At 37.1% G+C, this 288,358-nt stretch overlaps 4 protein-coding genes and 1 long non-coding RNA gene across 10 annotated transcripts; 1 reads left to right on the top strand and 4 right to left on the bottom strand.

The window, feature by feature from the left end:
- Positions 1-22,173: 22,173 nt before the first annotated feature.
- LOC131491817 (uncharacterized) lies at positions 22,174-51,015 on the bottom strand. The gene is made up of 8 exons (XR_009251659.1): positions 50,078-51,015; positions 49,555-49,737; positions 47,324-49,109; positions 30,875-30,973; positions 30,205-30,309; positions 25,607-25,667; positions 24,506-24,614; positions 22,174-23,003 (listed from the first exon to the last, which is right to left on the bottom strand). It is a non-coding gene; the product is annotated as an uncharacterized LOC131491817 (long non-coding RNA).
- Positions 51,016-77,052: 26,037 nt separating this feature from the next.
- Positions 77,053-130,273, bottom strand: CAAP1 (caspase activity and apoptosis inhibitor 1). 2 transcript variants are annotated; one of them, XM_058695197.1, is made up of 6 exons: positions 129,856-130,273; positions 124,126-124,326; positions 123,080-123,164; positions 121,948-122,023; positions 95,261-95,334; positions 77,053-78,257 (listed from the first exon to the last, which is right to left on the bottom strand). In XM_058695197.1, the coding sequence occupies exons 1-6, from the start codon at positions 130,159-130,161 to the stop codon at positions 77,911-77,913; spliced, it is 1,089 nt and encodes a 362-aa protein (XP_058551180.1). In that variant the 5' UTR covers positions 130,162-130,273; the 3' UTR covers positions 77,053-77,910. The 2 variants fall into 2 exon arrangements, with proteins under 2 accessions (XP_058551180.1, XP_058551181.1); XM_058695198.1 differs by having other exon boundaries at positions 129,769-129,874.
- A 13,061-nt stretch (positions 130,274-143,334) lies between these two features.
- Positions 143,335-185,407, bottom strand: PLAA (phospholipase A2 activating protein). Of its 2 annotated transcripts, XM_058695195.1 has the most exons (14): positions 184,963-185,407; positions 178,945-179,138; positions 168,453-168,553; positions 168,242-168,362; positions 164,756-164,923; positions 164,155-164,290; positions 162,247-162,416; positions 158,189-158,346; positions 157,226-157,445; positions 154,590-154,661; positions 150,870-150,938; positions 149,234-149,335; positions 147,479-147,643; positions 143,335-146,163 (listed from the first exon to the last, which is right to left on the bottom strand). In XM_058695195.1, exons 1-14 carry the CDS (start codon positions 185,109-185,111, stop codon positions 145,598-145,600), a joined length of 2,391 nt encoding a protein of 796 aa, XP_058551178.1. In that variant the 5' UTR covers positions 185,112-185,407; the 3' UTR covers positions 143,335-145,597. The 2 variants fall into 2 exon arrangements, with proteins under 2 accessions (XP_058551178.1, XP_058551179.1); XM_058695196.1 differs by lacking the exon at positions 154,590-154,661.
- Positions 185,408-187,553: 2,146 nt separating this feature from the next.
- On the top strand, positions 187,554-273,589 carry IFT74 (intraflagellar transport 74). 4 transcript variants are annotated; one of them, XM_058695191.1, is made up of 20 exons: positions 187,554-187,706; positions 190,607-190,745; positions 202,473-202,608; positions 204,884-204,932; positions 206,397-206,495; positions 206,655-206,715; positions 209,984-210,043; positions 211,587-211,648; positions 227,380-227,518; positions 228,880-228,942; positions 232,783-232,926; positions 234,624-234,664; positions 237,508-237,587; positions 250,598-250,651; positions 252,768-252,865; positions 253,678-253,804; positions 267,209-267,372; positions 267,919-268,044; positions 271,675-271,735; positions 273,279-273,589. In XM_058695191.1, exons 2-20 carry the CDS (start codon positions 190,626-190,628, stop codon positions 273,395-273,397), a joined length of 1,803 nt encoding a protein of 600 aa, XP_058551174.1. In that variant the 5' UTR covers positions 187,554-187,706; positions 190,607-190,625; the 3' UTR covers positions 273,398-273,589. The 4 variants fall into 4 exon arrangements, with proteins under 4 accessions (XP_058551174.1, XP_058551176.1, XP_058551172.1 ...); XM_058695189.1 differs by having other exon boundaries at positions 187,555-187,706; positions 190,603-190,745; XM_058695192.1 differs by having other exon boundaries at positions 187,593-187,656.
- On the bottom strand, positions 215,130-224,846 carry LRRC19 (leucine rich repeat containing 19). The gene is made up of 5 exons (XM_058695194.1): positions 224,750-224,846; positions 220,693-220,782; positions 218,571-219,084; positions 217,735-217,920; positions 215,130-217,243 (listed from the first exon to the last, which is right to left on the bottom strand). Exons 1-5 carry the CDS (start codon positions 224,840-224,842, stop codon positions 216,915-216,917), a joined length of 1,212 nt encoding a protein of 403 aa, XP_058551177.1. The 5' UTR covers positions 224,843-224,846; the 3' UTR covers positions 215,130-216,914.
- Positions 273,590-288,358: the final 14,769 nt, after the last annotated feature.

Below are 288,358 nucleotides of genomic sequence, written 5' to 3'. Positions count from 1 at the left end.
GTATTAATATTCCTGCTAAAATGTTATGGCATCTTTGGTTCCTAGAGTTTCACTCTCCATCCCTCTTCTTAAAATAGAATCCTCATATCATGGATTTATCATCTGCTTTTTCCACAAAATTCTATTTTTAAATCTCCAGTTTATATTCCCCAGACACGTGATGAATTAGGTGTTGACCTTAATTGTTTTGAGACTTTAAAGAGACAGTGGAAACCATTTGTGTAATGGCCTTCCACCACCATTTGAAGAAAATGGAACCAAGCCCAAGAGAGCTGATACAAGTTGGCCAATTTACATAGCAGGAACGGCAGAACTGAGAAGAAGTTTGGATCCCCTGAATGTCAAGCCAATGTTCTTCCTCTTCATGTTTATTGTTACTTCTTTGGAAACCCCTGAGGCTTCTGTCAAATCTTGACTACCTGGAGGGAACTATTTTATTATTTCTGATCTCTCTTCATTCCACTTTGATGTATATTTTTTCTATATTTCTTTCCACCTCATAATGTATACACAAAAGTTTGAATGATTCCTTCTCAGTACCACACTGCCCTGCTACTGCTGCTATGGGCATCCCTCCTAACTGAGAGGCCACTTGAGTGAAAGGAAGAAAACTCAGATGTTAAAAACATGTGTAAGCCTAGGACTTCCCGTTTCAAGACGGTGGACTGAACACATTTCCCTTTACAAATCAAAAGAAGAAAAAAATTTTTTTGAGAAAGAGAGGGCATAACTGAGTGAGGGGCAGAGAGAGAAAGAGGGAATCCCAGGAGGAAGAGAGAGAGAGAGAGAGAGAGAGAGAGAGAGAGACAGAAGCAGGACTCACCCAAAGTGGGGCTCCTGTTCACCCAGAGAGGGGCTTGAGGTCACCTGAAGAGGGGCTCCAGCTCACCCTATGGGGGGCTCACCCGATATGGGACTCAAACTCACAAACAGATCATGACCTGAGCCCAGGTCAGATGTTTAACGACTGAGCCACCCAGGGACCCAAGAAGAAATGTTTTTAAAATAAACACAGAATGAATGTATATAGATTGCTTGAAAAGATTAGAGGACCTTTCAACAGACCACAAAAAAATGTAGGAAATCATTCAAATATATAAAGTTTCTGGGAAGCTACAGAGAAATTCTGTATACCCATTACAAAACTTCTTTAATTACCTCATGACTAAACCACAGCACACTTCTTTATATTATTTGACCTTTAGGGGTGCCTGGGTGGCTCAGTCGGTTAAGCATCTGACTTTGGCTCAGGTCATGATCTCAAGATTTGTGAGTTTGAGCCCTGCGTCAGGCTCTGTGCTGACAGCTCAGAGTCTGGACCCTGCTTCAGATTCGGTGTCTCCCTCTCTCTCTGCCCCTCCCGTTCCCACACTCTGTCTCTCTCTCTCTCTCAAAAATAAATAAACATTAAAACATTTTTTAAACAATATTTGAACTTTAGGTTGTAGCTAAAAGAAAAAGAAAATAATATTTATATACTGTTTCATTTTAATCCTCACAATAACTATAAATTTGGAGTTATTATCCCCATTTTGCAGATGAGGAAATTGAGCTCCAGAGAAGTTGAATAACCCAAGTCCTCATAGTTAATTAGTGACAGAATAGGAATGGCCTCAGTAATTTCCACTACACCAAGGCATGTCCCCACAGAGTGGGAAGACAGGCGCTTTTTACACACTACCATATGACAGGTGGGGACCAGGTGCAAAATTATTAGTGACACTGCACTGTGCAGGTAGTTTGAGTTGAGTAGGGAATTTACAGGAAGAATTTGAGTAAGACAAAGATGTCTAACCCAATTTACAGTAAGAAACCCTGAAGAAGGTAGAGGACACATCAGTTCCTTGGGTCACAGAAGCCACAGGTGCCATTCAAGAATGGAAGCCATCTTCTTGCCAGTTAATATAGTGACTACCCACAGTCTCTCTTCTAGTCCCAGCTTGGATCCAGAGTGCACATTTGTGAGATGGCCGATCAGAGATAAGAAAGGTGGGCTGGGACTGAAACAAGATCAAATCCATGGTCTTGTTCTCATGAGCACATGCCCTAACACTCTGGGTGCTCTCAGACATAAGCTACATGTTATTTCCTTGAAGTCTTAAAATCATCACTGAGGGAACCATGACAAGTCCACTGGGAAAAGCAAACCAAGAGACACAAATGCCAGTCATTCTCCCACCTCCTGGAAATCTTAGCAGCCTCCATAGAGTTGGCTGTGCATGCATTGGTCACTGGCTTCGCGCTCAGAGATCTCACAGATGGGCCTTCAGGAGGTCCTGGGAGATTTCAATCTGCAGTTTTCCCCCTATTGTGATTCAGTCCGTGAGCATGACTTTCTGCTGTCATAACACATTCTTATTTTAAGATACTCTCCTTTGAGAAAGAACTCAACAACATAGAAAACAAAGAAGGAAGAAATGAACTAACGTTTATTAAATGTCTACTATGTACTGGACCCAGCCTGAAGTTTTAACTGTGTTATCTTATTTAATTTCCACAAAAACCCCATTAGGTAAGATGAGCGTCTAATTTGGTAGGCATTGAAACTGAAGATGTGTGAGATTAAGAAACCTACTCAAGTTCACAGTAAGTAAGGTTGTGAACCTAAGATTCAGACATGGGTCTATTTGTCAATGAAATCCATGTTCTTCCTTAAATTAGCTTCTATAAAATAGAAAAACTGAATGTTTCCTATCCAACAGCCTATCGTATACGTCCATGGATTTGTATGTAAAAGAAAATATTGTTCAGAAACTATCCTTACTCTTTTGCTAACTTCTGCTCAGAAATAATTTGATATAAAATACCATTTGCCTCTTTTTTGGGGGAGAGGGGGGTAAGTCTGTCTAAATACAGAAAATATTGCACCATTACCTAGTAAATTGTTTTTTTACATACCATAGTTTATCATCTGCAGATACTGTCAGGCCCTGATGTTTGAGTCATTATGCTTATGGGATTTAATTTTTAATGATGCAAAAATTATGCACAATATACCATCATTTCTCTCCCAAACCCAGAATCTGATAGCTAATAATTGCTCCTTACTTAGTTTGCTGACGCTCTGTGATATTAATTAGAATGCGGCTGGAATCAGAAAAGTGTCTCTCTGAAAATGGCCTTTATGGATTCTGTGCTCATTTTCTTCCAATACCTTCAAGATTAAAGTTGTTGGGTACACACATCAACAATTTTCTCCCTGGCAGACTCTTCTACAAATAAGACATAAGATCTGGAAAAGCCAGTTGGTAATCTTTCCACTTCTTGTGAGTGCAAAGAGCTCTATAGTCATATTCAGGTAATACTAGCTCGTTTAGTTTTGTAAAAAAAAATAATAAAAAATAAAAAATTGCTAAACGGAAATTATTTTAATATTGAAGAATTGATACGCTAAAAATACATAAAAATCTATGTTAACGTTGAAGAATGTTTTCCCTGGGACAAATTGCAACTCCTGTCTCCCATTCACTCTTAGACCCAGCGAGAGGCGCCTGCCATGGGTCCCAGGCTTAAAAGACACCACCCCAGGGTCCTTCTCCAGCCACACCCTTTCCCTGAGATGAGAAGTCTTTAAGGCCGAGAAGACACGCCCACCAAAGCCAGATGCCTTCCCTCTTATTGCGCCCCCAGGATGCACAGTCCTAAGCCTCCGGGGTGAATACAGACAGGGTAACTGTTCTGGAGCTTGTGGAAGAGCTTGCACATGTAGCCCGGGATGTCCTCACGGGTGCCTCTCAGGCCTCTTACAGTGCAGGAACACGTGAGCGTGGGAGAAGAGGGTGGACTGCGGTCCAAGATCGGGGCCTGCCCTCCTTGTACTCACCCACTCTACAGTGGAGCACCGCAGAGTCTTCCGTGTCATAGGCATATTTGTAAAATAGGATGATGGAACATATTTAATCGTTTGCGAGATAGATTGAAAATTTAAAATATTTATCTTTTTTATGTTTGTTTATCTTGAGAGAGAGAGAGAGAGAGAGAGAGAGAGCTCAAGCAGGAAAGGGGCAGAGACAAAGGGACAGAATCCCGAGAAGGCTCTGCGCTGTCAGTGCAGAGGCCGATTAGAGGTTCCAACTCACAAACGGTAAGATCATGACCCAAGGCAAAATCAAGAATCAGACACTCAACCGACTGAGCCACCCAGATGCCCCTACAGCCTTAAATATTTAGCCACGTGGGGGCACCTGAGTGGCTCAGTCGGTTCAGCGTCTGACTCTTGATTTCAGCTCAGGTCATGATCCCAGGGTCATGGGATCAAGCCTGACATCTGCTTAAGATTCTCTCTCTCTCCCTTTGCCTCTCTTCCCTGCTCATACATACACACACACACTCTTTCTCTCTCTAAAATAATAAATAAATAAATAAATAAATAAATAGACATATGGTATCTAGGCCTCTATTTGTACTCAGTCCTGAGCCTCACAAATATTTGGGAAAGCCTGCCAGACCAAAGAAAAAGAGAAGAATAGAGGGAAAAATTTATTCTTTCAAAGCTCGTCATCACTTTTCCTATTCATAAATCTTCAAAGAGACAACTTGTATTCTCTAAATGTCTCCATCAAATAAATGATTTGCTAAAGGTGAAAATGATTTCATTTGCCGACTACATATCAATATTTGCTTCAAGCAAGTAAACATTAAATTACCCACCCACATCTACCACACAGAGTACGGTAAGAGGGCTTGACGAAGCAAACGGAAGAGCTCCCCAGAGCTCCTTCAGTAGTTACACATTCTATCACATTCCATCCCAGGACCACAGTGCATTGGTCACAGCAGCAACTGCATCTGCCACAAACAGTTACAGGAGCCACATTGTCTCTGTGGTATTGAAGGCCAGGTGAATAAGAGAGTGAAACCCCAGCTCTGAAATCACATTTCCTGGAATTTCATTTCTTTTTTTTTTTTTTTTTAACGTTTTTTATTTATTTTTGGGACAGAGAGAGACAGAGCATGAACGGGGGAGGGGCAGAGAGAGAGGGAGACACAGAATCGGAAACAGGCTCCAGGCTCCGAGCCATCAGCCCAGAGCCTGACGCGGGGCTCGAACTCACGGACCGCGAGATCGTGACCTGGCTGAAGTCGGACGCTTAACCGACTGCGCCACCCAGGCGCCCCTGGAATTTCATTTCTGAAGGTGTATTTTTCAGTAATTTTGAGAGGCAACATGGACCTGGGGAAGGCCAGGAATTTTTCAAATCAGATGGACTTAGAGTTGAGGTTTAGCTCTGAGGCATTAGAACCTTATTCGTCATGTACACCAACTTTCTGAACCCCAGACTCCTCACCTGTAAAATCATACAGCCTAGTTCATCAGGCTATCATACAAGTCAAATGAAAAAACGGTTAACACCCACTGGCATCTCCGGCCCATAGCAAGTGCACAATAAATGTTGATTCTCACTTTTCCCTTTTTTCTTTTCTGCGGCTGAGTTTGATTCTTACCTGCATTCCTTACCTTTGACAAACAAATCAACTTTAGTTCTTCAGATCTGCAACTAATATTTGGTTCCTGAGTATTTCTTTCTTCTGACCTATTTTTGATTTCATCATTCTCTTTCAATTCCCTCTCTGTGTCTCCTATCCATCCTCCCACAAAAGAATCAGCAAAGCAAGCGAGGAAGAATAGAGAGTGGGAGGAAGGTCATTCATCCTTCATCACTGCCATGTCCAAATTGCCATCAAGAGTTCTCGAGGTCCCCTCAGATCAACATGAGTGTCCACCCTCTTCAAATTTGGTACATGCTTGCAAATTCACATATGACAGGAGCTCTATAAATTTCATTCTTCCTGTAACCAAGATAATTTGCATCACAATTACAGCCACCAGGAGACATTTGACTCTGCAACATGCACCATTTGCAAATCCCTGCAATGGAGAATCACTTTTGCACTTGATGGAAAGGAGAAGGTGGGGGAGTTGGTCATTTACCATAATGACTTTTTCATGATAAGCAGCCAGCATCTGTGATTATTTCCAAAGGCAGTGAATAGGTTCAAAGTCTTACATTATTGGACTTTAATTAGGAGTCTAGTTTGCATACATTTTAAATGTTAATCACTGTTCAGTGAGCTGGTGAACTCAGATAGGTCACCCACAACCTACTCTCTCCATAAAGAACTTTTCTTCTTTTCCTTTTGGTTGAGATGTAAAGCACCATGGGGAAGGGGCACAAGATTCTGTTTCTCAAAATAAATTGGAAAGGGCAGGAAGAGTTCAGAATGATGACTCTGAGGTTTGCAAATCTCACCACGTCTACTACATTTTGACAACACTCCTTCCTACTCCCCAAAATGTGGAACAATCCATACTGGCTATAAATTTTATTGATTTTGGACACTATTTGGGGACCTCCGGACATAATTTCAGGCACCGTGGCACATACAGAAAGAGAGTCGAATATTTTTGGCGTAAAATTAGTCTGAGCTGGATTTGAGAAAGTCATCTGAACCGGGAACTCTGTCCCTCGTCCGTGACCCAATTTCACCTCCTGGCAATTTGAGACTAATGCAACAACTGTATTTTCTTGGATAAAATAGTCCATTATTATAAAATTAACTCCTTCCTCTATTTCTGACATTAAAATGTCTCTTCTTTTATAAAACTGATTCTTAGTAGGTGGTGGTCATGTTTGTTTGTATTTTAATATGTCCTTGCTTAGTAAATTTAAAAGTTAATCAGTGTCCTCAATTTAAAAAAAAAAAAAAATCCTTGGTAAAGGGGTGAAATTCTCAAATCTGCAGAATGCTGAATTAATTATACCTCAAGTTCCAGGATTCATCAGACAAGAAACTATGCTACACAGGTCTGCTAAAGACCTGACTTTGACTCTGCTATTTTTTGATCTTTCTTTTCCAATCCAAGACAATGTTTAAAAGTCAATATTTCTCCATTTCCTGCCTCTCCCTCTTAATGAGAAAGGACAAACACTTGAAAACAAAAATGTACGCAAGGTGCTTGAAGACAGAAATTATTTCCTCAAAGTGCTTTAATCATGCTATTGAAAACCACTTCCTCCAGTGGCCTAATCACACAAATCATAGTAAAATGTTAAAGGCGAAGTTCAATTGGACCAATTGCCTGCAATGGTTTCTCAGAAATGGATTACTTGCTATTAAACAGTAAAGTCATTCTGCTACAAATTAACATGCTCAGATGGTCTCTAGATTGAAACTTCACATTTCCTGTCTAGATCATGCACACGGATGTTTGGTTTGGAGATGTTGGGGAGGAGAATTTTCTCTTTTACTCTTCATGATTCTTTGGATGGTTTAATAATCAAATTAACATAAGACAGATTAACAGGAGAAAACCAAATTTAATTTTGTGTGCGTGGGAACCCCACATGCATGAGAGGTTCAAAGACAGAAAGATCAAAGGAATTATATATACTATCCTGAGCTAAGGAATTGGATAGAGGCTTGGGGCATGAAAGAAGAAGAGGGCAATTCACAGGGCAATACGAAGAGCAAATGTTTGGTAATTAGAAGTTTGTTCATACAGATGGGTCACTTGGAGAAAACTTTATCTCTGATAATAACTTTTACTCTATGTTACATGTCAAATAGTACCCACAATCCCAGCTAATTTATTACATTTTTATTACAAATCAGGATATGGAGTTAAAACTATATAAATCAACCAATCCATCTATTTGTTTTAGATTTATTCTAAATCCCACAATCTCCTCTGTGACTAAGTATCCATCAGTTCACCAGGCTCTGAGTACCCTTTCCACATCAGAATCTTTACTTGTTTTCCTAAGGCATGTTTCATCATCCACATTTTGGAGAGAAAGCAGATATAGCAGAGTTTCTTTAATTCCCTCCAATTTCTCTTACTCAACAGGCGATGAATATTCATACCATATGATCCAGCAATCCCACTTCTGGTATATATCCAAAGGAAATGAAAACAGAATATTGTAATATCTCACTCTCGTGTTCATGGCAGCACTATTCACAATAGCCAGGATATAGAAACAACCTAAGTGTCCAACAACAGGTGAATGGGAAAAGTACATGTGGTATATACACACAATGGAATATTATTCAGCCTTGAGAAAGAAGGACAGCCTGCCATTTATGACAACATGAATGAACTTTAAGAACATTATGCTAAGTGAGATAACACAAAGACAAACACTGCATGGTATCATTGATACGTAGAATCAAACTTGTATGTAGAGCCAAACTCAAAGACATAGAGAGTAGAAAAGTGGTTGCCAGGGCCTGCCGGGATGGGGAAATAGGAAGAGGTTGGCAAAAGGGTACAAACTTTCAGCTATAAGATGAATAACATCTCTGAAGATCTAATGGATAACATGATGACAAAAGTTCATTAACATTGTATTGTCTAATTGAAATTTGCTAAGAGAGTAAACCTTAAGTGTTCTCACACACAAACAAAACAAAATAAATATGTGAGGAAGTGGATGTGTTAATTAACTAGATGAGAGGAACCCTCTCACGACGTGTATGTATCTCAAATCATCACGATGTATACTTTAAATATCTAACAATTTTATTTGTCAGCTATACCTCAATAAAGCTGAAAAAAATACCTATGCTGTGCAAACCACCACATTAGGAATTGTAAATGATAATAAGATGTAAAAGGGACAGAACATTGCCCTCAAGGGGCTTGGAATCTACCAGAAAATCTAACTAGACAATCTGATTTTTAGCTGACTTTAATTCTCCCACAAAGAGAGGAAATTAGCCACATTATTTTAAAAAGAGATTCTTCATTTTACAAAAAGATTGCTGAACATTTCCTAAATGACAATAGGACATTCAAAAAACGAGTCGAGGTGCATAAAGCTTTGGGGACATGTAATTGTTACTCTCACAATATTGAAAACAGTTTGGTAGGTTTTTTTTTTTCTGTTTTCCAACAGTAGGAACTAATTTCTTTTATTACATAAATTCTTGAATGTTATTTGTTTTTAGGCAGAAAGTGGCCTTGAAAACAGGCAATGTATTTGCTATGAACTTTTTAAAATGATACCAAGAATAATCTTCACTTTTCTTTCTCCCACAGACTCTTTCTTTTAATATGCTTATTAAATATTTGCTAACATGTGCATTTGTTTTATAGACTATCAATTTAATATGACCATTTTCATATAAGCTGTAAAAACTCCAACCCTATTATCAGAATCAATATGATATCAAGAAACAAAAACGAGATCTAATTACACGTTAGTGTAGTCATATATCCCCTTAATAACATTCATAAGTTACCAGTTACATAATTAAATGCCAGAGGTGTTATCAAAGATACATTTTAAGGTCTAATTAACTGATAATAATTATGGTTCAATGCTAAGTCTACATGGTAATTAGTGAGACATTAGCAGAGAAAGTCTGCTAATCTGAAAATTATGAAGCTATTCCTCACCTGTTGCAACATGGATGGAGTTCTGCCTCCACAGAAATGGCTTCCCTTTTCGCAAGTTGGACTCAGAAAGAAAAGATGTGGTTTTATGTGCTGCTGCAATAAAATAATATTTACTGTTCCTGGACTCTTTTTTATTTGTAATTGTGATACACATATAAAATTTACCATGTTAACCATTTTTGAGTGTATACTTCAGTAGTGTTAAGTATATTCACATTGTTGTGCAGCAATCTCCAGAATTTTTTCACCTCGCAAAACTGAAAGTCTGCGTTCATTAAACAACAACTCTTTGTTCTTCCTGCCCCCAGCCTCTGTCAAATCAGTCAGCTTTCTGTTTCTGTAGTTTTGACTAGTCTAATTACCTCATGTGAGTAGAATTGCATAGTATTTGCCTTTTGTTACTGGTTTATTTCACTTAGCATGATATCTTCAAGGTTCATCCATGTTGTAGCAAGTGTCAGAATTCCCCTCCTTTTTATGACTGAAACATATTCCATTGTAGACATATCCCCCATTTTGCTTATCTATGTGTCTGTCTATGGACACTTGAATTGCTTCCACCTTTTGGATATGTGAACACTGCTCTGTGAACATGAACTCCTCTGTTGATTTGCTATACACAGACACATTTTCAGGGTCAAAAACTTGACCCTTCCTTCAACTTCCAATTGCTTCAATTGCATAGGCAATGCATACCCTCGTGATTATGAACCAGCCTTCTTCTTAGGACGGATGTGCTTTCTCCTAGAAAGAGGTTGAGAAAGATCTAATAAGTACTGTGTCCAATATGTGTCAGGCTCTGTGAAGTGTGCTTTTACTTCTATTTCTAATAAACCTTCAAGTAGATATTAATCTCTCCATTTTACAGATAGAAACTGAGGCTGAGGGTTTAACAATTTTTTTTTTTTTTTTTTTAATTTTTGGGACAGAGAGAGACAGAGCATGAACGGGGGAGGGGCAGAGAGAGAGGGAGACACAGAATCGGAAACAGGCTCCAGGCTCCGAGCCATCAGCCCAGAGCCTGACGCGGGGCTCGAACTCACGGACCGTGAGATCGTGACCTGGCTGAAGTCGGACGCTTAACCGACTGCGCCACCCAGGCGCCCCTGAGGGTTTAACAATTTGCCCACGATCGCAAAGTATCAGAGAGGAAAAGGTTTTCCTCCGTCTTCTAAAGTGAATGTATAAGAGTCTACAAATTAAACAAAAGATAGATTAGCAGGAGAACAGGCACATCATTTTTATCAATATGTACATGCACAGGAGTTCACAGAAGTGAGACTCTGGGTTTTATATACCATGTTAACAAAAGAAAGGGGCTTCAAGAGACAATAAATTGTGGGGAAGTGATTAGGAAATGTATGGAGGAACTAATGGAAGATCAGGGTTATTTTAGTAAGGTCTGTTTACACAGACTTGTCTCAGTGTCGACCCTCCATCTCTGGTAATAAGAGTGCTCTCCTCTTCCGTGTAGAAGGGGAACACTGTCACAAAGGGAAATTTACACCCTGCTTTAAGACAATTTAAGGAGCCGGCAGAGGGGCATCTGGGTGGCTCAGTCAGTTTAGCATCCGACTTCAGCTCAGGTCAGGGTCTCGTAGTTCGTGAGTTCGAACCCCTCGTCAGGCCCCTCGTCGGGCTCTGTGCTGACAGCTCAGAGCCTGGAGCCTGCTTCCGATTCTGTGTCTCCCTCTCCTTCTGCCCCTTCCCTGCTCACACTCTGTCTCTCAAAAATAAATAAAATTAAAAAAAAAAAAAAGAAGAGGACAGAGAACTCCTCCTGCATCTGTTGATTCTCCATTAACTTCAACTCAAAATAATCTTTACACAAAAGTGGTATATTTGGGCGTGGCATGTTCTGATCCTTTTCAGTAGTAAACAGTGAAATGAGATTAAAATCCAAGTCTTTTGAATCCCACGTACCTCTCCCACTACGTAGATAATGAATAGGAATTGGATATAAATTATAGCGTTTGGGGGAAATCTTCTGCATGTCACATGCGTCTTCCTCTCACCCAATCACCCCTGTTACAGGCCTAGTCCCTTCCTACGCACAATTGGATGCTGAGGTATAAAATGAGGTCATTCCTATGAGAAACTCACAGCCTAGCTGGGAAAAAAACATAAAAAAATTTCAAGGGAGTGAATCTCTACAGACACATGAGAGAGTCAGTGAAGATATATGACTTGTGATCCCAGTTCTGTCCAGCATGGGTCCTCTGCTAGACATTTCACCTCTTAGCCTCTATGGAAAATGAGGGCATTGGGTTGGATTTCCTTTAAACCCTAAATGTCTGATATGTCATTACATACATACAGATAGGTGTACATTACCATGTGACTGAAGGCGAGTTGCATATGCCCTTGATGCTTTAGTGAGAAAGGGATTGGAATGTATGGATGAAACCCACCTAAGTGGAAAAACTACTCCAAGAGCAGCCTGCATAGCCTTCTGTGGTACAGAAAAAAGGGAGCCTTCAAGTCCTCCAGAGAAGCCTGGGGACGGGGACGGTGGGGGACAACTGAAGACCTCTCAGGGAAGGTAACACAGACACCATGAGTGTCCTCCAAAGGGCTGGCTCTCCTTCTCCAGACCTCCTCCCCAGCTTTTCGAGAATTCACAAGACATGCACCCACACCTGACGCCCCCACTCCAGCCACCGCACGATTCCGTCTGTTTTCAGGTCTTTTGTCTTGTGTCCTAAAGTCCCAACTGGAATTTTACCAGCACCAGTTGACTGTCATTTTACAGAGGGCTTAGAAATTCTTTCTCAGCGAGCAGTTAGGTCTTTTCATGAAGGTCTTTTTCCTAAACAGAATATTCTGAAGCTATTTTTGTTCTGCTTTCCTTTAAAAAAATCATCCATATATCTATAATACAGAAAAATACAAAAGCAGATTAAAAAAAGAAATGAAAAATAAAAATCACACATAATCCTACCACCCACCCAGAGAAACGCTAACAGTGTGTGTACATGCATGCTGCAAACACACACACACACACACACACACACACACACATTGTCTAGGGTAACACTCTGCTATGATTTTGTAATCTGCTTTTTCCACTTCACTATGATCTATCTTGGGGGATGACTCCTCTAGACGTTTGTGGTTGGGGACAGTGTTGAAGCCAGATTCCTACACCTTCCCCATGCAGACAAGCAAAGCATGTCTAGGTTTTCTATAGGGCCTGATCCCTAGAGGGTAAGCCAAGTTCTGTCGATATAAGGGGCCAGAAGCCTGAGACGGGAGGCAATGCAAGAAAAAAGCAGCTTCCCACAGCTCTTCTCCTTCCACCTCACTCGCTTCCCCATCCCTCAAGGCCATCCCTCCAAATACAGTGCCCTGAAACCCCAGCCCTTTGGAGCACTTCCCACCCTGCCAAGAATCAGGCACCCTGCCATCCCAGCAGATGGACTGGAGAATAGGCAGTCAGTGTTGATTTCCGTGGACAAATAGGAGTAGCAAGTGTGGATGTTGAAAACAGGACTCCTAGGTAGGAATTTATCCTTCAACACTCAAATCAAGACAGACACAGTCAGAATTCTAGCTGAGGGACAAATTCACTCTGACCCAAGAGGAACAGCTGTCAAGTCTTAGGGAAAAACACTTCCGTGGAGAGGGGATGGAGACAGTGAAGCCAAGGGGCTCTCTGGTGGGTTTCCCTCACATTCTGCAGAATCCCTCTTCCAGCCAAAACAAGCCCAGGGGGGGCCCAGCCGGCGCCGGGTTAAGCACGCCATTAGAATGCAGAGCCACACTCCACAGGCTCTCCAGATACATCAAGAGTCCATAACATTTGGGCTGCAGCCCCGACTCATTATTTGCTATGAAAGTTTATGCAGCCACAAAAATAAATGAGAAAAGTGCGTTAAGAAAGGTTTGAAACCTACTTAACTCATGCCTGACAACAGCAAAAGACCACAATGTAGCTGTCAGATCAGTAGTTCGTCCCATCCTGCTTTAAGCCATGGCTCGTCCTTCTGGGAAAGTTCCACACAAGTAGCAGCTTCTCACACATCCTGGAGCCTGCCTGGGGGGAGCCCCCCCTGGACAGAGGTAAGCTGGCCACACCCGCAGCCGCACACTCCTGTCCAGGCTCTGCTGGGATCCTCTGCTACAGCTGCCACTTCAGAAAAGTCTCCAGCAGATTTCTTCTATTGGCTCTGATGGGTCATTTTAAGTAAGGTCTGAATAGCCCCATTCAGCCATAGATTCGGTCTTCCTACAAGATCTTGTCTTTCACTAAATCATGGCTCAGCAAACGATGGCCCCAAGGCCAAATTCAGCCCCCACCCGACTTTTAAATAAAGTTTTATTGGAATACAGCCACACTCTCATTTACATATTGTCTATGGCCCCTTTCATCCAATCTGGCAGAGTCAAGAGGCATCAGGCAACCGAGTCTGTATGGCTAATAAAATTGGACACATTCACCAATCTGGCTCTTTCCAGAAAACGTTTGCCAACTCCTCCACTAAACCGTTCTTTGTATCAACGTTTGTTTGTTATTGTTTTCTAAGAATTACTTGTATATTACAGACAAGACCTGAAAGCAGTAGTTATTTGGGGGATGGAAAAATTATGGATAGTTTCATTTTCTTCTTTTTATATATGTGTATCTCCTGCAAATCCTAGGTGTGGGGGGGGGGTTGTAATTTAGGGGAGAAAACTTTTTTAAAGAAATAGGTGAATGAATGTTTTTGCTATGGAGAAAACAGTCTACGGGGCTGGTTGCAGTTGTCTGGGTGATAGTAAACCAGACCCAACTTTCTATTTTCTTCCATGGATGGAGGCTGAATTTCTTATGATACCAAAAATAGGCTGTGTATCAATCTGGGTCATCAAGAAGCAGTAGCCAAGACGTGGGTCACGCTAGTGAGAGAAAATGAAAAGGAGGGGGGTGAGAGGCTGGTTCTACAGGTATGACCCTAAGTGGAGGAGAAACACAAAGGAGGAATGCCTTGCAGTTCCGAAAAAAGATCGGTGAGGCAGGTGGGGGAGCTCTTGAGTCAGGTGCTCAGGAGCAGAGCCTGGCACCTCCCAGCAACAGGTGTGCTTTGTGTCCCAGCCACACGCAGCCACTGACTGGCAGCAGTCCAGGGGACGCGTGGCCTCACGAAAATGCGGGGATGGGTTTCCAAGGCCAGCAGATGGGGCCTTGAGCCATTACACACCTTACAGTTGGAGGTCCGACAGATGTGTCCTCATATGGTCACCCCAAAGAAAATCATAAAGAATTTACACACATGAAAGTGGTGATCCTATGAGGTAAGTCATTTTAAACATGCCAATTCAGGGGCTCAGTTGCTTAAGCATCTGACTTCAGCTAAGGTCATGATCTCACAGTTTGTGAATTCGAGCCCCACGTCAGGCTCTGTGCTGACTTCTCCGAGTCCGGAGCCTGTCATGGATTCTCTCTCTCTCTCTCGCTCTCTCTCTCTCTGCCCCTCACTGACTTGTGTTCTCTCTCTCTCTCTCTCTCTCTCTCAAAAAATGAATAAACATTTTTAAAAATGCCAATTCAGCATATAAATGAGGTTCCAAAGAGACACTGACTTTTTGGAAGCAGAATGAGAGCTCACTAATTCAACCTCTTTATTTTATAGATATGAAGAGGTATTTTAAATAGTCCACCCTATAGAAAATGGCCCAGTGTCCTATTTCTCAGCAGACTACTTCTTATATTCTAAGTATCACTGATTTTAGAGCTTGAGGTATTCTGACATTGGTTAAAACCATGAGCAGAGAGAAAGAGATTCCAAGTTAAAAAAAAAAAAAGAGAGAGAGAGAGAGAGAGAAAAGAAAAGAAATGAAAAAAAGCTCTCAAATGTTGGGATCACTCTTCAGGTACAGGCCCAGATTCATCCATGATAAGATTTTCAGGCAGAAGTCAGATGAAAACCCCATCCTTTATTTCTTAGAGGCATGTACAATATCTGAGGAAGGCTAGATTTAGAGCTATCTAATCTAAATCTTTCAATTTACCAGATAAAGTCACTGAAGCCAAGGAAGCAATGAAATAGCATTTATTGAGCAACTACTATGTATATTAGTACTGCTAGCAGTATCATGAGTCCACCAGTGTTTTAAAAAGTTAGTTCTAACAGAGGCGCCTAAGTAGCTCAGTCAGTTAAGCGTACGACTTCAGCTCAGGTCATGATCTCACGCTTCATGAGTTTGAGCCCCACGTCGGGCTCTGAGCTGACAGTTCAGAGCCTGGAGCCTGCCTCAGATTCTGTGTCTCCCTCTGTCTGCCCCTCCGCTGCTTGCACTCTGTCTCTTGCATTGTCTCAAAAATAAACAAACATCAAAAAAAAAATTTTTTTTAAGTTAGTTCTAACAGGAGAATGAAAGCTGGTTTGGAAGCAGAGAGATCAGTTAAGTCATTTCTATAATCATCCAGGCAGGAATTGGCAATGAGGGGAGACATGTTTTCTCACCAAACAAGAAAGTTCAGAACTGAGGAATGAGGGAATCTAGCAAAGGAAGAAACAAGGAGTCAGAGGCAGGTGAGGCTTTTAACCAAAAGGGTCAGTAAGAACAGGGTAGGTGAGGACAGAAGATGGAGAGACAACTGTAGCTAATGAGCAAAGCTGGACTCGTATGGTTTGTGAGGCTGTTGGAACATTGGTGTGGAGCCACGTGGTGAGTGGGTGAAAACTCCAGTCCGGATCTCATTAGCAAGAGACAAGGCTAGAGATACAGACTTAGAAGTTACCACTAAAGATTCGATCATGGCACCTGGGCAAGAAAATAAGCCTGGGGAATGACAATGTTTCCAGGGGAATGACAATGTTTCCAGGGCAGATGAGCCATGGGAGCCGGCAGAGCACAGGGGGACAAAGAGCCAGGGAAGAACCAGGAAAGCCTGGTGCTGAGGAAGCAGAGACAAAGAGAGCTTCCAGATTTTGCCACAACTGGGCTGTAGCGCTAACGCTGCAGGGAGCTCAAGTCTGAGGATTAACGTGGGGAGATCCTGGAGGCTGCCCCAAAACCAGGCCGGAAGAGCAAAAGTCATTCTGCAGAGCTGGAAGAGAGCAGACTGTGAGGAAGCAGAGTCTAGCAGTAAAGGGAGAGAGCGGTAGGACTGTGGAATAACCATCGGAGATAGGGAAGTCAGAATTGGCCAACCTTGAGTTTTTCTCAGCAGATTTTGCTGTTGTCAGGTGCTCAGATTCTTGGGTCTCAGCCCCTTATTTCTGCATTCACTCTCATTCCTGATGCTTAAGTTTGCCTAATCTGGTCTCTAGGTAACTGCACCCCATAGAATTCAACTGCATTAAGGATTAAATAGGATTTTGTGAGCAAGCCTCAGCACAACTATTTGTAATAACCTGCTGCAGAGGAAGCTAAACTATTCAGGACGTGGTCTGGCTCTGCCTCTGTTCACAAAGACTTAATTTATGTCTTTTCTGAGCCTATGCCTTACAGAAAGGAAAGGATTGCAGTTGAAAGGCTTGTATATGAGAAAAAAATTTAAATTTTTTTAGTACATTGGCCTATAAGTACAGTCATATCTTGGAACTCTGTGTGTGTGTGTGTGTGTGTGTGTGTATGTATCTCTCTTTCTCTGTCTCTGTCTCTGTCTCTTTCACACCCAGGCACACACACAGTAGACGTTATAAAAAGTTATAGGAGCTTTTCTGGCTCTTGGATCATCATTATAAGTAGTAATAACATGGGTTTCAAAACATTTTTGTGTTGGCTGTGTAACAAATCTTAACTGTAAAGATGTTAAGCAGTAACCATTATATTTCAAATAAAACTTACACCTGTCTCTGTCTAAAATGTTACAGTTTATTATTGTTGTTGTTATAAGAAAAGAAAAAGGCAACCCTATAGGTATAACCCTTCACAGAAGAAAAATATCATGCTGGCAACTCATTATTTCAGGTTGTTATTATGTTAGATGGTAGCTGCTAGGTATGAGGCACACACCTATAATGATCACATTAAGACAGAACCTCATTAATAATAGATGAGATCTGATTATATCTATTCTTGATGTTAGTTTAATAACCTGTGGCATTTTTGCAACAACAAATAATAATTTGAACTTTTTTGCCTTTTAAAAACAAAATCATTCTTGGCACATCTGGGTACCAAGCTGAAGAAAACAGGCTGCTTTGGAATCAAGGAGTAATCCCTGACCTGGGTCTTTCTGATGCCTTTCAACAGGAAGAACTGACATTTCAAAGAAACAATAACAATAATAATAACAACAATAATGATTTTAGACTGAATTTCTGGCCCCTTGGAGATTGGGGGACAAGGGATTTGATACTTTTTTATTGTTGTGTGCCATAATTTTGTTTTTCTAATGGAATATATCAGCTTCTGTGTTCATACCAGATCCAAATGCCCTGTATTTCCTGCCAGGGCACTTGGTCCAGTACAGTTAAGCGCTGTAAGAATTGAGTGGATATTCTAGAAAAAGTACTTGGTTTGTTATTTCACATTATCAGAAACTTTGTTGCTTTTTTTTTTTTCTTGCTCAGTTTTCATTTAATCCTTCACCTCTTACATCAACCCTGTGTGTTAGGTGGAATGACAGCCTCCCACAAAATCTCCATGTATTTACCTTAGATGACAAAAAGGATCCTTTGCACGAAGGATCTTGAGATAAGGAGATAATGCTGGATTATCCGGAGGATGTCTCCCTGTATAGGGAGAAGCAGACGGACTGCAGTCATGTGCTTTGAAGATGGAGAAGAAGCCACAAGGCAAGGAATACAGGCAGCTACAAAAAGCTGAAAAAAGCAAAGAAATAGATTCTCTCTTCACACCCTCCAAAGAGCCAGCCCTTCCTACATTCCCACTTAGCCCGTTAAGACTCGTTTCAAGACTTCTGATCTCCAGAACTGGAAAAGAATGCATTTGGGTAGTTTTAAGCCACTAAGCTTGTAACTTGTTTCAGCAGCAATTGGAAACCAATACACCCCATATCTGTTTTCCTTTCAAAAGACAAAGAGAGAAGCAGATTGTATGGAACAAAGAAAAAAGAGAAAGGAAAATCAATAAATATTGTTATAGTCCATGTTTGCTCAAACAAGAAAATAAGTGCTTTTGTAAACTATGATTTTCCTATTGGAAGACAATGCTTGCCTACATAGAAAGTCGAAAAATGCTGAACAAAGAGGAAAAATCAACGGTCATTGTTGACATGGTGTTGTTCTTCCTTCCAGTCTCTTTTCTGTGTATATGTCTATATACTTGAGCTTCTATTATCAGAATGTGGGAAATAACCATGAGAAACAGATATTTGTTGCTCCTCTTGTAAACGAGGAATTTGAGGACCCAAGAGGTTAAAATCATTTTGCCCAGTCATACTGCTTGTGAAAGACAGAGTCTGGATTCCAATCCAGGTCTCGGTTAACAACACACCTCTTCCACCACAGCGAAGTTATGAGATGAGAGTAAAACTATGGGGATGGAGGGGAAGATCCATCAACTTCGATGGAGGCTTTAAGAATCCAGTCCTGCTCAAGGCAATCCACAAGAGAAGCAGAAGCCTTGGAATGTGGTGCCAATGAAACTCCCCATCAAAGCCAGGCTTCCTTTTTCCCATTCTGACTCTCCTAACGGGCCAGTGGGGCTGGGAAAACATTAGTTACATTAGATGTAACTGATACTGAGACGAGATGTGTAAATTAAAATCCCCTTTCATACCAGCAACCAAACTGCCCCCGTCCTTAGAGCTGAAGGGAAATGAAATCTCTTTTCTTTCCTTCTTTCTTTTGCTTTCTCTTTCTTTCTTTCCCTCTTTCTTTCTTTCTTTCACCTTAAAATTCTCCAGATAAAGCCTTTCACATTCATGAATTCTGTTTGTTGTGTCAACAATACCACACTACTCTATTCTGTTCCACTGAAATGTATTTGCTTTGCCTTTTCAAAAAGAATGTAGAAAGGAAGAAGGAGCAGGGGGCAGGGAGGGGAGGAGAGAGAGAGGAAGGGAGGGAGGGAGGGAGAAAAAGAGAAAGTTTGTTGAGTTTTGTGCAGTGAGAAAAATTGGTTAACACGCACTCACAGTTTTTGCATATTGGTTTCATCCATAGGCTCCTTCTTTATTATTATTCATTAAACATTTCTATTTGTATCAAGCAATTGGGAATTGTGTGCATTTAACAGTTTCATGCCTCGTGCAGTCAGTGATGTAGAGAAAGTAATGTAAATGAAAATAAGTTGGGTATTATGCCCAGTAGGAAACCACCCGGCCTGTAGCCCACCTCTAATGCACTGCCTAAGCCACAATGCAGAACTTCTAATGCAGTATCATTTCCTCTTCATGAGGTGCAAAATACAGCCTCCACTAATGGCCAATTTGAAGCCTGTTTCATAAACGGAGAGAGTATCCGCATCTTGTGAGCTGCTTGGGAAGCTGGTGTCCTCTATGGGTTCTGGCCACGACATTCATCCTGAAGGCAATTTGGAGAGAGACACAAGAGCCAATAAAGCTAAATCATTCAAGAGACATCAGAGAGCTCTCCTCTGTGCCTGGGTGGTGGGGCTGGGCTGTGGCCAAAGCTGTTCTATCAGAGTGCACTTGTTCCTCCTTCAAGGTCATTTCCCCAGTAAAGCAGGGAAAAGGAGATGGGGTTGGAAGTGAGATAAGATCCCTGACCCTTTTCACACAGAGTCTATAGCCACTGTGCTCCTCACAATTCTCTTTATTCTGTGTGTCTATTCCTCACAGTCCCAGGGCATGGTGGTTCCAGAGCAACCTAACTACACGGTTACAGTACATGAGGGGATTTGTTCATTCTCGTGTTGGGACCTGAGCTTGGTGACGAAGGTGGCGATGATGATAGGATGGTAATGGTGGAAGCTGGCTCTGATTAAATGTTTTCCATCCGGCAAGCACTGCTGTACAAGCCATATATTTTCTCTCCCATTTAATTCTCAGATCAGCCCTATGAGGAGACACTATTACTACCCCCGTTCTCTTCATGAGGAAACTGAGGCACAGAGAGGTGAGATAACGAAGCTGAGATAGCTATTAGATGGAGGAACCAGGATTTGAACCCTGGCTGTCTGCCTCCAGAGCCTCCAGCCACATCCCTTCTGCCTCTTTTACGTTTATTTTTGCTAATTCTCACAGCAGTCCCCAGGACAGGTAACATCATCTAGATTATCCACGATGAAGAAATTTGGCCTTGACCAAGCTCACTCAGCTTGTCACATTTGTTTATAATTCCACAGGGCACTGGCTTTGCAGACAGTTTTCTTGTGCTGAAGTCTTCCTACATGTGAAAATATAGTAAGCCTGGGGCCAAATAAATCTTTTCAGACCGGAGAAGACAGGGAGCCCTGACACTCTCTACACACCCACTTGTGACAGGGGGACATCTTTGTACCTATCACAGCACCTATCATAATTTCTGGTTTGTCTTAAGTTTACTTATTTATTTAGAGAGAGAGAGAGAGAGAGCACATGCTTATGCACGAGAGGGGGAGGGACAGAGAGAAAGAGGGAGAGAGAGAATCCCAAGCAGGTTCCTCGCTGTCAGCATAAAGCCTGATGAGAAGCTCGAACCCAAGAACTGTGAGATCATGACCTGAGCCGAAACCGAGAGTCGGAGCCTCAACTGACTGAGCCACGTAGGTGCCCCTAACTTCCGACTATTTTGTCACAATTTGGTACTCATCCATTGGCGATGGCGTAATCAGCTTGTAACTTCTATCAGGACAGAAACTTCGTCTGTCTCACCCACCATTGTGTGTCTAGCACCCAGCAGAGCTCCAGGCACACAGTGAGCATTCAGTAGTTACTGAAATGTAAAAGCGAGGTACTATTTTTTTCCCTCAATCCCATTACGGAGCAAATCAGGACAAAGCAGAACTTCCAAAAACCAGAGAGCAGAGGGAAGTGTTAAATGAGGTTTTCGACTGATTGAGGCTTTGGTCGATTTCTGTCAGTATAAATCGCTTTGCAGTGCCCTGTGCCCAAGCTGCTGTTGCTGACGCCATGGGGAGAGCATGAGGCTGGGAGGCCATGGCTGTGGCTCAGGGCTCAGCCCAGTGGAGCCAGGAGGACAGGATGAGCCCAGTGAGTGACTTTGAAGAAGGGCAACTATTACAATGATGCATGGAGGAGTTGTTTTCTTCTTTTCGTTTCTTTCTTCTGGTTTTCTTGGAGGTTTTGTTGTTTGTTTTTGTTTTGTTTTTTAAGAGACAGAGCACGAGAGGGGATGGGGCAGTAGAGAGAGAGAAAAAAAAAACTCTTAGGCAGCCTCCATACTCGGTGCAGATGTTACTCACGGAGATTTAGGGCTAGATCTCAACAACCATGAGATCGTGGCCTGAGCCGAAATCAAGAGTCTGTCGCTTAACGGAATGAGACATCCAGGCGCCCCTGTTTTCCTCTTTTATTTTGAAAAGACTTCCCACACCATACCTGATGAATTCCCAAGGGAAACTGAAGTAGCATGTACTGAAACATTTCAGTGTTTCAAGAGTTTCTATCAGCAAGTTCTGCTAGAAAAGTAAAGCAACCACTAGAGTAAAAGTCAATAAATTAGGCTAGATCAAATAAAATAGTCACAAATAAAGGTAAAAGAAATTCAGGAAAAAAAAATAGCAAGTTTGACAGGCAATATTAAAAGATTATCCCCATTAGTAGGAAAAAGTCTCAGACCCTGCAGACAATTCTGCAATGGGATGAAAAGACAATTCTCCAAAGAAGGACTATAAATGGCAAATAAATATAAAGCTGCTCAATTTCACTGCAAAGCCAAAGAGCTGTGACTTAAAACCACAAGGCAATGTCATTTTTTAAAAGTCAGGTTTATTGACGTATAATTTATGTACAGCAAAATTCACCCTTTTCAAGTGTATAGTTCAGTGAGTCTTGACAAATACATATAGTCATGAAAACACCAGCAAGATCGAGATACGGAACATTTCCATTACCCCCAAGAAATTCCCTCCGATCTCTCTCCTGTCACTCCTTCTCACACCCAAACCCTGATCCAACATTTTTCCCCCAATAGCTTTTCCTTCTCCAGGATATCACATAAATAGAACCATACAGTAAGCAGACTTTTGAATCGGGTTCAACGTCTTTTTCAGTCTACCACATTAGTAAAGATGTAAAATGTAGTAATAATGTTGCTGAGTGCTCCGACCCAGCTAGTGTGTGTATTAACTACTGTGACCTCTCTTGGGTTCACACTGGCAATATGTACCAAGATCCTAAAAATATCAATACACTTTGATCACTAGTTCCATTTCTTTCTTACTTGCGTAAAGCTGCTTCCAGTGTTAAGACACCCCCAGACAAATGTCCAGATTCGTTTTACAACTTGATTCTATAGAAGAGACAATTCCATCCCATGCATCAGGAATTGCTCTTTTGTTGGCCTTTCTCCACAAAGAGTAGGGCCTTCACAGAAACTCACCAGAAAGCACAATAGCTTCTAGGTCAATGGAAACGTTACAGAAAACTTTGGAGGCAGAAAAACAAAGATTTTTGCCAACAAAGAGGAGTTTGCTCATTATCTTCCCTTCTTTATTTTTATCTTGTCCTTTGCACCATCCACCAGGAGCTCTTAAAGTGCACACACAGCATATAAATTCTAGCCTTCCCAGGGATCTTCTGAAAGAGGAAAATAAGGGAAGAAAATTTTCTCTTAGATAAAACTGCCCTTGTTTTGCTTTAGAAACATCAGTCATTAGCTGAGCGGTGTCACTTAGCTGTATCGCTGTCCTGAGCAGCAGAAAGTGACCACACAAGTTCAGTGAAGACAGATACCAGACATCCCCTCTTATTATCAACCATCCCAAAGAGATGAAGAGAAACTCATGTCAAGAAAAAGGGAGGCACAATGCACACCTTTATTCAGGTAGGAATTAAGTCCATGTGATTGTTTTCGGCAGGAAATGGAACAGCTCTCTCCTTTTCTTTTATTTTAATTTTTTTTAAACACTTATTTTTGAGAGAGACAGAGACAGAGTGTGAGCTGGGAAGGAGCAGAGAGGGGGGAGACACAGAATCCAAAGCAGGCTCCAGGCTCTGAGCTGTCAGCACTGAGCCCGACGTGGGGCTCGAACTAATGGACCTCGAGATCATGACCTGAGCCGAAGACAGCCGCTTAACCAACTGAGCCACCCAGGCACCTTCTCCTTTTCAATATGCATGTTCAACATACATAATCTTCAGGATTTCTGAACTTTCCTTCAAAAATCCCAGTTATTCCAGCAAGTATGTCCAAACACACAGCTTCTGCTACCACTTTGGCCCCACTTTTAGGGAAACACTGCTGTCTAATTTAGAACCTAGCTCCCTCTCATCTTCACATTTTTCTCACAAGCACAGTTCACAGGAGGTTTACTTATATTTTTTTTAATTTTTTTTTTTTTAACGTTTATTTATTTTTGAGACATAGAGAGACAGAGCATGAACAGGGGAGGGGCAGAGAGAGAGGGAGACACAGAATCTGAAACAGGCTCCAGGCTCTGAGCTGTCAGCACAGAGCCCGATGTGGGGCTCGAACTCACAGACGGTGAGATCATGACCTGAGCCGAAGTCGGACGCTTAACCGGCCAAGCCACCCAGGCGCCCCGGAGGTTTACTTATAAACAAGTATGGACAATCAAGTAGACTGACACAGCCAATGACATCCCTCCAAGTGGCCAAGCTCAGCAAAGCTCTGACCCATCATCTATAGTCATCTCTTCCTCCTAATGGGAGCACAGGAGGTAGAAAATATAATACACACTGGGAAACACTAGTCACAAGAGAGGATGTGAAGTATCTGTTCTTAAAGATGTGAAGCCTATAAATGAGGACCATCCATCTTGGATTGCTTTGATGCTTTGCTGTTTTAACCATGGGGCTGATTTTGAGAGTTTGCTCACTCCTATGATTGTACAAAAGGTAACTTGGGTTACTCTGAAGAAGTTGTTCTAAATAACCAACTAGACAATGTGTCACATTAATGAGATGGGATTATTCAATCCTAGAAACGGTTGCCCATGTACAATAGGAAGCCTATGAGGTGAAAAACATCGCATCCATTCGTGAATCTCTTTTCCCTAAGGCCCCACTGGACCTTCTGGATGAATATGTCCCAATTCACTTCAACTCAGCCAACCTACCTTGGTCCAGAGCAGAACCCATAAATCCACCTATAATTTATTAAAGACTTTCATGGCACTCCATTCAACCAGTTCACACAGAATGCTCTGTTAAAAAATGGTCCCGTCACTAGAAATGAGAAAATACAAGTCAGGGCCACAATAGGTTTAGAGTGACCGCATTTAAATGTTTATGGACTGGAATTCCAAGTATGTCTTGTCTTGATGGTGACAGGACAAGCCTCTCTGCATTTAGCTAAAACTGATGGAGCGTATGTCCATGAACATTTCCTAAAGGAAGGCTGAACAGAATTTCATCCACAACTCTCCCTTCATTCAAAGAGCCCTTAACTTCTAGAGTAAAATTAAAAGCAAAAAACACTCAGATTTTCTGTATAATTACAGTACCACCTTTTTTTTTTTTTTTTTTTTTTAATCTTGAGTCCTTTTAGAAAGAAATGTTTCATGGGTACACCATTTGGAAACAACCCTCCTGTTCTATGTGTAGTATATTTTTACCCAGGGCCAGCAAAAGAGGAAATGATACACAGATCTCTTTAAGAGGAGTAGGAAGGAGGGAAACACTGAGAACACACAATTTTACCACACACAAAAATTATCATCCAGTACCTCTGGATAACTGGGAAGAGTGTCTAACAAGATGGGGAAAAAGTTTGAGCCTTCACTGAACTTGGTATCTTCTAACCTTCTCAGGGCTGCCAAAGACAGAACGAGGGGGGGGCCCTCAGATGCAGAGTCAACGCACTATATACTAGGCATTGTGCTGGATGTTATCACTTCCAACGTGGCCACGTGCAAAGGGCTCACAGCTTTGTAGAAAGCAGACTTGGCTACCCTTTGGTAACTAGAGAACGCAACAGGACCTAAGGTAAGAGACTCTCAGGATTGGGGAACCAAGTGTGAGAGACCAGGTAGCCAACAGCACAGCTGGCATTGGTCGCTAATTTAGAGCAATCACAGATATTCAGAAGAATTTCCAGTGGCTACAGAAGTTCAAAGGGATGAAATGGAAGCTCAAATTCAAGTAGAGCTTTCAAGGCAGACCATATATGGTCATTAAGGTCTTCTCCCAAGACACCCCCTTAATATACTATTCCTTACCTTGACAATATTACCGTGGTCCCTTGTAGGACAAAGCCAGAAATTAAAATTTGTCAGCCTCCTGGGGAAGAATCCATATATCACATTAAACAAGCTGAAGAAAATAATGTGTCAAATTGAAATAACACTTTATTTTTTCACAATGAGAAATTAGTACCAAAGGGAATGTATAAAGTCCATCTAATCATTGTTTTCTGACCCTGTACACAGATTTTTATGGATAATCTATTAAAGTGTACCTAAAAACAAGTAAAACCCAGCTCATTTGGTTAAACAAAAAGAGAATTTATTAACTCAAGAGCTCAAAAGGTCTGTGGTAGGGAGTGTTTCAGGTAAGGCCTGATCCAGCAGTTTAAGGCTGTCACCAAAGATTAAGTTTCTTTCCATATATTCACTCTATTTTCCATAATATTGAGACCCTTCTAGGATTACTTCTTCTCATGGTTACAAAGTGGCTGCTTACAGCAATAAGATGTATGCACATTTTTTTTTTAATTCAACTTCAGTAAAATAAGGATGGCTTCTTTCTGTCTAACTATCAAAGTTCTTAAACTTCACTTTGATTGGGCCAACTTAGGTAGGTACCTGTCCATTAATTAATTACTATAGCCAGAGGATTGGTTTAGGCCTAGGTCAGTGTCCATAGCCAAGTCAATGGCTGTGACAAAGAGTATGGGCCTATTAAAATAACATTGCTATTTAAAATAGCATTGTTCACAGAGCTAGAACAAACAATCCTAAAATTTGTATGGAACCAGAAAAGACCCAGAACAGCCAAAGCAATCTTGAAAAATAAAACCAAAGCTGGAGGCATCGCAATCCCAGACTTCAAGGCATATTACAAAGCTGTAATCATCAAGATAGTATGGTATTGGCACAAGAACAGACACTCAGATCAATGGAACACAATAGAGAACCCAGAAATGGACCCACAAATGTATGGCCAACTAATCTTTGACAAAGCAGGAAAGAATATCCAATGGAATAAAGACAGTCTCTTCAGCAAGTGGTGCTGGGTAAACTGGGCAGCAACATGCAGAAAAATGAAGCTGGACCACTTTCTTACACCATACACAAAAATAAACTCAAAATGGATGAAAGACCTAAATGTAAGACAGGAAGCCATCAAATTCTCAGAGGAGAAAGCAGGCAAAAACCTTTTTGACCTCGGCCACAGCAACTGCTTACTCAACGTGTCCTTGGAGGCAAAAGAAACAAAAGCAAAAATGAACTACTGGGACCTCATCAAAATAAAAAGCTTCTGCACAGTGAAGGAAACAATTGGCAAAACTGAAAGGCAATTGACAGAATGGTAGAAAATATTTTCAAATGACATATCAGATAAAGGGTTAATATCTAAAATCCATAAAGAACTTATCAAACTCAACACCCCCAAAAATGGTAATCCAGTGAAGAAATGGGCACAAGACATGAATAGACACTTATCCAAAGAAGACATCCAGATGGCCAACCGACACATGAAAAAATGTTCAACATCACTCATCATCAGGCAAATACAAATCAAAACCGCAATGAGATACCACCTTACACCTGTCAGAATGGCTAAAATTAACAACCCAGGCAACGACAGATGTTGGCAAGGATGCAGAGAAAGAGGAACACTTTTGTCATGCTGGTGGGAATGCCAACTGGTGCAGCCAGTCCGGAAAACAGTGTGGAGGTTCCTCAAAAAATTAAAAATTGAACTACCCTATGACTAAGCAATTACACTACTAGGTATTTACCCAAGAGATACTGGTGTGCTGTTTCGAAGGGACACATGCACCCCAATGTTGATAGCAATGCTATGGACAATAGCCAAAGTATGGAAAGAGCCCAAATGTCCATCAACAGATGAATGGATAAAGAATATGTGGTATATGTATACAATGGAGCATTACTCAGCAATCAGAAAGAATGAAATCTTGCCATTTGCAACTACGTGGATGAAACTGGAGGGTATTATGCTACATGAAATTAGTCAGTCAGAGAAAGACAAATACCATATGACTTCACTCATATGAGGAATTTAAGATACTAAACAGATGAAGATAAATAAAGGGAAGCAAAAATAATACAAAAACAGGGAGGGGGCAAAACATAAGAGACTCTTAAATATAGAGAACAAACAGACGGTTACTGGAGGGGTTGTGGGAGGAGGAATGGGTTAAATATGTAAGGAGCATTAAGGAATCTACTCCTGAAATCATATGCTAACTAACTTGGATGTAAATTAAACAATTAATTAATTAAATGTTTAAAAAAGCATATGGGTTCCTGAGAATTGGTTTATGGTTCACCTCTGGAGTTAAGGGAGGTCAATACCCCCCAAACTGTGACACAATGCTGTACAGTGTAAATGGGATGGGATGGATGCTGGGAGAGGAGGCAACTAATTGGATCTACTCTGAGAAACCATAACATAATCAGAGGATTGCTCTGTGAACATGGAATTGGAATGAGGAAAACCAGATACACAAGTGCTTAATGGTATCAAGGTAGATAGCACGATTTACCCAACTTTCTACATGGATTTCCTTGCCAAGCATTCTAGAAAATCTCCTACCTTCTGAGTCTATCAACATACCTTAAGAATGAATGGAACAAAGAGACAAATACTGTATGACTCCAGTGACATGAGGTACCTAGAGTAAGCACAATCACAGAGACAGAAAGAACAGTGGCTGTCAGGGGCGGATAAAAGGGAATGAGGAGCTATTCTTTAATGGGTATAGAGTTTCAGTTTGCAAGATGAAAATAATTCTGGAGACAGATGGTGGTGATGGTTGCACAACAGTATGAATGTATCTAGTACCACTGAACCACACACTCAAAAATGGGAAAGATGTAAACTTGATGTTGCCTGTATTTTACACAACTTTTTTAAAAAAAAGGAATAAATGGATCTACCAGATGAGTTATGAGTATATCTTGCAGGCCTTGGGGTTGAATCTAAGCATCTCCACTCTAAAGTGTTATAAGCTTGTTTTTAAGTCAAATTATAAAAAAAAAAAAAGTATAAAGTATTTTTCTGTTGCAAAAGAGAGAGGGTCAAACACCACAATGACACACAATGATGAAAGTATCAACATTTGGGCTCAAGGAACATGTTGGAGGCAGTCCTGAGTCTCCGGCCATCCCAAGATTTAAGGTAGGTGTGTCCCGCTTAAACCAGCACAGCTGGAGACCATTTAAGTCGTGTTCTAGGATAAAGACCTCCCCAGTGCTCTGCCACCCCATACCACAAGAGCCTTGCCAGTGTGAAAAACCCTGTACACTCAGAGGCCATCATCTGCGAAGTTCACATTACGCGCATTGGTGCCAACCAGTACAATCTCTGGCTCTTTCTGCAGGGCCAGCTCGTTACTGGACTACCTGAGAGAAAGTGGCTGGAGGTGTCCACCAGAGAAACTGGCTTGTCTCCCCTCATAATTTTACATCCAGGCGCTTGGAGGAAGCTCCCTGTAGTCCCCAAGTACAGACTGAAAACACTGATTGCATTTCAGAAACAAAATAACAGGACAGAGGAAACAGATCGTTGGTAGCTAAAGCAGCACCTCCAGGCGCCTGGAAAAAGAGCTGGTGGCGTCAGAGCGGGTAAAGGATGAAGGAAGTGTACAGAGTGTGAGTGCCTGATAAGGTTTGTAAGCCAAGCAACCTGAGCGTGAGTAACGGTGCTCTGCGGAGCTCTTTTTTTTTTTTTTTTTTTTTTTTTAATTTTTTTTTTTTCAACGTTTTTTATTTATTTTTGGGACAGAGAGAGACAGAGCATGAACGGGGGAGGGGCAGAGAGAGAGGGAGACACAGAATCGGAAACAGGCTCCAGGCTCCGAGCCATCAGCCCAGAGCCTGACGCGGGGCTCGAACTCACGGACCGCGAGATCGTGACCTGGCTGAAGTCGGACGCTTAACCGACTGCGCCACCCAGGCGCCCCTGCGGAGCTCTTTATTACATTTACTTTGATTTCTTTACACCACGCGATTCCTGCATATCTGATCATTGAACTCTAGAGCATCCATGCACGTACTCCGCTGATGTGGCCCAACGGCAACCACAGATACTCCCTTCAAAGAATATTTCTAACTGAAGGATACATTTACAATTAAAGAATAACTATTTCTTAAGACTTAGTGATTCCTATAGAATTAAATACCATCCTCTCTAATGGTGGATTAGCATTTCCTAAAGAAAGGAGCAAGTCTACAGAGAAATGTGAGACATAAGCTAGTGATGAGCTTGTGGTTTAGGTAGGTTTCGTAGTGAGTGAGAAGCTTAACACACCTATTCTTAGTGGGGTTATGTATTATTATTTGTGACATGGTAATAGTGTTTTGGGCATCTGTTAAGTGCAGGACACTGTGGCAAACTCTGTATACACATGGGCTCCTCTAACCCTTAAAACACTGTAAGGTCAGTATCATTCCCAGTCTACAGACAAAGAAATCAAACTCGAAGTATTTAGTAACTTGTTTGGGATCACATAGTTAAGAAACAGTAGATCTATGGTTCAAACTAAGATCTGTCTGAATTCACCCCCCCACAAAACAAAACAAAACAAAACAAAACAAAACAAAACAAAACAAAACAAAACTTATACTCGTAATGATCATGGTTAAACAGACCTCTGTCTTCATTGGACCAAAGAAGCTTTGGTGGGCATCCCCATACTTTGAGTACTTCTCTCAGAGGCACCTAGACGAAGCTGGATGTTAGAAAAACAAAATCTATCATTTAGGCAAAACAGACACCAAAACTTGAAGTTCCATAAAGTTCACTATGAGTGGTGGTAGCCTGTCTCATCAGGAGAGGAAATGGAAATTTTACTCCTGAGTAGTAAGTGAGTTCCCCTGTTTTCAATCTTGCTTGTGAAGCCTACTTCAAAGGACTACTGCTGGCATAGCATCAAGATTAACCAGGGGTTAGCAGACCCAGGTTCAAATTCAAATTCTATCACTGGATAGCTTGGTCAAGTCACTTAATTCCTGGAGCCTCAGTTTTCTCATCTATAAAATGGGCAGCAGAATAATGTAAAATTATTAGCTTCCTTTGAATGTTAGCTATTTGAATAAGTTTGCCACTGTGCTTTTAATTTTCATTTCTCTAATGACTGATGATGTTAAATATCTTTTCATGTGTTTGTTTGCCGCTGTATATCTTCCTCAGCAAATTATCTATTGAAATCTTTTACTCATTTTTAAAAATTGGGTTATTGGTCTTCTTAGTATTAAGTTTTGAGAGTTTTCTAAAAATAAGTTCTGGATACATACCAAGTGGAGGTGAGGATATGGAACTGCTGGAACTCTCCTACATTGCTGGTGGGAATGTAACACATGCAACAACCACTTTGGAAAACTGCTTGGCAGGTTCTGAAAAAATTAAATATACACTTAGAATATGACCCAGCCATTCTAGTCCTAGGTTTTTACCCAAGAAAAGTGAAAACACATACCTAAGCAAAGACTTGTGCCTGAATTTTCATAGCAAGTTTATTGGTAAGAGCTCCAAACCAGAAGCAACATAAATGCCCATGAAGAAGTGAATGGATAAACAAACTGTGGTATATCCATACAATGGAATATTACATGCCTTGAAAAAGAATGAAGCACTGATGCAAGCTACAACATAGGTGAATCTCAAAATAATTATACCAAGTGAAAAAAAACAGACAAGAAGGAGCACATATTATATGATCCCATTTATACACAATTCTGGAAAATGCAAATTAATCTATAGCGACAGAAGCAGATCAGTGATTGGCTGGGAACAGGTAGAGGAGCACAGAGAGGTAGGAGAGGGGGAATACAGAGGAGCACAAAGAAACTTTCAAGGATGATGGATATATTCATTATTTTCATCACAGTTATAGTTTTCCTGATAAATAGATATAATATATAATATAAATATAATTGTATATAATTTTGTGTATATATGAAAATACATCCATTTGTACATTCTAAATAGGTATAGTTTATTATATGACAATTACACCTCATTAAAGCCTTAAAAATTTACTAGCTCCTAATATTCCCCTTGCCTTGGGAATTGCCCCTGATACAGACAAGGGTCCTCTAGCAATCATGGACCCTATCTTCCTGGCCAGAGCTCATTCATCTGACACTACAGGTCGCTAAAATGAGAAATATGGATGTCAGTGTTCTAGAGAAGTCCATAATTGTCCTTTTCTGAGGGCCCTGTAGTTGCCTGGCTCTGGCTCATCCAAAGACTGGTTATTTTAACTCTTAGATGTCAGGACCCGGGTGTCCTATCAATAAATTCCTTTCATGGGAGCTAGCTGGAGTTGGTTTCTGTTTTCTGCAACCCTGGGGAAGAAAAGAAATTGACACTTAACTCATCGCATTGATATTTCTTATGCTCTCTATCACAAATAGCCACAGTGCTATTGTTTTTATTTTAATTTTTAAGAAATTTTTAATGTTTTATTATTTATTTTTGAGAATGAGAGAAACAGAGCACGAGTGGGGGAGGGGCAGAGAGAGAGGGAAATACAGAATCTGAAGCAGGATCCAGGCTCTAAGCTGTCAGCGCATTGCCCGGTGCAGGGCTCAAACTCACAGACCGCGAGACCATGACCTGAGTTGAAGTCGGACATTTAACGGATGAGCCACCCAGGTGCCCCAACCACAACGCTATTTTAAAAGTAGGGTGTTCAACTGGCTCCATGAGTCATTCATTCATCTCTTCATTTAACAAGCTTTTATTTGATGGCATACTATGTGCCCAGTGCACTGCACCAAACATTTTCACATCTTGTTCAAATTATATAACAGCCTGTATAACGATCTCATCTTTACAGTTGAGAAGCTCAGGTTCAGAGGGGCTCAGTTACTTGCTTAAAGCTGAGAATCCCTAGTAGGCATTAGATCCTACCTGCTAGGATTTGAGCCCAGGCTGTCTAACTTCAGAGGCCATCCTTTTCATTACCTGTGCTCTGTTCCCTGGTTGTAGTAAGCCCTGACATCAATAATGTGCTCCAGTGTCCAGTCACCATGGCTAGTGCCTGTAGGAGCCAGGGGTCCCAATATGCTTCCCTGATACTCTCGTGGCCAACAACAGTGTCAGCTGATGACCGCTCTGGGCCTCGTCCCCTCTGCAAGCCGTAGTGTCCTGGGAACGGATGAATTATCTATTCCAGAAGGCAGGGACAGTCAGGGGATCCTTTTTCCCTGGTGTTGCATTCTGTTACCGAGTAATGAAACTGACTCCTCAGCAACAAATAAGCAGCAAAATCCTGAAAATAAAAATGGTCCTCCAGAACTACAGGGGATGTCCAACGCAAGGCGCCTTTGGCCACAAATCAAAAGATAATGGGGCTAGGATATTCTTCCTGAGAGCCCATGGGAACTTTGCACACTTACGAAAAGCTCAGGTTTGAAGCTGCACTTTTACACCGTTGCCGGAAACACCCCTAATAATTTTGGGCACACAGGTTCAAGTTAAAGCCAGAGACCTCATGATACTTTGTTTTCCTCAGGGAAGGCAGTCTACCAGAGTAAGAGAAGATTTTCATTTTCAATTTTAGAGATTTCAGTATAGTTTAAATGTGCTGCTCTTGAATTTAAAAATACAATAAAAGATGTCTCAATAAAAAAAAATAATAAAAGGGGAAAATCCATAGATATTCACATTATATATTCTTCCTTGTCATCACCCTGCAGATATATGAAAACTGCCCAGAGCTCATGTGCACTGCAAATCATCACAGAGACATTTGTAAGAGCAAAATGGACACGAGCATTCAATAACCTGGTAATGTGAACATAGCTTTTGTTATCATATCAATATGATAAAAAATTATATACACGTTAAACATATTTTCAAACAGTAACTAATAACATAGAGCAATATTTATGATTTGTTAAATGATAAAACTAGAGTACCAAAACAGGTATGTAGTTTGATCCTGATGTGTGTGGTTATGTGCACGCTGTCAGCAAGAAATGTACCAAAATATTAACAGCAGTGATATCTGAGTATGGGTAAAATACTTTCCTTCTTACTTTTATATAGTATCATTATTAAAACACATATATGCTAAATGTAATGTTGTACTGTCAACAGATTGGACCCTGAAACAGAAAAAGCATATTAATGGAAAAACTTATGAAATTGGAATAAAATCTGTAGTTTAGTTAATAGTAAATGTACCAGCGGTAATATCTTAGGTCGATAGTTGTACCATAATTATGTAAGATGTTAACATCACAGAAAGCTGAGTGTATCTTTGTACAATCATTGCAACTCTTTTATAAATATAAAATTATTTTTTGAAATACAAAGCTTTTCAAAATACATATATGGCCAGACAAGAGGAACAACAGTGACAGACAAGCCATTCTTTTTGGGCAGGACTGCATAATTTAGTAAGTATCAAATGCTTTCTTTTCCAGGTGTATCTTATTCTTGCATCTGGACTGTAGCACTGCCCAGTGCTACCCCAGGCGTCTCCGTATCCCCAAGAGAGCTCTTAGACCAGTGCTGGGCTAAGGATGTGCAAACAAGATCAACAGGCTCATTGATGAGCATACTTGTTCTGAGAAAAAAGTCACTAAAAGGGACACACACAAAAAAAACAGGGTTATGCTGCTTTTCTCATTTTTGCAAGTGCTTATAGCTCATTTCCAAGTGCATTTTAGATGAATAGAAAACATTAACAAACTAATTAGTTCGAACCATATGAAATTGCATTTTTAGCTAAAGATGTCCCATATCTCCATTCATATGGTTCAACTTAAATAATAAGTATTTTACATTAGTCACTGAGGGAGGGCATCAGGGGTAATACCTTATAAGTAACACTATACACTTTTATGCAATTTTTATTTCCATGAGCTCCTCTCCTAATAGGGCTGGCTATCTTATGATCTCAACTCATGTGCTTTCTTCTTCCCCAAAAGTTACGAGTGATAAAATTCTCCCCAGTGGCTTGGGATTAATTTCTAAAACGCCAACACATGTCATGCCACACTGATGTGCCCTGATTGGCTGTGAGATATGTAGCAAGTGACTCATTACTATTTTTTTTAAAAAACTCCAAATCTATAATTGGTTTATCTTTTGCTTTTTAATATAAATTAGAACAGATTTGAGATAATCCTTCTAACAGCCTTGCACTCACATTCACCCACTCACTTGCATCCCCAAACAGTTTCTCAAGTCAGGGAGAAAGAAGTGCAGGGAGAGGCAGGGTCCTGGGAGCCACGTTCACTGGCTGTTTGGGTTCTCGTGGCACACAGCCACAGAGCATCAGCTCGTGTGTGCCTGCAGACAAAAGGAGGCTGACAACCACTATCACAAAGGCTTAGCAACTGCCGCGTGTTCCAAAGTCAGAACACAAGAGTCCATTTGTGTCACCACAAATAAAAAGTTTATGTGGCACGTATACGCAACCTGACATCGGTAAGGGTATCTCTTGTGCTATGGCCACATTCATTGAAAGTGATGCTCTTCAAACTTGTTTTGTTTTTTTTAATTTTTTTTTTTAATGTTTCATTTATTTTTGAAAGAGAGAGAGAGACAGAGCACAAGCGGGGGAGGGGCATAGAGAGGGAGACACAAAATCTGAAGCAGGCTCCAGGCTCTGAGCTGTCAGCACACAGCCTGACGTGGAGTTCGAACCTGCAAACCCCAAGATCATGACCTGAGCCGAAGTTGGATGCTTAACCGACTGAGTCACCCAGGCGCCCCTAAACTTGTTTTTTTGTTGTTTTTTTTAATTAGGGAATGCTTTTCCTTCAAGCACAATCTTACAATTTATTCATTTATACAAAAATTCATCCTGAGTACCTATGGTATGCCAGAAGAGCTACACTACAGGAATTAATAAAACAGATGCTGTCTCCATGCACAAGAAATTAGTTGTGGAGACAATCAGTCAGGCAAAGACTTACATAAAGAATTATAAAGTCCAAAGTGTCATGAAATAGATGAGCAGGACATCGGGCAAGGGGGGAGTCTAATCAGATGAGGAGATCATGGAGCATTTCTCTGAGGCTGTTAAGTTTAAGCTGACACCTAAAAGATGAGGAGAGGCTAGCCAGGCAAGGAACAGGGAGACGGAGCATGAGGCAGACAACAGTTTTGAGGTTGGCAAACGAAAATGTGGACTGATGCCGATTTGCAGAACCGTGCAATTTCTCCCTGGCAATGACAAGCAGTCCAGGTGAACAACACAGAGGGCCTATTTTGGAATGACACAGAATTGGAAATTGGCAGTGGGTGTCACTGAGGGTCTAGGAGGTGGGGGAGATGAAAGTACTTTGAGAAATATGAAAATGTTAACATCCTGCAAGAGATCAGAGAGACCCAATATTTACCAACGCAGACACTTTTTTGTTTTTTTCTCAGAACTCTGCCATTCTTGCAGAGATCTGAATGCCTCTGACCCTTCCTAGGGACTCGGAAATGTCGAGCAGATTTCACTAAAATCTGGAGGTGGCTGGAATAGAAGTGAAAGTTCCCATCATCAGGATTATATCATTTCTTAGAAGACAGCCATCACCCATATATCAACAAATGGAGCCTAAGGCAGCCCTTTCTCCAGCTCTTTTCTCGGATTCCATCCCCCAACACAGGGAATAGTGTAAAATCTGTGCTAACTTGCCATGTCCCACATATTATCCGCCATTAACATAAATCAAGGTTTCGTGTTTGTAATTTACGTTTCAGCACTTAGAGAATACCTTGCTAGTTATTTTACACCAATAAATCAAACCAAAACTTTGTTAATAAAATATTAGAAGTGTCATAAGACCTCTGATTTATTTAAAGATGTCTAACATTCTTGATCTCCATTTATTTCAAGTTTTAAGAAGAAAAATGGTTAGCTGGATCATCCTGCTCTTATTTTAATTCTTTAATTTAGGAGATTACATCTCAGCTCCAAAACCATTTTTAATAATGAGATATGCAATTTTTAACTGCTGATGTTTTTAAAAGAATAAACATGATTAAGATTAATTCCTGCAGTCCCAGATATACTCAAATAATGGATTAGTCTGTATAGCACATTTGATTCATGTCTGATAGTCAAGCTTTTTTATTTTAGTTGCATCCATATACACAGAAGTTTACTCCTTTGTTTGCTTAGAAGCCAGAATTGCTTATGCAATAGGAGAAAATGAATATAGACTGGGCACTCCTGGGTAGGACACTCCAGTTCCCCAGATTACTAATTGTATATATTCACAAGGAAAGAGTAGGAGACAGCAAGTTAACATGATAAAACAGAGAGCAAATGATATCCATGGATAACAGAAAGGTTCTTTTCAAAAGTAGACTGCCAGAAGATAAGAATTAAATAGATGAGAAAAAAATAAGTGAAGAGGGGAGCAGAAAACTTTTGGAGGTGATCAACAGCTTTATGGCATAGATTGTGGTGATGGTTTCACAGGTAGACACTTATCTCCAAACTCAAGTTGCGTACATTAAATATGTACAGTTTTTTTTACATGTCAATCATTCTACAATAAAGTGTTTTTGTAACAACAACAAAGAAGCAAGAGAATTAAATAAGTGGAAGGCACTGAAAGGAAAAGAAAATTTGCATAAGCACACAGAAGAAGAATGGAAGGGAGATGTTCCTTTTCTAGCAAAGACTTATGTCCACACCTGATCTCAAGGCAAAAATGGATTATGCATGTTTGGTGCCAACTTATTTATATTTCCCACTGGAAAGTGTGAGGGGCAAATTTTTGTTGTTGACCTTGGAAATAGTTACCAGCATCCTTCATGTACTACTTGAATGATTTTTGTCCTCCCTGCATTAGTGAACACATATAGTTTCGATGCTGACGGAAAGTCAGGCAGAACGATATAATGGAGCTGGTCACTGTTTTTGCAATTTCAAAATGACCAGAAAAAGGATTTACACATATCTGACATCATCTTGGAGGCCCTTACCACATTGACTCTTTGGTATTTGCCAAATAATACTACTAAGTGACAATGTTGAACATAAAACTAACATTTATTGTAAAATGAGAAATAATCCATGATAAGAAGTTTTTTTTTAAAAAATGCAAAAGAGTCAGGGCGCCTGGGTAGTCAGTTGAGCATCCAACTTCAGTTCAGGTCATGATGTTGCTGACAGCTCAGAGCCTGGAGCCTGCTTCAGATTCTGCGCCTCCCTCTCTCTCTGCACCTCCCCTGCTCACACTCTGTCTCTCTCTCTCAGAAAATGAATAAACAAAAAAAAATTTTTTTAATAAAATAAAAATGCAAAAGAGAGTTAGTAATTCGTAAGGTCATTCCTTCTTAGTGTTGACTAGACGTAACAACTGGGGAGGGGGGAAACTTGACTATATCAGGGGAAAAAACTTGACTATGCTCAGCAACTAACAGCCATTTGCTCTAGAAAAACTCAGGAGCTTCATTCAGTTTTATCATGTACAAGGTAAGAGTATTAAACAGTGTGATCTCTTAGGGCATACTATGATTGACTCTACCCGCCGTGATACTATGGTCTTCCATTGAGTTCAGATCCTTAAAATAGATTTCCAACTTCCAAGTATGCTTAACTGACAAATTACTGGCTTGTCTAAGAAAACAGTACCCTTTCTAGCCTAGGTCTTGCTACCCCTGAGAAATACTAAATACATTTAAAGGGATCCATAGATTAGTTATTTATATAAACTCAAGATTAGAGCAACATCTTTCTTTCAATTTTACTTCTTTTCCTTACGTGATTTGTTCAGAACCAAAAGAGGTAGGACACTGTTTTCTCCTCTCATTGATGGCAATTTTCCAACAGGGCACACACATTACTCACTGTACTCACACTACTATTTGCACACACATTATGGAACTATCAAAGAGTAATAAGAATCATAGTCAAAGAACAGATGCTGGAAATAGACTGCAGAGTACCCAAGTGTCCATTTTTAAAGCTCTAAATATTTTAAAGGTTAATTAAGAAAGAGAAAGGATTGTTTGCTATGCCCAAAGAGGCACATGTGGCGACAATTAAGAAAAAGAAAGAAGAGGATTCTCAGTAATACCTAATACACAGCAGAGTCATTTCTTAAGAAACCTAAATAGGAAAAAACAGTTAATGCTTAAACTTAACAGGGGAAAGACCAAGTTGTCAAAAATAATTTTAAACAATGATTTACAGGATTAGATGACCTAATGTTGAATCTTTTCTCCCCCCATTTTCAGATTCTCAATTTCTGCGACTGACCTTCCAGTGAAGCTCCCTGGATCATACAGTGCTAGTGAATAAAACAAATAAGCAACGAGAAGCTAAAAGAATGAAGAAAGGCTATGTATTCCTACAACTCAAGTTCAAAATTCAGTCTCCAGTCCACAGCCTGCCTGATAAGATAAAAGAAAAACATTCAGATCCTTGAATTTAATCCTCAAAGAAAAGTCACCCCATTAGATAAAGCACCACACAGCCCTCCTCTCTCTGAGGCTATTGTCATGAGCTGTTTCCACCCATGTTTCCATTAACACAGTAATATAACTGCCTTTGGCATATGTTTGAGAAATGTAATAGCACCTCGTCTGCATTTCTAGTTGCAGGGATGATAGAGAGGGTTGCTGTGGGACCTTACGTCTTCTTGCCCAGTAATGCTATGGCTTTACCTATGGAGTGTAAAGATGTAGTTCGTTGGAACAGTTGGGCAAACCAGGATGTGGAAGATCTCACTTTGCCTAATGACCTAAAGGGTAAGCTACACATGCCTTATAATTTCCTGGGACCAGAAAGGAAGGAGAAATCACTCTGCCTCTCCCAATTCCTGAACAATTATGGGAATCTCAGACCTTGGACATGTCTTTGTTCTGTTTGGTGGCACTCTGGGTATTTATTATGTGTGGCCCTGAAGAGGCCCTCAAACACTATCTAAAAATAGAAGAAGGAGGAGTGCCTGGGTGGCTCAACCAGTTAAGCATCTACCTCTTGATTTCAGCTCAGGTCATGATATCATGGTCGTGAGATCAAGCCCCATGTCAGGCTCTGCACTGGGTGTAGAGCCTGCTTAAGACTCTCTCTCCGCCCCTCCCCCACACTATAAATAAATAAATAAATAAATAAATAAATAAATAAAACAAGGAGGAATGTGTTCTAGGGAGAAAAGCAAGTGTCCTACTCCTCTCTTCTAGACCAGGGATTCGGTATGATGGAAGCAAACTCATTAGAACTTAGTGATTTATGATGATGGTGTTTCATATTAACACTCTTAAGAAAAAGAAACCTCAAACTACCCTAAGCTCAAAGAGGATAGAGGCATAAAGACAGGTGTAGGTCTCAACCCTTCTCTAACATGTAAAGGCATCATTATGATAGTCATGCCTGATCTACTTGGACTTAATCTGTGAAACAGAACGTTCAGTGTCTACAGTTGAGGCATCCTTCCTCAATTCTCAATTATTTCTCTTTCAAATCCAGGTTTTTCTTGGACCACTAACTGCTTTCAAAAGTATCTCAGGCAATTCCTAGTTTTCTAGTAAGGTTGAAAGGACTATAAGGAAATTGGTTAATGTTAACACTGGGTCCAGTACCTGGAGCAGAAGAGACTGGGATTAGCAGGGATCCAGTTATATGTACCTGACATGAATGGGCTTGTATATGAATAAACTGCGTGTTACAAGAGGCTTTTTGGCAGAACAAGAAAGAGAAGAAGCTTATGATGTAGTAAAATGTTCTAAGAGGTATGCTAAGTTTGACCTCAAAGTGAAAAGGACCGCACTTACAAAGTATTCTTTCTTAAGAATTGAACCACCATCTGGGAATGCAAGGTGGTGCAGCCACTCTGGAAAACAGTATGGAGGTTCCTCAAAAAACTAAAAATAGACCCTACGACCCAGCAGTTGCACTACTAGGCATTTATCCACTGGATACAGGGGTGCTGTTTCGAAGGTGTGCACCCCCGTGTTTATAGCAGCACTATCAACAATAGCCTAAGTATGGCAAGAGCCCAAATGTCCATCAGTGTTTGGATGGATAAAGAAGATGCAGCATATCTGTACGATGGAGTATTACTCACCAATCAAAAAGAATGAAATCTTGCCATTTGCCACTTGGATGGAACTGGAGGGTATTATGCTAAGTGAAATTAGTCAGTCAGAGAAAGAAAAAAATCATATGACTTCACTCATATGAGGACTTTAAGAGACAAAACAGATGAACATAAGAGAAGGGAAACAAAAATAATATAAAAACAGGGAGGGGGACAAAACAGAAGAAACTCATAAACATGGAGAATAAACTGAGGGTTACTGGAGGGGTTGTGGGAAGGGGTATGGGCTACACAGGTAAGGGGCACTAAGGAATCTACTCCTGAAATCATTGTTGCACTATATGCTAGCTAATTTGGATGTAAATTTAAAAAAACAAAAAAATAAAATAAAATAAAAAAGAATTGAACCACCATCTTATTAAGCTCTCACATCTATCAGTTAAAACAAATATAGTAGATATATATGGTAGTTAAAAGCTACCTTGAAGAAAGAACCAACCTTAGATCATTGGACATTCTACAGAAATTCTGACATCATCTCTCCAACAAATTGATGGCATTAAATGTGTGTGTGTGTGTGTGTGTGTGTGTGTGTGTGTGTGTGTGTGTCATTTGGAATGAATAAAACTTTAATGATGTAACAACCAACTGGACTGTATTTGGATCCTAACTTGCACAAACCAAGTGTGAAAAGTCACTCTGATGATAATCAGGGAAGTTTAAACATAGACTTCTAGATGACACTGGGGAAAGTCCTCATCAGTTACAAGTCTATCCTGACACAAAATGACAAATTTAATGTTCTCAAGAAAAAAGTGGGGGAGTAACTGAGACACCATGAGCAAAACGTTAATTATTATTGAAGCAGCATAACAGATAAAGGCAGGTCCCTTCTAGTCTCTTGTGAGTATTTCAAAATTTCCACGATAAAATAGTTTTTAAAAGCCAATGTATTACCATTAATCTTAAAAAGTATACAAATATCATTATTTTTTTATTTTTTTTAATGTTTTTTTTTTTTTATTTATTTTTGAGACAGAGAGAGACAGAGCATGAGCAGGGGAGGGGCAGAGAGAGGGGGAGACACAGAATCTGAAGCAGGCTCCAGGTTCCAAGCTGTCAGCACAGAGCCCAACACGGGGCTTGAACCCACGGAGTGTGAGATCATGACCTGAGCTGAAGTCTGACACTCAACAGACTGAGCCACCCAGGCGCCCCCATAAATATCATTATTATAACACAATTGATCACAGCGCAAAATGGAAATAACCTCAATGCTCTGCATCAGAAAAACACTCTTTAAAAACTATGATAAGCCAATCTGACAAAAATTATGCAGCCTTTAAGATGACAATGAGGACGAGGGGCACCTGGGTGGCTCAGTCGGTTGAGCATCCGGCTTTGGCTCAAGTCATGATCTCATGAACCGTGAGTTCGAGCCCCACATCAGGCTCTGTGCTGACAGATCAGAGCCTGGAGCCTGCTTTGGATTCTGTGTCTCCCTCTCTCTCCCCCCTCCCCTGCTCACACTCTCTCTCAAAAATAAACATTAAAAAAAAAAGATGACGATGAGGACAAAAGCAACAAAGAAAGTGCCTATAGGATTACTTTTAGAAAAAGGACTATATTCATATTATGATCCTAACTCTTTAAAATATGTGTGAAGATAAACGGAGTAGAAAAGTATATAATAAAAATAAAATAGCAAGTTGATATGTTGTAAAGTGTGGTGGAATGTTTTTCTTTTTGGCGATACAACATTGTTTCTGAAACACATAGACACATAAAGAGCTGATGTGAACAAAACAACAAAAATTGATCTGGGCCTCCATATGCTGAAATGTAACACAGTGCAGCAGAAATAGCACCGGCTTTGGAAATGGACAATCTGGGCGAGTTATTTAAACAATCTGAGAATTGGTTTCCTCACCTCCAAAATTAACATAAAATGTCTACCCTTGGGAACGCTGCAAGGACAGTGATGTGATTAAATATCTATCACAACTACCTGGCAGCAGTAAACCTTCTATAATCAGCACTTATCACTATTGTCATATTAAAGAGAAGAGAAGGAGGTGTGCTGATGGGGAAGCAGCTGCAGATTTTTATGGTAATATGGCTTCTTCACAAAAAAAATGAAGACAGGGCAAAATGCAAAGAGGCCGTCAAACCTTACTTGGGCCAGCTGGAGGTAAGGGCTAGCTGGAGAGGTGCTAAGGCTTGTCTGGTGTCATGAAGCAGAGGTGGGCAGGGGCGAGGTGAATAGGGTCCCCCTCTAGAAAAATGGGAGAGCCATGTAATACCGTGTTCAAAGAATCCTGCAGCTTCAGGGCAAAACTTACCAGGTCTAGAGGAAGGGGAAGAAGAGCATGAATGGAGGAAACTAAGAAAAAGGACCTAGAGGACTGATAAGGTATAAGAAATGTTTAGGTGCCTTTTTATGGGGCTAGAGAGATGGGCCATAAATCAATTGTAATTGTATGATGGATGACAGGGTTTCAGAGATTGAATGACCTGAAATTCATGTAAAATGATCTCCTCCCCTGTCTCCATTCTACAAAAAGAGAAAATTACATCCAGAAAGGGGAGGCTCCAGGTACTATAGTCAGGTTCTATGGAAAACTCTGTCTAGAACTCTGCCAGAGAACTGGTTGTACCTCATTATGCCATCCTCCAAGATGTTTTGTCCCATGATCACCAAATCAATTCTTTTCATCCATATTTCTTTCTTATTTTCTCCCTCCCTCCCTTCCTTTTCTTCCTTCCTCTCTTTCTTTCTTTCTTTCTCTCTCTCTCTCTTTCTTTCTTTCTTTCTTTCTTTCTTTCTTTCTTTCTTTCTTTCCTTCTTTCTTTCTTTCTCTTTTTCTTCCTTCCTTTCTGTTAGAAAGAGAGAGAGAGCATAACCAAGGAAAGGGGCAGAGAGAGATGGAAAGAGAGAGAATCCCAAGCAGACTTAGCACTGTCAGCACAGAGCCTGACACAGGGCTTGATATCATGACCCGGGGATCATGATCTGAGCTGAAATCATGATCTGACTCTGACGCTTGACTGAGCCACCTAGGCACCCCCTACCCATATTTCTTAAATATATGTTGCTCTCCATGTCTTAGAATGAACAGTAAAATACAAGCTCTTATTCTTTTCACTAATCTCTTTCACATCAAAAGCTCCCTACTAACTTCAAATTATCTTGTTGCATGTAACAAAAGAGAATGTATTGAACATTTGTCCAGTAAATGCTCTGTCGGCACCCACTATGGCCAGGCATATAAAGATGAACGGCACACAACCCTTTGGATTGTGGTCAAGGAGCCGACAATCCAAAGAAGACAAACATGCTTACAAATAAGCATAATCCTCTAAGTACACTCTGTCATGGTCGATGTGCTGTGATATTAAAGAGAATAAAACTCTTTAGACCTAGAGAGGGAGGTTAGGAAAAGGAAACTTCACTGCCAGGTGATGTGGGAAGAGAGCCGGAGACAGAATAGCTGGTCAACAGGCAGAGACAAAAGGTGGCCAGTTCCGGTCTGTGCCAGGCACAATCGCTTAGGGAAAATTACCAGAAAACATGGCAAGCACTCGGTAGAAGAGGAAGTTGGGCTGGACTTCTGCAGAGAAAAACCAGTCGGGCAAGCTGGCAGCAGAGTCAAGACCAAAGTACAAACCAACCTCTTTTAAGTTGTAAGGAGATATTTTTAAAAAGAGAGAGAAAGAAGAAATGAATTTGTCTCTGCGCTCTAACTAGAATCAGATGATTAAAAGTGAATCATCGAGGGAGCGCCTGGGTGGCTCAGTCGGTTGAGTGTCCGACTTCAGCTCAGGTCATCATCTCACGGTCTGTGAGTTCGAGCCCCGTGTTGGCCTCTGTGCTGACAGCTCGGAGTCTGGGGCCTGCTTTGGATTCTGTGTCTCCCTCTCTGTCTGCCCCTCCCCCATTCATGCTCTGTCCCTCTCTGTCTCAAAAATAAATAAACATTCAAAAAAAACCTGAATCATCACAAATAAAAAAAGAAAAAATAAAAGAAAAAGTGAATTATTGCCAGCTGAGCTGTAAGAAAACTCTAAGAACAAGACTGGTACTGGTCTCGTACAGATTCTGGCAGCTGCTACCAAACCTACTTTTTGAGGGTGTTAATCCTGGGGCGAGCGTACAAATTCCTGGCCAAAAAAAAATTGCTTTTTCTTCCCCCTTTTTTGGAATCATGCCTCTTTTCTTCTGGCTTTTTCTTTCTTGCTTTAGAAATCAGTTGTGGTACCTAGATTAGAAATTTCAACTGGAAAATATTCAGTCTCTTGTGATGTGATCTTGCTGGTCCTCTATAGCCTCTAAGAAATGATCCTTCAAAACTGCCCAGTGATGAGGCACTGACAGACAGCCTTCGAGAAGCAGACCCTCCTTCTCTGAAGAACCACCTCTCTATGGGTGTCAAATTGTAGGGACATGTTGTTACAAGAGGGAGATATCATTACATTTTCAAATCCAAAGTCAGCTCTGAGGAAAAGTTTATGAGTGCTGCAAAATACATTGTGAGCCACACAGGAAGGTCAGGTAAAGGTCGCTCTAGAGATGGGGCCCTCAATCCAAAGAGGAAGGAAAAAGAGCAGGAAGCCAACATTGCTTGCGGACCTCCTTCGTGCTAGGCACCACCATAAGAACTTTACATGTGTTATCTAATGTTTTGCTTTCCTCTGTTCCTTATTTCACTCAGATTTATTCTTTTAAGTACCTCAGAGTAGTCTGTGCACATTCTATCATTTCTACTGAGGATGAATTTGGAGATGATTCGAGCAAGGAGACTGATGATGCCAGAATCCGGGAAAGACCTATCTCAAAACCTATCTCTTCAAATTCCCAGAATATATATTCTTTGTAAGAATTCCTACTATTTTTCAGATGACAGGGCATTTCAGGATACACACTGACAGGAACATTAGGATTTCTTAAAATACAGAGTGGGCATAAAGACTACTAAATACTCTGTGGATTTTGCCCTGAACTGGCACATCCCTCTGCTGAAAATTAGTGCATTTTCTGAACCTGGGTGCTGATAGGAGAATGAACACAGGAAGAAGAAAGCCACATGAGGACTTCACTCTCCCACCTGACAGACTCTCTCGAGGCGGCCCTGCAACCCTGCCCACTGATTCACATTCTTCTCTGCTACATGCCTGCCTGTGCCTATTAGACTATTAAAATATTAATAGGGTCTTGGTATCTGTCATTATTAATTTTAGAGACTAACAAGGACATGCTGAGCCATACTATTGATAGATTTGTAGAATATGTTAATCACAGCACTCATTACTCAGCTAAGTTATTATTTTTTCAGATGCTTTTTCTCCACTAATCATTTCTGATATTTAACAATGTATCATCTCCAACGATGCACCCTTATTTCTTAGAAGTCTATTTATATATGTATTTTTTATAATGTCTTTTATAGCAACAATTTATTAAACAATTGTGGGGCCCCATCACGTAATGACAAAATCTTCTGACAAATATCTAGAGAGTTCAGCTAAGAAAATGAATAGATTATTAAATCTGGCAGAAAATAATATGTGCCCGCTTTTGAAATGAGAAAGCTGAAGCAAAGAGTTAATCGACTTTCTAACAACTAACATGTATGAAGATCTAATCTTTTCTCATTTCAGAAGCTTGAGATTTACACTTGGGGTGTGCATTGAACAAAGGCAGACTCCGGTATTCCCCTTAGAGCATATGACTTACGTAGAATTGCAAAGGTAACTAAGAAGTCTTTTTCTTGTCACTCAAAACCTTCAACACAAATTATGTATAGAGGAAAAGAACAAATCATGTAGTCCTTAAGAAGTAATTGCAAATCCCTTCTTCAGGGAACGATTCGCATCTTTCTTCATGAGTGACTGCCATCACACACGTGTCTCTCCAGCCTTTCTATTCTCCTCGATCTATTTCCACTATCATTTCTAAGAGATCAGTACATGAACTGCCCCCAAATGGGATGGTGGGGGCAAAATGTATCGACCACAGTCTTAAATTAGAAAGGCTTATGCAGGGGCGCCTGGGTGGCTCAGTTGGTTAAGCAACCAACTTCAGCTCAGGTCATGATCTCGCGGTCCGTGAGTTTGAGCCCTGCATTGGGCTCTGTGCTGTTGGCTCAGGGCCTGGATCCTGCTTAGGATTCTGTGTCTCCCTCTCTCTCTACCCCTCCCCTGCTTGTGCTCTCTCTGTCTCTCAAAAAATGAATAAACATTAAAAAAAATTTTTTTAAAGAAAGACTTATGCATCATACCCCATTACATACAGCACAATCTATATCAAAAGGCTCCAGGTGAGTCAATGCTTATGCCATCCTTCAGATATTGTGTTACTACTTACTTACTGTAGTGTCTACACCCTCCACGAAGAGGGCTGAGGAAAGAAAGGGTGAGAAATGCAGATGGGACCTGAAAATAATCTGGTTGCATTATCACCGTTACTATTTATTAAATACCTCTTAAGGGGACTTCAGGCAGAAGTAGAAATGCTTTCAGTGTAGTGTCTGAAATATCCCCAGTTGTTCTTTATCTAAGGCTCTCTCTATCACAAATCAGATAGTGATACACCTCTTTTGAACACAACTAGCCGGGCTTTTCATGGCCCAGACTCACAAAGTGACAAGTTAAAACAGTCTTACTCCTCTGAGGCCACAACTAAAATGTAAAAGAAAACAAAACAAAAAAATAACCCAAACAAATAAACGAACAAACCTCTGGGGAAGGTGTTTTCAATTTTTAGTCTTGTGTAGTTCATGCTTAAATTGAGAATCCAGATCTCTTCTAATGACCTTGAAGAAGCTTCCAGTTTTCCAGTTGTAAAATGTAAATCTCAGCCCACTTGCCCAAAAGCATTCAATGATGAATTCCGTTAAAGAGAACATTATATGAAATGGGACACTCTGAAAAGAGGGGCTTGCAATTAACCCATGTTTCCTCACAAACTCCTTACTTTCACTCCTGTTATTAAAAATCTTCTGAAAATTAGTTCTGTCATCTTTGGTATTTAGAACATAACTGAACCGTCTTGGTGAATGAAGCCCCCTTGCGGGTTAATCCATCATTCTGAAACCAGTTATTGGTCCCCGTTACGGGGAAGGTAGAAAGTATAGTAGAAAAGACAAGAGAATGTTGACATCATAAACATCCTGAAAGCTGTTACTTTTCCACTTAATCCCTGACACAATGCCTTCTCCTGTGATCTCTTTTAGTCTCAAGTGGATACGTAGGTGAGTGGGCCAGTGAGGGGTGGCGTGTGTGAAAAGAATGGATAATAATTCACATTTGTTCCATCATGGAGTGAACTACTAATACTCTTCATGTCAACCTTTTTTTTTTTTTTTTTTTTTTTTTTTTTTTGCCAGGCAGTCACTCTCTTTGTCTCTGCCTTACTACCATTGCCACAATGATACTACTGGGTAATGCTATGGAGTGAATTGTACCCCGTAGCCCCCCCCAGTTCCTATGGTGAAGCCCTAACCCACAGTGTGATGGTGCCTGGAGATGGGACCTTTGAGAGGTAAACAGGCTTAGATGAGCTCATGAGGGGAGAGTCTCATGGATTAGTGTCATTGTAAGAAGACATCTTAGACCACAAAGCTTGCTTTCCCTCTTTCCAAAGAAGAGGTCATGTGAGCACACACTGAGATGCCCACCGTCTGCAAACCAGCTGGAGAACTCTCACCAGAACCCGACCGTGCTGGCACCCTGGTCTCAGACGTACAGCCTTCAGAACTGAGAGACAATAAATTTCTGTTCTTTAAGCCACCTCACCTACGTTATTTTGTTATCACAGTCTGAGCTGACTAAACCAGCTGAAGAGACAGAGATATTTTGGGAAGAGTCATTTCCATAAAAATAGAGTGGCTCTAAATGCAGTGGACAGTTATTTCATCTCCCTCATGCTCATACTTAGGAAAATTTCATTTAAATACACACCTGTTGACCAGTGCCCAGGGCTACTACTCTAGAAAAGCAAACGAAAGCATCAGAATGGAGGAACAAGAGAGTGACTACAGCTCTTCTCAGAAGATGGGGCAGTCCATTGCATTTTCTACTCCAATTGCAGCAGGGAAGAGCAAAGGCACTTTGTGATCCCTCTGGGAAGGAGCTGGAGCCCTGCCACCAAAGAGGTCAACACCAGGGCCAACTGCGGGCCAGCCCAAGCTTGTGCAACAGCTCCTCCGCACCTGGGCCCTCCCTGTGCCTTGTCCCTTATATTCCCCATGTCTTCGTGGTCTCTGGTGAGGCCCAGTGAGTTCAGTGAAGAGATCACTGGCCTCCAACAGAGAGTAACTTAAAAGGAGAGAAAGCGTGCTAAATCCCACTCTACAAACCAGGTCTGTTCAGTTCTGACTTGCGAATACGAAGCTTTCCATTTGACTCCATATGGTTGTGTTGCGTTAGGGTCCACACAAGGCTAAGATACACAGTTAGGTTTCCAGCTGCCAGTGGCCAAAAGTGAGGAAGTTCTCGGAGACATCAGTTTCTGATAAACTGTCTTCCCTGTTTAAAAAAAAAAAATTAGAACAAAATGTCAACGCCATGCAGGCAAGCACAGAGATGGAAATGAAAACTCTTCCTATCACCGCGGGCTTTATTTTTATTTTTAATACAATTGATTTGGATCAATTTGAGATAACTGCCGGGAGACGCAAGGCTTTATTTTTGGACACGTCATTTGTTTTTGTTTCTGATCTGGGCTCAAAAGGAAGATTGCCAGTGTTTTTCCAGTGGCACAAAACAGTTCCAGAAGAGTTAAAATAAGACACCCTACCTGCTTAATCTGCCAGAAAACACATGAGAGGAGCAATCAGCTCTGGAAAGAGTTGCTCTGAATGAGGTATGCCTGGCTGCTTTAGGCCAGGCTGTTTGTCAGTCTTTCAAAATTCAAGTCATTACCAGATGCTGATCTACTATAATATTGTGATATTTTATCTGATTACACTTACCTGATTGTGCCTTATCTGCTATTTGCCTTTCCATTCTTCCATGTATATTAAATGCAGGTGCTTTTATTATTCTGAGAGCTGGAAAGTGTTGACTGCTCTGAATATAAATGGGGATATTATATCATTAACTTGCTCCGAAAGCAGGGCCATTCACTGTGTAAATCACATGCAAGGTACCTAGTGGAGACACAATAAACCATAATGTCTTGAGAAAGAAAGCAATGAGGAATGGATAAGGAGATAAAAATTTAAGGCATTGTTAAAGAAGGGTAATCTTCAAAATCCTATTTGGTTCTTTCAAACTAGCATTCATTGATAATATAACCTTTGTATTAGAAACTTTTCTAAGTTCACAAAAAAAAATAAAACTTTGGGGGAAGGCATGATAACATGTAATGTTATCACTCATAGGATTGCATAAAAACACGATCACTAACATTCTATGGCTTATCTAAGTTAGGAGAAGCAGTCTAATATTTTAGTAAAGTACAGTTTGCTTTGGCAAATATATTCTTACCTGACGTAGGTGGACACCTTAAACAAGGTGAACAAATAGCCAAATGCTTTGCATATTTCCAGATGTTAAAAGTGAATGGTGTAGAATCTGGTTGCGAATTCCAAAGAAAGTAATATGCAGTGAATTAAGGCACAGCCGTGACAAAGTGCGCCTGCCCAACGGTCTGAGGTTATATGCTCTGCTTAGTTTCCACTGTGTTGGCCTCACTAAAGTTAATCCACAGCTTTTTAAGTGGAAAGTTTCAGAAAATCCATTTCTGGAGCAAATGTTATGTGAGAGCGGAAATGAGCCACTGTCCTCTGTTGGATAGAGTATCAGATGGCCTGTCATCTATCAGTGTGTCAGATTCTGCTATGGAGGTAATAGCTGGGAGCCAGGCCCTGCAAAAGAACGCAAGTTATTCTCTGCCTGAAGCAGTATGGCCAGAGTCATCTTCTGACAATCAGATCTGAACATGTGGGACAGAAGAGAACAACTATGGATGGAAGCAACTGGGAACAAGGAGAGTAAGGTTCTCTCTCCCATGTTATCAAGGAGGAAACGGTTTCTGCTTTCACTTTCTTGTCAAATTCCGTGTGTGGGGGTGTAAGGCTACTCCTCTCTCCCTGCCATTTACCAGTAGGTACAAATGCATATAGCGACCAATTTTCTTTGAACTCAACAAATGTATATTTAAAACACTTCTTGGTGGCTCCTGGGTGGCTCAGTCGGTTAACAGTCTGACTTTGGCTCAGGTCATGATCTCCCAGTTCATAAGTTCAAGCCCCTGTCAGGCTCTGCGCTGACAGTGTGGAGGCTGGAGCCTGCCTTGGATTCTGTGTCTCCCTCATTCTTTGCCCCTCTCCACCCTCTCAAAAATAAATGAACATTAAATTTTTTTTTGATATGAAATTTATTGTCAAATTGTTTCCATACAACACCCAGTGCTCATCCCAACAGATGCCCTCCTCAATGCCCATCTCCTACCCTCCCCTCCCTCCCACCCCCCATCAACCCTCAGTTTATGCTCAGTTTTTAAGAGTCTCTTATGGTTTGGCTCTCTCCCTCTCTAACTTTTTTTTTTCCTTCCTCTCCCCCATAGTCTTCTGTTAAGTTTCTCAGGATCCACATAAGAGTGAAACCATATGGTATCTGTCTTTCTCTGTATGGCTTATTTCACTTAGCATCACACTCTCCAGTTCCATCCACGTTGCTACAAGAGGCCATATTTCATTCTTTCTCATTGCCAAGTAGTATTCCATTTTATATATAAACCACAATTTCTTTATCCATTCGTCAGCTGATGGACATTTAGTCTCTTTCCATAATTTCTTTAAGGGCACCTGGGTAGTTTGGTCAGTTGAGCATTGGACTTCAGCTTAGGTCATGATCTTGCGGTTTGTGAGTTCGAGCCCTGCACTGGACTCTGCTATCAGCACAGAGCCTGCTTCAGATCCTCTGTCCCCTCTCTCTGTCCCAACCCTGCTTGCACTCTCCCAAAAATAAAATAAATATTAGGAAAAAAAAACACCTCTTTAAGTCAAGGCTGCTTTATAATCAGAGAATCCATTCTTCTTCTTAAATTATATGTTTGGAAACAAAACATGAATATGGAAGATGGTCTGCTGTTTTGAATAATTCCACATTTGCACATATTTTCTCAGGAAAGCCATTATAATAGGTTTCTCCTAACATGATTAAGCCTCATTTATTTTTTATATATAAAAGTGATTTTAACTGGGTATTACTTCACATTTTTAGAAGGTCTAGCCTTGAGAAGTTGTGCAAAGTTGTGAAAGGCAAAATAAATATCCCAAATACAAAAGGTAAAACTCTAAACACTTTTTAAAGAAAATGTGTAGGAGAATGTATTCATGACTAAAGATAGTCAAGATTTCTTAGGTCATAGAAAGTAATAACCATACAAAATAATTAGGTTTCATCAAAAAACTAAAAACTTCTAGGGGCGCCTGGGTGGCTCAGTTGGTTAAGCGTCCGACTTCGGCTCAGGTCATGATCTCGTGGTCCGTGGGTTCAAGCCCCGCGTCGGGCTCTGTGCTAACAGCTCAGAGCCTGGAGCCTGTTGCAGATCCTGCGTCTCCCTCTTTCTCTGACCCTCCCCTGTTCATGCTCTCTCTCTCTCTGTGTCTCAAAAATAAATAAATGTTAAAAAAAATTAAAAAAAAAAACTAAAAACTTCTACTCATCAAAAGACACCATTAAGAAAATAAACAGGCAAGCTATACACTTGAAGGAAACACTGGGAAAACATGTATCTGACCAAAGACTGTTATTCAGGATCTACAAAGAACTGTGACAATTTAACAACAGAAAGGCAAACAAGCATATTAAAAATGGGCAAAAGGGGCACCTGGGTGGCTCAGTCAGTTAAGCGTCCAATTGTCAGTTTCGGCGCAGGTCACTATCTCACAGTTTGTGGGTTCAAGCCCCGTTTCAGGGTGTTCACTGTCAGCACAGAGCCTGCTGAGGATTCTCTCTCTCCTTCTCTCTCTCTGCCCCTCCCTGGCTCATTCTCTCTCTCTCTCTCTCTCTCTCAAAAGAAATAAACTTAAAAAAAAACGGGGAAAAGATTTGAAGAGTCAAAAAGTATACATAAATGAATGGCCCACAAGCACATTAAAAACTGCTCAGTGTCATTTTTCATCAAGGAAATGCAAATTAAAACCACAAGGAGGGGTGCCTAGGTGGCTCAGTCAGTTGAACAGCAGACTCTTAATCTCACCTTGGGTCTTGATCTCAGGGTCTTGAATTCAAGCCCTGCATTGGGTTGCATGCTGGGCATGCAGCCCACTTAGAAAAAAATAAATGAAAATAAAAATAAAAATAAATAAATCCACAAGGAGACAACATTACACAACCACCAGAATGGCTATATTTAGAGAGACTGACTCCAATCAAGGATGAGGTGACAGACTTGGAGCAAGGCTATCAATGACAGGGTAAAATGACACAACCACACTGGGACGATGTCTGTAGGTTTCTTCTAAAATGAATCACACACCTTCCCTATGGCCAGCAGCCCCCACACAAGTATTTACACAATATAAAAGAAAACACATCCACAAGACTTGTGATGTTTATAGCCGCTTTATTCATACAGCCCAAAACTAGAAACAGTCCCAGTGTCCACAAATTGGAGAAAAGATAATTAAACAGTGTTGAGCAATGACACTGGCAACACAAAAGAATGAGAGTTCCGCAGCACCTGGGTGGCTCAGTCAATTGAGCATCCGACTCTTGGTTTTGGCTCAGGTCATGATCTCATGGTTCCTGAGTTCAAGCCCCAGATTGGGCTCTGCCCTGTCATCTCAGAGCCTGCTTGGGATTCTCTCTCTCCCTCTCTCTCTGCCCCTCCCCCACTCATTCTCTCCCTCTTTCTCTCTCTCTCTCTCTCTCTCTCTCTCTCTAATAAATAAATAAACTTAAATAAATGTTTTTAAATGTTAAAATGTTTAAAAAGTAGCATTTTTAAAAAGAATGAGAGTTCATATACTTTATTGATCTAAAACCTGGTTAGGCAGCAGAATTATCTGAGAGTTGCCTAAAAAATACAGGTTTCTTGGCTACCCTTGAGAGATTCTGATTCAGTAGGTCAGTAGTTTTTAAAATGGTCCTCATGTAATTTCAGAGCAAACCAGGGTTTGGGAATCTATGATCCTGTTCAATTTTCAACTACTTCAAACAGATCTTCCAAAAAGGTAGCGAGGGAAATAACTTTTATTTTCCTGCTTCTACATATGAGGTACTATTCATTTAGAGGAACTCTCATTTAGAGTTCATGACAACTCCGCCAAGTGGGTGTTATAAACCCCACTTTATAGTCTGGAAAATCGGCCCCAGGCAACATTAAGTGACTATGTCCAAATTCATTATAGCAAACAGTAGAGGAACCAAGATTTGAAGCCAGATGGGTCTACAAAGCTATCACACTACCACAGACCTTTTCACAAAAGATAAGGGGAAAGTTCCTGGAAAATCTTCTGACAGAGAGAAAGAGAGACAGAGACAGACAGAGATGAAAACATAGAGAGAGTTCTTTGTTCCCTTATGCTTTCTACACCTAGATTGCTCTACTTCAGGACTTCAGATCTTCAGAGTTCTCCAAGTAAGCGTCCCAAATTAAGTACTGCTTTTCCCACTTAAAATAAATAAATAAATAAATAAATAAATAAATAAATAAACAAACAGTCTCTAGTACCTGACGGTTAAAACACATCTTAGGCATACTGCCTAGCTGCCTAAAAAGAAGAATGGGGGGGCACCTGGGTGGCTCAGTCGGTTGAGCATCTGACTTTGGCTCAGGTCATGGTCTCATGGTTCATGAATTTGAACCCCACATTGGGCTCTCCGCTGTCAGCACAGAGCCGGCTTCAGACCCTCTGTCCCCCTCTCTCTGCCCCTCCCCCACTCACACTCTCTCTCAAAAATAAAAAACATTTTTAAAAAAAGTTTAAGAAAGAGGCACCTGGGTGGCTCGGTCGGTTAAGTGTCTGACTTCAGCTCAGGTCATGATCTCGCAGTTCTTGAGTTCGAGCCCACGTCGGGCTCTGCACTGACAGTGCGAGCCTGCTTGGGATTCTTTCTCTTCCCTCTCTCTCTGTCTCTACCCCACTTGTGCTCTCTCTTTCTCTCTCTAAATAAATAAACTTAAAAAGAATTTTTTTTTAAAAAAAGCACTTTCAATAAATACTATCCTAAGTTGGGCAGAGGGTTAAGGTCAAGGGGTTGCATAAACCCAGAATACGCCTATACATAATACCCACTCAAAACTGTCTTTTTCATTAATCATAATTAATATATATTGAATATTTATAATGTGTCAAGCATTGTTTTAAAAACTTTACATGTATTAACTTACTTAAACTAACAACTCTTTGAGGTAAATGCTATTATTACTCCCCACGTTATAGCTGAGGAAACTGAGGCACAGAGAAATTTGAGGCCAAAGGTCACAAAAGTGGCACAGCCAGGATTAGAACCCAAGTAGTCAGAGCAGAATTAGTATTTGGTTATTAGTATTTGGTTTCTCAGTTCTCAGAATTAGTATTCTGAGAAAACCACCTGGTATCTGAGGGTCTTTCTGGAATGTATTTTAATGACCTAAGAAGAAAAGGCAAATTCATGACTCACTACCCCTACCTGCACCTTTGGCCAAATCATTCATTGTTCATGGCTCTCCAGGTGGGGGGCTCAGAATCCATTTTTAGGTAGTGCTCAGAGCAAGCCTTACCATTATTTGGTAAAAACTGACAAGGGACTAAAAGGAGACCTGTATACAGCTGTCAATTCCCTACTGTTGCTTTACTTCCCAAGTACATGAGAATACCCACTTGGAACCTCCTTATGGACAACCTATGATGAGTGACCTTTATGTTACAGGATCAGAAGAGCTAGAAAATACTGCCTTTATCAATGATTAGAGATGATTTTACCACTCTTGGCGTAAGATGCTTGGTATAAGATACTCGAGCAGGGAGATGCTGTTCCCTTGATACTCACAGAGAGGCACTGAGGGCTTTCAGGTACAAGGGGGCAAAACCGTCAGTGGCTCATGGGTGCCATGCTTCCCAGTGGTCAGACCAAACTTCCTACCACTGTTAAGGTATTTAGTTTGTTTATTTTCTGTCACTGGCTCACAGCTCTATTATACATTGGAATCTATCCACAGCTTCAGAGCCAGCAAAACATTTGTATGGTGTGTGAAAGCACTGCTGATTCCAGAATTAACTTTGTCACTCCATAATTTGAGGGAGCTGAAAAGAGTTCCTACTCTAAAATTATGTCCTTTTGGGATGTCCAAAATTCCAGTTGTCAGCCATTCATAATGGAAAATTGTCACACAAAGGCAAGAGCCTGGCTCTGGCATCACACATGGCTCTATTTTCCAGTGTTACTGTGGGTGTGGCATCTATGAGACAGAGACAACAATCACTGGTCATAAGGTTGCTTCCAGAGGGGAAGACAATGTATAGAAAGTTCTTACACAGTGCTTGATGCACAGCAGGGAATTCATCATCGTCATCATCATATTTATTATTATTATTATTATTATTATTACTGTTACCTTTATTGCTAGCATTGCCATTTCCCTTGGTTGTGTCTTAAAACGTCACTCTTTATATGAGCAACACATGAAGTCCCTATTACCTTTGTATAAATGAATTTCTTCCCTTTTGGGGGCCAGTAGAGATACCACAAGTCCTGACAGCAGGACAAATACTTTGAAAGAGGCAGTGGGTTGCCTGGAAGGCACTTGGCTTATTTCTAAGGTCATCCATCCCCAAATTAGTTAACGCTCCCCATGCAACAGTTTTGCGAAATGACCTACTGAGATGAAAACCCTTTTTTTCTTTTTTTGAAAACCCTTTTAAAAATACCTCAGTTTGTCCTACTGTAGAAAGGCTAGAAGAAGCAGTACAGTGAAGCAAACACTGTATAAAGACTATTTAAAATGTAACATCATTTTTGAAGCCATCTTCAGACTTGTAACCGCCCTGCCTGCTGCACCTGCCAGACACCTGAGATGATGGCTGATGGGGCCTCGGAGGCCATTTCCAGGCACCTCCTGTTACCACTTCCCTTGTCTACAGAGAAGGATAAAGGAGTGCTTGGGCTCGTATCTCACTTGAAAGTTCAAAGCATATTCGCTTGCTTTTAGATCATCTCCTTGTTCATTTATGGAGTCAGGAAACATTCAAAACAGGGAAGCAGGGGTATTAAGCCACATGCCTATCAGACGCCTCCAAGTTTACAGTCCCTGGGCACAGTGACTGGAGAAATATGGCAAGGACTTGAAATGTCTTTGGCTACCAAGGTTATGCTTCTATAAATGTTAATTGACATTTGACAAAATGGAAAATGCAGCGTCTAACTCAGTCTCACAAATATGCTAAAAATAAAACAACCAGGCAGTACAAATATTTTACTGGCAGGTCTTTGCTGATCATTGATGAAGTCTATACTTTCTCAGCCCATGACATCAGGGTCAAATCAGTGCACTGGCCAGTCACAGCAGATAGACGTGATATCAAGTTAAGGAGGAAAGTTTCTAAAAGCAGCATCTGGAGGTCTCCCACTGAAATAAAAATGTACCTCCATACACCAATGCACAGTTGCTGACTTGTTAAGTCTTTGCTGGTCTATAAAAATTACTTGATCTCTAGGGACTCAGTGAGATCCAAGGATCTGGATCAGAAAATGCATAGAACATTCTTAAAAGTCAAAAGAAGTTGAGTAGCTATTTGCTTATAGACTAACTCATCCATCTAGAGATTGATCTCTGCCAAATTCTCCGTGATTCTGTTACTCGGTTATTTATGAGGAACCGTGGCATCGTGTTTCAGAAATTACCAACCAGTCAGCACTGATGGGTATGTATTTTTCTTGCTCACTCAGTGGCAAGACACATATATAATAAATTCTTAGGAACTTTATCTCTTTCAGTTAGAGTCAAAATCATTGCTGACGCAGTGATTTGCTACAAAACCTATTCTTGGATAAGAGGGAGGACCATCCTCTATAGAAAAGAAGTATTTCAGTACTTCAGCATTTCCAACAAGAACAAAGAGGTATGAAAGAGAAGCAAAATAAGAAACTATGTTCCACAATTGAAATTTTTCTAAATATTTTATACCATTTTAAATTTGTTCCCAATGAAAGATAGCAACAGACTAATTCCCCACATGTCATTTGACAAAAAAAAATTAAACAAATTTATTTTACTTTCATGGCTTCAGATAGGAATTACTAACCATCTGCCTTTGAATTATTTAAACATCATACAAATAAACATTATTTTACAACCAGAAAGCAATGACTCATAGAATTGTACATTTATTCCCCCAAAATTCTTCTTTGCCACTTTAATAAGGGCCTAAAGTTACCATCCCTTCAATTCTTTTTTTAAAGTTCATTACCTAGAGGCAACCTGGGTGGCTCAGTTGGTGAAGTGTCCGACTTCAGCTCAGGTCATGATCTCGTGGTCCGTGAGTTTGAGCCCCACATCAGGCTCTACACTGACAGCTGAGAGCCCGGAGCCTGCTTCAGATTCTGTGTCTCCCTCTCTCTCTGTCCCTCCCCCACTTGCACTCTGTCTCTCTCTCTCAAAAATAAAATAAAAGTATTTTAAAAAATTAAAGTTCATTACCTACAATATTAAGAAAAACAGATGAAAATACAGTATTTCATTGTAAATGAAGATGGTCTTAAAGAGATTTTTAAAACTTTACTAGCAACATCAATTACCGCCTTTCGAGGAAATAGTTTAGAGGAAAAGCTGATGTTCCAACTCACAATTGACACTGTTAAAATAAATTAGGATGACAGGAGCAACTACCAATTGCCAGTTCCACTAACAAACACTCTCACACAGGCAAGCATCCTCTTGCGGAATAACAGACCATAAATAAACAAATTAGCATTTTAGTTCTCTACTTCTTCAAAACACAGAAAAGAATATGCCTCCAGAATCAAATAATACATCATATAAGATACACAGAAAGACAGTTCTTTCCTATGTAGGCAGGAATGGAGGAAAATAGAGGTAAGCAGAAGGAGAGAGACAGGCTAAGGATCTCCTGAACAGAGTATGTTGTGACCCAAATTTATCAAGATTAGAGAAACACCGTAAAGAACAGAAGACAGAATAAACCAGCCAAAGAAAAGTCTGCACTGAAGACAAACTCTGAGGTACACTCTCGACCAGAGATGAGAAAGCAACAGAGGGAGAGAACTCTAGGGAGCTGCTGGGTGCCTCTCCAGTATTCAGGCAAGAAGTGAATAAGGCACGTATGTGGGGAAACTACCAGGCAGGGAAAGAATCGTGGTAAGGACAGGAGGTGACAGCGCCCAGCGCCCACACAAGGCTAGGAGTAGTGCCTATTCACAACAACCAGACTGGAAAGCCTCAGGATTCTCAGGTCGTTAAGTACACAGAAGGGTATTTCATCAGTTGTTGGGACTACTCAGCCCTAGAATGAGCATGTTCCATTTGGGTCTAACAAATCTTAAAAGCCAGAATGGAAATGGTCACACTAGTTGCAAGTAACTTAACTATGTCTCAGTAAAAAAGACTCCAGACTATTCATATGAACAAAAATATCCAGTGCCCAACAAAGTAAAATTCACAATGTCTGGCATTCAATCAAAAATTACCAGGCCTATAAGAAAACTGGAAAATACAATCCATCAGTAGGACAAAAACTCATCAAGTGAGACTTACCTGTAATCGACACAGAATAAGTAGACAAGGACTTTAAAAAGTTATTATAACTATTTCTGCATGTTCAAAATGTTAAGCAAAGACATGGAAGACATAATAAAGATGCAAACCAAATTTCTTAAATTGAAAATTACAATCTGCACTATAGGCTAACTAACGTTGATGTAAATTTTAAAAATAGTAATAAAAATAAAAAAGAAAATTACAATATATATTATGATAAATGTATTAGATGGGATTAATAGCAAGTTAGATATTAAGAGAATAAAAGAACAGTGAACTTGAAAGAGAAGGAAGGGAACTAAGAAAAATGAACAGAGGTTCAACGAGCTAGGGTAAAAACTTGAAGTATGCTATTACGTGTAACTGGAAACCCCAAAGGGATAAAAGGGTAATAAATATTTGAATAAATGATGGCTTAAAATTTTCTACATTTGATAAAAATTAAAAACTCACAAATCTAAGAATACCATGAACTCCATGCACAAAAGACATGAAGAAAACTACATTAAGCCACACTGGAGCTAGTAATAGAGTAAATAAAAATCTAGTAATAAAGAAATCCCTAAAAGCAGAGAAAGAATGAACAGAGGAACAATGAAGACAGGAGATAGCTCAGTGGAAAACAAGTAAGAACACAGTGAAGCAACATCTTTAAAATAGTAAAAGAAAGAAGGCAGACAATAACACGTGTTGTCAAGGACACTGGAACCCTCATACATTGCTGATAGGAATGCCAAATGGTGCATTCATTTGGGAAGAAGTCTGCAAGTTCCTTAAAAAATTAAACATAAAGTTCCCATCATGACCTAGTCATTCCACTCCTAAGTATCCAAGAGAAGTGAAAACATACATCTACACAAAAAACTGTACATAAATATTTATAGCAGCATTATTTACAATAGCCAGAAGCAGAAACAACTGAACAGTCAACCAGCCGAAGAACAGATAAACAAAATGTGATGTATCCACACAACAGAAAAATTATTTGGCCACAAAAAGGAGTGAAATACTGACATATGCTACACATCGGATGAAACTTCAAAACAAAGAACCCAGCTACAAAAAGTCACCTATTGTATAATTCCACTTATAGGAAATGTCTAGAATAGGCAAGTCCCTAGACAGAAACTATATCAGTGGTTGGTTGTCAGAGGCCAAGGAAACGTGGGCATGGTGGGTGCCGCTAATGGGTATCAAGCTTCTCTCTGAAGTGACAAAAATGTTCTGGAACTAAGATAGTGTTGATGGGTGTACAATTCTAAAAACCTCAGAACTGTGTTCTTTAAAAGGGCGAGCTTTATGGTAACTGAATGACATATCAACAAAGCTATCAAAATAAATGACAGAAATATTGTGGAAGATACCTAAAAGGTGAGAGAGTGTTACAAATGATATGCTACGTACAAACACTATGCTTAAAAAATAAACCGTAAACACATTTTAAAAAGTGCAAATGGCCAGAATAATCCTATTAAAAAGTAGAGACTGTCATATTGGAAAAAGGAAGACCCAACCATATGCTACCCATAAGAAACAAAATTTGAGTATAAAGACACTAATAGACTAAAAGGTTGGAAAAGATGTACTATACTAACACTACTCAAAAGAAAGCAGAAGTGGTTAAATTACTAACAGTTAAAACAGATTTCAGAGCAAAAAGCATTACCAGGGACAATAATGTTATTTCATAAAGAGATACATTTTTAAAGAGGGCATAATGATCCTAAACATTTATCTACCTAACCACAGAGTTGCAAATTACCTGCAGCAGAAACTATAGAATTACGAGGAGAAATAGACAAATCCACAGCTACTGTTAGAGATTTTAATGCCCCTCTGTGGTAGACAAGTCCAAATCCATCCCCAAGATTCCCACCCCCTGCTACAGACGCCTTGTATAATTCCTGGCAGAGACGTGTAAACATAATGGAATTTCACTCCCTTGATTACGTTATACTATATGACACCAGTGATGAGATTTTAAAGATGTAATTAAGGTCACTTATCAATTAACCTTGAGTTAATTAGAAGAGAGATTATCCTGGGTGGGACTGACCTAATCATGTGGGAGCTTTAAAGTAAAGTCTAGAGGTAAGACATGGAAGCCAGGGGACTCTACCCTACTGGACTTGAAAAAAACAAACAAACAAAAAAAAACAAAAACAAAACAAACAAACAAAAAAAAACGGCGGCCACAAGTTCTACAGCTACAAGGAAGTGAATTTTGTCAACAACTACATGAGCTTGGAACCGGCCCCCAGGCCTCAGATGACACCACAGCTGCAGCCGACACTTTGACTGCAGTCTCCTGAGGCCCTCAGCAAAGAATCCAGCTGAGTTATCCCCAGAATCTTGACTCGTGGAAACTGTGAGGTAATAAATGTGTGCTGCCTTAAGCCCAATTTGTTGTAATCTGTTATGCGGCAATACAAAACTAATGTGCTCTCCCTCAGTAAGTAAAAAAGACACAGATGAAAAATCAGTAAGAGTACAGAAGGTTTGAACACTATTAACCAACTTGACCTAATTGACATTTATATAACATCCCACCATACAATAGCAGAATATGCATGTTAACTGTGCAAGGAATACTTACCAACATAGACCATATATTGGGCCATAACACAAATCTCAATAAATGTCAAAGGATTCAAGTCATCCAAAATATGTCCTATGAGCACAATCCAATTAAGCTAAAAATCAATAATAGTAATATCTTTAGAAAATCCCCTAATGTTAGCAAACTAAGTAACACGTTTCTCAATAACCCATGAGTCAAGGAAAAACTCAAAAGGGAAATGAACCTACTAGAATATTGTAAAACACCACGAAGACCGAGCAATATAATTATAGCTTCGCAAAGTTTTAGGGAAATGACCAAATGTAAACTTGATTATTGTATTTAAATATTTTAAAATGCAACTGGTATAGCAAATGATGAGCTTCTATTGCAGGAATAGAAACAGAATTGTTATACTATCAACTATTTTTCCTATAAGCTGACAAAAAGAAGCTGTCTCTTAGCCTGATGGCAATGAAAGACAGAAGATGAATCATTGCTGGTGAAAACCAATTTATTTAGTCACTTCCAACGGCTGTTATTTATACTTGTCAGCACATGCTGTTAGTTCAATTAAATATAAAATCTGAAGTTCTCTTTTCTTCCCCACCCCCATCTTTAAAAGAAAGAAAGAAAGAAATGACACAGATTTAAAACATTAAAAGAACATTTTCAGTTTATTGTGTTCCTACTATTCTTTTACTTGGGCCTTGTTTATTAAACATTCTGCAACAAAGATTATTCATCACTTTGCTAGTTAAATTTAAAAGTTTACAGAGACTAGATGTGAAAATATAGTTTGGAAGCTGTCCTTTCAGGATGCTACAAACACACAAAAATTTAAAACAAGGCACTCAGAGAAAGTGTTCATTGCAACACTGCCCTGAATTGTGAGGAAGCCAGAGACGGTGAACTCACAGCTAATAAGTCTGATTTTATTTTTTATTTTAGTATAATTGAACTGTTTCAGATAAGTTATAATGCTCATACTTGTTACATACAAAGTATATGTATGTCACTTTGACCACAGCACAGGAGTCTCATCATTTAACTGCAATCAACCGTGAAAAACAATCTTGTTCATATTAAGTACCAGACATATAGGGGCACATGTTGCCATGGGGAAAAAAATGATATTTGGAGACCTGTCAAGAGAGTAATATTAGGCAATGTATGTTAAGTAAATGTGCCACCTACCCCTGTCAAGCATAAAAGCTCATTATCTCTAATTATGTTCCTCATTGAGTTTATATCTTTAAAGTGTCAAACACAGCCTACGAGTTCTGGGGCTAATTTCAGCTTCTTGTGATATACATATCTTATGCTTCCAATGACAGTAGCCATCTACCACAAAGTACACAAGTACATCTGCTTTATTCTATTGTTTCAGTGAATAGAAATTATGTATTTTCCAGCAATCTTAAAGAGTCTGACTGCAGGTAGGACTCAAAGCTAAATATACATGGACACACTAGGGTGTTTTCAAATAGTTGCCTGAAGATGATGCCTCACTTATCCAGTAAATCAAGAAAAGAAGTGCGTATCTAGTGTTCTTACACCAAAACATTTTTTTTTTATACACTTTTAAAACAAACCTTATTTGCACATGAACTCTAAGTCTTGCAGGCTCAGATTCATTAGAAACATCCATTATCGGGGGACACCTGGGTGGCTCAATCAGTTGAACATCTGACTCTTGATTTCGGCTTAGGTCACGATCTCCAAATGGGTTTGAGCCCCTCGATGGGCTCCACACTGGCAGTGCTTGCTGACAGTGCTTGCAGGAGCCTGCTTGGGATCTCTCTCCCTCTCTCTCTCTCTCTTTCTCTCTACCCCTCCCCCACTTGCACACATGTTCTCTCTCAAAATCAGTACATTAAAAAATAAAAGAAACATCAATTATCATATTGTAATGCGATTCTTACACAAAAACTCCTGAGTGTGATGCTATTTGTCCTTGCACTAACGGTCTTCAAGGACCACATAAACATAGCTCAAAATTCTTTCACTGCGAGCTGTTTCCCCCTGTTATATATGCTCCCCCACACAACTCCAGGCTCTGACACACCCACCTTTCCCTTCTGACCTTGAAGAATCAGCAACCATAGAGAGCTAACCCATAATTCTAGGATACTAACACTTTGTGATTTCTTTTTTTTTTTTTTTTAATTTTTTTTTTCAACGTTTTTTATTTATTTTTGGGACAGAGAGAGACAGAGCATGAACAGGGGAGGGGCAGAGAGAGAGGGAGACACAGAATCGGAAACAGGCTCCAGGCTCCGAGCCATCAGCCCAGAGCCTGACGCGGGGCTCGAACTCACGGACCGCAAGATCGTGACCTGGCTGAAGTCGGACGCTTAACCGACTACGCCACCCAGGCGCCCCAACTTTGTGATTTCTTGATTATATGTATTAGATCTTGATATCTTAAGGATATCAAAACCATGTCTTTCATATTTGTGCAAATGCTTTTCCCCCAGATTGGGTGCCTTTCATCCTTTTATACCCCTATATTCTTGGCAACACTGTGTAGTTCATATAGTGTATGTGTCTGTTTACTGCTAGTTTGATCAACGGGTGATTTTAAATATTGGAGAACAAAGCGAAACAGCTAACAGGCTACATCTAGATTACATCTATTTTCCTCTCCTATGTAAGTTATTTGCAATAAATCTACAAATGCAATAAAACTGAAAATGAGAAATTAGGAAACAAAATTTTAAAAAATCCTTTGAACTCAAAATTGCCTAGTGTTCATGTACTTTTGATAATATAAAGTGAAGTTGTAAGAGAAAGATAGGAGGAAGAGAATTAGTATTGAGTCACATATGCATTGAAATATTTGTGGGAAATGGGGGAAGGAAGCGGCATGACCAAAAACTTTAATCTTTTCTTGTAACAGAAAAAGACAGTAATCAAAAAATAAATCTTGACAATCCTATGTAATAAACATTCTAATTGTTAGTGTTTTGAACTAGATCTTTACTATCCCATCCACCTGAAAATTGTTTCTGCAGCTTTCTAGGATTATAAAATTCTCCATTATCTATCTACTTTAAAAATGAAAAACATGTTTTTAAGCAATGTTTTTTGACATGTATTTTTCTTTTTTTTAAAGCATATTTGTTGAGAATACAACAAAGAATAAAAAAGCTTTTGTGTCAAATAACGATTAAGGAAGAAAGTGCAGGATAGGGAAATGGCAGAAGAGCAAAGGAAAGAATTAATAGTGAGTTGGAAGGGCAAATGGGGAGAAAAGAAGCAAAAGAGACTGACTAAAAACGTAGGTCAGGTAGGACTGGTTCAAGGCAGACACACAAACCAAGCTAATATGGGTACCTGCATCACTCTGCCTCCTCTCCGTGTCATGGTTCCATAAGCTCCAAATATAGACTTCACTTTTCTACCAACCAAAACGCTATTTTCCATTAACATCTAGCCTCTAAAGGCACATAATTTCAAACTAATTCACAAGAAAATGCGCTTAAGAGAGAAAACTCACAGTGTTTAAATACTTTGAGGAAGAGCTACAATTTAAAGGTTCCTGAATTCCAAATCAATGCACTGAATATAGGCTCATTTGGGGTATTAAAAAAATAACTATCAATGAAATTCCTATCCTTCACTAATGGCTAGCAGGCTTTTAACAAAAAATCAATTAAGGGGCACCTGGGTGGCTCAGTTGGTTAAGCTGCCAACTTCGGCTCAGGTTCGTGAGTTCCAGCCCCACGTCGGGCTCTGTGCTGACAGCTCAGAGCCTGGAGCCTGCTTCGGATTCTGGGTCTCCCTCTCTCTCTGCCCCTCCCCTGCTCACACTCTGTCTCTCTCAAAAGTACATAAACATTTTAAAAAATCAATTGACATTAATATAGAAAGGGAAATACAAATACTGAGTTCTTACAGTTGTCCTATGCTGATACAAACATGTTCTACAAGTGGAATTGATTTCACTTAACTCAGCATAGAAAACACTAAGTTATGTAAGACTGATTTTTGTCCTAGGTCAAAAAAGATACCTTAGGGTAGATTTAAAAGAGAATAGCTGATGGTATGATTATATTTTTTAAAAACACAAAAACACAGGGATAACTTGCTTGTCCTCAAGTCTCATAACCATGCTGTATTTACAGTGGCTGTCTCAGTTCCTTCTCCGGTGACTACAGCAGCAGTCTGATTAACTAGTGTGCAGCAAAAACCTGTTTGCAAGCTTCAGAATGTGAAAGCATTGTTTACATATTTTAATGTTAATGGCAATAAAGAACTATAAAACATGCAACTTGAACAGGAAAAAAAAATGTGGCATTTTAACATTTAAGTTTGGCTGTAAATAAGATAAACATAACACATACTTTTTCCTTTTTACACACTGCGATGTCCTAGAAATAACCACAAAGGTTGAAATTAAGCATGGATAAGCCAAAGGATTTCCTAATCACATTTTAATTTGGCATCTTGGTGTTCTTGATATTATATTCTCCTCTTCCTTGTTTACTAACACAAAAAAATCCCACAATACATAATCTATTTATCACATAGGTGTTCAATACCAAAACTGTTTCATAGCTATCAACTATATCGTTTCCACTAGGGGAGAGAGAGAAAAACTTTGTATGAGAGTGTATACAGATACTTTCTGAATCTCATCTCCAGCAGACAGGTTGTTTGTTTGTGATCCTGTTGCGATAGATGATCATGATACACATGATAGGCAACAATACCAAATTTCCATTAATTTAGTGATTTTAAATATCACACTTAAGGATAGAATCTGATTAAAAATTTTATATCAGGGGTGCCTGAGTGGCTCAGTCAGTTAAGCATCCGACTTCTGCTCTGGTCATGATCCCCCGGTTTTGAGTTTGAGCCCTGTGTCGGGCTCTGGCAGCTCAGAGCCTGGAGACTGCTTGGGATTCTGTGTCTCCCTCTCTCTCTGCCGTTCCCCAGCTCACGCTCAGTCTCCCTCTCTCTCTCTCTGTCTCAAAAATATATAAACATTAAAAAAAATTTTTTAATTTTATATCAAATGTATTTGGAGGGAAAAAAAATTGGTTGCCAAAACTTGCAGTTCTCTTTTGGACTTTGAGAAAATGTGTTCCAAGCAAAGAAAATATACTAGAACAGAAGAGTAGTGAAAAAAATATAAATTGTTCAAAGGAACAAACTACTTTTTATTTATTTTATTTTATTTTTTAATTTTTTTTAACGTTTATTTTTGAGACAGAGAGAGACAGAGCATGAATGGGGGAGGGTCAGAGAGAGAAGGAGACACAAATCTGAAACAGGCTCCAGGCTCTGAGCTGTCAGCACAGAGCCCGATGTGGGGCTCGAACTCACGGACGCGAGACCATGACCTGAGCCACAGTCAGATGCTCAACTGACTGAGCCACCCAGGCACCCCAACAAACTATTTTTTAAAAGTCACACAGTTGGGGCACCCGGATGGCTCAGTTGGTTAAGTGCCCAGCTTTGGCTCAGGTCATGATCTCACAGTTTTGTGAGTTTGAGCCCCGCAGTGGGCTCTCTGCTCTCTCAACAGAGCCCACTTCAGATTCTCTGTCCCCCTCTCTCTGCCCCTCCCCCACTCGCACGTGCATACTCTCTCACTCTCAAAAGAAATAAACTTAAAAAAAATAATAAAAAAAATAAAGGTCACACAGTGCATTCTTCTATTCCCCCAAAATTTAAAACATCAAAATATTGGTCCTTTAACTCTATAATGTCATGTCTTTTTATTTTTATATAAATTACTTTTAACCTTAACAGATTTAAAAAAATCTTTCAACTGACAATAACTATCAAGTATGAAAATACACCTAATAAACCTAAATTCCTCTACTACTAAAGAGCAATACTGATTTACTTTCAGGCTAACAACTGCTTCAATCCAGTAAGATAAACAGGCAGTAGTTTTAGAATAACTTTAAAATCTTAAAAGACTTGTCAAACTTAATTCATTCTTTTAAAGTGTTTATTTACTACATTGTACTCCTGAAACTAATATAACACTGTACGTTTAACTAATTAAAATAAAAACTCTCGTATCATTTTATATTTTAAAAAACAGACCTGTCAAAATTAATCAAATAATTTTAAGAATATGAATACTTTGCAAATAATTCGGTAAGATATTTTACATATAAATTAGTTTTCCTTAGTATGAAATACAGTTTCTATTTGTCTTCAAGTCCCTACATAATACCAGGCTCACCAAAAGAAAGAAAAACCAAAAACCACAGACAACATGGTACAGGTAAGGTATAGGTATATGGTATAGGTATATACCAACTAAGTATAGGTATCCTCACAACCCCAAAATAGAAGCAGGTGAGAACAAACCACTAACAAGTCATAAAAACATAATATCAGCATTTCCGTGGGAGAAAGAGAAGGGAGGCCAGTTGGGAATCTAATAGACCTGATAAAAGGAGAAATTCAAAATTAGTAGAAATCATAGTAAATCAATTTGACACAGCAACTGAAATTGGAAGAGGTTTTGCCTCTAATAATAGCAGGTGACGGCAAAATGTAAGAAGGTCTAAAGAACCTGGAAAAGTCTCACCCCCAAGAACTCTTGAAAATGATCAGCCAGGGTTCCCTTCCAGGACAGAACTCCACACTAAGGAGAATAAATAAACTGGTTATGGAGTCAAAATGAGCAGGATAGAGAATATCAACAGGATGGAAAGAGAAGTCCAGGTAAAAGTGGAGGAAGAAAACAGAACCAGGAAATGTCAAAAAACAAGCCACCATAAGTGAACATTAGGGAACAAGAAAAAGTCAAAGGGCCACGAAGGTAGAAAAGCTAATCTGAACCAGGTTCTTTCTAAAGTTCAGAAAAGTGAGCTTCACATAAAAGAATGGGAAACAGGGGCACCTGGGTGGCTCAGTCAGTTAAGCATCTGACTTCAGCTCAGGTCATGATCCCACCACGGTTTGTGGGTTCAGGCCCCATGTTGGGCTATGTGCTGATAGCTTAGAGCCTGGAGCCTGCTTCAGATTGTGTCTCCTTTTCTCTCTGCCCTTCCCCTGCTCATGCTCTCTCTCTCTCCCTTCCTCTCTTTCTCTGTTTCAAAAATAAAATAAAAACATAAAGAAAATGATTAGAAAAAAATTTTTAATTAAAAAAAGGGGAAACAAAAACATCAAGGTCATATCCTATGCAATAGTGTTATAAATTAAAAGAAAGACATTATAAGAAGCAGAATAACACGCATATAGAAATAAAAGTTCACCAGAAAGACACACAAAACATATTAAAACCATTACTTGTATTTAAAATGACAGTCATTTAAAAAATGACAAAAGCCATAAAAGAACAACTCTGAATCAGAATTAGATATGAGGTGGGGCGCCTGGGTGGCTTAGTTGGTTAGGCAACAACTCTTGATTTTGGCTCAGGTCATGATCTCATGATGGTGGGATCCAGTCTACACTCAGAGTGGAGTCGGCTTGGGATTCCCTCTCCCTCTCTCTCTGCCCCTCCCCTGCTCATGCTTTCTCTCTCTCTCTCTCAAAATGAAATAAATAGTAAAAAAAAAAAAAAACATTAGATATGAGGTAACAGAATTCAGGGAAAAATTAGAAATTAAAAAAAAATTTAAGATATGAAAACTAAAGAACACAGGACTGCATAAACACAACAGATAATGCCTTAAAGAAATAGGTGAAAAGGGAGATTTTAAACTCAAGATGAAGATTAAAAACAATTCACAAAAAAGTGACATATATTGAAGATATACAAGACTCAATGCAAATCATAGGAAATGCAGAAAACCAAGGCAGGGCAAAAGGACAAACACAACAATACTTCAAGTAAATGTTCTTGAAATGAAAAAGAAATGATGTGAAATTACTTAACAGAAGAGCACATTGCATGTCTGAGAACATGAACACTGAATAACACCCACACATGTTCTAGTAAAAAACTACTGGAGTGAAAGAAAATATGGCCACCTTTAAGCAATAGTGTCCTTACCAGCCTCAGTCCTTATCACTGATGCTAATCAGCTTTCATTGTTGTCTATTCTCTTTCTCATGCCTTCCCACTTACAATCAATTCAGATTCTACATTAATGTAAACACGGAATTTAGAAAAAAAAAACAAAAACTTTAAGATTGACAAAAGAAACACTAGATAAAAAAACCAAGTAGTAACTCTTAAACAAATTTACTAAAAACCACATTTGCCATTACTCCTTTATGAAAGTCCACTAAAATGACAAGTACAGAGATTAAAAGCACTAGCATATTCAGATAGACAGTGGCAGAGAAGACAGAGATGGGTCAAAAAATCTGGGAAGCTGGAGCACAAATAGATGAGTGGCACCGATCTTGCTGGTGAAGGTTGCAACTTAAGAGCCTATCGAGAGATGAAACTGAGGAGCAACTTGATTCTAAATACAAACGCAAGTAAAGCTCAGTAACAAAGACCCAAAGACAGAGCACAGGATGAAACATGAATGTTGATCTTCTCACAAAAGGCAACCAATGATTCACCAACTTCACAGAATATATGAGCAAAGCTGAAGTACGAAATCTAAACTCAAGACATACCGAGCAGTTAAGAACAGGGCTAGCCTATCGAAATTGGGGGATTAAATAAAGAGTCTTGAGAGTAAACTGTGGATTATCCTTAGCCAACCCACCAAAAAAGTGAACTGCACTCATTAAAGGGCCTCGTCCATAAAGAGAACTTCCAATCAGCTTTTTAGGGTCTTAAGAGTAGCCAAACATTACCAAAGACTTAAGAAAATTAGAGAAAACATCAGACAGAGAACAGAACAAGAAAAACATGAATGTGGAGAAAATACAAGACAAAAAACAGAAGACGACTTGAAAACAACCAATACTAACATTAACATCGTCAGGTAAAATGTTACATCCACTGGGGCGCCTGGGTGGTTCAGTCGGTTTAATCATCTGACTTCAGCTCAAGTCATTACGTCACAGTTCATGGGTTCAAGCCCCACACTGGGCTCTGTGCTGACAGCTCAGAGCCTGGAGCCTGCTTCAGATTCTGTGTCTCCCTCTCTTTATGCCCCTTGCCCACTTGTGCTCTGTCTCTCTCTCCCAAAAATGAATGAACATTAAAACAATTTTTTAAATGTTACGTCCACCAAGGGCCAAGGCAATGGCCAAATAAGACCTGGCAAATTTAGGCAGTTAAGAAAAATAATGAGCTCTTTTTAGATTCAGGCAGGTTATTACTTACAGTGAGAAAACAGTGGCCAAAAGGTGCCAATTCCTCATGGCCCTTATGCAGGGTGACACCAAAGAAAAAGGGACCAGATGGAAGAGGACTAACCGGACACTCTATTGCTGAAGAGCTAATGCCATGCTGTAGCTAAGCGACTGTCTAGCCTGCAGCTATGTCCTAAGTGGAGCATGACAGAAAGTCCCAAGTTTCAAAGAAACCAAGGAGGCAGATGGGAAAACTGCTTCAAGACATCTTTCTGCAAGACAGGGAGGCTTCCTCATGAAAGAAAGGCAAATAAAATGTTCTTATGACTACTCTTCATAAGACCACCATGTTCGTAAGAGGATCACAGGTTGTTGCACCTGTGTTGTAGGCTGGTCAGAGATACAAACTCTGCCTGCATGACCTACGAGGATACGTGCAAGGTCACCTGGACACCAGGGTGGAGCCACTGCCCTAAAGACACATGAGCATAATGCTACCTTTAAAAGGAAATATTTGGAGAATAAAAAATTTAAAGATCTTTGAGATATTAAAAATGATAGAAAAAGCTTTAAAATCAATGGAAGAACTAGAAAAGAATATTGAGAAAATATGAAAGTACAAGAAAAAGATGAAAACCAGAAAATGAGAAGTAAAAAATTTAATGATCAGGCTAGATGTCAGTATCTTAATAAAAGGAGTTCCAAAAACAGAGAATAGAGAAAAAAAGAATAGAGGGAAGGAACTCAGTATCTAAGAAGTAATATTTAAAATTTTCCCACGGCACTGGGGCACATGGGTGGCTCAGTCAGTTGAGCATCTGGCTCAGGTCGTGATCTCGCGGTTTGTGAGTTCGAGCCCTGCGTCAGACTCTGTGCTGACAGCTCAGAGCCTGGAGCCTGTTTCAGATTCTGTGTGTCCCTCTCTCTACTCCTCCCCCACTTGTGCTCTGTCCCTCTCTCTCTTTCTCTCAAAAATAAACAAAAAAATTTTTTTAATTTTCCCATGGCACAAAAACAGACACTCAGATCAATGGAACACAATAGAGAACCCAGAAATGGACTCACAAATGTATGGCCAACTAATCTTTGACAAAACAGGAAAGAATACCCAATGGAATAAAGACAGTCTCTTCAGCAAGTGGTGATGGGGAAACTGGACAGTGACATGAACAAAAATGAACCTGGACCACTTTCTTACACCATACACAAAATAAACTCAAAATGGATGGAAGACCTAAACGTAAGACAGGAAGCCATCAAAATCCTAGAGGAAAAAGCAGGCAAAAACCTCTTTGACCTCGGCCGCAGCAACTTCTTACTCAACACGTCTCCAGAAGCAAGGGAAACAAAAGCAAAAATGAACTATTGGGACCTCACCAAAATAAAAATTTTCTGCAAAGCAAACAATCAGCAAAACTAAAAGGCAACCAATGGAATGGGAGAAGGTATTTGCAAACGACATATCAGATAAAGGGCTAATATCCAAAATCTATAAAGAACTTATCAAACTCAACACCCAAAACACAAAGAATCCAGTGAAGAAATGGGCAAAAGACATGAATAGACACTTCTCCAAAGACGATATCCAGATGGCCAACCGACACATGAAAAAATGCTCATCACTCATCATCAGGGAAATACAAATCAAAACTACATTGAGATACCACTTCCCCCCTGTCAGAATGGCTAACATTAACACCACAGGCAATAACAGATGTTGGCAAGGATGTGGAGAAAGAGAATCTCTTTTGCACTGTTCGTGGGAATGCAAACTGGTGCAGCCACTCTGGAAAACAGTATGGAGGTTCCTCAAAACATTAAAAATAGAACTACCCTATGACCCAGCAGTTGTACTACTAGAGATTTATCAAAGGGATACAGGTATGCTGTTTTGAAGGGGCACATGCACCCCAATGTTTATAGCAGCATAATCAACAATAGCCAAAGTATGGAAAGAGCCCAAATGTCCATCAATGGATGAATGGATAAAGAAGATGTGGTATATATATACAATGGAATATTACTCGGCAATCAAAAAGAATGAAATCTTGCCATTTGCAAATATGTGGATGGAACTAGAGGGTATTATGCAAAGCAAAATTAGAAAAATTTGTCAGAGAAAGACAAATATCATATGACTTCACTCATATGAATACTTTAAGATACAAAACAGATGAATGTAAGGGAAGGGAAGCAAAAATAATATAAAAACAGGGAGGGGGACAAACATAAGAGACTGCTAAATATAACAAATAGGGTGGCTGGAGGTTGTGGGAGGGGGGATGGGCTAAATGGGTAGGGGCATTAAGGAATCTACTCCTGAAATCATTGTTGCACCATATAATAACTTGGATGTAAATTATAAAAAATAAATTATAGAAAGTCAAAAAACTAAAATAAAATAAAATAAAATTTTCCCTGAACTAAATGACCTGAATTTCCCCACTAAAAAAGTTCACCAGTGATTAACTCAAAGGTTGAAAAAGATTCATTCTCTGACACATCATCAAGAAATTTCAGAATACCAAGAATAAAGAGCCTAACAGCTTCTGAAGAGAAACAAACAGGACACACGTCAGTATCAAGAATCAAAATGACAAATGACTTCTCAACAGCTTCAGTGGAAGCCGGAAGGCACAGGTGTAATGTTACAAAATTCAGGACAGTGATTTCTAGCCTAGACATCAACACTCACAAAATGTTTCAATTCAGTGTATGGACAGAACTGAGCCATGCTGAGTCACACTAATGAATCAAAACAATGTATTGTTCATGAATTCTTTCAAAGGAAACTGTTGGAAGAGGCACACCACCAAAATAAGGGAATAAACTAAAAGATAAAAACAGAAGATTCAGGAACTTGGGATATCCAACATGACAGAGGTGAAGCCCAACCAATCCAGATTAACATAGAACAGAGAGTTCCAGGAGAAATGTCTTGGGGGGGGGGGGGGGGGAATGGGAGATTATATATTTGAATCTCCTGAGAAGAGATTTACACCCCTTGAGGACAGTTAGGGTGTAAGTTTATGCGTGCTACAAAGAACACTGAGCAAATGAAGTAATAGGGTAATTATAATACCAAAAAACTTAGAACAGAAATTAGACCAAAAAGAAAATATAATTATAGATACCACACAACCCATTTGTGAATAGTATTTACATATCAAAATAGTATAAATAGTGAATGTTAGCCAAGAAGTGTGATGTAACTGCACTGTATTAGGAGGAAGAAGGAAGAAGGTATGTGTTTAGGGAAGAGGTAGAAGGAATGGGTCTTCGTCTTCATATTCCAAAACAGGTCAGTAAAACTTAAAACTGAAATATCAAGAAATAGCATAATAATTATGTTACTTAGAAACAGAGATTAATAGAAAAATAGCTAAAAGATTTGAAAGTGGTTATCTCTTAGTAGCAAAAGCTGGTAAAAAGAATAGGAAAGGAGAGCTCTGTTTTTCCATTATTAAGCCTTGAGGGAGAAAAACCTTTATCAACTTAAAAATCATCTACTTATTATCTTGAAATTAAATAAAACAGTAAATTAAGGATAACTTAAGTTTATGCACCAATTTGAATAATTCTAGACAGTATACTTACCAAAGATCCTGACAATAAAGACTCTAATAGGCAAAAGGAAAAAAGGGGAAAAAAAAAACACAAAAACTGGACTGTTGTTCATATGCAGCAACACTGTAGTACAAAAAAAGATTAAACAGATTGCTTCATTTTTGAATCAGTAGAAAGGGGAAGGGAAGAGTTAAGAAATAAGTTTACCAAATTGTATAGTATTCCGTACTGAAATCACAGAGTATAACAGCAGAAGGAAATCTTATATATTGGCTCACAATTTATGTCCCTCATTTTTACAGTTACTTGTGCAAAATAAGACTGCTCTGCTCTTCTCAACTCTTTGCATCACAGTGCATTTCAAAATAACAAATATCAAGTCAATATATTTGCATGCCTATTGATATGCTCATTAACCACTTTTTGTTTTGAATTTTTTTTAATGTTTATTTTTGACAGAGAGGGAGACAGAGCATTAGCAGGGGAGGGGCAGAGAGAGAGGGAAACAGAATCCGAGCTCACAGCACAGAGCCCAATGCAGGGCTCGAACTCAGAAACCATGAGATCATGAACTGAGCTTAACCAACTGAGCCACCCAGGTGCCCCCTAATAGGTTTTTAAGATCTATACCTGAGTGCATGTGAATTAGTAGGAATATCGAAAACTGGCTCAAGGCCTAATGCATAGGACCCCTTATTATCAATTAACACCTATCTTTCAAGATTTGGGTCAAGTTCCTCCTCAAATATCAGGATACTTCAATTTGGATAAAAAAAGTAAGGCTGCCAAAAATTTTTTTTGCTGGGGCGCCTCGGTGGCTCAGTTGGTTAAGCGTCTGACTCTTCTACTCAGGTCACGATCTCACAGGTCATGAGTTCAAGCCCCACATTGGGCTCTGCACTGACAGCACAGAGCCTGCTTGGGATTCTGTCTGTCTGTCCCCGGCTCTCTCTAAATAAATAAACAAACTTAAAAATTTCTTTGCTCTTTTATTTTACTAATTATACACCACCTCAAAATTCTCCTTACCTTGGCCAAACGGGAAATGAGGCATGAAAAGCAGCAGCACCCACATCTCTATTATTACTCGGTCTATTCTGTGCTCAAATCTATCCTGTAACATCCCTGAGTCTGAGATTCTGAACAAGACTAAACACCTCAGAGGCATTTAATAAATACCTGTGAGCTGGTGACTTAAATGGCAGCATTAGATCAATATATGGTATTTTCTAAAACAAACGTATTCCTATTCTCTAAAGCCATTTATTTTTCAAAAAGTCCTCATGTCTTTCAACGTTAAAAAAATAAAAAGGAGTGAGAGGAAAAGCCGATTTTCCAAGGCAGGAAACTAAACAGCTTCTAATTTGTGAAGCTTATTCTATCTCCCACATACCACTCTGGTCCGATGCCCTGTATACCGTTCTGCACACTGAACAGAGCAGACACACCATGCTGCACAAAGGGGGTGACCCATCAGCTACAGAGCGCTCACACCCTGGTCTACAGCTACAGGTCATCTACTGCATTTTATAATTAGTAAGCAGCAAGACAGCTTGTTCCATATTGCTGTGTTCTTATTGCAATTTTTAGTTCAAGTTGGAATTTAAAAATTTTACTGTAATCATTGTTTTCTCATCTTGAAGCAGTAACTGTGAGAACTCACTAGTGGAATCACACCCGCATTGGGACAGCTGGGTGGCTAAGTTGGTTAAGCGTATGATTTCGGCTCAGGTCACCATCTCACCATTCGTGGGTTCAAGCCCCACATCGGGCTCTGAGCTGTCAGAGCCTGGAGCCTGCTTCAGATTCTGTGTCTCTCCCTCTCTCTCTGTCCCTCCCCGCTCATACTCTGTGTGTCACTCTCACAAAAATAAACATTAAAAAAAAAAAAAAGAAAAAAAAGAAATGAAATCACACCCACATTTACCTAAGAGAAGTACCTCAAATGATATAGGCCTGTGTTACATTAGAAAGATTCAAGGGGGGGAAAAAATGACAGGATTATTTAAAGTCATGTTCAAAAACAAAAAAAAAATAAATTTGTAACTTTGCAACTCTAATGTTTCGTAACACACTCTATTTCCGGAAGAAACTAAGATTTACATGTAATTAATAAAATGCAATCCCTGCAAGTCTTATCTATGAGGAAAATCCTCATACAACACTAGGAGAGCAGGACTTACAAATAATATGTATTTGTAAGCAAATATAAAAGCAATGGTTTCACATTTATATTTTAAGAAAAAAATTAATTTAAGAGTCTCTACCTAAATTTTTTTTGTATCAAACAACTACAACTAGTTATAGGGCAAAAAGCATCTGTTATTGTGGCAGGATGTTAATTTATTTACAAAAACGATACAAAATTAGATTAATTATAACACCAACTTATCAAAGTTTCCTGAAATTAATTCTGCTTTTGGAAATGTATCAAAAGTCTTCAGATCCAGAATGATAGTCTTTATTATTTTTAATTCATGGAATTATAGCACATCATATCTTCAAGCGAAAACACAAGATAAAAGCCTGTACAATAAAATATTCTTTTCTTGATAGCTTGGAATGTAAATGAAAATATGTTCCCTTTTTACCGAAGGAAAAAACTTGAACCAAGTGTCCAATAATATCAAATACCTGTTAGAATGGCTTGTCTGCTAGAATTAAAGTTGGGCAATTACTTCCACATTTTAAAAAATGGCCTTAAATTAAGTCCGTTTTTTCTTTTATAGAAAACATTTTTCTCAGCCATTTCAGACCCTCTAAACTTTATAACAAAAAATGCTCTTCAGTTTTTACTAGTTAAATCCACACCCAGAGAAGGTGTGTTCAAGATGGACTTATTTTAAAAGTGCATATAAGCATGACTAAACTTAAATTGTTGATAAATCTAAGAGCACTAATTTAATTTTCTACCACAAAAATATAGGTAACCTTAAGAGCAACATGCTTGGTCAATCTTTCTTAAGCTTTTAGGTCTGAAGCCAAAACATTTAAAAATGAAGGGGAACAATACAGTGACTCTTTGCTAATGGCTTTTTAGATATCAATTTGCAGACATAAAGACTCATCCAACAAAGTATCCAGGTTATCCAATGATATTTGGCATGAATTCATACAGCAATGACACATATATAATATAAAAATAACAACAACCAAAAAAAACCACAGGTATTTTAGGCCTAAGATGAGTTTATCTAATAAGGGTTACATGAAAACTATCACATAAGACCCAAAATAAACTTCATATACAAAACTATACGATGTGGCTTTGTTCAAACACACCTAGAATTCAGATTCAAGTAACTAGGCTGGCTTTTTTATGTCACCAGCTTTCATGAGGGCTTTAATAGCTCTCGCCCTCATCTCCAGTTCTAGCAGCTCCAGCTGCTGTGCGGAAGGCTGAACGTCTTCGGGTGGAGGAGCAGTCAGGGTGGCTGCTTTAGGCTCCTTGGGGCTACCCTCTGCCAGCCCCAGAATCTCATTCACACTTTTCTCAATGTCTTTCTCCAGGTCCTCTATCTGACCAGCTTCGCTCTGGACTGTATTGTCTGGGACCTCAGGAGCAGCAGCTTCCTCGGTGCATGGGCCTTCTATGTCGCTGTCATAAGCATCTGCATTTATACTGAGTACATCACTATCTTCCCCTTTGCCTGTAACAAACAAAAAAGGGGAAAGAACCACGTAACCTAAATGCCCTGGTCAAAATGTCCTTTCTATTTATGATTAATGGACTACCTTGACCCCACCTCCCACCATGAAGTCCCAAATGCATTCCATAATCTCTGTCCCATCCCTTTTTCCCCTGATTCCTCAACTATGAAAACAGATATAATTTAATGTAAATTTTAATGAATTTTTCATTCCAATTTAGCAGAACATAGAAGCAGTAGGAAATGTATACCATCACATGATCTCTTTTCCTAATTAAAATGTCACACCACTTTATACCACAGTGAAGCTTCTACATTACAAAATTAAAGGTGATGCTAGATATTGTCTGAGTAGAGCATGGCTTATTAACAAAAAAGTAAAATTCCATTCTAGAAACAGTTTAAAAAACTTTACTACAAAAAAAGAAAAAATATCACTGGCAAGCTGGACACCATGTGCAATGCAATTACCTACATCTTTTCATTTGCTTTTTCAAACATGTTGTTATCAATCAATAAATTAAAGGAGAATGTCTAAGGCCATTTTCTAATATAAAATAAAGTTTCATCATGAGGATTTTAATTAATAAAGTTAGTACACTATAATTTTAAAAAATGTAAAACTTTTATAACTGATACTAAAACTTTCAATACACATACAGATTATGGCTCTCAACTACCTTGGCCTTGGACATTACTGAAGTCCAGGTGTTGTTTAAACTTTGCTCACTTACACCTCCAATTTATTTATCTTTAAAAAAAAAATTTTTTAAGTCTGATCCCCCCCCAAAGGTTACCTTTGTTAAGTCTTCTTATAGTAGGAAAAACTTATTTACCAACAGATGGAAAATTCTGATAATACAATGTTATAGGGTTAGGCCATAAACAATTCTACTCCACTGGTTTTGTAATAACAATTTACTGACCTTGACTGATCCTCCTACATCCTAATAATTAAAAAACTACTCCCTATTCTAAAATCAAAGTGGAAAAATAAATTGATAAATTATACATGTCCACAAAATTGTTTTTAAAAAAAGGTTGCAAATTTTAATTATTTGATGCCAAAGAATATTTTACATATCTTCCCCAAAGAAACAAATATTCCCAAATAGCTAAAATAAATAAATAAAAATACAGCCGTTTATGTAAAGAAATAATGCTTTATGTAAGTATTGCAACTTGAGACAAAAACAAATTTAAGAAATGAAGCACTAAGTTGTCCATAGCCTCAAAAAGTTCACTTTCGTGCTTAGCCATCTTTAATCTAAAATTCTAAATCTGTTCTCACTGATTCTGAGTGAAAATCTGCGGTCTGTTTAAAAGATTTTAAAACATAAGTTTTTGAAAAAATGTAATCTGTTTTTCAAACTATAAGTTGTTGCCTGATAATGAATTAAGAGCAGAAGAATATAATGGTGGGTGGGGAGAGAGGAAAGGTCTGAAATTTGGGATACCTGAGTTCTAAAACTTTACTCTGCTATAAAGTATGTGATTTGAGCAAATCCCTTAACTTCCCAGAATTTCCTGAAATTAAGGCAAATTGTCCTAGGACATCTCTAAAGTGCAAGGTCTAATACTACCCTAAGTTAAGTCTATATAAATGTTTATAAAATGGCAATATTTCAGCTATTTTGTTTTCCCAAGATATGATTACCACTTATCTTTCATTTAATATATTGATCACTTGGGATAATCATCCAAAAGAATTTCCCATTGACAGCAGTAGCCAATGAAAGGTAAGTAACATCAGTAAATCTACTTTTTTTCACGCAACAACCTGTGGGGTTTTTAGGGGTTCTTTTGTTGCTTTTTTTAAGCAGTCTCTAGAGCCAACATGGGGCTCAAACTCACAACCCTGAGATCAAAAGTCACATGCTACACTGACTGAGCCAGCCAGGTGCCCCCAAATAACCTTTTAAAAGGACAAAAGATTTTCTAGAGAAAAGAAGTACATTTACAATATCCAGGCAATATAAATGAAGCTCACTTACTATCTTGGGTACAGGGTTCAGTGTGTAATATTATAACTATCGAATCCCTTATGTGCTAAATCACAAATTCTGAAGTAGCTGTATTTTTATGCAATTAATTTGCTTTGAGTTTATATGTGAGTAAATGATAATAGCAAATCTTAGAGATATTTTCATTAAATAAGTGGAGAATCTACACTCGTAGATCCTGAAGACATACATGGCGAACTTTCCAGCTGAGTATCACTGTCATATACCATCAGCTTATATTTCTGACCAAAAGACTACAAGAATATATATGTGTATATAAATATTTTTTAATGGAATGTACATTATGTTCATCTTATTACTGTGTTTTATCAAACACTTCAAATGGCTAAGAACCAGAGCTATATATATTCTCACCTAATTCAGACAATTTTTCAGGCCTATTTATATAAGCTTAAGAAGCAACCACAGCTAAAGAGCCTCTTTGCCCCAAGCTTAAAATAATAAAATCCTTTTTTTATAAAGTTATCAGCACAAGAGATTCAGAGTCAAAGTGTTTATACGCACACTTCCCATGTTTCAAAGGAGGTAAATGTTGACAAGAAAGTTCTTTATATATTCTATGGGTTTGTTTCAAAGTTTTCAGCAGGCAGAAGGTAGGCTTTGCTTTATTTCTTTAAACAGCTATACATATCCTATCACTGAAGAAATGGTGCTCCATGAATTTGGTGTTCTCTGTTTACATTTAAAATTATCCAAAGTTGGGGCACCTGGCTGGCTGTTGGTAGAGCACGTGACTCTTGATCTTGGGGTTGTAAGTTCAAGCCCCATATTGGATGTAGAGATTACCTAAAAATAAAATCTTAAAAAAAAAAAAAAAAAAAAAAAAGATCCATGAGCGCCTGGGTGGCTCAGTCAGTTAATCACCCAAGTCTTGATTTCAGCTTAGGTCACGATCTCACGGTTTGTGAAGCGCAGGGCCTGCTTCGGATTCTCTCTGTTCCTTCCCTGCTCACTCTCACTCTCTCTCTCAAGATAAATAAATAAACTTGAAAAAAAAATTATCCAAAGTCTAAGTGCCTGAGTTCTCCATAACACAGTACTGGTGAATACATTCATAGATTCCATCTGCCCACTACACCTGCACCACGGATGCCAAAGCTTTGTAGAATCTGTGTCTGAAACAACTGAGCGTAACACTTCATCTCACAAATGTGAAAACAAGGTGACTTGGACAACGTAACATGGCAAATTATTTAAAGATTTAGGATCGTACTTCACTATTCCTTAATTTTCATCATTCTACTGACTTGCTTTTTAAAGTATCATTTGCAAACACATAAATACACTTCCAAAGATAATTTATTCTCATCCTTGGTATTAGGAATTTATAGTTTTTTCTTGTCAATTATGATCCTCAAGGTAGAAGCGGTGAAACTTGTACATTTTTTCTAAAAAAGTAACCTTACATCAAAATGCTTCATTCATAAGTCCTTACAATATCATTGTTGTCTGTTCTGTCCTTCCACCAGTCCGCATGCGTGTGTCTGTGCGTGTGTGCGTGTGTGTGCGTGCGCACGTATGTCTCAGGTTTGCTTTTTGTTAAAATAAAAATTTTAAATGTATGTGTGTGTTACCTTAGGTTTGCTTTTTGTTAAAAGTTTTAAATACCCAATTGGAAGTACACAAATGTACAAGAATTATTAATCACAAAGATTTTGAGGGATAAAAATTTTAAAGGATTTTAAAGTTATGCTAGCATATTTAAACCTCAATAGAGCCTACATTCTACTTGCTAATAATTCAACTTAAGAGTAGTTTTAATGCACAAAACGGAGGCATATGTAATGTTATGAGTGACTGTATGCTCGTGAAACTTCCTGATAGTGAATTATTAAATTAAGCCAGGAGACAAACCTTAGAACATAGAATAATTAAATATCTGTCTGAATTCCTGCCGAAGATGGCAAATTGAGCACACATATCTAATTCCCTTCTCTACCAAGAAGCCACTGAAGTGACAGAAGGCCGATACTTAAAAATACAATAATAGCATAAATACTATAAATTAACTGAGAATAAAACTAACATCAGTCCTTTATAAGTAAAATACAAAATGGAGAATCCATAAAGGGGAAAAATCAACAAATTTAGCTAAATAAATAGTAGGACCTCTGGGCAGGGGACATCATAAATAAGATAGAAGCACTCTATAAGAAAATATTAATGAAATATAATACATACAATGTCCAGGTATCATTAAGAGATAACTAAAAACAAGGGCAAAGGGTAGAAACAAGTCAAGCATTTCAAAAACTATGAAATACAAAAAGCATCAATACATAAAAATGCTCAACTTAATTTCTAACCATGCAATGCAAATTAAAATATTACTTTTAACTCATTAGTTACAAAAAGGAATTTTACCCATCTGTAAAAAAATTAATAAATTTATAAGATGGAAAAATGATTAAGACATGATTAAGTGAACAAAGAAAACTAAAGAGTAATAACTATATTTATATGCAAAATAACAGTAAATTATTAATAGTGGTTACTTCTGGGGAGGAAAGTTAATGTAGAAAAGAGAAGAAAATGAGCTTTCCAATTTTGCCCTATGAACATATGTATTTCTTCAACCAGTTCTAAGAACATAATCCTTATAAAAAGTTTAAAAAGAAAAAATGAAACCATAATATTAGATAACACAGAAGGGTATCATCTAAAAAGACATTTTGCAGGATTTTTACAAAATGTAAGCAGGCAGGATGAAATTGACAGAAAATAAAAGCAGAGCAAAACCACAGCCAAAGACACCACAGATAAGCGTAACTCTTTCTTAGAGAATCTTGGAAGCAACGAAGAGTTGGCTGTGAAACACAGCAAGATAATTAAATTAAATCCATTCAGAATAGTTGGGCCAATTGAACACTTCCTTCTTTCTCTTCCCTTCCCTACCACATGCCCAAGCACTCCAGTGGGAGGCCTACCTCATCCACCTAAAGAGCTCTCCTAGAGTCTGAGATATATCTAAACAGCTACTGATGAAACCCAAACCAGCTTTCAGAAAAACCCAGCTACAGTAAGTAAAGAACCAAGATGAACAAAGGACGAAATAAAGAAAATCTAGGGATCGAAAGATAATCTAATGGGGGAGAAGGAAGGGCAGAGGAATCTAATTAGTATCCTTAGAGAGACTCAAGTAGACTCTGGAGCCATAAAGTAAGTACATGATGCAGTGAAAGAAGAACAGAGAACAAGAAATGTTAGAATTTTAAAATACAGTTATCAAAAGCAAACATTCAGTGGTTGCTGGAAGACAGTGAAAGAAAAAAAACCTCCCATGTAGAAAAGAAATAAAAATATATTTAAAATATGCAATAAAAGTTAAGAGATGAATGACCCATGAGTCCAACAACTTAATATAATTAACTCAGCAAATATTACTGAGCACCTACTATGTACAAGACACTGTTTTAAACATTAAGGAAACAGTGAATAAAAAAAAAGTCCTTGTGCTATATTTAAATCATAGGAGACACTATAAATAAATGTCAGGTGTTATGAAGAAAAATAAAGCATGATAAGAAGACACTAGCAGGATGCTTTCAGAGAGTGATTGATGTGATTTGATAAGGAAACTGAGCAGAGAAGTGAATAAAGTGATAGAATAAGTCAGAAAACAGAAAAAGGGGTAGAGAGGGAAAATTATGACAAAAAAGGTGATCTGAGGTGAAGAAGGTCTTCATAGTGAAAAGGCTTGCCAACTACAGTGTATCATACCTAAGACACACCCTGTAAAAAAATCAGAACCCAGGGGGGAAAAAAAATTACTAAAAATTCCCAGAAGAAAAAAACTAGATTACCAACAAAAGCTAGCCTCAAGAAATCAAGACCACGTCTATCAGCCCTGTGGACAAGATATCCCTATGGCTATGAACATGATCACAAAAAAGAGAAGTAACGGTATATTATGTGCCTCAAGGATACAGCATTGCTTCTAAAATACTGTCAAATATTGAACATGAATCTGATCAAGGTTCTGTATCCAACTACCAATTTACAGAAAAATAACATTAAATAGAACAATGGTATGCAATCAGGAAAATTCGAACTGAGAAACTCTGACAATCTGGTTTAAGAAACTTCGAAGAGAAGGGGGGAGCAAAGGGGGGTGAGAGGGAAGGATGGGAAGGACGAGCATACAGATTAAAAAGAGACTTAGAATCCAAACAATTGTTACATAGGGTACTTATCTGGATGTCCATTCATACAAATATAGTTTAAAACTATTATAAGACAACCTGAGAAAACTAACTACTGGATTATTTGAGGATTAAAAACATCACTATTCTGTAACCCCTAATGAAATACTGGATCTAAACATTAATAGCTACTAAAACCATTAGGTGGTAGTCTGATAACACCTGTACCAATCAATCTTAACATCACAATACTACCAATGAATACAAGCGGTAGGTTAAACCTGAACACTTTCTGAATATATGATATTAAGCAACGTTAACTTTTTAAGGCATTGTGATTATGCTTAAAAAGAGATCTCTAGTCTTTGAGATACAAACATATTGAAATATTTACAGATGAACTGAAAAGAGGTTTAGAATCTGCTTTAAAATAATCTAGCAGTATGAGCAGGTAGGGGTATGCATGAAAGAATTAGCCATAGGTGGATAACTGAATATGGAGAGAGGTACATGGGAGTTAATGCTATTTTTTTTACTTATTTTTGTCTGACAATTTCCAAGATAAAACGTCTGTTTATGGTGATTTCTATTCAGAAACCTACAGTAACAATTTTGAAAATACCTTAAAATATATATATATCCTGGAGGAGAACACAAGAAAATCAGAATCCCAATATTCCTATTAGGCAACCATAGACCTGGTTATCAAAAGGGTTAAACTATCTTACTTTGTTTTCTCTTTTAGTTTTTCTCATCAGATTTTCAGTTAATCGCATTCAGTGGTTATGCCATTTAGAACAGCACATTTCACCATCCTTCCTCTAGGTCCTTCCCTCTAGAATCTCAACTCTCTAAGGCTTCTAAGTGTTATCAACCTGCTACAATCTCATTAGTAACAAAGTCCAGAGTTCACTGGAAAGCAATGCTATGCCTCTGTGGAATTCCTTTCTGAGACAACAAAAAACTTCAGTTTTACTAAATTTTAAGTTATAAGGAAGACAATTCTACTATAGTGTAACTGTAGAAAGTCAATTTATAACAGTTCTAGTGAGTTCTAGCCTTTTCAAGAAAGAAATCAAAACTTTATTTTCTGAAAAAGAAACAACTTTTTTTTAATATGTAAAAATAATCTTCTGTAGAGGACTTTAATCTTCCTCTCAGCAAAACTGACAGAACTTGGCTACTTTTTCTCATGTAGTATTTTAAACTACTGATTTAAATTTAAGTGTATCATGTTAACCACGATATTCAAAATTTAATCATGACATTATCTGATGGTTACTGAGATAAAGAAGAATATGCAAACAATTTAATACAGAAAAGCTGTCTAGTATACTACACCAAGCCCACACTCAATTTCTGGATAACTGAGTGTCCATAGGCCTACAAACCTAACTTTTGTGAATGACAAATTCAGAGATTACTCGAAGAATCAACAAATCTTCACTCAGTGTTTATTACCTATGCTACAATGGTGCTATAAAGACCACAGAAGAGGTGGGCCTTACAAAATCCTACAGGTAGGGTAAACTAAATATTTGTAGCATAACTAAGGCACAGATTTTGCCTTTATGGTAATTAGGTATGCTTAAAATATGGACATGATACTTTAAAATGCTAAATTCTGTGGTATAAAGCATAACAGAATTTTTGAGTATATAAGGCAATAGGGAAACGTCAAGGAGATCTACAGATGTGATATGAAGTAGGTCTCAAAATCTAATAAGTGATGTTGACAGAGGAGAAAACTCCAAGTGTAAGGGACAGAATGGAAAAATAGGTGCTAGAGCTAAACAATACAGAAGTATGTGAGCCTTTCAGATAAAATGTACACATGAGAACATAGAAAAGGACAGTATCCAAAAATTTTGCCTCTGCAAACAAGACATCACCATTGGAGGAGAAAAAGCACAACAGGGACCTCTTGCCAGCCTTTACAATGGATCAGATAAGCAATTAAACAGGCAACAGTAGTATGAACTAGGTGATAATTACTCAGTACTAGAGAAGAGGTGAGGTAAACACAAGTTAGGGAAGACCACGGATTTGGAAAGGTGTGATCTTACAGAACAAGTAGTTGACCTAAATAAGAGTACACCACTGGTGTGAATGAGTTTAATTCTCAGATTTGGACAAAGTGCATGACAAGCAGTAAAACTTGTAGTCACAAAGGACAGCTTAACATTTCTGTTCTGAGATACACTGTGAACCAGACGCATGACAAAGCATCAGGGTTTTGGGTTCGAAAAATAACTTCTACAAAACTACAGTACAGTAAACCTGATACCAAGGCTCAGTAAAATTCTAGGTTTACTAAGAGGTGAATTAGCTCTGAAAAAAAGTACTGCTAATTAGTTTAGACAGAAAAGGTAACATCTGACAGGGGATCTAAATGATACGCTGTAGACTGCTGGTTACCTCAGGAGGAACATGCAGGCAGAGGGAACAGCAAAAGTCAGGTCTCTGACACAACAGCGCTTATAACGCTGGAGCAAAGTGAGGAGGAAGGACTAGAAAGAACAAGGGGGAGAGTGACAGGCTGTATCACATTATGGCTTGTACCACCACAGGAAGGAAGGACTTCAAGGACTTTCGAGATGGGAAGCTACCAGAAGGCTCTGATAAGACAGTGACGTGACGACTTTTGGTTTTAATTTTTACAGTCATTCAGACTGCTATAGGGAAGAGACTACAGGGGGGCATAGATAGAAACAGAGGGGATCAACATGCTATAAGAATCAACACCAGAATAATTTGGCCAAGAAGAGGCGTGAAGTGGTGGGATTCTGATCTTTGTGAAAGTAGAGCTGACAGGATTTGTTGACAAAGATGAAAGAAAGCACTCAAGAATGATTCCCAGGTTCTTGGCCTAGACACTCAGAAGAATGCAAATGCTATTGATTGAGATGGAGAAGACTGTAGGAGAAGCAAGGTTTGGAGGGGGAGTGGTACTGTTTTCTTCTTTGTTGCTTTTGGGGAGGGGTCAGAGAAGAATCTAGAATTTACTCTGGAACATATTAAGATGCTTACTGAACATCTAATAAGGAAGTAGATATTAAGGGTTGGAAAGAAGTCTGAATTGGAGAAATAAATTCATAGTTGCCAGTCCTAGAATTACGTTAGGATGTAGAAAAGAGAAAACGTCCAAAGAGTAAGTGCTGGGGCACTCACCCTTTAGAAGTCAAGTAGAGGAGAGCAAGACACAAAAGAAACAGAGAAGAAAGTGTCAGGGAAGGATGGATAATCAACGGTGTTACACATGGCTGACAGGCCAAGATAAGGACTCAGCCACATCAGTGAAATAGTTGCTGACAACTGTTTACTACAGAGGGGGGCAATAATTAGGGACAGAGAAAAAAACACCTGCAGATACCAAAAGAGAATGTGTTCACTATACAAATACAGGGGCTGGTCGCAGCAACACAAAGAGTTCACCCATTTTTAAGAGGAGAGACAGGGACTATATAAATTCAGAAACAGGTAAATATGAAAATTTAATTTATACATCTACTTTCCTTTATTAGAGAAGTTCTTTCCAAGCCAGGCCATATTTTATTTACCTTTCTGGTGTCTAGCACAAAACCACAATTTGTTTGTTAGAAGAAGGGATGAGCTTCAAAATCTGAAGGGACATCATTTAGAAAAAGCATTAAATTCATTTTCTATAATCCAAAGGACACACAAGGATAAATGAGCAGAAAATACATACTGGCAGACTATGATTCAATACGGAGACACTTTTGCCAATTAGAGACAGCCAGGGTGATATTGGGGGGATGAAGCAGAAAATTCTAATGACAACAATAATGATGGCAGAAATAATTATAATAAGAGTGGATATTTACTGAGCATTTACCAGGTACTAATCACTTCTCTAAAGCACTGAACATGTATTAACTCATTTAATCCTTATGCTAACCATAATGGAATAGACATTCATATTTATTATCCCCATTTTATAAATGATGAATCTGAGGAACAGAGTTTAAGTAACTTGCCCTATAGTTCACACAACTGAAGTGGCAAAACCAAAATTCAAGCCCAAGTATATTTCACAGATCTATGCATTTAAATATTCTATAGTGCCTCCCAGATCTTAACAGAATCAAAATGACCACTGAAGCATCACTGATGAGAATGTTGGTTCAGACTGAATTTATCTTCTTCTTGTACGAGGTCCCTTAAGTCCACATGAATGAATAAAATATATGAGGCACGGAGCTAAAAAGTATGTATTAAATGTGAAAAATTATTAAGGAAATGACAAGCCACAGACTAGGAGTAAATATTCGCAAAACACACCTGGATAAAAGACTGGTGTCCAAAATACATAAAGAACTCTTAAAACTCAACAATTAGAAAACCACCCAAATAAAAAATGGGCAAAAGATCTGAAGAGTCAAGTCACCAAAGAAGATATACAAATGGCAAAGAAGCACATGGAAAGATGCTTAACGTCATATATCATTAGGGCACTGCAAAGTAAAACAGTAAGATACCACTTACACGTCTATTAGAACAGTCGAAATCTAAATCACTGATAGCACCAAATGTTAGCAAGAAGATGGAACAACAGAAAATCTCATTCACTGCTGGCAGGACATAAAATGGTACAGCACTTTGGAGGACAGCTTGGCAGTTTCTTACAAAACTAAACTTGGGTGTTTACCCAGAGTTTGAAAACTTATGTCCACAAATTCCTGCATACAAATGATTATAGTAGCTTTACTCATGATTGCCAAAATCTAGAGGCAACTAAGATGTCCTCTAATAGGTAAATAGGTAAATGGATAAGCAAACTGTTGTAAATCTATACAATGGAAGACTGTCCGGCAATATCAAGCTACAAAAAGACATGAAGAGCTTCAAATACATACCTGCTAAGTGAAAGAAGTCAATCTCAAAAGACTACATACTACATATAATGTTACAACCAAAACTTCTAATTAAATCATAGACTATGGTGTAAGATGAGTAAAAAGTTCGTTAACTGGTAACAAAATCTGATTTCAAATCTAATGTTTACCATCTTTCCTGTGGTAGGAGTTACTGCTATATAAGGAGGTACTTTTGCCAACGATTGGACAAGAACATAATTACTGAATAGCACCATGGATCCAAAGGAGATCCAAACATGTTAAAGGTTTGGACTATATAACCTCTGAAGTGGCTGCCCTAACAGTATGTTTACGATCCTATGAAACCACAAGAGAGAATGGGTGAAATTTATTTTAAAAAAAAAATTTTTTTAACATTTATTTATTTTTGAGACAGAGAGAGACAGAGCATGAACGGGGGAGGGGCAGAGAGAGAGGGAGACACAGCCCAGAGCCCGACACGGGGCTCGAACTCACGGACCATGAGATCGTGGCCTGAACCGAAGTTGGACGCTTAACCGACTGAGCCACCCAGGCGCCCCGAGAATGGGTAAAATTTATAGAAACATGGCAATCAACATTTTTCTCAGGTACCAAATCAAACCCTTCATAATGTCATTCTTGAAAAACACACACAAGGCATTATGCATCCAAAAACGCTGCCAGTGTACTTTGTTTTTTAATACAGAAAAGTTGCACAATTAAATGCAACAGAGGGGTCTTCAAAAGGTACAGAAACAGTATGGGCTAATGTGCCACACAAAATGTAATTTTCACCCTTTTGTTCAATTACTACACACAGAAAGAGACAAATGAAAAAGTGGGAGGGTCCTGTCTGCTGTCATTGCTGGTAATAACTTGTGAAAAAGCTCAAAGGAACGAGAAGAGAAATTAAGTTCTTAAGTCACACTGAAGGTTACACCACCATCTCTTTTTACTTCACCAATTGCTGAAAAGTTAACTCATGTTAAGAAGCTGCATTGTGTGAATACTTACTTGTTACAGCCAGTCAGGGAGACAATCAAGGGCAAGGAAAAAAGAAATCAGACTCAAACTTTGAGAACAAATCAGTTGTACATCTGCTTCTGTTTCCAACTCCAAACAGCCTGGGACGCTTTTATTTTGGTCTCCCCACACTCATGCCTCCAGTTCAGCTCCTCAAAGGACGAGGCACCACAGGACCTCACTTGACAATGCAGAGGTTTCTACAGCAATACATACGTGTCAAACTGCTCCAAACAGGCTTAATTAACCGATGGTCTTCATTCTCTCTTTCTTCCCAAAGCAACACAAATCACTGAAGGCATTTTTCTCATTAACTTTGTAACTTCTCCTAACTTGCATGTAGTCCTTCAGCTATGGTTATAGAGTTCTTTTTGGCAAAACTCAACTCCTTTTCTACTGCAAATTCACTTCTTCGTTCTTTTTTTATTCTAGGCCCTCTACTTACTCACCTTTGCTTCTCCTGGTGCAGTACTATCTTAGAATAACGGCAATAACAATAACAACAAGAAGAGCAAAAATCAGTTGGGGTTTTCCATTAATCCCTCACCTTAAGGATTCAAATGGTCTCATATACTTTTATATTTAATACCTTTGCTAAATGATGGCAAAAATCTCTTCTACCACATTTAATTTTTGTAAGTAATAAGTGAATAAGCTGCGACCATCATCAATTCTTCATGATAGTCTAAAAGTGGTCTCTCAACTGCATTATTTACATAAACCTATCAGTGAAAATGTTTTTAAGTACCTGCTCTAGTATATATTATTTACTTAAAAAATAGTATGTATTATTCCTATAAATTAGTATGTACTAATACAACAACACATGCAACCAGAAGTTTTACAGTGGAGAGACAAATATATAAATTTATACATTTTACTTACTTTAGAAGTACAGGTATTCTTTTTCCTGCATTCTCTGGAAGTGTGTATGATAACACTGTGGTGACCACCCGTCTAAAATTGGTCAGAGAAGCCCAGAGAAAATATCTAAACTTCCATCAGACAGTTTAACCACTGATAAACATTTTCCCCCTATTAAAGTCTACCTTTCAACTTTTTGAAGCTCTTGTTAACAAGACAATTCTTAAAACTGTCTATCATTCACTAATTCATGAACTGGAAGGTCAAAATATAATTGCATGAGGCAACGACATTATTTTAAAACACACACACACACACACACACACACACACACACACACAGACAACAGTAGCAGAATTTGAGCCTCACCACAGCAAAATTCAGTTTGCATATTTTGTGTGTGTTTGCCTGTCTTTCTCTAATAGAAAGGAAGAATGATTTTCTAATGGAATAAAAAATATAGAGAAAAAAAACACTGTATATTTTATTCTGCTTCCATTAAGCAATTAAAAAACAAAACAAAACCCAGTCATTAAGCACTCTTCTCAAGTCCAGACACTGCACCCGGCACTGGTCTTTACAAAATCTGACAGCTAGAAAGGAACTTCAAATCAAGGCCAAACATCCAAACACTGCTTCAATTAGCTCTACAACAGAGCCACCAAGTGGCAGTTTTTGTAGCCTGTGTTCAAACACCCTTTAGCAATACAGAAGGCAGCCCACTTCATTTTCTGAGACTTCCGATTAGAGATCAATAAATTGAACCAAAATCTGTCTAGTGATAATTCTACCTAGCAGCCCTGTTTTCATTCTCAGAGGCAATACAGAACAAGCCTAATCATTCTTCCACTTGACAGCTCTTCAAATACTTTAAAGTGAGGGCTGAAAACCTCACCACCTCTTCAACCTAAGTATCCAAATTTGACTTAGCTATTTCTCATGTATAGTTAAAAAAAATTTCTCATGGCCACTTCCAAGAAGAAACACAAAGGAGCTTAATACTTAAGTTACCAAGGAGAAAAATTTGCAAAGTTACATATACTCCTGCTTGTCGACTTTAAAGCAACTATTTAAATACAGACCATTATTTTAATATTCCTGAACGTCTTAAGCAAATTTATAGCTATATATAAACAGAATTCACTAATATTAGTAGATTTGACATTTTAAAAATATTTTCTACAAATTAAATACCTCCAACGAATAGCAGTTTTCATTTTTTTAAACTGAATGTTAAAATTTTAAATATTTTTAGCACAAAATGGCCAATATAGAAAATTTATATAATTATTATTTTAAAAAGTGAGCAAACCCATTTCAATAATACAAGCCCTGAGATCCTCCAGGAAATTAATAAAGGATCTCAGGCTTGCACATGTATATGTGCTCATGTACACAAACACAGCTGTGCTACAGATAAAGACCAAAACTATAACTAATGTTTCTTATACAGCTGCCCTCCTGCTAAAAATGAATGAGTGAAGAAACTAATCCCAATGGAAGAGTTCCAATTTTATTCGAGTACGAATCAATCAACCAGTAGATTGTATTTACATTTAAATAATGTCTGCACAGTGAAGGCAGATCTTGGTTATTACTCCATTATGAAAGCGTGGTCGAAGTCAGAGCACAATCAGATACTCATCTTCAGCACAGCTTGTTTCATAAGTGATATTTCTTATCAATGAAATGGGTGAAACCAGAACTAGACCCAAAAAATGCCAATTTCAAGTAACTAATTCACCATTAATATTTCTCAATATTTGAGTATTTTAGAAGCTGAGAAGCTAAAAAAACTGAAGATATAATTTAAGTAATGTGTCAGTATCACATACTATGAATAGGTTATATAATAAGATGTATTTGAAAAAAAGCGAAGAGAAAATTCAACACTGCTTTAGATTTTGTTCTTCTGAACAAAGGGTTCTAACTAAGCTTCAATGAATTTAGTTCTAACTAAGCTTCAATGAATTTTCTTAAACGGTCAAGCCATTAAATAAAATGACAATACATCCACAAGGCGCATTATATTGTTTTTATTAAGCTCACTGTGAAAGAGAACAACTAGCTATGCAAGAAAAGTTGGAGATAATACTAAATCAACTTTGCAAGTTGTGCATATTAAAAGTAGACAACATTGGTTCATTTAGGAAAAAAGGTAACAATATTTATTCAGACTACTAAAATTTCTATTTCCTGGCGTACCTCAGCTTCTTGGGTTACTCCAAGCAAGTTACTCACTATCTGGTTCAGATTTTAGCTATACTAATATTCACCTGGAAAATGTTCTACATAATTCGATCTTCTAGATAACTTATGTTTATTCCATTATGCAACATTTTATATTTTAACTATTTTATAGACATTTTTCTAGAAGACTTTACCTACTATTTCCCTGTATTCTTTAAAATAAGAGTTGCAACTTAATTTGACCTTTTCCTACAGATTTAGTCATAACATGAACTGTACTGCTGTGCTTTGATCTTATGTTTTCTCACCTCTGCTTGATGTCACTTACTGATGACAGTGTGTTCTTGATGTTTCTGATGACTAGATGAGAACCTGAGAGTGGTCTATATAGGCTCCTAAGCATAAAAGACTTGTGCTCTGTGATACCTGACTACTCTGAGTTCTTTTTCTCTTCCTCTTTGCTTCCATGTCTGGTTTTTAAAAGAGTGAAGTTACCATATAAAATTACAGCAAAATAGGCTGTTCGCACTGGGAAGCGAGTTTAAAGAGCTCCAGGTACCTGAACATGAAAGCAGAAAAACACCTTCCCTTAGAAGGCAGCAATGGCTAATTTGTACAATGAGGTCCCCATTCCTTTTTCCCTAGGAACTGGAATCAACCATGTCAATTACATGACATTCTTCTCTCCATAGATGATCTAAAAGCATACCCACGACACTGCCTGCTCATTAGATGCAAAGAACAGAAACAAAGAAAGAAACAATAGCAGAGATGTCCAATTACCCATGGGGTTTAAGAGTTATGTGAAAATGATAATATGCTTAACATTTATTTATATATGACAAAGAAATGTAAATGACACTGAATCTCAGTTTATGTCTCTGGTGGGTGCTCAGAAGTCAGAATATAAAAAGATGCAATTTTGTCTGGCTATTTAAGAGGCTAACATAACAAGACTTCTGAAAAACAATGGACTTCTTGAAACTGTCAAAAATATTTATTAAAACCCCAAAGTACATAATAAGAATTACAGAAAATCTTGATTTTGTTCTCTCTACATATATAATGAATGAATCACAAAATTAGTTATCCAACTTTTTTTTCACTGTGTTAACTAAGCATTAGCAACACAGACCCCAAGTAAAAAAAGAAATTCTGCCTAAATAAATTGATGACTTACTTCTCTCTACCAAATAAGTTCTTATGACTCAAGTTTTACAGACATTATTCTAAGCCAATCAAATATTAGTTGCTTACATAATAAATAATACAACCATTTTGGCTAGATTGTCACTGCTCTGAAGTAATTATACCAGGAAACGGGAAAAATGTGAGGTAGTCTTTGAGTAACTAATAAAAATTTATTTTACTTTCAGTTTTTCCTACCAGGATGAGAGGAAACAAAAAAAGACACATGAAAGACTAGCCCTACACATCTAGTTGGCTTGAATAAATTACAAATTACCACTTCACTTCTGCTAGCTGGCAATGTCAAACACTACTGATACATAGAAAATAAAGTAATAACAATGTACCTCGGCAAAAAAAAAAGACAAAAAAGTTATCCATAAAGCTTTTTTTCCCCACATATAACCCAAAGCTACCCAGTTAATGTATCTCCAATATCTTGCAGCTAATGATAAAATTAAAACTATTCAAGATGATAGCTTTCTGGTGGTACTATAAGCATGTATCACTAAGGCAGAACTTTCCAATGGCTAAAGGAGTCATGAAATAAAGAAAGGACATATTCTTTATTCTTTTGATCTTGGACCAAATAAATTATTCTGTTCCCCTATCTGTAAAATGAGGGCAAGCTGGAACACTGAAAATTTATTACTGGTAAAGTGTTTATAATGTTCAGGTAAATGTTATATAAAAATTAAATACTTGGTTTATACCTTGTTTTAATTCCAAACCTTCAGGTTGTTTGTTCTCTCTCACGGATGATGTAGAATCTATACACATGTCTTGTCTGAGGAATAAAAATAAATAAAAACAATTTTAAAAACTCTATTCAGTCAAATAATACTTACTGCTCAGGTTCCCAGAATTAAATCAGACACTTGGGAAGACACATGGAATTCTTCTGAACCCCCAGGATATCATTTAGTACACTTTGGAAGCTCAGAAACATGTGTATACAAGTGTCAAAAGCAGCAGCTATAAACCACTAACAATTTAGGTAGTACACATCTTTGTAAAAATTAAGGGGCAAAAATGTCCATCGATAGATGAATGGATAAAGAAGATGTGGTGTGTATACACACACACACACACACACACACACACACACACACACAAAATGGAGTATTACTCAGCAATCAAAAAGAATGAAATTTTGCCATTTGCAACTACGTGGAACTAGAGGGTATTATGCTAAGCGAAATTAGAGAAAGACTAATATCATATGACTTCACTCATATGAGGACTTTAAGACAGAACAGATGAACACAAGGGAAAGGAAGCAAAAATAGTTATAAAAACAGGGAGGGGGACAAAAATATAAGAGACTCTTACTTAAATATAGAGAACATTGGGGCGCCTGGGTGGCTCAGTCGGTTAAGCGGCCGACTTCGGCCCAGGTCATGATCTCGTGATCCGTGAGTTCGAGCCCCGCGTCGGGCTCTGTGCTGACAGCTCAGAGCCTGGAGCCTGTTTCAGATTCTGTGTCTCCCTCTCTCTGACCCTCCCCCGTTCATGCTTTGTCTCTCTCTGTCTCAAACATAAATAAACGTTAAAAAAATTTTTTTTTTTTAAAAGAGAACAGAGGGTACTGGAGGGGTTGTGGGAGGAGGGATGGGCTAAATGGGTAAGGGGCGTTAAGGAATCTACTCCTGCAATCATTGTTGCACCATGTGCTAACTAACTTGAACGTAAATTAAAAAAATAAAAGAAAAACACAAGAAAAAAAATTAAGGGCAAAACTGGAGAAATATGGAGGTAACTTTTCTCACTTCCAATACCTTGCAGGATAGCTGGTGGGAGAAATCAAAACTTAAGAGGAATCCAATAATTTTTCAAGTGTTAAATTTAATGAGCACTTTGGCATTCAAATTATTTTATATTCATCTAATTTCATACCTCAAGTGCTTTGATGTGGGAAATACATATTTTACATGAAATATACATATGTAATCAAAGTAAATGGATTCAAGTATAAGATCATAAAAAAGTTTTGATCCACCATGTTCTCTAACAGAGCTGCAAACTAAACTAATTAATGTTCTTTCTTAGAGGGCATTATACCATCTAGATATTAATATTACAAATACTTTTTGGCAAAAGAAATTAGTTGCGAACATTCAAAATGACTTTTCTTTATAAATAAATATTACCTTTTGGAGAATTTCTATATGCATCCTAAAACTAACATACAAGAAATATTTCAGGAATTTTCCTGCTCACAAATCTATTTCTTTATTTTAAACAAAGTTTATTTATTTATTTTGAGAGAGATGGGGGAGAAAGAAGGAGGGAAGGGCAGAGGCGGGGGGTGGGGAGAATCCCAAGCATGCTTTATGCTGTCAGTGCAGAGCTGGACATGGGGCTCAATCTGTGAGATCAAGACTGAGCCAAAATCAAGAGTTGGACACTCAACCTACTGAGCCACCTAGGCACCCCTCACAAAACGATTTCTATCCACTTAATAACACATCCTTCAAATAACCAAAAGATAAAGACCTGTGATCATTTCTTTAAGTTTACAATATTCTTTCCAGTCAACATATTTGGTACTTATGTGTTTTGCATTAAAATTTTACTAATGCAAGCACAAAGTGAAATAGAGACTATAAAATTCTTTGGATCTGATATTAATTATAACATATAAAAGATTTAAAGTTGAAATATATATTTTATACCTCTTTCTGTCTAATATCACCTACTCAGTATTTATTCTTTCACCAGAAAGAATCCCAAGGAAGATATCAACAAATATTCTTTGGTAATCCAGGGACAGATAAAATGCCAATATACTACGTTAAGAGCTTTGCAAGGAAGAAAGTTAAAATGTGCTACCTCACGCCTTACAGTCAAATTAGATTTTACCTACTGGGAGCATTAATCTATTTCTAAATATCTTTCTTTAGATAAAATGTTTGCTCTTACACATCCTTGAGTGGGCACCACTCAATTCTTCTTCTAAACACATAACATCTAGAAGACTTGAACAAAAACATAATGCAACATCACCATTAAAAGAGCCATGGACATCTGTAATACGCTAAGAAGGACACAACATCACCTATGCAATATTATAGCTGACAGTGTATGACCTATTTCATGAAGAATTCTTCAGTCAGACCCAAAAAAGGAAATAAGTAATGTTCAATTAAAAGTGGGTGGGGAGTTAAATGTCAATATATAAAAGGCAAAAAAAAAAAAAAAAAAAAAAAAAAAGGTTGTGGAAATATTCTAGGTTAAAGGAGGCTAAAGAGCCATAACAATTAAATGTTATAATTCACTTGAGACTGCTGAACTGGAGGGGAAAAAAATGTTGTAAAGGACATTACTGAGTCAAATGACAAACAAATACCGAAAGCAGACTGAATAAAAGTGTTGTACCATTGTTAAATTTACTGAAGTTGACACTGTATTGTGGTTATGTATAGACTACTGATATCCTTAAAAAAAATCACAATGCAGTATTTAGGGGTAAAGTGTCATGATGTATGTAACTTACAGCCTCAAATGTTTTAGAAAATAGACACACATCTATGTAAGAAGAGGGTACAAATGGGATAAAATTTTATTAATATATTATAGAGAAATCTAAATAAAAGATATATGGATGCTTCTTGTACTATTCTTATTCTTATAACATTTTAATAACTGTGAAGTTATTGTCAAATAAAAATTTTTAATAATAATGCAGTAAAATGCATTATTCTATGCATTATTTTATTTTCTCTGTGAAAGCCCCTTGATTGTCCTTCAAATAAAACTGGACATCTCTATAAACATTACCTGCTTCCATAAAGAATTGCTTTAGTGCCTAAAGTGAACTTTTATAACATTCTGTTTTATCTTAAGTTAGGCTTGAACACGCCATTAAAGAATGTCACCAAACAGAATTTCCAAAGTAGACGCAGTACAAGTGCACCACCTTGTGGCTGAAAAATAAAATGCAAGATACTTTTACTTCAGTAGTATGTGAAGTTGAAAAAATATTCCAGAAAATAGCCTGGAATTTTAAAATCTATACTAGTTCATTTTTCCAACATGTAGACTTTGCAACTAAAACTACCATACATATTCAGAGCTCTCCAATACAATTTAAAGATCCTTAACAAAGAGCATGGAAGGCAAGATATATCAAAAAAGGAAATGTCTTAAAGTATAAGAAACCTACAAGTATATATGATGTCTTTTTATTTCTAGTTTTATGAAAATAAAAAATGTCTACTCCCAGAAAAGAAATACTAGGTGTCAGAGTTAGGAAAACTAAAGTAATTCCAATTTATATTTAAATGACATTTAAATATTTCTGTCACACCCTTTAGATAAGAATTTTGTAACAACTGGAGAGAGAGAGATGGCAAGAGAAAAAGTGGGGGATGGAGGGGGACTCATGCTTAATCTGGTTTGGGTTAATAATCTTAGGATGACTTTTGTAGTCCTTTCCATTAGGGGGGAAACAAAAGCCTGTTTTTATTTTTCTACTTCCTTTCTCACATCCGCAGTGCTCCTCCGCAGCTTAATTTACAATCTTGGCTTTGAAATATAAGACAGCCTTATGCCCACCTCTGGGGTTTAAGTCCTCCAACCAGTATAAGTCCAACTTACTTTCTTTTACCCCAAATACAATTCCACTCTTGACTTTTTTTTTTTTTTTTACAACAAAATAAAAAATAAACTATTGGGATTGCATCAAAATAAAAGGTTTCCGCACAGCAAAGGAAACTATCAATAAAAATAAAAGTCAACCTATGAAATAAGAGAAGATATTTGCAAATGACATATCCAATAAAAGGATATATTCAAATATTCAAAATATACAAAGAACTTATAAAACTCAACACTCAAAGGATATTTTTTTTTAATCAGAGTAATACATTGGGGAGATCTGTGGAACTTAAGAACCACTACACATGTGAATTACCAAAAGTTTCAACTTTTGGTACTTTTAAAGGGGAAAAAAGTCAAATTCTATCCAAATAAAAAATACACAGGGGGTGCCTGGGTGAGTCAGTCAGTTAAACGTCCCACTCTTGATTTCGGCTCAGGTCCTGACCTCACAGCCCAGGATGGGCTCTGCCTAGACAGCATGGGGCCTGCTTGGGATTTCCTCCCTCCCTTTCTCTGTCTCTGTCTCTCTCTTTTTCCCCCTCCCTTCTTCTCTCCCTCCCTCCCCCACTCATGCTCTCCCTCTCTCTCTCTCAAAAAGAAATAAACATTAAAAAAAAAAAAATACAAAAGGAAGATACCTCAAGGATAAAGAAACCAGACCAACCAGCCAGTGTCTTCCCATTTTGGCAAAAGCTGACCATCAGGCAAATTGGCATAACAAAAGGTGTAACGATGGATTCTCTCCAGATTCCAGGGAATAGAAACAGAGGCTAAAAGAAGCCAGCCTATCATTCTATGAGCTTCCTACTATTAAAAATAAGAAACAGGCAAAGAAACTGGAGTAGCCAAAACAGAAAAAAAAAAAAAAAAAAAAAAAAAAAAAAAGTTGAAGGATGTACATTACCAGATTTCAAGACTACAAAGCTACAGTAATGAAGACGCTATGATATTGGAAAAAAGATGAACGTATGTACTGATGGAACAAAAGAGAGCCCAGAAATAAACCCACATATACATCGTCAACTGATTTTCAACAAAAGTACAAAGGCAATTAACAAACTGAACGAATGGTACAAGTACAACTGGATATCCATACGGATATAATTTTCTTTTTAATTTTTTTAATGTTTCTTTTTTGAGAGACAGAGCATGAGTGGGGGAGGGGCAGAGAGAGGGAGTTAACAGAATCCGAAGCAGGCTCCAGGCTCTGAGCTGTCACCACAGAACCCCAAGTGGGGCTCAAACCCATGAACCATGAAATCATGACCTGAGCTGAAGTTGGACAATTAACTGACTTGAGCCACCCAGGCACCCTGCATATAATTCTCAATCAATATCTTGTATCATATACAAATACTAACTCAAAATGATCACAAACTTAAAAAATGTAAACCTATAAAATCTTTAGAAGATGCAGGAAAAAAATCCTTTGTGACCTTGGGTTAAGAAAAGATTTCACCAAAAGCATGGTCTATATATAAAAATAGTTGATAAATTGGATTTCCCCCACATTAAACAAATCTACTCTTCTAAGGCGATGGTGACAGAATATACGACAAGCAAGACTGGGAGAAAATATTTGCAAGCCACGTTATCTGATAAAGGACTGTATTCAGAGTATATAAAGAACTCTCAAGGGGTGCCTCGTTGGCTCTTTCGGCTGAGCGTCAAACTCTTAATTTCAGCTCAGGTAATGAACCCAGTGTCCCAAGACTGAGCCCTGCATCAGGCTCCGTGTGGAGCATGGAGCCTACTTAAGATAGTCTCTCCCCTGACCCTTCACCCCTCTCCCCAACTCCTGTTCTGAAAAAAACAAACAAACAAAAACCTCTCAAATCACAGTAATGAAAATAAAAAATAAAGAACCCAATATAAAAAATCAGATCAGTGGTTAAAAAATTAATAGTGGGGCGCCTGGGTGGCGCAGTCGGTTAAGCATCCGGCTTCAGCCAGGTCATGATCTCGCGGTCCGTGAGTTCGAGCCCCGCGTCGGGCTCTGGGCTGATGGCTCGGAGCCTGGAGCCTGTTTCCGATTCTGTGTCTCCCTCTCTCTCTGCCCCTCCCCCGTTCATGCTCTGTCTCTCTCTGTCCCAAAAATAAATAAAAAACGTTGAAAAAAAAAATTTAATAAAAAATTAATAGTCACTTGACCAAGGAAGATATACAGATCCAAATAAACACAATAATAGATATGTTCAATGTCATTTGTTATTAAGGAAATGCAAATTTGGAACCACAATGCCATACCACTACACATATATTAAAATGGCTAAAATCAAAACAGCAGACAAATGGAACTCTCATACACAGTATCAGCAAGGATGCCGACATGCCCTAGCAACCCCCACTCCTAGGTACTTGACCAAGGACAATTAAAACTTGTTATGTTCGCACAAAAACCTGTGTGTGAACATGTATAGTGGCTTTATTTGAAATCATCATAAATTGTCAACAGCTCAAATGTCGCTTTATTAATTTTCTATTGCTGCCATAACAAATTACGACAAACCTGATAGCTTAAAACAACATTATGCACCATGTTAGAGTTCTGTAGGTCCTAAATCTGGTATGGGTCTCACTGGACTCAAATCAAAGTGTCCACAGGATGCATTCCTTTCTGGATGCTCTAGGGGAGAATTCATTTCATGCTCCTTTGGACTGTTGGCGGAATTCAGTTCACAGAGGTTGCAGGACCAAAGTCCCTGCTTCCTTGCTGGCTGCAAGCTGAGGATCATGCCCAGATTCTAGTGATGTCTCATGTTAGATGTCTCTGACCTCTTCTGTCTTCCTCTTCAACTTTTAGGAACTCATAGAATTAAATTAGGATGACCTGGATAATCCAGGATATGCTTTCCATCTCAAAGTCCTTAACCTAAACGAAATCTGCAAAGTTCCTTTTGTCAAATAAAGTAACATGTCCTCAGGTTCCGAAGTCAGAATATAAACACCTTTGGAGGGTCATTATTTTGGTTTATAAGATTACCTCAAATGGGAGTGGATTAATAAACTATAGTAAGCCCACACAATATAACACTAACTACTTAGCAATAAAAAGGAAGGGACGATTGATATACACAACACAAATGAATTTCAAATGCATTGTGCTGAGAGAAGCCAGACTCAAAAGGCTATATACTGTATTATTCCATCCATATGACACTCTAGAAAAAGAAAAGGTATGGGGACAGAAATCAGATCAGGGGTTTGCAGGGGTTGGGGATGGAGGGAGAAGACTACAAAGAGGCATGGAGGAAATTGTTAGTGTGATAGAACTATTCTATATTGTGATTATGGTGGTAGATAAATTACCATCCACTTGTCCAAACTTACAGAACTGTATAGCAAAAAAAAGGTGAATTGTACTATATCTAAATTATACCTTAAATTTTTTTTAATTGAAATACCACAAAAGTCTTAGAGCAGGCTCAAAAATATTGAATCATATAGTGGTAAACTGTCACCTTCAAAAACTAAGAAATGGGGCAAAACAATCTTAATTTTTCTCAAAGGGCCTTTCCACAAAGCAAATAAATCCGTATCTCCACTGTGTCCCTCAGCAAATTCCTTCAGCAAAAGACAGCAAAATTTAACTTTTTTCTCCATTTCCTCTCTCCAAGTAACATTAAGCAAAGAGTCACAGTAAACTCCAGTTTTTCTCTGATCCATGATTCTCTAAGGATTCATGGTATAACTGGCCCCCTGCAACTCTGTTTTTGTGAAGAGACAATTCCCTAAATAGGGGGCTATAGTCTATATAAAATTGACTAAAGGAAATCAAAGAGGTTTTCCTTTTTGTTGTATCCCTGTATTTCTATGTTTTCAAGGAATTAGCATGAGATTACTTTGTAAGTGCATTTAAAGGTACAAACTTGTGGGAGTGCCTGGGTGGCTCCGATCATCGGGTAAGGGTCTGACTTGGTCTCAGGTCAGAATCTCACCACTCATGAGTTGGAACCCCACATCAGGCTCTGTGCTGACAGCTCAGAGCCTGGAGCCTGCTTCAGATTCTGTCTTCGTCTCTCTGACCCTCCCCTGCTCATGCACTGTCTCTCTCTCAAATAGACATTAAAAAAAAATTTTTATTCAAAAAAATAAAGGTACAAACTTATAAGATGTACAAACATGTTACTACTTTGTAGAGTCTAAGAATTAGGTCACAGCACTGTCGATGATTAGTAATACTTTTTGTGAAGGTTTCATGAAAAACGTATCCTTTCATTTCTGATAAACTTACCCTATTATGTAGAATAGTCTACACCTAAGTATTATGGCCTAACAGCAATTTATAAAGGATATGAGAACATAAATGGTAAAATAAGATAACCAATTTATTACCATTTACTAGCCTAAAAGCAGTCTATCCTTTATATTCATATATGTCTAAGAGAATTGAGCTTATAAAGAGTAATGTCAACATAACAAATTGATCTCATTTGTTAGAAAAATCCTTTTATGCTTGAAAATATATGTACAGTAGCTTCCTCTTAAACTATTTTTTGTAACAACTTAAAACTTTAGACACTTGTAAGCAACAAATTGTTTTTTAAAAAGCAACAGTAAAGAAAAATAATTAAAAATCACAATGAATTATTTCACATTCCTCAGGCTTTCATTTTAAAAAATGTGGGGAAAATCCCCAATACTCAGCAATGTAAAGTGGAATTTTAGGAATACTTATTATTCCAGATTCAGAGTAAAAATCCCAAAGCAAATACAGCAACGTGTTTTTATCAATGCTTACCATGTAACAGGTACTATTCTAACCACCTTACAATCTTTTTCTCACTTAATCACCATCAAAATCCTATAGGTTAGGTGCTGATATTACCCCTATTCTCCAGATTTAAGTAACATGCCAAACATCAGAGAGACAGCAAGCTGTGGAGTTATGCTGGCAGGCATTATTAAATTTAAATTATGCAGGCAGTTTAATTCTACAACCTTGACTCTCTGCATTTACTTAGACTTGCTACTACCTGCAGAAATACTTCTCCACGTAGTAATACCTAAAAATTACAGGTAGCCGTAGCCATATACATATTCATATGGCTAATATGTATCTCAAAGCATAAAGTCAGTTTTCACTCTGAATTTGATCTCAAGGCCCCAGAGAAAAATACTTCCTTCTTCTTGGGTAAACTTATGCTTTTAAAGCATCAAGACAGAATTATTTTAAAAACTGGAATTTCAATGAAAAGACAGGCATGACAGGCAACAAAAGACGCATAATCCACAAGAAAGGGAAGGCCTGAGACAGATGGGAATGAAAAGGCAGGAAACATTTCTAACTGTATACCTTTTTGTACTATTTTGTACTGTTTGAATTATATTCCCCACTGAGGCATTTTATTTGCACATATGTACTACACACTCAGAAAAAAGAATCCCAGGATTGTCCCTTCTGTGGGTTTATATCTTGCTTCTTTATGGTCCATGATGCCAGCTGAGGTTGTCAGTACAACGAAAGCAATCTGGTGGGACAGGAGCAGACTAGTCTGCCATTTTCCTAGATCTTTGAGTCATATATCAAATCTGGGCCTGATCACTGCCCACTTGTTTAACCTGCCCGTGAGATTCAAACAATTTTCCCAGCTCTGTTATCAATGATTTCAAGTTTGCCAATGTAACCATGCTTCATCATCACAGTTGGAAAACGGACTATGACTTTGGAGCATGGCCTAGAAAGACCCTAGAACATGGCGTTTGTCCCACTTTTTGGCATTGTTTTTACTTCAATTTTTTGGTGCTGCCAATGCTCTTGAAAGCATGTGCCAAGGCATTCATGCACACCATCACAGCAGCATGGAAGGATGGTACTATTTATATTTTTTAAACCATACCCATGTATTTGACTATTCACTTTAAAAAAATTAATGGAAGTACAGATTCACACACGTTTGTAACAGAAAACAAAGGAGGGAATAAAAAGAAATTAAGGAAATAAATATACAGATCAAATTTACTGAGTAAGAACAGTCTAATCAAGAATTGTGAAAACAATATTCTAAGGCAATTCTTGATGATTATAAAGAGGAATATGGCAAAATGAAAATTAAAAGAGTACGTCAGAGCCCTACCTTGAAACTTAGACCAAAATAAATTTCAAATGAATCAAAGATTTAAACATTTAAAAATCCATAAAGTACTAAAAGAAAATATCAAGAATACTTTTTATAATTTCAGAATAGAGTCCTTTTCTAAATATAAAATAAAAAGCAGAAAATATAATAGAATAACAAAATTAGACTATATAAACATGAAATATTTATGCATGCAAAAAAAAGTAAAAGCCTTAAAAGTATTTTTTAAAAAAGCAACAAGCAAAAAGTAATTGCAACCCATATCACCAACAATATATTAAAAAGGCCAGTCTTCCAACTACATACAAAGGATAAAAAAATGAGAGTTCACAGAAAACTCCAACAGCTCTATGTGTCGAAAGATGGTTATTCATTCATAATAAGAGAATACAAATTAAAATTCCAATGAGATGCTATCTTTTTTTAATTTTTATTTTTGAGAGAGCATGAGTGTGGGAGAGGCAGAGAGAGAGAGGGACAGAGAATCCCAAGTAGGCTCTGTACTCACAGTAGCAAGCCCAACATGGGGCTCAAACTCAAGAACTGCGAGATCATGACCTGAGCCAAAGTCAGATGTTCAACCAACTTAGCCACCCAGGTGCCCAGAGATACTATTTTTTTTAATCTATCAAATGAACAAAGATCAAAATTAAAGAGTAGGAACACATACACTCCACATGTAGGGGTACAAATCAGTTAAAACTCTGTAAGTCAATTATGGCAAAATCTTTAAAGATTTCCAATGTGCAAACATCTGACTCAATAATTAACTTCTAGATATTTATGCTACACATAAACACAGAGGAACAACATTACTTATATACGGAAATATTTATAACATTTGTAGTAACAAAAGAGTAAACAACTTAAACGTCCACCAATAGACCGTTAAATTTTTGCTACGTACAACAATGGAATAGTATACAGGTATATACAGGAAGCCTTACATGTACTAGGTAGAAAAAAACCCAAGGAAAGACATTCTATTATATGGAAAAAATTAAGTGGGAAAGGTATGGAATCGTTTGCACAATATGCTGCCATTTTGTGTGAAAAGAAAAAATACATACACACATATATTTGTAAACTATGGAATATTTCTGGGAGGATACACAAGAACCTGGCTTACTGTTCCTGCAGGAACAGGAAGGGAGGAAATCGGTAAAAGGAAAAAGATTTATTTTCACTATATATTTTAAAAACTTTTGTACTATGTACATGCATTCAAATAAATAAGCTCTTAAATAAGAGACACTAGATACACGGTTATGTGTGAAAATGTCCTTATTTTCTGGAAATTCACACAAATATTCAAAATTACTATAATTCACTTTATAATACTTCAAGAAAAAAGAGGAAGCAAAATGGAAAATTGAAAATTGCTATAATCACTAAATCTAGCCAATTGGTATATGGGAGTGTCATTACACTATTATTCTCTGTACTTTTCTATACCCTTGAAACTTTTCATAATAAAAGTAAACAAAAACAAAAACAAACCTAATACAGTGTAATTCCTTTTTTCTAACTCAGACAAGTAATGTCATTTGCCTGGAAAAAAAAAATCTTATTAACACAGGGAAGCACCTTTAAGTTATATATAATTGAAGCATTTTAGGTTAACATAAAACAGAACTGTTACCTTCCTTCACCAATCTTTGCATCTAAGGCCACAGCCTTACCTTTATTGTGAATTCACAGAACACAGGTCAGTTTCATCCTAGTCACATAAACTATTTCTACTTTTGGCTTATTTAAGGTGCAAAAATCTGAGTGCAAAAAAAAATTAGCCTTTATATTTATTCAATGTTCCCCAAACTTTTAATTGTTATCCCATAGCTAACTGGTAACTTTTTTAATAACTCCACTCTGAGTTTTTCAAAGCAATCAACTTATCAACTATTCTTTTCATATTGGTATTTCCTCTGTTTATATGTTTAACTAAATTATGCAACTACCATAACTGAACTGGAAACAAACATGAATGACTCTTGGTAAGCAAACACTTCAAATGGAGTATTTGAAGTTCACATGTGTATTAGACAAGTTCACACGTGTATTAGACAAGTTCACACATGTATTAAAGATATTAGGAGACAGTCATCAACAACGAGATTAGCACACTGTGAACATCAGTGAATTTATTTTTCAAATGAACTAGAAAGGGCAATTAATACAAAGAGAATCAGTTAAGTGATTAAGAAAAACTTAACTTTAAAATAAAATAAAATCACTTTAAAATAGTGATAAGGAAATAGCAGAAAAAAGAAAAATACCTGCTAACATCTAACCAAGTCCTTGAGCAGCAAGATGAGGCAGTAAATTGACAGACAATAAAAATGACAACAGATACAATTTAAAAATTAGGTTTCTGGGGGCACCTGGGTGGCTCAGTAGGTTGGGGGTCTGACTTCAGCTCAGGTCATGATCCATGGTTGGGAGTTTGAGCTCTGAGTTGGGCTCTGTGCTGACAGCTCAGAGCTTAGAGCCTGCTAGGTTTCTGTGTCTCCCTCTCTCTCTGCCCCTTCCCCACTCATGCTTTGTCTTTCCTTCAAAAATAAACATTAAAAAAAAACCTTTTTTTTAATTAGGTTTCTGTAACACAAAGAATACTCATTGTCTTGTGTGGAGAGAAGTTACAAAACCACAAACAATGCTTCCCAAGTCCCTCAAAGTTCTTTATGGGGAAATAAAGTTGCAATTCACCTGAAGATCCCATCTGAGACCTGTGAGAAGTCCACTTCCTCCCATTCTAAAGAATGTTCTAGAGATTCTGGAGAGGTGGCAATCTGCTTAACATTTAAAAATAACTGGGTCAACAGCAATTGCACTAGTAGGAATTTATCCAAAAGACACAGGAGTGCTGATGTGAATGGGCACATATACCCCAATGTTTACAGCAGCACCAGCAACAATAGCCAAATTATGGAAAGAGCCCAAATGTCCATCAACTGAGGAATGGATTAAGAAGATGTGGTGTATATATACAATGGAATACTACTTGGCAATGAAAAAGAATGTAATCATGCCATTTGTACAATGTGGACGGAAGTCAAGGGTGTTATCCTAAGCAAACTAAGTCAGTCACAGAAAGACAGATATCACACTTCACTTATATGTGGAATTTGAGAAACTTAACAGATGATCGGAAGGGAAGGAAAGGAAAAATAAGACAGAAACAGAGAGGGAGGCAAACCATAAGAGATTCTTAAGTACAGAGAACTTAGTGTTAGGGGCTGGGGAGGGTAATGGGTGATGGCATTAAGGAGGGTACTTGTTGTGGTGAGCACTGGGTGTTGTATGAAAGTGATGAATCATTTGATTCTACTCCTGAAGTCAAGACTACACTATATGTTTTCTAACTTAAAAAAAAAAAAAAAAAAAAAAAAAAAAAAAAAAAAACTATAAAATCACACACACACAAAAAGGTAACTGGGTCAAGATCTGCTTCAGTTATCAAATTGGAAGAAATTGGGAGGAGGGGTTTTAAAATAATATGGAAGGGGACAAATGGGTTAGGTATGCGAAGGTTCACTGTACAATAAAATTTTCCACAACAGAGCTAAACACACAAGTAATTGGTACAAAGCATAAATGGGTCATGTGAGTCAGGTGAATCACAGGTCATTTTCTGAAGAGCATCATTCCCAAAAGGCTCTAGTCTTGGGTCTACCTGAGACCTATTTTTTTTATTCACTGATTAAAATGCTTACTTATGGGGCGCCTGGGTGGCTCAGTCAGTTAGGCGTCCGACTTAGGCTCAGGTCATGATCTTGCAGTTTGCGAGTTCGAGCCCCGCATCGGGCTCCGTGCTGACAGCTCAGAGCCTGGAGCCTGCTTCGGATTCTGTGTCTCCCTCTCTCTCTGCCCCTCCCCTGCTCATGCTCTGTCTTTCTCTGTCTCAAAATAAATAAAAACATTTTTAAAAATTTTTTTTTTTTTTTTTTTTTAATTTTTTTTTTTTCAACGTTTTTTATTTATTTTTGGACAGAGAGAGACAGAGCATGAACGGGGGAGGGGCAGAGAGAGAGGGAGACACAGAATCGGAAACAGGCTCCAGGCTCCGAGCCATCAGCCCAGAGCCTGACGCGGGGCTCGAACTCACGGACCGCGAGATCGTGACCTGGCTGAAGTCGGACGCTTAACCGACTGCGCCACCCAGGCGCCCCTAAAAATTTTTTTAAAAATGCTTACTTATGTATTATTTTGCCCATTAATCCAATGCTCCAGAGCACCGTAAATTTTGCTCAAATACTTTTCCTTTTTTTTTTTTTTAATATTTATTTTGAGACAAAGAAAAAGTGGATGAGGGGTAGAGAGAATCCCAAGCAGGCTCCACTGTTGGGCACAGAAACCACTGCAGGACTCAATCCCATGATGTCAAGATCACGACCTAAGCCAGTATCAAGAGTGGGACACTTAACTGACTGAACCACCCAGGAGACCTCAAATACTTTACTTCTCTGAAGTTTAGTAACAGTAGTTTGTGGAAGATTCTTTTATTCCCAACAAGTTCAGTTTTATTGACATTTACTGAAAACTTAGCATTTGGCTGAATACTATTGCCTGTTTGATGAGCTGAACCTACTGGATAGCTCTAATTCATCAAAAAGGACATGGATGTTTTTCCCTTATTAAAAACTAAAGGTGGTAAGCAATAAGGGAAACAAAGGCAAGAGAAATGTAGTCTAAGTTAAATTTCCTGGGGGCCTGGGTGGCTCAGTCAGTTGAGTGTCCGACTTCAGCTCAGGTCATGATTTCATGATTCGTGGGTTCAAGCCCCGCGTCGGGCTCTGTGCTGACAACTCAGAGCCTGGAGCCTGTTTCAGATTCTGTGTCTCCCTCTCTTTCTGCCCCTTCCCTGCCCACACCCTGTCTGTCTGTCTCTCTCTCAAAAGTAAATAAACATTAAAAAAATTTATTAAAAAAAATTTCCTGGGGCGCCTGGGTGGCGCAGTCAGTTAAGCGTCCGACTTCAGCCAGGTCACGATCTCGCGGTCCGTGAGTTCGAGCCCCGCGTCAGGCTCTGGGCTGATGGCTCGGAGCCTGGAGCCTGTTTCCGATTCTGTGTCTCCCTCTCTCTCTGCCCCTCCCCCGTTCATGCTCTGTCTCTCTCTGTCCCAAAAATAAATAAAAAAATGTTGAAAAAAAAAAAAAAATTAAAAAAAAAAAAAAATTTCCTTACAGCCTGCAGCCCACTGATAGACACCTGAAGCATGAAGGACATGACCTTCCTCAAGGACCTCATGGCTATCTTGTGTCTTCATGTTTACCTTTTATTAAAGACTAAAGGTAACCTTATCTTAACAGCAGTCAACCCCTCAAGGTCCTGAAAGCCTTACTTCCAAACTTCTTAGAAACTTACTTTATCTCTATCCCCCTTCTCTTCACAAACTTTAAAGTATATAATCAGTCACTCTTCACAATCCCAAAACAGCTCTTTCTGCTCCTGGGTCCTGTCCTCGTGCTACAATCAAACCATCATTTTGCAGCAAAAATGTCTCAAGAATTCTTTCTTAGCCATTTGCTCATGAGCCCTGTTTCAAATATCCTCAGTAGTAGCTGTGTTAGGATAGCTCAGTAGGAAAACTAAAGCAGATGTTAATCTCTAATTGACATATAGCATCAAAGTTCTATCACACATCACTGCTAAGGTTCAGCAACAGAAGAGTGGTCACACAGCACAGTTCTAGCTGCTGCTCTCAATAAGACAACTGACCAAGCCAGAGGAATAGCTCAATATTTTCAAGAATAAATATATTAATGCAAAGTAGTCATTTAACTCACCTACATCTAAGCACTATACTCTTCTTGCATTCTATCTTCACTAAAGTGCCTAAGCCTCAAGTGACCATTAACAGCAGTAAACAGGAAGCTACTCCTATTTTGAAGGGTAGAATAGCTTAAAGCTATTTAAGAGATATAATTATTACAATGTACTAAAATCTAGTATACTGTACATAGTAGCCAGTACATTGTAACTAGTAGATGACACCAATTTGATCTTTTTTTTTTTTTTTTTTTTTAAATTTACATCCAAGTTAGTTAGCATATAGTACAACAATGATTTCAGGGGCAGATTCCTTAAAGCCCCTAACCCATTTAGCCCAGCCCCCTCCCACAAGCCCTCCAGTAACCCTCTGTTGGTTCTCCATATGTAAGAGTCTCTTATGTTTTGTCCCCTTCCCTGTTTTTATATTATTTTTGCTTTCCCTTCCCTTATGTTCATCTGTTCTGTCTTTAAGTCCTTGTATGAGTGAAGTCCTATGATATTTGTCTTTCTCTAATTTTGCTTAACATAATACCCTCTAGTTCCATCCACATAGTTGCAAGATTTAAAGATTTCACTTTTTGATTGCTAATACTCCATTGTGTGTGTATATATGTATATATATATATATATATATTGTGTATATATTGTGTATATATATATATTGTATATATATGTATATATATGTGTATATATATACATATATACACACATAGATATACATAAATATATACACACACACACACACACACACACGCACACGCACACACACACACACACACACACACACGCACATACCACATCTTATCTATTCATCCATCGGTGGACACTTGGGCTCTTTCCATACTTTGGCTATTGTTGATAGTGCTGCTATAAACATTGGGGTGCATGTGCCCTTTGAAACAGCATCTCTGTATCCCTTGGGTAAACACCTAGTAGTGCAATTGCTGGATCGTAGGGTAGTTCTATTTTTAATTTTTTGAGGAAGCTCCATATTGTTTCTCAGAGTGGCTGCACCAGTTTGCATTCCCACCAGCCAACTTGATCTTTTCAACCACTTATATTTAATACCCATGTATTCCATTTTTTTACGTTTATTTTTAAGGGGGAAGGGGCCAAGAGAGAGGGAGAGAGAGAATCCCAAACAGGCTCCACGCTGTCAGGGCAGAGTCCAACGTGGGGGCTCAAACCCACAAAGTGTAACACCATGACCTGAGCTGAAATCAAGAGTCACACACTTAACTGACTGAGCCACCCAGGGACACCACCTCCCACCCCCCCCCGAAAAAATATTCACCTTTGAGATGCACAAAACAGATGTAATAAAAAAAACGGAGATTTAAAATAATTCCTACCAATAATTATTCATTTTATAAAAACAATTTCATGTTAATTTTATTCACTGTTTTAAATATTCTAGTGAACAGGGGCGCCTGGGTGGCTCAGTCGGTTAAGCGTCCGACTTCAGCTCAGGTCATGATCTCACGGTCCGTGAGTTCGAGCCCCGCGTCAGGCTCTGGGCTGATGGCTCAGAGCCTGGAGCCTGTTTCCGATTCTGTGTCTCCCTCTCTCTCTGCCCCTCCCCAGTTCATGCTCTCTGTCCCAAAAATAAATAAACGTTAAAAAAAAATTAAAAAAAAAATATTCTAGTGAACATAAAATGGTCCAATTTTTATGTGCTACCTAAAATCTCTAAAGCCTATTTAGAAATATCTTGTGTTTTTTTTTAAGTTAATCATCCAAAATGGGAATCCAGTAATAGCTAATTTAGAGTATGCCCATTCTCTAAGAAAGTAGCAGTGACCAGGAACAATATTTCCATAACACTCATATAGGAACTACTTTGTGATATACATTATTTTGAGAACCTGGATTTTTTCATTTCTTTATCTTCTAGAACTGTGATATTATCTCAACATATTTATTATCTGTAGGAAAACACAGTTTCACTTCCACCAAATCCTCCCTCAATATCACTCACTAAAAACACATTAACCTAAGACTCATGAAAAGTTATTTATGAGAGCAATTCTAAAATACTGCTAAGATCTCCCTAAAGTGTTTGTATTTTTATTCTTTATATATAAAACTTCAATCCTGATTATTTTATTGCACTATTGAAGATTTAAATATCATTACAAACATATTCTTTAGAGCATAATCATCTTACATTATAGGCTGAGCTAATACCTGTCCTCATTTTTAGTGCTATTTTAGCTATAAAGCTTTTTCTAGCACATTCCAAATGGAGACAGCACTCTAATGCCAGGCCTCTATATTACTTTATTTACTTAAAATTATTGTTATTGTTAAGCAACTGTCATAATCTGTAACATTTACAAATCTTGTCATAATACCAACAGTTCTAAAACACTGCAAAACTAGAGATGCTGAGGTTTTTGGACTGTTAACATAAACTTGTGAAGGTGAACTAAAGTGAAAACCCCATCCCTCACCCTTTTGAAAATGAAGATATTTAGAAACTACAGAAGTTTTATCTTTACAGTTCCTAAATCTCATTTCTATAAAAATTGCTACAAGTTAACACTCATTAGTTTCAAATTTCAAAGTAACACACTGTCAAAAATTTCTTACAACTACTGCTTCTGCCTTCTTGTTATTTCTGGTAGTTAAGAAAAGATTAATTTACATAGGGCATATTAAATACCATATACATACACATACCCATACATATACACCTTATATTGAAAATTGTAACTTTATAGCTTCTTAGACAATCCTAAGAAGCTTCCAATAAAAACTGTAATAAAAGCACATAGGTCGCCCATTAAAATAAAGTATCAAATTTTGATATATTTTAGTAACATAGATTACTTTAGCTGGACCAATTTGAAATTATTTTTATTCATTAAAATTGGGATGAAAAAAGGTAAATGTCTCAGTTGATAAGACACTGACAAACTGACATAATTGGTTCCAACGTCAACCTTTTGGCTCTCCTGTATTTCTCCTTCAATCAGAGTTTCATTTTATAGATATTTTGTACATTAAGCATTCAGGCAAATGAAGTACTGTGCAGCACAATGAAATACATACATACCAGACAAAAAGACAATAGCTACACTCAGGTCCAAATAATTTTCTGCGCTCCTAGGAAAAGTTGTTGATCTGATTTTTCAAAAAATACAGATTTTTGGTGGGATATCACTTGGTTTTTAAATGTTAGAAACGATTTGAAATTTTTACATGTTTAAATCAGCAAAACCTCTCTATGGCTCCAGGCAACAATCTATAATTCTGGCTTCTATCTACATTTTCTTTTAATTTTTTTTTTTTAACGTTTATTTATTTTTGAGACAGAGAGAGACAGAGCATGAACAGGGGAGGGTCAGAGAGAGGGAGACAGAATCTGAAACAGGCTCCAGGCTCTGAGCTGTCAGCACAGAGCCCAACGCGGGGCTCGAACTCACGGACCGCAAGATCATGACCTGAGCCGAAGTCGGCTGCTTAACTGACTGAGCCACCCAGGCGCCCCGATCTACATTTCAATCAGGTACCTTGCATTAGTTTTCCATTGCCACTGTAACAAATTACCACCCATTTATTGGCTTAGGACAACATGAGCTTATTCTGTTACTCTTCCGGAATTCAGAAACCCCAAAGAAGTCTTAGCACAGGAGAATCAAGGTGTAGGTAGTGATGCTTCCTTCTGGAGGTTCCAAGGAAGAATCTATTTCTTTGTCTTTTCCAGTTTCTAAGAAGCCGCCCTACATGCCTTAGGTTGTGACTCCTTTCCAAGCACATCACTGAAACCTCTGCTCATGTCATCCCATCTCTTTTGGATGCCTTTGATCTTTTTACTACCCTCTTATAAGGATTCTTGTGGGGCACCCGGGTGACTCAGTCTGTTAAGCATCTGACTTCGGCTCTGGTCATGATCTCACAGTTTGTGAGTTGGAGCCCCTAATCGGGCTCTGAGGGGCTCTGTGCTGACAGCTCGGAGGCTGGAGCCTGCTTCCAATTGTGTCTCCCTCTCTCTACCCCTCCCCCACTCATGCTGTCTCTGTCTCAAAAATAAATAAAAACATAAAAAAAGAAAAAAGAATTCTTGTGATCACACTTGTCCCAACTGGTTAATCCAAGATAATCTTATCTCAAGATTCCTAATTTAATCATATCAGCAAAATTCCCTTCTGCATGTAAATTAACATATTCCTTATGTTCTGGAGATTAGAACATAGACATCTCTGGAGAGAAGTCACTATTCTGTCTACCATATTTGTGTTCTGGGAGTTTTTTTGGTAAATTCTTGAGATGTTTCTACATAGATGCTTTTGTGTCATGGTCTGAAGATTTGTGTCCCCTCCAAAGTTCATATACTGAAATCCTCATCCTCGACATTGAGGGTATTAGTAGGTGAAACCTTTTGGAGGTGGTTAGGTCATGAGACTGGAGATCTCCTGAATGGGATTATCTGGCTCTCTCTCTTTTTTTTTTAATAGTAATCTTCATGGTCAAACTCATGTCTCCAGATCAAGAGCTGCATGCTCTACCAACCAAGCCGGCCAGACACAGATTATATCGCTTATAAAACATTTTCCACATATCTCACAGCCCTTTCCACCATGTGAGAATACAAGAAGTCTGCAATCTGGCTAGATGAGCCCTCACCCAATCATACTGGCACCCTGATCTCAGACTTCTAGCCTACAGAACTAAAAAATAAATTTCTGTTTATAAACTATCCAGTCTGTGGTATTTTGTTATAGCACCCCAACAGATTAACACATTAAGTCCTGTGCAAATAGGGAGTTTTACTTTTTCCTTCTAATCTATGCGACTTTTATTTCTTTTTATTGCTTCACTGAACATGTTGGGACTTCCAGTACGTTGCTGAAAAGGAGTAATGAGTAGGTATTTTTGTTTGATCCAATCTTAGAAAGAAACTGAGCAGATTTTCACAATTAAGTATGCCATTTTATCTGTATGCATTTATTTTTAAGTTTATTTCATTGTGGGTTTTTTTTTTTCCCTAACTTCTTGAATTGATACTTAGTTCACTTATTTTAATTTGGGGATTAGTTATCTATATTTAAGGCAAAATTTTCCTCCAAGTACTACTTTAGCTGTATCCCATAGAGCTGGTTAGTTTTTTATTTATTGTTAGTTTTTAGACTGTTTATAATTCCTCTTTAACCTAAAAGCTGTTGAGTTTTAAAATATGTAGGCAGCGAGTTTCCACATCCTTTTTGTTCATTTTAGTTTACTGCTCTAAAGTCAGGACAATAGTTCTTTGAGAATTTTATTGAGCTTTTATGACCAAACTTATTAACAACTTTTCTGGATAGTCCACAGAAGATATGTTCTGTTTTCAGAATACAGAATATGGTCTATATCAATTAATTTATTTAGGTGTTCAATATCCTGATTTATTTTTTAACCAAGTGATTTATCATTAGATAGATAAGAGAGATAAAATCAAGTTCCTATTACTCCTGCACTTCTGGTTTCACATCACGATTCCTGTAGTTTTTGCCTTATAAAAGCTACATACAGGAAATGTACATATGTGTAGCATATGGAAGGCATATATTCCTGTTAGATCATCTTTATGGATTTCACATTATTATAAACTGCCCTTAACTGTCTTGCATAAATCTTTTTGTCCTGAAACCAGCTTTCACTACTATTAGGATTGTTGTATCTTTCAAGTATTTCTTCCAGATCTTCTGTTTGGTTACTGACTCTTTTATGACATAATTTAACACCCAAACTTAAAAAAAAAAATTCTCACGCAGATGCGCTTTTTTTTTTTTTTAAATGTATCTAAATTTTGGTATCTTTACCCAAATGGATCTGGGTTTTTAGTCTAATTTAAGAACTTCACGCACCACCATCATAGACTACACAATTAAGAACGTTATGCTATTTTTTTCAGATGATTTTTGTCTTTTAGTAAAATGTCAGGATATTCTTCATAAATTTCCTATAAAATGTATTTGGAAAGCACATCCTAGTTTTTGTAATTTGTATGAAGAGAATTTTCTTTTTTTTAGTTCCCTGTGACAGCACAAGAATGCCTGATAGCTGGTAAAACATTAGTTCTGGGTGTTTGTGAGGATGCTTCCTGAAGAGATTAGCATTTGAACTGGTGAACTGAATAAAGCAGATAGTCCTGAGCTGTCATCATCCAATCCTTTCAGGGCTAGAATAAACAAGGCAGAAGGGCAAATTAGCTCCGTCTGCTGGAGTTCAGACATTCATCTGCCCTAGAACATGGGCACTCCTGGTTTCTGGGCTTCTGGAGTCCTTTGGACTAAGACTGTATTTTGCCACCAGTTTTTCTTGTTCTCCATCTTACAGAGAGCAGATCAGCCGATCATGGGACTTCTCGGCATCCGTAAGCACATGAACCAATTCCTATAATAAATCTCTTTTATGTAACTATACATACCCTATACACACACACACATGCACACACACACACATCTGTCTGGAAAAGCTTAATGCATTCTTTTTATAGATGCTTCTGCTATAAGAGGGAACAGTTGTTGATTTTCTTATGCTTATATATAGTCCATCTTATCAAGTTCTAGTCTTTTTTTTTTAATTAATTTTTTTTTAATGTTTATTTATTTTTGAGACAGAGACAGACAGAGCATGAATGGGGGAGGGTCAGAGAGAGAGACACACAGAATCTGAAACAGGCTCCAGGCTCTGAGCTGTCAGCACAGAGCCCGACTCGGGGCTCGAACTCACAGACCGCGAGATCATGACCTGAGCCGAAGTCGGCCACTTAACTGACTGAGCCACCCAGGCGGCCCTCTAGTCTTTTTTTTAATTATTTATTTATTTATTTTTTTTTTTTTTTTAATTTTTTTTTTAACGTTTATTTATTTTTGAGACAGAGAGAGACAGAGCATGAATGGGGAGGGTCAGAGAGAGGGAGACACAGAATTGAAACAGGCTCCGGGCTCTGAGCTGTCAGCACAGGGGCCCGATGCGGGGCTCGAACTCACGGACCGCAAGATCGTGACCTGAGCCGAAGTCGGCGCTCAACCGACTGAGCCACCCAGGCGCCCCACCCTCTAGTCTTTTTTTAAGAACCTAGAATCTCTCAGCTATTCTAGATTTATAATCTTATAAACTGAAAAGAAAAATACAGTTATTTCTTCTTCCAAAGTTTATCATATCAAAATTAATTACTCTCCACCACCCATCTTTCTTTTGGTCTAACTGCATTTGCTAGAAATGTTTAATGTTTAGAAATGCTAGAAAATGTTTAAAATTAATGGCCATAACAGGCTTCCTGGCTAGGTCCTCATTTTAATTCACTAAGTGGGTAGTTAAATTTGGTCAAATGCCTTCATTGTATCTGAATCGTTTTCTACGGTACCTTTTTTACCTATAGCTTATATTGGAAATGACTGCTGAATATTATCAAAGGCCTCTTTAGTATCTACTTATCAGACCATATAATTTTTCTTCTTTAATTTGCTGATATGAATTATGCTAATAGACTTTCTAATTAAATTTCCTGTAAATTTATTCCTGGAATAAATTCTACACGGTCAGTGGTGTAACTACTTACTTCATACAACGCGCTGGATTCTACATGCTAATATGTAGTTACAATCTTTACATCTATATTCACAAGTGAGAAGGCCTATAATCCCCCATATACTTTTTCGTCACTACTTATGAGATTTGGGGTACTAAAGCTATGCAGAAATCCTACAGTAAATTGAAGACCTTTACACCTTTTCCTACGGCCTTAAATAATTTAAATAACACAGGTGTAACATGTTTGAAAATAACAACAGAAGGCATTATTGAATATTTTATTAGCTGTAAACACTTTACATGTTTTGACTTATTAAGTAATAATTCAGCTGTGAATTCACCTTGTCTTGGAGTTTTTTCAACAGTAGATCCCTATTCACTTTCTAATTTCTTCTTTGTTAATCTCCAAATTTTCTACTTTTACAGAAAGTCTACTTGGTTTATTTGTATTGTGATAGAAAACCATCCATTTGCTAGTTTCAACTTTGTTTATACAATGCTGTGTATGAATTCACACCTATCTATAATTATGATATTATCTCCTTCTTTCTTCCTAATCTCAATTATAACTGTTCTCCACTGATGTCCTTCCTTAACCCAAGGAGTTAATCTATGTTCTGGTCTTTACAAAGACCAAGTTTATAACTTACTCATCCTTTTGTTTGCTTACTATTTCTTTAGTTTTAATGTTTACATTCATTTGTTTCATTTTTCCAACTTTCTTTTGGCTTAACTTGTTATTTTTAAAGTTATTTTATGTTTATTTATTTTGAGAGAGAGAGAGAGAGAGAGAGAAAACTCATGCACAAGAGTATAGGAGGGGGAGGGAGAGAGGGAGGGAGAGAATCCTGAGCAGGCTCCACACTTGAGATCACAACCTGAGCCTAAATCAAGAGCCAGAGGCTCAACCGAGTAGGGGCATCCAGGTGCCCCTACTTTGTTATTTCTTAAATTCCTTTAAGATGTGCACTAAGTTCCCAGGATAGTCATTAAGCTTTTATTTCTCACATCTAAACCCTCCCTTTAAACTCAGCTTTGATATGCTAACAGTCAAATGAAACACATGAATTCTAACTGGATCCTGGATCAGAATCAGTTCATTAATTACAATAAATAAATACACTATAAAATATTTTTTTAGTAATAGGGCAAATTTTATGTGGGCAATATATTAGAGGACATTATTTGAATTACTGCTTATTTTTGTTAAAGTGATATTGTATTGTGGCTATGTAGTAGTCCTTATTTTTAGGAAACGCATACCGAATTAAGCATGACATGCTATGACATCTGCAACTTATTTTTATTTTTTTTTTTTTTTTTTTTTTTTTTAAATTTTTTTTTCAACGTTTTTTATTTATTTTTGGGACAGAGAGAGACAGAGCATGAACGGGGGAGGGGCAGAGAGAGAGGGAGACACAGAATCGGAAACAGGCTCCAGGCTCCGAGCCGTCGGCCCAGAGCCTGACGCGGGGCTCGAACTCACGGACCGCGAGATCGTGACCTGGCTGAAGTCGGACGCCCAACCGACTGCGCCACCCAGGCGCCCCTGCAACTTATTTTTAAATAATTTATGGGTGGGGCCCCTGGGTGGCTGAGTCAGTTGAGCAAAGAGCTCTTGATTTTGGCTCAGGTCTAATCCCAAGGTGGTAGGATCCAGCCTTGCACCAGTCTCCATGCTAAGCATGGGGCCTGCTTAAGATTCTCTCTTTCTGCCCCTCTCCCCTGCTTGCTCTCTCACTCTCTCTCTCTCTCTAAAATAAAAATTAATGGGTGGGAGGATGGGCTACATGGGTGATGGGCATTAAGGAGGGCACTTGTTGGGAGGAACACTGGGTATTATATGTAAGTGATGAATCACTAAATTCTCCTGAAATCATTACTATACAATATGTTAACTAACTTGGATTTAAATAATAATAAAAAAATTAATAAAATAAAATGTAACTCAATTAAAAAAAACCAGATTTATGGGCTTAATTATGTTTCCCTCTACTAAAAAATTCATAGGTTGAAGCCTCAACCCCAGTGTCTCAGAATATGACTACTTTGGGGGCACTTGGGGGGCTTAGTCAGTTAAGCGTCCAGCTTTGGTTTTGGCTCAGGCCATGATCTCATTTTGCGAGTTCAAGCCCCACTCTGGGCTTTGCGCTGACAGTGCAGAAGCTGTTTGGGATTCTCTCTCTCCCTCTCTCTGTCCCTCCCCACCTGCTATCTCTCTCTCAAAAATAAACTTAAAAATTAAAAAAAAAAAAAAAAGAATAGGACTATTTTGGAGATAGGACCTTAAAAGAGGTAATTAAGTGGAACACCTGGGTGGCTCAGTTGGTTAAGTGTCCAACTTCGGCTCAGGTCATGATCTCGCAGTGCATGAGTTCGAGCCCTGTATCCGGCTCTGTGCTGACAGCTCAGAGCCTAAAAGCTGCTTCAGATTCTGTGTCTCCTTCTCTCTCTGCCCCTCCATTAGTGTGCTCTCTCTCTTCCTCTCTCTCTCAAATATAAATATTAAAAAATTAAAAAAAAATAAAGAGGTAATTAAATTAAAATGAGGCTATTATGGTGCACCCTAATCCAATCTTACTGGTGTCCTTATAAAGAAGAGATCAGGACATGGGGAGAGACACCAGGGGACACACAGAGAGAAGGGCAAACAAGTCAAGAAGCAGCAACAAAGTGGCCATCTGCAAACCAAGAAGAGAGCCCTCAGAGGAAACCAACCCTGCCAGTACCTTGATCTTGAACTTCCAGCCTCCAGAACTATAAGAAAATGAACTTTTCTTTAAGTCAACCAGTGTATGATATTTTGCTATGGCAGTCCTAACAAACTAATGCAATGGCTGAGAAAAAAAAAAATGATAGAGAGAAAGCAAAAATAACAAAACGTTAATGTTGCTGATTTCATTATATGATTCTTTCAACTTTTATGTAAGTTTGAAATTTTCCAAAATAAAAAGGCTTATATTAGCATCCCCAAAACTCTGGGTGTTTTTTATCATCACAATAGTCAAATTTTATGTACCTATATAAAATGAACCACCTTACTATCTCATCTGTGAAATGTGACAATTATCACCTGATATTAACAGGTACTAGAAGAAGTCAGTGAGTTAAAGTGTTCTAAACTACTAACACAATATCTGGTAGAGAAAGTACTTAATAAATAGTGGGTATCACTAGTAGTTAATTCAAATTCCAAATGACAGAAGTGATTCAGCTGCAGGCCGGCATCACTGTTTTACATCTATGACTAGTAGTTTAAGAAAATCATCTTAATCCAAACTCTATTATTATAAGTAAACAAATCTACACTGTTGAATCATTTTATATAAATACAACACAGAAAAACAATCACATTCTTGAGGTAAGAAATCACTGAAGGAACAACAAAGAAATTTTGAAACAGAAATGAAAGTTTTTAACTTACTGACTGACTAAATCAGATCCCATCTTAGGGCCATCATCTGCCTCCTCTTCCATATCAGAGTCCATACCATTGTCACCTTATAAATAAAATAAACTATTGAACGCATACTTATAAAATGTCAGAACAATTTAATCATTACACAAAGTGTCATCCAGAAAAATGATGCAAATTAAAGAACTTTGTAACTGATGAGAGGACGTTTTTAATTGCTTACATTTAAAATGAGTTTTTCGGTGCTTTATTAGGTATTTCTAATTGCCTTCCCTTTATCTATTTTATAGATGTGTGTGTGTGTGTGTGTGTGTGTGTATACTTACAGACTATAACCAGATGGATACATCTATTAGCAAAGTTACAAACTCCATTAAACCATTTTAAATTTTTTATTTTATATTTTTTTCAGGTTTTATTTTCAAGTCATTTCTATACCCAACGTGGGGCTCAAGCTCACAACGCTGAGTCATATGCTCTACCAGCTGAGCCAGCCACATCACCCCATTAAACCACTTCACATTTAAAAAAGATGTTATCTCTGGGAATCCAGTGTCTCCATTTTTCTGCTTCTTCTCTTGTAATATTAATGCTAAAATCCTTGTACAGTTCCAAAAGAAAAAAAAAAGCTTGAAAATCTAAAATTCTACAGCTAATAATGTCACAGAGTCATACTTCAGGCAGACAGATAAATGTAGGTAATCTCCAAGAAATTCTTCCCACTCTGCATCCAGGTCTTATTAGAGCAAAAGCAGTATACAACAGGCAATTAAAAGCCATAAGAACATAAAGCAGAAAGTAAGAAATTATTTCAAGAAAAGCTATCTCAATAATTAATAATTTTTTACAGTGTTTTGGGTAAAATCTTTCATTTCATTTTATTATTGTGTACAAACTTATGCTCTTACCTACACAGTTGATTTCAGAAAATGATAACAAAAAGTCTATTCTTGAAATGCTATTCTGATATGTAAACTATATTTCAAAGTACAAACAGAAGTAAAATTACTCAATCATTATCCAATGATTATCATTACTTTAATGAAATTAAAGTAATATCCAAGTTAAAAAAATAACCTAGGATTTATGCTAAATATAATACTAACTAATAAGTTACCAGAGTGTAGAAATATGTTCTTACCCTCAAGAATCTTCAAGATTTTTTTTTCAGATAGGAGTTCTAACTGTTCCTGGCACAGCTTTTTAATTTCTTCTAGTGAACAGTTCTAAAGAAAATGACATTAAAAGAAATACACTTATGTAATATAGCACCAATGTAAACTGGAAAACAGCAATTACAAAGAAAAAAGTCTGGTTAGCAAAATCTTACATTAAAACAAATTAAAAGCCAGATAAATCTTTTCATTGAGATGAAATCTGAAAAACGGGCCAATTAATATGTAAACGTTATAACTTACAGACACTTGATGAAAATAAAGTCAAGTTTGTTAGGAAAGAACAAACTAAGAAGTCAGGTACCCAGATGTTTTTAATAACAGCCTATTTGTTAGGTAATTCCTCTAATGATTTAAATACTCAAGTGCTGGTTCTAAACATCTTTGATCCTAAGCCCTATTTCCACAACTCTAAAATTAGAATACCATGAATATATGAAAATATTTCTGAATTTAATGAAATATAAGCTTTTGCCAACCAATATTGTGCACTGTTACACAGGAGAATTATTATTTCCTAAAGCACCAGAAAGAATCATTATACCTCTAATTTAGTTACTAAAATTGCCTGCATTTAATAGAATTATTTCCAAAAGGTCAATACATTCCTTTCCCAAATTTTTATTTATTTATTTTTCATTTTTGTGAGAGAAAGAGAGAGGGCGTGTGCGCGGGGTAAGGCCAGAAAGAGTGGGAGAGGATTCAAAAACTGTTCTGTGCCAGCAGCCTGATATGGGACTTGAACTCAGGAACCTCGCAGGAACTGGGAGTCATGACCTGAACCGAAGTTGGATGCTCACTGACTGAGCCACCCAGGTGCCCCTCTTGGCAAACTTTTCAATATACAAAGCCATTTATAGTTCTCCAAAATCCCCTTTTTTAATCTTTTTGAAGTAGCCTGTTTTAGTTGAAAACATCCAATTATATAATTTACATTAAGTAAAATGACAGCTACAAAAAAGATATATATTTCTACATTGGGTATAATCCAATAATATATGTAATGAAATACCTTTAACACATCAGGAAGCATCTTCTGTAACTTCTTCTCACCTATGATACAGAAACACTGCTGAAGCATTTCTTTTTTGTCTGATATGTAGAAACTAACTGGTTTTAGTGACACAGTCAGGTCCAGTCCACCTTCTTCAAGGTCACTGTGCTCTGCCAAGAATAATTCTTTTTCCAAAGTTGGCAGAAGGTATCTGGTATCCTAAAATTAAAAGAGACAATGAACCATTAAATAAAGGAGAATGTATATGATGTCATACATTTATATTTAATAACTACTTCGTTAAATATTTCCAAATTCTTTGCTTGCACAGATAATTTACCTAAAGCCATTAACAAGGACTTTTAATTGTTCAATATTCCTTGATATTACTCTCCAAACTACACTTAACTTGATAAGGTGATATTAAGCGAAGAAATACCACCTTAGGACATATAAAAGGAAATATACTCAACATCAAAAAAAGAAAAAGAAAATATACTCACTATTGAGTGACCTACTATAATTTTAGACTTCTGAAGAATTAAGATATTACTCTCGCAGGCCACTCAACTCAAAATTTTATGTATGCATTGTTATTCTTAAATTCATAAAACAGAATGGCACAGCAGCAAAAATGTTAAAGATCATAAATATCATAAAGTATTACTGCTTATCAGGAGCTATGCTCATTTTAAAAATGCTATGTAATTTAATCATATTCAAAGCAGCCAAGTAATTTAAAACATTTCTGCCAATTTTACCTCTTATCTCCCAAATCTATCAGTTTCTCCAAATCTACTGCCATAATCCTGGTCCAAGGTACCATCATCTTTTGCCTAGATTACCTTAGCAGCTACTAAACTGGGTGCCTTACAACTAATCTGTCTCTCCAATCTGTTTTGTATACTGTTATTAGAATAGATTCTATAAAATGTACATATACTCATCCTCCTTATTTATAACCTTCCAGTGAATTCACGCTGATCTTTGGATCACAAAGCCTATCTGGGCCTTCAAATATAACCTGTTCTCCCTTCACCTCACATAGGCAGGGCTTTTGTATGTACCGTTCCCACTTGAACAGTCTTTCCTCCCACTCCCCCCTCCCCCATCCTATACTCTTAAAATTAACAAATTCAGATATCAATTCAAAAGGCATTTCTTCAAGAAAATTCTCCCTGACTATATAGTTCAGGTATGTTTATCATTATTTTCTTTTTTTTTTTAATTTTTTTTAATGTTTATTTTTGAGACAGAGGGAGACAGAGCACAAGTTGGGGGGAGGGACAGAGAGAAAGGGAGACACAGAATCCGAAGCAGGCTTCAGGCTCTGAGCTGTCAGCACAGAGACCGATGAGGGGCTCGAACCCACAAACCGTGAGATCATGACCTGGGCCGAAGTTGGACGCTTCGTCAACTTTGTGAGCCACCCAGGCGCCCCTGTTTATTATATTTTCTAATAGAATTGTTTTAAAAGTTGTTTAAAAATACACTAATTTTAAAGACTACTATGATAATTAGACTGAAAAAGTAAAGAACGTTAGCTCGTTTTAATGGCTCACAAAATAATTCAAGTGTTAGTGAGGATGTAGAGAAACTGGAGCTCTCACACACTGCTAGTAGGAATAGAAAGTGGTACAGCTGCTTGGAAAAACAGTCTGGCAGCTCCTCAAAAAGTTACCTTATGACCCAGCAATTCCATTCCTAGATATACATCCAAGAGAAATGTAACCACATGCCTGCACAAAAACTGGTACACAAATGTTCATAGCAGCTTTATTCGTAATAGCCAAAAGGTGGAAACAATCCAAATGTCCATCAAGTGAAAAATGGAAAAACCAACTGTGGAACAGCCATTCACTGAAATATCATTCCATTCACATAAAATGTCCAGAACAGGAAAATCTATAGATCTATAGAGATAGGAAGTAGTGACTGCCCAGCGATGGAATGTGGTAGCGGTGAGTATTAGGGATGAGAGCTGAAAGGTTCACATTGGGTTTCTTTTGGGGGTGATGAAAGTATTTTAAAACTGACCACAGTGATGGCTGTACAACTTCATGAATATGCTCAAAACCAGTGAACTGTATACTTGAAAGAGGTGAATTATATGGTATATGAATTATATCTCTATAAAGCTGTTACCAACAATAATAGGGAATGCAATGTACAACAGATATAATGGCATTCAGAATTCTGAGGTCTTCTCTACATGCCTAATATATACTGAACTCTTTTTTCCTTCATAAATTAAAACTACGGTTTAGTTCTGCATGCGAATGTTTACAATATGTAGCTTATTGGCCTCTCATCATGATAAAGAGTATAAAAGATATGGAAACAATTAAGATAAGAATGATGATATCCAAAATTAAATCTACAAGGTGTGGAAAAACTGAATAGATCTATAACTATCAAATAATTGGAGGGAAAAAAAACTAAAAACAAATAAATAAATAAAACCTGCCCCTAAAACACTCACCAGACCCACACAGCTGTATGGTCCAATAGTCCAGTTCTGATACATCTTCAAGAAAAAGATATAAACTGGGGCACCTGGGTGGCTTAGTCGGTTGAGCATCTAACTTCAGCTCAGGTCATGATCTCACAGTTCGTGAGATTGAGCCCCACATCAGGTTCGGTGCTATTAGTGCGGAGCCTGCTTTGTATCTTCTGTCCCCACCCTCTCTCTGTCCATTCCTCGCTTGCGCTCTCTCCCTCTCTCAAAAATAAATAAACAGAAAGAAAGAGAGGAAGGAAGGAAGGAAGGAAGGAAGGAAGGAAGGAGGGAAGGAAGGAAGGAAGGAAGGAAGGAAGAAAAGGGAGAGAGAGAGAAAGAGAGAGAGAGAGAGAGAGAGAGAGAGAGAGAGACAGAGAAACTATTCTGGAACACATCCCCAAAATGCAAAGCTTCCCAAATCAATCCATGAGGCTAGTAAAATCTTGATACCAAAAGCAGACAGGATATCTACACAAATAAAAACCATAGGCTGACTTAACTTAGGAACATAAAACACAAAAGAAAGAATACCAAATTCTAGCTGAGTACAATAACCAAACCAAATAGGATCTATTCCAAGACTACAAGACAGTTTAACGTGAATTAATTTACCAACTTACCAAAAATTACATTTTCAGACTAAAGGAGGAAAGCTATGTGATTATCCAAACAGAATGCCATAAAAGCATCTAATAACACTTTACAACCCTCAGTGAACTAGGAATTGGAGAAAATCTCCTTAACTTGATGATAAGTATCTTTCACAACCTTTGGCAAATATACTTATGGGTGAACATTAGAAATGTTCCAGAAAAAACAAATGGGAAAGAAAATGCCTACTGTCATTGCTTCTGCTAAACACTACACTAAAAGTCTTACATAATGAAAAAGTACAAACAACAAGATATATTAGTGCTGAAAAAGAATAGACAAAACTCCCTGTTAACACAAATTTTTCTAAGTCATTTGAAACTAATAATAATGTGGCTAAATACAAGAAAATGCATAAAAATAAACGGGTTTCTGTGTTTCCACAACTCCCAAGTTAAAGATGTAATGTTTAGGGGCACCTAGTGGCTCAGTTGGTTAAGCGTCTGACTCAGGCTCAGGTCATGATCTCACAGTTCATGGGTTCCAGCCCTGCATCAGGCTCTACGCTGACGATGCAAAGTCTGCTTGGGATTCCCTCTCTCTCCCTCTCTCTGCTCCTTCCACGCTCTCTCGCTCTCTCTCAAAACAATAAACTTAAAAAATAAATAAGGATGTAATGTTTAAAAATATTAAAATAAAGAATAGTTTTAGGACAGGTTGGGAAGGGAATGTGGAAAGATCTTCCTCTTTTTTTTAATGTTTATGTATTTTTGAGAGAAAGAGAGAAAGAGAGAAAGAGTGCAAGTGGGGGAAGCACAGAGAGAAAGGGTGGGGGGGTGGACAGTGGCTCTGAAGCAAGTTCTGTGCTGACAGCAAGAGAGCCCAACACGGGGCTCAAACTCACAAACCATGAGCTCAGGACCTGAGCCAAAGTCAGAAGGATATTTAACTGACTGAGCCACTCAGGCGCCCCTGGAAAGATCTTCCTAAACACACAAATTCAGAAGGCAAAGGAAAGTATTAGCCTTGACCACAAAGAAATAAAAAAACTTCAGTTACACCATAGACAAAGTTGTAGTAACTTTTGCAGTATACTTTACACAGATTAGAACCAAGAGTTTATGTAGAAAGATTCAGAACTTATCAGTCGAGAGCTGAAAATAACTGGGACACCTGGGTGGCTGAGTCGGTTGAGGGGCCCACTTCAGCTCAGGTCATGATCTCACACTTAATGGGTTCTAGCCCCGTGTGGGGTTCTGTGCCCATGGCTCAGAGCCTGGAGCCTACTTTAAACTCTGTGTCTCCCTCTTTCTGCCTACCCACTGTGATCTCTCTCAAAAATGAATTAAAAAAAAAAAGCTGAAAATAACCAAAAAGAAAAATGGCCCAAGGATATGTATATGCAATTTACATAATAAGGAATCCAATGGTAAATAAAATATTAATATGTTCAATCTCACTATTAATCAAGAGTATATAAAACATGAAACATCAATTTCACCCATTAAGCTGACAAATTTTTCAAAAATGGATATAATGAATATTTGCAGAAATGGGTACTCTTTTGTAATATTTAGACTATATATCAGTAAAGCCTTTTTTGGAAAGCATTTAGTGGTACCTGCCAAAACTTTTTATTGTTTTTGTTTTTAAGTTTATTTATTTTGAGACAGAAAGCCAGTGGGTGGGGTAGGGACAGAGAGAGTCCCCAGCAGGTTCCAGGCTGTCAGCGCAGACCCCAACACAGGGTTGGAACCCACAAACAGATCATGACCTGAAAGGAAATCAAGAGTCCAAGGTTTAATGACTGAGCCAACCAGGCGCCCCCTACCAAATCTTTTTAAATGCATAAAATCTGACCCAGCAATTTGACTTCTTGATTTCTGTGTTGTATGAAGTTTAAGTATTCAGGCTTTTGCCTTATAACCATTTTTTTAAATTTATTTTTGAGACAGAGAGACAGAGCACAAGTGGGGGAGGGGCAGAGAGAGAGGGAGACACAGAATCCAAAGCAGGCTCCAGCCTCTGAGCTGTCAGCACAGAGCCCGATGTGAGGCTGGGAACTCACAAACCGCGAGATCGTGACCTGAGCTGAAGTCAGACGCTTAACCGACTGAGCCACCCAGGCGTCCCTGAGCAATTTTTTTTTAAACGGCGGTATCTTGATAGATAGCTAAAGTATAAAGAACATGGCTTTTATAATCAGATTTTGGATTCAAATTTAAGTGTTATTAATAAACTATGACTGTGGGTAAAGTTCATAAACCTCTTCGAGCCTCAATTTTCTCATTCTATATTGTGAAGTTAATCATTATCTATTAAAAGGTGAAGATAAAGAGAGAAGTAAAGCGTGACTCTCATGGGCATTGAAGGCTAGCCCTCGACCCATACTTTTCACACAGATTGCCACAGGAGTGGAAGGGGCCAAACGCAAAGAGCTAGACAATCGGCAAATCAGAAACTTTAAGTTTAAAGACTTGGGAGTATGCGGTTCACCGGTACTTAGGAAAATGAACCTCAAGACCGGGTGGAAGCTCGCGGTCGCAGCGCTAACTGAGCTACAACCAGACCTCCATCCGCCGTCACATCCAGCCTTCCGTCCGCCTTCCTGGGAGAATGCAGCCGCTCAGACAGCAGCGAAAAGGACGCGCACGCACCTGCTGCAGGGACCCCGAGACGCTGGAAGATGAGTCAGTGCTCCGCCGCTTCCGGCGCTCGCTGCGCTCCACGCTGCTCCCGCCCCAGCAGCTGCCGCCGCTCCCACCGCCGGTGACACTTCCACTGAAGCTGGTGTTCCCACAGCAGGTGACGCTCCCGCAGCCGCTGGTACTCCCGCAGCCGCTGGTGCTTCCACTGCCGCTACTGGCGAGGGCGGGCACCAGGTCCGGTGCCGAGAGCGACGCGGCCGCCTCCTGACCACTTCGTTTACGCCGCTTCTCCCGGGAAGACTTCTTCCCCGTCATGATCCTCCTGCTGCAACCATCCAGGGAAAGCCCGCCGTCTCTGAAGCTACCTAAAGCGCGCTCCGGCGGCTGCGGCGGCGGCGGCAGCGGACTGCCAGCGCGGGCGTCGCAGCTTGTGCGTCACTTCCGGCCTCGTCGCAGAGGCCGGGAGGCGTTTCTGGAAGGCGTGCCGGGACCCACCGAGCTTCCAGGGCGAGCCGTGAAGGGTGGCTTGAGTTTGTTGAAAGACTCGCAGGTTGTCGGGTCACGTTCGGGTTTCCTTGCCTCTGCAAAGGACGGAACGTGGAGCTTTACAAGAGCTCTTTGCCTTATTGAGACCGTCTTTCAAATGTTGTCGTATACAAATACACAGTAAGGTAAAGGTGTAGTTTTTGTTCTCGTTTTTCATTTGTCTTCCAATTTTTATTTATGACACTAAAACGTTAGAAGAATAGAGAACTTAGGGAAAATCTCATCATCATTATCATCAGCGGGGAATCTTTTTTTGAAGTGTATTTTAGGGAATTGTACCTAGGGTCTTGTGCCTCCTTGTTTTTCCCCATTAACAGTAATTGTTAGGCATGTTTCCTTTTCACTTCTAAAACTATTTGGGTCTAGTACTTCGCCGTATTCTTTCTCAATTTATTTACCTAATATTCAAGTGCTGGTGTTTAGGTTGTTGACAGTCTGTTACGTTTTACAATAATGCGGCTCTGAACAGCTTAAGGAAAAAATTTACACGATTTTCCTTATCATATTTTGTCCCGCCAAAACAATTGATCAGCACCTTATTTTTCTTGTTCTAATAGATTCTTTTGAAGATTAGTCCAACTTAAAATGTCACCCATACACTGAAACCTAAATCTAATATATAATAGAGATTAGCTTGCATTTTTTTATTTTATTTTAATTCAAGTATAATTGACATACAGTGTTATATTAGTTTCAGGGGTATAATACAATGATTCAACAATTCTATACATTTCCCAATGCTAATTAAGGTAAGTGTACTCTCGGGGCGCCTAAATGGCTGAGTCGGCTAAGCATCCACCCTTGATTTCCACAGAGGTCATGGTCTCACAGTTCATGAGATTGAACCCTGTGTGGGCTCTGAGCTGACAGCATGGAGCCTGCTGGGGATTCTCTTGTTCCTTCTCTCTTTGTCCCTCCCCTGCTCATGCTCCCTCTCGCTCTGTCTCTCAGAATAAATAAACATTAAAGAGATTCTGTTAAAATAAATAAATAAATAAATGTTCTCTCAATTTCCTTTATTTATTTCATATGCACCCCCACCTACCTCCCCTCTGACAACCACCAGTTTGTTCTCTGGATCTAAGAGTCTGGGTTTTTTGGTGGGTTTTTTTTTTTGTTTGTTTGTTTGTTTTTGAGGGGGATTGACTCTTTTTTCTTTGCTCATTTTTTCTTAAATTCCACATATGAGTGAAATCATATGGTATTTGTCTTTCTCTGACTGCCTTATTTTACTTAGCATTATACGCTCTAGATCCATCCATCTTGTTGCATATGGCAAGATCTCCTTCTTATGGCTGAATAATATTCCACTATGTGTGTGTGTGTGTGTGTGTGTGTGTATATACACTTACCCATTCATCTTTCAATTGACACTTGGGTTGCTTCCATATCTTGGCTATTGTAAATAATGCTACAGTAAACATATTTATATCTTTTGATTTACAATGTTGACCACCATTGGTTGGAACACTATTTCCTCATTATCAAGTGCTAATAAGGTTAACCATTTATCTACTGAAATCAGTGTGTTGACCTAATAAATGTATGTTAATTATTTATATTGGTGAGATGGGAGAGAGGAACAGGGAAAAATATTATTGGAATATCAGTGTTCCTATCTTTTCTCTCTCCCTCCCTTCCTCAAAAATTGCCTTTTCAGAGTAGGTCTTGGTTTTTGAAGGACAGGAAAACAAGAAGAGTTCAGGAGTGCACAGGATTGGTCAGGAAATCCCAGGCCATGTTTAGAAAGAAACTGAGGTGGGGGCGCCTGGGTGGCGCAGTCGGTTAAGCATCCGACTTCAGCCAGGTCACGATCTCGCGGTCCGGGAGTTCGAGCCCCGCGTCAGGCTCTGGGCTGATGGCTCGGAGCCTGGAGCCTGTTTCCGATTCTGTGTCTCCCTCTCTCTCTGCCCCTCCCCCGTTCATGCTCTGTCTCTCTCTGTCCCAAAAATAAAAATAAAAAACGTTGAAAAAAAAAATTTTTTTTAAAAATAAAAAAAAAATTAAAAAAAAATAAAAAAAAAAGAAAGAAACTGAGGTGGAATGCAAGGGTGGCTCAGTCATTTAAGCTACTGAATCTTGATTTCAGCTCAGGTCATGACCTTGCAGTTTGCAAGTTCAAGCCCCACGCTGACAGTGCTGAGCCTGATTGGAATTCTCTCTCTGCCCTTCCCCTCAAAAAGAATTTGAGGGGCGCCTGGGTGGCTCCGTCGGTTAAGCGTCCGACTTCGGCTCAGGTCATGATCTCACGGTCCGTGGGTTCGAGCCCCGCGTCGGGCTCTGGGCTGACCGCTCAGAGCCTGGAGCCTGTTGCAGATTCTGTGTCTCCCTCTCTCTGTGACCCTCCCCTGTTCATGCTCTGTCTCTCTCTGTCTCAAAAATAAATAAACGTTAAAAAAAAAAAAATTAAAAAAAAAAAAGAATTTGAGGCAAGAAATGCGCAAAAGATTTTGCATTTTCGGCAGTGCCTGAGGGCAGCAAATGGAAGACAACTGAAGAGACTTTAGGGAGTATTTCTCAAGATTACATATTTTCTGCATTGAGTGCATGAGGGACAAGTAAAGGATTTGAGTGAGTTTTTGAAAACTGAGTATGTGTCACAGCTGTGTCAGGGTTAGATTTTGTGGGCTGCTGGGGAGGATTTTGGATCTAAACACAAGACAGGTTTTAAAATCAAGATCAAGTAGCTCAGTCGGTTAATGGTCTGACTTTGACTCAGGTCGTCATCTCACTCACGGTTCATAAGTTCCACCTTCACACTGGGCTCTCTGCTGTTACTGCAGGGCCTGCTTCAGATCCTCTGTCTCTCTCTCTCTCTCTCTCTCTCTCTCTCTCTCTCTCTCTCTGCTCCTCCACTGCTCTCGCTCTCTCCCTCTCAAAAATAAAAATTAAAAAAAAAAAATCAGGATCACAAATACATTTTTTAAAAAGTGTCCTCATTTGGCAGGGTTGATTTGTCTCAGCAGGGGCTTTTGGCCACAGAAGAATAAAGATAGGGCCTGAGGCAACACTAACTAAGTGATAGTAATCCTGTATCTTTCACTTGAGTGACAGAAAGCAATTTAAAAAACTTCCCTTTGGGGCACCTGGGTGGCTCAGTTGGCTAAGCAAGTGACTGGCTCAGGTCATGATCTCAGGGCTCCTGAGTTCAAGCCCCACATCTCTCTGCTGTCAACACGGAGCCTGCTACGGTTCCTGACTCTCTCTCTGCCCCTCCCCAGCTCGTGCTTTCTCTGTCTCAAGAATAAACAATAAAACATCAAAAAAATTAAAAAAAAAAAAAAGAAACTTCCCTTTGACCATATCCCCTACCTATCTCTGTCATTCAACAGCTATTTAATAAGTGTCTAAAATTCCAAAGCTGGGGAGATTCCAGCCCTGGGGAAACAGCTGGCTCCACCCCCTGGCCCCACCCTTAGTTTTGCCTTGTAAGTTTAATGCTGAAGTTGAGCATTTTATGCTCTTAGGAGTTCCATATTGGCCTCATTAAGTATCTTACCTGAAAGGACTGAAAGTATTATGCTCATAAATAAAAACATATAATAACATAATGTTTGTAACCTTGTTATGGGGTGAATTGTGTCCCCCCAAAATGTATATGTTAACATCCTGACCCCAAATGTATCTATACTTGGAGATAGGGCCTTTTTTTTTTTTTTTTATGTTTTTATTTATTTTTGAGAGAGAGAGAGAGAGTGTGCACGCAAGCAGGGGAGGGGCAGAGAGAGACACAGACAGAGAATCTGAAGCAGGCTCCAGGCTCTGAGCTGTCAGCACCGTGCTGGAATTGGGGCTCGAACCCACAAACCACAAGATCATGACCTGAGCCAAAGTCAGACGCCCCTGCAATGGGGCCTTTAAGGAAGTAATTAAGGTGAAATGAAGTCCTGAGGGTTGGATCCCTAATCAGATAAAACTGGTGTCCTTATAAAAGGAAGGGATACTAAAGGTTTCTCTCCCCCTGGCCCCCACCTGGTCCCCTTCTATCCTTTCCCCTCTCCCCTCCAAGCCCCACCTCCCTCTTTCTGTGAGCACACAGAGGAGAGGCTAGTGTGAGAAGGGAACAGGCCAGCTACAAACCAGGAAGAGAGATCTCACCAGAAACCAATCCTGCCAACACCTTGATCTTGTACCTGTAGCCTCTGGAACTCAGAGAAAATAAATTTCTATTGTTTAAGCCACCCAGTCCTCGGTGCTTCATTATGGCAGCCTGAGCTGACTGATATAAACCTAAACTGGAGTGTGTCAGCCTGGATAAAGCTAGTTGTTTATTAATTACTAGGTGCAAATTATTCCTTAATAAAGTCAGTTGAAAAGCTTCTTGGTTTTTACCTCATTCTACAGCAACCTGACAATAGTTCGCATATTTCTTTGGCTGGACCAGAAGTCAGGGCACTTCAGCTAGGTGGCTGAGGAACTTACCAATTTGACAGATGAATCCCAGTTTTTGTCCACTCTCCCATATTTTGGTTCTAGAATACAAAGGCATTGTTTTGATCACTGGTGCTAGGGAAAAGTACAAAATAGACAAAACCCATGCCTTCATTAGTGTATATTCTAGTGGGGAGAAACAAACCAAAGGAAATACACAACAGGAAGTGCTTCCATCCTCACTCAATCTGGCATTGTACATTCTTCTTACTCTGCTTAATTTTTTTTTTCAGTGCTTTTTTTTAGTTTATTTATTTTGAGAGAGAGCATATGGATGTGAGCAGGGAAGAGGCAGAGAGAGAGAAAGAGAGAGAATCCCAAGCAGGCTGCACACTGTCACCTCAGAGCCCAACATGGGGCTTGAGCCCATGAACCATGAGGTCATGACCTGAGCCGAGATCAAGAGTCAGACACTTAACCTACTGAGCCACCCCGGGGGCCCCTTCTTCAGTGCTCTTAACACCGCTATACATGCATTTATTTGTCTGTCTCCTTTCAGTTGAATGTAAGCTCCATGAAAGCAAGGACTTTGTTTTATTCACTTTTGTATGCCCACTACCCAAATACCCTTAATAAAATATTTCCACACACACACACACACACACACACACACACACACACGCAATTCCCTGCATAGTTGGTTCCTAATACAAATTTATTGAATAAATGAGTGGATGATTGCATAGTTTCAGATGGAGAACCAGATTTATCCAGAATTATATGAACTCATTATATTATGAGAGTAAAAGCACCTCGTGAGATTAATGGCCAGAAACTAGTCTTTAATTAAGGAGGTCAGTAGGAGCTTTGCTGGGAATAGTTCATTGCTTCCTCATCACAGGGCAGAGAGACTTAGCTGTATGGAGTTAGCTGCTGCTGTGACGCTGACGTCACACGGGCTTTGGAACAATAGGTACAAACAGCTTTCTAACAGAAACCAGATAATTCTGCATAGAGTTTTGCTGTGCAGAGAACAGGGAAAGGACTTTGATTCATGGTATGAACATGTCATAGACACATCACAAGGTTGGTTGGCTTAAAGCCAGAGAAAGGCCATTGTCTATTTAGGTTGAATCATATGAAATTGCCTTTTTGGAGGTCAAAACTGATTGAATGTTGACAGTTTCATATGCTTCAATAGAATATTATAGCGTTTAAGAGACTCAGCACTATGTATTGTTACGGAATTACAGCTCGGCAAACAAATGCAGGCCTGCTTTTCTGTCCTGGAACAAATATATGGGAGGGTGGACAGAGATTGGGATTTATAAGCCATTTTTTTATAGCTGCTCTTCAGCAACTCAGCATTTATCACAGTGATCGGCCTGGCATATATAGGTCTTAATGCTAGGGCCAATCAGTGCTTCTCTGAGTTTTATGTAAAAACACTTAGGTAAGAAATTCAATCTTCCACTTAAATGAACAGTGAATAAATTACCTCATAGGTTCTAGTTGTCACATTCTCTGTCTTATGAAGGATCCTACGTGAATGAGACCAACAAAAGACACGCTGAAACAAGACACAGGGAGTCCTTGATACTGTCATCTTCGTATCAATGAACAAACAATTCTTTTTTCATTAAGCTCATTTGAATTGGTTTCTTTCTCTTGCAACCCAGATTCCTAATGAAAACAACATACAACGTGTAAGAAGACCTTTCATGATCTGCACAGCATTTTTCTCTGTAGCTCATATCTTTCCCAGAAATATACCCTCCAGGCCTGTTCAACGACCCCACCTCCACACATCTTGTTAAATCTAAAATTCTTTTTAAGTATCACTTCTTGTTTAAAACCGTTCCAAATCACTTCATTTCTTAATCCTGTTAAAATGAAATACTAATACCTTTGTTAGACATTGTCTTTCCTACAGAGCATCCAGAACTCTTGACTGCGGGTATTTGTTCAGTATCTTCTTCAATATACTGTTAGTTCTCATGAACAGAGGCGGTGTCTTATGTATCTTTGTAGTCTGACCACCTAATACAGGGCCTGGCATATACTAAGAATGCAATATTAAATTCTGAACTGAGAAGTTCAGGATCCATACAGAGCTCTTTTCCAAATCACCACCGTGGTAAATTGCATTTAAGGGCACCATTTCTTCACCTCTCCCTGTATTCATGCCCTTTGCCATGTGGTTTGGCAGTGTCCTTCCACTACAGGCAAGACATGTAATTCCCTGCCATTGGAGTTGACTATATGACTTACTCTGGCCAAAAGAATGTTAGCAGATGTGTAGCAAGCGCAGCATTTTAAAAAAACAAAAAACAGAAGCACCTGGGTGGCTCAGTCAGTTAAGCAACCAACTTCAGCTCAGGTCATGTTCTCATGGCTCATGAGTTCTAGCCAGTATTGGGCTCTGCACTGACAGCACTGAGCCTGTTTTGGAAACTCTGTCTCCCTCTCTCTTTGCCCTTCCCCTGCTTATGCTCTTTCTGTCTCTCAAAAATAAATAAATGTTTCAAAACAAAACAAAACAAGGGCACCTGGCTGGCTCAGTGGGTAGAACATATGACTCTTGATCTCAGGGTCTTGAGCTCAAGCCCCACTTTGGGCATGGAGCCTACTTAAAAAGCAAACAAACAAAAACAACAAAACGAAAGAAACAACCAAAAAATTATAATAATGATGGTTTACTCTTGTGCTTCCACCATTACCATGAAAATGATATACTCAGGTTAGCGCACTGGTCCCAAGAAAAAGATGAGAGACAAAAAGAGCTGAGCTGCCAAGCTAAACTATCCAGTCAAGTCTAGCCTGAAGCAGAGTCCTCAGCCAACCTGCAGATGTGAATGAGTCCAGTCAGGATCAGCCAACCCTATGCTAAGAAGAACCCAGTAACTTCTTAGCAAAATAAATGCTATTGTTTTTGTTGTTAGTTGTTGAACAGTATTATTGAGGCTATGGTTACCTCATAGGCACACTTTCTAAAGCCCCCTGTCCTGTATTTCTCTGCTAGCCATGAGAAGGGTCTTCAAAACTAGCTTGATATTGCATGAGTCACTATTCAATGCCAGGGCTATAGTGTGGGTAGATACGATTCTTATATTCCAACAGAAACATTTTTATATTTCGTGGTGAGGTTCTGTGGTATTATAGGAAGTTTAAATGAGGTGTAAGGATATCTGTGTGTTCAGAGTTCCAAACAACTAATTTTACAAAATATCATCAGGATACCCTCTAATGGGCATTTTTTTCACAGTAGCAATAAAATCAAATACTTTTCTTCCCGGTCTAAATGTTCCTTGTATACAGCAGTCACTTTTATTGTTAAAGATGGTGGTAGCCTTATATTATCTTACCAAGCAATGCTTGGTAAGTACTCATTAGGTTGCAGACATTTTACATATTTTATTCTATTTTATGAAATCCTAATGTAACTTTGATTAACCTGGGGCTGAGATCAAGCAACTTAACTCCATAGCAAGTGGAAATGTCATTGAAATGTATGCCTTTAAACCCCAAAACCAGTATTTTTTCACTATATTACACTGCATCTCTGGTCGCTTTTACTACTGAAAAATTTAAATGACATAAAAATAAGCAAACATTTCTTGAATTTATTAGTTCCTTTGAAAACACACGAATGAAAGAAATGTGATTTAGAGTTTGTTTCAGGCGACTTTCAGCTCTGTGTATCAAACATATAAGCAAGTACCAAACACCATAGTTGCTATTATGATAAAGTGAAGTGCCTAGCACAAATTGATATTTCTCTTCATCTTGATATCCAGCTTTGTCAACATCATTTATTAAATAAACTTATTAAATTTATTAAATATTACTCTCTTCTCCATTGTTTTCTTGCTAATGACTTGTTACAGAAAGATTTACTTGACTCTTTTGAGTTTCTTCACTTGTAAAAGTAAAATTACTAACAGTAATTTCCCCATAGGGATGATGAGGATAAACTTAGAACTAGTATAAAGTAATTGCTTAATGCACACTGGGGTGCCTGGGTGGCTCAGTCGGTTAAGCGTCCGACTCTTGATTTTGGCTCAGGTCAGGATCTCAGTTTCATGAGTTGGAGCCCCACGTCAGGCTCTGTGCTGACAGTGTGGAGCCTGCTTGGGATCGTCTCTGTCTTTCTGTCTCTGTCCCTCCCCGCTCACACTCTCTCTGTCTCTGTCAAAAAAAAAAAAAAAAAAAAAAAGTTAATTCATGCTATCTAGTCTACTTAAATTTCTCTGTTTTTTTGCAATGTTACTTAACTGGTTTGCTTTAAATTCAGTTACAATCTATCCTGTAAGTATTACTAGATCATATGCCTTTAAATCTGATGAAAGTATTATTGCCATTTGTGCGTTTTTACTTTTCTGATTTATTATAATGTGTCCAGGAGCCCCAAGGTCAAGCTTTAAGTCCCAGGACCTCATCATATAAGGCTTAGGACCAGTATCAGCCTACCTGCTTTACAGAAGGGCGTTAGTCAGCTCTCTATTTTATTTTTAAAATTTTTTTAATGTTTATTTATTTTGGGGGTGTGGGGAGAGTGAATGGGGGAGGGCCAGAGAGAGAGGGAGACACAGGCTGCAGGCTCTGGGCTGTCAGCACAGAGCCCAACTCAGGCCTTGAACTCACAAACCTTGAGATCATGACCTGAGCCGAAGTTGGGCACTTAACCAACTGGGCCACCCAGGCACCCCAGCTCTCTCCTCTTTAAAACTTCCATTACTCACTGTATTCTCAAGACCCTTTTCCTCCATGAGAGGCACCAAAGTGGTTTACTTGTTGCCGTCAAAGTCAAGATCCTGTCTTAGTACCTCCAGAAAACAAGTACCCTAATTTTAAACATTAAACAAGTAAAAACATGATAATCACTTAAAAAAATAAAATATAGGGGGTGCCTGGGTGGCTCAGTCGGTTAAGTGCCGACTTCAGCCCAGGTTATGATCTTGCTGTTCGTGATTCAAGCCCTGCATCAGGCTCAGTGCTGAAGCTCAGAGCCTGGAGCTTGCTTCAGATTCTGTATCCCTCTGTCTCTGCCCACCCACTCCCACCCCCCGTTCATGCTCTGTCTCTCTGTCAAAAATAAACATTAAAAAAGGAAAAGAAAATATAGAAAGATGAGAAAACTTTTTAAAAACATTCATCGGGCACCTGGGTGGCTCAGTCAGTTGAGCGTCCAACTGTGGCTCAGGTCATGATCTCACGGTCTGTGAGTTCAAGCCCAGTGTCAGGCTCTGTGCTGACAGCTTGGAGCCTGGAGCCTGCTTCTGATCCTGTGCCTCCCTCTCTCTCTCTGCCCCTCCCCCGCTCATGCTCTGTCTCTCTCTGTCAAAAATAAACATTAAAAAAAAAATTAAAAAAAAAATGCTTATGCATATGGCAAATAGGCCAATTATGCCTTGTTTTGTCTTCCTAACCTCCTTTAGTTATGGTAAGGGAAACATAAACTTTAAAGAAGCACAGATATGATGCAATCAAGTAAAAAAAAAATGCACACATCTATGAAGTATTCTTGCCACAATACTTTAAGCTTAATCTAACCGAGCCTTTGGATTTAGCTTTTAATTTATAAGAAATAAGTATGGCAGGCAGATTTTAAGAAGGCTCCCAGTGATCCCTTTTTCTTTTCTTAAAAAATAAATTTTTTTAGTGTTTATATTTATTTTTGAGACAGAGAGAGACAGAGCATGAGTGGGGGACGGGCAGAGAGAGAGGGAGACACAGAATCTGAAGTAGGCTCCAGACTCTGAGCGGTCAGCACAGAGCCCGACACGGGGCTCGAACTCAATGAGATCATGACCTGAGCCGAAGTCTCATGCTCCACTGACTGAGCCACCCAGTGATCCCTTTTTCTGATATTCGCAGCCTTGTGTAATCCACTCTCCTCGAGCAACTTGTTTTCAACCAATAGAATACCTTGATGTTGAGGGGGTGGCATGTTTGTGGTTAGATTGTAAATATTCTGACTTTGGTTCTGCTAGCAGACTCTCTCCCTTGCTGTCTTTGATAAAACCACTTACCATGACAGAGAAAACTATAAAGCAGAAAAACTGAGGGCAGCTTCTGGCCAACAGCCAACTAAGAATTTAAGTCTTCAATCTAATGACTTGAAAAGAACTGAAACTGACCATGTAAGTGGGCATGAAACTGCATCCTTCCCCAGTGGAGCCTTCAGATAAGACCTCAGCCTTGGCTGATACCTTTGATGGCAGCTTCATGTGAAACAGAGGATCCAGCTAAGCTGGACCAGGATTCCTCACTCACAGAAAATTTGAGATAATAAATGTGTGTTGTTCTAAGCCACTTTAGTATTGGGGTAATCTATTAAGCAACAGTAAATACTTAATATGGAAGTTACAGGAATATGTTTTAAAAATATAAAATTGGGGTACCTTGTGTTCTGGACTGCCTAAACACTTCAAAGTCAATGATATTAAAAATAAAAATGGAGGAACTGTTCTAGATTAAGATACCAAAGAGACATAACCAAATTAATACCATACATAAACCTTGATTATTTATATTAGATCTTTTAAAAAAAGGGATAAGGGTGCCTGGGTCGCTCAGTCAGTTGAGCATCCAATTTCGGCTCAGGTCGTGATCTCACAATTCATGAGTCTGAGCCTTGTGTTGGGCTCTGTGCTGACAGTGCAGAACCTGGAGCCTGCTTCAAGTTCTGTGTCTCCCTCTCTCTGCCCCACCCCTACTCATGGTCTGTCTGTCTCTCTCAAAAACAAACATTAAAAAAAAAAGTGATAAAAGATATTATGAGACAACAAGGAAACTTGGATGTGGACTAGTTATTAGATATTAGGAAATTACTGATTCTCTTAAATACAATATTATGGTTATAAATAATATTCCTTAGAATGTCCTTGTTCTTAGAATATACAAATTGAAGTATATGGTTGATAAGTGTAATGTCTGTACTTTACTTTTAAATAATTTCAAAAGAAAGAGATAAAGCCAGGGGCGCCTGGGTGGCGCAGTCGGTTGAGCGTCCGACTTCAGCCAGGTCACGATCTCGCGGTCCGTGAGTTCGAGCCCCGCGTCGGGCTCTGGGCTGATGGCTCGGAGCCTGGAGCCTGTTTCCGATTCTGTGTCTCCCTCTCTCTCTGCCCCTCCCCCGGTCATGCTCTGTCTCTCTCTGTCCCAAAAATAAATAAAAAACGTTGAAAAAAAAATTAAAAAAAAAGAAAGAGATAAAGCCAATATAGCAATGTTAACAACTGTAGAACCTAGTTGACAAGTCCATGAGTGTTCACTGTACTCTTTGAACTTCTATGTATGAACATGTTCATTTAAAAAAAATTGAAGGAAAACACATGGAAAGTTATTGTTAAATGAAAAAATATTCAAAATTGTATTTATACACCCCCCACCCCCCCCGCAATTCATTGTATTAAAACCTAATCCCCAATGTGATGGGGCCTTTGGGAGATGATTAGTGGGGGTGGAGTCCTCATGAATGGGGAGACCCCATCTCTCTCCTTCTGCCATGCAAAAAACAGGAATGGGCTCTTGTCAAACACCAAATATGCTGGCACCATCGTCTTGGACTTCCTGGCCTCCAGAATGTTGAGAAATAAATGTTTGTTTTTAATCCATCCAATCTATTGTTGGATTTTTTTTGTAGCAGCCCAAACACAGTATATCATTTTCTATAGAAAAATATACCAGAAGTTAGATTAGAATTTTTTTTAAGATTGAGTAACATTTCCTAATCAATTTATATCTCAAGACCTTTACAAAGTATGATACATCACAAATGATTCTCTATACATTTTATCATTTCTTAACAAAATAACCAGAAGATAAACAGTGATAACTGTTAAGGAAGCTATTTCCCAGTCTCATCCCCAGAATTTGTGAAGAATCTTTTTCACTATGCTTCTTCCATCACTTCAAAGGATTATGAGGTAGGTAAAAAATTCATTGTATTGCTACTTAGTTATAAACTCTGCTAATATCAGGGGCTGGGGGTGGGGAGATTGGAATTTGGGGGGAGAACCACAATAGAAGCATGCTCATTTAAAAAATATAAGGCCAGGGGTGCCTGGGTGGCTTAGTTGGTTGAGCCTCTGATTTTGGCTCGGGTCATGATCTCAAGGTTGTGGGTTCAAGCCCCGCATCCAGCTCTGTGCCAACAGCTCAGAGCCTGGAGCTTGCTTCGGATCCTTTCTCTCTCTCTCTGCCCCTCCACCCCACTCACACTCTCTGTCTCTGTCTCTCAAAAAGAAATAATAGTTAAAAAAAAAAAAAACTTAAAAAAAAAAATGTAAGGCCAGATGGAGGATAATAGTTGTGAAATCAAGACAATGATACATCTATTTTGCAGGCAACTGTGTTTTAAATGCAACATGAAAGACATTAACTCCAAGACTTTTACCACTGGAAGTGACTTGACAGCATGTATCAAGTCTAAACACGTACATTGTTATAACTTGACCCACCAATTCTATGTATAAAATGTAGCCTAAGGAACTAGTAAGATACTTTTTTTTTTATTTGAGCACTGACAGTTGAAAATTGAAAACATCGGCTAATAGGAAATGGATATATTCATATAATGTACTGTATTTATTAGGGTGGATGTATACTATATTAAGCTTAAAAATCAGGTTATTGAACAATGTGTATCACACAATCCTTTCAGAAAAAAACAACACATTTACATACCTACTGATACACCAAAAGACGTTAATGGTTTTCTCTGGTAGTCAGATTACAGGCAAGTTTTATTTGATGTGTGTGTTTTATTCAATGAATGTATGTTTTTATATTCACAAAAAAATAATAAGGGAATCATTAAAAAAGTTTAACTGAAAAAGACTTTAAAATATCACAAAACCATCATACAACACTTATTTTTCAAATGGGATTATCTTTTTTTTTTTGCTAAACTGTTTTTTGTAATTTTTCTTCAATAAACATGAAATACTGATATTATAAAAGTTGTTGAAAAAAGACTTGTACAGTAAAAGAAGCAAACAGTGTTTACAATTTGCCACCCCTTATTATTTTGAAGAGTCAACTCATGTTCTTAGTTCCTCCCATCATTGAAAGGTCCTACCTAGTATTTAAAAATATTGTAGATAAATTGTTTGTACTTGTGACTGCATGCTAGACTGGAAATGTTAACAAGAAAAGCAGTGTATTGGAACGGAATCAGGCTGACCTGGATTAAATTCTTAACTTCACCATTTAAGTTTGACTTAACCACTTAAATCCAAACTTAACAAAAAGTAAAGCACAGATTCCTAATGGAGGTTTTTTAAAGTCTGGGTACATATCAGAAAACTGCAACTTAATACTCAGCAAAATACACATTCCTTCTATTTCTATTTTACCCATTTCCTTTTGATATTCCAAAAGTTTTTCCTTGAATTAATCCAGATGATGGGAAACCTTTCCTCTCTTATTGGAGAAGGATTATTCTTTGACTGCAATAAAGCCAGCAAATTGATGGTTCTGTATACGATCCATATTGAGAATGCTATTCACAATTTTACGCAAAGTCCTCTTTGTGAAAAGATCTTTCCTAGTTATGCTTAAGAAACTGAAGTTCTCTTAGACATTATGTAATTAGTGCATTGGTTCCTTCTTTCTGCTAGTTCCTATGATGTTTAGAGACAAATATGGATGCTTCTCTGTAGGAAGTATAGTACTTTTCTTTTTTTCTCCTATCATGATTCATCCTATTATCTTTACTTCTGAAAATAGAGACAACATCACCCTCCATTTAAGAGGTTTTGGGAATTAAATATCAAAGTGGTTACCACAGTGCCTGGCCAGTGTTAAGAACTCAAAAATAGTAAGTTTCACATGATAGGCTCTGGACTTGTAAATAGCATGGTTCTGGCTTGCACAAATGCTTTCGAAAACTCAACATATTCCAAATTCCTTTTGAGACAAAGGAAATGACCAAAAATGAACTAATTTCAAAACTGGAATGAATAATGAGGTTACCTCCAATAGAGAGGGGCAAAAGAAACTGGAGCACAAGCCTGGAGTTAATTTGTTTGGGGCCTCATCTATCTGAAGTGATACACAACCTAACACAGCTTAGTAGGTTGCTTTTCCTTCATGTAAAAATGAACCATCAGGGTGCCTGGGTGGCTCAGCAGGTGAAGCGTCCAACTCTTGATTTTGGCTCAGGTCGTGATCTTGTGGTTTGTGAGATGGAGCCTGCTTGGGACTCTGTCTCCTCTCTCTGCCCCTCCTCCCGCTCATACTCTGTCTGTCTCAAAACAAAAAATAAGCCATCAAACAAATACAATTTCTATTTACAAGTAACTTAAATGAAGAAATCATATCTTTTGGATATATGGAATAATTTAGAAGTTAATTTTTGAAAATTATAACGTACTTTGTATTGGGGTTGTTGAAAGAATCAGCAATGGAAGTGAGTAGAGGAGAAATTAAATAAAAGACAATCACCAACAAGTAAAACAGTTTGGGGGTATTATATAAGTAGCAAGAGTAAATTATATAAATAAAAGCTCTTATCTTCTTTCATGCAGCAGAGGTATGTACATTATGCCACTGTAATAGTTGCATTGTTGTTGATTTTAGCTCATTCTTAATTTGTTTCTAAACTCCTGAAAACTTACCCACATCACACAGGAAAATCTCACAGTTCATCAGTGCAAAAATTTTATTTCTTCTTTGTCTCCTCTTACCCTCCCCCACTTTACAAGATCTGAAATTTTACTTATTCCACAGCATCCTTTTTTTTTTTTTTAACATCTGTAATCAGTCATGTAAAATGTGAGGGAAAAAACCACTAATCAATTTAAAATCTTAGTTCCCGTCCCCATTGTTACAGTAAATTTAGGATAAGTCTACAGCATTCACTTACTTTAGCTGGTTCTGATACTGAGGCATACTTTTTTATTTGAGAATCAACACCTAAAGACTTGGCTAACTGTACAGCATTTAAATCGTCACTGATAAGTGTCCCAAGAGCCACAAGGAGTCTAAAAGTGGCTTCGAGGTCTTGTACAACTTCCAAGACTGTGCTAATTACTGACAAGCACTGAGCTTTCCCTTCAATGTTATGGTCTTTATGAAAACAAACAGAATAGTTCAGGGTCAATGTAGCCAGAGCAATGTGAATGTTCTTATTGCTCCCTGATTTCAGTTCTATTGCATGTGACATTAGAGATTCCCTTTGGGACATCATGAGCTTTTGTCCTGCCTGTCCAACAAAACAATTGCAAAAAGTCCTCAGAGCAAGCAGCTGGTTTGCCGGCTTTCCTTTAGGGTTCAGAAGACTGATAAGATGACTGCTGAACTGAGCCCCTTCCTTTTCGTTGCAGAAGTTCTCGTTCACGCTGGGATGTTTAATTGACAACCGAAGAATGTCAAGTGCAGGAAAGACGATATCTGTTAAAAAGAAAAATTCATTAATGTTTATAAAACCCCAGAAAATTCCTATGACAGTTACTCAATTTTCAGAATCTTATTTCATTAACACATGCTCATTTTAGAAAATGTTAAAAGCCATGTGCGTGCTTTATGTAATATATATATTTCTAAAACTTGTGTTAACTGATTTTTCATTTTTATAGGGACTGGATTTATTGCTATGAGATCGTGTACACTTTAAGAATAATTTAAATGGGCTATCAAACAGCCTGACACATATGGAGTACTCAATATATCCTTGTGGAATGAATCGTGTAATGTAGGATGCTTTAAAAAATCCTACAAGACCAAAGAGTTGAAGAAGAAAAGCTTTTTACAGAATTCCAGTTGACAAATGCTAATAGCATGCTTACAGATTGGTGGAGAGCTTTACATTCAAAAGACTGGGCAGACACCATCTGAATGTAGCCACTCAATAATCTTCTTAACATCACTAAAAATAAGGAATCCAGAAATTATATGCCCTATGATATAAAGATAGTATGTGGCATCATTTATAAAGGATATTCACTTAAAAAAAAAACTCTATTGAACCAGGATCTAATTATGTCTAGCAGGAACTATGGAGATAGTGGAACACATTAAGTGGCCCCCAAATCCAAAATATGGATATTTTGTGGGACAAATTATTTTTCTTCTCTAATCAACAGCATGAAAAAATAATAAGGGAGAGGACACTTTTGGAATTTAAAAGGTATTAAGTGAGTTAAAACAAAATTATAGCAAAGGTTTGTAGCCTGGGGTTAATAGGTCACAAAACATCTCTTGGATGGCTTGCCGGGATCCACAGATGCTCTGAAATAGTATACGAAATGGTACATGCCATGGTACATGCCGTTCCTTTCAGATTCTCATAAGGCATGTGACAAATCAAGACTATGAATTACAGGGGTGTGGTGAGTCCTTTTTGTGAAGTTTCTCACAATGTGAATAACAAGTACCCAGGGTAACTTTTACTCAATCTGGAAACACCAGTAATACTGACAGAAATGAACAGACATACTTTGTTTTCTAATTACATTTAAAAAAATGTTTTTAGTGCTTTTTTGTTCATTTTTGAGAGACAGAGACAGAGCGTGAGCGGGGGAGGAACAGAGAGAGAGGGAGACACAGCATCTTAGTCAGGCTGCAGGCTCTGAGCTGTCAGCACAGAGCCCGATGCAGGTCTCGAGCCCACGAACCGTGAGATCATGAGCTGAGCCAAAGTTGGAGGCTTAACTGACTGAGCCACCCAGGCACCCCTCTAATTACATTTTAAAGACTGTTTCCATACCTTCAGGCCAGTAAATAGCTTTCCACAGAATCTGAAGTTGCTGGGCTGTGGGTTTTTCTGAAGAATTATTACATATTAGAGACAGTATCTTTTCAAGAAGTATCAAGTCATCCTCCGTTAACTTCTTCTCTTCAGATGCAGCTCCATTAAGTTCCTTCAGTTTACCTAGAACACAAACCCAGACTTTGAAAATTCTCTAACTGTAATTAGCCAGATGTAATACAAAAGTGCCAAAATTTGCAATAAGAGAATTCTACCACACACCATGGGGAGGTGAGACTTTTCATGGCAGTTATCAAAGACCGTCAAATAAGGGTAAGGCCTGGGAGTATTTTTAAGTTGAGCCCATTATAGAAAAATGAAAGGTTACTGTGGTGATTTTTATTTTACTTATTATTTTCTAAGATCTTATGAGGCTTTCTGCTTCAAGTGAGTTTTAAAGTAGATACTTGTAATCATTTTGGCTTTCAAAGCAGTATCATCCTTATAACCAACTATAAGTCAATCCTCTATATTCTCAAAGAAAAATTTATAACAACTTTTGGCCAACTTATGTTACTTCTATGATTGTCAATGAAATAACTGAAGAGTTAAATGTCTGTGTATAATATTTAATTTATTGACTAAGTTCCATATGCATATTTGACATTACTTTAAAAACCTATTTAATGCAAATGCTGCCTTTTGTCACCATATTTACATTTCATGAAACAATTTTTTTAAGCCCTTTTCCTGCATCTTCAATATTAGCATCCTTATCATCACTAATGCTACTTTGAGTCATCCAACACTGCTTCCTCAAGAATCTTTTTTTTTTTTTTTTCTTTTTTGGTAATTTCTATTCCCAACAGAGGGCTTGAACTCATCACCATGAGATCAAGAGTCTCATGTTGTACCAACTGAGCCAGCCAGGCATCCCATCAAAAATCTTATAAAGAATAAAAAAGCTCAAGTTCCCATCACAAAAAGCTTAAATTGTCCAAATTTACAGATTTTTATCAATCGTAACTGGAAACTTGACCTCTTTAACTTTCCTCTGGCATTAAAAATTTTAACACTAACAGAATATTGAAAACAGTTTATTTAAGGGATGCAAAAGGAAGAGAATGTGTATTGTTCAAAATAAGTAAGAAAGTACTTACTAATGATTTTTATACAGATAGTATGAAAGTTAATTCTGATCAAAACACCCATATCTTATACTGAGATGTATATGTTACCTTATCTCAATTAATTCTCATGAGGTAGTAATGGCAAACAGAGCTAGTAGTATTTAGTCCAAAGCCACCTGCCATTTTATTTTGAGAGAAATGAGTTAACAGAAAAAGCTATCAAAGTCAGCTGGCAGTTTCATTTTTAATGGGCAATCTGAACAGCCTTTTATTATGATTTCTAAAGGCCACTAATTTTTTAAAGGCATAATCTTTATTTTTAAGTGCTTTACTCATTCATTTTCATTACTTTCTTTTCCTGAAAACATTAAGAGCTTAGGAGATGGGATTTAGATTTCCCCTTTAGTTTTTTTTATCAATAAAAGCATCATAAAGCATTAACCTCATATTTGTATAAGGCATCTTGCAAGTATTAAGCGTCCATTATGAGACTGCGTATTTGTAGTAGACACAGTTGTGTAATAACAGAAGTCTCTATCACGTAAGAACCCAGTTCCTAGCTCATGTGAGGAGAACAGCTTTGACTGCACTACACAGAAGTCTATGGATATGTGAAAAAACTTTTTAATTAAAATGCACTTACCTAATATTTGTGTAGGGTTTGCCTGGTCAAAAGTGACAGCCTCTTTTTTAGGGAAATAAATATTCACCGTCTTAGATGCAGCTGATCGGTAGGCACTATTGCCTATTCACAGAACAAACGATGATGAAAAACATAAAGAATAATAAAAAATGAGATTTTTTTCTAACTCTATGACTTTGTTTTTACAATTATTGAGATACATAACTATTCAGTGCATGCAATAAAACAAGCACTTCAGAAAAAAGAAAGAAAAATCGTAAGATTTTATATACTATTTATATTTGTTGATATAATAAATTTTAGTTTCTGGAATGGGAGCTTAAATGTAAAACAAAGCCTCTCCACTTCATATTCTCTACATCTCTCATACTTTAAAAGTTTTTAATTTAATTAATTTTTTTTTTTTTTAAAAGAGAGAGAGAGCATGCGCAAAGAAGAGCAGAGGGGGAAAGAGACAGAATCTCAAGCAGGCTCCACGCTCAGCATGGAGCCCAACATGGGGCTCGATCCCATGACCCTAGGATCATGACCTGAGCCGAAATCAAGAGTCGGACACTTAACTGAGCCACCCAGCACTGTTAACTTTAGACTCTTTTATAATGCAATAGGTACAGCTGACAATTACTAAGCATTTATTCTGTATAAAGTGATTTACATATATTGTCATTTTAAGCTCTTAACAACTCCAAGAGGTAGATATTACTTCAACTTTACAAATGAGAAAAACAGAGGCACAGAAACAGAGTAATTGGCTCATAGTAAAACAGGTAGAAAGTAGTGAAATTGAGATCTGAATTGAAGCATTCTCGTCCACTATGATCTACTTCAAAACTACCAGCCAGTGTTACTTTTGCAATGAAAAAATAGTTTACAAAAATCATATACCAAGTTAGTTCTTAAGTAGAGTGCCGGGTTTATAAGTATACATTTTATTATGGTCAAGAACATATGTGTCATACATATATTATTCTCTTGTAGAAAATAACAAGTAGGGGAAAATATATGTCAAAGAGAGCTGTCAAACTTGCAAGAGGTTTACAATTTAGTTCTGCATTTTGCTAGCAGCCCTTACAAAGGAAAGCAGGTCTGCCTATATTCAACAATGATGAACAAGTAAGATGTGTCAGACTCTGGGCTAGATACTAAGAATAAAAAGAAAAATTAATTGCTTAGGAGAAGGCCAAATAGCATAGGCCTAAATCACAAAATCAGATTTGTTTTGTAAGTCCTGTTAAGCAGAATAATATTTAGCATAGTGACTAAAATTCTCAATACATTAAGAACAAACAAAGGACAGAGAGGAATAAGCTCAGTTTTTATAAGGGTAGTGAGAAAACCCAACCTATAAGAGCAGAATAGCAGTTTTCAATCCTGGCCACACATTAGAATCACATTATAAGATTATAAAAACTACCCCTGCCAAGGCCCCAACGCACAGCAGTAACAGACAAAGTGAACATCTCTGGGGATGAGGTTGAAGTACTTTTTTAAAGTTTCCTACGTGAGTTAAATATGCACTATGACACAATTCTGAGAACGCTCTAAAAGCCAGGTCAAGAAGTTTGGTCTTGATCTACTATATGAAAAGTTCTCTAGCAACAAAGGGGAAGAAGAAAAGGAAATGAAAAGTATGTACCTGTAAATGGATCAGCTCCAGCCATGGTAGTCCCCATAGTGGCAGACCCTGGCACATAACGACCACTGCCTAAAATGCAATTAATACATCTAGTAAGCAAAGGTAACTGCAAATTATAAAGTTCAAAATGTTGCTCTCTACACACGATAACTTACTGTCATTAGGAGTCACACCTTAGAATGGCATCTTTAAAAAAATTTTTTTTTAATGTTTATTTATTTTTGAGACAGAGAGAGCATGAACGGGGGAGGATCAGAGAGAGAGGGAGACACAGAATCTGAAGCAGGCTCCAGGCTCTGAGCTGTCAGCACAGAGCCTGATGCGGGGCTCGAACTCAGAGACTATGAGATCATGACCTGAGCTGAAGTTGGACGCTCAACCAATTGAGCCACCCAGGCGCCACTTTCTTTTTAAATTTTTTAATATTTATTTTTTTGAGAGAGAGAAAGAGAGACAGAGCTTGCGTGGGGGAGGGGCAGAGAGGGAGACACAGAATTTGAAGCAGGCTCCACACTCTGAGCTGTCAGCACAGAGCCCGATGCAGGGCTTGAACTCATGGACCATGAGATCATGACCTGAGCCAAAGTCCGACTCTTAACCAACTGAGCTACCCAGGCACCCCAGAATGGTATCTTTATATATATAATAAATGGGCTGTAAATTTAATACAGAAAAATGTTGAGAACAGTACCTGACATATAGTTGGTGCCAATAATTGTGAGACTTAAAATTCTCAAGTTACAAAGTAAACATTAGATGCCTTATACATTATAATTACAGAAGCTAATGAAGTGAAAAAGCATTAGTGGATTGGAGAGAAGAAATTACAAGGTTTCCACAATGAAATGTGAACATGGGGCACCTGGCTGGCTCAGTTGGTAGAGCATGCAACTCTTGATCTTGGGTTGTAAATTTGAGCCCCACATTGGATGTAGAGATTACTCAAAAAGAAAATCTTATAAAAACAAAAATAAGAAAAAAAAATAAATGTGAACACCATCCTACTGAAATAGAGACAGAGGATTAACTAGCACATAAGCAAAAAACAGATTATATAAGATTTAGAGATGTTATGAAAATAGCTCTGTCACACATCTGAGATCCTACTTGTGGATGTCTCATTGAAAATACAAAGAAAGGAACATGAGAAACAAATGTAGAGAAAGAATCAGCAGGATTTGAAGATGTTCAGAGTCCTGGGTCAGCCTTTATAGGATGAATAAAGATAAGCTACTGTTCTAACCCCTCCAAATTTAATATCTAGGAGTTGGTACAATGGGTGTAATACATACAGAAAAGCAAACAAAACAAAAAATGAAAAACAAAAACTGCAGATGTGAATAGATTAATTAAAATAATGAAGAACACAGAATCAGAGGCTTTGAGTTTTTACTAATATGCTAGCTAGCATGCTAAGCATCTTATGTTTATATATGCATTTAAATATTAATTAGATACTATTATTATTAACAATATTTTACAAAAAGGCTAAATAACTTGCCCAAGGCATTAATTATGAGGCAAAGTAAATCTACACTTGTTATTATTATTATTATTCATTTATTTTTAGAGAGAGAGAGAGAGAGAAAGAGTGAGTATGCAAGTAGGGGGCGGGGGTAGAGGGAGAGTGAGAGAATCTCAAGCAGACTCCACATCCACTGTGGAGCCCAACACAGGGCTCAATTTCACGACCATGAGATCATGACCTGAGCCAAAATCACGAGTTAGACGCTTAACTGACTGAGCCACCCAGGCATCCCAATCCTACACTTTTCTAAATGTGGTTCTCCAACAACCTGAAGGAGTCACCTATTCAATATGTAGATTTTCAGGGTCCACCCATAACAGCCTAGTGGTTCTCCAAACTGGCTTCACTGTAGAAACTGACAGGGAGCTTTTGAAATTACTTAATAGCAAACCACAGCAAAGAACATTTAATCAGAATCCATGGGTGAGGGATCAGGGCATGAGTATTTTTAACCTCCTCACCAATCTAGTATATCAGAATATCTCTGTGTGAAGGACCTTTTGATACTTTAAACGAGCATCCCAGATGATTCTAATTGACATTAGAAGTTTGGGAACCACATAAATAAGGGGGAAAAAAAAAAAAAGAGAATCAACACTGACCTTAAGTCATAAGCTAGATGGGGAAAACTCTTGGCCCCAGTGCTACTGGCAAAATTGGAGGAATGTATACTAAAATCTACCAAGGGCTTAAATACAGTCCAGGCATTCTGCTAAACACTTTACATGTACCATACCATTTCATTTCCCTAACATCTCAATATGGTTATCTATTTTTTATAATAGTGTGGTTCAGTTATCCTAATTCCATAATTCTCTTGGATGTTTAGTATGCTATCTTGCATATTTCCATAATCACTGCATCTTCTGAGTTACTGACATTATGCAACAGTGAGACATACTCCAGCTATGATGGCCCCAGGAATTCTCTTGATTTTGTTGGTATTGTTCGAAGCTTGGTATGTTCTTTCTGTTCCAAGAAAAAGCTGCTAATGAGATCCGGGAACTATGATGTTCTAAGTTTTAGGGCATCACTATGTCTGAATAAGTCATCATCTTATCTACGCTTCCGATCGTTACTACTTTTTCAAATTGCATTATGTCATCAAAGATTTCCTTAACAGCCACTGTGCCATCACAACATTTAGCTTGATCTTGATAGGTGGTTAGTGCAGTATATTGGTTATCAATGCACAGGGTGCAGCTATGTGCAACTGGGCCACCAATTCATTCACTGGAGAGAAGAAGCTCACTGACAGCGATTCACAAATTCATGACAGTAACCAAAGGTTGTGTGCTGCTCCAATTTATGGTTTAGACAGGACTGTATCTTGGCAAGACCAGTGGATACCATAAATGCCAAGGATCTCTTCCCAAATTTGGTCTATTGTCCAGGAACTCTGGCTGAAGATCCAACCACAGCTTCATAAAATATATCAAAAGCTGTTCTGAAAACAGAGACTTCTTCAGCTGCACTTAAGTCCAAGTTTGGCAATTATTTTCCCAGTAGTGTTGATGCTGAGGCATGCATACCTTGGTAAATAAAGTCACTTTGAAGAGATACACCAACACTTCCAGGGCATCACGAAGGCCATTAATAACAGATTAGAAGACTAATCCTGGGTAGCTGGGTGGACTGTCTCCTTCATTTGCTAAGGCAAAATAGGCCCAGACAGACTTCTTGACTGCACCGCTCCATCCAATATCAGGGACTCACATGGCTCCTTCTTGGCTTGTGATCGGTAGGATCTCGCCAGTAATAGCAATCATGCTGTGTCTTGGTTGGTGGGTTCCCCTATTATCTAATTTCACAGATAAAAAAAATAGGCTCAGACAGGTTAAGCAACTTGCCAACTTCTCATAGCAAGTAAGTGGTAGAGCCAGATTTTGAACCAAGGTCTATCTGACTCTAAAACCTATGCCCTTACTGACTCTTGCTCTCCTTGCAGGAAGGACCACTGGAGAAAACGATGAGTTCTAATAATATGCTATTTAAAAGTCATGAGGAAAACTACAAAATACTCCAGGAAAAGGCAAAAATTAGAAGTTAAAGAAAAGGAGATCCATCAAAATTAGAAATATAGATAAGGGAATTATTAATAATTGGATGATATCTCCAAAATGTAAAGCCATACAATGCAAAATGTTACACAGTAAGTGAAAAAAGATGTACTTATTGAAACTGCATCCCACCTGTAAAAGGATCTGCCGCAGGCAGCGTGTTAGCAGATCCTGATGAAGACCCTGGAACATACCGACCACCACCTGTGCGTGCAAACAAAGGAAAAGCTGAAGTATGCCAGAATTTAAAAAAAAAAAAATTTTAACGTTTATTCATTTTTGAGAGAGACAGAGTGTGAGCAGGGGAGGGGCAGAGAGAGAGAGAGACAGAGAGACAGAGAGACAGAGAGATGCACAATCCGAAGAAGGCTTCATGAAGGCTCTGAGCTGTTAGCACAGAGCCCAGTGCAGGGCTCGAACTCATAAACTGTGAGATCATGACCTGAGCTGAAGTCGGACGCTTAATCGACTGAGCCACTCAGGCTCTCCAAGCCAGAATTTTGAATCTCAAAAACGGCACAGTGCTTACATTAGAGGACTCTAAGCTTGGAGAAAAAACAAAAGAGCAAAGCCATCACATGACAGAATAACAGAAATTAGAACTCTTACAGTAGGAAAAGACTACTAAGAAATTAACATTTCAGTGATTCTCCAAGTTTTGTCTTTATTGCTGTATTATATTTTAGCTTGTGCACTTAAATATTAAAATCACTAAAAATTCAAATATAAAAGGAGAAATTACAGGTGGTCTCTAACCTAAATAATATACACATATAATCAGTTGCTGTTCCTATACAAATTCACTAGAATTCCCACTGTTCCTGTTGCTAACAGAACCACAGTCATCAAATGGTAATCTTTTAAAGAACCCCTGAGTTCATTAACTCATGTGTCAAATAGCACACTCAGTTCTGGGGATCCAGCAGAGAATAAGATTGCTTGTATCCACTGAAGCTTACAACCTACTGGAGAAGAGAACTGAAAGGTGATGAGTGACACAAAGGAAAGAGATTTCCACTTACACTTTTACAAATGTGTGGTGTGTGTGAGTGTATGTTTTGTTAGTATCTCTAGGAAACTAATCAGAGACATCTACAAAAAGGTATATGTGAAAGATATATATAAAAAGATGCTTATAGTTTCAGAAGAGCAAAAAAAGCCACAATTATTAAGATTTCCAAATGGAGCCAGCTGCTCTAATTTCTGCCTTCTGCTCCACAAAACAGCTTACACAGGACTATAATTATGTGTTCAGTCTTTTGTACTACAGTCTGAAATTCCACCAACAGAATACCCAGATAATGAACACAGGTTTTTTTTTCCTGTCAAGTGCAACTACTGGGAGGGGTTACATTATTTAGATTCAGTAGCAAGTCAGTCTGATAATTCTGTTTAAGTGAACATGCAGGTTGACATTCGCTTTATTAGGTGAGTGGGCAAAAGAACGAGAAGGAGAGGAGATAGTTTAGGAGCATCAAGTATGTGAAAGAAGAAAAAAAGATCTACATAAGGTCTTAGTGCAGGAAGGGATATGGAATCTTTATAAAACAAGAGCACTAGCACATGAAAAATGACAACAGGAAAACATTAACAATAAAGTGCTAATTTCAGAATTTTATTTAGAGCTGGCCCTTGTACCTAAGAAAAAAGGAAGCATTTTATTGTCTCCTGTACCATGGTCTCAGTTCCTGGGACCCAAAACTAAGGTAAGTACAATTAGTATTATAATCCATTTCCTATGAATCAGGACTCAGACTAATACTACTAGGATTATCATTTATGGACTGGTCTGAGAACCTAATATCATTTATAACATTTTAGATACTGTATACTATGTTATGAACAACCGACTTAAAAATCAACATGTGGAATACAAATCACATGTAAACTAAAACTACCCACAGTTCAGCGGCACCTAGGTGGGTCAGTCAGTTAGGTGACTGACTTTGGTTTCAGCTCAGATCACGATCTCATGGTTTGTGAGTTCGAGCCCCACGTCAGGCTCTGTGCTGACACTACGGAGCCTGTTTGGGATTCTGTCTCTCTCTCTTTCTCTGTCCCTACCTTGCTTACTCGCTCTTTCAAAAATAAATAAATAGGGGTGCCTGGGTGGCTCAGTTGGTTAAGCATCCAACTTCAGCTCAGATCATGATCTTGTGGTCCATGGGTTCAATCCCCATGTCAGGCTGTGCTGACAGCTCGGAGCCTGGAGGCTGCTTTGGGTTCTGTGTCTCCCTCTCTCTCTCTGCCTCTCCCCTGCTCATGCTCTGTCTTTCTCTCTCAAAAATAAAAATAAACAAACAAAAATAAATAAATAAATAAATAAACAAACATTAAAAAAAAAACCCACAAAACAAAAAACTACCCATAGTTCAGTCCTAGATTTATGCCCAACTAACCAATTTAGCCTTGTGTGGAAAAAAAAAAATTCTATTTACTAAGGTTCACCAAAACAGGTATTTTTAAAAAGAGTCACTATATAAGGGAACTTCCAGGTTTATTTTCATTTCAAATGACTGAAGTTTCATAATTTTATTTAGTTACAGTGTGGCTATATTTTTGAAAGTGAGCAATATAGAATTGTTTCTATAAACACAGAATTACTATATAATTTGAGGTTTAAAATATGATTTAAAGTAAAAACCTGCTATAGATCTTGGATCTTCGTTTTAATTTAAACAGCTTATGATAACAGATGTTTAAATACACTTAAAAAAAATTAACCAATGAGTTAAGTACAGAAGACTTAATATAAACCATAAACTTACCTGTAAAAGGATCTGAAAAACTGGTGTTCCCAAGTCCTAAGGTTTGACCTTTCGTGTTATCAATAATAAATTTAGCCACTTGATCCAAAAACATGGGATTCAAATCATTCTTCTGTAAGAAGTTGTATGCAGTTAACCAAGGATCATCACTGACGTTATATGGCAATTTATACGATGGTCCACCTTCATTGACATCAATTGAGAAAACATAATCAAACTCCTTCAACAGGAATACAAAAAGGAGATAAATGATTACTAACTTATCTGTTCATATTAATGGCATATATATCACAGATCTTATGTGTCCTTTATTTTATAAAGTTATAATAAATATTATATTTATTTATAACAAATATATTTATATAAATATTTTATAATAAAATTATAATCCTTAAACTTTCTCCAAAGTGCAATGTTACAATCTTCCACTTGGCATGTGATGATTGATAGCAACCATCTGCATATGCTGCAAGGTCAGTATTTCACTGGGGATGGAGGAGGGGAATGTATTACAACTACACATAAATTCTAAGGCCAAAGGAAGGTTTCCAACTGGTTGATCTCAAGGCCAGAAGTGTTAGCTGTTACCATGCCCCACTCAGCAAAACATGCTGGCGTTATAAGCACTGCCACACAGGGGCCCTCATGTCCTGCCAAGTTAAATATAACGAGGCAGAAAGCATTGGCTGGAAGGTGGCACAGAAGCTCCTAATCCAAAAGGGTTGGGAACAGTTTACACACAGTAAGTACCAAAAGACAAATAGTGTCTAATGCATCAAATACGGAAAAAGATCTTTTAAAAGTCAATTTCAAGGCAGGGAAAAGAGAGAAGCCTCCCCAGAGAAATGTATTTTTAAATGGCAAAACACCAAAGAAAATTGTATTAGCATGGGGAAAAGGGAAAAGAAAACCTTTGTCTAATGCTTTAAGATAATGGTAATTAGAAAGTAGAAATTGACGTACTTTTCCTTCATATAAAACTTTTCCAGATGTTTGCTGATTAGCACCAGATGAGCCAACAACATCGCCAATTTTTATCCACCTCCCTTCGCTAACACTCCACTGATAGGCTTCTACTTTCTCCCCTTCTTTGATTAGACGAGTCTGTCCTTCTCTAGTACCTTAAAATAAAAATGTTAAGAATCAAAAGTAGAAAAGCAGAGTAAAAATGAAAGACACAGATTAAAAAATCTTAACTTTATGTATTTGGTTTAACTGGAAATTTTATTAAAAGGCTCCATCAGTTAAGCATCTGGGATTTGGTTTTGCTCCTCAGATCAAGATCTCATGGTTCGTGAGTTTGAGCCCCATGTCAGGCTCTGCACTGACAGCACAGAGCCTGCATGGGATTCTCTCTTCCTTTCTCTCTGCCCCTCCCCCACTCACGTGTGCACTCTCTCAAAACATAAACAAACACTAAAAAAAAAAAAAGTTACTCTACTGGAAAGTGTCTCAAGAGACAATAATGGTTAAAAGTAACCTTTATTAAATAAAGGAAAGAAAAAAAGGTGTATTTCCATTAGAAAGTAGCTGGCCCACTAAAAATAAGTTTTATTACTATTTTCTGACAACACTTTCATTTTAATAAACGACTCTCCATTTTTCCAGCTGCTCAGGCCAAAAAGTATAGAAGAGTCTGATTCCTCTTTCTCTGAATCCCATGGCCAAACCCTTAGCAAATTCTATCAGTTCTGTCTTTTTTTTTTTTTTTAATTTTTAACATTCATTTATTTTTGAAAGACAGAGAGACAGAGCACAAGCAGGGGAGGGCCAAAGAGAGCAGGACACAGAATCTGAAGCAGTCTCCAGGCTCTGAGCTGTCTGTCAGCACAGAGCCCGACACAGGGCTCGAACCCACTAATGGTTTGCCTGATGATTGCCTGAGCTGATGTTGGATGCTTAACTGACTGAGCCAACCAGGTGCCCCTCTATCGGTTCCATCTTCAAAAAAGGTCAAAAAACTATCTATTCTATCTCCATTGCTACCCAATGCTACAAGCCACCACAGTTTCTCGGCTGGACTGATTTAATGGCCTTCTACTCCTGCCCTGGGGCTCCCTACAGTCTATATTCAATCCAGTAACCATAAAAATTCTTTCAAAGGTTAAAGTGTCCCTGACACTCCTCTTTTCGAGACCTTTCAATGACTTCCCATCTCTCTTGATCAAGGCCTAAGTCCTTGAAGTAGTGTACAAGGCCAAATATATCATCCCCTGTCTTCACTTTGCACTTCTCCCCTCAACCCATCTCCGGACTTTAGCCCTGGAGTCTTTACACTGGCTGTTAATTCTGCCCATGACACTCTTCACACAGATGTTGGCAAGATTTACTCCCTTGCCTCCTTAAGAACTTTACTTGAACATCACATTCTCAGCAAAGCCTTCAGTGGCAGAAATAGGCAGCTGTCCTCCAGAGATTCACAATCCTACTCCATAGGGTAGAGATGTAGCTGTGGCTACAGCCAGGTGCAGTGTCTAGATGCCACTTACTGAGAAATGGTCTGTGGAATCTGAATGGGTGTGCTATGTGCCAGTTCTAGGCCTAGTCAATCTTCCTCTAACCTCCCCTTTTATCCTGTCTGATGGCTGAATGTCTCTACCCAAGAAGCCCTTGGAAGCTACATGGTGATGGTAGTTTCCATCCCCAAATGACCACAAGGAGAAAAACTGCTCTACAAACATGCTCAAGATGGGGTGTGTGGGTGGCTCGGTTGAGCAACCAACTCTTGATTTCGGCTCAGGTCACGATCCCAGGGTCATGGGATCAAGTCCTGCATTGGGTTCCCACAGAGTGTGGAGGCTACTTAAGATTCTCTCTTTCCCCTCTGCTCCTCTCCTCTGCTCATGTGCACACTCTCTAAAATAAAACAAACAAACCCCAGAAACAGATAAAAATTCCCCAAACATACCTAATATACCGTGTCATCAAGTGAACTTTGTGCAACAAATAAACTCTTGTATTAAGTCAGTGAGATTTTAGTTTATCTATAATAGCAACTAATGCTATACCAAATATTATATATTTCCTGAACACTGTATTTAAAATTACAAAACACCCAACTCCTGCTTTGTTTCCCATAGTACTTATCACTATCTGACATACTTATATATTTACTTATTTACTTTTTAATTATGTGTCTCCTATAGAGTATAAATTTGTAAGAACAGAGGTGTTTGTAACCTTTTATATTTGCTGTATTCCCCAAAGCTGAGAACAATGCCTGGCACACATTGGGCACTTAGGAAATACTTACTGAATATGTGTGTGTGTGTGTGTGTGTGTGTGTGTGTGTGTGTGTGTACACAGTGACAAAAAGACTACATTTTTGCAAAGAATTGTAAGAATATTAAAAACATGACAATACGATACATTAGTTCTCAAACTTTTGATTTTAAGATCTCCTTATAATAGTCATGAAAGTTACTCAGAAGCCCAAAGAACTTTTTTTAATGTAGGTTATATGAATTGACTTATTGGATTTGAAATTAAAAATAAAGAGTAAAAAAAATTCAGTTAATGGAAAACAATAATAGATCTATTACATATTGAATAAATAATATGAAAAATAAGAATAGCTTTAGAAACTTACTGAGAAGACTGACATTGTTTGTATTTATAAATCTCTTTATTGTCTCTCTTATAATACCTGCCTCTGCATTCAATCTGTTGTAATCTGTTGTTCTATTTGAAGTATATAAAGAAAATCCAACCTTACACAGATAACATAGTTGAAAAAGAAAAGACTAGTTTAACAGCTTTTTCAGAAAAATGTGAATATTCTACAAAGTAGTAGGTCTTTAAAGGTTACAATTTAGAATCTGCAACCATCAATGCATTTTTCAGGCTCTATTAAATACTAAAATGCACTGATCTATCTTACAAGCTCCTGGTAATAAATACAAATTTTCCAAAATTTCAATATTCATTTGAGAGTTTTGAATTTCATCTTTGGCAATAAATACTGTCAGCTGTTTTCCTTAAAGTGACATGGTCATTTTGCTAATTTTCAAAAAAAGTCTTGCCTAAACCCAAGCTTAAATAACCATAGTTACTTCTTCTATGAATAAATATGGCACTCCATGAAAAGTTCAGCCCACAATGCAAATGAATGTTTGTACTTATCCCAGAGACACCATGGTACTCGGGAGTACTTTATGTGTTGACATTTTGTCAACCAGAATATTAAAACAGACATGTAATAAAGGCTCGAGAGGTAGTAAATTAATTGTTAATGCTTCCTCAAGCACATTCTTATGGGCAAATGGTTTTCATTTTTTTTTAACTACAACTGCATGCCAGTGAAGAGCACAATAACTACCAGAACAGTCTGGTGTCACTGCCTTGATTTGTGTACTAAGAAGCCTGTGTTTGTTTGTTTGTTTGTTTGTTTGTTTTACCCAGAATTGCTTTTGGACCATAAGTTAACACAGACCATGTTAACATAGTGGAAAAGTCAAATAACAGCTTAGTATTATTAAATTAGTTGGACCTTAAGGACATCCTGAAGGAATCTCAATATTCCCAGGGGTCCATGTACCAGGTTCTAAGAACCAATGATATAATGGATCAGGGATATATCAAACACAAGATTTCATTTGAAATAACTACTGTCCTCTGGTTTAAACTCAAATGATCCCCAACTCATTAAGGAGACACCGCTTTCTTTGAACTCATTTTTATTTTTAGTCTATATAGTGTGTCTCAGGGAACCCAATCAACCAAAAGGTATTAAAGAAGTGACTTTTGTGTACCTATTATATACGAGCTAGATATCAGGAGATGGATTTAAAACAAAAACAAAGATTCTTCTTTAAGGAGTTAAGCTCAAAATGTGACACAGAAAGAAGCAAGAATATGGTTTCTCATAGTGGTTAAGTGTAAAAGTTCTAAAAAATCCCTATCTGGCAATGAGAATAACACTTAATGACTAGCAAAACAAACTTGTTTTTCTTATCATTCTAATTATTCCCAAAGGCAAACAGGGTAGTATTTTTTACTACTATATACACTGAAATATTTACCAGGTTCATTCAGATGTTCCCTCCCAGGAAGCTGCTCAGCATTAATGTCCCCCAAATCACCGGTTTTAGAATCAATGGTTGCCTGAGAGAGTTCTTTTTCAAAAGCCTTGATTTCCTCAGCACTTGCTGTCCGATCCTCTGATTCCGTAAACACTCTAATAATACCATCACTATAAGGAAAAACAAAGTGATCTGAAGTCACTGCCATATTGTATTAACATTATCCCACCTGAATGATCCAAAGCAAAAATAATCTGTATTTGTGAATATGAGAAACATTACTATGTATTTATGGCTGAGTAGAGAGAGCACTCTGCTGACTTCACACACTATCCTATGCTGCTTTCTAAAGCCATCTATAGGGTAGAAAAAGATTATTTAAGGGAAAAGTCACTGAGAAAAGACAGAGAAATATGTATCTAACACAATTTTGAATTCCAAGTTAGATATTTACCATCATAAAAATCTGGAGCTATAACATACAATTTAAGTCAATATTACATAGATACAAGAGTATAAAGAAGGGTAGTGGGTTATTTTATTTACAAAGGGCTCAAATAACCAACATAAAGCTTAGAAAATAGCAGATGCTCAGTATCTGTTCATTTGGGAAACACAGTCTGTGTTTCCTATGCCCTTAACCAGCAATGTAATCCCACTCAAGAAAAAAAAGCCTCACCTTAGACTAGATGGCAATCCCAACCTCTAGTCTTGGCACATGACTTCACTTCCACCATTTCTAAATTCTTGGGTAAGAGGCAAGTTGGCCACCTTCAAATGTACTAATCCTGCCCCGTTCTACAGAGAACTTTGTTTCTTATGTAACCTTTGACTGACAGGAACTTTACCCTTTCAAATTGTTTATTTTCTTTAACTTTAAATATGCTTAGGGGGAAAATAATTAAATCAACAAATCAACCCTTGACCCAGCCAAAATGTAAACTACCTCCGCTTTATTAGACCCACCACCCCTTAGAGGTTTTCTTTTCTTTCTTTTCTGCCTTCCATGCTAGATCCACCGGCTCGAGGGTGGTTCATCACCACTCGGACCTCAGAAATCTAAAACTGAGGCCATCATCTTCTGCACCTAACCAATTCTCCCACTTTCCCCATTTATATTAATGCAATCACCAAAAGCTTGAAGCTTTACAGTTTTCTTTTATCCTCCTTTTGACAATCTTTCCTTTGCAATATCTAATATTTTGGCCTCTTGTCCATTGGCACCGTGGGGACAGTATTTCATAACATCACACCCCTACTACCGGAACTGCTTTCCAAGTTGCTTTCCTGCCATCACCACTAGTTAAATCCAACCTACATAGTTAATAATTCACAGGTTATGCTCTATTCATGTCACTTCAGTAGCTACAACCCTTTACTCCAAGCACAGACTCTAAAAGATACCTGGCATTCAAGGCTGTCCACGGTTATGCTCCACCCTACTGCCTTTACCACCTTACCAGTATCCCCCACTATTCCCTAGCATGAGTCTTCCACCACTTTCCTTCATCTGCCACACAAATCACTTTCCTGGTCCTGCCACACCTTTACTTACACTGTTGTGGTTTTTTTTTTGACAGAAATTCTCATTTCCCTTCTTTCTCATTATTTTTCAACATTCAATTCAAATTTCCTCTTCTTCATAAAGGTTTCCCACACTAATCTCTACCTTCTCCAGTTTCTTTTGCATTCGACGTTCTGACTGCACAACTGGCAGAGCAATACTTTTGTACTGTACCATGTACCATTAATGTATAAAAGCTCTTATGCCTAATGCTGTTTTTTCAGTACAGAAATGTACTGAAATGTCTCCCAATCACCTAAAATTCCTTATGGCTTATCTCAGTGCACTCTTAACACCTATCAAAGGCCTAGACACATGATATTGACTGACTAGAATATAAATACCTCGCACCAACCACAATGTCACCATTGGCTAGAACACAGCAGCACCATATAGACTGAGCTGGAAGTCGGATTGTCTGGGCACATTCCCCACGTTTCCAGATTCTCAGAGATCTGTCTTCTGCCGTTGTCACAAAATCTAAAATCAATGAATATAGGAAAAACTAGTTTGAACAAATAAAATTAAGTACATTTATAAATATCACCTTTCTAGGGAGGCATAATGACTTTTTTAAACCCAAAATATTTTAAAATTATAGTTTTACATTTTATTTATTTGTTACTTATACCACAAAAACTTCAAAAATCATATTTTCTATATTTCACACCTTACATATTATGCACTTTGCACCAATAAATTATACAAAGTGTTTTCTCAAATACCCAAAACTATTTGACATTAACCATCAAGTGTGAATTGATATAAAGATGATCACACAATTTCTTCCTTTACAAGAAGATCCTTATGAAACATAGCTACTAAATTATTCAAGTACAGTTAGTAAACTGATTTCGGTAATGAGCCCTCCTACCCCCACCTCAAGAATGGGATGGAACAAGGTTCAATACAGAATTTTAAATACATGATATATGCTAATCTTACCTTTACAATTTGGAAAAACAGATATGCTATAAATATAATTGGTATGTCCATAATATACTTCAAGACACTCGCCAGTGATTTGCCACCTTCTAATACTAGCATCATTTGCACAGGAAAGAAATTCTGTTTCACTCAAAATTGCTAAACCTCGTACACAGTCTTCATGCCCTATATGAAAAGAAAAATAATATGAACCAATAAGATGGATGATTTGACTGATGAATCTATGTATTTAACTAACATTATAAAACACATCAGGGTGCCTGGGTGGCTCAGTTGTTAAGCACCTGACTTCAGCTCAGGTCACGATCTCACAGTTTGAGTCCCAAATTGGGTGAGCTCAAGACCCCCTTCAGATGAGCTTGAGCCCCGCTTCAGGTGAGCATAAGCCCTGCTTCATGTAAAACATGAGCCCCACTTCTCTCTCTCTCTGTCCCTGGCTCACTTGTGTCCTCCCTAAATAAATAAACAAATAAATAAAACATATCAGTGAATAGTAATAACTGATTTGCAAGGCAGAGCAATTCATTTTTTTTCTGTAGAAAAGCCTGGTAACCAAACTTTGTATTTCAGATTTGGCAATATTTTTTATTACCGGTCTTCGGAAGTTATTTTACACTATCTTCACCAAATTATTTTCTACAACTCTCCAGAAATAAGATTCTAATCCCAACACTTCTTCATTTTTATCTGGCAATTCATTTTCAATTTTTCATCCCCAATAACAATAATTGGTAAACATCATAGCATATAAAATATTCAAATATGACAAAAAGTTATGGCCTCTAAATTTCTTACCACATAAAACTGCGACTAGTATTTATAAAGTACAAAAAAATTAAGAGAAGTTAATGGGAATGCAAGCTGGTGTAGCCACTCTGGAAAACAGTATGGAGGTTCCTCAAAAAACTAAAAATAGAACTATCCTATGACCCAGCAATTGCACTACTAGGGATTTATCCACGGGATACAGGTGCACTGTTTTGAAGGGACACATGCACCCCATGTTTATAGCAGCACTCACCACAATAGCCAAAGTATGGAAAGAGCCCAAATGTCCATCGATGGATAAATGGATAAAGAAGATGTGGTATATATATATATAATGGAGTATTACTTGGCAATCAAAAAGAATGAAATCTTGCCATTTGCAACTACATGGATGGAACTGGAGGGTATTATGCTAAGTGAAATTAGTCAGAGAAACACAAATCATATGACTTCACTCATATGAGGACTTCAAGAGACAAAACAGATGAACATAAGGAAAGGGAAACAAAAAGAATATAAAAACAGGGAGGGGGACAAAACAGAAGAGACTCATAAATATGGAGAACAAACTGAGGGTTACTGGAGGGGTTGTAGGAGGGGGGATGGGCTAAATGGGTAAGGGGCACTAAGGAATCTATTCCTGAAATCATTGTTGCACTATACGCTAATTTGGATGTAAATTTTAAAAAATAAAAAATAAAATCTTTAAAAATAAAAAAATAAAATCTTTAAAAATAAAATCCCAAAACAACAACAACAAAAAAAAAATGAAGAGAAGTTAAATTATAAAAGATCAGTTATTTAAGAATTTGAAATAAAAACCATCATAAAAAGTAAACTTTAGAATATGCTGAGAGAGATTAATTTATCTGGAACCACACAACTAATGGAAAAGCTACAAAATTCATGTTTCCTACCTCATAATCCTAGTTGTTTTGATTCAACAAATCCTAACTTCTCCCCTCTGATTTAACCAAAAAACAAATATAAAACCAAACATCCCTGCTTTGTCAATAGAAACAGTTCATAATATATACAAATGCAGGCATTGAAATTATACAGTAAATATTAATGATTGATTTTTCATTTTTACTTATTCAGGTTGTGAGCTGAAATCAAGAGTTGGATACTCAACCGACTGAGCCACACAGGCGTCTCAATGATTTTTTTTTTAATTTTTTTTAATGTTTTATTTATTTTTGACAGAGAGAGAGAGACAGAGCATGAGCGGGGGAGGGGCAGAGAGAGAGGGAGACACAGAATCCGAAGCAGGCTCCAGGCTCTGAGCTGTCAGCATAGAGCCCGATGCGGGGCTCGAACTCATAGACCGCAAGATCATGACCTGAGCTGAAGTCAGATACTCAACCGACTGAGCCACCCAGGCGCCCCTCAATGATTTGTTTTTTAAAGGCAAGATTTTATGGAATAAACTTCTTATACTATATTCTTAATTATGTACTTGGAAAAACATTTATATTCCATTAATCAAAGGATGTAAAATGTTTTTTAAACCTTCATAAAATTCAATTTCTTTCAATATTACTTGAGGCAGTACAGAAGATACTACATTTTTTTTCAAGGACAGAATATTCGCTAATAAAGGAGATCAGGAATCAAAGAATTTCCCATGCTTGGGGTGCCTGAGTGGCTCAGTTGCCTAAGCAACCTCCTCTTGATTTTGGCTCAGGTCACGATCTATGGTTTGTGTGATTGAGCTCCGCATTGGGCTCTGAGCTGACAGCATGGAGCCTGCTTGGGATTCTCTCTCTCTTCCTCTCTCTCTCTCTCTCTCTCTCTCTTTCTTCCCTCCCTCAAGTGCACATGTACCTGCTCTCTTTCAAATAAACAAAAACTTAAAAAATTCCCCATGCTCAGTATTTGCTGATTTAGATTAGCTATCAAGGATTAATGACAACTTGATAACATATATTGTATGTAACATAGGGATGCTTAGTTATAACTCGTCCATCTACAAATAGTTTTATCTTCATGAAGGGACTTCTTGCAGTATTATCTGGAGTAGTGATCAACTTCAAAAGAGAAAATAAAAGAGAAGAAAAACAACATAAAAATTTATACCAAAGGGGTGCCTGGCTGGTTCAGTCAGACAAACAGCATGTGACTCTGGATTGTGGGTCAGGAGTTGAAGTCCCATGCTAGATGTAGATATTACTTAAATGAACACAACTTAAAAATAATTTAAGTGCTCCACAAGTAAATCATCAATAGTAGTATTAGCACATGCCTCAGTGTAGGAGCTATTTAATAGGTAAGGTTCAAAAAGACTACCCCCCTAAAACCACAACATACATTTAAATTTGTTATTACTAAATAATGTACTTCAGTATTCATAAAATACTCATGATGCTTTCCTCCATATATAAAGTTAACAATACTGAGCCACTATCAAGTCACCAGGCTTATGCTTGGAAGTTTCAGGCTAAACTTGTTAAAATGACAGCCAAAAACAATTGCAAACCATGTTATAAGTTCAAGTGGCCATGTATTAGTCCACATCTGGATGTTTTATGAGAAGTTTCATTATATCTTTTAAAAAGATTTTAAACATTGTCAGAAAGTTACATTTACCCCAATGTTCTATACTATAGACTGATGGTTTTTGAATACCATTTTCAAGCTTCTAAACTTTTGAGAAAACATCATCTGAGTGAATATGAAGAGATTTATTATAAAAGTTGTCTACTCCGATCTTACCTGAAAAAGTCCTCTCGCATCTTCCAGCTTTCCACAGCTTAATAGTCTTGTCTGCTGATCCAGTTAACATTAAGCCCTGTTCAGGTAAGATCTTTACTGCCCATACTGCGGCTGTATGACCCTGTGAGTTAAATGGGAATTAAATTAAGTTGCCACAGAATGATCATATTTAATTATTATCTAGAACATTCACACAGAACTACTACTGTACCTGTAAGGTCATCATGCACTTGTCATTCAGCCACACTTTAGCAGTGGTATCCCATGAGCCACTAAGTAATGTCCCAAATTTTCCAGATGAAAGACTACAAACTAAAGGGAAACAAGGCATTAGTTAACACATCGTCATATAGAAAAATGTTCGACCTTGCTAGTTATTAAGGGTTAATTCCATGGAGATGCAGAGTGCAATGGTCAAGAGCACGGACGCTAAGCCAGAATGCCTGGGTGCAAGGCCTAGCTGTGCCACTTAGGAATTGTCTGACCATGGGATAACTCACATTCCTCATCTGTAAAGTGAGGGAGCAGGATCAAATGGGTTGCACAATGCCTTCTGGTTATAAAAAACTAAATAGAAAGATAATGCAAATGATTTTGAAATGGGGTTTATAGATATTTACTTAAAATGACAAAAAAAGAGAAAAAACCCACTAGAGTTCAGCTAAATGTTCAACAATAACAGAATAGGTAATTAAATATCTTATTATCTTAATGTAAAATCATGATAGCTAAAAATTAAACATTTGAAAAATTATTTAAAAACACAGAAACAAAAAAGACAGAGTCCCTTTTTTTTTAAAGTTTATTTATTTATTTTGAGAGAGAGAGAGAGAGAGAGAGAGAGCGCGCGCATGTATACACACAAGCAGGGGAAGGGCAGAGAGAAGGAGAGACAGAATCCCAAGCAGGCTCTGCACCACCAGCCCAGAGCCTGTTGTGGGGCTAGAACTCTCAAACCATGAGATCATGATCTGAGCTTGATATCAAGAGTTGAATGCTTAACAGACTGAGCCAGCCAGGCACCCTCAAAAAGATACAGTTCTGATTAAAAATGGCAGATTGTTCACAGTAAAGCTATAATGGTATTAATCTACAAGGACAAAGAAGACAGAAAACAGTCACTGACATAGCAAAATGAAGGAGGTTATAAGTTAAACACCCACAGAGAGAGATAAGAATTGAGCGACTTCCCCAAGGAACTCTTATGAGACTCAATGTCCAGCCAGTAGGTTCGATGGAGAATGGAGCTAGGTAGAGAACTTGAAATGCTAGATCTCTCCTAGCAGCCTCCAGTGTCAGGAAAGTACATCCTCACCAGCTGCAGGCAATGGGAGGTTTATTCTCTGGAGGAACTGAAGCACAGTTTACAGATTCAGGCAGTCAGGTAAAATAAAAGTCTGGAATAAGAAGCCCTGTGAAACACAAGGGAAATAAATGGAAAATCTACATCCTGAAATGTGGTAGTATGTCATTCCTTTCTCCCACAATACCAGCAGACAGGCATATATTCCCCACTGCCCAGGCAAGAGGGAGGAGAATTCTGCTCTAGAAGACTTAATGCTAAAGAACTTCAGATAAGGAAATGTGAGAGGGTTTCCCACCTAAAAGGTCAGACCACCTCCAGATCACCTTCTAATGAAGCCCACCAATCACCAAGCTTGATGTACATTAGCTAAAAAATTTTCAACTTCTTTATACCTTATTCTTAAATATGAGCAGCCAGTTTAATATCAACAACCATTTTATAAAAGTCTCCAAAGGGAAAGAGAAAAATCCAAACAAAGCAACACAAAAATAAAAGGCAAAGGGTTAGGCAGGCCAGAAGAAACAAACCTAATTTCAGGAAGCCAAAAAACAAACAAACAAACAAACACCCCATAAAACTTTAATAGTCACATAGTATTTGCAAATAGGTAACATATTACATAAGAAGACCTATTGAGAGAACAAGAAAAATAAAAACTAAAAGTAGAAGATTCAAACCAAAATCAAATAGCACCAGAAAAAAAGTCTCTCCTGAGAATTAGACCAAAGAGACAGACTCAAAAAAATAAAAAAAAGTTTAAAAAGTTAGAAAATAATTTCACAATGTTCACTACCCAACAAATAGGGATTCCAGAAAGAAAAAAAATGGCCCCGGCAGGGCAGATAAGACAAAGAATAGTACAAGAAACATTCCCAAAAGTGAAGAACATGAATGTCTGGATTGAATGAACCCACAAAAGAGCCAAATGAAAGTCACTTTCAAAAGCAGAGACAGAGATGCACTGTGAAATATTTTCTAACATCAGAAATAGAGAAGATCCTAAAAGCTTACAAGGACCAGGCACGTGTCCCACAGAGAAGATGGGAAATGAGAACAGCATCCACCTTTTCAGTTAACACAATACACTAAAAGGCAATAGAGAAATGCCTTCAAAATTCAGAGATTAAATGGTTTTAATACAGGATTTTATATCCACCCAAATTAACAATCAAATGTAAGGATAAAGACATTTTCTAATATACAAATATAAAATACATTTAGTCACTGTAACAGCTTTCTTAAGAAGCTTAATACACCAAAATGAAAAAGTAAGTTAAGAAGGACAAAAATAGGGGCACAGGGGTAGCTCAGTCTGTTGAGCATCTGACTTCCACTCAGGTCATGATCTCACGGTTGACGAGTTTGAGCCCTGCGTTGGACTTTGTGGTGACAGCTCAGAGCCTGGAGCCTGCTTCCGATTCTGTGTCTCCCTCCCCCGCTCATGCTGTGTCTTTGTGTGTCTCAAAAATAAATGAACATTAAAAAAAAAAAAAAGAATGACAAAAATATGGGAATTTTCTCTAGGAAATCTATTGTCAAAGGGGAATCCAGTGTTAACATCAGCCCAGAGCATCAAGCCAACAGTAGACTTGAAGAGGAAAGTTTCCAGGAAAAACATGGAACAGGTAAATATTGTGGTGTGCATGGTAGCCATTAGTGATATTCATCAAATATTTTCTGCTCTTTATCTTCTCAACAAATGGTAATATTGAACTTCCCCAGTTCTTTTGGCTTTAGGCAAGCCACATGACTTGTTCTGGCATTGAAAAATGAGGGAAATGTTATTTAACAGGAGAAGCTTTAAGGACAGGTGCATAGTTAAGCCGTGTTCCCTCCCACTGCTCCACTATCTCTGAAAGCACATGAGATGAAACCTCTGTCATCCCAGATCCCTGAGTGATTATGAGGAGCAGAGCCCCCTGCTGTACTGCACTAGATCTGTAAGAAGCAAAGCAAACTTTTATTGTGCCAAACTCCTGAAATTCTGGAGTTGTCTGTTACCACAATGTCAACTAGCCTACCTGATTCAAAAATCGGTAGCACAAATGAGACACTGCTAAAACAAACATCTAAAAATGGCATTAGCTTAATGGGCAGCTGGTGGGGAGGACATTGTAACAGAAAATGGAAGTTTGGTGATCCTTATGCAGTGGAACATTTTGTAAAACTGCAGCCGGCAAAAATCGAAGACATAATGAACTTGTAGCTCTAAATAAAGAGGATGGAAAATGGTACTGCAGTGATAAGCTGTCAGTTACTATCAGCTACATCTGACTAAGTACGAAAAGAACAGAATGAGGGGCACCTGGGTGGCTCAGTCAGCGTCCAACTCTTGAACTCGGCTCAGATCATGATCTTACAGTTTGTGGGATTGAGCCCCGCATCAGGTTCTGTGCTGAAAATGTGGAGCCTGCTTGGGATCCTCTTTCTCCCTCTCTCTTGCTCATGTGTGTGCATGCATACATGCACGCACACACACACACACACACATGCTCTCTAAATAAATGAATAAATGAATGAATGAATGAATGTAATGAGATAAAGAAGTGGCTGGTTGTCAAGAAGGAATGGAGTTCAGAAACTGAAGCCAATTGCTTCCCAACCCCAAATGATAAAATATGAACCTGAGAAGGTGTTTTAGCTGCAAAGGACAACTGAAACTCAGTCATGCAACAGGGACAAATAAAAAACGTGGCTAGCATGCACAGTGCCAAAATTTATTTATTTTTTTTTACATCTTTTATTTTATTTTTTGAGAGACAGAGAGAGACAAGAGCATGAGCAGGGGAGGGGCAGAGAGAGAGGGAGATATAGACTCGGAAGCAGGCTCCAGGCTCTGAGCTGTCAGTACAGGGTCCAACGCAGGGTTCAAACCCACAAATGCGAGATCATAACCTGAGCCGAAGTCAGGCACTCAACCAAGTGAGCCACCCAAACTCCCTGTCTAAATGGATTTTAAGTATATTCAAAGCAAAGCAAATTAGGTTGTTAACCATGAAAATAAATGCCTTCAACTGGGCAAATGGCTCAGGGAAAAGAATCTGAGCATGCAGCTTTCCCACTGAGGTCGGATAGGCTCAAAGCTTCAGTAGTAAAATCTAAAAAGGCAGGTAGGAAAAGAGGAAAGGAGAGAGGGGGAGAAATACAGCAAATCCAGTCTACAGTTGAGGGTATGGCTACTGACACAGAGGTCTGACTGGAATCAAATAAATAATAAGACTACCAAGAGAGTTGCATTGCCAAGAACTAAAAATATAAAGTCTATGACCTTTCAAGACAAAAATGACCCTGTGCACCCAACTCCCATAGGCAGAAGGAGAGCTGAGAATATTGCTTAGTCTCCAAGGAGGGTATATATCAAGGTGACCAAGGAGAGTAACAGAAAGGAAAGAGTATGCCAGAGGGCCAAAGTGGAGCTACGAAGAATAATGTACTGGGGAAACCCCTTTTAGAGACCAGCGGGAACAGATCACAAAAATCTCTCCACTCTCCAAGTAGGCAGGTCCTTGAAAACAGACACCCGTCTAGATGTCAGAATGACTACATATTAGGAACCATTGTCTTGCACTGTTCCTTCTCCTGAATGGCAGTATTTGCTCTGATTACCCTACAGCTCCACAACTGTATACTGGGTGAATGGATGACAGGGAACGTATGTTTGTAGCCCACACACCTCTGACTTTAAGAACTATATTGGGACTTGATGTCGGAACACCTGAGCATCACCTCCCTGATGTTTAAAATACCACCTGTCACCCAGGGATTCTTAACTTTGGGCTTGTGGTTGCAAGTGTAACTTTGGCTTGTCTGACATGGAGAGAGAAGTGGGTATGTTCTGCCTGCACAAGGGACAGCAAGCTGAATAACTGATAACCAGAGGCAGACTGTGGTTGGTGGCTCGCCCTTTTAGAGCATGACATTAGGCACAGCCAAATGATCCATGCGTTAGTCAAGAGTCTGAATGGTGGCTGACACTTTCAGGTATATGCTTTTAAGAGTCAGTGCATTATTAATCACATTGCCCTGTCACTGCTGCAACCAACCACTGCAGCACAGGTAGAGAGAAAGCCCCCATCAGCCTGGGTCCCTGAGAGACTCTGATGAGCAGATTCCCCTCACTAATCCATGATGAATATGTACGGTGAGTGAGAAGGACTTTTGTGTCATGCCACTGAGATCAGGGAAGTGTTTGTTACTATACCGTAACCTATTCTCACTCATTATGTTAGAATATTTAAAAAATGTAACAGGCATTTAGGAGACTTCCTGCAACACTTGTAAAATATCAGCTACAGTTACTCAGAAAATTATGGAAATGGAAAAAAAGGGGCCATTAACTTTAGGAAAAATTTTTTTCCTAGATAAGAATATAATTTAAAAACTACATATGCATTGACTATATTCAAACAAACATTTCCCAAATTTTGTTACCTACCCTGTTCCAGAAAAAATTGTGATTTTCATAAATAGATACATAATAATAAGGTAAAAATTAAAAATAAGTGGAAAATAAAGTAGGGCAAAAGGAAGAGAAAATTAGTATATAAAATATAAAGCTGTGAACAGGTGCTGGTGTTGGGTTTCTGCAAAGAAGCAGAAACCTTTAGCAATAACAACTAGGAGATACAGGGTCCTTACCATGTGCCAGACACTGTAAAAAGTGCATTACACTCTACAAGAACTCCAGGAACTAAACACTATTGTTATTCCTATTTAACAGATGAGGAAACTAAAGTTCAGAGAAATGAAAGGATTTTAATCTTTAAAATGAAAAAAAAACTAGATAGTCAGGAAATAGTCTTGGCAATTAGAATAGAAAATATCTTCTGTGGATCTATTACCCATTCTTAGTCATAGGGACAAAGATTGAAAGAGATTACTACACAAATAAAAATAAAATTACTGTATTTGAATACAGAAGTCAAACTGAATTTTTTCCATTCATATGAAAAGTTGCTTTTCAAATTATTATAAATTTTTAAAGATCAACTTAAAGCTTATGTATCATGGGGCGCCTGGGTGGCTCAGTCAGTTAAGTGTCCAACTTCGGCTCAGATCATGATCTACCGTTGGTGAGTTCGAGCCCCACGACGGGCTCTGTGCTGACAGCTTGGAGCCTGGAGCCTGCTTCAGATTCTGTGTCTCCCTCTCTCTCTGCCCCTCTCCCACCTGCACTCTATCTCCCTCCCTCTCAAAAATAAATAAACATTAAAAAAAAAAAAAAGGTTATGTATCATCAGTTGTTCTTTAAACTCAAATGCTCAAAAAGGCAGTAAATTCAACATTTGATGCTTATATTAATAAACTATTCATGTATAAGTCCAAAAACAGAAAACCCTAAGTTTTCAGGATATGGTTAATTTGTGAAAAAATTTTTTTTCTTTTGGATAACCTTATTTTCCAGATAATAACAACTTACCTCCAAAAACTTACACCATATTTCCTAATGGATAATAGCGAATCAAGCTGGATTTAGAAAATAAGTTCCAGTTTTTAAATCTTTGGGTACAGGAGGTTCTCTCATAAGGAGATTTAGCTACCAATTCCAATTTTCTTTTTTTTAAATGTTTCTCCTTGATAGTTGTAATTGGGAAAGCTCTTCATATTCTCTCAGAGATCAGTGTAACATATAATTCAAGAGAAACGTTTCAGAAAGCACAGAAAATTTCTTTTTTTTTTAAATTTCTTTCAAGATCAGGCAGAAATAATGAATAAAAAATATAAATCTCTTTCAATAAGCATAAGGAAGCATTTAGCTTTGAATAGGTAGGGGAAAAAAGCCCATGATACCAAATAATGCAACATAAAATTACCTAGAATCGCAAGTTATAATGAAATGGGGAAGTGTTATATGTATAATATCAACTAAAGAATAGTACTACTTTACTATTTAGAAAATAAAATGGTCTAGAAAGCTGAACAAAAATGACATAAGAATGTCAATCATTAATTTTTCAGCTATACTCACTAACATGGTATGTATGGTATGCCAGGAAAAAAAAAAAAAGCACATGACATTTGGCCTCTAAACCACCAAGGAAACTAACAAAATAACAAAAGATTACCTTATAATAAAGTAGAAATGAATCAGGCAGAAAAAATACCCTCCAAAATTGAAGCAGTATTTTTACATAGATTTCTATGAGATCATATGATACCTTAAAAGATCAAGACAAATAAGATTATATAAAAATTGACTTTTGCATTACAAAAAAAATGTGCAAAGTAAAAAAAGTTAACAAAATGGGAAAAAAATTGTAATTTGTATGAAAGGGTTAATAACTCTAATCAAGGGCTTCAAAAATGGCCAGTAACCCAATATTAAATGGGCAATTTTTAATATAGTTCACAGGAAAAAAAGGGTAATAATCCCTTCCTTCTATGAAGATGTCCCCCTCCGTAATAACAGAGATGCAAATTTCCCCTATACTAAAACATCACTTTTCATTTATTATTTTGGCAACAATCTAAAAATCTGACAACATACACCATTGGTAAGGGAAATAGGGACTCATGTTGCTGCTTGAAATGCAAAAACAAGTTACAACACCTAATCAAGCGACTCAGAAATAGCTAACAAAATTACATATCCATTTACCTTTTGATCCAGAAATGAGTTTTATGCCTAAATGACATTTCCAAACTAACAAAATGACAGAGGCATGGAGCCATTTATTATGGTACTATCTGTACTAGCAAAAGATTGAAAACTCAGATGTCCATCAATAGGGGACTCGCTAAATAAGCTAGAATAGTCATAGTACAGCTAGCTAAACAATGAATTATAATGCCATCGTAACCACGAATGGAGAAGGCTTCTATATAGTATAATAAAGAGATCTCCAAAGTGGTAATGTTATCAAGCAAAAATAGGAAGGGCAGAAAATTGCATACAGTATGTTACCTTTTACCTAAGAAAGGGGCAATATAAATCTACATCCATATCTGCTCTATTATTTTTAAAAAGAACAAAGTTAATAAATATAAGGAAAGGGATGGTGCAAGGAGCCAATACGGAATGAATCTAGACTTCTTTGAATATATCTTGGTGAGTTGTTTTTCCTTTGAAACTATTTATGTTTTATAGAATTATAAAGCAACATTAAGTTAAAAAATCCTGTTGAGCACCATTACAACCAAAACTCAGGTTTCCAGTTATTATTTCCCACTCAAAAAACAAAAGCAAAAAACACGGGGCTTCTTGGAGAAATAGCTGATTCCAGGTCTAGAACAAGGTATACATAAAGTGAACCTGTAACATTCTATAGTACCAAAGGCAAAGAAAACTGCTAAAGGTCTTATCAAAAGGCCACAGGGGTCAATTTAAAGAGGTTTCCAATATGGCCAAATATGGGACAATTTGAGAATGAAAAAGAAACAGGAAGCTAACTCATTCTGAAACTTGGTAAAAGAGGTAGGAGAGGAGACATGGCAAGCATTTATTCTATCTTCCCTGTACAAAAGTCTCACACGTAACCAACGAATTGACAGGGGGAAAAAAAAAGCAATGTCAGAAAATTATATAGTAAAAAAATGCTAGCTATTAAAGGCAAAAAAAAAAAAGGTAGAGTTAGAGTATAATGATTTTTCAAATCTTAATGAAATACTGGATCTGTGTGTGCTCATCACTACATGCTAAAAACCATTACATCCAAGACAGCTAGTAATTTTATAATGAATAAATGATCAACATTTGAACCCACTAATGTACATCACAAAGAGTTATTAAGTGCTTCTTAATGTGCTACAACAGAAAGTACACAATACTACCTATAACAGGTACTTGCCAAGAACTTGAGCCTGAATCTGATTAAGTTTCTAGATCTGACTAATACCTCCTAAGACATATCGGGGATTGAGGAACATGCTAAGGGAAACAATGAGGCTTTAATCAGCCAAAGCTCAGGCAGTAGGAAATCCTACAGGTTAAATAAGCTGGTTTCAAATAGGGAGTGGGGGAAAAGGGGGAAAGAAACCCATAGATTAAAAGACATACGGACCTTAGCTGGGTCACAGTTCAAGCAAACTGTAAAAAAACATTTATGAAACAATTGGGTATAATTTGAACCTTCATTGGATATTTGATAATAAGCAATTAGGTTTTGTTTTGTTTTAGGTGTAATGACGATTAAAAAAAATGTATCTTTTCGAGGGATCAGCAAACTGTGGCCTGTGGGCCACCTGTTTTTGTATACTGCACAAACTAAGAACTGTTTTTACATTTTTAAGTAATTGGGGGGAAAAATTAAAAGATATTTCCTGATATGTGAAAATTTTGACATTCAAATTTCAGTGTCCATAAATAGCTATTTATTGAAATACAGATAGGCTCATTCATTTTATTGTCAATGGCTACTTTTGTATACATCGGCAGACTTGAATAGTTGTAAAAGTGACCAGATGGCCTGCAAAGCCTAAAATATTTACTATCTGGCCCTTTACAGAAAAGTTTGCCAAACCCTGTTTTAGAGTTACATATTAAAGTATTTACAAATGAAACAGTATATTGGAAATTTCCTTTAAAATAACATTGTAGAAAACTGGGGAGATGAAAGAAGATAGGCCATGTGTTGATAATCCTTGAAGCTATGTAAATACACCGGTGGAAAAGATCGTCATTCCTTTAAATATATATATTTATACATAACTCATTACAAAATACTGTATCTCTACCATTGTATACATTTCAAGACTTCCTCAATGAAGTTAAAAAAAAGTCTGTATCACTCAGTATTAAAGATTTCACATATATACACACAATTCATTTTACAAAATTTTTCAAAGGAATTTTCAAGTGTTTATGGGGCATACTACTTGCTTACAGATCCAGATACATAAAAAAAAATAGGTATACACACTGCATTGATTAAGCATATCATTTTATAATAAAGAGCTATTAAACCACACACAAATCCAGGAATATCAGATAATCAGAAATATACGTAAACCATAGAAAACAATATTAAAAAGTATTAAATACTCTTCGGTTATGATACCAAGGTCCTAAACACATTTGTTCTGGGTCTTCAATTTATTGCATAAATACAGATATAACAACCATAAGATGAAAAAATACTCTTAGTCTTCCTGAGTAAATTCCTTGCACAAAATAGTTGAAAACGAAAACCACAAGGTGTATTAAAATTATACAGCTTCTTCCTTTTTTAACAGAACACTATATTATTTACATATATAAGCATGTCAACCTTTACTGATGATAACAATAACTCTGGAATAGAATTTACAGAACAATGATGATCCTAAAAGGTTTTCACTATCAAGTCATAGCCATAGGTAAAACAAACATAATTAATAGTATGGAATGCAGATATATGAATTTTATTTTCAAAAGAATGAAACTTCTTCAAATAGAAAAAAATCAAAGCATTATACTCACCAGTATTTTTGTGACCTTTTAGTATATAAAGTGGTGCTGGACTTTCCAGTGAGAAAATACAAATATTGTGGTCATTTCCTCCAGTGGCGATTAGTCCATGAGGGTACATATCACTTGAAGGTATGATGCATACACAAGATACAAAATTGGAGTGGCCACTCATACAGTGCATTTCTGTAAAGCCCCTGTTAGGACTGGAAAGACATTGTAATGAATAAGATACACATTTGTCGGGGCGCCTGGGTGGCTCAGTCGGTTAAGCGTCCGACTTCGGCTCAGGTCATGATCTCACGGTCTGTGAGTTCAAGCCCCGCGTCAGGCTCTGTGCTGACTGCTCAGAGCCTGGAGCCTGTTTCAGATTCTGTGTCTTCCTCTCTCTCTGACCCTCCCCCATTCATGCTCCGTCTCTCTCTGTCTCAAAAATAAATAAACGTTAAAAAAAAATCTTTAAAAAAAAAAAAAAAGATACACATTTGTCCCCTGACTTACCATAGGACATGAGTATCCAAGTATACGGGTTGAATGTTAGAGTGTCTGCTACCTTAAGAATCTATTGGTTTTGTTTTGTTTGGTTTTTAAGTAATTTCTACACACAAACTCACAACCCTGAGATCAAGAGTCGCATGCTCTCCTGAGTGACCCAGCCAGGTGCCCCAAGAATCTATTATTTTAACTTAAATATTAAATATCTAATTTTATTAGCTACTATTGAGATTCACATCAGATTAGAAAAAGTTTACTCAGCGTTTCATTGATAAGAGTATATTAATTAACAGAAAGAATAAGGAAGGAAAGGGAGGGAAACAAGTATCGCAAGTGGCTTTTTCTCACGCTCCGTCTTCATTTCTATTCATCTGTGACTGTTACCCTCAGAAATCCCTGGTGAAGTGAAACATTCATACAATTAAGATAATGAAGTACACTATCAATAAGTCTCAAACACAGTGAGGATATTTTCATACTATGAAACACTAACTTAATACCCATTAGTAGAGTATATATATCTAAATCGCTAGAGTACCAATCATTCTCAATATGCAAACTAATGGAATACAGGGATATATAAATGAATGCTCTAGGGACACAGCATACTAATAACTGCCTTGCGTTTAGAAAGATTATCAATTTGTTACACACATCACTCAGCATCACTGCCTTATATAACAAGTCAAACAACATATTACAATGTACTATGTGGAAGGCAGTAAGTTAACTCCCGAGAGGAATATAAAGAATTATATCCCCGATTCAAGCTAAATTAAAAAGTTTGCAATGTAGTAGAAGGAGACAGGACAAGTGCACACGAAGAGATAAGACTTCAAGATAAACACACATCCATACACATTTCGAAGAAAGGCATAAACCCACAAGGCCAGGGAGAATAAGAAGAAAAAGAAACAGGAACACAACTTTGAACACTCAAAGCTGATTGAAAAATAATAAAGGATATAGAATACCTGAGAAAATTGAGGGTTTTTTTTAATGTTTATCTATTTATTTTGAGAGAAAGAGTGCAATAGCAGGGGAGGGGCAGAGAGAGAGGGAGAGAGAATCCCAAGGAGGTTCCTTGCTGTCCGCACTGAGCCTGACGCAGGGCTTGAACTCACCAACCCTGAGATCATGACCTAAACTGAAACCAAGAGTCGGACATGTAACCAACTCAGCCACCCAGACACCCTGAGAAAACTGAGTTCTAAGTAGGCATCAGGGAAAGTAGAGGACCAATCTACCAATGAATCCCTAAAAAGCTGAAGAATATCAGCAGCACTATGTACCTCTAAAAATGGGGACCAAGAAAGGTAGGAATTAGGAAAAGGAACACTATTAAAAATCTTCAGAATCAGTTGCAAGATGAATCATATGAAAAATCTTCAAAGGAAGGTATTTGGCAGTAGCTTTTTTTTTAACCTGTCCACTTTATTTTGTTGTGTGTTTTTTTAAACTTTTTAGGGGTGCCTAAATACAGACTGCCTTCCAGAGAGAAAAAAAATAATAGCTCAAGAAACAGAATGGCTTCAGACTTGTCAAATTTAACAGTAAAGGCTGGGGCGCCTGGGTGGCTCAGTCAGTTGAATGTCTGACTCAGGACATGATCCCAGGATTGTGGGACCGAGACCTGTGTTGGTGGGCTCCTGCTTGGGATTCTCTCTCTTCTTCTCCATTTGCCCCTCCCCCCTCACCTGCTGGTGCTCTCTCAAATAAAAAAAAGTAAACATTAAAAAAAAAAATACACATTGGAGGCTAGAATACAATGGAGCAATAGCTTCTTAATTCTGAAGGAAAATTATTTGGGAATTACAGTGCTACAAACATTTAAATTATTATTCAAGTAGCAAGGCAGAATAAAATCATTTTCAGACTTTCACTATCTTAATACATTTATCATCAGTGTACTGTATTTCAGGAAGCTCCTGGGGGATATGCTCCCAAAAGGCATCAAGGAAGAAAACTAAGAAAGTAAAACGATACAGATAACAGATCCAACACAAGAGGCCCAAAAGAAGAAACTGTGAAGAACACAATGAAGGCAGATCTCAGGATCTGCGTGCCCCAGGGGCAGACAGACCAGGTCAGAAAGTTTTCACCCCCAGGAAGATGAAACTGTAAAATATCCAGTATGTCTACAGGTCTTGAGAAGAGATTTAGACAACTAGCAAAGAATATGAAGTTGAATTTGTGAGAAATACATAAAAAATGAAGTGAATGAAAGCCCCAAACAGGATACTCATTAGCTACAGGGAGATCATAAAACTGTTGAGGAAGAGTTATCATAGTTTATTCCACAGCAGTGTAAGTAGAGCCTGTACAGTCATAAAATACTGATTTCGTCTAGGGGTGTCTGGGTGCCACAATCCGTTAAGCTGCAGACTCTTGGTTTCAGCTCAGGTCAAATGTTCTGTGAGTTCAAGTCCCACATAAGGCATGGAGCCTGCCTGGAATTCTCTCTTTGCTCCTCCCCTGCCCATGCATGCTGTGCGCACTCTCGCTCTCAATTAAATAAGTAAACAAAAACTTAAAAATTATACTGATTTCATCTAAATTAAGTTCAACTATAAGGGGCGGAGCATAGAAAAGATGCATAAGCTGGGGGAGAGCTAAAGTCCAATATTCTGCAGCAAGAACAGAAAATGCCTAAAATATTAAAAAAATAAAAATAGCAATAAAGCACTTTATACATACACATGGAAGTAACATACAAAAATAAGCAGTTAAAAGAGATAACAATTTTAACTCCAAGAAAAGGAAATGGGGGTTGGGAAGGGAATGGCTCTGATTTCTTAACAAACTCCATAGAACTATTGACTTTGGACACAAAGTGCTGAGTGTTTACAGGAGGGAGAAATCATTTAACCCTTGGCACGGACAGGCAAGAGTTAACACACCACATTAAATGTGAAGTTGCATCTTTCAAATGTGGGTAGTTTTCCAAAGGTAAAACAATAGTTCATGACAGATGAGAAATCCAGTTTAACTTGAAGTGGGCTTAGGGAGGCCTGAAGCAGTCTGAAACAATCACATATTGACTGGTACAGTTCAATGTACAATCAAAGAATAATGTCTCCTTTCTGAAAGGTCTTCAGAAGGCTGAGAGAGCCTCTGGGTTTTCAATGGGCTTTTGTGAAAGACAAAGTATCTGGTTTAGTGCACCTTGGAAGAGAACTATTTTGCTTCCCTAAAACTAAATTAAATTCCATCATTCCCAATCCATCTGTACACTAACTACCTTGATCCAGAATTCTATCAACAATGTACATGGGAAAACAATTTTCATGTCCTATCTGGCTACAAACATTTACAGCACTTCATTACATTTATTAATATATCATACAAATTGTCATACAATTTGACATACAAATTGTCATACAAATACAAATTGACATACAAATTGTCAGGATGTCAGCCTTGAGGACACTTTTATAACAGTAAGGGTACGTTAGACACTTTAGTTGGGATGTAGAAGAGACTCATCACCCAGGGACTATAAAATGCCCTACTCTGAACAGTTGGAAATGAGAGGTAAAACAGTCTTACTTCATAATTACCCACTATCTACTCCTGTGTGTGACACAACGCTGGCTCTCAATCAGCGTTCACTGAATAAATTCATGAATGATTTTGAAAACAAAACCAAAAACACAACATGAGTTAAAAAGAAAAAAGCACAACACTTTTCAAATAGACGACTTCAGCCTCCAATCCCTGAAGTTCTGATGAATGCAAAAACTCCAGGACCTAGCACAGTCCTACAAAACACGTAAAGTTTAATGACAAGACTCAACTATTACAGGAGCCATCCTTTAGTTACTTCTCACTGCAATGTTTATATCCTGCTGGGTACGTGCTTCTACTGAACTCAATTTTAAAGAGACAAGCTTAATCAGTAATTACACTCAAATACACATAAATTCATGTATTACCGTTACTAAGTGGTTCGGAATATCACAGAATCGTAGAATTAAAAGAGACCTTCAGAGATTATCTCGTCCAATTCAATATAGGAGTTTGCTCTATAACGTTTCTAGTCTGTCTACCATCATGTACTGGCTGCACTACAACAAAAGCCTCCAAACAGATCTACTTCCACATTTATCCCTTTGCAATCTAATCTCCACCAGCAGCTAGCAGTATTTCTCAACAGGTCAATCAAATCATGCTGCTCCCTGTCTGAAACGCATTGAAGGCTTCTACTTACACTCTTTCTAGAAGCACTCTTACCATAGCATGTGGCTCCAGCCAACTTCTGGCTCCTGACCTCACAGCTCATTCCCTCCCGCACACAGGAACTTGCCTCTTTCTTAATCCAGGGTGTCTATGCTTGACCCTCCTACCATCTACAGATCTCTTTCATTTCAACTCTTCTCATTCCTTGCTCCCATGACTAGGTCCATCTTGGTGTCAGCTTTAATAAACCAAACAAAACTGAAACCCTCATCAGAGAGGCTTCCTTCTTTAACATCTCTACATTCAATTCTATATTTGTTTGTTTGTTTTCACAGTACACATGCCAATGATCAATTATTTATTTACTTTTTTTTCTGATCCATGAGCCCTCCCAGACTGTAAGAAAGCTCCATAAGAAGAGGGAACTTGTTTTTGTTTTCTTTTTCTTCAGGATCTAAACAAATAGTAGAGACTCAACCAAGAGTTAACATCTGAATTTATGCATGGCTACCAAACTCTGAGTGAAACCTATACTAATGGGAGAGTTACTACATAACAAAGTAGATCACCTCAAATTTTCTCTTTCTGAACTGAAATCTGTCTTCCAGGTCATAAATTTCCTGTTACAACCAGCCAAATCAGGACCGACCCCTTGAACTGGATTTGGACTGGAGCTTAACCTTCAGTTTCTTAATTTCTCTTTTTGGTTAACCTGACAACCTTTTGAAGGCAATGGACTTTCTTTCAAGAAAACAGCACATCCTCACACATCCATAAAACATACTGAAACTTTCATCCCCTCCATCCGAGCCCACCACAGACCCCAGACTAAGAAACTTATTTGGACAACAAGGAGACGTGCCAAATGCAACTTTCTGCAACGCAATTATCAAAAATTAAATTTGAGGGAAGATTACAGAGTACATTCTAGGGAAAGAAGAGGATTTACTTCAATTACATGTCAGATGTTTTCACAATGTCTAATGGGGGGGGGGGTGCACCTGGCATCAGTAAATTTTCAAACCTGAAAGAAACATGGCAAATCATCGCCCAAAAGATAAGAGCTTCGACCAAGGTCACCCACTCGTTAAGTGGTCAAATTAGGACAAGAATGTACGTCTCTGTAATCCTAAAGCGGTGCTCTTTCCACCTAAATCTCACAGGTTTCTTAACACTGCGCCCAGAGTGCCAGTGCTCTCAGAACTGTGAGGGAGCGCGGACCGGAGGCAAGGCCGGGAACAGTACAAGATACAGCAGGGGTGGGGCCCTCTTGTCCCACCAGCAATAGGAAGCTTGCAACACTGCCAGGGGTGGGTGGTGGGGACAGGCGGGGACAGACGGACTCGCAGCGCTCACCTGTCTGGGACCCAGAGACGGGTGGTGCGGTCTCGGGACACGGACACAAAGGCCCCCGGCGGATAGAGGCTGCATACCAGGCCCCGCACATCCAGCTCGTGGCCTGGGAGCGAGCAACTCAGCCGGTACCTGGCGGCACCGCTCGCCATGGCCCTCGTCGGTCCGGCACCCGGGGCCCAGGCACCGCGCGAGATCAGTCCGCAGAAGAGGCCAGGAGTGCGCCGGAACGCGGCGGGCGAGGGGCCTGCAGGTGAGGGGCGGCTGAGGACCGGAAGAGCCCTAGAGCCGGTGCGGAAGGGCGACGGGGAAGGGAAACGCCGAACGGGCCGAGTGACACAGCAACCCTGACATGTACACCGGAATTCATCATCTGTCTCAGCCCGCCATGACGCAAAGCGTGTGCGTCCCGACTGCTGAGGGCAAGGCCGAGCTGAAGCTCGTTTCCTTCCCGCGCCCTGGACGATCCGCCGAGGAAGAGATAACAGTGCTCGGCCGTTGGGCCCGATCGCCCCAATCCGGATTCTTTTCGAGCCCGCGTCCTTGCCGAGTCCTGGCTGAACAGTTTACTGTAGTACGAGATGCGCGCTGGGACTACAAATCCCACAATGCCACGCGCAGTGGGGCGGGAACCGCAGGCGCGCCGAATCCGGATATTTTAAGATTTGATTTCAGGAGCTGCGCGCTCCCTTGTGGTTGAGAGAAATCGTTCTGAACGTTTTGTCAGGGTAACCCTTTTCCGACTTTTCCAGAGCTTCTGTGGAATCGCCTGAGACTTTTGGAAGTTAAACATTGTTTTTTAATTAAAACGACAGAGTTTGGGACCAAGTTGTAAACAGTCGTTTGCCTTAAATCCTAATACTAAGCTGGGTTCTCGGTACTCTAAAAAATTAAAATATCTTACGTGTTAAGCAGTTCTCAGATTTAAAACCTTTATCTCAACTGTCACATCCGCATACAAATGACAAATGCTGCGTCCTCCTTCCATGTGTCTGAAGGCACTCAGGGAAAAAAATCTCCATAATGTCAGTTGATTCAGACAATTCTGTGTACCGAGTAGTTGGTCAGAGGTTGTAGGGAAGGAAATAATCTTTTTTCTTTCTACCTTTGTAGGCTTTGCGCGGGGCGTTGCAACAAAAGAGGTTAATAAGAGAAAAATTTATTAACATACATATCTCATATATGCAAGGGAGAAACTCAGAAATGAGTACTCAAAGAGGTGGCTAGAGTCTGGACTTACAGAATAAATTAACAAAGGAACAATATTTACTGAAGAAAAGGACTTTAAGTCTTTAGAAGCAGCAAATTATGGAGAGGCAAAAATATGGGGAACTAACAGTAAATAAAGTCCAGTTAGTAAAATTTGTTATGTGGATTCCTCCTGTATAGTCACTAAAGGACACTACAAATTTGTTGGGCTCAAATGGGAGAATTACATAAAAATATTTTACGAACTTGAAGTGATAATTCAGCCACGTGACATTTCATTTTGTTGCATTCATTTTAAACTACTTGAAGGCAGGACATTCAAAAATAAATCTAGCTATAAATAATGTATGCAAGTTGGAAATGTGAAAAACGTTGAAAGTCCAATACGTACGTACGTTATGATTATAGTTATCACATTTAAACTTTCTCTACATAGAAAGACTGGAAGAAAACTCCAAGTTACTTTATTAGAGATGTGGGATTTGAGATGAAGTAGTTTTTTTTTTTTTTTTTACATTGTGCTTATTTTTTTTATTATATTTTTTTTTTTACCTTTATTTTTGAGAGACATAGACAGAGCAGAAGCAGGGGAGGGGCAGACAGAGAATGAGACACAGAATCCAAAGGAGGCTCCAGGCTCCGAGCTATCAGCACAGAGCCCGACCTGGGGCTGGAACTCACATGCCGTGGGATCGTGACCCGAGCCAAAGGCGGATGCCCAACCGACTGAGCCACCCAGGCACCCCTACATGGTGTTTCTTTACAGATTGATTCTAAAATAGTTATTTTAAGACCACTGTCCATTTAATTCATCCTTCACAAACTTGGATCAAAATAACTTTGAAAGGAAGTTTAAAGATAGGAAGTTTCCACTGAAACGAGGAATAGATGTCACCAGAAACACATCTATACTTAATGTAATGTGTACGTTGCGCAGACCTAACAGGAAGGATAACTACCTCTAATAAGAAGTAAAAAGATAGTATAACGCTGCCTACCACAAGTAACTAAAAACAGTTATTAAAAAGTCTATTACACGATAACATGTCACATACGAGGTGACATAGCGATATAATAAAACTCGCTAGGAGTAAATGCAGGTCAGGCACACAATCAGAAAGGTGGCTTTGATTATAAATACTAAGGTTTTCAGACAAAACGTACTTTCCTACTCAAGTCGCCGTTTTCTGTTTCAGAAAAAGACTGGAGATACTCCGACAACAAAAATCAGATCTCCAATCTCGCGAGAACAGGTTATTCTCGTTCCGTTTGGTGTTACCAGGGGCAGAAGCCGAAGATTGACCAATCAGGAGGCGGGTCCTCTCTTCGTCCCGCCCCCGTTGCCGGGATACGTAGCCGCGCGTAGCCGCTAGTGGTTAGTTCTGAGGACCCAGGAGAGCTGCGCGAGGGGAGCTTGCAGTGGCGAAGTGAGCTAACGGTGCTTTGGCCGACTGGTGGGCTCCGCCGGGGTGGCGGCCTCGGAAACAGGTTCGAGCGCCCCTCACCGTTACAGCTTTCCTCCTGACACTCCCAGGGAGGTGAGAAATCCCAGGTCCCATCTATCCCTCTCTCAGTCCCTCCGGAGCCGCTTTTCTTACCTTGGAGAAGCTGATCCGCTCCAAACAAAAACAAATCCACACTTTTCGGCACTTAGCCGTTCTCTCAGCCTGTCGCCAGGCCTGGGAAGTCGGACTCCAGGCAGGCAGAGCGTGTGGAGAGATCACCTCAGTCAGTCCCCTGAGGAAACCTGCCGAGGCGAGACCGGAGGGAAGGATCCAAGAGCCTCAAAGAGAAAATTCACCGTGGGCTGAGGGATTTCACTCGGAGCAATAGATGTGTGTCTTTTATTAGCAACTTGCCAGTTGTTGGTATATGTTAAAATGGCTGGTTTAGGGAGGATCCTGGTAGTAATAATTAGCAAGACGGTGTTTTTATATCGTATCTTTAATCTTCACAACAGCTCTTCAGGCCACAGCCCATTGCCACGCATGGGTCTTACAGATGAGGACCCACATGCAGTGGGGCTAACTGTCAGAGCTAAAGTTTGTGTCTCTCATTTTTCTGGAACCAAAGGCTAGGCTTCGTCTCTGATTTGCGTGAATAACGGAGGAGTTAGTGGCCTGTCTGTTAGGAGTGACCGTTCTTTTTATTTTATCTCCTGGGACTGATCTAATGCTAGGCTTTCTCCAAGATAGTAAAGCAGTGGTAGAGACAGTCAGGTGGAAATTCTTTTTTTTTTTTTTTTTTAATTTTTAAATGTTTATTTACTTTTGACAGAGAGAGACACAGAGTGTGAGCGGGAAAGGGGTAGAGAGAGAGGGAGACCCAGAATCTGAAGCAGGCTCCAGGCTCTGAGCTGTTCCACAGAGCCCGTTGCGGGGCTCAAACTCACAAACGCAGGGATCATGACCTGAGCTGAAGTTGGAGGCTTAACAGACTGAGCCACCCAGGCGCCCCTGGAAATTCTGTATGTTGTACATTTTCTTAAAGTTGTCAGGAAAGCTAGAATAATAGACTTAAATTTTACATGAACAACAGCTGTACTTCATTTTCTTGAGCTTCTCCAGTGCGCTTTTTACACATTGAAGGTTTGTGGCAAACCTGTGTCAAGCGAGTCTCTAAGTGCCATGTTCCCAACAGCATTTGCTCGCTTCATGTCTGTCACATTTTGGTAATTCTGGAGATATGTCAGACTATTCTTTGTTACTATATTTGTAATAGTCATCTGTGATTAGTGATTAGGACTTGCTGAAAGCTTAGATGAAGATGAGGGTTAGTATTTTTTTAGCAATAAAGTATTTTTTTGGCTAATGTGTAAATTTACATAAATATAACTGAAACAAAAATGTAATGAAACAATACCCTTCCTATATGCAGTGAACTCTTACATTTAAAAAAAATTTTTGTGTGTGATGTTTATTCAGTTTCGAGAGACAGAGAGCAAGCAGGGGTGGGGCAACGAGAGAGAGGGAGACAGAATCCGAAGCAGGCTCCAGGCTCCAAGCTGTCAGCACAGAGCCTGACATGGGGCTCGAACTTATGAACTGTGAGATCATGACCTGAGCCGAAGTCAGACGCTTAACCAACTGAGCCACTCAGGTGCCCCTCTTACATTTTTTTTAATGTTTATTTTTGCGAGAGAGAGTGAGTGGAGGAGGGGCAGAGAGGGAGACAGAATCCCAAGTAGGCTCCAAACTGTTAGTATAGAGCCTGACACAGGGCTGGAACTCACAAACCACGAGATCATGATCTGAGCTGAAATCTAGAGTCAGATGCTTAACTGACTGAGCCACTCAGTCACCCTTCTTACATTTTTTACTTAATGTTTAAAGCATATTGGGCAAAACCTACCAACTTGTTTTCACAACCTACTAACAAGTCATGACCTATAATCTGAAAAGTGCTATTCTAAATCATCAGCCAAAACTTTGAATAATATATTCTGATGAGTAAAGGAGGGGGCTGGTAAACTGGGAGAGGATGAGTGAATTGAGGAGTGGGTTTAAAGGGAGATAGAGTGAGAATAAAGATAAGATGGGTATAAAGAGTACCAATGAAATATTTCAGTTGGTATTGAGATGAAACAATTCCAGATGATGACAAGCTCCAGGTCTAGCCATAGCTATGGATGAGTGAAATGGAGTTGAGATGGTTACTAAAATTTAGGTCAGGGAACTGTGACCTAAAATGTTAGATATTGAAGCCAGTATCCCTATGGAAGTCATCCAGGACATTGGTGGGACTGGAGTAGAGAGACTTGAACTAGGTATAAAAGACTTTAGTAAAGATGGGGGGAGAAATCAGGAGGTCCCTAAGATAAAAGGAACCAGGAAAGATCCAAGGCAGTAAGGTTGCATTCCTTGGTCCTCAAAGGAAGATTTGGAAGATTAATGTTTTAAAAGTGACACTGGGGAGCAACGGGAATGCTGTGCACTCCTTTGCTTTGGAGTTATGGATTGAGAAGCCAAAACAGCCTTCACTGAAAGTGTTTTGTGGCAAGTTGGGATTCTATTAAGGCAAAGAGTAAAATGAAAGATCTGATAACAGGGTTTGGAATATAAAGGAGTGAATCATCATTTTTCCCTGTGGAAAAAAAAATAGGGAGGGAAGAAACGTACTGGATATGTCAGAAAAGAGAAATTTTAGTAGAGTATGGGAAGAGCTCAAGAGAGATAGGTAATTAGGCTTACATTTTGGTAAAAAATAGGGAAATGAGGAAAGCATATGATAAATGATTTCATAGTTCCACTCTAAATTGAACATTACTTTCATATTTGAACAAAATGAAGCCGGTTTAGCCTTGTAGTAGTACCTGGAATGACAATTTGCAAGAAAAGTCATTGTGGATTAAATGTTTGAAGGAAAGCTATGTGGATCTCCAGTGTGTTGCTATAGGAGACATTAAAGGAGAATTGAACTGTTTCTTGTTTCCAAATAGTGGTGAAAGTAAACAAACGATGGCCAGTAATCACAAACCTTCAGCAGCTCGCCCTGTTTCACGAGGTGGAATGGGGTTGACTGGAAGACCTCCTTCTGGAATACGACCCCCATCAGCAAGTATTCGAGTGGCAACTGGAGTAAGTTTCAAACAAATCTGTTTAATTCTCATGCATATGTCCTACTAGAAGTTGGAAAGCCTGTCTATAATAAGAGATTCTTCTTTGTTCTTTCTTTATTCCATCAGCATACTATTACATATGTTTTGGCGTTTTTTGGGGGGGATACCTAGAAGTATAAATGTGGGAGGATGTCTGAAAGACATTTTTAAAAATTTATTTATTTTGAGAGAGAGAGTGCGAGTAGGAGAGGAGTAAAGCGAGAGAGAAAGAGAGAATCCCAGGCAGGCTCCACACTGTCAGCATGGAGCCCAGTGTGGGTGCTCGATTTCACGAACCATGAGATCATGATCGAACTGAAATCAAGAGTTGGACGCTTAACTGACTGAGCCACCTAGGCATCCCTAAAAGACATTATTGAGAGAAGATACCTTCTCACATTGATATTCAAATTTATTTTAAAGGTACAATAATTTAAGTGGTATAGCTTATTGGTGCCTGAATTAAATGAAATGGAATAGATGAGAAACAGAATCAAACATATGTAATTAGTGATGAAGGTAACATTTCAAAATAGTTGGAAAAGCATGGAGTATTCAATAGTTTATTCAAGTAATGGGTAAGCCATTTATTTTTAAAAATTGACCCCTCCCTCACACAGAATTCTAGGTATTTTAGAAACTTTATATTTAAAAAATGAAACCATAAATGTTCTAGAAGAAAATACAGGCAAGTATTTCATATAAACTTGGTGTGGACTTGGCCTTTGTAAAACAGAAACACCAAGTACTGAGAAGGAAAGTATGTTTATATTTATATATTTGAATTTTTAAAAATTGAAAACACCACAATAAAGTTAAAAGAAAAATGACAAACTGATAAAAATATCTGCAACATATATGTCATAAATAGAGTTGAGAATTGTAAAATGAAAAAACTTTATGAACTGGTAAGAGCTCTTTCTGTAATTAAACACTATGAACCCTATGTTAAATCAAAATTACATGAGATTTCTTTTGGGGAGAGTGGGGAATATCATTGTAAAACTATTCCAGAATTCATTTAGAGCAATAAAAAACAAAAATAAAAGTGTAGTATTCTAATATAAAAATATAAGTAATAAGTAAAACAATATTTTGGTTGCCACAGCAGCCTGGAAACAAACAAACAAACTAGTAAATGTTAATAGCTTAGTGTAAGGTGGGGAGTGTCATAAATCAGTAAGAGAAACACCGCATTAGAAAAAACTGGATAAACTTTATAAACTGATAATTCTAAGCAGAGTGATATCCTATAAAAGATAATTGTTACAGTTTCATTATAATAGTGAAAATTTGAAAGCAACTTACCTTGTAACAGGCAAACCTTAAATAAATTATGATATATCTATCCCTATAATTGGCTATTAGGTAGTCATTAAAAATTATTTTCAAAGTATTTGAGGAAAGTATATACCTTTATAATACAGTATTAAATGAAAAAAATAAAAGCAGTGTGGTGCCAGTTGAACATAAAAACGTACATTTATTTACAGAGAAGTAAATGTGCCAAAATATTCATATTAATTTTTCTTATGGTTGTAGCAGATGATTTTGACTCCATGTAAGGTGGTTTTGACTCCTTATCTGTGAAGTTTACACAGTAGGCTAATTGCAAACCAGAGATAATACTGGGTCGTCCTGTTTTTAGTTCATAAGAAGGACAATAAATTTTGGAGGGAATAATTTTGTTAAAAATCAGATTTTCTTAAAGTTTTCAGATTTTTCTAGAGTTTCAGCTAATATTACCAGCATCATCAACTTACACTGAAATGATTTTTCTAAAACCTTCATGTACGTGGTACTGAGCTAGTAAGAATTTTTATTTTAGTAAAACTTTATGCTTGTTAATTATATATTTATAAAAGAATCTGACACTTATTGGCCGCTTACTCCATGCCAGGTGCTTTACCCATTTAATGTTTGCAGTTTTAAAAATACTGATGCCTGTTGTAAATCATACAAAGGAAAAGTGTCAGAGTTCCCTCCTACCTCAGGTATAACTATTGTTAACAGTGTGACGTATATACCCTTTAAGATTTTTTTCTGTTCATTGACAAACACTAACACACATGCATATAAGATTATATGGTTTTAATATTTTCTAAAATAATGATAATACTATACACATTTTTATTTATCTTGTCCATTACTTTTAATAATATATTTCCATGTGAATACATATATATAGTAATTCCTTTTAATATGTACAGTTTTAATTTATACTTCTCTATATTTTCATTTGGTAAGTTTGCCCAGGAAGAGATGTAGCATTCTCTTCCAAAGATCACTCATGATAACCCTGAACTCATTTCATTTGTATTTGTGGTTGACAGTGTTCCTGTGTCCAACAATATTCTTTGACATGTGTTACTGTTGTTGGCCCCCAGTATAATAACCAAGTAATTCTCAGAATCACTTAAGAACTATGTTAGCTGATAAGATTAGAGACGACCACCTAACAATTAATGATAAGCAAAATGAATGACTATGGTTACATACAATCCCTATCTAAAATGTCTACTACATATTTAATCTACTACTTGACTCTTTGACAGAGAGGGGGGGAAAAAGTAAAGAAAGGAATGGAAGATAAACGAAGGATATTTTGAAACAACCTCAGGTTGTCTCCTACCTTTCTAACTTGTCCATGCTGTATGAACTGACAAGAGGACAGTCTTTTGTCCTTTCCTCAGATTGTCTAATGTTATATTGGATTTTACAGACCTGAAGTAGAGAATCATGTAGAGTAATGATATGAATGCTTGCTGAATGACGTCAGCCCTTTGACACTTGGCTATCTCATGATAGAATTTATATGTAATTATAATTTAAAAATGAAAATTTATTTTTTCTGATTTTGAAGGTAGTATATACTTACCACAATAATGCTGAAAACACTGAATTGTAAAAATAACATAAAAATGAACTATATTATCACATCATATGGAGATAACCATTGTTATTGTTTCTTATATAATTCTCAGACTTTTTTGTTTTACAAAATGGAATTATAAATACTGTTCTGTAAACTACTTTTTAAAATATACTGTAACTTATTCAACCATTTCCTACGGTCAAATAGGGACAAAAATGTGGATATTTAATTCCTTTCCAGTTTTGAGGTTATTATATAATGTCTACACATAAAATTAATTTTTAAAAAAATTTTATTTTTCTTGAAATATAGTTAACGTAGAATTTTTTTTTTCCCCTCAAGTTAGCTAACATACAGTGTAGTCTTCACTTCAGGAGTAGATTCCCATGATTCATCATTTACATACAACACCCAGTGCTCATTCCAGCAAGTGCCCTCCTCAATGCCCATTACCCATTTCCCCCACCCTCCATCCCCTACCTAGCCCCATCAACCCTCAGTTGTTCTCTGTATTTAAGAGTCTCTTATGGTTTGCCACTCTCTCTGTATATTATTTTTCCTTCCCTTCCCTTCCTCTATGGTTATCTGTTAAGTTTCTCAAATTCCACATTTGAAAGAAATCATAGATACCTGTCTTTCTCTGACTGACTTATTTCACTTTGCATAATATGTTCTGGCTCTATCCATGTCATTACAAATGGCAAGACTTCATTCTTTTCATTGCTGAGTATTATTCCATTGTATACATATATACCACATCTTTATCCATTCATCAGTTGATGAACACTTGGGCCCTTTCCATAATTTGGATATTGTTGCTAGTGCTGCTGTAAACATTGGGTTGCATGTGCCCCTTTGAATCAGCACTCCTGTATCCTTTGGATAAATAGCGCAATTGCTGGGTTGTAGGTTAGTTCTATTTTTAATTTTTTGAGTAACCTCCACACAGTTTTCTAGAGTGGTTGCATTAGTTTGCATTCCCACCAACAGTGCAAGAGGGTTCCCTTTTCTCCACATCCTCACCAACATCTCTTGTTTCCTGAGCTGTTAATTTAGGCCACTCTTACCCATGTGAGGTTATACCTCAGTGTAGTTTTGATTTGTATTTCCCTGATGATTAGTGATGTTGAGCACCTTGTCACGTGTCTGTTGGCCATCTGGATGTCTTTTTTGGAAAGTGTGTATTCATATCTTCCCACTTCTTTACTGGATTATGTGTTTTTTAGGTGTTGAGTTTGGTAGGTTCTTTATAGATTTTTGATACTAACGCTTTATATGATATGTCATTTGCGAGTATCTCCTCCCATTCCATCGATTGTCTTTTAGTTTTGTTGATTATTTCCTTTGCTGTGCAGTTTTTTATCTTGATGAGGTCCCAATAGTTCATTTTTGCTTTTATTTCCCTTGCCTTCAGAGACATGTCAAGTAAGAAGTTGCAGCCGAGATCAAAGAGGTTGCTGCCTGTTTTCTCCTCTAGGATTTTGATGATTTCCTGTCTCACATTTAAGTCTTTCATCCACTTTGCATTTACTGTTGTGTATAGTGTAAAAAAGTGGTCCAGTTTCATTTTTCTGCATGTTGCTGTCCAGTTCTCCCAGCACCGTTTGTTAAAGAGACTGTCTTTTTTTCCATTGGATACTCTTTTCTGCTTTGTCGAAGATTAGTTGGCTATGTATTTGTGGGTCCATTTCTGAGTTCTCTATTCTATTTCATTGCTCTATGTGTCTGTGTTTGTGCCAGTACCATACTGTCTTGATGATTACAGCTTTGTAGAAGGGGCTAAAGTCTGGGATTGTGATGCCTCCGATTTGGTTTTCTTTTTCAACATTACTTTGGCTATTCGTGGTCTTTTGTGGTTCCATACAAATTTTAGGATTTTTTGTTCTAGCTCTGTGAAGAATGCCGGTGCTATTTTGATTGGGATTGCATTGAATGTGTAGATTTCTTTGGGTAGTATCAACAGTTTAACAATATTTGTTCTGCCAATCCATGCACATGGAATGTTTTTCTATTTCTTTGTGTCTTCTTCAATTGCTTTCATAAGCTTTCTATAGTGAAATTTTCAGCATACAGATCTTTTACCTCTTTGGTTAAGTTTATTCCTAGGTATTTTATCGTTCTTGATGCAGTTGTAAATGGGATTGATACCTTGATACCTTGGGATTGATACCTTGATCTCTTTGTGTTGCTTCATTCTTGGTGAATAGAAATGTGACTGATGTCTGTACATTGATTTTATATCCTGCAACTTTGATGAATTCATGTATCAGCTTTAGCAATTTTTTGGTGGAGTCTTTTGGGTTTTCCATGTAGAGTGTCATGCCATCTGTGAGAAGTAAAAGTTTGAGTTCTTTGCCAATTTGGATGCCTTTTATTTCATTTTGTTGTCTTATTTGCTGAGGCTAGGACTTCTAACACTATGTTAAACAACAGTGGTGAGAATGGACATCTCTGTCGTGTTCCTAATTCAGTGGGAAAGCTCTTAGTTTTTTCCCATTGAGGATATTAGCTGTGGGCCTTTCACATATGGATTTTATGACATTAAGGTATGTTCCCTCTATCCCAACTTTCTTGAGGGTTTTTATTAAGAAAGGATGCTGTATTTTGTCAAATGCTTTTTCTGCATCTATTGCTAGGATCATATGGTTCTTATCCTTTCTTCTATTAATGTGATATATCACGTTTGATTTGCAAATATTGAACCAGCCCTGCAGTCCAGGAATGAATCCCACTTGATCATGGTGAATAATTCTTTTAATATACTGTTGAATTCGATTTGCTAGTATTTTGTTGAGAATTTTTGCATCCATGTTCATCAGGTATATTGGCCTGTAATTCTTCTTTTCAGTCGGGTCCTTGTCTGGTGTGGGAATCAAGGTAATGCTGGCTTCATAGAATTGAGTCTGGAAGTTTCCCTTCCATTTCTGTTTTTTGGAATAGGTTGAGAATAGGTATTAACTTTGCTTTAAATGGCTGGTAGAATTCCCCTGGGAAGCCATCTGACCAGGACTCATGTTTTTGGGAGATATTTTGATAACTGATTCAATTTTGTCGCTGATTATGGGTCTGTTTAAATTTTCTGTTTGTTCCTGTTTGAGTTTTGGCAGTGTGTAAGTGTCTAGGAATTTGTCCATTTCTTCCAGATTGTCCAGTTCGTTGGCATATAATTTTTCATAGTATTCTCTAATTGTTTGTATTTCTGTGGTGTTGGTTATGATCTGTCCTCTTTCATTTGTGATTTTATCTATTTGGGTCCTCTCTTTTCTTTTTGATTCATCTGGCTATTCATTGATCTGTTCTATATTCATTGATCTGTTCTGTGTTACTGGATTCTATAGTTTTTATTTCTGCTCTAATCTTTGTTATTTCTTTTCTTCTGCGGGCTTTCGGCTTTCTTTGCCACGGCCTTTCTAGTTCCTTTAGGTGTGAGTTTAGATTGTGTATTTGGGACTTTTCTTGATTCCTGAGATAGGCCTGAATTGCAATATATTTTCCTCCTAGGACTGCCTTTGCTGCATCCCAAAGGGTTTGGACGGTCATTTTTTCATTTTCATTTGCTTTCATATATTTTTTAATTTAATTTCCTGGTTGGCCCGTTCATTCTTTAGTAGGATGTTGTTTAACCTCCATGTATTTGGGGGACTTTCCAAATTTTTCCTTGTTGATTTCAAGTTTCCTAGTGTTGTGATCTAAAAATATGCATGGTATGTATGATCTTAGTCATTTTATATTTGTTGAGGGCTGTTTGGTGACCCTGTATGTTATCTATTTTGGAAAATGTTTCATGTGTACTCGAGAAGAATGTGTATTCTGTTGCTTTGGGAGGAAAAGTTCTGAATGTATCTGTTAAGTCCATCTGTTCCAATTGTAAGGGTTAAATTGTAGTGTAGGGCTAACCTGTAGCCTTAAGAAATAACAGCTTTGTTTTAACACTGTGGATTAAGAGATAACAGCCTTGTCCTATCAATCAAGGGAACAAATGTTCAAGGAAAATAAATTGGATTAGTGTTTGATTGGATTGGGGCAAGGGCATGTCTGAACTGTTTCCACCCCCATCTGGGAACTATTTCTTTGTTTTGTTCCCAGGTGATGATAAGACGATGTGGTCTATGTGGTCGGCTGTAAAAACTCTGTACCCCGGCTGTTAGAGATTCACTCTGGTCTAGAGTGTCAGTCCTGATCGTTTGGCCTTGCCTCTCATTGCAATAAACTTTGTTGTGACTGTCACTGGTGCCCATAGCATTCTGTTTCAGGAGTTGTGTGGATGCAACACAATGTGTCATTCAAAGCCGTTGTTTCCTTATTGATTTTCTGCCTAGATGATCTGTCTATTGTTGTAAGTGGAGTATTAAAGTCCCCTACAATCATGTTATTATTGTGTATAAATTTATTTATGTTTGTGATTAATTGATTTATATTATTTGGGTACTTTGGCATTGGGGACATAAACATTTATAATTGTTAGCTCTTCTTGATGGATAGACCTCTTTTGATATAATGCCCTTCTTCATCTCTTGTTACAGACTTTGTTTTAAAATCTAGTTTGTCTGATATAACTATGGCTACTCTGGCTTTCTTTTGACGCCCAGTAGCATGATAGATGGATTTCCTCATTTTCAACCTGCAGATGTCCTCAGGTTTAAGATGAGTCTCTTGTAAGTAGCATATAGATGAGTCTTATTTTTTCATCCATTCTGATACCCCTGTATCTTTTGATTGGAGTATTTAATCCATTTACATTTAGAGTGATTATTGAAAGATACGGATTTAGGGTCATTGTGTTATCTGTAGGTTTCAAGCTTGTGGTGATGCCTCTGGTCTTTTGTAATCTTTACTGCTTTCCACTCACAGAGTCCCTCTTAGGATCTCCTGCAGGACTGGTTTAGTGGTCAGGAACACCTTTAGATTTTGTTTGTCTGGAATAGCCTTTATCTCTTCTTCTATTCTGAAAGACAGCCTTGCTGGATAAAGGATTCTTGGCTGCATATTTTTCCTCTTCAGCACATTGAGTATTTATTTCCTGCCACTCCCTTCTGGCCTGCCAAGTTTCAGTGGACAGGTCTGCTACTACCCTTATGTGTCTACCCTTGGTGGTTAATGCTTGTTTGTCCCTAGCTGCTTTCAGTATTCTCTCTTTATCTTTGTATTTTGCCAGTTTCACTATATGTCATGGTGTTGATCTGTTTTTGTTGATTTTGAAGGGAGTTCTCTGTGACTCCTAGACTTGGATGTCTGTTTCCTTCCCCAGATTAGGGAAGTTTTCAGGTGTAATTTGTTCAAATAAACCTTCTGCCCCTTTCTCTCTCTCCTTCTTCTTCTGGAAGTCCTATTATATGGATGTTATTTCATTTCATTGACTCACTTAAGTCTCTAATTCTCCCCTTGTGGTCTCATAATTTCTTTTCCCTCTTTTTTCAGCTTAATCATTTTCCATAATTTTACCTTCACTTCTCTCCTCTGCTTCTTCCATTTTTGCTGTCACTGTATCTAGTTTATTTTGCATCTCAGTTATTTCTTAATTCATTGTGACTATTTCTTACGTTTTTGATGTCTGCAGCAATAGATTCTCTGCTGTCTTCTATGCTTTTTTCAAGCCCAGCTATTAGTCTTATGACTGTTACTTTAAACTGTTGTTCAGATATATTGTTTGTATCTGTTAAGAGCAATTCTCTGGCTGTCATTTCTTCCTGGGTTGTCTTTTGAAGAGAATTCTCCTGTTTCAACATTTTGGCTACATTTCTGGCTTTTATGTGTTTTAACAGCTTGTTATGTCTTCCATCTGCAAGTTACTACTATATTAAAGAGGGATAATACACTGGCCAGGGCCAGGCACTTCAGGAAGTGTTTTTGGAGTGTGTTGCGTGCACTCTTGTGTTGTGTATTTGGCTGCTGTACCCACTGGTCAGTCTTCTACAAAGCTCCTCCTTACTTGTGGTGGTGGATTGTTTGGACCTTCCACCAAGTGTGCTTTGATTTGTTCGTTGAAGTAACTCTGGAAGAAAGGAAAAGGTGGGGAACCTGATCCCATAGAAAGTGAAAAATGAAAGAGGTGAAAAAAAAAGACCAAATAGAGAATCAAAGAAACTATAAGGCTTAATCCAGAGAGAGAGGAAGGAAAATAAAGATGGAGCTTTATAAAAAGTGTAAAAAGAATAAAAATGCCTGAAAAAAATACATACATACATATATACGTATATATATGTATATTTAATAAGAATTGACCAAAAATCAAATCAGAAACTATGATCCTGATTCCAAAGGAAAAAAGAGGGTAGAAAGAAAAAAGAGAGAAAAAAAAAAGAAAAACAGACTAACATACAAAACCACAAGACAGTTGTCTGTTGGTGTCTGGGACCAGTGGCTGTGCTCGTCTGGAGGAGGGACTGTCTGGTTCAGTCAGTGTCATTCCCACTCCAGTAGATGAGCAGTTGCTAGATTGCTAGACACGAGGGGCGGGTCTGGTGTAAACCAGTCCCGCCTCCACTGGGGGCAACTGTTCTGTTCCCTCAATCCCCACTGTGTTGGTGATGAGGAGAAAAATGGCAACACCCCAGTCTCTCCTCCCTGACTGGGTTTCTCAAACCATGCTGTTCAGGCAGCCCTTACAGAATAGTGCTGGTGGTCAGCCTGTTCTCCACAGTCTCCCGCACCTCTTAGGCTCTTGGCTAAGATTTAGAACCTGGTGTCTTAAGGGGCCCTGTGCCACGTGGATTCCATTTATTGGTGTAGCACCACTCAGCCCTGCTGGCGCCTGAAGGGTCTTTTGTCCTTGGTGGGGCAATAGACCCTCTTCCCACAGTATTGGAGGAAGGAGACTTACCTCTCAGCATGCCCCTGAGAGATTGCTACAGTGCCCTGGGGCCAGCTCCCTCTCCCCACCAGGCTTGTGTACATGGAAGCTGCAGTGACTTCAGTCTGGCGAAATTTGCACACTTTTGAAAGCTCCTATCTTTGATCTTCAATTCCTAAGGCTGTTTGCAAAGTAGAAACTGGCACTCTCAGTATTTTTTTTCCCCAGGCCATGGTCCAGAGAAGTTTTTCTCTTGTACTAGCACAATACCACAATCCACAGCCTTTCTTTCTCTCCGTTTTGTTTCTCCACAGAAGGGGCTCCTTCCCCTCTGTGCCTACGCTGTTTTATCTCCCCCAGTTCACATAATGCATCTGTGTCCTGCTGAGCTGTCTCCCTTACCTGTGGAGACTTTTCTGTCACTCCACAGATTGATTTCCTGAGTGTTCCAAGTGTTCTGACCTCAATACAGCTGTGTTTGAGGGAAGGGAAGGGAAATCCCCGTAACCCTACTTCTCTGCCATCTTAACTCCTCTAGAATTTTAAATTTTTTTTTTTTTAATTTTTTTTTTCAACTTTTTTTTTTAATTTATTTTTGGACAGAGAGAGAGAGAGCATGAACGGGGGAGGGGCAGAGAGAGAGGGAGACACAGAATCAGAAACAGGCTCCAGGCTCCGAGCCATCAGCCCAGAGCCCGACGCGGGGCTCGAACTCACAGACCGCGAGATCGTGACCTGAGCCGAAGTCGGACGCTTAACCGACTGCGCCACCCAGGAGCCCCTAGAATTTTAAATTTTAAAGAAATGTACTATCTAATTGCCGGGGTCCAGCCCTAGCAGATCCAGGGATTCCTGAAGGATGAATGGCGCCGGTGAAAAAATAAAAAATGGACACAGACAACAGCATTGTGTTTGACTGGCCGCTTTATTGTGGCAAATGTGGCATTATATTTGTTAGCAATTTCCTTGTAGCATGCGTCATCTATTTTTCTGGCATTACCTAATTCTAAAAATGTTCCTATGTGTAATCACCCATTAAGGAACAACATGGTTATTTTCTTGTAATGTTCCCTCCTGCCCTTTGCTTATTGATTAATTTCTTCACATTATTTCATTATGTATCTACGTTTATCTATAATCTATAAAGCATTTGCTTTGCTATTTTCATGAAAGGTCATCTATCAACACCTCAAGTGGAACACTTACAGGGACAGGACTTCTTAATTGTTTTTTTTGAACCATTTGCGGTATAAGGAAAAAAGTTTTTGCTTTGGTCTGGGGTGCCGGGAGGGAGCCAAGAGGACCCTGGGAACCCACGCCTTATGTGTTCCCAGAGAGACAATGTATACCTAGGAACTAATGAACCATTCTGTACCTTAACCCACCAGGTCCAATCATCATCTTGAATGTCTCCTGGGGGCCAGGTGGGCCTAGGGTTGGAGTAACTTGTATCCATGGATACACTCCTTTGTTGCCGGAGTGGGGCTTTCAAATCCATTTGTTCCCTCCTTGGCTGGGAAATATATGGGGCCATCCTTCCTTTAGGTAGAGGAGTCTTTATAGGGGGTGGCAAGGGCTAGATGTAGGGCTGCATGATTTTCTCGCGGAATCTTCTTTCTTTCCCCAGTGGTTCTTTTCCCTGGGGCCTGTCGTGGGCAATTCGCCAACAGACGATTCCCCCAGGTACTTTGATTGGTAGGGGGGCTGCCCTGACCAATGCTAAGGCCAAATTACATAAAAGCAGGAGTACAAGAAGCTTCACTGTCAGTGGGCCGCCCTGCAGTCCTGATCCATCCACCGTCTGGTCCCTGCCATCAGGCTGGTTGGATAGCTTGGCTGCCGGCATCTATTGTTCATAGAATTTTAAATGTTAAAGACTTTTATTTAATATGCCCTATTTAGGAAATTCAAAAATGTAAGGAATACTTTACAAATTAAATGTAATTTTAATTTTTAAAAAATAATCTCTTTGCTGTCATAACAGTACTAGAGGTATAGTGTTTTTCTAGTTTACTAAAACTGAAATCATGTTTTTCATTTAGATGCCACCTGGAACAGCAAGACCAGGCTCTCGTGGTGGTACCATTGGGACAGGGGGAGTTCTGTCTTCTCAAATCAAAGTTGCTGATCGTCCTGTAACACAACAAGGTTTGAGTGGAATGAAAACTGGAATGAAAGGTATCTCTTTTAAAAAGACGAGTATATTTTGTATAAGAAGTATCACAGTACCATATTACTGGGGGAACCTGGGTGGCTCAGTTGGTTACTAGTGTCTGTCTTCAGCTCAGGTCATGATGTTGCAGTTTGTGAGTTCAAGCCCCATGTTGGGGTTGCTGCTGTTACATGGAGCCCGCTTAGGATCCTCTGTCCACCCCCTCCTCAGCCCCTCCCCAACTTGAGGTCTCTCAAAAATAAACAAACACTAAAAAAAAAAATAGTATTGCAGTACCATATTAGTTAGCCAAGAAGTATAAAGAGGCCATTTTATTCAATTTTTATTCCTTGATTCACAAAATTATGGTGATGGTTAAATAAAAGTGCTGTGAAAATACACTGTGAACTTTAATCTTCATTTTTCTAAACATGGAGCTTTACTATAACTTGAAGAAATTTGAAATAATTTGAAGAAAAGCTCAGGAATGAAAATTAGGTTTCTAGTACTACATAGAAATATTCTGAAATATTTTTTGATTGTTTCCATATCAAAATGACACTATTAAGGTATTTGTGTATTTATGATAAATGACTCAAGAAGTGTTACTTTTCTAATAATTAATAATCCATTATAATACGTAACTTCTTAAGTAAGGAATTGAAGCTAACACAGTTTTTTACTGCATCTTTCCTTAGGCCTATGTATGTGTTTAAAAAAGCATAATGGTACACTTATGATTCAAAAATTGGTCTGTGATACATACAAATCAAAGCATGGTAAACTGCTTTATAACGAGTTTTTTATTTTCTGTATTTGTGACAGATGACTTATCAGGGATGAAGATATTCTACTGGGACAAAATTAATTATAAGATTATGCTACCTTTTGTAATATAGTATGCCATGCCTTTCAGGAGACTTAAATTTTTTTACTTTATTATAATACCACTTAGCTCACTAAATATTAAAAAACAATTATTTAGTGGTATGTGGGTGGCTCAGTTGGTTAGCGTCTGACTTCGTCTCACGTCATGATATCACGGTTTGTGAGTTTGTGGGTTTGAGCGCTCTCTGCTGTTAGTGCAGAGTCCACTTTGGATCCTCTGTCCTCTCTTTGCCCCTCTCCCACTGGTTCCCCCTCTCTCTCTCAAAATAAATAAACTTAAAAAAAAAAAAAACACAATTTTTTAGAAATGCTTGCTTGATATCAATACTGTGAAGAAATGTCAAAATTATATCATTGTCTAGTCTTCTCTCCCTCTTCTGATCATAGACCTCACAGTTACTACTCTATCCTTACTTTTTCCACTTTGCAAGGTCACCTCTCTCAAGGTTTGGACATTTAACCTAGGGGTACTTTCTTAGTCCTGCTGAAATAACTGAAATAAGATCATGTTTCTAAAAAAAGAGTCTCTAAGACAAATTATGAAAAATCATAATCTCTTGCATTGAGAAATCCACAGTCTAAATCTTCACTGTGCTTTATGATAGTTAATAGCTACTTGTAGCTATTTAAATTTAAATTAATTAAAATTAAATAAAAGATTCAGTTCTCTGCTATCATCAGCCACATTTCAAGTGTTTAATAATTCCAAGTAGCTGCTTTATTGGACAGTGTTGGTATAGAATATTTCCATTGTTGCAAAAAGTTCTATTGGATAACCCTGTTCTAGACTTTTTAAAAAATATTTATTTATTTTGAGGGAGAGACAGATAGAGACTGCAGGGGTGGGGGGGGGAGAAAGAGAGAGAGAGAGAGAGAGAGAGAGAGAGAGAGAGAGAATCTCAAGCAGGCTCTGCACATGCTCACGAACCATGAGATCATGACCTGGGCTGAAATCAAGAGTCAGCCACTTGACTTGTTGAGCCACCCTGGTGTGCCTATACTTTCTTAGATTGAGTTTGCATTCAGTTAACCTGACCTGTAGAGTGTACTTCCTGTCTTAACACTGCTACCTTTAGTCCCATTTTTGTGATCTTAATTCAAGTTTCCATTATGTTATGATGCTAAGATATTAGTTCTCTTTTCCATTTTTTTTTTTAAGCAGGCTCCACGCTCAATATGGGGCTTGAACTCATGACCCTTAAGATGACAAGTCACGTGCTTTACCAACAGAGCCAGCCAGGCACCCCAGTTGTCTTTTCAATTGATTCAATCTGTCATCTTGATTATCAGATTTATTGGGGCATAAATAAGGACTCAAAAGAATTGTGGAGTGTAATTGTGGTTGTGCTTTGGCTTTACTATTTTGGTGGTATTTCCAAACTGAACACTAATAATTAAAAAAAATTTTTTTAGGTCCCCAGAGGCAAATTTTAGACAAATCTTATTATCTTGGACTTCTTCGGTATGTTCAATAAACATTTTTTTTTTCCTATGCATGGTCATGAAGTTTTAACGCTGGTGCTTATTAAGATAGATAGGTGTCTGTTGATTTTTAAGAATTATTTTGTGTTATAATTTCTGGTTAATTTGGCTGTGCTACAAAATATATGAGATAATACAAATAGGTCGAGATTTTAAATTGTATTTGTTTGCATGTGTGTGAATTAATTAATGTCAAGTTCACTATCATATAATGATAAGAATAATCTTTTATTATTCTTCTTTCACTAACTACTATGAAATATATTATTCATACCACTGAAATGTCATCAGTTGTATCTAATAAGAAAGGGAAAATGCATATACTTATTTATAATATTTTAGTGCAGAGTTTTACATAAATGTATAATTGGTCAGTTGCCACAAATGTAACCTAATTTTAATTAATTCATGAAGTTCATTATGTCTCTAAGAATGAAGCTCTAAATTGAGAACTTTTTTCGTATTCTTTATCTACCTTTTTTTTCTCAGATGTCCTACTGTTCAGTCTTCATTTTTCTGCTTTATTGTATTTTGTTCTTGGCTCATCATCTATATCTTTGTCTACTATTTCCATTGCATTTAATCCATCCTTCTATCATGTCCTAAAACCTCTGTTTTCTTTTTCATTTCTTCTGCAGTCTTTTGTTTGTCAATTATCAGGATCCTTTATGGGTCTCAAACTTCTAGAAGGCAATAGAGAGAAGTGTAGGTTTTCCCTACCACTCCTTAATGCTAACATCAGCATGAGGCCAGCACTTACATAGCATCTCTTCATATCCAGCCACTTTTTAATCAAAAGAAAGAAAGGATATAGAGCTATTTTTCAGCATTGCATATCCTCACTTTTCCAGGATTTGTGCTTCTGTATCAAAAAAATGGGTCTAGGTATTTTTGTAATTGTTTGACTCTATAGCACTAGTTCTCAACTGTCCATGATTTTTGCCCCCCAGGGAACATTTGGTGATTTTTGGACATATTTTTGGTTGTCACAGCTAGGGTTGGAGGTGTGTGCTACTGACAACTTGACCAGGGATGCTGTTAAGCATTGTACAGTGCATAGGATAGCCCTTCCCCACTGCCAGAGTATCCTTTAGTGACCTAAACTGTCAGCAGTGCTGCTTTTGAGAAGCCCCACCTTAGAGAGTAGCAGGAGCTGTGAGGATGACAATTAGGCATCTAGTTGTGTCTATAGATTGTTATTTTGACCAGGCTTACATTCTGGTCCTATTTCATCTTAATGATCAGAGAATCTATTTCAGTTTCTTATCATTTGGGATATGCTTCATTTTAGTCAAATAGGCCACATAAATTGTTTTTCTTTTTTTAGTGAAATTTCACAAAACCATTTATATTATTGTTACACATTTATGAAAAATTTGCTTGACTAGAAAAGCTCTTTTCTGGATTAGGATTATTGCTGACTTTTTTATTTCTTTCCATTTAGAAGTAAAATAAGTGAACTTACAACAGAAATTAATAAACTTCAGAAAGAAATAGAAATGTACAATCAAGAGAATTCAGTATATTTGTCATATGAAAAGAGGTGAGTAGTTTTGCAGTTAAAATTATGCAAGGTCTTTTTAAGAGCAATATTCAATGTAATATGCTTCAGAAGTTTAATACCAAAATTGTAATTATACATAATGTTTATAATGTTCTTCTTATTTAGGTGTTTATGAATGTATTTGTTTTATGCTTACAGAGCTGAGACTTTAGCTGTTGAAATCAAAGAGTTTCAAGGACAACTAGCAGACTACAATATGGTATTTGCCCCTTTCTGAGCTTTTTTTGAATATTTCCATTGTTTTTTACCACTTTAAAAAATATTATTTAGATACTAAATAATACATGAATACATGCTTACGGTGAAAGATTGTAACAAGGAGAGTATAGAGATTAAAGCCTCCCTTTGCTTTTTCCCTCATTTTTCTCACCAGAAATCATTTGGCCTAACAGATATGTATTCTTCCAGTCTTAAGAAAATACATTTACTTGCAGATACATATTTTCCCTAACAGTATTAAAATAATCATTTTAAAAGTAGCTAAAATTTCTTGGGTACTAACTGTATGGTATTGGCACAAAAACAGACACACAGACACATAGACCAATGGAATAGAATAGAAACCCCAGAACTAGACCCACAAACGTATGGCCAACTAATCTTTGACAAAGCAGGAAAGAATATACAATGGAAAAAAGACAGTCTCTTTAACAAATGGTGCTGGGAGAACTGGACAGCAACATGCAGAAGGTTGAAACTAGACCACTTTCTCACACCATTCACAAAAATAAACTCAAAATGGATAAAAGACCTGAATGTGAGACAGGAAACCATCAAAACCCCAGAGGAGAAAGACCTCTCTGACCTCAGCCATAGCAGTTTCTTACTTGACACATCTCCAAAGGCAGGGGAATTAAAAGCAAAAATGAACTATTGGGACCTTATCAAGATAAAAAGCTTCTGCACAGCAAAGGAAACAATCAACAAAACTAAAAGGCAACCAACGGAATGGGAAAAGATATTTGCAAATGACATATTGGACAAAGGGCTAGTATCCAAAATCTATAACGAGCTCACCAAACTCCACACCCGAAAAACAATCCAGTGAAGAAATGGGCAGAAAACATGAATAGACACTTCTGTAAAGAAGACATCTGGAAGGCCAACAGGCACATGAAAAGATGCTCAACGTCGCTCCTCATCAGGGAAATACAAATCAAAACCACACTCAGATATCACCTCATGCCAGTCAGAGTGGCCAAAATGAACCAATCAGGAGACTATAGATGCTGGAGAGGATGTGGAGAAATGGGAACCCTCTTGCACTGTTGGTGGGAATGCAAACTGGTATAGCTGCTCTGGAAAGCAGCGTGGAGTTTCCTCAAAAAATTAAAAATAGGGGCGCCTGGGTGGCGCAGTCGGTTAAGCGGCCAACTTCAGCCAGGTCACGATCTCGCGTCTGTGAGTTCGAGCCCTGCGTCGGGCTCTGTGCTGACAGCTCGGAGCCTGGAGCCTGTTTCCAATTCTGTGTCTCCCTCTCTCTCTGCCCCTCCCCCATTCATGCTCTGTGTCTCTCTGTCCCAAAAATAAATAAAAAACATTGAAAAAAAAAAAAATTAAAAAAAAAAAAAATTAAAAATAGACCTACCCTATGACCCAGCAGTAGCACTGCTAGGAATTTACCCAGGGGATACAGGAGTACTGATGCATAGGGGCACTTGTACCCCAATGTTTATAGCAGCACTCTCAACAATAGCCAAATTATGGAAAGAGCCTAAATGTCCATCAACTGATGAATGAATAAAGAAATTGTGGTTTATGTGCACAATGGAGTACTACGTGGCAATGAGAAAGAATGAAATATCGCCCTTTGTAGCAACGTGGATGGAACTGGAGAGTGTGATGCTAAGTGAAATAAGCCATACAGAGAAAGACAGATCCCATATTTTCACTCTTATGTGGATCCTGAGAAACTTAACAGAAACCCATGGGGGAGGGGAAGGAAAAAAAAAAAAAAAGAGATTAGAGTGGGAGAGAACCAAAGCATAAGAGACTCTTAAAAACTGAGAACAAACAGGGTTGACGGGGGGCGGGGTAGGAGATGGGTATTGAAGAGGGCGTTTTTTGGGATGAGCACTGGGTGTTGTATGGAAACTAATTTGACAGTAAATTTCATAAATAAATTTCTTTATCTGCAAAATGCAGATAATATCTACTTTATAGAGTAATTGTTAAAATTAAGTGATACATATGATGGGTCCAGAACAATGTTTGGTGGAAGGCAAATATGTTAGCGATTGCTATCATTGCCTAACTTTTTGAAGGAAGCTTACCTGGTGGTGTGTTTGTGCCTTACCTTGTTGGCTTTTTTGTTGTTGTTTTTAATTTTAGAAGACCAACAAAATCATTTTGTATTCTCACTGGTATAAATTTGTAAATCTGTTAATAGGCTCTCTGCTGCGGAAAAGAGAGTGACCGACATTCCCCAAACTTTTTGTCTTCTTTAGACACTCCTTTTAAGGTCACACGTCTTTTCAAAGCTGGCAAAGCTCACTTTGCCACCCTAAAAATGTGACTGGCCAAATGCATAGTGTATACTTAGGTAGCTCAATATTTGTTTTTATCTTAGAAGATAAAATACACTATAAACAGTAGCCAAATTATGGAAAGAGCCCAAATATCCATTGACTGACAAATGGATAAAGAAGATGTGATATATATACGCAATGGAGTATTATTCAGAGATCAAAAAGAATGAAATCATGGGGTGTCTGGGTGGCTCAGTCAGTTAAGCATTGGACTTCAGCTCAGGTCATGATCTCGCAGTTCATAAGATCGAGCCCCACATTGGGCTCTGTGCTGACAGCTCAGAGCCTGAAACCTGCTTCAGATTCTGCGTCTCCCTCTCTCTCTGTCCTTGCCCACTCACACACACTCTCTCTCTCTCTCAAAAATAAAATAAAACATTAAAAACAATTTTTTAAAAAGAATGAAATCATGCCATTTGCAACAACATAGATAGAACTAGAGTGTATTATGCTAAGTGACATAATTCAGTCAGAGAAAGATAAATATCATATGATTTCATTCATATGTAGGATTTAAGAAACAATAGCTAGAACATAGGGGAAAGGAAGGAAAAATAAGATAAAAACAGAGAGGGAGGCAAGTCATAAGAAACTCTTAAATACAGAGAACAAACTGAGGGTTGTTGGAAGGGTGTTGGCTGGAGGGATGGACTAAATGGGTGATGAGCATTAGGAGGGCACTTTTTGGGATGAGCACTGGGTATTATATTTAAGTGATGAATCACTAAATTCTGCTCCTGAAACCATTACTACACTATATGTTAACTGGCTTGGATTTAAATAAAATTAAAAATAATAATAAAATTTAAAAAGATAAGATATTTAGAAGTAATAATAATTAAATGACTACTCATTGTTTTAAGATTGAATACCTATTTATGAATTATAGAGAAAATTTATGAAGACTAACAATGTTTTTTTTTGTATCTTTGTTTTTAGTTGGTAGATAAACTTAATACCAATACTGAAATGGAAGAAGTAATGAATGATTACAACATGGTAAGAAAATTTAAAAGTATAAGTAATAGATTTACATAGATCATATCACCCAAAACAAAGCATTTATATCTAGAAATAGTTTGATAAAACCTTACACACTTTACAGATAGGTATTACTTTGATCTTAAATATTTCTATTATAGTTGACTTCCCTTAGTTGCATTTTTTTCCATTAAAGATTTTAAAGTAATCTCGATACCCAATGTGGGGTCCAACTCACAACACCAAGGACAAGAGTTGCATGCTTTACCAACTGAGCCAGCCAGTGGCCCCTTAGTTGCTCTTTTTAAATTTCTTCCTATTGGTCATATCTCCCTAGTAGATGCTTTAGTATCTTTCTACAAGGCCATGTTTGAATTGGTCTCACACACAGCATTAAGTTAGGGAGTCTTGTCTATATTTCCTTACATATAAATTAGTTTGCAATACTTTTGTTTTAGTATTTGCACAAAAGGAACTGACTACTCACTGGAAATACAGTTGCACTTTTACAAAGTTTTATAAGAAAGAGAGAAAAGTGAAGAGTTATATGATGCCAGACAATACTACTTTTTGATTGATAAATGATACTTTGTGTTCAGTGTTCTTAGATTCTTTGGTAGACGACAAAAAGATAGAAGCTAACTTATTTTGATTACAAACATTTAGGAGAAACTAACATACATATAGCTTATAGTTTATATAACTTACAATTTCTTTATATAACTTTTATATAGTTTATAATATGGCTTAGAGCTTATACAGTCAGACTATTCTGTGAAAGCATAGAATTTATGAAATGACTTTCTAAATTAGAGTTCTAAAAACATGATAATTTCGTGAAATTAGTCTTAACTTTAGAACACAGGAAAATTCCCAACTTAAATATATAGATAGATAGATACATTTGTATTTATATAGATTTATATAAATCTATATTTATATAATCCTATATATATAGGATTTTATTTTTGAGTAATCTCTGCACCCAGTGTTGGCCTTGAACTCAAAACCCCAAGATGAAGAGTCATGCACTCTACCCACTAAGCCAGCTGGGCGCCACTAAAAGTATATTTTTCATGACAAATGTAAAATGTGAAAACCTCTTTATGTGTTTTGTCAGTTGTTTGGGATAGGTCAAAATTCTAGGCTGAATATGCACAGGTAGAGTCACATAGGAGTACTCAGGGTAAAATTCTGAATAATTTAAGAATAAAACTTGCGTTGGCCCTTAATTCAGCATATTACTAATCAACTGTTGAACAGCCAATAAATAACAGATTCTGTTTACATAAATTAAGTTTACATTGGATTATTTGATAGATCACTAAAGAACAGTGAATATTTTTGGTTTGAGATTACAATGCCTGTGAAAAAGACTTCCTTTTCCAGGGTTGTAGTTCGTTCAGTGAAATAAGTACCGTATTTTTTTTTTTAAACTTTGACAGTGGCGTTAGGATTATGATAATCTCTCAAGTTGTTTATGACCAGCATACCTTTTAAAGACGTAGCTCAGTTGAATGGTAATTTTTATCACTAACTTCTGTGTTAACTCTTTATTCAGCTTAAAGCTCAAAATGATCGAGAAACACAAAGTATGGATATCATATTTACTGAAAGACAAGCGTAAGTACAATCCATGTAGAAATCAAACATTTACAAGTGCACTGTATTAGGCAATTTAACTTTGGAGTCCTTTATTTCCTGATAAATTTTCTCGTTTTCCTCTGTTACATTTTTTTATTTTAAAAATTCGAATATTTGCAAAACAAATTTTATTGTTTATACATTTGTTATCTTCATTTACCACTAAGAAGCCAAATCCTGTATAAATAAAATAACTACATAGATTAGATAAATAAAATTTCTGTTTTAAGTACTTTAAAATCTAAGATGGATGAGAACATCTCCATCTCTGCCACTTTTAATTTTATTAATTTTATTTTATTTTTAATTTTTTTAAGGTTTATTTATTTTGAAAGAGGACATGAACAGGGGAGGGGCAGAGAGAGAGGGAGAATCCCAAGCAGGCTCTGCTGTGTCAGCGCAGAGCCTCACTCAGGCTTGGTCTCAGGAACTGCGAGAGCACGACCTGAGCCAAAATCAAGAGTCAGATGTTCAACCAACTGAGCACCCAGGTGCCCCTACCACTTGTAATTTTAACCTGAGCTTTTTAACTATTTTGAATTATGATATTTAAGTCCCAGCCTAATAAAAGGGACATTATTAGTGAGCTATTTATATTATTTCATTTTTCAATTATTAGTTTATAATTAATAGTTATATTAATGCATATATATATGTATATATGGATCTTTATATATAACATGTTTAAAGAACATGTGGCAGTGACAGCAATGTCTACAAAAATGTAGATGTGATGTGGTTATCTTAGTCCGTTTGGGATGCTATAACAAGATACCATAAACTTTGTATTTTATAAACAACCAGAATTTGTTGCTCACAGTTCTAGAGGCTGAGAAGACCAAGCTCAAGGCACCAGCATGGTCCCATTCTGGTGAAGGCCCTCTTCATGGTTCATACCAGGCATTTTCTTGCTGTATCCTCCCATGGTAGAGGGGGTCTGTGGGATCTCTTTTATAAGCGTGCTGATCCTATTCATGATCAGCCTCATTACCTAGTCAGTACCCAAAGACTGCACCTACTAATACCTTTGGGGGTTAGCATTTCAACACAAATTTTGGAGTGACATAAATATTCAGATAACAGCAGTTAACATAATTATTCTTCATTGATTTTTAGCCTTAATTAAATACTATTTAAGGCAATGCAAACATAAAAAGATAAGCTATTATACACACACCCCATACATATTTTGTCTCAGAATTTTATCAGTATTAATCTCTTTGAGAGTGAGGATAATAAGTAACCATAATTACTGAAATTCTGTAACACCACATATACTGTCCTATTACTTATGCATGTAGAGTAAATATTTGATAAAGAATAGGATGTTTACAGGTAATTTTAAAACATTTGGAAGATAAATATAATTTTTCTGTTGATTAAAAACAAAGGAATCTCGGGGCGCCTGGGTGGCGCAGTCGGTTAAGCGTCCGACTTCAGCCAGGTCACGATCTCGCAGTCTGTGAGTTCGAGCCCCGCGTCAGGCTCTGGGCTGATGGCTCAGAGCCTGAAGCCTGCTTCCGATTCTGTGTCTCCCTCTCTCTCTGCCCCTCCCCCGTTCATGCTCTGTCTCTCTCTGTCCCAAAAATAAAATAAAAAACGTTGAAAAAAATTTAAAAAAAAAACAAAAAAAAACAAAGGAATCTCTTTTTCCTCATCTATTGTTTGATGCTGTTATAAAGTGTGCCTTAGAAATTACAAATCCTGGAAGTCCCTTCCCATTTACAAAGCAAATTCCATATTTATGGTGACCAGGTTGTTACTAGAAAATTTTCTTTTTTACTGTTGTTTTTGTTCTGGTTTTAAACCATTTAGCAAGTATTTATCAATTACCATACATAAAATACTCTTCTAGGTACCTAAGGAATAAATAATAAACTGTAGTCCATTTATATTTTATAACGGACTTTGATAAAAAAAACTATATAAAGTGTTTTTTATAGAGTTTAGAACCTTTAAAGTCTAGAACATTTAGGTCCTCATTTCCTCATTTATCTGCAGTTGTATAATATTCAAGTCAGATTTGTATATATTATATGTACATGTTTTATAGATATTTCATCCAGAAAGATAACTCACAGATTATAAATTTAAGAATGCCACAGGCTTTATGTCTATTAGGTTCATTTAGTTGAGGAAAAAGTTCTTAAAATATGGTAGTTTGTCCTGAAATGTGAGAACTTTCAAACTTAATATTGGGAGTTTGTAATTGAGGCTGAGTGAAATTGGTTCTCCTGACCCTTTTAAGCAGAAAATTAAATAAAGAACAAAAGTTACCTTCAATAAGTTTACTTTTATATGCAGAGGGATAGACTTACTTCATGTGTTAATCAGATGGTCAACATCTCAATAACACAAGGCTGTATCTTGACCACATTCAAAGGGAACAAGTAATTTCATACCTTGAGAAGGCAAGTCTAAAAACTTTTTTTCATTCTCTTTTATAGTACTACCATTTAGTGATTTAGTGTGGTGACTAAACCATCTGGTTTATTATGTAACACCTATTCATAATAAGTTAGTTATGTTATGCAGCCTTAATATATTACTACAGCATTAAGAAACTTGGTTTTAATTTAGTTTCACATGCCAAAAAAAAAAAAAAATTTAGTTTTGCATGCCAATATTCAATTATAAGAGTTTTAAGAGAATAGATGTAGTTTGCTCATGTAGTATTTCATTTTACTACATTTTTTTCAGTATTAATATTTGGCTCTTAGGAAATGATATTTTGGTAAAATAATACCTTTTTAGAAAAAGGTGCATTTTTGGGAATGCAACCTGGTGCAGCCACTCTGGAAAACAGTATGGAGGTTCCTCAAAAAACTAAAAATAGAACTACCCTATGACCCAGTAATTGATCCACGGGATACAGGTGTGCTGTTTCGAAGGGACACATGCACCCCCATGTGTATAGCAGCACTATCAACAATAGCTAAAGTTTGGAAAGAGCCCAAATGTCCATTGATGGATGAATGGATAAAGAAGATGTGGTATGTATATACAACGGAGTATTACTTGGCAATCAAAAAGAATGAAATCTTGCCATTTGCAACTACGTGGATGGAACTGGAGGGTATTATGCTAAGTGAAATTAGTCAGAGAAAGACAAATACTATGACTTCACTCATATGAGGAATTTAAGAGACAAAACAGATGAACATAAGGGAAGGGAAACAAAAATAATATAAAAATGGGAAGGGGGACAAAACAGAAGAGACTCCTAAATATGGAGAACAAACTGAGGGTTACTGGAGGGGTTGTGGGAGGGGGGATGGGGGTAAGGGGCACTAAGAATCTATTCCTGAAATCATTGTTGCACTATATGCTAACTAATTTGGATGTAAATTTAAAAAAATTAAAAAAAAAATGCATTTTGTTTCCATAATTATCTCTTATAATTGAGATTTAAAACAATAAAGTATAAATGATATTATCTAGTAGGAAATTTTACATGTAAAACATTTATGTCCTTTATTGAAAACATGTTTTTATAAACACAGACAAATATGCATTATAAATAAGTGAGTTCTATTTGACAGGGCATATATATATCATCCTTAACAATTTTTATTTTCCTCATTAGACATTTGAGCTGAATTTACTATTGATATAATGGCTATTCTGCAGAATATAACATATATCTACATTATCTTTAGTTTCTTTTTTCTAAGAAACTATTAGGTGCATAGGCATTTTGAGAAATGACACAAAAATAAAACAGTGTATTATACGCTTATGTTCCCATCTCCCAGCTCCATCAGCTCATATCCATTCCTGCTCCATACAGACCTCTAGGCACTCACTGCTGCCTTCCCTGTATTACGATGAAGTTCTAAAGATACTGTATTATTTCATCTATAAATGTATTTTAGTGTTTTAGAGATGTTCTTTTCTCTAAAAGATATAGATAAATACACTTAATTTCCACCCATATGGAAGGTAAAAATGATGGATTGTTTTTTACAGCTTTTAATGCCACTGTTTGCATTAAGTTGTTAAATTATGATTGCAGCCAACTGAATTAGTAAATAATAAGAATTAGTAAATAATTAACTTCAGACCCTTCCTATAATAGTTTAAGGCCATTGTTGTCCAAACTACATTTTTTGGACCATTAATGTGCTATGAACTCTTTATGGGCATACTTCAAATAAAGGGTTTTGTTGTCAAGTTAAGTTTGGAAAATTCTTAAAACTTGGTTCTTGAAGAGCAGAGTATTTTAGCTTAGTAGAGTTTCAAATAAGTCATATGACAAAGAATCTTGTTTCACTCTGTTTAAACTCAGTATTTCCTGTAGGAATTCTGTAGTAATTTGACCATGTACCTTTTTTCCCCCTTATAAATATTTCTGGGCATTTTTCTGGAAATTAATATTCTGTAAAACAATTTGGGAAACATTGCTCCATCTACAGGATCCCAACCAGCTGTGCCTGGACCATCAGAAATTTCTCACGTCCAGCCAAATTCATTTGAATAGAGTTCTCCTAAGAGAGGGAAAAAAAATAGATTTTTAAAAACAGGATTCACAGATACTTGTGATAGCCACTTTGGAAGCCACCATACTGTTCAGTTGTGACGATCATGCATTATGGTGATGGTCTTTCTTTATAGATAAAATCAGTACTTTTTTTTTTTTTTTTTGGAAATCAGTAGTAACTTGTTAGGGATTGTGCTTGGACATTGTGCCTGGGCTTTAAGTTAGTACTAAATTTTCAGGAAATTTATTGTGCTAATTCTGGAAGCATTGAAAAAATATTTTCCAATTCCATGAATTCATTCTATGAGCATAAAATCAATCTTAGTCCGTTGTATATTTAAGCTTCTTCACTTTGACTTCTCGTATCCAAAACCTTTATTTTTCACTTACTCCAGTCAATAAATGTTAATATAATTTAATATGTAGTAAATCAAATATCTGGGCTAATATGAGAATCAATTCATTTTAATTAATGAATAATTTACTTTAGGTCTTTTTCTTATTAGGATGTATGGTCTCCTGAATACTGCTGAGAAAAGTAATGCTTCTGTTGTAATTGTTAGCTACCGGATAATGTCGTTTACTATATTTGCACATACTTGCTCAGTACCACTGAGAAAAACATGATTTTATGATATTCATGTGTTGTAATTAATATGAAAGTACTACTAGCCACAGTTTGGTATGTCACATGCCTAATCTCTATCTATGTCTAAACTGTGAGTGAGCCAATAACATTTTTAAAGAATCAAACATTGAAGAGAATTAATTTTCTTCACGTAATTCATGAGTATCTATATATTTGTCTTCAATAAACCCATCATCGTCTATTACAAATGAATGTAGTTGTTCAAATATTACTGTAGTTTCTTCAGAGTTTGTATGTGAGGCCTGTGAAAGAGAACTTGAATTTCCAGTAAAACCGTCTTCATAGGTTTCTGCTTCATGCTCTTCCAGGCGATGATGATTGTAACTAAGCAGAAAATTATACCATATTGGGCATTTGATAGCAATAAAAATGAGGAATGAAGTCATCAGTACAGTGACTACCACACCGAGAAGAAAAGCCCAGCTTTTTCCAAGAAGTTTATGTTCTTAATTGGAATACCGAGAAAGAGAGAGAAAGAGATTTTGTTAAATTGACAAAAATAAAATAATCATAATTACATGTCCTAATAACTCCATAGTATTGGTATTAGAAATAAACACACATTCTAATTTTCTTTAAACAAAAGTTACTAAGACTACAATAAATTAAGATATTTCATAGTGTGGTGAGAAAATACCGTTTTTTCAAAATAGCTACCTATCTTTGCAGATACTGTTTATCAATTCACCTTAAAACATTATTGATTTATACCTGTTGAGAATTGTTACTTAACCAGTCAAAAGTAAGGCTCAGAGAAGTTAAATAAGTTGCATTATGGCATTGGATGGTAACTGGCAGAACCTGGTTTGGAAGCCTAGTATTTTGTAAATCTTTTGTTTAAATGAGGAGTTGTTCTTTTACATTGTTTCCAGAAATTTAAAATTCAGTTTATTTAGTCTACTGCCCCAATATTAATATTTAAGACCAGTACATTACCTGAATTTTTTAAGTTGTTCAAAGAGCTGTTAAATGTTGAATTGTTAATGGACTGAGAGTGGTTATAAAGATCTTCATTTATAGGTGGAGAAAATTTTGAGTAGCATTCAGCATTGTATGGTACTGTTGTGATACTATAGCGTTTCAGGATATCTGGGTAGGCACATGTGGTGATGTTCTCATTTTCTGGTAAATCAGAATTAAGATTTGTTACGGAAAATAGGATTAATAATATTAATAAATTTTTATAGCTAACATTTTATGATTATTTTTACCTAGAATTTTTGGTAATGACCTGTTGTCATTAAAGATTATAAGAAAGAAACTCTTGTATTTGCCTAGCAACACTATAAGGGAAAGATTTGTATTCTTGTTTATTAAGTTATTTTATGAATATAGTTCAAGTGTAATATGTTTATTGTTTAGTTTATGTATTAAAGATGGTATGATTAAGATTGTGGTGAAAATTGATCACAGGCAGAGCATGGTTTACAGTTAAGCAAATAGGGCACCTGTTTTTATCTACTCTCTGGCAGGATATCCTAAGAAAAGGAAATACCTAAAAAAAATTACTCTTATGTATTCACACTGCAAACTTAATACATGAAGTGATAGTATCATTTCACATATATAGAACATTTTAAAAAAAAATTTTTTTTTTTCCTGAAAGGCAGAGGAAGAACATCTATTCAGCAATTACTTTTCAGTGTTTCTTCCTGCTTTCCTTAAACAGGAATAGTTTCTTTTTCTTTAAAACATGAAGTGAGAGACTTTCCTGGGGTGGAACAATAAAAAATCAATCACATTTTGGTTTTGATTAAATTATGTTAGCTTACCTAGTGTCACATTTGAGGTGTTCAACCATTTCTGCAAATTCAGTAGACTACAAGAGCAGTTCCATGGATTTCCATATAAAATTATTGATTCCAGATGAAACATTCGTGGTACATCAAAATAGCTTATCAAATTGCCTTGCAGATTCAGAAGTATTAGGTTTTTTAGAGGCACAAATATATCAGGATTCAGTTGAAATATTTTGTTTTGACAGAGATGTAACTGTTTTAGTTTATTTAAGCCTATGAACGCACCCTGTTGAATTATGTGGATGGAGTTTGTACACATATTTAAAATTTCTAGGTTGGAGAGGTTACCAAAGCTGTTATTATATAACATAATGATATTGTTCTCAATCAAATAGAGTTCAGTGAGTAAAAAATAGGTCTGTAGAACCCTTGTGTCTGTAACATTCAGAGAAATTTGGTTATAACTGAGATCAAGTATAGTAATGTTTTTATTGATATCCACTGGAATCAACGAATAATTCATTTCAGTGAAATTATATTTGACTTCCTAAAAAAGAAAAAATCAGAAATTAATTAGGAAAATATTAACAGAATTTCCCAAATTTTCATATCCAGGTAATTAGATATTTAGGATAAAATAGTTTTAGGAAATATTTCCTCTCTAATATTTGATGTTACAGTGTAAAAAAGGTAAAGAAAATACTTTTATTTCTTTATCGGGATGAAATACTGAAGATTAAGGAAATTCTGATACATGTAATTGAGCAAAGATCTTCTAGTTTACCATATATACTTTGTGTTATTACAGAAAGAAAGAATATGGGTGTAATTCCATTTATGTATGTGGAAATACATGGCAAATAATAATTCTCCTATTTAGTACTTCATTTGTGCAGATTTATAATGAAATTTAAAATTTGTTGTTTTTAAAAATCAGAGCTACCAACACTAGGGCTATTAAATCATTAATCATTCAGAAACATTACTCAAGATAGAAATCTATAGAATTAACAGCTCAAAGTTTCATGTTTTAAAAGAAAATATTTATTGGGGCACCAGGGTGGCTTAGTTGAACGTCCAACTCAACTCTGGCTCAGGTCGAGCTGCGTCCCGGGCTCTGCACTGGGCATGGAACCTGCTTAACATTCTCTCTCTTCCTTTCTCTCTGTCCCTTCCCTGCTTATGTTCTCTCTCAAAAAAAATGAAAATACATACTTTATTAACTTTTTTAAGTAATATCTGTACCCAGCATGGGGCTTGAACTCATGATCCCAAGATCAAGAATCATGTCTTACTGACTGAGCCAGCCAGGTGCCCCCAGAAAATATTTATTTTATAACAGAAATTGAACCATGTATTGAATTTAAGAGCCAGGAAGCATGATGAAGTGCTTTCCTTATTTGGGTATAGAGCCAAAAAAATAGTTCTTATTTTGACTATTTTTGCAATTGAAGTATCTCCCTAAAAACAATAATGTAACAACAATAATTTTCCTCATAAATATATGATTTTTTTTTTTTAATTTCCTACATTTTAAAAAGTAGTGTTTGGGGGTGCCTGGCTGGTTCAGTTGGTAGAGCATGTGACTCTTAATCTTCAGGCCCTGAGTTTGACCCCCACTTTGGGAGTAGAGATTACTTAAAACAAGACAGTGGTGTTTATGTCCTGAAACTAATCTCACATTTTCTAGTGAAAACTTTTAAAGAACTAAGTTAAAAAAAAAAATGGGGGCACCTGGGTGGCTCAGTCATTTGTGTCCGACTCTTGATTTCGACTCAGGTCATGATCCCAGGGTTGTGGGATCAAGTCCCGCGTTTGGCTCTGTGGCTGAGCATTGAGCCTACTTGTTTCTCTTTCTCTCTCTCCTCTCTCTCTCTCTCCCCCCACCCCCCATCTGCCCCTTTCCACCACTCGAACATGTGCTCTCTGTCTAAAATAAAAAAATAAATAAAAAGCATGTGTTTTCAATTTATAAAAAAAAATTTATAGACTGCTTTTGTCAAATTAGAATCCAGCTTACATATCACAGATTTTGAATATAGACAGCTAAACATTTGGTTATGATAGCTTGGATTTTTTTTCTTTTATTGTCTTGGGATATTTTACTAAATGTACACAAAGTATACCTTTGAAAATATTGGTTGTAAAAACTTACTGTTTTAGAAGACTGGCTGTCGTCTGATAACAATAGCCTGGAGAGGGGCCAAAACAAGATTGTGATGCATGTAGTTTTCATATCGCAAGCCTGATAGAAAAGAGAGTATTTCCATCTCAGTAGGATACTAGAACTTTAGAGATGATTAAGAACATTTTGATTTCCTTTTTTCTCCTTGTAAATCCATTTTTTCTTAAAATATGTAAAATGTAAAACAAGTACATGTCCCTGAACTCTTCCTTGCTCTCTAATCTTAACAAATTGGAAAGCTCCTGGCAAATGAAATTTGAATATATTTTAGAATGTTTATGAGTTCCTGAATTGATTGAAAAGAAATTTAATAGAACTGGTTGTGTATTTTAAAATTTTAATAATGTGCGTGAAAGAAAGTTTTACATACATACATATGTGTACATGTTTAATAAGCTTATATTGTTATTTCTTGGTTTTTTTTAGATTTTAGGCATTGTCTGTTGGTATAATCCATTGACTTAAAACCGTAGGAGATGAGAGCCTTCAGCTCTTTTTCAAACACTTGCTACCTTCATCTCCAATCCATCAAATGTATGCTTTTTGTCTCTTCATTCTCCAAACATAGTTACTTATAATTTTGGCTAGATGAGTATTCAGGGCTTATATTATCATGAACGTATAAATACTGTTAATGGCTGAGCCATGTAACAGGATTACTTTCCTGTTCCTGTACACTTTTTTTTCCTCTAAATTACTGTATTTTTCATGTGCTTAGTTTTCTTTTTTATTTTTTTTATGAATTGATACCTAAACTCTCCCCTAACATATCGCTAAATAGTTTATACTTATTAGATATTTAATGTTCCATCTTCTTAAAGAAGTCTTTCCTTAGGTCTTACTTAGAATGAAATTGCTGGACTTTTTCTTGGGAATCCCTAAATGTTATTATCCTTAGTTGTTTTGTTTTGTTTTGTTTTGTTTTTCTCTTGGACTGGTTGGCTTTCCCAAAATGATTTTCAACTGTCTGAACAGATAAGGCCAGGTAGTGAGCTGAGAGCTGAGTGGTGAAAAAGGGGGGTTTATCTCAGTAATTAGTATGTAAACTTTAACTTACTCCCCATTTTTGGCCCAACATTCCTGCATTCACTTGTGCTTAGTGCCCAGATTCCCTTTGTTGTATTCTCCCCAGGGGGAAAAAAACGCCTCAGTCTTGTGCTTATGTAGGAGAGGAACTTTACTTGGCTGGGCAGAGGCAAGGAGGAAGAATTTTAACTATGTTTTATTCCTTTCTTCTCCAGTTCCAGAGTACCTGGTGCTGCCAGTTTCTGGGTCATTTGTGGGTTCTATGGTATAATTCAAGCAACTTCTCAGCTTGCCCCACTACTGGCTTGGAAACATTTTGCTTTCCTAGATTCCACTTAACCATTAACTTTCAAGTTTCTTGGTTTTATTGCTGTTGCCCTCTCTTCCATTCTCTTTGTCCTTATTACTTTTTATTTTCATTTAAGTCAGGTTTGAGTCAGGAGTCAAAGTTAACATGTATATCCAACATGCCATCTTTAACTGGAAATTGCCATTAATTTGAGTAAACTCTTGATGCTAAATAATTACTTTCCATTTAGTCATTTTATTCATGACCTTGATGTTTCTTGTTTTTATCTGTTTTCTTAAAGTCAGCATTAGAAAACTATATTGCAAACAAATGATCATTTAAGAGGATATGAATATATCCTGTTATAATCCTTATTGGCTTTCTGAAATTTAGTCTTTTAAATCTTATAGCATTTCTTGCAATGTGATACTTAATATTTTAAAGGGTAAGTTTATTCCATCAGAGCAGGAAGTAGAAAACTATTCAGAATGAGCAAGCCTCATTTCAAGTTATAAAATCTGTTGTTGCCTCATTAGCAATGAGGAATTTACTGTTATTTCAGTTTTGGTCTATTTTAGTTCACTTTCTCATTACCTTCAGTATGTTGATTTGTTTATACTTATATCTCTTTTATTTCTCCTTTACCATAGTTAAATTTATTAGAAAAAGCCACTGCTGTCCTAGATTGCACAAACTGGATGTAGACTCAGAATCAGATTCTTTTAGAATCAGATTTAGAATCTGATTCTTTTAAAATCAGAAATGCGTTCAAGCTCTTATTCCAGAACATTGTCCACAAAAGGGGATCCCTGATTCATACATAAAAGGCACTTTACCCCTGTTTAACCACCTCTAGGAACATGTGTACAGCCTTGTCAATGGCTTGTGTCAGTATTTATCAGTGGGGTAGCAAAGTTCTTAGTGAGGGTGCAAATGTAGGTAAGGTAGTGGTGAGTAAGGGAAAAGTCCTATTTTTTTTTTCAGAAATAAGTAGGATAGGGATCATTAAAGGAAGCAAATAGGCTACAAAAAAAATGAGCTGATTCTAAGAAATTATGTGGAAAAGAAGCAGCTAAAGTATGTAATGGAGAGATCAGGCAGGACTATAAACCAATGTGGATCTTTATCCTCTATTTAATACTAATAATTGCTTTCTCTAGTGTGCTAAAGGTGATAAAATTAGAAAAGTATTTTTCCCCATTTTTTGATAAATTTCAGAGTTAGGAGCAATATATATGCAGAGCTTAAGGTAGATTCTGTATAAGAAAGTGTTCAGCAAATCTCAAGCATTGTTAGGTCTAAAGCTATGAAATGCATTGATTGGACTACACAGTCTGTGGGGCTTTTCATATATTTTGTGTGTCTTTTGGAAGGGGAAAGATTAAAAGAGGGGGTGGGGGCACCTGGATGGCGCAGTCGGTTAAGTGTCCGACTTCAGCTCAGGTCATGATCTTGCAGTTTGTGGGTTTGAGCTCCTCATCGTTGGGCTCTGTGCTGACAGCTCAGAGCCTGAAACCTGCAGATTCTGTGTCTCCCTTTCTCTCTGCCCCTCCCCTGCTTGTACTCTGTCTCTCTCAAAAATAAATATTAAAAAAAATTTTTTCTTAATAAATAAAAGAGGGAATGGATGTTGACCATCACAACCTGAGTAGAGAAGTCCCTAGACAAAAACATTTGCTAGCATTATTGCTATCTTAAAGAAATCAGGTGGGTGGAATAGCTAGCCAGTAGATAGGTAATGCAGATTATCCTTGAGTCACTTTACCCCATTTAAAACATTGGTGTAAAAAGAAGATATCTATTACCGCTTTTTTCCTCCCATTGGAATTTTTTCTCAATTTGAAATTTATTTTGAAATGATACTTGGGTTTGAATTTAGTGATAAAAAAATAAAGAACAAATGGAATAGCAGTTTCTTTTAATTTACAAAATAAAGTGCCTTTTGACTTAGCTTACAGCCTACCTTACAGGAAAAAAAAGCTTTACACAAAAGTAAATAATAGGTAAAGAATAGTGTTCCCCTTAGTGCGTTTTCAAGTATAAGTTTCTTGGGAGTTTTTGGTTATTTACTTCCTATGACTTTCATACCATGAAATAAAAAGATGCTGCAATTATGTTGGTTTTGTTAAATAAAATGTATATATAGGTTTGCCATTAAATATTTTAGTTACGCCAGAATTTGATGTGTTTGAAGATATTAACAGTTCATGATTAACTTCACTTTTGTAGTCAACCATTTTATAGATTTTTTTTTTTGCAAACTTAAACATTTTTATAATGGAAAATTTCAAGAGAAAACCTCTAAGCAAGGAGAATAGTCACACCTAGTTTCAGCAATTACCAATTAGCGGCCAGTTGTTTGTTTTTTTTTTTTTCATCTTTTAAATTTGTTTTAAGTTAATGTCATTTTTCAGAATGTTCTGTGATTAACATATTTCAAAATAAAAAGATCTTATATATTTGATTAGCTAGATGCAACCTTTTTCCCCCCAAAAAAGAAAAATTAGTTTGCATTGCATTATAACTTTATTCGAGAAAGTTTTTTGGCCATGTCCCAGGTGTATATTTCTAAAGTAGATCATGTGAAGATATAATCATATTTTCTCCTCTTTCATCACTTATTAAAGATTTTTGTACAGACTTAACAAATCTAAATATGTTTTTTTTTAATTCACCAGCAACCACCAAACCTATAAATATATAGGATCTTACCTTTACTTTTTTCTTTTGTCTCTGAGATTCGTGTGCTAAGGAGTCTACTGTTTCTTCTACACCATTAAAAAAAAGTATGTCATATGATTGCATTTCACTTATGTTTTAACCTTTGTACCTAGTGAACACGTGATTAAAAAAAACTAGACTTCCTTAGCAAAAGATTGACTAGAAGAATAATTTCTTAAAGTCATCTTTGACTTTTTTAGCATAACAAATAAAGTGCATTGCTTAATCTTTGTGTTTCTTAATTACTCTTGAAAAATTTAAATATTAGCAAATTCACTTTGCAAGTTAAAGTATATAATATTGAGAATGCATACTTTAAAAGATATATTGTTAGAGTGATTTAAAGTTAGTCCTAAAGGTATTTTGTGTTTAGAAAGATTCAAGTTGAAAAGATACCACCAAGTTTTGTATTCCCCTGAGTTTCAACTTTGTTATTTACTCATTTTTATGACACTGTCATTGGTGGTTTTACTGCCGAGTTATAACAGGAGCAAAGTGCTCAGAGCATCAAAAGACCTGACACTTGACATTGTGTGGCCTTCAAAAAATGAGTTACCTTCCTTATGCTGCAGCTTCTCATCTGTGAAATAGAATACTGTATAGTACGAGCTCCCATATTACTACAGTAGACAGATAAATTAGGCAAAAACATGGTTAAGATTCCTTATTGATAGTGAATAATCATGGAATTTAGAATGAGTTAGTTCCAAAAGATTAACTCCTCTGAGCCTAGTATCCTTAATCTATGAAAAAAAGAGATTGCAATAGATGACCTTTTCTGCTTGAAAGTTCTGTGAGCCCGTAAACCCGTATCAATTCAGCATTTGTTGTACTATAGTAATTGAAATTCAAAGTGAAGATATCACTCTGTCCAACAGTGAGACAAAAATAAATAGAAATTCCAGGTTGTTTGATTTTGTTCATTTTTTTTCTTAAGTTTTATTTATTTAAGTAATCTCTACATCCCATGTTGGGCTTGAACTCACAACTCTGAGATTAAGAGTCGCATGCTCCTACACTTGAGCCAGCCAGGCACCCCTGATTTTGTTCATCTTTTATTGGGTTATTATGAGATATTATTTGTAGGGAAGTTTCTTAGTTTAGATTATTTTATTCTGGTAGTGGGGTATGAGTATAAAAGGTGTGGAGGATAGGTGCATCTACAGGGTTTAGAGAGTGATTGTGAAAACTGTAGAAGTTGATATCTACATGTGAAAGATTAAATAGAAGACTCATATTTTGAAACACAAAATAGAAATTTTGATGTTGAGACTAAACATTTATCTTCAAGTAGTCTTTTTATATGTCAGTCTTTAAGTATTTACATGATAACTAGCATCTTTCTATTTTTTTCAGAATTTTTCTCTACCATATTGATAATTGACCTTGCTTAGGTAATAAGTGACACATCACTGGTATTTCTTGTGATTATATGATAAAAATGGTTATTGTTTATAATTAATTTAGTCACTACTACTTTTATATGATTACACTCGTGATGTTCCTGTTATGTTTTTAGGGAAATAAATTTATTATTTTGCAGTGCTAAAATATAGTTGATAACTTTGGGAATACCAATTTTTTTTAAGTTTATTTTTAAGAAAGAGAGAGAGAAAAAGCACAAGTGGGAGAGGGGCAGAGACAGAATCCCAAGCAGGCTCTGTGCTGTAAGCACAGAGACCAATGTGGGGCTCTGTCCCACAAACCATGAATCATGACCTGAGCCAAAATTAAGAGTGAGTTGAACGCTTAACAGACTGAGCCACCCATGTGCCCCAGAACACCAATTTTAATTAAAGCTGTAGATAAGCAAAATATATTATTATTCTAAAGCTCTGATTGTTTTTTAATCAAATTGCACTGTAGGTTTCCTTACTCTCAGATCAGTCAGAGCAGTGTTACTTTATATCATTTACATGGTGAACTACCATACAAGATTTCATTTGGTCAAAGAATTCTATAGGCAAAAGATGTTTAAAATCCACTATTCTAAAATTTAACTGTCTTATTTCTCTTGAGGATATGGCAAAGTGTAAACACATCCTTGTATATATATGGCTTTAAGGATTTTCTGTGATAATCTTTGTGTTTTCTAATAAAGTAAAATGGACACTAAGGAAATAGAAGGATTTGGGGATTGAGAAGAAAAAGATGTAAAATAAGTCTGTGCTGATGGGACCAAATTATTTTTTTTGGATGTATAAGGGATTTTCTTATTAATTTTTAATTGAAGTATGGTTGACACATAATGTTACTTAGTGATTCAACAGCTCTATATGTTATGCAACGTTCACCACAAGTTACCATCACCATACAACACTATATCGATGCCATTGGCTATATTACTTATGCTGTACTTTTCATCCCTATGCCTTATACATTCCATAACTAGAAACTTTGTATCTCCCACTCCCCTTCACCCATTTTTGCCCACCCCTCACCCTCTCCTCCCCAGCAACTGCTAGTTCTCTAAATAGAATTTTTTGTACATCTATAAGGATTACAAACTATGTTGAATAACTTTACCCTATTTAGTTCAGACCATGACCTGAGAAAAATAAATTGATGTTTTCCCCCTCAATATAGTAAGAGGAATATTACATGCTTGCTTTTGATTTCAGGAAGGAAAAACAAATTAGAAGTGTAGAAGAAGAAGTTGAACAGGAAAAGCAAGCAGCAGATGGCATTATCAAAAACATGTCTCCTGAAAAACAAGTCAAGTACACAGAAATGAAAACCACAAATGAGAAATTGTTGCAGGTAATACTAATCACTGTTCTGTGCCAAGCATACAGCAGTCTTGCTAATAAAAATATGGTCTGAAGATGGGCAGCATTGGCATCCTGGAGATCTACTGATAAGAATATTTTAACAAGGTCCCCAGATAATTTTTATGGACATTTAAATTTGAGAAGCACTGATCTAGAAAACTTCATTAGCGTATGCTGCATGATGACCTAATCTGACTGTATTACTCATTTCTGTGCATCTTTCACTTTTGTATGTTACAAAGATTCATGAAAACACTTGTTTTTTTAAATGAACTGTAAATGGAAATAATAAAATCTCTCATATACCAGAGCCATATAGATATTTACTCTCTTTTCTGCCTAATAAGCAGCACCTAATAAGCGTCTCTTTTACCGTGTCCTTGATTTGAACAGCTCTTGCCTCCTAATCATGGTGTTTAAGTAAGAATTTGGGGTCCTGCTGAGGGCTCATTGAGAATTCTCCCAATATTCAGTTATGGTGGTGACTTAGATTAGCAAGTTAGTGCCTTTACATGCCTATATATCCCTTAACGAAACAGTTCACAGAGAATTAGTCCTCACGAATGCCAGTAATGAATACAGTTTCTCAAATATTACTTGACTATTTTTTAAAGTTCATTTATTTATTTGGTGGGGAGGCGGAGAGAGAATCCCAAGCCAGCTCTATGCTTAGCACAGAGGGGGCTGCTGGCTCCATCTAATAACTGTGAGATCCTGACCTGAGCTGATATCAAGAGTCAGACGCCTAACCAGCTGAGCCACTCATCCACCCACTTCACCAACAATTTAATATAACTTTTTATTCAGGATTTATAACAAAATGAAACACTGAAGAAAAGACTATTACAGAAATGCCAAAATACCATCAAAATGTAATTAATCTTGCACAGCTGTTTTTGAATAAGTAATCAGCTCAAAAGTCTTGTCCCTAGGAGTGAGCCATGTATATTATGTGTTGGCTCTAAAAGAAATTAGACAAAATATGTGAAAACATAGTTAAGAAATCAAAATTAAAAATCATGACTTTAAACAATGACATCATTAATTTGAAGGCTTCTGATATTTAATATTCTTGAAACACAATGATGATTCACTGTGTAAAGGGCTAGCTACCTTTGACAAGCTCATTAGGTATTTTTAAAGGTAGATCATGACATAGTTTTTAGGATTAATGAAAGAAATTAACAAAAATACAAATAATGTTAATAAATTCTAGTCATATAGCAAGATATGAGTTGAATATGTTTACAAAACCACAATCATATTTGCCACAATCACATTTGAAATGTTGAGAAACAGATTATTCTAAATATAACTTGCATATATATTTGCTTTTTTCCTTTTTCTTAGGAATTAGATACACTTCAGCAACAACTAGACTCACTGAACATGAAAAAAGAGAGCTTGGAAGCTGTACGTATAAAATCAAATAAAGGTTCTTATATTACTCAGCTACAAAAGATAATTCAGCTAAATATATTAATGGAACTCATTCAAGGACATATTTATTTAGCAGTTTACTAAGAGGAGTATAATTTCTTTCCCATTCATCACCACAAATATCCTAGTTTGTTAAGAAATTAGATTCAGTTATTGAGTACCTACTGTGTGCAAAAGGAATCATTCTGCCTTGCTGAGGCATGTAAAATCTAATGGTAAGTTAAAGACATGTGAAGAAAGAGTCTAATAAAAGTGAAAAGGGAGAGAGATTAGTTCATCACTTTAAAGATGTAAATGCTTGCATTTGTTATTTGTTTATTTAAATTAGTTTTAATTTAAAAAGCACATGTGTTTTTTAATGAAAAATTTTTTTATTCAAAAAATTATTTTTTATTCAAAACAGTTGAATAAGATAAAAGTGAAAATGCCTGTTTTTTCCCCTCTTTCTAGACAGAAGTACTTTGTATTTTTTGAGTGTTTACTATGTGCTTTTTTTGAGCTCTTTACAAAGATCACCAGCATTGTTGTTTAATCTTTACAACAATCTCATAATCTTATCTTGGTTTTATTGTTATGGAAAACCTCAAGTGGGATTCACACTTCATATGCAGCTTGATTTGTTTTTTTTTTCACTTAACATTCTCTCTTGAATTCTATTCACCTCAGCTATTATTGTAAATTTTTATTGTAATTATTGTTGTAAATCATTATTGTAAATTACTGCACTGTGTTATATTGTATAAGTATAACATAGCTTTGTAGATGAATAGGTTGTTTATAGTTTTTTTGTATTATAAACAGTGCTGCAGTAAAAACATGCATTTTATGCAGTTATGTAAATATGTCTTAAGATAAATTTCTTGCAGTGGGTCAAAGGATACACACTTCTAAAATGTCAGGTTGCCAAATTGCCTTCCAAAGAGGTGGTTCCATTTTCTACTTCTAGATTCAATGTATGAGAGTGCCTATTTTCCCCTGCACTCATTAATGGCAAGCATTATCCACTTTTTCCATTTTTGCTGGTTTAACGGGTAAAAATTTCTATCTTGTTTTGATTTTCATTTGTTTATGCAGGAAATTGAGTATTTCTTTATGTATTTATTGGCCAATGTATTTCTTTCTCTGTGAACTACCTTTTCATGTCCTTTACACTTCAGTATACTGTCTGTACCTCAAACCTTGCCTGCCTTTCCTGATTTCCTATGGATTCTAGTAGGTATCATGATAATAGGATTGGGAACACTTATAGATTGACAAGATTACTGTCTTGCAAAAAGAATTAAGCATGAGTATTTTGTAATTCTTTTGGAAATTTACTGTTGAAAAAGTAGTTTGCTTAAAAATGTTAAGATGGTTTTCTATATCTGATTGTTCTCATGTGGGTATATATAATTTTTATTTTTTTGGATCTCTATGGTAACAGATCTCTATAAGCTTCAAAGAATAAGGGCCACATTAAGTATTAACACAGCTGCCCTACAGAATTCCTCACTATCTGTTTTAGGGTATGTAGGGAATGTCAGGTCTTATTTCACTTGGCAAATTTAGTTTCTGCGGGAAGAGGTATAAGCTATATTTTTGGACTTAGTGTTTATATTGCTGCTACTTTTTGGAATCAGAACATGTATGAGTAAGATAACATGAAATTTTATAAAACTTACAGTATTCCCAAATCAGGAAAAGGATAAGTTACTAATTTTATTTAACTTTTGCCAGATTCCTTCTATTTTTTATTTGGACTTGTTCTTCAAGAAAACATTGTGTCAGATATCATTTAACTCGTATTTATTGAATATCTACTGTGTGTTCACTACTATGCTAAGTATTACTTGTTCATTTCACCAGAATGTAGAAAACAGGTGAAGAATCAACATGAGTTTTATTCAGGAACGGTTTTATTGAGATACAATTTGAAGAGGTTTCTAGGATGATTAAGCAAAAGGAAGGGGGAGATTTGCCTGGGTGGCTCAGTCGAGCATCTGGCTTTGGCTCAAGTCATGATCTCACAGTCCATGAGTTCGAGCCCCGCGTCAGGCTCTGTGCCGACAGCTCGGAGCCTGGAGCCTGCTTCAGATTCTGTCTCCCTCTCTCTGACCCTCCTTCGTTCATGCTCTTTCTCTGTCTCAAAAACAAATTAACATTAAAAAAATAAATAAATAAATAAATAAAGGAAGGGGGAGATAGCTATGAAAAAGGGTATCTCAAGATAACCTGTATTTCTTCTGTCTGTATTTTATTATCGTGCTGTTTGACCTGAAGCTAATCGATTAATTGAGCTGTATATATGCTTTTTTTTATTGGCTCTGAGATCAAGAGCTGAGAGCTGAGATCAAGAGTCAGACGCTTAATCAACTGAGCCACCTAGGCACCCCTGCTTTTTTTTTTCCTTCAAGATTTTATTTTTAAGTAATCTCTGCACACAGTGTGGTCCCTACTTACAATCCTGAGATCAAGAGTCGCATTCTTCACCAACTGAGCCAGCCAGGCACTTCTATAAGATGCTTTTTTAATAGACTTTCAAACATTTCCTCTTACACGCTTTTTCCTTTTTTTAATCCTTCTCTTTGGCTTTCAAAAAAGAGGTCTTTCATCTTAAAAATTTGGTCTTGTTCATGCTGTGGGCCTGGTTTCAGATATCATCATTAACTTTTATTTTTGTTAACTTAGAAAATTATTTAGATTTAGATCCTCTGTCTTTTCATCTGTAAAACAGAGATAATAGTATTATCTGATAGAGTTGCTTTGAGTATTAGAGATAGTGTCTAAAGAACATGGAATATAGTGCCTGGCACAGGCACTTGCTCAATAAATAACAGCTCCAAATGTCATTTTCCCCCTCATCCTCATCACTGTCAACATCCCTACCTCTTTTGGTTATCTAAAAATTATCACAGCCCTTAATTTCTCTTTGTGAACAGTGGAATAGTGGTGAATATACAAGACTATCCTATGTATGTGTATTAATTTCCTAACACTGCTGTAATAAAGCCACACCAACTGGGTGGCTTAAAACAACAAATTTTCTCACCATTCTAGAGCCCAGAAATCTAAAATCAAGGTATCAGCAGAGCCATGTTCCCTCTGAGATACTGTTAGAATCCTTCCTTGCCTCTTCCTAGCTCCTGGTGGTGGCTATCAATCCTGGGTAGTCATTCCTTTATTTTAGCTGCATCACTCATCTCTGCCTGTGTCATCACATGGCACTCTCCTTCTTTGTCTCTGTCTGTACATCTTCTCATAAGGACACCATTCACACTGGACTAGGGTCTATCCTAATGACCTCATCTTAACTGGACTAAATCTATGAGTGCTCTCTTTTACAAATTAGGTCATATTCATGGTACTGGAGATTAGGACTTCAACATATCTTTGGGTGACAAAGTTCAACTTGTAATATTGTAGTAGAATATATATGACTAGCCAGGAGAAAATATCTTCCCTCTAGAGATCAGGTCTTTGGACTTCCAAATGAATGTTGTGGTTTAAGTTATACATACATTGTGACAATTTCTTAATTATCTTCCCAATGGTAGAGATGTCTGTCTTTGTTCAGGCGTTATATTTAGAAGATAAAATAAACCACCATCTCCTTGTGAATTTTAAACTGAAAATAGCTTATAAAGGAAAAAGTTTATTTTTATTCTTCCAATTTACAAATGTGCTTTGTAGCATTATTGAGTAGTATAGATATTGGATATCTCTATTTGAATATGCTGATGGCTTAAATTTGTCCTAATTCTTATAAACTAAAACCTACTTGAGAGTAGTTTTTATATAATGCAATTAAATTTTTCTTCTTTTTGTGCTCACTAGGAAATAGCACACTCCCAGGTTAAACAGGAGGCTGTATTGCTGCATGAAAAACTTTATGAGTTGGAGTCCCATCGAGACCAAATGATTGCTGAAGACAAAAGCATGGGATCTCCAATGGAAGAGAGAGAGAGATTACTTAAGCAGGTAGAAAAAACAAAAATACTTTACTATGTTAAGATTTGTTAAGTATTCTGATTATTTTATTTAAGGCATATATATTGAACAGAAAGCCAGTAAGTTTATTGTCTTCAAAAACAGTGAAAAGTGAGTTTCATCTAAATTAAGATTAACTGGGGTGCCGGGGTGGCTCAGACGGTTAAGCATCCAGCTCTTGATCTTGGCTCAGGTCATGATCTCACAGTTTGTGAATTTGAACCCTCCACCTGGCTTTGTACTGACAGTGTAGAGCCTCCTTGGGATTCTCTCTCTCCCTCTCTGTCTGCCACCCTCCCGTCCCTGCTCACTCTCCCTCTCTCAAAATAAATAAATAAACATTAAAAAATAAATAAATAATGATGAACTATTTGACCAAGAAAATCTAGGTGCAAGTCATTTTTCACATAAGCTGTTTCTTGACTTAAGTCCTAATTTTACATGGCTCTTGTGCACATTTTGGCCATTTTTCATGTTTTGGATCCATATAAGAAAACTGAAAGTCTTCTTTATTGGTCCATAAATAATTAGATGATCTTATTGAAGATCTGTTCCTTTATTTGTTTGGGGCCTAATATTTAGAAAACAAAATGCCCCAAGGCTAATGAATTTTATGATGATTATTATCAATGTCTCTGTGAAGTGAATGGAGTTACAATGTACTATGAAATCGCAGTATGTCACCAGGTTGTGTCACATGTATTCATTAGCTTTCTTATTACCCCAAAGCTAGTTTTAATCTAGCACTAAGTTATAATTAACCTGTTGTTTATCCTGAGACACCCTAACTATAGGGCTCCTCGAGCACTGCATATATATTTGGGAACAGCACCCATTAGGAACCTACAGATGAGACTCCTCTGTGGGATTAGGTTGAGCCCAAATGGTTTGGATAAACCTTAGGGATCAACTCAGGAACTATTTAAGTATTAGAATCATTCCAGAAAGGTATTAAAATCTAGAATCTCTGAAGTTCCTCAGAAAGAAATCATTGGACACAGGGGAGGGAGAATGTGATCTTGGGATAGGATTGCCAGATGAAATACACAACAAGCGGTTAAATTTTAATTTCATATAACAATGAATAATTGTTTATAATATATGTATTATTATATATGTATATATTATATATGTATTATGTATATTATAATATATGTGTGTGTGTGTGTGCATGTGTGTACACACACACATATATTAATCATGGTAAATACGTGCCCTGGAAGTTATTATTTATCAGAAATTCAAATGTAATAGAGATCATGAAATCTGGCAACCCTGCCTTGTGTGGGTGTCGGTGAGGGGCTAAGGAAAGACAGTCTCAGAAAGCCTGGATATTTATGTAAACTGATCTAGGCCTGAAGACACAACAGCCTCATGGTGCCAAACAGATAGGTATAGATGTATCAGTCATCACCCTTGCTTTGAGAAAAAAGGGAAAATCTGTGAGTAGTTTCTTAATAATGTGTGTGTGTGTGTGTGTGTGTGTATGTGTGTGTATACATAATTATAAAATTTTTCTATATAAAATATATATATTTTTTGACTTCAAAGGTTGAATTTTAAGAAATAGATTTCAAGAAAGAGACTACATTTGACATGTTTGTACAACATACAAAAGGAAATTCTCTTTAAGATAGCCTAATGATAAGTAACTCTTTAAGTACTATTTTGTTTATATGCTTTTATAGGTTAAAGAAGATAATCAGGAAATAGCCAGCATGGAGCGACAGTAAGTACATTTATAATATGACATACTACATCCATTTCACATGTTTTAAATTTCATTCTAAATGTGCAATAGGTACATATTGTTAGTTATTTTTTTCTATGTTTCACACTGGTAATACTGATGTAATGTTCAATCTTATTTAGAGATTTAAATATTTCTTTTAATGTTTAGTTAAGAGCCATTGGATAGCATAATTATTTTTTAAAAACAGCTCTATTAAGATACGATACATACCAGGGGCGCCTAGGTGGCTCAGTCGCTTAAGCACCCAACTGCAGCTCAGGTCATGATCTTACAGTTGGTGGCTTTGAGCCCTGCATTGGGCTCTCTGCTGTCAGCATAGAACCTGCTTCAGATCCTCTGTCCCCCTCTGTCACTGCCCCTCCCCCACTCACATGTGCTCTCTTACAAAAAAAACCCATTAAAATATATATATATATATATATATATATATATATATATATATATATATATTCCTTACCATACAATTCACATATTTAAAGTATATAATTCAAAGGTTTTTAGTATATTCAGAATTGTGCAATCATTACCTCAGTAAGATCCAACACCCCTTTCCTCACCCCGCTCATCCACCACTCCCAGCCCTAGTCTACCATTCTACTTTATGTTGCTGTAGTTTGGCCTATTTTGGATATTCTGTACACGTGGAATCATATAGTATGTGGTTCTATGTGGCTAGATTCTTTCACTTAGCATAATGTCTTCAAGGTTCATCTGTGTGGTAGTATGTATCAGTATATAATTTCTTTTCTTTTCTTTTCTTTCTTTTTCTTTTCTTTTTTTTTTTTTTTTTTTTTTTTGCCAAATAGTATTCCATTGTGTGGATATGCCATATTTATCCATTTATCAGTCGATGGGTATTTGGATTGTTTCCAGTTTTGGGCTATGATGGATCATGCTGGCATGAACACTGATGTATATATGTTTTCACTTTTCTAGGGTTTATACTGAGGAATAAAATTGCTGGCCTATATAGTAACTCTAGGACCAGCCAGACTATCTTCCAAGAAGCTGCACCATTTTACATTTATACCAGTGGTACATGAGCATTCCAGTTTCTCCAATCCTCACCAACACTTGTTATTATCTGTTTGTTTGTTTTTTTAATTCTAGCCATCCTAATGGGTAGAAAGTGGTATCTCATTATGGTTTTGATTTGCATTTCCCTAATGACTGATGTTTATTGACCATGTCTATATCTTCTTTAGAGAAATGTCTGTTCATATCCTTTGCCAATTTTTTAAAAATGCTTATTTATTTATTTTGAGAAAGAGAAAGTGAGCACGAGCCAGGGAGGGGCAGAGAGAGAGGCAGAGAGAGAATCCCAAGCAGGCTCCATGCTGCCAGTGCAGAGCCTGATGTGGGGCTGGAACTCAAGAACCGTGGGATCATGGCCTGAGCTGAAATCAAGAGCTGGATACTTCCCAACCCAGCCACCCCCTTTGCCCATTTTTTAATTGGATTATTTATCTTTTTATTATTGAATTGTTAAGAAGTCTTTATATATTCTAGAGACATGTCTCTTATCAGATAAATCATTGTGAAGTTTTTCTACCATTCTGTTGGTTGTCTTTTCATTCTCTTAGTGGTGTCCTTTGAAGAACAAAAGTTTTAGATTTTGATAATGTCTAGTTTATTTTTATTTTGTTGCTTATGGTTTTGATGTCCTATCTAAGAAACCAATGCCTAATCCAAAGTCATGAAGATCTATGCTGATGATTTATTTTAAGAATTTTATAGTTTAGCTCTTATGTTTAGATCTATGATTCATTTTAAGTAAACTTTTGTATATGGTATGAGGTAGGGTCCAGTTTTATTCTTTTGTTTGTGCTTATCCAGTTGTCCCAGCAACATTTGTTGAAATATTCTTTCAATAAATATTATTCAGTATTCTTTCCCCATTTAATTATTTTTGCACCTTTGTCAAAAACCAGTTGTGTATCAATACAGGGGGTCCCATTTCTGGACTCTCAGTTTTATTCCATTGCTGTATATGTCTTCCTTTAGTCCAGTACCACATTGTGTTAATTATTGTAGCTTTGTAATAAGTACAAATGCTGTTTGTTAAAAATTTTAACCTATATAATCGTCAGTCAGCAGTAAATTTTTTATTATTCTCTAATTTTTGAGACTAATTTGTCAACTTAGTTCAGTTTTTATAGACCTGCAAAAAGAAGGTTGCTAAAGATTTTTCACTTTAATATCACAAGTCAGACTCAAGAAAAGGATGGGGGAAAGGTCTGCTATTGAAATCAGGCAACCTAACTTTCTCAGAATATACTTCTATTCTAAATACGAATCCTATAAAAAGATCTGGAAAAGATTTTTCTCTCTATAGTATTGTCTTCAGAATAGGGTATATTATTTATAGATATTATTTATGCAACTTAGAAAAGATTTCCTAACATCATTAAATTTTTATTTAATGTTTTAATTTAATTTTAATGTTTTTACTGGATATCTAAATTATCTGTCAAATTTATTTTTTTTTAAGTTTATTTATCTTGGGGAGGGGGGAGGGGCAGAGAGAGAGAGAGAGAGAGAGAGAGAGGAGAGAATCCCAAGCAGGCTCCATGCTGTCAACATGGAGCACAATGCAGGACTCAAACTTAAGAACCATGAGATCAAGAGAGAGAGAGAGAGAGAGAGAGAGGAGAGAATCCCAAGCAGGCTCCATGCTGTCAACATGGAGCACAATGCAGGACTCAAACTTAAGAACCATGAGATCATGACCTGAGACGAAATCAAGAGTCAGATGCTTAACCAACTGAGCCATCCAGGCATCGCTCTATCATAACTTTATTAAATAATATTTTCAACAGGTTAACAGATATAAAAGAAAAAATAAAGCAATTTAATGAAGAAATTAGACAACTGGACATGGATTTAGAAGAACACCAAGGTAATTTTTCTGGTATTTTTATAATGTGTGATAGCAGGTATATAGCATTATTGATATAATATTGCCCTGGACTTCAGGGACTATTTACGTGGGATTTAATATTTAATTCTGTATGATATCTCTAACGTTACTAAAATGCTAAACCATACTATAATAGTAAATATAATTAATATTAAATTGTGTAAGTTGACTAAAAACTTGAAATAAAGTGGTTATATAATGACAAGAATTTATTTTGTTTTGCAAAGCAGTTTTTTTTTTAAATATTTTTATTTATTTTTGAGAGAGAGAGAGAGACAGAGCACAAGCAGGGGAGGGACAGAGAGAGAGGGAGACACAGAATCCAAAGCAGGCTCCAGGCTCTGAGCTGTCACCACAGAGGCCGACATGGGGCCCGCACTCGTGAACCACGAGGTCATGACCTGAGCCGAAGTCAGACGCTTAACTGACTGAGCCACCCAGGTGCCCCAGTTTTTTTTAAAAAATGAAATAAAATGGTTTAAAGTTATTACAGATTTCTAATTTATACCTTCTTAATGTGGTCAGCTATCAATCAACTGGGGTAGCTGATAGAATTGGGAGGAGAGAGGATCAAGTCCCAAACAGAAAGAATTAATATCTTAGAGGTCCCTGTAATGAAGTAGCAAGTACTGATCTGATCCTCTCCCTACTTGCCCCAGCTGTGGGATATGAAGGGCCAAAGGGACTAGAAGCCTTGTGGGAGCCTGGGGTGTGAACATGTGGGGATTGGAGAGTTATATATTATTTATATTTTTTCTTGATGTGTGAATAATAGCATTAGCTACCATTGATTGCTTACTTATCTGGATTGGGTACTATGTGATCTTTTCAAGAACCATTGAAGCCTTGTAAGCCCTTTTATACTTGTTGAAGCCCAGAGAAATTACTCAAATTCCCACAGCTAGTAAGGGGTAAAGTCTAGGTTTAGACCAAGTTTTCTTTGATCCCAAAGTTTTATTCTATTGTCCAAGCCTAATCAGTGCTACATTTGTGAAGTAAAAATATTCCTATGAAATGCTTAGTTTATTTACATATGGCTACTAGTAATGGCTTCAAGTAAGACATTTAGGCATATTAGGCATACAAGGCAGACAAACTTTAAGTTCCAGTTATCAGATAAACTTATCTGAGCTTAAATTTTCTCATCTGCAAAGTGAATATAAGAGTCATTCCTCACTAAGTTTATGAATACTAAATGGTATATATGACAAGGTAAGCTCCAAATAAATTGTTAAAACTAAGGTCATACTATCTTCTTTATTAAATTATTTTATTGCTTTTAACTTATGTAGATCTAGTATTCTAGATATTTTTATTAATAGCTTATTCTGAGAAATCTGATAATGTTCTTGATTTTAGATGCTTTATAGGAAACTTTCTAAACAATTTTCCTCTTCCTACGTTTAAACTTCTAACAACACTCAATTTATTTTTCCAGTAAAGTAATTCATTTTAAGGGTAACTATTAATTGCTAGTTCTAAGTTAAGTAGAATGTTTTGAATTTTGGCTTCTATTTTCCTTTTTATTTTCTAACCTTCTTTGTCCTTTTTGATTAATGTGTAAAAAGACAATCTATAATGTAATAGTAACAAAAAAGTGTTAAAGTATCTATAAAAATATATGTTACATAAATATTATGTACATATGTATGTTCGTATATATATTAACACATTAATTTTTTGTTCTTGTGCTATACTGTGAACATAAATTGTGGGTGAAATAGCACAGGGGGGTTTTGTTAGAAGGTTATGTGTTAGCTCAGGACTTCATTATTTCTCGTCTGACCTTTTGCAGTAGCCTTCTAACTGGTTGCCCCATCTCCAGTCTTGCTCTTTCTTGGTTGATCTACCACAATGTTGCTAAAGTGACCTGAAGTAAAATTGATTCTCTGTCATTCTCCTGCTTAACAGTGGTTCCCCATGACCTATGGGAGAAAAAGTTTAAGAATCTTTGCATGGCATTATAGTCCCTCTGCAATCTGATTTGTTTGTTGTCAGTCTCCTCTCCTCCTCATCATTTATGTCCTTACATTCTAATAATAATCTCCTTACAGTAACCTACACCTCACCCCCTTTACCATAAATCAGACTCAGTCCTTTGCTCCTACTATTTATTCCCTTGTCTTGAATGTTCTTTTCCCTGTTATTTACCTACTAACTTCTCATCTTTAAAATCTACCTCAGGTATCCTTTCATCTAGCATAATAACCCTAACCTCCCTCCCTGACCTATATCAGGGCTGGACTAAGACACACACACACACCCCTGTATCAGAGCATACTGTGCATAAATATATCACTGTATTGACCATATTATATTACCACTATGTCCTTGGATGTTTGTCTTTTCCTTTAGGCTGTACATCCTCAAAGGATGCAGACTGTGTCTTATTCACTCTGGTAACCTCTTTCATCAACATGGTGTCTGGGAAAATAGACAATAAATGTTTGTGGAATGAATGAAACAGTGATGTATTTTAGCAGGGAAAGATTTGAGAATGAACTAAAGGTGAAAATTGAGCTCTGTCACTTTGGGCCCTCTAGTTCTTAGGATGTACATATGCACTCTTTTCCAGAGACAGTTTGATTGATTAGCAAAGGTTTTATTACTTTCTGGAAGATTCCTACCTTGGATTCATTATTTATTACCAGTAAAGTGATGGGTTCTTACCTATATCTGTATTCTCACAGTCCCTTGACTGAAGACTGTAGATAATCCACTTCTTAAGGTGTAGAGGATAATCAAGTTATTTTGGCTTTCCAATTCATGCTTTTTCCTGCCCCAGGCTTTGTTTCTCTGGCCATTTTACTAATTTCACAGTTGCTACCTTAGGGTGCCTTTGTATAATCCAACTAAGGCCACCATTTTGCCTTGTAGTGGTTCTGGTTAAAAGAGCATATAAACCATAAATAATGTTAATAATATATATCTCACTGTGTTAGTAGCTTCATCCTTTCAGTTTTGCATAATTCATTTTAAATTCACAGGCATCCTTGGATACTGTGTTAGGTGTAGTTGTGTTCTCTGCTCGGTATTAACAGTGGCCTTGTAATCCAGTATCTTCCATAAGTGCATTATATTTATTTATTTTGACAAGTCCTTATAGTTATACCTTGTCAAAAGTTACTTTGAGTAGTTATGTTTCAAAGTGAACTTAGTAAAATAAATTAACAGTTATTTGACTATCCTATGAAAACCTTCATTATTCAGATGCTGAGTTATCCTCATAGTACACTTGGACTTTTGACCAATTCTTTTTTTTTTTTTTTTTTAACGTTTATTTATTATTGAGAGACAGAGCATGAGCATGGGAGGGGCAGAGAAATGGGGAGACACAGAATCTGAAGCAGGCTCCAGGCTCTGAGCTGTCAGCACAGAGCCCAATGCAGAGCCCAATGCAGGGCTCGAATTTATAAACCGTGAGATCATGACCTGAGCCAAAGTTGGATGCTTAACTGACTGAGCCACCCAGGTGCCCCTGGACTTTTGGCCACTTCTAGAAAGGCTTCTTTGCTCTCACATCTTTACTTCATCTTTGTAAGTGATTTAAAAAAAAATAAATCTCATAAAGAAAATTTCAATATAGTAAGATATCATTACTCTTTTTAAACTTCTGAGGGATTGAGTTTTATCATGTTAAATATTTATTAGACCTCACCCATACAGTGGTTTTACCTTATTGATGGAGCAGGTAATTTTGTTACATAGGTTCTAAAAATATTTAGATTAAAATATATATACTGTATGTGCTCGCTTCGGCAGCACATATACTAAAATATATATACTGTACTGTAAGGAACTATTTATTATTTATACTAACTAGAAGCAATGAGAAATAGTTCTATTGAAAGTTGCTAACATGGTCAGAATTTGGGTACAAACTACATTTTTTTTTACAGTTTTTTTTTAAACATTTATTTATTATTGATAGAGAGAGACAGAGCATGAGCATGGGAGGGGCGGAGACAGAGGGAGACACAGATTCTAAAGCAGGCTTCAGCTCTGAGCTGTCAGCACAGAGCCCAACGTGGGTCCCAAACTCACAAACCACGAGATCATGACCTGAGCCAAAGTCGGACGCTTAACTGACTGAGCCATCCAGGCTCCCCCAAACTACATCATTATTCAAGCAGAGCATGATTGGCAGATGCCATGCTACTTTTCAGAAAAGGCAGAACCCGTATGGATTTCTCCTTTCTCAGCTAAATGCCAGCCGTTAAATTTGGTTAATTGTGCTTTTTAAAGTATTGTTTCTGCCTTAAGCCAGCAGAAGAAGGGAAGTAATAAAGATTAGAACAGAAATAAATGATATAGAAACCAAAAAAATCAGTAGAACAGATCAATGAAACCAGGAGCTAGTTCTTTGAAAAAATTCATAAAATTGATAAACCCCTCGCTAGACTTACCAAAAAGAAAAGAGACAGGACCCAAATAAGTAACATCATAAATGAGGAGAAATAACAACCAACACCAAAGAAATTCAAACAATTATAAGAGAATATTATGAAAAATTATCTGCCAACAAATTGGACAATTTGGAAGAAGTGGATAAATTCCTAGACACGTATAAACTACCAAAACTTAAATAGACTAGTAACCAGCAAAATAATTGAATCAATAATCAAAAGCCTCCCAAAAAACAAAAGTCCAGGGCCAGATGGCTTACCAGAGCAAGTCTACCAAACATTTAAAGAAAACTTAACACCTGTTCTCAAACTATTCCAAAAATTAGAAATGAAAGGGAAATTTCCAGATTCATTCTATGAGGCCAGCAGTACCCTGATTCCATAATTAGACAAAGGCTCCACTAAAAATCTCATTGCTGGGAGTTTTACCTTTAAAAATTTTTTTCTGTAGTTTTTGTTGAGTTTGGGAGAGGATTAGAGTTACTGTGCCTATTCAACCTGCCATCTTTATCAAGAAATTACCAGTTATAAACATGGCTTACTCAGAATTTTCTAGAGTTTTAATCACCTGAATGTACTTCATTTTACGGGGTGTGTGTGTGTGTGTGTGTGTTGCCTCAAATGACCATTCTCATGCTTTCATTAACTGCAATTATAGGAGGTTATCCCTTCCTAATTTTCAAAAAAATTTTCTTTAAAGTTACTTTATTTTATTTTATTTTTTATTTTTTTAACATTTATTTATCTTTGAGAGACAGAGAAAGATAGAGCATAAACAAGAGAGGAGTAGAGAGAGAGGGAGACAGAATCCAAAGCAGGCTCCAGGCTCTGAGCTGTCAGCACAGAGCCTGACGCAGGGTTCAAACTCGGACCACAAGATCATAACCTGAGCTGAAGTCGGCCGCTTAACCAACTGAGCCACCCAGGCACCCCTAAAGTCATTTTAAAGACTCTAGTTAATTCATTTTTTAAAATTGTGTGCTTTATTTTTTTATAAAAATCCGATATATACTTAAGGTGAAAAATTCAAGCAGTATAAAAGTGTATCAAGTAAAAAATCATCTCCTTTCTCCTTAGAGTCATCCCAGTCTTCAGAGGTGATCATTATTTACAGTTTGGTGTCTATAGCCTTTTAGACTTTTTCTGTACGTATATAAGCGTATGTATTTTAAGATGGAGTAATACAGGTTCTCTGAGGTTGAGTCTTTCATTTAACTATATATAATATACCTTCTTCCATTTGAGGATATCTACTTCATTCTAAGAAGTATAGTATAGTGGTCAATGTGAGAGTTTTTTTTTTTTTTCTTAAATTTTTTTTAACGTTTTTTTATTTGTTTTTGAGACAGGGAGAGACAGAGCATGAACAGGGGAGGGCCAGAGAGAGGGAGACACAGAATCCGAAATAGGCTCCAGGCTCCGAGCTGTCAGCACAGAGCCCGACGCGGGGCTCCAACTCACAAACCATGAGATCATGACCTGAGCAGAAGTTGGCCACTTAACCGACTGAGCCACCCAGGCTCCCCACAATGTCAGAGTTTTAAAGCCAGACCAAGAATGGTACCTGGCACATATTTATTACTCTCAACAATTGTTACCTGCTATCATCCTCTTTGTTACTATGGTTAAAGTATTCACTGGATCCACATTGACATTTAGATGATTTCTAATTTTTCACTGCCAAGAACAATGCTGCAGTAAATAACCTTGTTATATACATGTTCATTAGCTTGCGTATTTCCATATGATAAATTTCTAGAAGTGACATTATAAATAGAATGTTACTTTTACAATTTCTATTATTTTTGTTTATTTCTTCCTGAAAAGATTGTGCTGTTTTATACAGCCAACAGCAGTATGTGAAAGTGCTTCCTCACCAGTGTTATTTATAAATTTCTTATTTTTTGTCAGTCAAGAGAATATACACTTTGATGGTTCACTGTTCTTAAAGGCCTGAATTTGTAGGACTACTGTGATCCACAAGGTGGGGCTAATTTTCTGGATGTCTACTTACACAGACTAGGCTTGACAAATACTGTTGAAAAAGTACAGTCACATAAAAAAAAGTACAGTCACATATCTCTGCAAGAAGGATTCTTGGGCATTATTACTCATTACAAATTATTTCCTCATTTTTAGAGTTCAGTACCTTTCCAAAGATGGATTAGATTGTAAAACTAAATATGTGATTATTGATACAGCATATCATAGACATCTAAATATTGAACAGCTGCAATATAATAAATATGTATCATGATAGAAGTATACATAAAGTGCTGTAGAATCATTGGATTACTGTCCTAAACTCTAAATAAACTCATTGTGATTTACTCTATAATTTATATGCTTCTTTGAAGCATAGGATACTTTTTCATACGCAGGGTGCCATGGCCTAGTTTGGAAGCTTTTATTCTTTACTTATGTTAGATAATATAGAATTTATAAAGACAGGATAGTTCTATTTAAGAGCATAGGTTCTGCAACCAAAATGCCTGTATTCAAATCTGAGCTGTGCCGTTTTACTGGATGATCTTGGACATACTATCTGACCTTTCTATACCTTAGTATCCTCTTTTTTAAAAAATTAATGAATAATTAATTGATCTAGTAGTTTCTTCATTTTTAAAATGGAGATGATAACAGTACCTCCTTACTACTTAGAGTCACTGTGCATATTAAATGAATGGGTGTGTGTGTGTGTGTGTGTGTGTGTAAGTAACTGACTCAAAATAGCATACATTTATAAAAGTGCACATAATGTTAGTTACTGGCTGTTATTATTAATGCTATTAATTTATAAACTGAAACTTGAGTAACTTTCCTGAAGATTTTCCCAAAACATATTTTGAGGAAAGTATTTCCCCTAGGATGTTTAAAAGAACTGATTCAGTTTCAAAGTGGTTTATCCTCTGGTATCTGAGATGCCAAATGGCATTTATGCATTGCTGTTCTGTAGAGATTCAATATACATTCAATGAAGAAGAATGAATCATTGCTTATTTTTCAATTTGGAGATTGGGTAAGCTACATTTTGTATTTTTCATTAGAAGATGGTATCATTTCCAGATCAGGTACTTGAGTACTATCTGAAACTTGTCAGAAATAAAAATTCTTTGGCTTCACCTCAGACCTACTGAATGTGAAACACTGGGAATAGGGAATTTGTGTTTCAGCAAACCCTCCTGATGATTCTGATACATGCTAAAGTTTTATAACCACTTCTTGAGGAAATAATTAAGAACTTGTGTTTAGTACATTCTAAGGACTACTCATTATACCATCCAGTTTTATTGATATTACTCTGTTAAAACACATGTCTTTACAGTCCTTTTTCTCTTATTTATATGGTGATTTTTTTTATAATAATTTTTTATAATAATTTTTTTATAATAATTCAACTTTTACATATTTAGAGAATTTTTATTATATATTTTTAAAGTGCCTCCAGTGTGTAAAAATAGAATTATTTACTGCATAGCTGTAAGAAAACTTGCCTGCAAAAATTTAAAACATTTTGCAGAGAATGTATGGCTGATAAGTTGGATGAAGCCTGAAGCCAGAAGTTAGTTTAAAACATTAAACTTATATGGACTCATCTTCACGTACTAGTTTGGTAGTATTTCATATGCTAGTTTATTACTTACTGCTACGATGATAGGTGAAAAGTAGGTGGGAAAGAGAGACTGAATATAAAAAGATGGAATTTAACAGGAACCCCAAACTAATTAAAATTTAAGTAAGAAAGGGGAAGAGAAACTGTCCTGGCTTACTAAAATAGGTGAAAATGTTAGGAAAGATTTAGACAGTAGTTGAGTATGAATTAATGTGCTGTAGCCTCCCAAACAGCTGAAATCCTAGGTTGCATTAACAAAAAGGTGGATATATAGGGTATGGGAAGTAATAGTCTGCTTCGAATCCTATATTTCTTGGCATTATACTTTAAAAGGGGCAAAAAAAGAACTGGAACTCACTAAGAGTAGAATGAACAGAATGGTAGAGACTAAAACCATGCCACAGAAGGAAAATTCAAAGGTATTGACTACTCAAAGGTCCTGGGGAGACTTAGCTAGCCTCAGAAGGACCCCAAATGCTAGAAAGGAAAGAATTTGGATATGTAAAAGTCCTTTGGGGTTTATTCACGGCCCACTTCTCTAATTTTATTTGTTAATTTTGTTGTTGTTTTGCTTGGTTAGTTTTTTTGTTTGTTTATTTGTTTGTTTGCTCTTTCCCCTCCAAAATCACTAGGCCTGCCAATTTGGGGAACTTTAGGCCAGAAGAATCATTAGCGTATGCCTTGTTTTATATTGGTTAAGAGAGAAAATGGAGGGGAAATGGTACTCAGACCTTCTTTAGGGGCAGAGCTACTTCTTGGAGAATAAAAATCAAGATGACTCTGTAAGCCTAGAGTCCAGAGAACATTTGATGGCAGAGAAGTAATAGAGTCAGATGAATGGATGGTGAGGACAAAGGCAATTGTGGTGGTTACTCAGCCCCTTGGTAGTGCAAGAAGAGCGTATCTCTCTTACTCCACTAGCTTTCTATAGCAGACACCATCAAAAGACAATATGTCCTTTCTACAGTATACCAAGTCTTTTATAATAGTCTATACCCATTTATTTTTTCCTCCAAGTGAGGGGGAAAAAGGCCTGAATTAATAGTTTATAATTTTGGGGTACTTGCATTGGTGGAGTATAAATGTTTTGAATGTAAAGGTCTTCTTCATCTCCATAATTTCTACCTGTTAGAGTGCCTTGCTGATAGGATACTTCCTGAACTCTTTCACCTATCTACTTACCACCGGACTTCATATATACCTCAGTTAGAACACTTAGGTTCCATTGTAGCTTTTGGTTCTACATGTACACCTAATGTAGATTGTAATCCTTTCTATGATAGAGTTGTAACTATCTTGTTCATTTTGATTTGTAGCACCTGCTACAGTATCTAGCACATAGCAGGCATTCAGTAAATTTGAAGTAAAGTAAATTATGTAGAACTATAATTACATCATATATTCAGAATTTGAGGATAACCCTAAAATAACCCTTATCAGCGTGCTGTTTTCCTACTCCTTTGGTCTCTTTAATCTTACTACTTAAGGTCCTTCTGCTTGCCTGCTTTGGCACCTCCAGGTAATATACTGATTAGCTTCCCGTATCTATGATCTTGAACTCTCCTTTAATAGTACAACTAAGGGAACATTTGGTAATAACTCCTGTATTTTACCCTACCTCAGGACTGCCCACATCTGTACATTGCCTATCATGGACAGCTCAGATATGAATCCTCCAACTGAGAAATCACAAAATAGAGGTGTTTACTAGTGCCCCAACCTCTTTTATTCCTAACAACAATGATAAGGGAGAAGGTTTTACAAAGCTTGGTAATCTGCTAAACTATATGGGAGCTCCGTCCTTTCTAATCCAGCTGGCCAGCTGTATAGTTGGAGACATTGACCAGATATGTCTTCTAGCTCAATCTGATGACAGTTAAGAACAAGGATTTGAAAAGAGAAGGAGGAAATACTCTCCCAGGTTTCTGACTTGGATGATAAGTGTGTGGCGAAGGACTTCCAAACATAATAGGGAATACAGAGCGGTGCAGACTCTGAGAGGGAAGACTGATGAATTTAATTATTAATAAACTATTAGGCTGTCTTGAAAATACCCACATGAATATATCTAGTAAGCAGTTGGATAAAACAATCTGAAAATTAGGGAAAAGGTCAAATTTGGGAGTTCTTAAACCACAAAAATGAGTACAATTTTCTTGGATGTAATGTAGCATTAGAAGTCAACTAAAGGCAGAAACCAGAATTTAAATAAGAAAGCGAAAGCCATGAAGAGAATGCAGAAAGAATGATCTGAGAGTGAGAGAAATCAGAAGTTCCCACCCTAACAGTAACAAATAAGGGGAAAAAAATTGAAAGAAGGAAGAAAGTATCAATAGTGTCAAATATTACAGTGTAATATAAGAACTGGAAACTGCCCCCTTGGATTCGATAACTAAAGAATCATATAACCTTATGGAGAGAAGTTTCATTAGAATGGTAGAAGGAGAAGTCTTATTACATGTCTTGAGGTCTGATAGCAAGATGAGGAACTAGGAACAGCATGTATAGGAGATTCTTTTAAGTAAGAAGAAAGATACGATGGTAGTTACATTTTTGTAAAGCATAGGATGCAAGCCTTCCTCCTAATTCTTTAATGCCTGACCAATCTCTGGCGCAACTTCTTAATCAGGACTTTCTTAGAAATCTGGGCTATGGCAGGTTCAGCAGAAACTACCTTTTCTGCTACTTCACATGTTATGTAACATTTCCATGCATATAATCCTCCTGTGGAGGGTATTCCATCTCTAATTCTTTGTTCCCAACTCAAAAAACTATTGCCATAAGGTGAGTGAATGGTGATATTTATTTTAAGACTAATTTTAAAACATCGTATGCAAAGTTTGTTATTAATAACAAATTATCTCTCCCCTTCCCCTTAATAACCTATCATGCATCAATATGCTTTGAGACCATTGGTGATCATATGAACTCAGATAGCTGTTCAGTAAAGTTAATGCATCCAAAGCCTTAGTCTGAATGAACCCAACGTTTCCCATTGGTTCTCGGTGTTCATTGGCTGGAAATTAAGGACCACAGGGTATTCACTCTTCTTAAGGAGTGGAGTTCACTTTTAGCTTTTTATTGTCAATACTGTTTTGGGGGCCTTGACAAGATTTTCTCTGTATCAGGGCTCTCCTCAATGAGTTTGGCGAAAATATTTAGACCATAAAGCAATAAAACTGCTGACCCAGGTTTCTGTTCCATCACCTTCGTGTACTTGTAACTCACTTCCCACCCAAGCAAATATATATATATAAGTAGAAGGCCATGCCTCCATGTAATTTGAGGTTCTACCCCAACTGTCTTCTCTTTTCCCTAACTTTACTCTAGCCAGTATTTGAAAAAGCTGCATAGGAGTTTAAATAGAACACAGGCTGACCGTTGGGTTTTAACCTATGCACTATAACCTTTGGCTCCCATTTTCTTTGAACTCTTCTTAAAGTTCTTCTAGCCACCAGCTCCTTATCAGGAACATCGTTAGGAATCTCTGGTCTATGATTCTCACCATCTTTGCTAGATATCATCTTAATAACGTTTCTTGGTTTTTCCAAAATGCTAAAAATTGACTGACTCAGATGAAGAAATTGCAGATTGATGCAAGCACAAACTTATGCTTTCTCTACCTGGGACTCTGAGAACACAGGGCTGCAACTGTCTCACTAGTCCAGGGAAATAGCAGTGTGCTTCTAAAACTCATTTTTTGTTAACGCTGAAAATCCTGTTGTCATAAAATAATCATGATCCACCTCTATAACAGTCCCTTTATGCAGCTGAAGTGTCCAATTTCATCCATTTATTGGGGTCTTAGATTTTTGCCCTTTTAACATGTCTTTCACATATATTAAATGCAACACATCCAGACCTGCTGTAAGCAATTTCTTCCTAAACTTGCTTCTCTTTTCAGTTAATAATATGACCATGTCCTCAGTTGCCCAGGCCAGAAACCTGGGAGTCCTACAAAATCAATTCACTCTGGCTCTTAAATGTCTGCAACAAAAATCTGCTTTCCATCCTAACTGCCACTGCCCTACTCCAGGGAACCTTCATCTTTTACCTGGATTACTGTGACAACCTCCTAAACTGGTCATATTGTCTCCAAAATTTATTTCCCTTTTATTCACTCAACCAGAGATATTTTTCAAAAATGCAAATTGATCATTTGATTCCCCTGCTTAAAATTCTTTAGTAATTTTGCCATTGTCCTTAGGTGAAAGTCCAAACTTCTTTATATGTGTCTTTTAAGATCTCTCATCACTTTGCCTTCTCTTTGTGCCACTTTTTCACTTCACATTTTCTGCCTCTGCCATACCGCTCTGTCACTTCCTTGTTCACTTTGAAGTTTCTGTATTTGCATTGCTTTGACTTTGAACCCCTTCTCTGTTTCAACCAGGTGACTCCTATTCATTTATTCTTTATATAATGCAGCCTTTAAATATTACTTCTTTAGAGAAAATTTCTGCGAATTCCTTAACTAGGTAAGTTGTCCATATTCTGTGCTCTTATAGCATCCTTTTTCATGAGGTAGCACTTAGTCCATTCTAATTACATGTTCAATCTTTAGATTTTAAATTCTGTGAGGGAGTTGACTTTGCTGTTTTTGCTTCCTGTTGTGAGTTATTCAAAGATGGAATGAACTTCTGTGGGAACTTATGATTCCCATCACCGGTGGTGTTCATGTGCAGGTTGAATAGCTCCAAGTTGGGACTGAAATAGAGAACCATTGGAAAGCTTTTAAGTCCTTTCCAGTCAGGAGATTGTTTTTTCCAAATAGTCAAACATAAGTATATAGGTATTGAAAAAGATTCTATGTTAATATAAAAGAATGTCACTGAATTGAAAATAATGAATTTTCAGTAACTAATGATCACTGAAAAGTGACCATTGGTATATAGAGAACCTAAGAGATATTTTATATTTAGAACACCATCTGGAGTTTGTGAAATTGATGTTATATTTTGTGTCCCTTATAGGTGAAATGAATCAGAAGTACAAGGAACTAAAAAAACGAGAGGAAAATATGGACAGTAAGTGGTCGTCTTATTGATATGAAAATATTCTCAGGTATCTGTTCATTTATACCAAATCAGAGATCTCGTTTTGGGAAGATACAGTAGCTAATAATAAATCCAGGACCGTGGACATTCAAGGCATTTGCCTTGAGGAATTAATAAATATCAAGCAGAGCTTAGGGATGGGTAGAGAATTTAGAAAGGTTTTGTATATTTGTGTGTATGAGTATTTTTAGGTTAGGGATAGATTCTAAAACTAGCGTTTACATTAATTGTATAGAGACCACTTATTGATTGAATGTTGAATGTTCTCTTTTACATGCTTCACTGCATTCATCTTTAGTGTCTTTCACCCTTTTTTTTTTTAACTCTTTATAATACTTCTCTCATTATATATCAGCCCTTACCTCAGATTTTGCTACTTGATTCTGTCACTGATGGTAGTTTTGGTAGCCTTCTGTTGCAACTTCTAATTTACTTTTTAAAAATCTTAACTTTGTAAGTAGATCTTCACTTAAAATTGTGTTGTACATTCAGAAATTTTTCAAAACTAATATTTATTATTGGTTTCCTTTTTTAATAATCATTTTACTAGAATCTGAAGTTTTATAGGTCTGATGTCAATTGTTAGCCTCATCGAAGCATGCCATAAAGTAGTAATTGCTAATTCTGATTTAACAATATCCCAAGATTTCTTTAAAATCTCAGCAAGGACCAAAAATTATCTCAAAATTAATTCATTGTTTCATAATAACAGTAAAGTTGTTTTTAGCTTACTGTAAGTTTTTATTTTGGGGAAAGCCATAGAATACATTTTTAAGAATATAAAAAAGAGTAGGGGCCCCTGGCTGGTTCTGTCGGTTAAGCTTCTGACTTCGGCTCAGGTCATGAACTCACGGTTTGTGTGTTCAAACCCCTCATCAAGCTCTGTGTTGACAGCTCGGAGCCTGGAGCCTGCTTTGGATTCTGTGTCTCCCTCTCTCTCTGTTCCTGTCCCGCTGGCTTGCTCTCTCTTTCTCTCTCTCTCTCTCTCTCTCAAAAAATAAATAAAGATTAAAAAAAATTTTTTTAAGAATATAAAAAAGTAAATTATGTACTCATTCTATAAGACAAGAAAAGGAGGATTTCTTAGAAACTATTTATAATGTGAATAAATTATTAAATTTATTTAGTTGAGATTAATGCAACATTATAAGTAAAATACTCACTTTCAGATAAAATATTTATTAGTAACTACTCTCAGTATTGAAATTAGTGACTAATTGTAAATATTAATAATTATAGATCAAGGAGATCCTATGTAAGAACAGATTTTTTTCTGTTCTTATATCAACTATTATTTCTGAGTAACTTTTAGTTTACTTGTATTAAGATCACAACAGTTAAGCTTTAAAAGTTTGAAAATAAGTAGGGGTGCCTGGGTGGCTCATTTGGTTAAGTGTCTGACATTGGCTCAGATCATGATCTGATTTGTGGGTTCAGGCCCTGAGTCAGGCTCTGTGCTGACAGCTCAGAGCCTGGAAACTACTTTGGATTCTGTGTCTCCCTCTCTCCCTCTTTGCCCTCCCTTGCTCACACTCTGTTTCTTTCTCTGTCTCAAAAATAAACATTCAAAAAACTTTTTTTTAATTGTGAAAATATGTAGAAATGTTCTTATTCAATAATTCAATTACCCTTGAGTTAATAAAAGATGAAACCGTGCCTTAAAATTGACTGTGACATAGGGGAAGGGAAGAAGAAAACAAGATAAAAAGAGAGGGAGGCAAACCATAAGAGAGTTGAAAATACAGAGAACAGACTGGGGGTTGCTAGAGGGGTTTGGGGTGGGGGATGGGCTAAATGGGTGATGGGCATTAAGGAGGGCACTGGCTGGAATGCACACTGGCTGTTATATGTAAGTCATATGAATCACTAAATTCTAGTCCTGAAATCATTACTGCACTCCATGTTAACTAGCTTGGATTTAAATAAAATTAAAAAGTTAAAAAAATTATAAATAAATCGTAGAAACAAACAAAAAAATGAAATTTGCTTTGAATTTCTAAAAAGTACTGTTAAGACCTACAAATCAGAGTTTATATAGTATTAACTGTATTAACAGTAACTTCTCATTGTAATTTTGAATCTGTAGCTTTTATTGAGACTTTTGAGGAAACTAAGAATCAGGAACTTGAACGGAAGGCACAGATAGAAGCCAACATTGTTACACTTTTGGAGCACTCTAGTAGAGTAAGTACCATGTGCCTTAGTGCTCTCATTATTTTTACTGTGATTACCTTTCCAAATACAGTTCAGAAAACGCAGTGGTTCACAATGGCATCTGCTCATTTAATCTGTTTCATTTAAATTCCCTTGATTATTATTTTATTCCTTTAATTTGTGTATTTCTAGCAAAATTCAGCTAAGGACAGTAGGGGAAAAGGGTAACATGTATGATGTCAGTGTTTAGCAGTAAGTGAGGGACTAATTCAGAGTAATTATTAATGATTTTCTTCCATTGTTGATGTGTTTAAACTTAGAGAAGGAATGCTTGCACAGATAACTTCAAAATCTACATGTTATAATGGAAAATGTTGATATATTTTTACATTGTAATTTGTACTATAAATAGAAGGTATTCTTTTCTTGTAATACTCTTTAAGAGTATATGATACCAAGGAGTATCTTCATTTATTCAAAAAAAAAAAAAAGTTTTTTGAGCAGCTACTAATGAGTGCTAGCATAGAAGGAAAAATGCACAGTTTCTTTTAAATATTCTAAGTGTCGTAAGACCCCCAAATAGTTCTTATAATAGTGTAGTTGAATTTCTTCTACAGTGAAATAAAATTCAGAATTACTTCTTTTACATTTGCTTTGGTCTCTCCATATTGAGAAAACCTGACTTTGAATCTCACTATACTCTTATAAACATACATGAAACATATATAATGAATGATGTATTTCAATTCACAACATCTAGTCCCTTAGCAGTGTTTTCCAAGAGTTTTCTTGAAGAGTTAAATCAGTGTAGTTTTTCTATTTTTATTTCTCTACAAATACAGAATATAAATCGTATGAAACAGATATCCTCTATCACCAATCAAGAGCTGAAGATGATGCAGGATGATCTCAATTTTAAATCTACTGAAATGCAGAAGTCACAAAGTACAGCTAGAAATTTGACTTCAGGTGAGAGAACATAGATTTTTATATTTTCCATGACAAATTGAAACTTTAAAACTTTAATACTATTTCATTTGATTTTTTTGAAAGGCTGACAATATAATATATGATTGCTTATTGCTCCAGTCACTTATAGACTCAGAATTGTGTGTGACTTTTCACATCAACTTAATAGTATTTCATTGGGACATTCTGATTCATTTTTAACATTTACTGAATATTTGTTCTATGCCTGTGCTATAACATGTGTATGCAGAGATTTAAAAAAAAAAGTCCGGTCTCTTTCCTCAAGGAACTTTGAACTTGGTGGAATAATGACAAACAACTAAAATATAATGAAACAGTATTATGATAGAAGCATAAGGAGCAACCCAACATTGGGTTCATATCCACCCCCCCACCCCCAGAGAGGTATCCTAGAGGAAGTAATGTTTTAATTATAATTAGTTTCAGCCTTTATGACTAACATGGTATTAGAGCAACACTCTCCACTAGACATGTAATGCCAGCCACATATATAATTTTAAATTCCCTATTAAAAAGAGGTGTATGAATTTTAATAATATATTTTATTTAATCCAGTGTATCCAAAAGAGTATTGTTTAAACATGTACTCAGTATAAAAATGATCCATGAGATTTTGCAGTCACAGTCCATCTCAACTTGGGACTAGATAGACATAGTCGAAAGTTTAAAAGCGATAATTGGCCAATGGCTGCCACTTGGGCAGTGCATATAGAGATTAAAAACTAATACACAAAATAGATTTTAAAGTGTTTAGGATAGGATGTCAACTATACTCAAAAGATAAAAAGTTTAGGATAAAGTCAAAATTTGTATGGAACCTTTGATTTTTAAGCTAATAGATTCTAACTATGGATATGTTTTATGCTGGTATGTGGTGACTTTGAATTAGCTATGTTTTTATTTGTCTACTTGGAATTACACTGGCAGTTAGTAAAATTACAAGGAATAAAGAATTAATATTTACTAATGTAAAAATGTTGAGATTCTTGAAATGGAATAAAAGATCTACAGTATTCATTTATCTGGAATCCTAAGGTCTAAAAGCTCCTGGCCACAAAACCTAACCTGACCTGAACTGACATGAGGCTATTTATAGTCTTTAATTATCCTACCTAATATGACTGTTTATACTTTTTGCTTCAGAAATAGCCAAGTACTTGATGACAGGATGCTGCCTTAGACCCTGCTATGGGAGTTCTATTATAATCATTATATGTGCTGTATCATTTTTTTAAAATCTGAAGAATTCTGCATTCTAAAACACAATAACCTAGGAGTTTTTTTAATAAGGATTATAGACCTATAAGTGTATACCGCATGTTATTCATATACAGTTGAATTTAGAATGATGATATAGTTGGACAATTATCGTTATTTTATACATTCAAGTATATTTTATCTGTCCAGATTTGTTTAGAGTTTGTTTGCTTTAGCTTTACTTGTATATCTGAATATATACTAAACAACTAGAGGAGGTACATTCTAAATGTGACTTATACCTGTTATTGGTTTAACTATCAGAATTTTTAAAATTGTGATAAAAAACACAGAACACGAATTTGCCATCTTAACCATTAACTGTAGGCACAGTGTTGAGCAACAGATATCTAGAACTTGTTCATCTTACAAAACTGAAACTTACACGCATTAAACAGCTGTCCATTTCCCTCTCAATTTTTCTCCTCTTCTAGCCATATTCTACTTTCTGTTTCTATAAGTTTGACTACTTTAAATACCTCTTATAGGTGGAATCATGCAGTATTTGTCTCTTTGTGAATGGATATTTTACTTACAATGCCCTTGAAGTTCATCAGAGTTGTAACATGTAACAGGGTCTCCTTTTTTTAAAGGCTAAATAATATTCTATCGTATATACATACTATACATACATTTTTTTATTCATTTGGTGATGGACATTTAGGATGTTTTACCTCCTGGCTATTGTGATTCATGCTACAGTGGACATGGGTGTGTAAATACCTCTTCGAGATCTTTTCAAATATGAGTATTTTTACATCTAAATTTTCTTTTTTCTATAAGGTAAAGAATTTTATCTTTAATTGTTCCATCTAGGAAATCTCTGTTTTGTGTTTTAGACTATAGTTTTAAGGCTTTCATTTATCTATTTTCAATTTTAATTTGAAAAGTTTTTTACTCCTTTAAGCTATCTTTGTAAAATGGCTGTTAAGAAACATACATTTTTTAAAAAGATAAGTATCAGTACCAGGTAATGAATTCAATTATAAGGACTTTGAATTCCTTTCATACTTTTATACTTTATTCTTTACATTTTCTTTTAAAAACTAGCCATTATATTTTCTCCAGTGATGTAGGGTTGAAAAAGAATGAGAGCTGGCTTCAATTTTATTCAAGTTTATTACTATGATAAGAATTTTACTGAAAACTTTCCTTATTAATAATGGTTTGAATTTTTTGGCCTGTACAATTAGTTGCATTTACTCAATTATTTTTAAATGTTAATTTAAACCAAGCATATAAATGATTTTTCCTCTCTTAATACTATCCTCCACATGAAGTTTCTTATGTCTACAAATCACCATAAGAAGTCTATAATATTCTACTTCACCTTTCAGAGATAATGAATTTTAAATTCCCTTTTGTGAATTGCCTCCCCTTTTGCTCTTGAGTTTATGATTGGAAATCACCTGATTTTCTTAGTGTACTCTATTTTTTAATGGAACAATATTATTCTCACAGGGGAAAAATTATTTCTTGGGAGAGTAAAAAAAATCTTGATTATAATGGCTTGTGGCCCTCCAAAGTGTCACTGTACAATTAACAGATATACATTATATCTGTAATATAAAAGTTTCATGAGAGAGCAGTGATAAGGGTAAAAAATTATCTACAAAAAGCTCCATAGGGGGACAATAATGGGGAAAAAAAAAAAAAGACTGCAAAACAGTGCTGTATTGCATGAGTAAAGAGGCAAGAAATCTGTCAGCAATAGTTTTTATTTATATTTTTGGAAAGGAAACTCCAAGGAATAAACAAATGCACTGATGGCAGAATATTTCAGAAACATTTCCCCATGTCAAAGTGGTTCCTTCTGAGATTTTGCTACTATGTACACACTGCTTAGTAAACTTTGCAACTTCATAGCATATCAGAAGGAACTAGTCTGCATCCTCTTCCTGTCTCTTCCCTTGGAGAAGTTTTTAGCTTTTCAAGGGGACCCTCTGTTAAAGGAAGATAAACTTTACCTCATACCAACCAACCATTTTCTCCCTTTCTCTAGGAAAAGCAGTTTCTATAGCTCCTAAATGTATGTCCCTAATATATCTTCAAATTAAACCTGTAGTTAGAGTTCAGTAACATTTTCACTGAGCACTCAAAATATACAAGCTATATACTTTTCCTTTTTGAAGCATTGAAACATCATAAGCCTCCGGGACTTTGATTCAGCACTTTGGTTTTCATTTTAACTGTTTCCAACCCTAGTAGAGATATGAGTCGAACAAAACAAAACCCATCCCACAACATTTAAGTCCATGTATATATGAATGTTTTTTTAAGGATATATATGTCAGTATGACTGAGGCTTGCGACTCTTAAAGGGACAAAAGGAAATGCTCAAATTTAATTATACCAACTTAAATTTGGTTGGTAAAAACCTCCTCTCTTAAATCATTGTCTTTTGAAGACTTTTAAAACTATTTGATATTTTAGGCCCTGTGATCATTGTTATGGAGGCATTCAGTTTTTTGAACATGGTATTTTTACTATAATGTCACCTTCCACCTATATTTTAATCCATAATCTTTCTAGTTTCATAGGTAGAGGAAGAAAGTTTAATATTTAATAGCAGCTTTGTATTTGATTTTTCCATTAGCGAATCTATAGATAATACAACTCAATTACAAGTAAATTTTGCTAAATTTTATATGAAGAAACTAACTTACTAATTGCCTGCCCACATATAAGGAAGACATCCTGGTAAGAGGGCAACTCAATGCCAAAATACATGCATAAACTCTATTCAGATCCTAATCTGACCAGTGAACTATGTATGCATTGAGTAAACTTTAAGGAACCTAGGAAAAAGTAGCAGTTAAAAATTGAAAGAACTGCATACATAGATTTTTTTACATGCTGTCTATACTCCAAAGGAGAAAAGTTTAGAATTTTGGTTTAGCAAAGTTTATTGCTCATTTAATAAAAATCAGTACTTTCCAAAGTAGTACGGCATAATCCAGAATCTCTACAACATATCACTTAAAGTTTCCATTATACTATAAAACTTACTAGATATGTCAGCAAATTAGGAAGATGTGAGTCAAGGGGAAAAGCAATCAATGCACACTGAACCAGAGGTAATCCAGATGTTGAACAGAAGATTTTAAATGTTTATAAACATATTTAAGGGTTTAAAGGAAAATAAAATCATAATAAATGAAAAGATGGAGAATACCACAGAGAAAATAAAAATTACAAAAAAGAACCAAGTGGAAATTCCAGTATTGAAAGTATAACTCAAATGAAAAATTGATTGAATGACCCTAATAGAAGATTGAAGTCCGCAGAGTCAATCAACTTGAAGATTTAAAAAAAAGATCTAATCTGGAGAAGAAATAAAAGTGAACAGAGACTGTAGGAGTGCCTGGGTGGCTCAGTTGGTTAAGTGTCCTACTCTTGATTTCGGCTGAGGTCATGATCTCACAGTGTGGTTTGTGAGTTTTGAGCCCCACATAGGGCTCTGCTCTCTCAGCTCAGGATTCTCTTGGGATTCTCTCTTTCTCTCCCTTTTTCTCTGCCCCACCCCTGCACACACTCACTAGTGCACGTGCACGTTCTCTCTCTCAAAATAAATAAACTTAAAAAAAAATGAACAGAACTTAAATGTTCTGTGGGTCAGTTTCAGACAGTCTGAAATACATGTAATTGAAATTCCAGAAGGAGTGGAGGGACAGAGAATGGGAGAAAAAAGATAACTGAAGAAATAATGGCTGAAAATTTCCCAAATTTGATTAAAAAAACAAAACAAAACAGTATCTAAGAAGCTTATTGAACCCTAAACAAGATTGATACAAAAATCTCTTAACCACATCATACTACTAAAATGCAACATAAAGGAAAAACAATGAAGGTGCCAGAGAAAAATAATATATACATAGAGGGAATAATACATCCCACTCTAAGATTAAATTTTATCTTATTTTATTATAAAAATCTTTCACCCCTAAGTCTCTAAGTAATAAATGGAATATGTTCACGTTTGGCTTTTAATACTCTGAAATACCGCCATATTTTTCTGAGGCTATTCATATCTCTACCTTGTAATAGAGGTAGAGTGAAAGCTAAATGTTCAAAGGTGAAAGTATATCACTATGTATGCCTCTATCTACAAACAAGTAACTGCAGGATGTTTAGGATTATTATCATACCCTGGGAACACAGGAGAGAGGAAACTAGCTTAGCTAGGTTTGAATTCAGATATCTTCATTTGATGTGCATATTATGTATTGCAGTTCATTTTATTTTTTTATTTTTTATTTTTTCAAATCAGAAGGTCTTTGTCTTTTTTTTTTTTAATGGAATTTATTGTCGAATTGGTTTCCATACAACACCCAGTGCTCATCACAAGAGGTGCCCTCCTCAATACCCATCACCCACCCATCCCTCCTTCCCACCTCCCATAAACCCTCAGTTTTGTTCTCAGTTTTTAGGAGTCTCTTATGTTTTGGTTCCCTCCCTCTCTAACCATTTTTTTTTTCCTTCCCCTCCCCAATGGTCTCCTCTTAAGTTTCTCAGGATCCACATAGGAGTGAAAACATATGGAATCTGTCCTTCTCTGTATGACTTATTTCACTTAGCCATATTTACTTATTCATACATATTCACTTAGCCACACTCTCCATTTCCATCCATGTTGCTACAAAAGGCCATATTTCATTCTTTCTCATTGCCACGTAGTATTCCATTGTGTATATAAACCACAGTTTCTTTATCCATTTGCCAAAGCAACAGAATACACTTTCTTCTTGAGTGCACATGGAACCTTCTCCAAGATAGATCACATACTGGGTCACAAAAACAGCCCTTCATAAGTATACAAGAATTGAGATCATACCATGCATACTTTCAGACCACAATGCGATGAAGCTTGAAATCAACCACAAGAAAAAGTCTGGAAAACCTCCAAAAGCATGAAGGTTAAAGAACACCCTACTAAAGAATGAATGGGTCAACCAGGCAATTAGAGAAGAAATTAAAAAATATATGGAAACAAACGAAAATGAAAATACAACAATCCAAACACTTTGGGATGCAGCGAAGGCAGTCCTGAGAGGAAAATACATTGCAATCCAGGCCTATCTCAAGAAACAAGAAAAATCCCAAATACAAAATCTAACAGCACACCCAAAGGAAATAGAAGCAGAACAGCAAAGACATCCCAAACCCAGCAGAAGAAGAGAAATAATAAAGATCAGAGCAGAAGTAAACAATATAGAATCTAAAAAACTGTAAAGCAGATCAACGAAACCAAGAGTTGGTTTTTTGAAAAAATAAACAAAATTGATAAACCTCTAGCCAGGCTTCTCAAAAAGAAAAGGGAGATGATCCAAACAGATAAAATCATGAATTAAAATGGAATTATTACAACCAGTCCCTCAGAAATACAAGCAATTATCAGGGAATACTATGAAAAATTATGTGCCATCAAACTGGACAACCTGGAAGAAATGGACAAATTCCTAAACACCCACACACTTCCAAAACTCAAACAGGAAGAAATAGAAATCTTGAACAGACCCATAACCAGCAAAGAAATTGAATCAGTTATCAAAAATCTCCCAACAAATAAGAGTCCAGGACCAGATGGCTTCCCAGGGGAATTCTACCAGACATTTAAAACAGAGATAATACCTATCCTTCTCAAGCTATTCCAAAAAATAGAAAGGGAAGGATAACTTCCAGACTCATTCTATGAAGCCAGCATTACTAACCAGATTCCTAAACCAGAGACCCAGTAAAAAAGAGAACTACAGGCCAATATCCCTGATGAATATGGATGCAAAAATTCTCAATAAGATACTAGCAAATCGAATTCAACAGCATATAAAAAGAATTCTTCACCATGATCAAGTGGGATTCATTCCTGGGATGCAGGGCTGGTTCAACATTTGCAAATCAATGTGATACATCACATTAATAAAAGAAAAGATAAGAACCATATGATCCTGTCAATCAATCAATGCAGTAAAAGCATTTGACAAAATTCAGCATTCTTTCTTAATAAAAATGCTCGAGAAAGTCGGGATAGAAGGAACATACATAAACATCATAAAAGCCATTTGTGAAAAGCCCACAGCTAATATCATCCTTAATGGGGAAAAACTGAGAGCTTTCTCCCTGAGATCAGGAACATGACAGGGATGTCCAGTCTCACTGCTGTTGTTTAACATAGTGTTGGAAGTTCTAGCATCAGCAATCAGACAACAAAAGGAAATCAAAGGCATCATAATTGGCAAAGATGAAGTTAAGCTTTCATTTTTTGCAGATGACATGGTATACATGGAAAACCCGATAGACTCCACCAAAAGTCTGCTAGAACTGATACATGAATTCAGCAAAGTCACAGGATACAAAATTAATGTACAGAAATCATTGCATTCTTATACACTAATAATGAAGCAACAGAAATACAAATAAAGAAACTGATCCCATTCACAATTGCACCAAGAAGCATAAAATACCTAGGAATAAATCTAAACAAAGATGTAAAAGATCTGTATGCTGAAAACTATAGAAAGCTTATGAAGGAAATTGAAGAAGATATAAAGAAATGGAAAAACATTCCGTGCTCATGGATTGGAAGAATAAATATTGTTAAAATGTCAATACTACCCAATGCAGTTCCATTTTAGTATCCATTTTTGAATTTGCTCTAATCATGTTTTACTTTGCTGCTTTTTTTAAAAAAAATTTTTTTTTTAAACGTTTATTTATTTTTGAAACCGAGAGAGACAGAGCATGAACAGGGGAGGGACAGAGAGAGAGGGAGACACAGAATTGGAAGCAGGCTCCAGGCTCTGAGCCATCAGCCCAGAGCCTGACGCGGGGCTCGAACTCACGGACCGTGAGATCGTGACCTGAGCTGAAGCCGGACGCTTAACCGACTGAGCCACCCAGGCGCCCCTCATGTTTTACTTTGATAGCTATAAGAAAAGTAAAACAAACAATGATGTCTGGGGAAGCCTGAATAGCAAAACTGAGCAAATGTTATGTTCCTCTTTTCATAGCTCACTGTTCCTCATTGAGGCATCTTTTTGGATCATTAAGTAACATTTGCTGTCTTAAATATGAAGCTTTCGTAAACATGATAATAATATCACTCAGCGCCAAAGCCTGACTGGTTGTGTGACCTTGGACAAAATACCTTTCTAAGCTTCAGTTTCCTCATAGCATACCTCCTAAGGCTGTTATGAAGTAGAAGAGATAACATATAAAGTCAGGCACATTTCAGGTACTCAGTAATATTGGCTCCCACCATACCTTTCTCTCACATTGAAAAAGGACTTTTAAATTCAGAACCACGTTTAAAAGTCTCTGAAATAGAGAAGGTAGATATTATAGAATTCTGTTGAGAACAAAATATTTTTGGAGCTGCCTGGGTGGCCCAGTTGGTTAAGCATCTGACTTCAGCTCAGGTCATGATCTCACAGTCTGTGGGTTCAAGCCCCACGTCAGGCTCTGTGCTGACAGCTCAGAGCCTGGAGCCTGTTTCAGATTCTGTATCTCCCTCTTACTCTGCCCCTCCCCCACTCGTGCGCATGCACGGGTGCGCTCTCTCTCTCTCTCTCTCTCTCTCTCTCTCTCTCTCACTCTCAAAAATAAATAAACATTGGGGCATCTGGGTGGCTCGGTTGGGCATCCGACTTCGGCTCAGGTCATGATCTCATGGTTCTTGAGTTCAAGCCCTGCATCAGGCTCTGTGCTGAGAGCTCAGAGCTTGGAGCGTGCTTCAGATTTTGTGTCTCCCTCTCTCTCTGCCCCTCCCCTGCTCGTACTCTGTCTCTCTCTCAAAAATAAATAAACGTTAAAAAAATTTTTTTAATAAATAAACATTAAAAAATTAAAAAAACTATTTTTTAAACATTCCCTTCTTATTGTAATTTGTATTCATTACAGAGAATTTTGGAGATACAGAAAAGCATAAATAAAAACTTTTTAAATATTAAATTCCCACTCTCAAATATTTATGACTATTAAAATGTAGGTATTTATCTTTCCAAATGTTGGTATTTATCTTTCCAGTCTTTTTTCTTTTCTTTTTAATAGTTTTTAATTTTAATCCCAGTATAGTTAACACACAGTGTTATATGAGTTTCAGGTGTACGATTTAGTGATTCAACAATTCTGTGCATTACTCAGCACTCATGGTTAAGTGCACTCTTTAATCCCCATCATCTGTTTCACCCATCCCCCTACCCACTTGCCCTCTAGTAACCATCAGTTTATTCTCTATAGCTAAGAAAGAGTCTGTTTTTTTATTTCTCTCTCTTTTTGTCTCTCTCTGTCTCTCTCTCTCTCTCTCCTTTTTTCCCCTTGCTCATTTATTTTGTTTCCTAAATTGCCCATATAAGTGAAATCATAATGTATTTATCTTTCTCTGACTAACTTATTTCACTTAGTATATATGCTCTCTAGCTCCATCCATGTCATTGCAAATGGCAAGATTCCATTCGTTTTTATAACTGAATAATATTACATTGTGTGTGTGTGTGTGTGTGTGTGTATACATATATACATATATATGCCATATCTTCTTTATCCATTCATCTATCAGTGGACACTTGGGTTGATTCCATAATTTGGCTGTTATAAATAATGCTGCAGTAAACATAGAGAAGGGTGCATGTATCCCTTTGAATTAGTGTTTTTGTATTTTTTGGATAAATACCCAGTAGTGCGATTACTGGATCATAGGGAAGTTCTATTTTTAACTTTTTGATGAACCTCCATACTGTTTTCCATAGTGGCGGCGCCAGTTTGCATTCCCAACCGTAATGCACAAGGGTCCCTTTTTCTCCACGTTCTTGCCAATACTTGTTGTTTCTTCTATATTTATTTTAGCCATTCTGACAGCTGTGAGGTGATATCTCATGGTAGTTTTTGCATTTCCCTGATGATGAGTGATGTTGAGCGTCTTTTGCCTATTGACCATCTGTATGTCTTCTTTCAAAAAATGTCTGTTAATGTCTTCTCCCCATCTTTAATTGGATTATTTGGGGTCTTTTGGTGTTGACTTGTATCAGTTCTTTATATATTTTGGATACTAACCCTTTATCAGATATGTCATTTGCCAATATCTTCTTCAGTCTTCTTCAAATATTTCATCTTGGCAAAAAAGAAGAAACCTCTCCCAAGTATTCTCTGCCCAGCTCTCATCCCTCCCTTTCTGAGGTTTCACTGCCAAAGTTTTCAAAACCTTCCTCTCACTCTTGGTCCCATTTTTTTTCTTTCTATGAAATCTATTCTCAGGAAATACATCAAGGTTTTCCTGTCCAGTTAGTACAACTTGTATTTTGCAGTCTTTTTTTTTTTTTTTTTTAAATCTCTAAATAGTATTCTGCATTACAAACCACTCCTTTAGTCTTGAAATGTCTTTTCACCATGGTTTCATTTTTCTTGTACTTCTTTGGTCATTTCTTATTCTCCATTTTATAGGCTCCCTCATGTCAATTTATTCTTTTAAAAATAGGTTCTGTCATGAATCCTTTTCCCTTGATGATTTCAACTACACCCATAGTTTCAAGTGCTATGTGAATGATTTCAAAATAGTTATCTTCAAATTTCTCTCAGGGCTTTAGACGCCCGCATATATCTATACATGTCCTGTTTACTATTTAGGTGTTTCTGAGGTAACTCACACAACATATCCTAAGTTGACTTGAACCCTTCATTTCATTCCCTCCTACAAACAAAAGTTTAGACTTCCATCTGCCTCCCCAACCATCAACTCCTTTACCTTTAAGTTAGAAATGGAACTCTGCATTGACTCCTCTTGCTCAACCACTGTATCCAGTCAATTGCCTGTTTTGTTAACCCAAATCCCTAATATCTCTTGAGTCCCTCCACATCTCCCCTGTATTTTTTCCTCATTTACTTCCATGTGACATAACTTTAGATTTCATATATATAGTTGTCTTTTACTGGAATATAGGTTCTATAAGGATAGGGATTTTCATATGCTTTATTCATTGCTGTATCCCCTCTGCCTAGAAGTTTGCCTGGCACACAGAAAGCACTTAATAAATATTGCTTAATGAAAAAAAAAATCCCCAAAGTGTTAACACCAGTCTAAGATTTCTCATGTAGATCACTGAATCAACATTTAACTGGTCCTTCTGTATGTTAGTAATGCTTTTCTAATTAATTGTCCACATTGAAACCAGAGTGAACTTTCTGAAATTTAATTATGCCACAATTTGATTTGAAATTCATCGATTACTTACCATTGCCCTTTGGATAAAGTTTCTTTTTTTTTTTTTTTTTTTTTGACTGTTTTTATTTTTTTAATTTTTTTTCAATATATGAAATTTATTGTCAAATTGGTTTCCATACAACACCCAGTGCTCATCCCAAAAGGTGCCCTCCTCAATACCCATCACCCACCCTCCCCTCCCTCCCACCCCCCATCAACCCTCAGTTTGTTCTCAGTTTTTAAGAGTCTCTTATGCTTTGGCTCTCTGCCACTCTAACCTCTTTTTTTTTCCCCCTTCCCCTCCCCCATGGGTTTCTGTTAAGTTTCTCAGGATCCACATAAGAGTGAAAACATATGATATCTGTCTTTCTCTGTATGGCTTATTTCACTTAGCATCACACTCTCCAGTTCCATCCACGTTGCTACAAAGGGCCATGTTGGATAAAGTTTCAATTCCCTTTTTTCATTTATAAAGCCCTTCATGAACTGAAATTCTTCCCACTTTGAACTTTGGGTCCTAATCATACTTAACTTTTATTATTTGCTTAGGTGTACCTCGCTTTCTCACCTCTAAATTTGGCATATATTGGTTGTGTTGCCTGGAGCACATTCACTTCTTGGTTTGGTGGATTCCTAATCCTTAAGGCTTCACTCAGTTAAAAGGCATATATTTAGAGAGTTCTCTTAGTCCCATATGCTCTTATGGCACTCTGTATTACTCTTTTCATGGTAGTTGTCTAACTTATTGTAAATGCTTACTGTAATATCCTGGTTCTACCTCTAGAATATAGCTCCTTGAGCAAAATCAATGTCTCTGTTGATCTCCATATTATTCTTAGCACCTAGCACATAGTAGATGCTCAATACTTTTGCAACAAAGAATGAGACACACACTCCCTCTTAAATACACATATATTTATAGTCAGTCCTCATTCATGATTCTGTATTTGTGAAATTACTTACTCACCATAATTAATTTGTACCCCCAAAATTAATACTTGTAGCACTTTAATGATCATTTGTGGACATGTGCAAAGTCAGGAAAAATTTGTATTGCCTGACATACATTTTTCAGTGGAGGTCAAATAAGGCAACATGCTGCCTTCTTGTTTTAATCCTCATACTGTGAACAAGTATCCTTTTTGTGGCATATTTGGTGCCACTTTTTGCCACAGTTTTATACTTTTTGTTGGTGAGTCTCCTGTATAATATGGCTCCCAAGCACAATGCTGAAGTGTTGGTTCGTGTTCTAAGCCCACTATTCCTAAGAATATTGTAAGGCAATGTGCCTTACAGAGAATATGTGAGTTAGGTTAGCTTTGTTCAGGTATAAGTTGGCCTTGAATTCGTTATATATTAAATAAGGTATGTTTAAACAGAAACACACACAAAACAAGGTTATGTATTAGTTGATGGATGAAAATATTGTGACCAGGGGCTCTCAGGAACCTAACCCTGTATCACCCATAGGAGCAAATGATTTAGTATTTGCTAACCTAGTATTTATAGTAACTTTATGGAATATAACTACCATAAGTAATGAGAATTGACTGTATATGTAGGTACAAAATTTTGCTACATATATATGTATATAAATATATAATGTTTCCTAATTTGCTTTCATGCCCGTATTAAAAATAATGGGTCTCATAATATATGTTACATTATTAAGTAAGAAAAAAAAACCTGTGTGTTCTTGAATGTTTGTATGAGAATGGAGACAAGTATGTTGTATATATCAGGTTATGTTGGTTACCTGGAGGAAGAGTATTTTTTTTCTTTGTAATTTATCTTTGTATTGTCTCGTTGGTTGTGATGAAACACGTTTCTTTTGCAGGTACTCTGTAAAACATGATTTTTAATGGTTGCATTGTATTTGTCTTTGTGAAAGGAATAAAGTTTTGACTATGGTTTTGAATTTTCTTATGTTTCAGATAGTCAGCGTCTACAGTTGGATCTACAGAAAATGGAGCTTCTGGAAAGTAAGATGACTGAGGAACAGCATTCTCTGAAAAGCAAAATTAAGCAAATGACAGCTGATTTGGAAACATATAATGATTTGCCAGCTTTAAAATCATCAGGTGAAGAAAAGAAAAAGGTAAATGGTGACAGTCTTACAGAATTATGATACAAATGTTTTTTTTTAACAAATTAATATGTATGTAGTTTATAGAATTTACTATTTTCAGTTGATTATTTGATATATAAGCTAAGAAAAAAATAAAGATGTTTACATATGTAGTAGGAATTTAGAGAGATACAAGTTTTAAACAAAAGGCAAAAGCGAGGGATAGAGCATTTCAACAGATATGAACTTTGTTAAATGCAGGTTTGATTATGATATTTCCCTACTTAAGACTTTATTATTAGTGGCTTTTCTTTGCTATTTACATTAAAATAAATTATTTAAATTAAATTAAATTTGGTTGGATAAGAACATATATATAGCAGCCTTAATACAGTTAATACTGATTTTACTTATTATAACTCAAAAGGTAATTTTACAAACAAGTTTTAGAGTAATTATAATCTTGGTAGAATTTAACCAGACTATCATTGAAATTATTTAAGTAGGAAATAATTTATATAGGCTTACTAGATATTCACTGAAGTCTATTATTTACTTCCATTTGGATCTATCTAGAAATTACATCAGGAGAGAACAGTATTAACAACCCGTAGAAATGCCTTTAAGAAAATAACGGAGAAGCTAAATGTAGAGTATGAGACGCTAAAAACACAATTGCAAGAAAATGAGACACATTCTCAGGTAAAAAGAAAAAAAAGACTGAAGTTTATTTCTGTTTTTAAACTGTCTGTCCCATGTTCTTAATCTATATTTCCACCCCAAAACAATTTTTTCTTTAAGTTGTTTTGTTTATCTTCCAGACTTTCTGGTTTTGAAGATAGCCAGACTGTGTACAGTCTCCGCTCAGAAGTGAATTTACTTTTGCTCTTCTTCTATAAGCCTATATTGAAGGGCACTCTGTTCTAGGCCCTGTTCTAGGCATAGCTGTTATGATAATAGCTTTTAAAAATTTCAAAACTCAAGCATTTTGAATGGAGAAACTTTGCTAAATCATAAAAACCACAAATAAAGAAAATAAACCTTAATGACTAATATCTCACAGAAGAAATAATTCTTGTCCTTTTTGTGTAGGTCCTTCTAGTCTCTGTGCGTATGTTATATGTACACACACTTTATACGTACACATAAGTATATGTGTATTTCTATATATTTAAAGAAATGGTATCATATGGTACATATTATTTAGAAACTTGTTTCTAATAAGCACTTTCCCTTGTCAGTAGATTTTTAAAAAATACAATTCTATATGATATTTGACTTCATGGATATAATTTTCGGAAGCAGTTCCATATTGTTGCACATTTAGTTATTTTTAGTTTTAAAACTGTTTAATGCTGTAAAAATCAGTCCTGTACTTGAACTACTTGATTTACATTTCTGATTATTTACACAGGATGCATAGACAAGCCCCCTTTTCATATCATTCATCCTACTGACAGAGTTACCTGAACACTGTCAGAAGTTTTTTAGATTAAGTGCCCTGTCTGAGAGGATAGAGATGATTTCTGTCTCATTCACTTTCTTCTTACACTGTGCCAGGGGTTTGCACATAATAGGTGTTCAAAAAGTATTTGTTGGAGGATTAAATGAAGCATGTGTGATGTGTACAAAATCAGTAATTATGGTCTGATAGGGATTGATCATTCTCATGTCTAATTAGTATACACACATTAGGAATTTGTAACTATGATTTATTGACACTAAATGCATGAAAAATTATTCTTTTCTTTATTTGGTAATATGATCATGATAGGCAATCACTGTTAATATTTTGGTATAATATCTTTGTAAACTTTTTCCTGTGCAGTTCTATACCCATTTTATATTGTTTTTCCAAAAATCAAATTCTATGCATATAGTCTTTAAACATTAATTTTCTCACTTAAATATTTCAAGATCTTTTTTTGATGATTTTTTATGACAGCTATATATGGATTTACCATTTTAAAGACAAAGATATACCTTATATTCTTTTTGAAAGGGGTGGAGTCTCATCAGAGTTTGCCACAACTAAAAGCTTAGAAATCACTAATTTTTTACTCAAATTTATCAGTTGTTCTGTCTCTACTTCATGATGTACGGGTCTAGATATAGATTTGTAAGTGGCACAGTTATCCTAGGCTGTTTAGAGTGGGGATGGATGCTGAAGAAACGCAAGAAAAAGTTTATGAGGCTATTGTCTTAAATGGTTCTTAGGAAAAAATATTGATATACTTAAGGAGGAAAACACCTGACAAACACAATTTCTTAGACCCAGTCAGTGGCTACCTTGTTTATTCCCACATCAAGTACTAATCATATACTTAACACCATATACTGGTAACAGGAATTCATAACATAACTCACAATTTACAGTCCTTCTCTGTATTATTTGTTGCTTTTTGAGAATCCCTACTGATCACATAAAATCTGGCCATTATCTTTCACAACTGTTTTCTTGAAAACTTTTTTGACACCTATAAATAATTTTCATAACAGACTTTTTTGAGGAATGGCTATTATTTACTTGATATCATTTAAACAATATTCATACTGAAACAAACTATAAAACTCTTCATAGAAAACATAGGGATAAATCTCTCACGGGGCGCCTGGGTGGCTCAGTCGGTTAAGCGTCCGACTTCAGCTCAGGTCATGATCTCGTGGTCCATGAGTTTGAGTCCCATGTTGGGTTCTGTGCTGACAGCTCGGAGCCTGGAGCCTGCTTCAGATTTTGTTTTCTCCTCTCTCTCTGTCCCTCCCCTGCTTGCTTTCTCTGTCTCTCAAAAATAAATAAACATTAAAAAAAATTTTTTTAAAGCTCCTTGACATGAGTCTTGGTAGCAGTGTTTTGGTTATGATACCAAAAGTTGAAGTAACAAAGGCAAAAATAAATACGTATGCCTAATCGAACTAAAAAGCTTCTTCACAGCAAAAGAAACAATCAAAATGAAAACAACTTACAGAATGGGAGAATATATTTGCAAATCATATATCTGATAAGGGGTTAATATCCAGAATATATAAAGAACACACAACAGACTGTTTAATTAAGTTGTAGGGAAAAAAAAGATTAATGCTTCAAGATATCCTCGGAGGTTTAAAGGCGAGTCACTAAATACACATGTATAATATAGAAGGAAGTTGACCTTTACATACTGTTGCTTTTATAGCATTATTCATTTAGCACTTAAGAGGTCTGCTGCATTCTAAGAAGGCCACCTCTTTGTATGAAACAAAGAGGAAAAGTTTGGTACTTGACTTTGCAAAAGGTTATTAGAGATTTATTGCCAAAAATGCTGACTGCTTCCTTAAGTTCATCTTAACTTTGAGTTCCCAGCTGGGGAGCCATATCTGATTTAATAGTGTTAACTCATGGCACATACAGTTTATACAATTAATTAGGATTTATCATAATATTTAGATTTATCTCTTTAGAAGAAACAATGAGATGGATGCTACCTTAAGACTGAACATATGCCCTTAAAATAATTTTAACATGAGAGTAGAAAGAAATATTAATGCTGCTTCAGTTATCAGATTCTTAAAAATGATCATTACCTCTTAGAAATGTCCATGCACAATGTTATTTTAATGTTTCATTTTTCAGACAGTCTTTTGCTTAGGAAAAGTACTATGTGCATCTTAAAAAAGAAAGACCATAACCCAGAGTTACAAGGTTAATTAAATCAGAAAAACAATTTAATTCTATAACAGTAAAATTGTCTTCTGAGGAAGCAACCATCAATATAATATCCACATTAGTTTCCTGTTGATGCAGAAATTATTGTAACAGCGCCAGCTTTTTACCAACCCTCTTATAATCTTCACACTGCAGCTCTGCTCTTATCACAGCTTGTGGAATTAGACAGGAAATTTAGCCCTGGAAATAAGGAAGTTACTCCTATATAGTTGAACCTTTGACAGTGTTAGAATATACATCACATTTGTGGCATTAGACTTCCAGATTTCAAGGAGAGATTCCCATTATGTCCTATTCTTTTCTTTCTAGTTCTTTTAGGAAAGGGAAAAAATCATAAATTGTCTTTCAGTTGGCACATTCATTGGCATAATAAATATTGTAAATGCTTTCCAATTAAAATAAACATATAGAGTAAAACCTGTTGTCAAATTCAACATTGTATTTATTAATGTATTTACGGTTGTTTAATCTTTTCTAATTTTCTTTTTTGTGTACCATGGCTTTATCTCACTAAAATGCAAGGAGTTGATAAGACTTAAAATTGGATGTTTTTTTCCTTATCCTCTTAAAAGGGTGTATAATTGTTCTGAATATGGGTGCTGTTTAACATTGTTATTTTGTGTTTTTAGCTTACAAATTTGGAGAGGAAGTGGCAACACCATGAGCAAAATAATTTTGTGATGAAAGAATGTATCCTTTAAGAAGCTGCAAATGAACTTGACTAAGTGATTTTTTTCCCTAGGAATTTCTTTAAAGGTTGAAATGAAATGAAATTTAACATACATCTATCAAATATCACTGAGCCAAACTATGTGGGTCATAAATGAATAAGAGTTAGTCTCTAGTCTACAGTAATTAGGGTATGTCTGTACCTTGGATATCCGGGCAGGAGAGGGAGGTAAACCGAATAGTCTCCTGAGAAATTTGACCTTCAAGCTCATTTGTGTTTCAGCCAATTCAACCTCACGTTTCTACTAAGGTGGAACTTATATCCCATCTTCTTACTTATCTTTTTGTGCTACTATATAGGAGAAGGAAACAGCTACTGAGGGCATGTGTTGTGAAGTTGTAAGAAACGTTTCCCCAAAACTTATTTTCAGTTCCCTTCTTTGACCCATTAAGGACATCTCTGCTTGGAAAAATAGCTCCTGACTCATTGGTGGTATAGATTCTCCTCTAGGAAACTGCTGAACTTTAGCTCAGGGCAGCATGGATCCCAGCTTATCTCCAGATGAAATACATCAGGAGCTCTGTTCCCACAATAGGGCAACTTGGTTTAAAAGCAGAAGACTCCCGGGGCGCCTGGGTGGCTTGGTCCATTAAGCGCCTGACTCTTGGTTTCAGCTCAGGTTATGATCACAAGATCAAGCCCCATATCAGGCTCTGGGCTGAGCATGGAGCCTGCTTGGGATTCTCTCTCTCTCTCTCTCTCTCTCTCTCTCTCTCTCTCTCTCTTTCTCTCTCTCTCTCTTTCTCTCTCCCTCCTTCCCTCCCTCCCTCTCTCTCTGTCCCTCCTTGCATGCTCTCACTCCCCCTCTCTCAAAATAAATAAATAAACATTTTTTTTAAAAAAGATTCCCACACACAATATACTTTAGTCCAGCCGTCTAGTTTTATGCAACACAAAGTAGGCGATTTTGAAATACAGTGAAGTCTAAAGACTTCTGAAATTGTGAGGTACTCTAGAGAACATGGTTCTTCTGAACATTCAGCTGTTTTCAGAACAGAATTAGATTGAGATGCATAACATATTAACTATAAAAAAAACTTTTATAGTATAAGTGTACTTTTTTTTTAGAGTTAAATATTTTTTTTTAATGTTTATTTTTGAGAGAGAGTGTGTGTGCACACATGAGCAGGGAAGAGGCAGAGAGAGAGAGGGAGACACAGACTCCAAAGCAGGCTCCAGGCTCTGAGCTGTCAGCACAGAGCCCAATGTGGGGCTCAAACTCATGAGCTGCAAGATCATGACCTGAGCTGAAGTCGGATGCTTAACTGACCAAGCCACCCAGGTGCCCCTGTAGGTGTACTTTTTTGAAACAAGTTTTGCTTGGCCTTTTAGGTTTTAAATGATCTTAATCTACTATATTTTTCCTATATATTCTAATTGTGCTTTTTCTGTGCTGTTTTCAGTTTTCAATAAGAAAAATACCAGTATGAATTGGTTCCTTCCAAAGCCAAAATAGATCACTATTTTTGTTGATCAGTGTTCTCCCTTAACTCATGTAATTAGTTATAGCAACCAAGAGTCAAGAGAGTGATTACCAGTCAATTATGAAGACTGTGACCAAGCAGATTGCAGAATACAATAAAAACCTTGTGGACGCTCTACATAGCATGAGCAGAAACTGAGTCTGAACCAACTGCAAGTCTCTGTAGTAGTGTCCTCTAGATACTAAACTTTGGACAAGCTGACTGAAAAAAAATAGCTTACCCTTGAAGAGTTTTACCTAAAATGTTTGAGTGCTATAATTTTTGTGACTGCTTTGAAGAGTGTATTTTAAATAGTATAATAGTTCAATAAAAAGTTTTTACATTAAAGTATCTTTTTATGATATTTGTATTTGTTCATGTGGGTGATAAAAATGTCTCAAACAACCTAGAGATAAACTATAAGTGGCCATTGAGATTCATTTTAGTTGGTATAATCTGTCCATGGCAGCAAATGACATCATTTTTTTTTAATATACCATCTCTAGGGGGGGATACAAGGAATGTGATTCTTATTTAGCGTATATATCAGTCTTGTCAATTTTTGCTTCTAGAAAAAGTAAGAATAGAAGGGAGATGTTTAGCTTTGAGCTTTATTTCTCAAATAGGGTATATTTGATGTATTTTAGGGAATATAGGGTTGCAGGTAAATATATTAACACATTTTTTGTATATCAGTTATCCCTAAAGATTCAGAAGTAAAAACTTTAACCTTTGCATTTTAAAAATATTTTCTAACATGTATATGCTAGGAAAAACATGAAGTTTAAAAGAAATGTTGCACTTATGGCTGTTACTGTTCATTGCCACTCTGGAGTATACATTCACTCTTTTGGACTAGAAGTAGATTAATTTGTAAGCATTGCCCAAACATTTGAAAAGAAAATCTAGAAGAGGTAGATTTGTATAGTATAAATCTGGGAGACATTACAGTAACTAAAAATGTATCCTGTCTTGTGGTCAGGAATTAGTTATCTTGGCCAGTATAAAATATTTCTCAAAACCTTCCTTCTTTTGCTCTGATTTTATGTTCCTCAAATACCTCCACTTTTCAGTATTCCTGAAACACAAGCATATTGGTTTCTTTATAAAAGGGGGGGGGGGCTTTACCAAGATATAATTTACATACTATCAATTTACCCATGCATATTACTTCCTTGAAGTAAATATCACCATAAATTCTTCAACTTTAGTCTGTGTGAGATTAGGTAGAGGGGTGAGCATTGTTGATTTTGGTTAACTCTGAAGTACTAATCTGGCTGAAGATCCTGGATGGCAATACATTCGTTACAGTGGAATTCCTAAAATGTGTTCCTCAGATCCTGAGCAACTCAGGTTATTAATAGGTGTTTGGCCATCAAAGGATTCATTGTCAAAGAAGTTTGAAAAACATGGTGTGAAACAAAGGTAAATTGTCTTCCATCTCCTTGACTGTTCAGAGCCCTTAATATGGTAATGTGCAGTAAGATTGAGAAGAGTATATATATTCTATTTAATTTTTTTTTCCTGAGTGGTGGGATTCTGGTTGTTTTCATCTTCCTTGGACTTTTTGGTCTAAAAATTTTGGTTCAGAATCATCTATCATGTACATAGAATATTTAGAAATGCAACAAAAATTCAAATAAAGTTCTGTATGCAGTTAGTGTTTTAACTTGTGGAAAGGAGATGTGATAATAAGACAACTCGGCAGTTACTAAACTAGATATGACCCAGTCTTCACCCAGAAAGAAGGTAGGAGGAAGATTGTCCTATATGCGTTTGCATTATAACAATGAGAAGCTTGGCAGAAAAAAAAGAAAAAAACTTCTTGAAAAAAGCAAGGTTTCCAACCTTCATTCTAAATTACTCATATATGATATTTGTGGAACATAATTGAGCAGGATTTCTTTAAAACGTGTTATCTGAGGGAAATTCTCAGTAATGTCTCTTCCTTCCTCTCAGAGCTTTTCAACAAATCCAACAAGAATATTTCTCTGCTAGGATAGCTTTAGAGGCTACTATCTGCATGAACCGGTTCTTCCTCAGTCAGTCACATTTGCTCAGCGAGTTCCATTCCTGTTAAAACAACACCTTGTAAGTCATATGGAAAGAAGCTGCGGACTGAACAAACATGCTGAGTAGTTTTACTAATGAAAATCAACATGGGAAAGTTAGCAAGTCTTTGTTTTTCTCATCCTTATCCTTTATCAATAAATAAACATGAGTTCTTGATATTCTTTCGCTAAGTGGAGAGTCCTTGATTTGGACCACATTCTGATCTAATGTTTAAGTGTAAAATTCAGTGCAAGGTTAGAGGATTAGAACATGGAGTAATGCCATTCGCACTAGAAATAAAAGACCAGTTCGTAGAAGCTCCTGGGATTCTTGCTGTCTCCTTACCAGTAAATTAGAACATTTAGATGGATCACTAGAGAATAGTCATCTATTTTACTATTGTTGTAATCTTTCATTTTCATGCACTTTTCTACATAAAAGTAGGTTATGTCTTTGAATTACAGATTCATGGTTTGAGAACTGATATTGAAAATCTTTTTTTTTAATGTTTATTTTTGAGAGTGAGTGTGTGTGCGTGAGTGGGGGAGGGGCACAGAGAGCAGGCAACAGATTCTGAAACAGGCTCCAGGCTCTGAGCTTCAGCACAGAGTCAGACACAGGATTTGAATTTACAAACAGTGAGATCATGACCTGAGCCAAAGTCTAACACTTAACCGACTAAGCCACCCAGACACCCCTGAAAATCCTTAAAAAGATAATTTTTTTTTTAAGTAAGCTCTATGCCCGACAAGGGGCTCAAACTGATGACCCCAAGATCAAGAGTCACGTGTTTCACTGACTAAGCCAGGCCAGGAGCCTTAAAAGACAATTTTTAACGTAAAGTTTTCATGTAATGTCAGATTGTTCTTAAATGTTTGCTATTTATAATTTTGTAAACATTTGTCCATGTCATTATATATTTTTTGCAACATGTTAAGTTTGATGCATATTATTCTGTTACACAAGTATTTTCTAAAAACAAATCCCATATTATTGAATGAGGTTTGTGGTGTAGGAGTTAAGCATAAGTTTTGGATTGGGTAACTGAATTGGAATCACAACTCTCCTACTAACTTGTTATATGACCTTGGGAAGTTACTTAGTCTCTGAATTTCAGTTTCTTCACCCGTAAAATGAATAGTGCTTAACTCCTAAGATTGGGTTGAAGAGTAGGTGGAATCCAAGGCTTTTGACAAAACTAGCTTTTAGAAGGTGGCATGCTATTAGCAGTGTGCAAGAGTGCTTGTTTCCCTGCACTGTCACCAACACAGGTGTTATCCTGGTTGACAATGCACTACCTCATTTGATTTAGTTTTTTAAAATAAACTAAACTGCCTCCATTACTATAATTAGAAACTTTATTGTGTTTTAATTAATATGCAGAATATTTTTAATATTAAAAAACTGATTTTTAAAATTCTATTTTAAAAGTATTTATTATAACTTTATAATAAAAAAGTTTAATGCTTGATGCTTTCTTTTTAGAAGATACTAGATTATACTTTGCTGCCTCAGTGTCTTCTTTCATAATATATCATCATGAATTGCTGCTCTGAAAACCTGACTGTATAACCTTAAGGGGAATCGGAACAATCTGTGTAGAAATAACCTACTCGATAATAATCGGGGGGTGTTCTGTTGGGTCGTTTTCTGTGTCTTCCTACAAGTCCGAGCGATTGCACATAAGGACAAGCTGAGTTAGAGGAGGAATAATAACATCCATTGAAGAGTCCAGTGTACAAGAGAGTTTGGAGGAAGCATGATCCTGAAGAATTCTGTGGTCTGCTACCTAAAAGAGGTTTAGACACACTAGGTAAGTCACAAGAGAACTATAAAAACTAAATGAGATTTTTCAAAATTAACTTTTGTTTTATTTCCACATCTTTCTGTAAAATAGTATTCTTACTGTGATAACAACATGGTAATACCGTGGAAGAAAGACCAACTTAAATCTGTTAAAACTATACTTGACACAAGGTCAAGAAAGAACTACTACTAACCAACTGAAATATCTCCTTTTCTGTGTTTTCATTTTCAACAGATAAGTTCACCCTAGTAGAGGAAGTCCAGACTGACATGAAAGTGAAAATATTTGATACAACCCATAAGTTCAACCTGAATTTTTTTTTATTTATCAAAGGAAACTATAGTTCATTTTTAAAAGTCTCTTTCTATCTTTAATTTGCTTCTTGTTAAAGTGAACTTTCCCTTAGTTTACTGGAGATGGGGAGGGCTGCCTTAGAGATTGACCAGCCACACCCCATCCCCTCTGCCAAGGACAAAGCAGGGACCTGTGTCTCAGGATTAGGGGAAATGGTTAAGAAGGAGAGGAAAAGAAAATTGCTTTTCCAGCTTCTCTAACTTCCCATGTAGCCTACAGGGAAAAGCAAGCATCCCTTGGGAGGAAATAACAAAAGTGCTAAACAGTAGATGGATGGAAGAAGCCTGCATCCCTGCAATGTACTGGAACTCTTGCCTTTTTTTTTTTTTTTGGAACTCTTGCCTTTATAATGTCCCTTGCTTATGGTTCACAGAAGGCCAAATGGATGTTTACTGCCCATTGGCCCTACCCTCCTGGGCTCCTCTACCTTTGAAGCTGTTCCTGGCTCAGTTCCTTTTCCTGCCAGAAATATCAGTCAGAAAAGAGGGTCTGGTAACACTGTAACAGTCCAGTTGCCTTGTTTCCTTTCCCAAGAGCACACTTGAGGTAGCTGCTTAGACCATAAGAGGTATTCATAAGAGACCCTAAGAGACGCTTAATTGCCTGGATGGCTCTGTGGGTTAAGTGTCTGATGCTTGATTTCGGCTCCAGTCATGATCTCACAGATCATAGGTTTGAGCCCCACAACAGACTCTGGGCTGACAGTGTGGAGCCAGCTTAGCATTCTTTCTGTCCCTCTCTCTGCCCCTCCCCCACTCATGCACAAACACACCTACCCGCACTTTCTCTCAAAATAAACTTAAAAAAAGGTGAGAACATAGCACAGATACCAAAATAATGAGTGCAGAAATCTTCTTGGGGAAAAAAAAAAAGGTGAGAACTAATCGGAAGAAGTGTCAGGTAATAAGAGATAAGCAAACCTCTTCTTACAAGACCAGTCATCATTATATTATCTTTAAGGTGCCCCCACCTCAGCCAAAAAAAAAAAAAAAAAAAAAAAAAGCTCCCATGAAATAAACATTCTAAGATTCTATCTTTTCATTAAGCATAGATTGGATTTCCTTACCAAATACAGTACTATGATTTGTCAGACTTTTGATTCTTAAAATACTTCATGACCTCCCTGTGTACTGCCTTTCCCCTCTCTCAACAATAACCTCAACAAACATGGTAGTTATTGATGCCATATTTGCTTAATTATCTTCTCAGGAATCAGAGTATGATCTGATGAAAAGAACTTTTAAGAGTTTATATCAGTTTGATTGTCTGAAATTCCATACCAAGTTACTGCTTTCACATTGTGTGATCACAATTCTAATGTAAACAAAAAGGACATTGATGGTGAGCTGAAACTTAACACTAACACATTATATGCTTATAAGGAAAAGTCCTTGGGATTTCAACTGCCACATGAATTAGACCCTTTGGCATGTCTTATAATAATCTGACTTTATTTTTATTTCATTCATTGTGATAAAAGCACCCACCACACAAATGTGGTTAGACATTTCTTTAACTTTTCTTCATTGAAGGAGTTATGTAAATCTATTCACTGCAAAGATTTCCCTCACTTACTGGAAGAGATACATCTCTTCATCATACCCAAGCTAGTCACATACTTCCCATGGATCATCCCTTCACCACCTCCTCTGTTTGGACATAATTATTGAAACATACCTGAAAGGGCATGGGACCTTTGATTTTGAAAAAGTTCTTCCTATGCAGCACACCAGCTGAAGGCCTTTGGGCAGCTCAGTTTTCCTGAGCCTATTCGCAGGGTTATTGTAAGATTCCTATGCATATGAGGCATGTGAAATTGTTTTAATGTATAAGGTGCCAAATAAATAAAGCAGTAGTTACTACATTTCTTTAACTTGTTACCATCCCCACTGCCTGCATACAAACATTTTCATTAGTACCCATTCTTCCCTCTCAGAAGCTTTAAATGTCCCATCTCAGAAGAAAATGTCTTAGAAGCCTAGTTTCTACATCCTTTTAAAAGAAGGTCCCTTTCTAATGCTAATTCCTCCCCTGGTGCTTACATATCCACTGCAGATTCCTTATGAATCTTTCTTAATTCTCTACCATCCCCTTTCTCCTGTGGCTTTAGCCTTTCCTCCTTTGATTTTCATCCTCTCAATTTAGAAACACATTCATCTTCTTCCCATTACTTTCACATTCAATGTCCGTAAAAGACTGGTCTACTTCACACCCCAATCTCTTCTAAACACTGCTCTGTCAACTGCACTGAAGCTGCTTTGTTAACATAACCAGTGATATTTTAAATACCAAATTAATGGATTCCTTTGGGTTGTATTCCAGTAAAATTTCTATATCGGTTTTAAAATTGTTAACCACTCTTTCCTTGAAACTTTTTCTTCATTTGCATTTTATGACCTCACTTTCACTTAATTCTTATACTTTTTGTCCCCTGTTCAGTCTTTTTCCTAGGCATCTCATCTTTTCTGCTTCTAGAAGAGGCTTAGAGATATCTAGCTTGCCAAATTAAATTCTTCCCCCATGGCTATTGGAATCATCTCATAGATCCCTGTGTGTTAGGCAAATCTGATGCTGTGGTAGTGATTTTGTGGTTAGGATAAATATATAATGAAAACTGGATCATGACTACTTATTTTCCATAGACTTCTAAAGTGTCTAAAGATGTAGATAATTTTTAGTAACAGCTTATATGAATTCAGTTTAAGCCTCATCTAAAGGTATGAAAAGCCACAACAGCAGAAATATAAACAACAAAAACTCCATTATTAAACATTTCCTGAATGCTAATTGTGTAATTGTCAAGTACCAGTGTCACTTGAACATCTTGTCCTCATCTGGTACTACTAGACCACAAGAATTTTCTCCCTCTCTCTCTAAGGCAGGTACCAGGTAGTAAGAACCATTCCTTATTTCTACTAAACTATGAGATTTTTCATCACACTGTGGGATTTTCATCACACTGTGGATTCATAAGGAATCTGCAGTGGATATGTCTGAGTCATCTGTGTCCTCTCTGCCCAGCAGACCACTTGACATGTAAGTTCACAGTGAATGCTTATTGAGTTGATTTAGTTTGGGTGGGATAGACTGAACCAAATTAAAATGGCATGGAAGATGCTTCGGAAAGCAGTTTGGAAGTTCCTTAAAAAGTTAAACATAAATTACCATATGCCTTAACAATTCCACTTGTAAGTAGGTACCCAAGAAATGAAACATATTGATACCAAATGAAACATATCAATATGAACATGAATGTTCATAGCAGCATTATTCATAATAGTCTAAAAGTAGAAACATCCAAATGTCCATCGTTTGATAAAAAGAATGTGGTATGTGTATACACACACACACACACACACTGGAACATTATTCAGCCACAAAAGGAGTGAAGTACTAATATATGCTACAATATGGATGAACCTTGAACATGCTGAAAGAAGCCAGTCATAAAAGGCTACAAAAGTGTGATTCTATTTATAAGAAATATCCAGAATAGACAAATTATTAGAGACAGAAAGTAGATTAGTGGTTGCCTAAAGATGAGAAGAGAGAGTTGAATGGGGTGATAATAAAGGTGCATTGTTTATTTGGGTGTGATGAAAATGTTCTAAAATTGATTGAAGTGATATTTGTACAACTCTGAATATTTAAAAAATTTAATTATACACTTTAAATGGATTTTATGATATGTACATTACATCTCATTAAAAAAAACACTGAGGAAAGTTAAGGGAACCACAAATAAATCATAAATCTAGACTTTGGTTAATGTGGAAGAGACTTTTCATAAAATTACTCATTTTTTTGTTTTTTTTAAAAAAGGAAGGGGCATAGAAGTTGTGGGATACAGTTAGTCAAGAGCACTTTGAGCATTCTCTTGCGTTCTGCTGAGAAACAGAAATGTCTAAAACTCCATTTTTCTTCCCTAGCACCACTAGTGCAATTCAAAGGGAACTTTTTGAAACTTATTCAAAGATAGGCCAGGTTTCTGTTCCTCTGGGAATGTTTAGAGAGATGATAGATGATAGAAAGATAGGTAGGTAGATAGGTAGATAGATAGAGTGGTGATTGCACTTGCTGGGGGAAAAAACAAGTATAAAATAACTTGCCCTTCTATAAATACAATTCAGAAAGAGTTATTTTTTGTGGGTTATTGGACTGGGTAAGAACTTTGATAGCTCTTCTATTATAATACTTTCAACAACTGCAGCAGTTGATTCCGTTTTCCCTTGTCTCTTACTGTGTTTGAGGCAACATCTGTTGAAGTTCATCATTTAAGCTCCCATTTGCTCCCTAGCCATTTTTCAAGGGTCGATGATTTGGTTATTTCTAGGCAGGATTTTTTTTTTTTTTTTTTTTTTTTTTTTATGGCCAGATTGTTTCTTCTCTAAGAATGTATGCAAAGAAAAGTAAATGTGAAGGCACTGTAACTTACAGTCTGGGTACAGACTTACAGCCCCTGTACACCTTGTACACTTTAATGTCATGTCAGTCATTTTAATGTCTGTGGAATTGCATTTGGAAAATGGGGGACATAACTGTCTACTTCTTGACAGAGAGCTAGTGATTAAATTAATGCTTTAAAGATATTTTGAATTAAAATATTGAAGATATTTGAATTAAAATATACTATAACTCATTCACACATTCAGAAATGAAGCTCTTTGAGCTTGTAGGAGGAAATACTGCACTGCTGATTTAGAAGAGCACTGTCCAATAGAAATATAATGTGAGGTACAAATGTAAGCCAGATACGTAAAATTTTAATTTTTTTGTACCTACATTTAAAAAGGAAAAAGAAACAGGTGAAATTCATTTAAATAATATATTTATCTCAAAATATTTACCTCAGTATATTCAAAATACAATGTCAACATGTAGTTAACAAAACAGTTATTGATATACATTATGTTCTTTTTTTTGTTCTAAATCTTTGAGATTTTATGGTGTAGTTTACACTTACAGTTGGTCTCAATTCAGATTGGCCATGTTTCAAGTGCTTAATAGCGACATTCATAGTGGCTACAAATTGGACAGATTTAATAAAATCTATAAATAATTTAATAGTAAAAATTATTTTAAAATAATTTTAAAAAATTAAAATTAAATAAAAATTAAATATTAAAAATAATTTAATAATAATAATTTTAATAAAATCTATAAATCTATAAATAGATTTAGAATTTAGAACTTTTATTCTGATTGTAGCAAGAGGATGAGTCATGGGAGAAAGTCAAATAGCAGTTTTGCTAAATAAAGGAAAATGGTTTCATAAGGAAAAAAAAAACCCTTTCCTATGTGAGATTATAATCTAAAGTAGGACTTTCTGTGTTCTTTTTGATTAGTCTTAAATTACTTTTACAAACCTATTTTCTTTGAAAAGTAATCTTAATTGGTAGAAGAAAGAAATATATGTGGTAGCTAGGAATATTTTAGAGATTTTGTTCTGAATGGGAGCTCTAAAAGAATCTGATTGGCTGCATCTTCTTAACTTCAGGAATTGAAAATTTAAGAGGGTTTGTGAATTGTGCTTACATTTAATAACACCAATATTCAAAAACATGGTATAGCCTGTATCGTATATATTACTAATTAATATATATTATTAATATTTATATATAATTATAGAATATATCATTTTATATGATGCCATTATTGATTATATTTTCTTCATTTATCTATGTATCTAAATAGTAAATTTTAATTGCCTGCATTGAAAAGCTTTGAATTATAGAGCTATTCTAAAAAAGCCTGTAAACTGAGACCTCCTTTGGAAGAAAATCAGTATAGGAAAGAGTTTTCTTCTAGTCTCCCCTCCTGTGCTCCCACGTCCCTTGTCAAACAAAAGGATATTGAAAAGTCTATTTGGCCAAGTATACCTTTTAATTTAAAATAATACTTACATTGGGAACTAATAGAAGTTTAGATGAAGCTACAGACATTTCTCAACAGGGATGTATTTTAACAACATGAATTTTGATCCAGTGGATTATCAAATATTGTTATTTAGCAATGTTTAAAACAGGCTGGGTCACACAAATAAACTTAAATTGCAGTTTGCTACCTCTCGAGCTCTGTATGAAACTCTCCCTGCCCCCTTTTCAGCCACACTCCCTCTCCCCAGGCCTTCCTCTCAACCTCACAGATCTCTGGCACTAGTATCTGCAGAGGAAGGAGTGGGGATGAAGGCAAGTAGAGTAAAACAATGGGGAAGGGAAGAAGACAGAGTAGGCAGAGTACCTTGTGACCTTAAAATAACGAGCCGTGTTTTCCTGTGTGTCTGGTAAACTGTCTCTAAAGACAATTCCAAAAAAGAAGCTATAAAAATGTTTAGAATAAAGACAACATCCTTGGGCTAAAAGCCTGCCCTACCAAGTTTGCTACCATGAAGCTCATTACACTTTTGACTATAACTGAAAAGCCGATTTTGGTGTTTGGAAGGTGAGGAATGGAAGTGAGGTGAGGTCAGTCTTATTACTTGAAAGCCATTGTTTATAATGCATTACAATTTTTTGAAAGAATTGACACAAGAAGTAGTGCTCCCCCTGCTCCCGTCTGTTATAAAAAAAATGATGAGGGCTTTTTCTTTGAGATAAAAAGAGGTTTGCAATTCTGTCAATTCAGGGTAAAACTCTGCTGTGTGCCTCTAAATTTTTCAATTTTTTTTTTTTACATTGAAGTAATAACATAGTGAATGAGCAGAGTAAAAATTTCAATGCAAGTAATATTTCTAAATAGCTGTGGTACACCAAATATTGCCTCCCAAAGATGTTCACTTCCTACTACTCCCCACAACCTGTGAATATGTTACCTTATATGGCAAAAGAGACATTGCAATTGTGATTAAGGATCTTGAGATGGGAAGATTATTCTGGATTATCTGGGTGTGTCCAATGTAACCACAAACATCCCTTTGAAAAGGAAGCTAGAAGGTCAAAATCAGAGAAAATGTGAGGAATAGAAGCAAATGTTGGAATGATGTAATTTGAAGATGGAAGAAGGGCTATGAGCCAAGAAATGCAGGGAGCTTCTAAAAGCTGGGTAAGGAAAGGAAACAGAATCTCCTCTAGAGCCTTCACAAAGATTTTAGCCTCACACCTCTCAGACTTGTGACTTACAGAACTGTAAAAAGAATATATTTGTGTTGCTTTAAGCCACAAAGTTTGTGGTAATTTATTATAGCAGCGATACATGCAACATTTGCATTTAATTTTGATCAGCTACAGTTTCTGTCCTCCCATTTATTTATCATAATTTCATTGCCAACAACAGGAACCTACTAACGATGTGAAGTCCATCATGGGGACAGCAAACCATACCTACACATATAAAGGCATCTATACCAGCAAGTAAGGCTACCTATTTCCATTTATCAAATTGATTCATCTAATACATACTGAATAAAAGAGGGGCCAACACCAACAAAATTCTTGCCCAGTTGGAGCCTACATTCTAATGGAGGATACAGACAATAAATAAACAATGCAGTTTCATACAATGGTAACTTTTCTTGGTAAAAGCAAATACTGGCTGATTTTGGAAAAGTTTTTGGAAAGGTTAACCAACTGTCTCTGTGTAAACCCAACTGCCAAGTTCATGTATCCTTTACTACTGTAAGATGTTTTTCCTGAGGTATTCAAGTAAAACCTGCAGGGGTTTCTTAAGACCTGGCATTTCATCTGTTCCATACCAGTTTTCTCAAATTTTGTGGGATAATCACTTTACAGCCTCTGTGCCTATGATCCACCTCTAGCCTTAATGCCATGTTCTGGCCAACATCCCAGAATAACCCACGACTATTGAGTCTCGAGTTGACTCCAGAATCTTTGTATGAGAGTATTTTAGGAATGGTAGTTTCATTAAAGTGTGGTTAGGAGACTTGTCTTAAAGCTCTGTTTGAATAGCAAGAACACTGCCTAGAGTAATGCTTGGGAGGTAAGTACCTGGTAGGTACTCAACAGGTATTTTTAAATAAATTAATGATTATTTTTATCATTGCCATAAAATCGTGATTGAGAAACTTAAGCCTACTGTTGGATGTTCAAAAAAAAAAAGGTTGGACAGTCAGCAAAATTAGATGAGCAGCACTCATCATAGCATTTTTCTTGATGTACTTTTCTTCTTTCTAGATATACCACATATCAAAGAAGCCCCACAACCAAACTTACATCGGCTAAGAAGATTGGGATATCACTATGACAACATTTCCAGGAGAAGAAAGGGTTACGATACAGAGGAAATCTGGTTTCAGAACAATGGGGGAACTAATAATACAGAATACTGGTTAAAAGTATGGGTTCTGGAGTCAGACAAGTCTGAGTTTTAATCCTGCCTGCCACTTGTTAGCTGGGTAACCCTGGAGTACCAGCCAGTTGTTCTAATTCGCAATTTCAGCAACTACAAAATAAGGAATGTAATGTCTTCCTCATAGCATATAGATGAAATGAACTAATAAGGTAAAGCATCTGCACAGTGCCTGCTGCCAAAGTATTCAATAAATGCTAGCAGTTAATATTATCAAACGGATGTTATTATATATTCCCAGATATTCTATAATAGAAATACAGAGATTTTAAGTTTTAATGGCATTTACGATTACAGTATGGTTATAGTGTACTAAAGAATACTTTTTACAATGAGAACAAATTGCCACATGATTTACTTCCTATTTTTACTTTTGGTTTCCACTGATGAATTATTATACATTTCTGCAAATTTCAAGTATTACTGCCTAAGCCTTTTATTTATAAAAAGTATTAATTTATTTATTAGTACATATATATATATATAATTTTGGCTAATGCATAAATATGAACACCTACATCTTTAGTAGGGACTATTTTTTTTTAATTTTTTTTTTTCAACGTTTATTTATTTTTGTGACAGAGAGAGACAGAGCATGAACGGAGGAGGGGCAGAGAGAGAGGGAGACACAGAATCGGAAACAGGATCCAGGCTCTGAGCCGTCAGCCCAGAGCGGGACGCAGGGCTCTAACTCACGGACCGTGAGATCGTGACCTGGCTGAAGTCGGACGCTTAACCGACTGCGCCACCCAGGCGCCCCTAGTAGGGACTATTTTTAAAAATCTCATATCTCTTCTCCCACTTTGGTTTCTTTTATACCCCATTTCCTTGATAACCCATGTTAACAGCCTAATATGTATCCATACATTTTCTAATTTATTTTGTTGGTTTGTTTTTTACTTTAGAGAGATAGAAAGAGAGAGAGAGAGCACCAGTGGGGGACAGGGGCAGAGGGAGAGAGAGAGAATCTTCAACAGGCTCCACAAACTGCAATGCCCAACACGGGGCTCAGTCCCACAACCCTTGGATGATGACCTGAGCTGAAATCAAGAGTTGGACACTTGACCAAGAGAACCAGCCAGGCGCTCCACTCTTCATTTATAATTCTATGGAGACTTATTCGTAATATATTTATATACATATAAAAATACGGGGTTATTTTGATCATCAACTTAAAAAATGGGACCATATTCTCAAGCGTGTTACTTTTCTCACCCAACAATACCCAGAGGAAAGATCTTCAATACATTTGAGTATAATAGCACAATATTCCATAATTTAGGTGTAACATTATCTATGTAGCATTTCCTCAATTATTGAGCATTCCTTTTGTTTCCATTTTTTGGCACTACAAATTAGGCTACAATAAACATCCTTATATGTCTTTATCTACTGATTTGTTTATTTCTTTGTGATAGATTCACAGGAGTAGGGAATGTACACTTTTAATTTTAATAGATGTTTGATACATCTTTTCCACTAGAAGCAAGAAATGTAAGAAAATTTTATGTCACTTTCACCAAAAATGTCACTTGTACATAACAGTTATGTAGTGATAAATAGGAAATCTTGAAAAAAAAAAAAAAAAGAATAAACTTCTGGTAAGGAAGTTTCAAACAAAGATGCATTCCATTGGGATATGTCCTCCTTTTTAATTACTGTAATTGGGAAGTGAAGTTGAGTAGGGGCTGGGGGGAAGGGCAGGAGACTTTAAAAAGAAAGGATACTGAAATAGAAACCTCTCCCAAGTTTACTTTCATCAATAGGTGACTTTCCCCTCTATAAGTGTGCTGTTCTAAAACAGGATGTCTGAGAACCTGGTAATACACAATCATATGGCTGTTACACACTTTTGTTGCAAGTTCATTGGCTTCTTACTCTTTTGGCTAAAAGTTTTATAGTGTGCAGCATACTGATTTTTACCACTTAAACATTTTTCACTAATTTGCTGTAGTAAGGAGTGGAGGAAGGGGAGAGAATTCCATGAACAAAGGCTGTCTTATGAAAGTACAGACATGTTATCAAGTCCTTCAGCAAGTGCAAGTGAAGTCTTAGCAGACTTAATTGCTCATTTCACTAAGTTTACAGTGCATCTTTGTAGGGAGCAGAATAAAATACATGATTTACAAGTTGGAATGAAAAAAAATCTTCATAAAACAAAGTTATCAGGCTTTTTCTGTTAATAGGAAGAATACTAAACAGAGACGAGTATGCATTTTAAATATTTCTTCATTAGTAATTTCTGTTAAGAAATATGAGTTTTGTGCAAGGTAGATATAAAATCAGTAAGAGATTGACATACTTAATTTGTACATTTACTTCAAAAATACGATAGAAAGATGAAAATTGGCTACAAAGAAACTGTTTGTAATGGTAAAAAGCTTATAACTGTATGACCTTTCTCCTGCAGAAGAACCAGAAAAGAGTCTGATTAATTCATGGCCAAGTGAGCTAATTTAAAAAAAAAAAAAAAAAAAAAAACACAAAGATGACATTTGAGACAAAGTAGATATAAAATTTTACATTATTTCTAGAATAAATCAAATTCCCCTACAAATATGTTTCATTAAACAAGAGAATATTGAGAAACTTAGGTAATGGGA

This window comes from Neofelis nebulosa, chromosome 12 (assembly GCF_028018385.1).
Source record: "Neofelis nebulosa isolate mNeoNeb1 chromosome 12, mNeoNeb1.pri, whole genome shotgun sequence".
NCBI lineage: Eukaryota > Metazoa > Chordata > Mammalia > Carnivora > Felidae > Neofelis > Neofelis nebulosa.
This window is presented reverse-complemented; position numbering and strand designations above follow the sequence as displayed.

Coding starts and splice junctions, on each gene's coding strand:
- IFT74 (XM_058695191.1), top strand. CDS start 190,626: ATGGCCAGTAATCACAAACCTTCAGCAGCTCGCCCTGTTTCACGAGGT. Junction 204,933..206,396: donor TATTATCTTGGACTTCTTCG/GTATGTTCAATA, acceptor CTTTCCATTTAG/AAGTAAAATAAGTGAACTTA. Junction 237,588..250,597: donor GGATTTAGAAGAACACCAAG/GTAATTTTTCTG, acceptor TGTCCCTTATAG/GTGAAATGAATCAGAAGTAC.
- PLAA (XM_058695195.1), bottom strand. CDS start 185,111: ATGGCGAGCGGTGCCGCCAGGTACCGGCTGAGTTGCTCGCTCCCAGGC. Junction 168,554..178,944: donor AAAAGGTCACAAAAATACTG/GTGAGTATAATG, acceptor GTTTCCCTTTAG/TTTGTAGTCTTTCATCTGGA. Junction 157,446..158,188: donor AAGTTTTATATGAAGGAAAA/GTACGTCAATTT, acceptor TTCCTGTTGAAG/GAGTTTGATTATGTTTTCTC.
- LRRC19 (XM_058695194.1), bottom strand. CDS start 224,842: ATGCAATCATATGACATACTTTTTTTTAATGGTGTAGAAGAAACAGTA. Junction 220,783..224,749: donor GACAAAAGAAAAAAGTAAAG/GTAAGATCCTAT, acceptor CTTTTCTATCAG/GCTTGCGATATGAAAACTAC. Junction 217,244..217,734: donor GAACAACTTAAAAAATTCAG/GTAATGTACTGG, acceptor ATTCCAATTAAG/AACATAAACTTCTTGGAAAA.
- CAAP1 (XM_058695197.1), bottom strand. CDS start 130,161: ATGACGGGGAAGAAGTCTTCCCGGGAGAAGCGGCGTAAACGAAGTGGT. Junction 124,327..129,855: donor TCTCGGGGTCCCTGCAGCAG/GTGCGTGCGCGT, acceptor TTTTAATTTTAG/GATACCAGATACCTTCTGCC. Junction 122,024..123,079: donor AATCTTGAAGATTCTTGAGG/GTAAGAACATAT, acceptor TTTATTTATAAG/GTGACAATGGTATGGACTCT.